General features: G+C 26.6%; 15 protein-coding genes and 1 pseudogene across 30 annotated transcripts; 11 read left to right on the forward strand and 5 right to left on the reverse strand.

The window, feature by feature from the left end:
• Positions 1-406: 406 nt before the first annotated feature.
• LOC103570099 (GTPase-activating Rap/Ran-GAP domain-like protein 3) lies at positions 407-20,651 on the forward strand. 9 transcript variants are annotated; one of them, XM_053740689.1, is made up of 17 exons: positions 411-433; positions 580-696; positions 7,657-8,017; positions 10,464-10,530; positions 10,618-10,701; positions 11,943-12,024; positions 12,190-12,308; positions 12,416-12,480; positions 13,711-13,777; positions 13,868-13,970; positions 14,118-14,216; positions 14,362-14,574; positions 14,665-14,939; positions 15,400-15,685; positions 16,739-17,118; positions 17,980-18,652; positions 19,989-20,651. In XM_053740689.1, exons 3-17 carry the CDS (start codon positions 7,659-7,661, stop codon positions 20,234-20,236), a joined length of 3,120 nt encoding a protein of 1,039 aa, XP_053596664.1. In that variant the 5' UTR covers positions 411-433; positions 580-696; positions 7,657-7,658; the 3' UTR covers positions 20,237-20,651. The 9 variants fall into 9 exon arrangements, with proteins under 9 accessions (XP_014295746.1, XP_053596665.1, XP_014295743.1 ...); XM_014440260.2 differs by having other exon boundaries at positions 407-720; XM_053740690.1 differs by having other exon boundaries at positions 407-717.
• A 6,230-nt stretch (positions 20,652-26,881) lies between these two features.
• On the forward strand, positions 26,882-30,297 carry LOC103570098 (uncharacterized). Its single transcript, XM_053740567.1, has 3 exons — positions 26,882-27,119; positions 27,221-27,527; positions 28,607-30,297. The coding sequence occupies exons 1-3, from the start codon at positions 26,930-26,932 to the stop codon at positions 30,189-30,191; spliced, it is 2,082 nt and encodes a 693-aa protein (XP_053596542.1). The 5' UTR covers positions 26,882-26,929; the 3' UTR covers positions 30,192-30,297.
• Positions 30,298-33,195: 2,898 nt separating this feature from the next.
• LOC103570097 (dnaJ homolog shv) lies at positions 33,196-36,701 on the reverse strand. The gene is made up of 5 exons (XM_008547704.3): positions 36,542-36,701; positions 36,001-36,385; positions 34,692-34,960; positions 34,320-34,606; positions 33,196-33,450 (listed from the first exon to the last, which is right to left on the reverse strand). Exons 1-5 carry the CDS (start codon positions 36,610-36,612, stop codon positions 33,386-33,388), a joined length of 1,077 nt encoding a protein of 358 aa, XP_008545926.1. The 5' UTR covers positions 36,613-36,701; the 3' UTR covers positions 33,196-33,385.
• A 1,900-nt stretch (positions 36,702-38,601) lies between these two features.
• LOC103570096 (uncharacterized) lies at positions 38,602-69,039 on the forward strand. 2 transcript variants are annotated; one of them, XM_053740957.1, is made up of 16 exons: positions 38,602-39,039; positions 46,755-46,883; positions 47,985-48,115; positions 48,667-48,793; positions 48,990-49,115; positions 49,546-49,689; positions 50,785-50,873; positions 52,003-52,207; positions 53,320-53,480; positions 54,243-54,348; positions 55,452-55,574; positions 57,707-57,924; positions 60,551-60,650; positions 61,076-65,326; positions 66,486-66,642; positions 67,375-69,038. In XM_053740957.1, exons 2-16 carry the CDS (start codon positions 46,764-46,766, stop codon positions 67,509-67,511), a joined length of 6,195 nt encoding a protein of 2,064 aa, XP_053596932.1. In that variant the 5' UTR covers positions 38,602-39,039; positions 46,755-46,763; the 3' UTR covers positions 67,512-69,038. The 2 variants fall into 2 exon arrangements, with proteins under 2 accessions (XP_053596932.1, XP_053596933.1); XM_053740958.1 differs by lacking the exons at positions 38,602-39,039; positions 46,755-46,883; positions 47,985-48,115; ... (4 more) ...; positions 52,003-52,207; positions 54,243-54,348 and having other exon boundaries at positions 53,392-53,480; positions 67,375-69,039.
• Positions 69,040-72,377: 3,338 nt separating this feature from the next.
• LOC103570095 (sialin) lies at positions 72,378-85,974 on the reverse strand. The gene is made up of 8 exons (XM_008547701.3): positions 85,611-85,974; positions 77,216-77,466; positions 76,886-77,137; positions 75,277-75,361; positions 74,807-75,024; positions 74,527-74,676; positions 73,178-73,310; positions 72,378-72,934 (listed from the first exon to the last, which is right to left on the reverse strand). Exons 1-8 carry the CDS (start codon positions 85,633-85,635, stop codon positions 72,480-72,482), a joined length of 1,569 nt encoding a protein of 522 aa, XP_008545923.1. The 5' UTR covers positions 85,636-85,974; the 3' UTR covers positions 72,378-72,479.
• A 2,145-nt stretch (positions 85,975-88,119) lies between these two features.
• Positions 88,120-112,236, reverse strand: LOC103570094 (espin). Its single transcript, XM_008547700.2, has 12 exons — positions 112,161-112,236; positions 100,768-100,920; positions 97,993-98,257; positions 95,971-96,154; positions 95,739-95,908; positions 94,236-94,302; positions 93,914-94,047; positions 93,157-93,430; positions 92,766-93,076; positions 92,160-92,335; positions 91,026-91,219; positions 88,120-88,474 (listed from the first exon to the last, which is right to left on the reverse strand). The coding sequence occupies exons 2-12, from the start codon at positions 100,846-100,848 to the stop codon at positions 88,234-88,236; spliced, it is 2,097 nt and encodes a 698-aa protein (XP_008545922.1). The 5' UTR covers positions 100,849-100,920; positions 112,161-112,236; the 3' UTR covers positions 88,120-88,233.
• Positions 112,237-116,123: 3,887 nt separating this feature from the next.
• LOC103570093 (homogentisate 1,2-dioxygenase) lies at positions 116,124-122,979 on the forward strand. Its single transcript, XM_008547698.2, has 8 exons — positions 116,124-116,232; positions 118,132-118,267; positions 118,522-118,646; positions 120,119-120,305; positions 120,979-121,158; positions 121,251-121,474; positions 122,055-122,181; positions 122,544-122,979. The coding sequence occupies exons 1-8, from the start codon at positions 116,215-116,217 to the stop codon at positions 122,855-122,857; spliced, it is 1,311 nt and encodes a 436-aa protein (XP_008545920.1). The 5' UTR covers positions 116,124-116,214; the 3' UTR covers positions 122,858-122,979.
• Positions 122,980-124,436: 1,457 nt separating this feature from the next.
• LOC103570092 (uncharacterized) lies at positions 124,437-130,425 on the forward strand. Its single transcript, XM_008547697.3, has 8 exons — positions 124,437-124,781; positions 126,406-126,622; positions 126,726-126,953; positions 127,738-128,040; positions 128,125-128,229; positions 128,317-128,477; positions 129,612-130,008; positions 130,093-130,425. The coding sequence occupies exons 1-8, from the start codon at positions 124,680-124,682 to the stop codon at positions 130,326-130,328; spliced, it is 1,749 nt and encodes a 582-aa protein (XP_008545919.1). The 5' UTR covers positions 124,437-124,679; the 3' UTR covers positions 130,329-130,425.
• A 468-nt stretch (positions 130,426-130,893) lies between these two features.
• On the forward strand, positions 130,894-135,995 carry LOC103570091 (uncharacterized). Its single transcript, XM_008547696.2, has 8 exons — positions 130,894-131,103; positions 131,172-131,727; positions 131,802-131,952; positions 132,037-132,174; positions 133,254-133,441; positions 133,533-133,759; positions 134,351-134,767; positions 134,843-135,995. Exons 2-8 carry the CDS (start codon positions 131,182-131,184, stop codon positions 135,165-135,167), a joined length of 1,992 nt encoding a protein of 663 aa, XP_008545918.1. The 5' UTR covers positions 130,894-131,103; positions 131,172-131,181; the 3' UTR covers positions 135,168-135,995.
• Positions 135,996-136,371: 376 nt separating this feature from the next.
• Positions 136,372-138,057, forward strand: LOC103570108 (uncharacterized; annotated as a pseudogene).
• Positions 138,058-140,058: 2,001 nt separating this feature from the next.
• LOC103570089 (uncharacterized) lies at positions 140,059-144,859 on the forward strand. 2 transcript variants are annotated; one of them, XM_008547694.2, is made up of 7 exons: positions 140,059-140,764; positions 141,025-141,169; positions 141,255-141,392; positions 141,485-141,672; positions 142,591-142,820; positions 142,919-143,347; positions 143,433-144,859. In XM_008547694.2, exons 1-7 carry the CDS (start codon positions 140,219-140,221, stop codon positions 143,806-143,808), a joined length of 2,052 nt encoding a protein of 683 aa, XP_008545916.1. In that variant the 5' UTR covers positions 140,059-140,218; the 3' UTR covers positions 143,809-144,859. The 2 variants fall into 2 exon arrangements, with proteins under 2 accessions (XP_008545916.1, XP_008545917.1); XM_008547695.3 differs by having other exon boundaries at positions 143,438-143,556.
• A 952-nt stretch (positions 144,860-145,811) lies between these two features.
• Positions 145,812-148,771, forward strand: LOC103570107 (divergent protein kinase domain 2A). The gene is made up of 4 exons (XM_053740465.1): positions 145,812-146,755; positions 147,168-147,468; positions 147,567-147,694; positions 148,577-148,771. The coding sequence occupies exons 1-4, from the start codon at positions 146,117-146,119 to the stop codon at positions 148,769-148,771; spliced, it is 1,263 nt and encodes a 420-aa protein (XP_053596440.1). The 5' UTR covers positions 145,812-146,116.
• Positions 148,772-148,948: 177 nt separating this feature from the next.
• LOC103570088 (eukaryotic translation initiation factor 2-alpha kinase 1) lies at positions 148,949-154,540 on the reverse strand. Its single transcript, XM_008547693.1, has 8 exons — positions 154,252-154,540; positions 153,959-154,120; positions 153,747-153,891; positions 152,139-152,880; positions 151,731-151,910; positions 151,503-151,661; positions 149,958-150,095; positions 148,949-149,403 (listed from the first exon to the last, which is right to left on the reverse strand). The coding sequence occupies exons 1-8, from the start codon at positions 154,313-154,315 to the stop codon at positions 149,140-149,142; spliced, it is 1,854 nt and encodes a 617-aa protein (XP_008545915.1). The 5' UTR covers positions 154,316-154,540; the 3' UTR covers positions 148,949-149,139.
• A 4,667-nt stretch (positions 154,541-159,207) lies between these two features.
• On the forward strand, positions 159,208-175,962 carry LOC103570087 (uncharacterized). Of its 2 annotated transcripts, none has more exons than XM_014440187.2 (5): positions 159,208-159,359; positions 171,342-171,443; positions 172,020-172,214; positions 174,157-174,365; positions 175,712-175,962. In XM_014440187.2, the coding sequence occupies exons 2-5, from the start codon at positions 171,350-171,352 to the stop codon at positions 175,868-175,870; spliced, it is 657 nt and encodes a 218-aa protein (XP_014295673.1). In that variant the 5' UTR covers positions 159,208-159,359; positions 171,342-171,349; the 3' UTR covers positions 175,871-175,962. The 2 variants fall into 2 exon arrangements, with proteins under 2 accessions (XP_014295673.1, XP_008545914.1); XM_008547692.3 differs by having other exon boundaries at positions 159,211-159,359; positions 174,160-174,365.
• Positions 175,963-176,995: 1,033 nt separating this feature from the next.
• Positions 176,996-179,524, reverse strand: LOC103570086 (GATA zinc finger domain-containing protein 14-like). Its single transcript, XM_008547691.3, has one exon. It carries the CDS (start codon positions 179,397-179,399, stop codon positions 178,107-178,109), a length of 1,293 nt encoding a protein of 430 aa, XP_008545913.1. The 5' UTR covers positions 179,400-179,524; the 3' UTR covers positions 176,996-178,106.
• A 2,641-nt stretch (positions 179,525-182,165) lies between these two features.
• LOC103570085 (homeobox protein extradenticle) lies at positions 182,166-244,579 on the forward strand. 5 transcript variants are annotated; one of them, XM_008547685.3, is made up of 8 exons: positions 182,166-183,291; positions 189,208-189,281; positions 218,762-219,015; positions 229,375-229,565; positions 229,704-229,839; positions 229,923-230,019; positions 232,448-232,635; positions 239,819-241,125. In XM_008547685.3, exons 1-8 carry the CDS (start codon positions 183,080-183,082, stop codon positions 239,942-239,944), a joined length of 1,278 nt encoding a protein of 425 aa, XP_008545907.1. In that variant the 5' UTR covers positions 182,166-183,079; the 3' UTR covers positions 239,945-241,125. The 5 variants fall into 5 exon arrangements, with proteins under 5 accessions (XP_008545907.1, XP_008545908.1, XP_008545910.1 ...); XM_008547686.3 differs by having other exon boundaries at positions 232,451-232,635; XM_008547688.3 differs by having other exon boundaries at positions 232,460-232,635; positions 239,819-241,124.
• The last annotated feature ends 208 nt before the right edge of the window (positions 244,580-244,787 follow it).

Genomic DNA, 244,787 nt, shown 5'->3' on the forward strand with positions numbered 1-244,787 from the left:
TTTGAATAAAATAATAAAAATATTTGAATAACATAAATAACTACGATTAATTATTTACATTTACAGTTATAAATCTCCATGATAAATATTTATGAATAATGGTTTAAATATTATTTCAGATAGGTTTCCTTTATATATATATAATAAAATAGACCTTGAAAAATATTTAAAAAATTATCACTTGTAGATGTATTATTCAAATTATGTTTACACTCTTTTTTTACGTACTTGATATATAATAGTGCTGTTTATACTTATTATTATTTACTTTCCTATACAAATATAAACGATATAATATAATATACTAGTATTGTATGTTGCGTGTGTATCATATGGGTTATATAGTGTAGGCAATATACCGCGACACTACTCGCGATGTAATACGAGTCAGTCGCGTGTCGTACGTCTGACGACAAACGTGCTCGTGAGAACAGTAATTTAAATATTATTTTTTACGACTTTTTAAAAATAGTATTTTTATTTATAAAGTGAAAGTGTTACTTCAATGCTGAATTAAATTATTTTGATATTTGTGATACTAGGATATTAATATACATACATATATTTTATTTTATTTAGTCTTTTAGTGGTTTTTTTTGTTCCTTTTTAAGCTGTTTAACTCATACTGTCTTATGAGATCATACAAGTGACCTAGGCAATGAGCGAGTGATCTATTTAAGCTTAAACTTCACAAATGTATTTCTTCATTATTTAAATGTGGTATTTTATTTTTTAAATATATACATATATGTATATATTTAAAAAATAATTTATTTATTTATTTTTTAAATTTTTAATTAAAATTTATCAATTAAATTTAAAAACAAAAACTAAACTACTCCAATCAAATTTTAATTAATAGCTAAATTTTCTTTTATGAAAAAAAAAGTTTAATAAATAATTAAAAAAAAAATTTTAATAACAAGATAAAAAAAAAAACGTCAAATTAAAACGGAGACGAAACAATAGAAACGTGTGCACTGATTAATTTTTTAAAAAAGTTTTTTATAAAAAAATATATATATATATATATATATATATATATATATATATATATATATATATATATTTAATTTAATAAACTTTAGATGTATTATATAATTATAAAGTCATGATAATTAAAATAATTTTACAAGTATTGACAATTAAAATTTAAGCGCATATGAAATTTATTTAATTATGATAAAGTTTAAAATATATGAGAGTGAATGTAGCAGCCATTTGACAAATTTAAAATTATTAATAAATAGAGTAAATAATAAAAAAAATGAAATTTAAAAAAAATGGGCATTTAAAAAATTTTGAAATTGATAAGTCCATTTTTTCAAATTTTTTTTTTTTAAATCATTTACTCAATTTATTTATGACTTAGTCTGTCTGCATTGACACTCGTTAAAAATTGAGGACAGCAAGTTGGCGGATATCTGACAATTTTTAAAATTCAAAAATAATAGAATAAAAATTTTTTTCAGAAAATACTAAAAAATGGACTTTTAGAAAATTTTACAATCAGTACATGCATTTTTTTTAATTTTATCAATTTTAATTGTTTGATTATTTTTATGTAATTTAAAAATTATCTTGTCTGCTACATTGACATTCGTTAAAATATTGATATTTATTAGTGATATAAAATAATGAAACAAGTAAATTAAAGTTGTAGATTAATTAGATTTGAATAAAGGAGTGTATCTAGTACAGTAGAAGATAACCGCAAGTAAAGGGCCCGTGCTTATAACTGCGGTGTGGTGATATACGCAGAGATAAACGAAAAAGAGGGTCCATGGCGGGAATACGGGTCGAGCGTAGGTCGATACGGGCTCACGGGCATTACTCTCTACTCTCTACTATATGCTACAATATCTACCTATACAGTTAACTGGATGTATGTACGTATGTCTGTGAAAGTATGTATGTAAGTACTGTACATAAGCACCGAGTGGTGTGTATTCGCGTTGGAGTATCGTGCGATTAGGTATATATGTATATATTACGCGGTGGTGCCGATGCACCCGGCGTCGGGACGCCAGAATAGTCGAAAGGGGTTGGTGGGGTGCCGAGCATGAATGCAACGCGCCATCCGGGCGTCGCGCACACCATCTTAACCGGGTATTACTTTGATACTCTTGTTTTACCATTTCGCATCGTGTAATTTCTAAAGTCGTCTACCACAGACATTCCGACTTGAATTTACATTTTTTTCCTTTTTTACACGTCAAACATACCGTTACTTTATTTAAAATAATACAAAAAAAGTAATGAATAAAAGTTTAAATGTTTAATGAAAACAAAAATTTTTTTTTACACTATTGAAAGAAAAAGTTTTTAAAATAAATATTCTTCAGCTTTTTATTTATTATCTGTATTTACTTATAAAACTTTATATATTTATATTTTACTTATTATTATAAACAAATTACTCATTCGTTATTTTTTTTTTATGTTAATTTTATAATAATATTTGAGAAATACTTTACAGTAGAATAGACAGTGACGAATTGTTAAATTATGTAAAAAAAATTTTTTTTTAAAAAAGTAGAAAAGTATAATTTGTATTATCGTATTTTCAAAGACAAAATAAAAAACGTGTACTAGGTCGTAAAGTCAGTGAACTTGGCTAAGGTTTAGCGAAAGGAGTTGAAAACTTTTTTCCTACACATATATAAAAATATATGTATACATATACTAAACAAACAAATTATTGTAACTCGTATATAGATGAATAAAAGGATTCAAGTCTTCATGTGTAAGGATAGCCAATAAATATATATATATATATATATATATATATATATATATATATATATATATATATATATATATATATATATTGTGGTAAAAATAAGGGGGGTGACTTATAAAGTAAGGTCTTGAGTAAGTAGACAATCGCGTTTTAGTGATATACCCTTTCTATATATATAACAAATATAGATGTATATGTCATAGTATATGTAGAGTAAGTAGTAGATGTAGAGGTGGATATGCGTGTTAGTGGTCGAAGAGTATGAAACACAGGGGTGCCAGTAGAATCGGGGTTGCCGCTCAGTAGGGGTTGGGAGTTCGTGCGACGTGGTACTACACAACTTTCTCACTTTATTTCTTGTCTTGTAAACGTATTCGGGGCACGATCTAGTTACTCTCTGTTGTCATCATCAACGTGTTATATCAAGCATAACGTGTTGTAACACTTAATCAAGTATTGAGATATTTAATTATTTACTTGTCTTGTGATATGTTAGATAAATATCATACATACTATAATACATGATAAAATTTTTATTATTTTATTAATCATCCATTTATACTTATTTATTGGGGTAATTAACAAAATTTATGTAATTCTCTATATCACTAATTTCGATAGATTGGTTTTAGTACTAAATAATTTAACGGCAAAAAATTTACAATTTTTTTTTGATTGTCGATTAGAGAATTGAATTTTGGTATATTTTTTAAATTAAATACTTCTTTATGTATTCAGATAATTAAATTAGTTAATTAATAGTTCGTGGGTATAATTATTAAAAAAAAAAATTTAATTGATATTTAGATATGAGGAGATTAATTAATTTTGATAAGCGGTTTAATTAACTAATTCACTATTTGATAATTAAATTATCCTAATATGAAAATAGTTTTATTATTTTAATTTATTTATCAGTTAATTTAAATTAAAATAATTAATAATAATAATTACTAAAAAAAAAAATTAATAAGGATCGAATAAAATTTTAAATTAGTAATAATTTATGCATTTGATAATTGAGTGAATAACATAAAAAAAAAAGTTTATAGATTTCAAAATTTTAAATTTGTAACAGTAAATATTGAATAGAATTTAATTTTTTATTTTGGATCAAGATATTGTGAATAGTGTAGAGATTATAAGTAAAAAAAGAAAAATTTTACATGAAAGAGGTATTTTACATAAGGAAGTAAATTATCAGCAGTTGTGAGATACATAAAAGCGCAACCCAACGAATGTCTATGCAGCTTAAGTCGAACGATAATCCCAGAATTAAAGCTTGGACCTAGTACAGTAGTAGTGTACTATCGTAGTTCTATACTACTCCCTAAACTACACTAGTAAAGTGCCAGCTCCGGTCTGCGTTGCAGAGATTAACCCTCTCATAGGGGATTACGTCAAAGTTCGAGTTTTTTTTTTAGTGAAATTAAAAAACAGACAGTTAAAGCAGACAATGGTATTAAAGTAAAAAGTCAACGATTTAAAAATTGAATATTAAACAACAACATAAAAAAAGTCACTCTAGAGATTATTCAAATAACTCTTGAATCTTGACCTCGGACTTTTTATCAACACTTTCGAATAATTAATTCAATTTTTCACAACGAAAATAAATAATTAACTATTTATTATTCATTAATCATTCCGATAATTTTTACGTACCTGAAAATCGAAAGGTTTTTCGCGCAATGAAAATCAAAAATTTATATAATTCGACTTTTTAAGGGGTAGTTCCGAAGGCTGGGGTGGCTTAAGATTTTCGGCTGGCATTTCAGAAATTTATAATCATCCAATAGAAATTGATTTTCCAATTTTCAACTTCTTGCTTAGAAAATTGAAAATTTTCAAAAAAAGGGAAGTTATTGGTTTCGGTCTAATTTTCGAAAACCAAATTTCGAACAGATCTTGAGGTTTTAAGGTTCTAGGAAGCTATTCTGACTAATTTCAAGATGTCCGAGTGTATGTATGTGTGTACGTACGTTTTTTTTTGTTGCGCAAAAAAAGTTCCGATCGTCAGGTCCATAAATTTTTTTTTGTAATTATGAAAATTAATAATAATTAATTTATACCCCGGATATAATTTAAAAAATCGGTCTGTCGGTTGACCCTGTGGACCAGCCCCAAAACTCCCCGCCCATTTCGAGCTCCTTGAGCTCAAAAAACTGTTATGGATACATTTTCGAGCTTTTCGAACTCAAAAATACTTTTGTATGTCTTTGTTTTCAAAAAATAACGTTTTTTACCATTTTTTCTACAACGATATTTCTCAAAACAAATAAACTGATTGAGACATTTAAGGTGGCAATCGACGCGTTTTATTGAGTTCTAGAACTGATCAGATTTTGAAATTGATTTATCGAGTGGTTTTTGAGAAATTTCCAAAATACTAAAATTTTTTTTTTTTTTTTTAATTCTTTCATTAACGGTTTTTCTTGAACGAATGAACCAATTTTGATTGTTGAGGTGGCATTCGACGCGGATTACAAAGTTTTAGAGCTGACTTACATACATACATACATACACTCGGACATCATCTTGAATTTAGTCAGAATAGCTTCTTAGGACCTTAAAACGTCGACATCTGCTGGAATTTCGATTTTCACGAATCGGGGTGAAACCAATAACTTCCCGAATTTTTGAAAATTTGCAATTTTCTTAGCGGGAAGTTAAAAAAGAATACTATTCAATAAAAATGAAATAGGCTACTTAGCAGCGATACCAAAAGCAAATTTGGTAATAATAAATTTCACATATAGAAAGTTGACATAAATTTGGCACAAGAAATTTTTTATCACCCGAAAAAAGTCCTTTTTAATTTATGACGCAGAATTTTTTTGAGATAAGAAATCTTTTTTTTATGCGCACGTAAAAAAAAGGAAAAATTATAGTTTCATTTATTAAAGTGGTCCTTAGAATGAAAAATAGAAACTTTTGTAGAAATTACATTTTCAAATAAATATTGTATTAAATTTAATTCTTCGTAGTAAATTTTACAGTTTGAGATGTACTTTTAGCTCAATAATTTAATAAAATCCTGACATTTTTATTTGAAACTTTAATATTTCCTGTTTTCTTCTTTCTACCCAGACTTTTTTTTCTCTATTTATTATTTATTATCCTTTCAACGATACTTTAAATCAAACAAATATATCCGTCATATATTTAATATCGACAGACAAATTATCCAATCACAACTAACTCTTGAATAAAGAAAGAAGTATTTTCTTCGATTTAAATTCTGTATATCCAAAAGTAATTCTTTATCATATATAGTATGTAAACAAGATTAAAAGCCATATACTAATGTCATATTACTACCATAAATTCATGAACAATAAGATTGAGTTTAAAAATCGAATTCTTACTTTCTATTAATTCCACAAAACATCAAATATTCCGACAAATTTTCATGTAATCGATTTAAATTAATCAAAATTAAAAAATCCAAGAATTTTTTTTTTTATTCACTAACTTTCTAAGTCCAAAAAAGTTTTTACTACTAATTCAAAATATATAAAACTTTTGAATATTTTATAAATTTTCTTCAACTCATACATTATTACTCTATTTTTTAACATACACAATTACAGTTTTTTAATTGACCAAATTTATTCAAATTATAAAATAAATTACTATTGCTAAATTAAAATATGACTAATTTTTTAAAGTTCATTATCGGCCAAATACTTTCTATAATTTAAAATTTAAAATAAAGTGCATCAAGAACTTAAATAAAATTTTAAATTCATAAACCATCAAGTAAATTTGAATACAATGTCTGGAATTTATTCGAACAAACAATTAAATTGAATTATTTTCATCAATAGTTTTTTTTTAAATTAATTGAGAGGATCAAAAATTCAAATTAGTCTTTTAAATTCCAACAATTGAACATTGAATTATTGAATGCATAAATAAATTAGTGATTTAAATGATATAACCCATTTTTCAAAAAACATAACTATTAGACCATTGCAATAATGTTCGATTGAATGAACGATTGATCTTTACAAGATAATTGATCCCATGAGGTCAACATCGCAGCAGAGGCATAAAGCCAATAGCAGGAGCGATGATGACGGTGATGATAATAGTGATGAGCCAATATAGTTTAACGCGCGAAGACATAACCAATATTCATATATCTATGTACACATAATACGGAAATGTATATAATATATAAATATATATCTATACAATTAACTAGCGGTGGTTTAGTAGAGTAAAACAGACCGGAAGAGAAATAAATGAGTGTCGGCATATTGAGGATATCGTCGTCGATTCGTGTACACCCAATTTCAAGTCACAGTTTCGTCTGTTCTGAGTTTTACTAAATTGAAAGCACTAGAATCTATTCTCCGATATAAAATATCAAGGACAAAGATAAGCGCTTTTACATGTCCGAGCCCCTTCCGTGAAATAGCACTTATAAAAAATATATATATATTATAAAAAAAATATATTTAAAATACGAGCTTGAAGCATAAAAAAAAATTCAAAGATAAATCACCCTTGACATGAACACAAACAATTAACGCAACGCAATATGCGACCTAAATATGTATCTGTTACAATCTGACAATTTATTTCAAATCCGTAAAATATTGAATAATATTCAAAAATTTATTGTTACAATTTTTTTTTTTTATCTTTCAATCCTTTTTGAGATTATACTTTTGCTGATAAAATGTAAAAATAATTTATTGCACATGAAAGTTTAAATGTTAATATTCAAAAATCACGTTATTAAATAAATCATATTTTTTTTTTTTTTTTTTTTTTTTATAATTTTAAAATATAATTTGTCTAAGATAAGATTATGATTATCAGCAAAAGATAAATAAATAATTAATAATGAGTAAACAAAGAAAAGAAAAAAAGTGAAAAAAAAAGTTGTTTTGTTTAAAAAGTGATGCTGAGTTTAGACATGAAGTTAGTAACGCGTTTACGAGGTTTGTCATTAACATCAAACTCATCTGGAAGCAATAACACAAGTTCGACACCACCCTCACCGGCCCCAACAATATTATCAACCCAAGTACAAGTAACTAGTACTACGACAACATCGTCATCAGTATCGTCATTAAATGAACGGCGTAGAAGCCGTGAAAGTGGAAATGGTAACAATGTCAGCCCAACGACCAGCGATCATGAGAGCGATGAAGAAATCACGTCCCCAAGAATTGTTCGTGATCGATCTAGATCTGTTTGTATGCCGGTCCTGACTTCGTCGCAACTGCGACACCTTCATCGACGTGCCAGTCATCATGTGTAGGTTTTTTATTGTTGTAAAGAAAAAAAAGAAAAAAGAAACGTCTATAAAAAATGGCGCGATAAAATAAAAGAGAAAAAGAAAATAAAAAGGGTAAAAATATATACGAAGGTAGAAAAAAATTGTAGGTTCATTGAAATTACTTCTATTGTCCACGTTCTATATATTATTATTCAGTCTCTTGAATGCACACTATTTGATGCTTCAAGTTACCTTGTACATACGAATAAATATATACATATATATACAATGTTTAATAATACGGGGCTTTTGACATAGAGGATTATTCTCGGTTATTATATCATCGTTAAATGGGATGAATGAAAATCAATTTGTCGATAATTTTAAAGTTTGAATATATTGCAATTACGTAGAAGCAATTAAATTATTTTGTAATATAACAAGTATGTTTATTTTATTTATACTGTAATTATTTTAATATAGGGGCACTGGAGTAAAATGAGACAAAAAACACTTGTTTTTTGTTTACTAGTTCTTGGTAACGGCTTGTAGAAAAAATGGGACCAGTGCGCCGAGTTTAAAATTTTTTGTAAAAAATATGGGGAAAGGGAGACAAAACGGGGTACCCCCAAAATTTTACAAAAAAAAATTTTATATTTTATATGGTTTTTAAACATTCCAAAATCACTTTTGTAAATGCCATTGAGCGTCATTTTGATTTTTTTTTGTTAGACTTTTTTAAAAATCAATTGTCAGTTGAAAATATTAATGACTTTTGTTTTATGATAAAAACTATTAAAAATTTGTTTTTCTTCTTTTGTTTTCAATAATCATGTAAAATATAATTTTTCTTCATGTAAATTAGTCGAAAAAAAGTTTAACTTAATCAAATTCATTTAAAATCCAGAATTTTCTTTTTTTACCTCTTTTAGGGAGTACCCTATTTTGCCCGCAAAAATGAAAATTTTTTTTTTAAACGGTAACTGAAAATTTTTTTAATTTACTTTAAATATAAAAAAAAAAAAGATTCAGTGAATTTGGATAAATTTTATTGAGCTGGAAAAAGCTGACTGAGGTAAAATGAGCCATGATTGTAAAAAAAATATTTTTACTAAAAATCAAAAATTGATTGACTTGCCCCAACTTTTTTTACAAACAGTAACTAAGAATATTTGAACGAAAAAAAAATATTTTACTCCAAAAATGGTGTCTTGTTTTACTCTGAGTTCTCATAAATTAGTAAAAGAGAAAATGAGAAAAAAGTGAAATTATTTCATAAACAGTTAAATAATTTTAATATTTAATATTTTAATTCTAAAACAAGATTTAAGTGAAGAATAATTATAATTTATCAGAATAATAAATTGTTAAATAAAAATCAATATTCTAAATTATGCTAGTTTAGTTGCTTTTTCATGACTGTGTGTCATGTACCACGAAAGAATATGACCTCAATAGAGTTCTCATTAACCCAAATAAGTTAGTAAGAGATGTGAAAAAAAAAAATAATAATAATGATAAATTAAAATTATAAAAAGTTGTAATTAAATATTAAGAACCACATGGACAAAAATTTTGACAAATATTTTAAATAAATTGCAATAGAGTTCTCGTCTCAGACATAAATAAATAATTTCTGTCATTTTTATCCGACTTGATTTAAATTAATGAATGAGATCATTTAAAAATTTTTAATTATTTTTTTATGGACATGAAATTAATCAACACAAGATTTATAATGGAATTTTTTAGTTTTATAATTAAATATCTTGGAAACGATTCAATCGATTCTTAATAGAATTGGGGTCAATGTTCTTTGAATTATTTAAAACGTTTTGTGTTTACGAATTAATTTATTGGACGTATTATTTAATTACTTTTCGTGCTGTTTTTTTTTTTTTTTGTTAAAGTTATAAAAAGACGTTTGAAGTTTATATTAAGATGTCAAATTATTAAGATAATTTATTATATAGTAAAGAGTAGTTCAATAAATAATTTTAAAAAATTAAACACTTGAATTTTCTCTCAAGTGAAAAAAAAGTTTCAGTCTAAACTACTGTTCATTAAAATAAATCAATAATTTAATAGCATTCTAAAATTATAGTAAACTTGGTAAAAGTAGAATTAACATTTATGGTCAGACAAATAAAAGTTTTCTTTAAATTGGATTATAAAAATGATAATTAATTTTTTTATTAAAATATCAATAATTTCTTAAAACATTTATTAATATAAAAAACAATTTTCTTTTATTCGTCAGTAAATTGAAAAATGTTTTCATTACTGTGACCTCAAACGGATGAAAAAGAAAAAAAATGTAATTTAAAGTAAAGTTTGAATTGAGAGTTTATATAGAAGATATTGACCCCAAATATCTGGAGGCATTTGGCAGAGATTTGGAATAACTTTGACACAAATTCAAGTGACCTATTTATATTCGTTGGAAATTTATATGATTATAATTGAAGTATTTATCTTTTTCAGATCGTCGACAGACACAACATCAAGACGTGGTGTCTTGTCAAGACGATGTTATGGAAGCGTGGAAATGGTGAGTTTAAGTATTTAAGTCGATAAAAAAAAATGTTACGTTATAATCGGATTTAAAACTTAATGTTTAATATCGTGTTCTCAACAGCTGCCGCAAATCGAGCAAGACGGCATAGAGAATGGACGAAGATTTCGCGTCGAGAATGGGGATTCGCCTGGCGAAAAAGAAGAGGTAATACGATAATAAAAAATTTTACGTATTCATTCATATACATCTATATTAGGGTGTTTAAAAAAACAACGAATTTTTTTTTTTTTTATGGTTTCTAAAAATTGAAAGTATAACTAAAAATAACAATTTTGATACTACTCCGGACTCTTAATAGTGATATTAAGGTTTGCCTCAATCCTTTTTTCTATTTTCCATTTGAATAACACAGAAAAAAAATTTTTTTTTTTTTTTTTAGAATTTTTTGGCCCACAAACCAATCGACGGATTTTTATGTCCAGTAAAAGTTTGTGTAGGAAATTGAACGCTCTACAAAAAAAGCCTTTTATCATTTTTTAATAAATCTCACTGTTCAAAAGTTATTTGAGCTTCAAGTCAAATTTATAGTAAATTTTGAGATTTTTTTACTTTTCCGGCGAAAGTATCCGTCTTATCAGAAAATGTCTTGAGAAAATTTTTGTAGATAATTTTATTCCTTACAAATTGTTACGTACAAAATTTTTTGAAATTCCGCATTTTTCACAAGTTATTTGCATTTTAATGTCAAGCTTTTAAAAAAATAGATTTCTGATTGATTTTACGAACTTGACATTGAAATACAAATAACTTGTGAACAATGCGGAATTTCGAAAAATTTTGTTCGTAATAATTTGTAAGGAATAAAATTATCTACAAAAATGTTCTCAAGACATTTTCTGATAAGACGGATACTTTCGCCGGAAAAGTAAAAAAATCTCAAAATTTACTATAAATTTGACTTGAAGCTTAAATAACTTTTGAACAGTGAGATTTATTAAAAAATGATAAAAGGCTTTTTTTGTAGAGCGTTCAATTTCCTACAAAAACATTTACTGGGCATAAAAATCCGTCTATTGGTTTGTGGGCCAGAAAATTCTAAAAAAAAAAAAAATTTTTTTTCCCGTGTTATTTAAATGGAAAATAGAAAAATGGATTGAGGCAATCCTTAATATCACTATTAAGAGTCCGGAGTAGTATCAAAATTCTTATTTTTAGTTATACTTTCAATTTTTAGAAACCATAAAAAAAAAAAATTTCTTGTTTTTTTTTTTTGAAACACCCTAGTGTATATATATTATATATATATAACACAAATCTATTCTACAAACGATAAAAAAAAGGAATGAACATTTAGATTAGCTTAAAAAATCAATAACTACTAAAGTAAATATTAAAATTGGAAATGTAAATTGGCGTTTAAAGTTTGTATTGAAACGTTCCATCAGATGTTCGGGTCACCCAGCACTCCAGTGTTAGAGAATCCGGAAAACCAAACACGTTGGTACTTCAAATATTTCCTCGGAAAACGTGAGTTTTGAATTTTAAATAATTTAACGCTAACAAACTTTTACTTTAAACTCAATAATTTTATTATTCCTTTGTCATTGTCTTCCTTTTTGGATTTGGATTATGATTTAATTAAAAAACTTTATCCCGGATGGTGAATCGTCGACGGTAATGTTAATGATAAAGTTCATCAGAATTATGTTGCATCTGACCATGAGAGAAATCCACTTTTTTTGTCAGTCTTTTTAAGCGACGGTGGTGATCAATGTGTACCACATTACAGAGTTATACTCTGGAGACGAACTGTGAGTTTGTTATCAATTTGTTATTTATTTATGTAAATTAAAATAACTTACGAATCAGAAATTGTTTAAATTTTTTTCACTGAAAATTTTATTTTAATTGATAACAGGGAACACAAAAAATATCATTGCCTTACTCGTCCAACAAATCGATGACTGTCAAACAAATTTTAAGGTAAAAAAATTTTACAATATTCTGTAAAAAATTTCAGAGTAAATGTGGAGCGTAATTTCCGGGGGAGGGGGGGGGGGGGGGGTACGATATGTAAAAATTATTAAAAAATAAATAAAAAATTTATTTATGAGTTTGCATGGCAAATTGTTATCATTAACTATAAATTTATTCCAACAACATTAAAACTCCGTACAATCAGAGCGGATAAGAATTAAAATAAAATCTATATTGACTTCAAAATCATTGCCGACAAAAGCTCCCTATTTATTCCGTGCGCAAGGTGATTTTTTTTTAAACTGTATAACTCCAAGTAACGGAGTGAATTCAGAATAAAAATTCACTCAGATTTTTTGACAGAATAAATTTTATTATTTGAATAAAAGTACAGTCAACTCTATGTGGCTACTCTGAAAATATCCGTTCTCCTAATTTCAACGTTTAGTCGTTCTCCCACCAATGGACAGTCATTAATTTTTTAATACCCTCTGTATATCCACAACAAATATTTTACTCGCTCTCTTCAAGTGTCCGCATATAAATTTAATTAATTAAAATAATTAATGTATAATTAACAAAATTAAAAAAATTTATAGCACTTAATTGTATGTCTATGAGTTAGAGAGTCATCAAATTTCAAACAAAAACGCCAATTTTTATAAACAAATAAAAGTTTGAGCTTCAATATCTCTTAAATGGTTGGATTTACGAAAAAAACATAAAAAACATGAGAGACCTTCTTTGGGGAGTTGTAAATTCCCTACAAAAATTAGCATTAGTTGTAGCTGTACGCTTATTTTTCAGCAAGTTATATAATTTTTCTCATTGCACTAAAATTGGAAAGTATCATTACTTAGACCGGGTTGAACGGCATTGAAATAAACTTTTTTATTTTTTAAAATTATTTTTGGGTCTCAAATATATGATTTGTACCAAGTAAAATAATCTAATTTGTAAAATAACGAACACCCTAATATATGTATAGTATTTATACATGAATAGTTTTTCATAGCGGGCAGATTCAGAGTGGACACTTAGAGAGAGTCTAATCTACTAATAAAATCCACGACCAAATCGAGCATAACGATATGATAGTGGGGGACCTGTATGTCTCAGAAATATATTTCCCTACAACCCCAAAATTGGACACTTTCAGAGAGTCGACTGTAAATAATTTAGGCAATAAATAATAATATATTATAATAATGATAAAAATATTTTATGGTGTTACAGCCATTTTTTTGGAATAGAAAAATTTGATAAAGCGCCACGTGAGATCTTCGCTCCAGAGATTCAAAAGGTAAGCCCTCTGAGGACATTTTATGTATGACTGGTAGTTATACGAGGGGATAAAGTATACATAATATATAAAAATTCACTGATTCAACAGGATCTTTTGTCACTGGAAGAGCAAGAAGGCTCAGTGAATTTTAAATTCGGTGTTATATACGCCCGGGAGGGCCAGACAACCGACGACGAGATGCTGTCTAACGGTAAGAGTACTAACCTCAAGAGAAATATATAAAAAAAAAAAAAAAAAAAAAAAAAAAAAAAAAAAAAAAAATTCTTTACAAAGTAGTAAAAAGCAAGCAGAAAAAAGGGACTAATCGATCGATTTTTTTGTCTTTTATTCTTAACAGAGAAGGCAAGTCCTGGGTTCGAGAGGTTCTTAGAGCTTCTCGGTAAGCGAATTCGCCTCAAGGGCTGGGACAAGTACAGAGGTGGTCTGGATGTCAAAGGTGGGTATTAAATTTAAACTAAGATGAATTTTCTCTCATGTATTATACTCATCGTAAAATACTTGAGTCTCTAAAAGTGTAGATTGAGTGCGCTTGATACAGATTAAAATATTAAAAAATAACTATATTTAATTTAATATAACAGGTGATATGACGGGTAAAGAGAGTATTTATACAGTATATGCTGGTCATGAAGTTATGTACCACGTTAGCACAATACTACCTCATTCTAAAGACAATCCACAACAATTGGAACGTAAAAGACACATCGGAAATGACATTGTTAATATTATCTACACGGATGACCCGACTTTATTGGACACATTTAATCCAAACTGTATAAAAAGTCAATTTACACGTAAGAATATACATTTTTTTTCTCTTAGAAAAAAAAATCTATTAAATTAAATGAATAATGAATGGATATTTTTATTTTTCATTTGTGTAGATGTTTTTGCAGTCGTAGCAAGTGAAGAACGGGGCTGGAAGATAGCCATTTACTGTGACGAGAATGTGCCCCTGTTTGGCCCAAGTTTGCCCTGTCCTCCAGTATTCGAGGATCCCAACGCTTTTCGTGAATTTCTTCTCGTAAAGCTTATTAACGGGGAGAAAGCAACATTTGATACACCGACATTTTCACGTAAACGTGAGCGTACATTAGACTCATTACTCAGGGACTTATATCAAGAACACACCCAAGACAGTAAAGGGAACGTAAGTTCCGTACGTAAGATTAAAAAAATAATAATAATATTTAAACCCCCACAGTATGTTAACTTTAACCTTAGAAAAATTAATTATAAACTTTCTCAGTCTAATAATAATTAAAATAAGTGTACAAGAGTCATAAATAACGTGACCTAATTTAAAAAATAAACATCAGGTATAATATATCATAAACATAAATATTAAAAATATAAACTATAAATATATATATATATATACATATATATATATATATATAGACAAAGTGTCCAGATGTTTGATAAGTCTTATCTAATGATTAAATATCAAATGTCTGTTTTTACATGATCTAATTTAATTCTCTTTAATAAATTCTCCCCGTACTATAATTTATCATTGCTATTATTATTATTATAATTATTATTATTATTATTGGTATTATTGATTAAATAAAATAGTTTATGGATAATGAAAGTGTACCACCTACTGGTGCTTTTAGAGTATGCTGAATCGTCGGGCATTATCGGATGTGGTTGAAACGTCAGGACGGAGAAGAGAAGAGACACGGGCTGTGGAAATGGTTAGAGTTGGACAGGCTCTAAAACTTGAAGCAATCGTTCGAGGACTTGCCCCAACATCACTAGCAACTGTCGGACCACTTAAACCAAGACCCTGGGAACCACGTTGTATATATCCCGACTTTCATCACGAGTTAGTTTGCGGTGACATTTGGTCAGATAATAAATTAATTTTAGCTACGGAAAATGGAACGTTTCTTGTTGAAGGTGTGGATTTTATTTATTTATAGAGCTATCTCTATATAATTATTTATATAATTTATTAAAATGCTTGATTGATTAAAAGATTTAATCGCTTATTTATAATATGCATTAAGGGGAGAACCTGGCTTGAGATACAAAAAAAAAGGATATTTTTGTGATTTTTTTTTTTTTTTTTTTCAGAATAACTTCTTTATTAAAATTTTTAAAATTAGTGACACTATTAAGCATCATTTCAAGAATATTCTGCTAAATTTTCATAAAAAAATAGTGAAAAATAAGCAAGTGGAAGTGGGGAGAGACGGGTCATCTCAAAAAAAGTCTCCATGCCGTAGGCAGGATAACTCATGACTGCTTCATCTGAAATGAAAAAACCAAAAAAAATTCTTGAGTAAATGTTTACCTTAGATTTGAACGAAAGATTTTTTTTTTCAATAACTACTTATTTTTTAATTAAATAAAGGAAGCAATTTTTGGCAAAAATCAGAGTTTTTTGATTGCACCTCTACCAAAAATTATATGAATATTTTGTTTATTCCTTCGTTCAAATCCAAGATAAACAGGTACTAAAGAAATCTTTTTGGTTTTTTTATTTCAAATGAGGCAGTCATGAGTTATCCTGCCTACGGCATGGAGACTTTGTTTTTAAGTGACTCGTCTCTCCCCACTACCACTGGCTTATTTTTCAATATTTTTTTATGAAAATTTAACAAATTATTCTTGGAATGATGCTTGACAATATAACAAATTTTGAGAATTTTAATAAAGAAAGTACTCGGAAAAAAATATCACAAAAATATCCTCTTTTTTTTGTATCAGACCAGCTTCCCCCCTTAATGCGGAAAAGCCGTTGATAATTATTTATAACGTCGATTAATATTTAAAGTAGTTAGTTAGATATTCTAATATTATAAAAAAGAAAGTTTATTGAGAGAAAAAAGCTCGGAGAAGAATTTTAAAATTAGTATATGACAAAGTGAAGCTAAAAATAAATATGTTTGATCGTTTAGCGAGTGGATGTTTTCATTTATTTTTATTTATTTTTTGGTCACTTTTTAGATGGATTACCCGACAGTCTACTTTTCGATAAATCTGTACAGATTAAACAATTGAATGTCGTGGAACAGCATGGCATATTATTGTTCCGTACTGGTGACAAAGGGAAAGAAAGTAATGTATATGTATATCGATTGAGTGAGCTTAATGGCGAAGGTAATTCAACATCTATCGATTACAATTCATTTGAAGAGGATGATGATGTTGGCAATAGTTTTTCATCAAACTTTACAATGACATCTACGTCGTCTAGTAATCCTAGTACATCTACCCGTCCACCGATAATACGTACACGATCACATATTAAAGAAAGGAAATTAGAACGAACACGTGGCTGTCAAATTTACAGTATTACTAGACCTGGCGGTTCTCATCTACGAATGGTAACTTATTAATTTAAATTAATATCATTTTTCATAAATTTATTTATACTGTATATTAGGATAGAGAAGTGAAGAATTTTTGCGTCAATGAATCCTTTTTTTTTCTGTGTACGCTCTTTTAGTTTTGAGAAGCTTTCTAAACCCAAAAGCGAGTATACAAATGTTATTTTGGAGTTAGCAACGCGATATAAATAATATAGCTGTATTCAGTGACATTCAGTCATATTTAGTGACAGAGTAATTAAAATATGAATTTATTTAAAGTAAATAAATATACGATTTTTTTTTTGCCGCGTAATTTAAATGTGATTCGAATGATATAAATAAATCGTTTTATCTCAATAGTTGACAATAAAAAAAAATTTTAAGTATGAAAAGGCACAAATTGAAGTTAAGATCTCTCTAAGGATTCCACATTTAATATCAATAAGTAATTTTATCATATATGGCGGGAATAAAATTTTCTTTATTCTCTTAATAATATAGAATTATTTAGAAAAGAAAATAATTAGTTACTTAATCATTTATTTATTTCCACGCCTTCTAGAACAATTTGATTCATTGATAAAAGTGCCCCAATTAAAAAATTAAACATGTGCCTGGTTTAAAATAATTTAGTAAATAATAAAAAAAGTATAACTTAAAGGCAAAGATAAAAAGTATTTTTGTTGTTATCAATGCGGTCGCTAATTTACTATCAGAAAGAACTCAAGTTTATTTTTATAACCTGACTAAAAGTTGTTTTATATTTTTTAAATTTAATGCACCAGTATATTCAGTGTAAAAAAATCTATAAAAAAAATGAAGTTAATTAATAAAAAATAATTTGAATTACTAATCGAATAAAAATAAATTTTTTAGTGTGTAGCAGTGGGTAGAAAATTAACCGTACTCCAATGGAAACATAATGCAGCTTGGACTACATGGTGTTCATCAGCAGATACTGATACTGTTGATGGTTTTCGTTTCATAAAGGAATACAATGCTTCGGAACCACCATCAGTAGTGACTATTATTGAAAGTACGGCACCAGACAATGAGTGGTTACTTTGTTGCGGACTTAGGCATCATTTTGAATTGATATCAGTTGATGGTGCTACCAAATCACTCCACATGGAAGCATCTATGAAACCACATGTTGTTGCGGCTTTAGATTTATGTGAAGATGAAGAACCAGAGTTATTATTATGTTACAATAATACGTGTCATTTTCAAAAATTATCCGAAGATACTGCGGCATCAACGGAATTCGATTTTAATTGGAATTCAGTACCAATTATTGTCGCGTGTGCCTTTCCTTATGTTATTGCATTTACCACAGACACTATGGAAATACGTTTAATTATAAATGGGAATCTTGTTCATACAATAAATATGCCAAATCTGACACTTATCACATCAAAGCATGATATTTATTTTGCTACAACTGCACCCGAATTTATGGCATCTAAATGCGAAAGGATACGTGTTGATACTAAGACTGATAAAGATGAAAGAAGTCATAGTCCACCGTCTACACTAAATAGTTTATCTAGTGAGTTTATTTTATTGTAATTACGTATTTTTATAGAAGATTAAAAAATTTATTTCTCAGTCTTGGAGAAAAGCCCAAGGACTAATTAGTACACAGAAAAAAATATGAGATTAAAAGTTAATATTAAGTAGTAAAGTATGAAAGTGATTTATTTTGTTTTAAAAATTATTTATTTTATTTTTATTTTAAAGGAGGAAAGGGGTTTGAGATACAAAAAAAAAAAGAAGATATTTTTGTAATTTTTTTTTTTTTTTTTTCAAAGTACCTTTTTTATTATAATTTTGAAAATTAGTGACATTATTAAGCATCATTCCAAGAATATTCTGCTAAATTTTCATAAAAAAATATTAAAAAATAAGCCAGTGGTAGTGGGGAGAGACGAGTCACCTCAAAAAAATTTTACATGCCGTAGGCAGGATAATTCATGACTGCCTCATTTGAACTAAAAAAACCAAAAAGATTTCTTTAGTACACAAGTTTATCTTGGATTTGAATGAAGGATTTTTTTTTCAATAACTACTTATTTCTTCATTTAATAAAAGGAGTAATTTTTGGTAAAAATCAAAATTTTTTGATGAATTTTTTGATTTTTGAAAAATGAATATTTGTATATTCTTTCGTTCAAATCCTAGATAAACTTATGTACTAAAAAAAATATTTTCGATTTTTTTTATTTCAGATGAGGGAGTCATGAGTTATCCTGCCTACGGCATGGAGACTTTTTTTTTAAGTGACTCGTCTCTCCCCACTACTACTGGCTTATTTTTCAATATTTTTTTATGAAAACTTAGCAGAATATTCTTGGGCTAATAATAATGTCACAAATTTTAAGAATTTAAATAAAGAAGGTACTCTGAAAAAAAAATCATAAAAATATCTTTTTTTTTTGTATTACAAACTCCTTTCCCCCATAAGGGATAAATTCATAATTAATTATTAAAAGCTACTCAATTTATAATATGCATGAATCAAATAAGTGATAATGAAATTCCAAACTGATAATGCAGACACTAATTTTTTATTTCATCATGAGTTATAAAATTTTCCAATTAAGTGATACTTAAATTGCAATTAAAAATTTTGCTTGTAATGGCTTTTTTTTTTTTTTAATACAAATGTTTACTATTTTTAATTTTGTCATAAATTATTATTAAAATACTAAGTATCATTTTTTTCTGTGTAATATTTAATAATTTTTTTTTTATTTTTCTACTTCAGTTCTAAAAAGAAATTCGAGAGTTTTTTTTTTTTGGTCTGCGGCAATTGTGAATTTTTACGAACAAAAAAAAACCAAATGTTTATGGTAAATAAATAAAATTATATTTAATTTTTCTAGATTCCCACAGTGATTCAAAACCATTGAGAATTTATCAGATACCATTGAATACACTGTCAAAAAATACAGCATCAAGTTGTAGTAATAGACGATGCCCAAGCCCAATTGAACCCGAAATTTTGAGCGCACAACCGTCAAATGATTCAAATTTTTTAACTGTCGAACCGCACAGATTGTTAAGTCGATCATGCAGTAGCAGTCCAACGCCAAATTTGGCGGTCTCTTCTGCTAGTACACCAAGTAAATGAAGATAAAAAGAAAATATAAATAAATGGAAGCAACAATTGTGTATTATTATTATTGATAATAATTTTGAATAATAAAATTTGTCAATGGAATTACGTAATGGAATTATTGTATGCTGAAGCGTTATTATGTCGTGGACATTTTGATGTAATTAAATGAAATTGATAGAGAATTGAATTGATTTATAGATAGTGAGAATGATTGATTTTTGTAAGACGGTGCGGTGCGCTGTTCTCGTCTTCCTGGTATGAAGTTACGATATTAAATAATAATAATAATAATAATATAAATAATAACAATAATAATTATTATGATATAATTTATAGAAAACGTCTAGATCCTTAATCGAGAATTATTGTGCATTAAAAAAAATTGTAACACGATTTCTCGTGCTCGTTGTAAAAATAATAATAAATAATTAAAAAAAAAAAAAATAAAATATGTTTGCGACAAATAAATTATTAAATAAATAATTAATCATGTTCTAATATCCTGTCTAATTATTTATTCCTATTTTATGGCATATTTTGAAATGTACCCTAAATTTTCTATGTATTTTCTTGGACGGTTATAAGTCCTGAGTTTTTATAGATTTTTTATCCATAATATCCGCATTTTGACCGCAAGTTGATTTCAAACTACGGCCGGAATCTAAAGTCAACTTAACAGCAAAAATTAAAATGCTAAAAGTTGCGATTAAATTGACAGCAGATTTTCTGTAATTTGAATTCAATTTGACTTCAAAAGTTACTTGTCAGATATTGCATTCCGAAATGCGTTCACGCGGTAAATTTAAATATTTGAAAAATAAATTATTATAAATTGGAGAAAACTAAAAATGGTACATCAAAATAAAATGGCGGCAGAATATGATAGAAGAATATTTAAAAAATAAAAGAAAAAAAACGCAAGTGTTTGAACAAACCTTGGCGGGGAAGTAATATGCAGAAGGGTGTCCTAATACACTTGGAGATTTGAATTAAATTGCTCCAAGTGTATTGCATCAAAAAAAACGTCACTTAACTGCTATTTCCCCACCAGACGATGCCAGATGATTGGGCTCAGGAACTGAACAGGTATCAGCATCAGCCATCAGCAACACTTTACACTAGAACTGAACACTCAACACTTAACGACACCACAGACACTTTGCACAATTTAAATTTTACAAACACTGCACATTTTAATTAAACAATAACTATGAGCAATAAATTTAATGGTTAATTACACGACGTAACTGCAATACTGTCTTTCAATTCAAACATAAAGAAGGATCTGGACTACTACTGCCATTATCTATGATACTGACTGCTGCTATGGAACCGTGATTCGATACAAAGCAATCGATTTTGCGATTCATTCGACCGCCACAATTCTAGCAAAAGTTTGAACCTCGAACATAGTGACGCCGGCACTGAATTTAATTTATTCAATAATTCACACTCACGAGCACACAATTAAATATTTTTAAATATTCAACACTACATTAGCACTGAACACTCAACAATTAACTACACCATAGACACTTTGCACAATTTAAATTAATAAAAGATAAATTTAACAATCACTGCACAATTTTACACGACTTAACTGCAATACTGTGTTTCAATTCAAACGTATAAGAAGGATCTGGACTACTACTGAAGTTGTCGATTTTACTGACTGCCGCTATCGAACCGTCAGTTGACACAAAGCAATCGATTTTGCAATACTCTCGCCCCCCCCCCTCCCCCAAACCGCTTTAGTAAAAATTTAAACGTTGAGTACAGCGACGCGCAGCAGAGACGCGCAGTAGCATTAACTTGGCGCGAAATTTAAAAATTAAAATTTAAAAATTTTATTCAAATTCATTTGTGTGAATAATTATATTAATTCGACTAAAAGATATGCCTTAAATTTAGTATTTTTCATTAACAATTTGTTAATCATTTTTATTACTCGTGCGATAAATTTAGATATTCGAAAAATAAGTTGTTAGAAATGTGATACTGAAGTTAGCCGACTAATAATTTAAAAATTTGTTTTTAAATTGATGAATTGTAAAAAAAAAAAAAAAAATTGAAAAGAGTGCACCTACAGTTTTTTTAATTTTCAACATATGCATTTTTTTATTTTGTAATTGATTTGTTAAAAAAAAAAGTTCAAAAATTTTTAATTGCCTGCTAACTTCAGGATCATGTTAGAAATTGGATAAAAATTAAAAATCGTAAGTGAAAATAAAATGGCGGCAGAATATGTTAGAAATTAGAAAAAAAAAACACGCAAGTGTTTGAACAAACCTTGGTGGGGAAATAATATGCAGAAGGGTGTCCTAATACACTTAGAGATTTGAATTAAATTGCTCCAAGTGTATTGCAGCTAAAAAACGTCACTTAACTGCTATTTCCTCACCAGACGATGCCAGATGATTGGGCTCAGGAACTGAACAGGTATCAGCATCAGCCATCAGCAACACTTTACACTAACACCGAACACTCAACACTTAACAACACTACAAACACTTTGCAGAATTTTAATTTAACAAGCACTGCACAATTTAATTAAACAATGACTATAAGCAAAAAATTTTATGGATGACTATACGACGTAACTGCAATACTGTGTTTTAATTCAAACATATATGAGAAGGATCTGGACTACAACTGAAGTTGTCGATGATACTGACTGCCGCTATCAAACCGTCAGTTGATACAAAGCAATCGATCTTGCGCTTCATTCGACCTCTCCTCCCACTTTAGCAAGAATGTGAAGCTTGACTACAGCGACACACAGTAGCGCAAACTTGACGCGAAATTTCAAAATTGCAATTTAATCATTCTATTAAAAATTATTTGTTTCAATAATTATATTAATATAATTTGCCACTATGATACTGAATTTAGCAGACGTATAATAATTTTTGGATTTTTAAAAAAATGATAAATTATAAAAATAAAAATATTTCAGAATATTTCACTTGTAGTTTTTTTTATTTTCCACATGTGCATATTTGTAGTTTTTTTTTGTCTCTAATTGGTTAAAAAACAATTAAAAAATTGTTAATTGTCTGCTAACTTCAGAATCACTTTACCACCCAAAATTAAAAAATTTATGAGAATAAATTTTTTCAAAATGGCGGCATAAAAAAATGTAAAAAAAAAAAAATCATTTTTACACAAATCACTTGACAAAAAAAAATTTAGAATATACACTAATGATCACTGATAACTTTCGAACACTTTTGTTCATAAATAATAATTAATAAAAGTCACTTACACGGATTATAAATTTATTTAACGAACGACAACGAACACCAGTAACCGAACAATGTAAAAGACGAAACGAATTATTTAAATTATTTTTTTCACTATTTACGTTCTGAGTACCGATTAAATTATTGTCACAAAATGACCAATGAACAATATAGAATATTTAGAAACGCGAGTTATAATTTATTTAATCGAAAAAACCGCGAATTTTAATTATTTATTCACGAGCTACAAAGAATCCGAATTACTGAGACGGCGGCATAATGAAGTTGGATACAGAACTGTTGCGTAGTTGTGGCGTTAGTTGAAAACGACCTGCGCAGTAGAAAATAAGATTGCGCGTGCGCTGTAAACGCGGTGTCGTTCTCATCTAAACTCGGTAAAATAATTAACTGACTGAGTTATCGTGACAGTTTATTATGGATCTAATGGTACTTTTAAATTAGTATTTTTGTAATGAGGAATATTTAATTGTGTGTTCGTGAGTGTGAGTTATTGAATAAATTAAATTCAGTGCTGGCGTCACTGTGTTCGAGGTTCAAACTTTTGCTAGAACTGTGGCGGTCGAATGAATCGCAAAGTCGATTGCTTTGTGTCAACTGACGGTTCGATAGCGGCAGTCAGTATCATAGATACTGGCAGTAGTAGTCCAGATCCTTCTTTTACGTTTGAATTGAAACACAGTATTGCAGTTAAGTCGTGTAAAATTGTGCAGTGATTGTTAAAGTTATTTTTTGTTAATTGAAATTGTGCAAAGTGTCTATGTTGTAGTTAATTGTTGAGTGTTCAGTGCTAATGTAGTGTTGAATATTTAAAAATATTTAATTGTGTGTTCGTGAGTGTGAGTTATTGAATAAATTAAATTCAGTGCCGGCGTCACTGTGTTCGAGCTTTGTATCGAATCACGGTTCCATAGCGGCAGTCAGTATCATAGATAATGGCAGTAGTAGTCCAGATCCTTCTTTATGTTTAAATTGAAAGACAGTATTGCAGTTACGTCGTGGAATTAACCATTAAATTTATTGCTCATAGTTATTGTTTAATTAAAATGTGCAGTGTTTGTAAAATTTAAATTGTGCAAAGTGTCTGTGGTGTCGTTAAGTGTTGAGTGTTCAGATCTAGTGTAAAGTGTTGCTGATGGCTGATGCTGATACCTGTTCAGTTCCTGAGCCCAATCATCTGGCATCGTCTGGTGAGGAAATAGCAGTTAAGTGACGCTTTTTAGCTGCAATACACTTGGAGCAATTTAATTCAAATCTCCAAGTGTATTAGGACACCCTTCTGCATATTATTTCCCCACCAAGGTTTGTTCAAACACTTGCGTGTTTTTTTTTTATATTTTAAATATTCTTCTATCATATTCTGCCGGCATTTTATTTTGACGTACGATTTTTAATTATTATCTAGAAGGGTAAAAATTGGTCTGGACGTAAATTTTGATCCCCCGAATTGACCGTCTTACTGACGATTGGTATTAGAGACTTCCCCTATAGAGTTACCATTATTATATGAAGGATAGTAAAGTTAGCGGGCATATAAAAATTTTTTAAACTTTAAAAATAATAAATTGAAATTTTTATAAAATAAAAATAAAAAAACAATTCAAAATTCAGCACATGCATTTTTTAAAATTTTATTAGTTTAAGTTTTTATTTTTTTATATGTAATTAAAAAATTGTCGTATGTCTGATTCATTTACACTCGTGTCATATGAGTGTTTTGACGGATTTTAATCATGTTCAAGATTGTAAGAATCATTATCTAAGTATCATATATGAGTTTAAACAATTAAATGTGCATTAAACAATTAAATTAAATATGTTTCATTCCTTATTAAATAAACGAGTTATAAAATAAAATTTAAAGTAAGTATACATTAAAAGTTATATTGATTAATGTCCAATTGAATAGTTTAAGCTATACTTATAATTATTATCTAAGATATTATACCTAATCAGATTTAGACACGAATTAATATCAAATATATATAAAGATACAAAATAAATCAGGATTACTTTTAAACTTTATTTTTATTCATCATTATCAATATTTTCCATCAATAAGATATTAATAATAATTAAATTATAATATTTAAAATACTAATTTAAACTTAAAAATAAAATTCTCCTGAAAAAAAATCTACAAATCACCTCACTTCTGCTGGTCAGCCCCGAAACTTCCCACTGTTTTTGAACTCTCTGAGAGGACTTCGGCCAACAATTACATGTGATCTCAGATATTTCTTACTTTACTGCCCTAGGTGTGTAATATACTATTTTACTATAAAATTGAACTATATAGATACATTTATATTAAAAAATTTGATAACTCAAGTATTAAATAATAATAAACGAATAATTTAATTATTAAACCCAAAAATTAAAGTAAAAATCAATTGTAAACAATAATTACCTAGAGCACTAAAACGAATTTCATTAATAAAATAAAATAATACGGTACAATATATACATGTATATGCTCTTGTAAATTTAATTAACTCCTATTGATTGATTGACAACAAAAACCGCAACAACATGAGTCTACATCGTCGTTAAAAATGATGTTAATGCAAATAAAATATCAAAAGAAATTAAATAAATACATATAGATTCATCGGCGCGCGCGCAAGCATATATCGACCACCGTTGAGTTCGTCGACGTAACGTCGTCCAAAAGATTAGGTACTCTAGGATTCAGTTCGAAAATATTTACATGTAAAATAAAACAATTATTTTAAAGTATTTATCACTGACATTGGCCTTGTTTTGATATAAATGTCAGATAGTGTGTATCATCAAAGCTAAATTTCTACGTAAAAGTTTATAGATTTATTTAATAATAATAATACTTTTATCTGTTTCATGTGAAAAAAATGGTGCAAAAGAAAAAAAAATATTATTTAAGGGTAATAAAAAATTTAAAAGGCCTAAAAAGAAGTGATTTCATTTTAAAATAATAACATCGCTCATAAATTTTTTGTTTTGATCATAATACAAAAATTATTGAAAGTATTCAAATTTATTGTCTATAAATAACTGTCATTTTTGATACCATAATTTTTACTAAAAAAATTAACTATTGTGCCATACATTTACATATTTCAATTTGTTGAAAAATATTTTCATTTTTTTTTATTCATAGAATTATTATTTAAGGGACTGCAAATTTTAATTAATATATTTATTAAAATAAAGTTGCAATAAAAGTAAAAATAAAATGTATAATTTTTTTTTGTCACACAAATCGGTGACAAATAATAAAAAATTGTTTTTTGTATTAAATAATATGATGTGCAATAAAATTTCATCAACGAAAAAGTAAAATATTATGAATATTATATAATAATGATATATTCGTAGAAAAATGATAAAAAATATGATAAATAAAATTTCCGTTTTATGTCAGATAGTGTTATTTAATAGATAATATGTGACATTAAATGAAATCATGTCACAGCAACGTTATTATAATATTAAAAATGAAAAAAGCTTTAAATGCAATATTGGCCTAAAAGTAAGAACGTGGTATTTAGGTATTCTAGGATTTCTTATTGCCTCATTAATAATAATTAATAATTTTATTACTAATCAACTTAATAATAATAACATTGATCATTTTTCAAATATTTCAATACAAGGTATTGTATAAAAAGAATTAGCGTTTTTTATATTCAAATAAAAGAGTCAAAAAAAACTGAATATGTAAACAATCAATAGTTACTATTTTTTTTTTTTTCAGATACTTTTGTAGAAAGAGAACAACGAAAACTTAGTGAAGTAACAAATAATGTATCGGGTTTCATTGTTCATAAACAAGGATGCCGAATAGCGGCACTCGATCCACTTAATGAATTCGCAAAACAGTTTATGGAAAATGTGAATTTACTCGAGTGCGAATTCGGAAAACAATTACCACTTGTGGAATCTAATGATACGGCTCTATTTATAAATTTAAATGCTCATCAACAGTATTATAATAAAACAGATATTATCGACTGTTGTTGGAGAGTTTTCGAACGAAAAAAAAATCAGGATAATTTTGTTAAGTAAGTATCACTTCATGGAAAACGATTAATTAGTTTAATATACTGACGTGACGCTTCAAATAAAAATTTTAAAAGATTTTCAATCATTATTATTAAGACAGTAACTTAAAATTGTGTTCGTCTTATTGAGTAAGAAGGACGCAATTTTTTATTTTACAATCTTGGCCCGTTTTACCTCAGTCATTTTCTTCGAGCTCTCAATAAAACAATTCGTACAACAAATACTTAAAGAAAAGGATTTTTTTCTTAGGAAAAATGTTTAAATAGTCGCACTGCCCGGACCGATCAATTTACTCCATCGTTTCAAAAACAGTGTCTTATTTTGCCCCTAGACCCTCATCTATGGTAGAAGTTCGGTATAAAAATGCACAATTCTATTCAAGTATTATGATACAATCAAGATATAAATTCAGAAATCAAAGACAGTTTTTAATTTGACAGAATCTGATTAAATATTTTTTCATGATACCAGCATTGGAACTTAAAATTTCAGTGTCTCTACAGCCAGTCGAAACAAGCTAATTTCAAGCCGATGCTACAAACAACTGCTAACAAATTCGTAATTCAAAAATACCTTCATACAGCGGACAGGCACATGCGTGTTTATTCATTTGCGAAGAAACACAATTGTTTCTGCCCGGTGTTAGTTACATTTAATGTTCATCTGCAGCCTTATTATTCTAATTTGTTTGCTTGTCACGTACGTTTACTCATTTCATTTTCTAAGTGACAGTTTTAATTAACCAAATAAAATTAATAAAAAATAAGTGAAAATAATATTTTTGTCTTACTTACTATTTAATAAGTGCCTGTAAATCACAGATTTCTTATTTTCTAAGTTCTCCGCATCATCGGCTTGAAATTAACTTGTTTCTTACTGGCTGCTGACACTGAATCTTCAAGTTTCGGTGCAGATAATCATAAAAAATATGGTGTGTAACTCAGGATGAAACACGATTTCAGACTGCGGGTGATGTCAGCCCTCGTTTACTTGGGCAGCCAACTTCACCATGGTCTGAAATCGTCTTGTTTCATCCCTTGTCGCACAATATACTATAATTTAAATAATTTAATTTTAGATACGATCCAGTATGTCATAAATTCAATAGCTCTGAAAATATAACGTCAGAATTTGTAAAAGTCGAATGTTTTAAAAATAACAAACAAATATATCGTGATTATCATTTTTTTGTCCCACGAAAGCCATTAGTAGAAGAAAGATGTCATATTGCCGAAAAGAAGCAAAAAGAAAAAGAAAAAGAAAACGATACATCTACAGATGATGATAATAATGACAATCATCTGAGTATTCTTATTCTCGGATTAGATTCCGTTTCACGAATGAATTTTCATCGTATGATGCCAAAAACTGTTGAAACACTTAAGTCAATGGGTGCTATTGAAATGATGGGTTACAACAAAGTTGGTGATAATACATATCCAAATCTCGTTCCAGTTTTAAGTGGATTATCAGAAGGAGAATTCAGATTAAACTGTTGGAATAATAGCAAATTACCATTTGATAAATGCCCATTAATGTGGAAAAATTTTAGTGAGGCAGGTTACCGTACAATATTTGCTGAAGATGCATGTGCAATGACAACATTCAATTATCTTAAACCAGGGTTTCGTAATCAACCCACAGATTATTATTTTCGACCTTATTGTGTGGCAGCTGAAAACGATATAGGGAATACGCACAAATTAAATGCCGACTTGTGTGTCGGTACACGTAAAACATTTGATAATCTATTAAACTACACTAAAAAAATAGTCAAAGAATTTAATGACGATCGTTACTTTGCGTTTTTTTGGGAAGCTAGTTTAACTCATGATTTTTTAAATTATCCTCAATTAGGTGATAATTCTTACAGCGAATCTATAAGTTATTTAAGTAACAAAGGTTATTTAAATAATACGGTACTAATTGTAATGAGTGATCATGGTATGCGATGGGGTGAATTTAGACAGACTTATCAAGGAAGAATAGAAGGTAGTCTTCCTTTAATGTTTATTACTTTACCTGAATGGTGGAAAATAAAATTTCCACTGGCGTTTAAAAATTTACAATCCAATACTGCCAGTTTGACAACTCCGTATGATTTTCATGAAACACTTGTGGATTTTTTATATCCTGAAAACATAAACGATGATATTATTCGTAATCGCAATAAATATATTAATAATAATAAACTATTACCACGTGGCATTAGTTGGTTTTTAACAATACCTGAGGAACGTAATTGCTCAACAGCTGGAATACCTGGTCATTGGTGTATGTGTCATAAAAGTAATAACATTTCGCATGATGATTCAGCGATAAAGAATGCAACCGATTTTATGATCAATGAATTAAATATAATGATTAAAAAATATCCACAGTGTTTATTTTTGAGATTAAACAAAGTTATTGATGCTAAAGTTTGGAGCGGACATGATGGTGAAGATAAAGATAAAGATGAAGAAAAACCAATACCATGGATTGATTATACAATTACTGTCGAAACTTCACCCGGTAATGCAATATTCGAAGCATCGATAAGACATGATAATAATACGGGTAATAGTACTTTAGTTGGTTCTATTGGTAGATTAAATTCATACGGTAAACAAAGTGCTTGTGTTGATGATTTTACCATGCGATTATACTGTTACTGCAGTTAAAAAATTTAATTGAGTTTATACATTCATCTTAATTAAATGCTTGCAAGATAAATATATTTTATAGTATCGCTGTTATTATACTCAATAAATTGTTTATTAAAGTTAACATTCAATCAGCTATTTATTGTTTTAATTTAAGTTAATTATTAAATGTAGCTTTTTTTATTACTTTTATTATCTTACTTTATAATTACGATCTAATTATATGTCTTTTGTTTTATATAATAATTGTATACAGCGAAAAATTCTATATTGTGTTATTTGATAAATTTTATTGTAAAATTACCACAAAATTTATGTTAAAATACTCTACTGCACACTGATAGAAGGATTTCTTTCGATTTAATAAGATTTGTTAATATTTAACAAAGGGTTTATTAATAAATAGGCTCAAATAAATATTTATTAATGTATAATAAATGATTTATTAATATTTGATAACTCATTTATTTGACGCAATTTAACGTATTTGAAGATATAACCTAATTCTCTTATAATATAAATAATAACAATATTTTAAAAAATTTATTTCAAGTGGGAAGATGAAGAATATATTACAATAAAAAAATTATTTTTATTAAATAATTAACAAACAATTATTTAAAATAATTTTTATATTTTATATAAAATATGGCCGTGTGGCAACGCTTACTACTATCCAGTTAGTCTTATGCTAATATATACAACTACATATGATTGTATACGGCCATCTTTCGATAATATTCGCCAAAGAATTATTTGTTAACTATTAATAAATATTTATTTGTCTCAAAGAAGCTTCTCACAAGAGTTTTAATAAATCTAGCTTATTACTCTCAAATAAATCCTTCTATCAGTGTGTTGAGAAATAATTATTGGAAAATTATAAGTGAAAAATGACACTTAATATATAAGTTTGACAAAGTTCGCGTGGATTCGTTGAAGTAACAGAAGAAAAATGTTGAACTTACATCAGTCGGGTCTTGAATAGTATATTACAGACCTAGGACAGTAAAGTAAGAAATATCTCAGATCACATGTAATTGCTAGCTGTAATGAAGTCGAGGTCAACAAACATGCAATCTATTTTTCTCCTCGACGGAGGCGGAAAGCGGCAACTGTTTCATACAACAGGACGAAAAAATTATTTTTTTCATGTATTAATTTACTTTTTGTAAATAAATTATTTTTTAATGAATACAAAAATTTAGCATTTTAATTTAAGTGTGAAAATTAAACGGAAACAAATCTATAAATTAACATTTTACTTTTGTTTCCGATACCATTTAAACTACTACTTGGCGCGAGACACTACCATGTCCTAATGTATAAAAATCTATAGTTCGGTTCCAGAGAATTTAAGCATTCATATGTGTTAAAACATATAATTTTTGACACACGATTTTATTTGTAATACACTCAAACTATGTAATAACGAATATTTTAAGCGCTAGTTACAATTTATTGAATTTTGAATCGGTGCTATTTTCAAAATAAATTTAATTATTTTAATGCAAAACTTTATAGTCATTATTAATTTAAATATTCAGTCTGTTACAAGTATAACAATTTGTCCAAATCGCATGTTAATACGTCGTTACTAATTGTTAAGTATTTTGTGTTAACATTTTTACCTTCCGAAAAATGTTAAATTGTAAAATAAGTAAAATCACCGTAATTTTCTCTACTATAAATGTAACTTTTCAATAAAGATTATTTACAAGCTAAAATATTTTTCAGTAACCTATAGAAGTACTTTTTGTTTTTTTATAATCAGAGGTGTGCAAATAGTGTTCGAATCATGAATCACATTACCCAAGTAGCACGCAAAAAAATAAATAATAAATTTTTTTCGGATTTCCTTTAATTTTTATTGTTTGAACAATAAACCCGCATCAGAGAAGGTAATTCATAAAAAATATAATATTGAAAGCGAAAAAGTATAAGAGTGATTCTCTAAAATATATTGATATGAAAAAAAAAATAGTCAATCTCGGTCTTTAAATTTTATTGTTTTAAATGATAAAATACGTCATCTTGCCTTTCCCAAATCTTAAATAAGTAATAACGAATAATCTGGAGTCACTACACGACTGCCTGAGTATTACTAAAAAATTTATTGAATATAATTTGGATTTAACTGTTTTTTGAAATCTATACTCTAGAATCTTTTATAACTGATTGATTTCAACGGATGTATAATCATGGAATTCTTCAAAAAAATCTACACATGCTCAAATTTTTTGTTGTTAGTCACCTACTATATTTTTTTTTCCACTAATATCAAATTAAATCTGTTTCTTTTTTATAATCATAGAAGACATATCATAATATACATTTTTTTTGTTTTCTTTCAATTATATATATATAATAATTTTATATATTCAGTCATATATAATGACAGAATACTTAAAATATTAATTTGTATCGAGAAAATCTATACGATTGTCTTTTTTCCCGCATAATTTGAATGTTATTCGAATGATGTAGATAAGTTGATTTATCTAGAAATTCAGGAACAAAGAATAGTTTAAACTATGAAAAGGCACGAATCTAAGTCAAGACCTTCCTAATGATACCAAATTTAGTAACATTAACATATTTTATTATATAGATATGACGGGAACAAAATTTTCCTTATTCTCTTAATAATATAGATTACTATATCTACTATTATTAAATTGTTTATCGAAATTAAAGATTAACAGAATATTTATTTTAAATTTGTGAATTTTATTATTATATTTACAGTTTTAAAGTTTATTTGTCAATGTCCATAGACTGGTAATTACAGTTTAGCATTAATTATAACATTAATCGAAAATTTTATATATAAAAAATGAAACAATCATTCATGACTGAATAAATGGAATTGAATATTGTTCATAGTAGATATGATAAATAAATTAAGTTACAATACATATGTATTTATATATATTTTACTTTAAAAATATTATTATCTAATCAGTTAATTGTGTTTACTATTTTCAGCATTTTTAAGTAAAAGAGACAATGGAGTACGAACTTGATCAAATAGTATGGATTTATTCACATTATTCATTTTTTTTTGTATTGCAGTAAATTAAAACCACGCATTATTGAAGACTTAATTGTTTTATGTTTCATTACTTTCTTCTTAGTACATTTTATCTTGATTTGGTTTTTTTTTGTGTACTGGAAATTCATTAAATCACTTAAATTCTGGTATTTAAAATTCATGATCCACTTATACCATTATATATTCTATTTACAGAACTTTGTTGCAGAAGTTGTTTGATGGCTGAGAACAAAAATTTTAATATGTAATTTAAAAGAATATAAAATATATATAATAGGGTGATCGTTAAAAATTAAACTTTTTCAGACGCCCCATAAAAAGCTTCTTTTTAGTAAAAAAATACATGGGGAATTTGGTTTTTTCTTTTTAAATAAAATAACGTGCTTCAGGACGATCAAAGTTCATTTTTGATATAGTCGCGGTTTTTTTTAAATATCTCATGAAATATGCAGATTAAAGGAAAAAATCGTACGAGCAATTTTGTAGGAAATTAAATTCTTGACAAAAAAGGTCATATTTATTTTTTTCATAAAATGTGTATTTATGAAGATATTTTAAAAAAACTTTTTTTAGATCTTATGGATTGAGCGTTTTAAGGAATACAAATGTTGAAAATAAAATTTTTCTAAGTATATAGAAACTATAACGAGCATTGATGATTGATATGTTATGAGTTACGAAGTTGTCTATATTTAAGAGAAAACGTTATTTTTAACATTCGTAATTTTTTAAATGCTCGATGGATAAAATCTAAAATAGTTTTTTCGAAATATCTTCTTAAATACACATTTTATAAAAAAAAATGAACATGACCTTTTTTGTCAAAAATTTAATTTCCTACAAAATTGCTACTATGATTTTTTCCTTTAATCTGTATATTTCATGAGATATTTAAAAAAAAACGCGATTGTATCGAAAAATAAACTTTAATCGTCCGAAGCACGTGTTATTTTTACTTAAAAAAAAAAAAAACCAAATTACCTAGGTATTTTTTCACTAAAAAGAAGCTTTTTATGGAGCATCTGAAAAAATTGAATTTTCAACGACTACCCTAATATGTAAATATATTAATTAATTAATTAACTAAATACCTTCTTTTTCTTCTGCAGTAAAGTCTTTTTCTGGGAATGCAACGTCAACAGTAATATATAATGTGCCATAAAGATTATTATTATCATAATTAGGCATTCCTTCGCCTTTTTTACGAATTTTCGAACCAGGTTTTGTTACTTTTTCACGTGTTATCGTAACTTTATGTCCATCTAAATGTTTTATGTCTAATGTAAATCCTATTAATGCATCTTGCATTGATATAGTAATATTAGTATAGAGATCATCGCCGATTCGTTCGAATATTTTGTGAGGCTGCGTCCTTATTCTGTGTAAAAATTAAAATTTTTTTTTGTTTAAGAATTTACAATTTGAATTATTAAAAACATATTAATTAATATTTTTATAATTACTTTAAAATTAAATCTCCAGCATCACCGTCAGTATGTGGTTCGCCTTCGGCAAAAAATTTGATTTCTTGTCCATCAACCATACCAGGCTCAACTTCAACCTCTAGTGTTCTTTCTTCATTAACTAACTTAACATTTGGACACTCAGAACATACTGTTTGTTGTGTCATTTGGAATCTACCACTTCCTAAATTACGTGTTACTAATTCTTGTCTACAATTACATTTTCTCGTTCCTTTGGCTGGTTTTATAACTAGTTTATTTCTTGTAATCTGTAATTAAAAATTAATAACTCTTTTATATGTTATAAAAAAAGTATACGTAAACATAAATTACGAGCAACTTGCAGTCCCTACGCAACTGTCTGAGTATCAGAACCAAATTTATGATATATGATTTAAATTTAATTGTTAATTAAACCCTTCTTAATAAAGTCTCAGATATTTTGTGTATTTTTATTATGATTCAAGCTTTAGGGGGGAAGCTGGTCAGAAATACAAAAAAAAGACGATATTTTTGTGATTTTCTTTTCTCAGAGTATCTTCAATATTAAAATTCTTAAAATTAGTGACATTATTAAGCATCATTTTATAAATATTTTGATAAATTTTTATAAAAAAATATTGAAAAACAAGCCAGTGGTAGTGGGGAGAGCCGAGTCACTTAATTTTGGTTTTTTGATTTCAGATGAAGTAGTCATGAGTTATCCTGCCTACGGCATGTAACATTTTTTTGAGGTGACTTGTCTCTCCCCACTACCACTGGCTTATTTTTCAATATTTTTTTATGAAAATTTATCAAAATATTCTTAGAATGATGCTTAATAATGTCACAAATTTTTAAAATTTTAATAAAGATGGTACTCTGAAAAAAATCACGAAAATATCTTCTTTCGTTTGTATCTCAGACCCCTTTTCCCCCTTAAATATATCCATAAATTACTGGAATACGGAAAAAAAATTGTACCTCGTAAAGTAAGTAACATTATAAATTGCAAAGATTAGTCTGTTAAGTTCATGGTTTATCAATTATTAATATTTTTATGGAAATTAATTTTTGAGTATATTGCTTACTATACACTAACACTCCCGCACAAAAAAATATATGAATAATATATATGTCCCATGTAGCCAAAGCATATATGTCATATATATTTTTTCGTGTGGGCTAACAAGTCGGGTAAACCAGTATGGAAAGGGTTCTGCGGGCAGAGCTATAAGGTTGTAATTAAAGTTAGAAATGACATAAAAAAGGCTCCAACAGAAGAAAATAGAGTCTACTGTATACATGATAAATGAAAAAAAAAAATTACCTCCACAAAGTTACCACTGTATAATTCCTCAAGCGTAACACTGAGATCCATAATAATATTATTACCCCGTGGCGCATCACGTTCTTGTTGTGATTCACCGCCAAAGTGAAAACCAAAATCACCAAAAAAACTTGCAAATGGATCATTATTGTTCGTCATACCATCTTTTTTTGCACACTCTTCACCACATTTATCATACAATTCTCTTCTTTCAGGATCTGAAAGCACTTCATAAGCAGCACCCAGGTCCTGAAATTTTTGTGATGCTTCAGGATCATCTTTATTTTTATCAGGGTGTAATTGTTTAGCTAACGTCCTGTATGCTTTTTTAACAGCATTTGTATTAGCGCTTCTTGATATACCGAGAATAGAATAAAAATCTCTCCTATGAAAAAAAAAATATTAATGATTACTTTAAATTAAAATAATTATTGAAGGTTACAAGCGTACAATTTAAAATTAAATAAATTTTTTCACAATATAAAATTCAAATTAAATTGTAATTGTGTGATAGTAAATTATTTAATTAAATAAAACTTACCCGGCTGATATTAATGTTGTATAAAATATTAAATTTATAAATAATAATTTAAAAATATTAAACGCTGCCATTCTTAGGACGTTTTAATAATTTTCACACTGACAACCAGCTGACCGCTCAATCGTGGTTGACGTTCATTGGCCCAGCGCATTACACTACACGATATAAATTTTCTACACATATACACCACGATGTAGTATATTGATATAGATGTCATCACAAATTGTATACTTTATTTTCAATATTTTTGTAATGTTGATAATATAAATTCCTTATTTTATTTGAAAGGTAAATAGAATTACGTGGCATGAAAGTCGAATTCTAAATTTTTACCAACTGAGTTTTAAAGCATTCCCACAATATTATATATGAAAATTAAAGTTGACCGAAATTTTGACGGCCGGCAATTGCTCCACTTATATAATTATTAGTAGATTAATAATGAATTTAAAAAAAAAATAAACAAAGCCTTCATGAATTCTAATGACCATTGATGACGTCATCTGTCAGTGACTAGAATGCAAAAAATTTTTTAAAGTTAATTATTAAAAATATTGTAGAAATTAGTTAGTTTTGTCACTTAGTTAATAGAGTAAATCGAGAGCAATTTTTTAAGCAAAAAAAAAAATGTAAAATTTAAATATTTTTTAAACAATAGCAAAATTACGTTTTTTTTAAAATTAATTATGTATTAACTAATAATTATACAAGTGGAGCAATTGCCGATTTTGAAAGAGCATATAAGAAGCAATTAATTGACATATCATTTTATTTAAAAAAAAAATTTACCCCTAACTTTATTCCGGTAGAACAAATGCAAAAAGTTAAGAGCGAAATTCGTGGGAAACTTTCTATCGCTTTGCAATATATTTTGCGCTCATATTCCCTAATAACCACTTTAGCTTGAAGTTGACAATAATTTGACATAAAAAATGCTCGCATTTGCTGACAATTTGGGAACAAAAGTTGTAAAGAAAAATTTGCGGTTAATTATTTGACGGTAACAAAATACTTAACGATTTTTCAATTCAAATTAACAATAAAATAATATAAAAATTTTCCTGAAAATTGACAACTTTTTTCTAGTCAACTTTTGAAGTGAATTTGCATTCTAATTCGGGTAGTAAATTTACGTCGAATTGTATAGCAAGTTGTGTATAACAAATTGTCGTCAAAAACGGAAAAGTTCGAAGTTGACGGACATTTGAAGAAAAATTAAAGGAAACTTTTGCTAAGCGAACTGTGCTATTAGGATTAACATGCTTTTATAAAATTGGTTTTAAATTTCAGCTTTAGATGTCAGGAGTGTCCATTTTTATTTCTTTTTATTTTCTAGCTTATCACCAAGAATTGAGTGCAGAGTAAAATTCTCCAAGCTGTATACCATAAGATTCTATTTCGTTTAAATCAGTGGAATATTGGAATGAGACCGGAAATAACGTTAGTAAGTAAAATTGACCATTTTTTTTTAATATTTGAATAAATCAATATTAAACTTGCTACGAATTACTAAGAAATTTTAAAAATAATTCACCGTTTTTTCCTTAAAATGTAATAAATTTTTACCAAAAAAACAATTTTCACTTAAATAATATAAAATTAAAATGAATTTTCATGGCACAAATCAATAACTGACAATTCTCAATCTTGTATTTCCGATTTCCCGACATTTTAATTTCGGAATCTGGACTTAGGACTAAATAATTGAATTAAAAAAAATCATATCATCATACTACTAATTAAAATAATTTCAAAAACATTAAATAAAAAATGATTTACATTATTCATTTGTCAAAAATAATCAATTTTTAAAAATCACAATTAATTTTAAAGTAAATTAAGTAATTTGGATTTGAACCACAAGCTTTATTTCTAATTAAATTTTAAAAACTATTTTATGTGAAAACTTTTTAAAACCCATTATCAATATTTAAATATCAATTAATTTAATTATTAATTATCAGTAAATAAAGTCTATTTATAATACAGAATCTTTTAATAAATGTATGAAAAATATAATAATCGTTGAATGTAAACGCAGCATAATTTTAGTGGTGGATGTTAGTTTCTCTTGATCAGTCGGCAGTTTAGTGCGTCTTCGTTCACGTGCCAGTGATTTATCGCTCTCATAATTAATTTACAAATGTGCATTAAATAATATCTCCGAACAATTATTTCCTTAAATATTTAAATAATAAATTTTTTTTATTATTTATTCCCTCAATCAGTCAATATTTTAAATCCACTAGTGGCATTGACTTTTTTATCCAGAGGAATAGTTAACAAAATAAAAAAGTGAATGAATTAAGTACGCAACTTTTTATAGAATTAAAAAAAAAAAAAAAAACATTTTTGGTAGATTTCGCCGGGTTAGTTTGTGTGCTTTTATAAAGACAGTGTCAATTAAGTACACTAGCAATAATAATAAAGTTTAAATTAATATAAAGATAATTTTTTTCGTGTTTAAATTGTGCAAAAGAACTCTTTACATCTAGGAGGTGAGGATTTATTCAATAACTTTTTTTTTTTTTTTTTTTCAAGTCTCGTTTCCCATACTGATACATTTAATTTAATATCTTATGTAACTGAAAAAAGAAAAAAAAATAATAATAATTGATGGTATTTTTATCCAATAATTAAAGCAAGCAAACTTAACGTCGTCATAGACAATAATTTACCGGCAATTAAATTGGAATTTTTTTTTGCCTTGAGATATATCTGATAAATAAATTTTTTTAATTATTCGCTATTTATAAGCTTAATATTTTTTTTTTCACTTTTGATGTCAATAAATAAATAAATAATATAGGAATATATAAAGTATATATATGTAAAGTAAAAAAAAATTTTGTGCGTAAAATATGTGTGAATGTAACCCGCAGACAAATTAAAAATTATAAATAAATAAAGTAAATAATAAATAAAATTTATAAAAAATGCGCATTTAAAAAATTTTTAAATATTCATTTAAAATTTTAAATTTGTCTGGTATTACATTTAAACTCGTAAAAATTTATTTATATGATTTATTAAATTTTTGCTATGAATATTATAAAATAATATATAAGTACATATATATTTTATATACACATGTTGAAATTTTTCAGAACCCAGGTCTTACAATCGATTCTAGAATAATACTGAAGTTAGCCAACGTCTAATAGTTTTTTTATTTTTTAAAAAATTGTACTTATAGTTTTTAAAATTTTCTACATGTGCATATTTTTATATTTCATATTTTTGTCATTGATTTGTTGGAAAAAAACTCCGAAAATTAAGTGTCTGTTGACTTCATGATCATACTGTAGATGTATATCAGCAATTAATAAGTATAATTATTTGTTTAGAGTATTTAAAAATTAATTTTATTAGCAATGAGATTAAAAGAAAAGATTTTTAGAGTATTTACAAAAATCCTTGTACTCATTTAAATATAAAACAAATAACGAAAACTAGAGTAGAGTGATAATTGGTCAAATAAACGACAAGACGTTTTGTTGATGATGAAAAAACAGTTTTAGACGTATGTACTATACGTACATACTTGAATAAACTCTAGGTACACGCCCGGCGAATGCCTGCATGCCAGTGTCTGGCAAGAGTATATACAGAACTATGTGCAACGTTTAAAATCAATAGGTTCAAGCTTCCACAATTTGAGTCTATGTGATAATGATGAGACATTTAACTTAACTCCATTATTTTTTTATACTTCACTTATATGTATATATATATGTATACATTTATACATATATATGTACTGCAATATTATATTGATTAACTATACTTGAAGTAAAAATTAAATACGCAACAAAATCAGGCGTAATATTTTAGAAGTAAAGGGATAAAAAAAGTAATGATTGATGACTTTAGGATGAATGTCCACCAAACAAAGATTATTATATAATTCATGTTTATTTATACATAAATATAAAAATAATCTCAATACGAAATATTTATAGAGTAGATTTAAATTTAATTCATTATCTACCCGGTGTTCAATTATTCGAATATTAATTTTAACATTTTTTTATTTATCAAAATTATTATTTTTAAAAAAATAATTTTCACTATCTTGTAATTTAAATTTCCATTTTCTATTAGTCGAAATTTTTAATTTTAATATGAAAATTATATTGTATTACATAACAATTGTATATTGCTTTGAAACAGTATAATCTATTATATTGAAAATTTTTAGTAAATGTAAAATTTTTTAAATTTGAAATATTATTAAAAAAATTTTTGGAAGATAATAAAGGGCAGTTTAGTAAATTGAATTAAACGTCAATAATATTTAAAATATGAAATTTCAATCATATATTGCTGTCCTATATAAAAATTTTTTTAAATTCTTGAGCAAGTCTGCTCTCTAGATCGATAGATGCTAGGGTATTTTTCTACGTATGTGCACAGAGAAAAATGTTGGCTCGAAATCTACCAATTTTTATTATGTTGTCGACCAAATTTGAAACAGGAAGTGAAGCATTTAAAAATTTATTATGCTCTTATAAAAAATTATTATGCCATATCACAATTCTTATAATGTATGAAAGTAATTGTTATTAAAGCTTATCGATAGGTTTCTCGTGCGTAGTAAGTATTGTGATACAGCATAATTATTTTTCGTATGAGCATAATAACTTTTTGGATGCTTCACTTCCTATTTCAAGTTTGGTCGACATCAATTTAAAGTTGATAGTTTATTAAAAAACATCATTTTTTTTCCATGTCTAATTAATTTTTAAATACGGAAAATTTCATACGAAGTTATTAATAAACTCACAGTCATCAAAAACTTGTTATGGGCTTTTCAACAAAAAGTTAGTACATTTAAAAAATTTTTTCAAATTAAAATCTCAATTTCATCATTAATTACATAGAACACATAATTTAAATAGTCACATTGTATTATCATTAAATATTCTGCTTTAATTTTTTTATTGATGTAAACAAATCGATATTCATGTAAAATTAATAAATTTTCTTAAATTTTTCTGACAATTATTCTTAAAAATCAAAAAAATTAACAGTGTAGTTGAAAGTTAAAACGCATAAATTACATGTTTATTATTATATTACATTACATTGAATTATATTAGTATATCTGTTAACTTATGAATTTAAAATCTGGAAACCGGTTGAACCTACGGGCCAGCGCCGAAACTTCCGGTTTTGCCAGTACATGTTTGAGCTCTGAGTTCGACAATACCTTTAAGGACATTGGTATTTTCGAGCTCGAAAGAAGTTACGTTTTGTATTAATCTCCAAGAATTCGAGAAAATGAAAATAATCAATAAAGATCGTTTTTTGAAGTTTGGTACCACGATAATGTTTGATGAATTCATTGTTTTTGAATAGAAACTAATAGAAATGATCAAGATGGAGCGTTACATGAGCTTTGAATCGAATCGGAGCATTAATATATGATGAAATATCAGGAAAAAAATTTCAATCAGTGATTTTTCAAAATTTTTGTTAATGATGTTATTTAAACTAATGAACCGATTGCAATAAATTATGTAACAATCGTCAAAAACAATAAAGACAAAGGCCCGGTATAAGTTTTGGAACATACGATAAATTATATTATGCGTTTATCGAGGAAAAATTAAGTAAATTTTTATTTTTTAAATTTCTTCATCGCCATTATCTTTTGAACTTATCTATGTTAATATTTGGAGCGACATTTGATGCAGTTTTTTAGTCTCTAATTTTAAAACATTATTAGAATCAATCAGTTTTGTGATTTTTGAGCTTATTATAAAACAACACCTTTTTCGAAATCGATACATTAAGTATACTCAAAGTTATAAGAAAAATAAATATTTTTCAAAAAATTTTGTTTTTGGAATCACTCAAAACATACTGTACCAATCAAGTTTAATTTCTCACAGCGTAGAATCGGTTCATCCGTTAAAAAGTTATATAATACTTACATACGAATGTATATTTACTCAGACATATCTTGAAATTAGTCAGAATAGTTTCGTAGGACCTTAAAACATCGAAATCTGTTCAAAACTTGGTTTTCGAAAATTGGACCGAAACCAATAACTTCCATTTTTTTTTTAAATTTCTAGTTTCCTTATCAGGAAGTTAAAAAAACACATTCAATGTCATTATCAATTCGTATAATTGATAAAAAAAATCTGATTATTTTTTTACTTTTAATCTAACAGAGTTTGAACTATCAAACTACACTATTCAGATAAACAAGTCTTATTACTGTTATTATTATCATATAGGTATTATATTATGAATGCAATAATATTGCGGTCAAGTTACTATAGTTATGCTAAAGTCGTAATTATCAACGTGGCACGTTTTTTATTTCATTTTTTTTCTTTTTTTTACCTATCGCTTACTTGTTTACTTTGCGGCCGTATATAATATATTTTTAGTATATGAATAGTGTACCTATCTCTTAAATTGTAATGAGAATTTATGTTAATTAAATTTTTATGCTGTTTTTATCGACAATCTTATATACATTATAATAGAATTGTATTAACAAGTAGAGTATGTCATTACATTATTTTTTAAAAAGTAAACTAATCTAAATTGATAAAAATTATTTTTAATCAAGGTTATTTGGCTATACACCGATTAATTTTAATGGCTTATTAATAAAATTAAACAATGTTATTTTTTGATATTATGTATTTTAAAATAAACTTTTATTAAAGTGAAATTAGTTCAATAATTTTCGACTCAATGGAATTAATATTAAATTTTTGGGGTTTTTTTTATTATTATGTCATTAATATAATGAAAAATATATAAAAGTATGTGCTTTATATTTTTTAGTTTACAAAAAACATTAAGTTTCAAATAAGTTTCAATTTTTTTTTTGCATATTTCAATAGTCAATATCTTCAAAAATAACATACTACAATTTCTAGTGTTCTCGAAAATACATTTTTCAAAATTGCTGCAGTTATAACTCGAATACAAATTATCCGATTGATTTGATTGGAATTGTAGTTTCTTTTCTACATATCATAAACCTCCAATTTTTCAATCGAATCAAAAATGTAATTTTGGCAGTCCAAAAATCACCAAATTTTCGCGCGAAATTTGAAATTTTTTTTTTTTAAACTCCGCCATTTTGTTAAATTTATTTTTTTTCATTAGCCCGAGGGTCATGGTACGGGAAAAACCTTCTACTTTAATAAACTTTTTGGTTTTTTTGATTTCATGGACTGTGAAGGTCGCTATCACTGCAGCAGGGGGACTTTTTTTTGAGCGGGAGATTGTGAATAACTTGCTGAATTTTGAATTTTTTGGTTCAAAAATTTTATCTTGCATTCATTATATATCTACAAATACATCCTTAAAACACTAAAACATTCCATGCAGTAGTTTTCTTTAAAAAATTACCAAAAATCATATTTTTTTCAAACGATCACACTAGTAGTCCTCTTTTAAAGAATCAAACATTTCATTTTTATAAAAACTAATAAATCTTGATATATTAATATTAAATTTTTTTTATTTATCTTTTGTATTATAAAAGTTTTTGGTACATTATTTCAATGGAATATTATCTTCACGATAATTTACATTCACAATATTTAATTAATCATTTTTATTAATGCAAATAAAAAATTTTTTTCATTAAGTATTCATATATGAGAAAAGATAATGAATATTAATTTATTTATTTATATATTACAGATAATTTCTAGTTATAAAATAGTAAAATTTACATATATGAGATTTGATCCACTGAAAGTTAATAGCATATTTATAAATAGCAATGCAATGAACATAAAAAATAAAAAATTGATTATTGATTCAAATGATTTGCGAAACAATTTAACGAGAGCAATTTAATCAGTAACTTCAAGTACATATCTATGTAAAAAAATATATATATATTTAATTACTGCACACATCGGTGGCTATAAATGTCGCGCAAAAATTTGAAATTTCCGAGCGGACTTTGACCTGCTGCGTCTTTTAATTTTATGAGCTTTAGGTCTTATTATAAATGTAACCACGTGTACAATTTATTATCCATTTCTTATTGTTCATTAAACTTACAGACATATTTTTATTTATACAAGTTTAAAATTATTATTAATATCATTTTTCATTATTATCATAAATTAATCTACATAATATATAATCAATTGATAATATCACATAAAAAGATTAAAATTGCATGCAATCGATTATTAGTAAAACCGGATGTTGTCATTATTGTAATAAATATGTCGTGATTATAATTGATTTTATTTCATTGATGCATCATTCTGCTCTTAATATGATAGTTATATACATTCACATAAAATCTATTACGCATTGTTGATGTATAATATATATATATATATACTATATATAATATATATATGTATAAATTGTTTTTTATAAAGACGTAGAAGTTTATTAAAACTGACGTCACGATAATACCGAGTGTAGCGTGGCTGCTTAAAATACTTGCAATTTTGAAAAAAATCACTTGAAAAAATAATACAAGACATGATCCTGGCATCGATCCAAAAACTTCTTGAACGATATATACTTTTGCTGACTTTACTAGGCAACTTTTCTGTTTGATAAATCAATAATGCAAGAGAACCCTCCGAGGAAACTTGAACTTATAATACTGTCAAGTTTGATCGAAGCTCAAAAAAAAAAAAAAAAAAAAAAGAAGATTAAGTTATAAAATGCTTCTTTTTTTAAACTCATTCCATTTATAATTGATTAAATAAAATTTTTATTTAAAGATTAAATTCATTTATTTATTTAAGTTAATTTTATTTTTTTATCATTAATACACACAATTAAATATTCGTTTTTCGAATTTTTAATATTTAAAAAATTTCATTTTCTGAATGCGATCTGTAGGTAAACAGAGGCTGAAAAAATCGTAAGTTCTAATTAAATTCCAATTATATATTTCTCTACGATAACTGACCATTGAACATCTTAGAATAATGCTGGTATGAGTATATAAATATATATACATATAACAAGTATTAAATATGTGCATACATGTGCACATGTTACGCAATTCTTCTTGTCGTATAGTTGCAAACTGGTTGGCATATGCGCACCAAACGTCAGCGCAAATATTGTATTGAATGTATGTAGTGATATATTTTAAGGATCAGGGAGGGGGATCAAAAACTTGAATGTTAACTCGATGAGAATATAAGCTAAAGTTTCAGTTTAATTTTCAATGTTACACAAAATTAATATATTCAAAATTTTGATTTGTCTAATACTAAATTATAATTTTATTTAAAAATCGTTCATTTTAATCGAATGATTACAACTACTAGTATGTACGTGGGTTTATAAATATATATTTATTTACATTTAGTTAAATATATTTTTATTTATTACATTTGCTATTGTCTTAAGGCTTAATAATTAAGATAAAAGAATACAAATTATTATTTGGTCGCAAGATTTAATATGATAACTATTAAGTGTTTATCTGATAAGTTGTAATTTCTATTTTTAAAATTTATTTTAATGTTGACATAAAATACTTGAAATTTATTGATAACAGTTTGATTTGTTTTAATTTTGTTTCATATCTATTTCATTAACTCTTGCAATTCGTTCGATCTAGATAATTAGCAAGTATCATATGTTTCAAAATACATGATTATATATTTTATTTTTTTATAATACCGGAAGAGATAACAGAATCGATAGGTTTATATATTTTGTTAATTTAAAGATTATAATACGTTGTGGAAATTCTATAAAAAAATTTAATTTAACTGTTAATTTTTTAAAAATTTAAACTCATTGAAAAATTATATATATTTTTACTAACAAATAAATAACTAATGCCCTTAAAGCAGTTAAATTTTTTTGTAACATTATTTTAAATGTTATGTGGAGTAATTTAATATTTAATAGGGGTGAGTTACGTCTAGACGATTTTACACGATAAAAAATGATATTGTCATGGTATATTCATTTACACGATCGTTAACTTCTATAGTAGGCTATAAAACGTAAATAAAAGTGATATAACATGACATAAATTTATTATATCTTAATTATTATATTTAACACTTAAATTATTTAAATAATTGATATTAAAAATTTTATTTTAGTCAGTGATAATTAAATTATTCATTGAATTTAAGATATTTTATGATGCAATAGATTTCAGCGTAATTTGTTAAGATAATAAAGTATAAATTTAATATATTTATTTATTTCTTAATATCTCTTTTTTCAGATTACGAATATGAGCTCTGGTGATCCTTGGTCTCTTCCGGTTAAGCAGGGTCTTTATGACCCAACCCTTGAAAAAGATGCATGTGGTGTTGGATTCATTGCTGCTATCGATGGAAAACGCTCGCACAAGGTTTCATACTATTAATATTAATCATATTATTTAAATTTAATCAAACAAGTTGATTATCAGGGTGACCGCAAACCGGAAATATTGAGAATTATCAGAGAATTTAATGTAACCAGTAAATATAGAAATATCAAGCAATTTCAAAATAAAAATCAGGAAATGTAATTGCGAAAACTCAAAATTTCGATGTAGCTGAAAATCGGAACGTTTTTGGTGAAAAAAAAATGAAAAAAAAAAAAAAAAAAAAATGAAAAGTAAAAAATCTACTGGATTTAATTTTCTGAAATTTTCTAGACTTTTTCGATTACACTAAAATGGGTCAAATTTTATACCAACACAGAGACAATTCATTAAAGAATAATTTCGAACCAATATTAAGTCGATTAATTATTCCATTAATTAAATATAAATTATTTTAATCCCAGTGACACGAGTTGTCAATTGTTGTGTATGAAACTTAGTAAACCAAATAACTCTCGATAGGAACAATTAATCGGTCTAACTTTTTTTTATTATCTTTGTATTTTTGATCACAAGAATCCTATTGAAAATTACAGTCAGTGCTTCCCACTTTAAAAATTTTCAATTGTCATAAGCATATCAAAATTTAATTAATTAATTAACAAAGAATTGAAGCTTTAATTAAAAAAAGTACAACGTAGAAGTAATTTCACCGACATATAAAATTTTTAAAAAATTACTTGCAGTCGATATCAATTGGGAGCTAAACGACATTCATTAAATAGATTTTAGCCTACAAAATTTTAAAATTCGAATTCAAAAATTGACATGGATTCTACTGAAATTTATTTTCCAACTTTTGTTTAACTCTCTATTTATATTAACTATAAATATTTTTTTTTTAATTCTATATTTCGGCAAAATTACTTCTACGTTGTCCTTTATTAAATTAAAGTTTCAACTTTATTTTAATTAATTACATTTTAATACATTTGTGATAGTTGAAAGTCATTGCATATTTTTTGTCTGAGAATGCCCTTAATAGAAATATTATGATAAAAAAAACAGACCATGTTCTCGAAAGGTTTAACTTATTCATACTTTTTAAGCCACTTAATAGTGAATAATTAAAATATTTTTCAGATTGTACGAGATGCAGAGACTTTGTCAGCTCGTATGAACCACAGAGGTGCATGTGCTTGTGACAATGATACAGGAGATGGTGCTGGAGTACTTTGTGCTATACCTCACGAATACTATGCCGCTGAAATCAGGTTTGTTATTATTTTATTAATTAATAACTCTCTTAATAATTCGATTTTTTTTATTTGTTATTATTAAAAAATATTGAAAAAATAAATTTTTTTTCTATAAAATTAAAAAAAAATTTTAAAGCTTTCATATGAAATATTTTTTGCAATAAATAAAAATAAAATTTTCCACTTCTTTTATTGTACTTTAAAATAACTTTATGAATTCCTATATAAAATGAATATATTTCTATATATATAAAAAACAAGACTTGAGTTAGATAAAATAAAGTACGTAGAATTAAAATCGCTATATGACGTAGGTATAAAATTGTGTAACGTCTTATCTGAATTTACTGTAACTAAAGAATTGTTGATATCACTTAGTAGTAATTTTAAATCAATAAATTATCCACCAGGGGGTCTTGTACATATTATGTTTTGTTATCAGTAAACTAATTATTTTTTTTTACTTGAACTTTGAAGCATTTGATTAAAAAAAAAAATTGCACAACAAAGTGATTATGTTTGTTATTCATTTTTAATAAAAATAAATAACTATTTTTTAATTTCAGTGAAAAACAAGGTATCGAATTGCCAGAATTTGGTCGTTATGCTACAGGAATTTTATTCCTTGACAAGAATACCCATAAGCAGTCAGAAGCGGCTTTCGAGAAGCTGGCAGGCGAATGTGACTTGAGAGTATGAACTATTTTTAACATAAATTACTATGACAACTGGATAAATAATTTCTCAATTGAATCAAATAAAAAAAAACTTTAAATTACTGTCCATTGTAATCATCATTTTTTTTTTCTGTGAAATAATGTTTTATGAAAAATTTTGAATCAAAAAATTAAAAATTTACAAACAAATAAATTTATTTTTACAATTATAGGTACTTTGTTGGCGCGATGTACCGACAGACAATTCTTGTATTGGCCAAGTAGCACGTAAATGTGAGCCGTATATGCGTCAAGTTTTCGTAACTGGTGATCAAGAGTTTGATGTTCTCAACCGTCAGGTTAGCAATTTATTTATTTCCTCATAATATTATTTAAATTTACATTATAAATTACTTTTACGCATTAATATTAAATAAAATGGTGATAAATCATGTCTCTTTAAATTTATTACTTACTCTAGATTTATTATTTTAATCATTTTTATTTTTTTTTTATAAATTGGATTTAACATTTGAAAAATTATCCTGTCATCAATTGGCGAGTAGGGTTAAGACAATTCAAGTAATTTTGGTATCATCTAATATTATAATAGATTTTTAAAAATGTACAACTAAGGTCATACTATTGAGAAATATTACATGAGCCAATTTTCTTTGATATATTTAACTCATTTACGGAATATAATTTATTCAAAATTTTATTGTAATATAATTTAAAATATATTATTATAATTAATATAATTTATTGATTTAATTATTTTATCTACAGATATTTGTGTTGCGGAAACGTGCCTCGCATTCTATAGCACAGCCAGGATTGAGATTTTATATTTGTTCTTTGTCTCTGAAAACTGTCGTTTACAAGGGACAACTTACTGCTGATCAATTGTGGCGTTATTTCACTGATCTTAATGTATGTTTTACTCAAAATACAAAAAAAAATTACTCATTAAGGTAGTAGTCTGGTAATGGATTGGAAAAATCGAAAAAAATTTTTTTTTGCTTAATTCGAAAGTACAATATATTGAGAATATACTGTGAAGATTTCAAACTGAAATTCGAAATAGGAACGGATTTACGAGTTGTCGAGAGCGCCTCATAATTGCACGCAGTTGCGCACCAAAGTTTACTGAAACTTTAAACGTGTTTATCTCGAAAAAATGTTTTTACGGTCGGTCCGGATCATATGTTTTTTTCTATAGCCTATTGGCTTGAAACTTGAACTGGTTATTTTACACAGATGTAGTTCTCGTCTCTAGGATTCATTTTTTTCCACCCGTAATTTTTCATTTTATAACTTTTTTTATGCAAAAAAAAAAAAACTTGTTTTTCAAAGTCCGCCATTTTGTTATTTTTCGATCGAATTTCATAATTCTAGTTCCGACGAGAATGACATGTCTATAGATTAAAACTAATCAAGAATTCTTAATTTCGGATGTCTTCAAGAGTCAAAACCACCTTGGCTATCCACGCGCTTTTTTTTTGAGGCGTCAACTTTAAAGGACAGTAATAATAATAATAATATATTAATTAATTTTCTCAAAAAAATGTTTTTTTGTTACCTTAAGATGTAAATAAAAACGCATTAGAAATGCAAAACTTTTCATTTGTTCCTTCTAAAAAAAAGGCCCCTAAAAAAAGAATAAAAAACGGCGCGAGTTAGTAGACTACTACCTTAATAAATTTAATTATTATAAACAGAAAGTTAATTTTTTTTCGTAAAATAATAAAAAATATTTAATTATTATTAATTCAAAAAATAAATATTTGAAAAACATTTAATTTCACAATTTTTTTATAAAATATTTTATTTCATTATATCAAATTAAACTGTGGAGAATTTAATTATGTATGAAGGAATTCGTATAAAAATTCTACATCAGTTTTATATCTTTGTCAGATGATCACAATTTAAAGCCATAAAATTTTCAATTTAAAAAAAATATTAACATTCTGAGTTTATTAATTATTCAATTTTATTTTAATTTAATTTATTATTAAACAATAGAATCCCAAGTTTGAAACGTATCTTGCGTTAGTTCATACGAGATTTTCAACAAACACTTTTCCAAGTTGGGAACGTGCACAGCCATTGCGGTAAGTTTACTTTGTATTTAATATTCACTAAAAAATAATATCAATGTTTATTTTAAATTAATTTAGTATTGATACAAAAAAAAATGAATGAAAATTTTATAGCGGTTACGAAACGTGCAATTTCTTTCAACGGATTCAATAAATCCCCGTCTAAAAAAAATTTGTTTATATAGGTTCTCTTACAAAATAACCGCGACAATGTATCCGCAAACAAAAAATGATCCGAAAAAAAAAATAGCTAAGACCGGTTATAAAATAGTATATTGTGTGACAAGGAATAAAACTAGACTATTTCGGATCATGGTGAAGTTGGCTGCCCAAGTCGTAGATGAGGGCTGATATTATCCGCAGTCTGAAATCGTCTTGTTTCATCCCTTGTCACACACTTATTAAAGTTTTAGTGTCAGCAGCCAATCAGAAGTTTATTTATAAATTTAAATTTATGATTAAGTACAAATAATAAATACTATTTATCATTTACACTTATTTTTATAAAACTTTATCACAAAGTCAGAACTGTCACTTACATGAATAAAATTAGTGGGCTGACATTACTAATAAACAAATAGCAAGTATCAGAGCGTAAGAAATCAAGAGTGAAACTGACTTTCAGCGGGCAAAAACATTATTTATTTTTTCTCGACGAAACAAATTTGTTTCTGCCCACTGACAAGGCTTTCGCAATTTACGCATTCGCTAATATTTGTCTACGGTATTGGGCTGAAAGTAGCTTATTTCTATTGGCTGTACAGACATCGAAACTTTGATGCTGGTATCATGAAAGTAGTATTACTTAAATTGAGTAATTTTTACTTGAAGCTGGGTATTATTTTTTTTCAGTATATGTGTGAAGTAATGAAATTCAATGAATTTGTAGATAATACAAAATTAATTGTCGCGGATAACCATGCGCGTCACTTTTCATTAAGAATTAAAATTTAAATTTAACTACGAAATTATCTCAACTTTGAAATTTTGAAAATAATAGATCTAAAATGTGAATAGCTATTATATTTGAATCGTATTGAGATGCAAATTATCGAGTATCATAAGTGTATTCAATATGAAAAAAAATAAATTGTTTCCATTTATAATATTTTGAACAATAGTAAAATGAAGTAAATTACAGGCTTCTTGCACACAATGGTGAAATAAATACACTTCGTGGTAATGTCAATTTCATGAAAGCACGTGAAGGAGTTATGAAAAGTGATATTTATGGTGATAAATTGAAAGATCTGTATCCAGTTGTTGAGCCAAACCTGTCTGATTCCGGGGCAGCTGATTGTGTGCTTGAATTTTTGGTAATGGCTGGTCAACGTACTTTGCCTGAGGTAATTTAAAATTTATTTATTCATTTTTTTTTTTTTAATTTAGTATATTCTACACGTCACATCTAAAACCTCATATACAAATCAAAGTCTAGTAAATTTTTAATTTGTAAAATAATCTTTCAAATCTTCTGAATTCAAATCTGTCGTTCTCCCAGCTAGACTTGCGGCGTTTTATTATTATAAACAATTTAATTATTTAAATCATTATTATAGTAAAACTATTGGTTGCAGAGAAAAATATGCTTAAAAAGTGTTAATTTATTAATGGACACTAAAATTTTAGTAGAGTATTTTCTTGATATTTAGCTTTGGTTTAAAGATAATTGCGATTTAATAAATTGTTAATTGATCGTCAAAAAAGTTCCCAAAAAAACGCTTAAAAAATAGACGGGGGAATTCCCTTAACTCCTAACTAATGTAAATAGATAGATAGATATATTATTTATTTGGCCATGAGATCGTAATCCCTTGTGGCCATACATGAGAATAAATACATTTTTACAATGGTTCAATACATAATATTAATACAAATATAAAATATAAATTTACGGTAGATCAAGTTAATTTAATCAGTTCCAAGTCAGAAATAACTATATATTTTTGAATTAATCGATTCTTGACTCCGAAAATAGTTAAATGTAGCGTTATGAAATTCATTAAAAGTTTAAAGATTTGTAAGATTCGGTGGTAATGTATTCCAGATATGTATTGCTGATACGATAAATGATTTATCGTAAAAAGCAAGATGGCTAGTTGGAAGTCTTAAATACTATCAAGTATTGCACCCAAATATTTCACAGAGCTTACAAAGTCAATTACCGATTGATAAACACTTATTTTACCGCAAATTATTTTACATTGATCAAGATTAACATTATAAGAACTCCCAAAAATTATACATTTATAACAGTTATAACTAGTCAAGTTGATTGGATATTTTTAAAAAGTGGGGGACATTGTCTGTGAATGCCCTTAATTAATAAAATTTAAATACGGTTATGACAATTAAAAGTCATTATAAATACTTAAAGTGGGGGGGGGGGATACTGCCTAAGATTGCCCATGAGTATTTTGTTGTTATAATTATAATAATGTTGATAAATATTATTTAGGCTGTCATGACTATGGTACCTGAAGCGTGGCAGAATGACTTGACAATGGCAACAGAAAAACGTGAATTCTATCATTGGGCTGCTTGTGCAATGGAGCCATGGGATGGTCCAGCATTGCTTACATTCACTGATGGACGTTACGTCGGAGCAATCCTGGACAGGTAAAACTTAATAAGCATATATATAAAAACAACAACCTACAACAACACCTCGGCGTCAACTACAGTTAATGGATTGTCTAAAGAATTTAAATAGCAAAAGATAATATTCATATAAAAAAAAAAGTTAAATGTCAAAATGATAACTTGATAATTTAGATATTGGTATATAATATAAATATATATATATAATTATAAATATAAAATACATGGCCTTAAAACATGTATTTAAAAATAAAAAAATGACTACTGGTTACAGTATTATTCTAGGAGGCACTAGTAGCAGGAGCTAAATCGTCTTTGAATTTACAAATTAAGCATTTTACAGAGATTTTATTATTATTATTATTAATGTTATAAATTATATATATTTTGAATTGATTGAAAAAATAATAGATTTTAGATACAGAGGGAGTTATTTTTAAAAATATAAATTATTTATTTTTTATTATTTAAATTATTTATGAGTAAAAAAAATGTTTTTTTATATTTAAATAAATTATTAAAATCTATCCCTCAGTATCTTAATCTTTAAATAAGTACGCAGTATTAACGATTAATCCATCCGTGTCCAGATTAAAAAAAAAATAATAAATAAAAAAAGGACATATTAATAAGGTAATGGATAAATTTCGGTAGGTACTGTGTCTTTAAAGAGTACCGGGACAAAGGCAAACGAACGAAACGACAATTATTCAGCCGATCATTAAATGAGCGATCCAAAGGGTGGTAATACAAAGACCTTTTTAAATTTTTGTTTGGCAGAAATGGCCTACGCCCATCGCGCTTCTACGTCACTAAGGATAACATGATGGTGATGGCGTCTGAAGTGGGCGTATATGACACTCCACCCAGCAATGTTGTCCTGAAGGTAAACAGATGGAATTAACGTGTGACAACAATCCAACCATGTGGCAGAACCATTAACAGCTGACTCTTTGGCATTATCTTCTATTCTGCTGGTCAAATTTAAAAAAAAAGAAATTAAATCAAATCAACAGTTTCATCATAAAATTTATACATCTAAAAATATAATAGAGTCATTTCAGCTTTTAGGATTTTATATATAATATTTTTTTATATATAAAATATACACATATTTTTATACATATACATTTATTAACAAATATATGTATATGTATATATAAATAATAATAATAATAATAATAATAATAATAATAATAATAATAATAGTAATTATCAAGATTCTCAAGTGTGGCTCACGAGTTGCTGTTTGACAACCCAATCAAGATTGTGGAGATAAACTTCTGTGGATTCCATGGGAAAAAATAGTTTTCGCATTTCTAATTATTTATTTATTTATTTTTTTTTTAACATCTGTTACATTTATTGTTATTATTATTATTAATCAATTTATTTATTTCAAATTTATAAATTATCTCATATCTTCCATATTCACACTCATAATATTTAATTTATTATTTTTTAAATGCAATTATGCACAATTTTTTTTTTTTTTTTTTTTTTTTTTTAAGTTAAAGGTGATTATTAAATAGTGTTTTTTGAAGTCACACAAGATTTTATTTTACCATAAAGTTTTGTGTGACTAAAAACAATGATAATTTAAAATTAACAAAAATATGTACTGGCATTCTGATTTTACATCAACTATATATTTAAAAATAGGCAATAAATAAAAAAAAAATAAAATGAAATAATAATGATAAATGTAAAAACAGAACGTCATTTCTAACTTAGATTACTTGATGAATTGTAATTTTTTTAGTATCCGTTTTTTATGAGCTAAGGAGTCATCATGTGTTTATTATTATTATTATTATTATTTATTTATTTATTTTTTATAATCATATTCACTTTTGGTGTATAATTTATAATTTAGGGACTGGGTTTGTATAGAGCAGTAGGACCGTCATCCAGTGCTGTCATATTTATTGTTCGATAAATCGGATTAATGTACTTTTTAAATAATTGAATATAATATTTTATTTTCAGAGCCGCTTGAAGCCTGGCAGAATGTTGTTGGTCGACACTGAAACAAAGCAGATCATACAAGATGTTGAACTCAAGCTACAGATTGCAAGAAGTAGACCACATTCCAAATGGCTTGAGGAACAGGTATCATAATTTGACGATTATTACGGGTAACGAATTAAAAATAAATATATTTACAAATATATTAAATAATTAAATGGAATTGATTGTCTATTGACACACAAACTTTAACAAGTTATTGATCGTATGCTTTGTACATTATTAGGTTTATTACTCTTGCCAATCTCAAGACATATCATCATTATTGATTAAAACGTTCATGCTTGTTGTTCGTTTTGTTATAATGACAGCTAAAATATCGACATTACATACAATGTATATATTTACAATATTCATTATTCATTTTATTTGTTAAATATAATCGACTCTCTCTATGTGGCCACTCTGAAAATGTCCGTTCTCCTAATTTCAACGTTTAGTCGTTCTCCCACCAGTGGACAGTCATTAATTTTTTAATACCCTCTGTACATGTCCGCAACAAATATTTTTACTCGCTCTCTTCAAGTGTCCGCATATAGATTTAATTAATTCAAATAATTAATATATAATTAACAAAATTAAAAAAATTTATAGCACTTAATTGTATGTCTATGCGTTAGAGAGTAATCAAATTTCAAACAAAAACGCCAATTTTTATAAACAAATAAAAGTTTGAGCTTCAATATCTCTTAAATGGTTGGATTTACGAAAAAAACATAAGAGACCTTTTTTGAAGAGTTTCCTACAAAAATTAGCATTAGTTATAGCTGTACTCTTATTTTTCAGCAAGTTATATAATTTTTCTCATTGCACTAAAATTGGAAAGTATCATTACCTAGACCGGGTTGAACGGCATTAAAATAAACTTTTTTATTTTTTAAAATTATTTTTGGGTCTCAAATAAATGATTTGTACCAAGTAAAATAATCTAATTTGTGAAATAACGAACACCCTAATATATGTATAGTATTTATACATGAATAGTTTTTCACAGCAGCCAAATTCAGAGCGGACACTTAGAGAGAATCTAATCTGCTAATAAAATCCACGACCAAATCGAGAATAACGATATGATAGTGGGGAACTGTATATCTCATAAATATATTCCCCTACACCCCCAAAAGCGGACACTTTCAGAAAGTTGACTGTATTATAATAATTAATGTCATATATTTTAGTTTACTGTATTATTTTATTTATTTATTTATTTTTTTTAATATTATAGATTTTAATTTAAATTGCCAATTATTTCTCTCATCTCGATGCATTTAAAGAATTCAATTTAAATTACAATTAAAACAAACATGCTTGAGAAAATAGGATAATTGTAATTTAAATTATTATTATTAATGTTCAATTTTCATTACATTGGCAATATTTTAATTACAATCAAATATATTTCCCGCAGTTTCATTAATTTAATGTTAAAAATAAAAAAATTAATTAACATTTTTCAATCAAGCCATAATAATTCGAATTAATTTTTTTTTTTCTTCCAATTTCCCTGTGTGCTGACGGCATTGGTGTTATAATCAGATGGTGAGTCAAATAAAATAAAAAAAAATCAAAACAAAACGTTATTGTTGTTGTAGTTGGAAAAATTAAGTGTGGATTTCTTTTTTATAACTATTTTTATTTTACTTTAAATAAATTTTTATTTTATTTTTAGGAGTTTGTATTTTGCAAATTTTTTTTATCAATAAAAGGTAGATTTTTTTTTATATGCACGAAGCACGTTTCTTTATTTTTTTAAAAATATTATTTTGCTAAAAAAATAATTTATTAAAAATAAAAATATGTTTAAATTTTGAGCACTGGAAACTGGAAAAATCATTTTCCAATTTTTTTTTTTATTCATGCTTCGCTATTTTTTTTTTCTTTTAGTGCACATTATAAATTACTTTTCTTTCTAAATAATTTGCTTATAGTTTTAAAATTTCATTGAGCATTTGAGCATTTCATAAAGCTTTTGGTTTTAATAATCCCTAAGTTACATATATTTATTATTATTATTATTTTTTTTTATTTTTTTTAATTATTAACTTGAATATTTACTGTCATATTATTTTCATCAGAATAATCATTAACACATCCACACATTTACACAATTTTAAAACGCAACAAATTAGTTATTAGTCATTATTTATTATTAATAGTAATTTTGAATTTTACGTTGGGATAAAACTGAAAATAATAAATAATTTATTTATAACTAGATTACAATGAATCATCTTCGCTCAGCTCACCACGCTGCCAATGACATCACTAATGGGTTTTACGAAACTGACCATGGCGCAGAAGATTCTAAGAGACATGGCTTGAATTACGATTTACGTGGAGTAGATCGTACATGGGGCGGCGATAAACGTCTGCAATTATATGCTTACACTATCGAAACTCTCAATTTATTGCTTCTACCTATGCTAGAAACAAAGTACGTATAATTAATTTATTATATATGAATATAGTAGTAACCTGGTAGATCACTCGACGCGATACCGACATGGTCTGGGTTCGAATCCCAGTCCGGGCTATCTATATTTTTCTCAATTTATCTATAAATTGTCTTATTGAGAAGGTTAATTGTAAGCTTAGGTTTCACTACATTTAAAAATTAGCATGTTTACATGACTGTTTGAGTATCATTGAATTTATTTATTATTTATAAAATTTAATTTTTTATCAGAGCTTTACTACAACGAAAAAAGAATTTCTTAGCGCCAAAAATTTTTACTTGCACCCACAAATATTTTGTACTATGAATTGAAAATTTTCTGGTCTTAAAAAATTTTTGTTTTAAATTCACAATGCAAAATATTTTTTGTGTCAAGAAATCCTTTTTTTTTCTGTGTAATTTATTTATTTATATTTTTTTTAAATATCAGAAAATTTTTAAATAATTTCTTTGCTGCCACCCTGGTAAAAAAAAAATATTTAAACCTAAAAATAAAAAAATACGCCAGAGAATTTTCTATAAAAAAAAAAATTCGTAAAGTTACGATCAGTGAAAAAAAAAATGCGTCTCGAGAAGGGCTTGATAAAAATTTTTAAACATTCAATTAAATTTGATTTTAATCGATAGAAGAAGTTAATAAATTTTTAGAAAAAATTATAAAACCCAAAGCTACAAAGTATACATATTTATAAAACTTTTTATTTAAATAAATATCTTTATCAAGTTAAAGGATGCGTAAGATTGATAAAATATTTATAAAATAAATGGCATTGAAAAAACAATAAAACAGATTTTATTGATTTATCTCTGAATAACTTTTCAATAAAAAGTCTTAACCCGATTCTGTCAGTTGCATGTTAAACCTCACAAAATAAACTTTAATTTATAATGAAAACGTATAATAAAGCTTATAGAATAAGCCTCAGACTTCTATTTTTAGATATTTCATTCAAGGATTTATATTAAATTTAATTTTAGGATTCATAAAAAAAGTTTTTTCTTTCCTTTTCCTAGATAATATTTTTTTAACGTCACAATATCATGAATGGAGTCTTTTCTCGTGCTTGTCAATAAAGTTACCTTAATTAAGTAAATAAAAATTTTATGAAAGTAAAGAGCGATCATTACACTATATTTTTTTTTTTTTTATAAATTAAGAAAGTTACTATTAAAATTTTGGCAGAACCATAATGTGAAAATTTTTTATATCTAATGTATACTTAGGGACAGTTTTTCATACCGGATTTATTTTTGATCCGGGTTTAAATTATTTCTGGTATATCTACACATTATTAATATATAATACTAGCAATATAAATTTAATTCGGGTTGAAAATAAGCCTGGTTTAAAAAACTGACTCTTAGTATCTTAAAATTAAAAGAAAGTTATTTTAATTTTCTTAAGGGGGGAAAGGGGTCTGATACAAAAAAAAGGATATTTTTTTCAGAGTACCTTCTAGAATTCTTAAAATTTGTGACAATATTAAGCATCATTTCAAAAATATTCTGATAAATTTTCATAAAAAAATATTGAAAAATAAGCCAGTGGTAGTGGGGAGAGACGAGTCACTTCAAAAAAAAGTCTCCATGCCGAAGGCAGGATAACCCATGACTCGTCTGAAATAAAAAAACCAGAAAGATTTCTTTAGTACATGTTTATCTTAGATTTAAGCGAAGGATTTGTTTTCAATAACTAATTTTTTAATTAAATAAAAGGAGCAATTTTAGCAAAAATCACAGTTTTTTTATTACGCCTCTACCAAAAATTCAAAAATTAATATTTTGTTCATTCCTTCGTTCAAATCCAAGATAAACTTATGTACTAAAGAAATCTATTAGGTTTTTTGATTATAGATGGGGTAGTCACGAGTTATCCTGCCTACGACATGGAGACTTTTTTTTAAGTGACTCGTCTCTCCCCACTACCACTGGCTTATTTTTCAATATTTTTTTATAAAAATTTATCAGAATATTCTTGGAATGATGCTTAATAATGTCACAAATTTTCAGAATTTTAATAAACAAGGTACTCTGAAAAAAAAATCACAAAAATATCCTATTTTTTTTTGTATCTCAGACCCCTTTCACCCCTTAATTCAAATAATTACAAAAATAACAATTGACCATTTAATTAAATAATCAGATCTGGTTATTTAAAATTTTTTTAAATTTATAAAATATTGTTATTATTTCTAAATACAATAATTTCGTATAATCAATTTTTATAAACAAAAAATTATTATCTAAAAAAAGAATTTAATATTTTTTTTTATTGTAAACAATTATGTCATAGAAATTAACTAAATATCATTGCATATGTCCATATGTATATGATAGTAATATATAAAATAATACATTATTACGTACATCAGATCAATTACATACAATCATACATAATTAAACATAATTATATGTAATTAATAAAGCAATTATTTAGCCTATTGCAAATATATTTTTATAAAATTTAAAGAAGGTATTCTGAAAACAAAAATTACTCTTTTTTTATATCTCAGATCCCTTTCTCCCCCTTAAGGTAAACAAAAAATCGTTTCTAATTAGCAATATTTATATATTATATTTATATATTTCTTAATTTTGTATATAGAAAAGAAGCTCTCGGATCAATGGGTAATGATGCTCCATTGGCATGTTTGTCAGAATTTCAGCCTCTTATTTATGAATATTTCAAGCAGCTCTTTGCTCAGGTAAACTTCAGTATCTATATTTACTTATTTATTTATTTATTCAGTAAATTTTGTTATCAAAACACAATATCAGTTACTTACTGTTTTATTATTCATGTATAACTTACTTATTTCTCACATTATCATTGCAAACATTTGTTAGTGTCTACCGTATAATTATTTGCTGTTTCATAGTCTACTGATTCTAATTACCCACTTTTTAATTACCGACGAAAATAATTTAATACCGTCTCATCTTCTATATCATACATTTAAATACGTTTGAATAAGTATTTACCAGATCGTTATTAAATCATAGTTCTAGACAATTAATACTTCTAGAAAATAAGGAACTGATACTTTTCCATTATTAAACTCGAATCCCTATAATTTAATTGAATAATGTAATTTAAATAATCACCAACATTAAATTTTAATTAATACAGGTAACGAACCCTCCAATTGATCCGTTCCGTGAAAAAATAGTGATGTCACTATTGTGTCCAATTGGTCCTGAGAGCAATATACTCGAGCCAAATGAGTCGCAAGTCCACCGTTTATTTTTACCCCACCCAATATTATCAATCTCCGACTTAGAAGTCATTAAATGTACAAATTACCGTGGATGGAAGGCTATTGTTATTGACATAACCTATCCAAAAGAAGAAGGCGCATCGGGATTCTTAAAAACACTTCACCGTGTTGATAACGAGGCTAATCAAGCAGCCAAAGATGGTTATCAACTAATAGTATTATCTGATCGACAAGGTGGACCCAATAGAATACCCGTTAGTATGTTACTTGCAGTGGGTTCTGTTCATCACTTTTTAATTGAAACAAGACAGCGAATGAAAGTCGGTATCATCGCTGAAACTGCCGAAGCACGTGAAGTACATCATATGTGTGTACTATTAGGTTACGGTACAGATGCAATATGCCCATACTTAGTATTTGAAACAGCCGGATATTTGCGCGATGACGGAGTACTGGATAAAAATTTAACCGATCAAATTTTGTACAAAAATTATTCCGAAGCAATGGAACGTGGTATTGCTAAAGTGATGGCTAAAATGGGCATATCGACATTACAATCATACAAAAGCGCCCAAATATTTGAAGCTGTTGGTCTTGCTGATGAAGTTATTGACAAATGTTTCCGTGGAACACATTCACGCATCGGTGGTGTGACATTTGATATCTTAGCTAGAGATGCCGTCGAACGTCATTCGTTGACTTACATTGAAAAAGCTGTTGACATGCTGGTATTACGTAATCCAGGTATTTATCACTGGCGTGCTGGTGGTGAAAAACACATAAATGATCCTGTGAGTATAAGTAATTTACAAGATTCAGTAGCGACTAAAAATAAAAATGCATATGAAAATTATCGTAAATCAACAATGGAGTCTGTACAACATTGTACACTACGTGGTCAATTAGAATTACGTAAATCAGATAACCCAGTACCTATTGATGAAGTTGAACCAGCTTCAGAAATAGTTAAACGTTTTGTAACTGGTGCAATGAGTTTTGGTAGTATATCAATAGAAGCGCATTCAACACTTGCTATTGCAATGAATCGTATCGGTGGTAAATCCAATACCGGTGAAGGTGGTGAAAATGCTGATCGTTATTTAAACCAAGATCCCGAATTTAACAAACGATCATCAATAAAACAAATAGCAAGTGGGCGCTTTGGTGTAACTTCAAGTTATATAGCAAATGCTGATGATTTGCAAATAAAAATGGCCCAAGGTGCTAAGCCTGGTGAAGGTGGTGAATTACCTGGTTACAAAGTAACAGCAGACATTGCAGCAACTCGTCATTCAGTACCTGGAGTTGGTTTAATATCCCCGCCACCTCACCATGATATATATTCAATTGAAGATCTTGCTGAGTTGATTTATGATCTAAAGTGTGCTAATCCAAATGCGCGTATAAGCGTTAAATTAGTATCGGAAGTTGGTGTCGGTGTTGTCGCATCAGGTGTTGCTAAAGGTAAAGCAGAGCATGTTGTCATATCTGGGCATGATGGTGGTACTGGTGCCAGTAGCTGGACAGGTATTAAAGCTGCTGGTTTACCCTGGGAATTAGGTGTTGCTGAAACACATCAAATATTAACATTAAATAATTTACGATCACGTTTAATTGTACAAGCCGATGGACAATTGAGAACTGGTTTTGATGTTATCGTAGCAGCATTACTTGGTGCCGATGAATTTGGTTTCAGTACAGCTCCGTTAATTGCTATGGGATGTACAATGATGAGAAAATGTCACTTGAATACATGTCCTGTTGGTATTGCAACCCAAGATCCTGTTTTGCGTAGTAAATTTCAAGGTAAACCAGAGCATGTTATAAACTTTTTCTTCATGCTCGCTGAAGAAATAAGATCACACATGGCAAGTCTTGGTATCCGCAAATTCCAGGATTTAATTGGCCGTACAGATTTACTTAAAGTGCGCGATGATATTAAAATTGAAAAAGCTAAATTACTTGATCTGTCTAAAATATTACGTAATGCATTAGAATTGCGCCCTGGTGTAAATATAAGAGGTGGAACTGTAAAGCAAGACTTTCAATTAGAAAATCGTCCGGATAATAAATTAATAGAAGAAGCAAAACTTATTCTTGAAGGTCATCAAAATCGTGTTAATATTAAAATGACAATAAATAATGAAACACGTGCATTTGGATCGACATTAAGTTATTTCATATCTAAGAATTATGGTGAAGAAGGATTACCAGAGCACAGTATAAATATACAGCTACAAGGATCAGCTGGACAAAGTTTTTGTGCATTTTTAACAAAAGGCGTTCATGTGACACTTGAAGGTGATGCTAATGATTACGTCGGTAAAGGTCTTTGTGGCGGCGAAATAGTTATCTATCCGCCAAAAGAATCTGAATTCAATTCCGAGGCAAATGTTATTGTTGGTAATGTTTGTTTGTATGGCGCAACATCAGGCAAAGCATATTTCCGTGGTATTGCTGCTGAGAGATTTAGCGTACGTAACAGTGGAGCTGTCGTTGTTGTCGAAGGTGTAGGTGATCATGGTTGTGAATATATGACTGGCGGTTGTGCTGTCATACTTGGATTAACTGGACGTAATTTTGCTGCTGGTATGTCTGGTGGTATTGCTTATGTACTTGATGTCGATGGTTCATTCAAAAGTAAATGTAATCCTGAAATGGTTGAACTATTGCAGCTTAATAATAAAGATGATATTGCTTATGTTAAACAATTACTTGAAGAATTTATTGAGAAAACAGGTTCATTAATTGCTAAAGAATTGTTGCTAACTTGGCCAGAGCCAACAACAAGATTTGTTAAAGTATTTCCTTATGAATATCAACGAGCGTTGAAACAAATGGCTGAAAATAAAGCAAATCCACAGCAAAATGTTGTTATCAATGGTAATGCTAAAAATCAACAAGAAATAAAAGACATTGAGGATTCTATTGAAGATGGTGATTTAGCGCAACGTAAATTAGATAAAATAAAAGGTTTCATGAAGTACAAAAGACACACTGCTAATTATAGGCCTGTTGAAAAAAGAGTTGAAGATTGGGATGAAATTTATAACTTCCAGGGTGTAAGAAAGGGGTTGCGTGTTCAAGCGGCACGTTGTATGGAATGTGGAGTACCATTTTGTCAAAGCAGTCATGGATGTCCACTTGGCAACATCATACCTAAGTGGAATGATCTTGTATTTAATTCAGATTGGCAAGAAGCACTCAAACAATTACTTCAAACAAACAATTTCCCTGAATTTACTGGGCGTGTTTGTCCAGCCCCTTGTGAGGGCGCTTGTGTGCTCGGTATCTCTGAGCCACCAGTGACAATTAAAAACATCGAATGCGCGATAATTGATCATGCTTTTGAGCAAGGCTGGGTAACACCACATCCACCAGCTGTCAGAAGTGGAAAAACAATAGCTATTGTTGGATCTGGACCTGCTGGGCTGGCTGCTGCTCATCAGTTAAATAAAGCAGGTCATTTGGTTACTGTTTATGAGAGAAATGACAGGATTGGTGGATTATTGCAGTACGGAATACCGACAATGAAATTGTCAAAAAAAGTTGTACAGAGACGTGTTGCTTTACTTGCTGCTGAGGGTATTGTTTTTAAGACTGGTATTGATGTTGGTAAAGATATATCACCTCAAGAATTAAAAGATAATCATGACGCTGTATTATTATGTACTGGAGCCACGTGGCCACGTGATTTACCTATACCTGGACGTAATCTTGAAGGCATACATTTTGCTGTCAGCTTTTTGGAGCACTGGCAAAAAAAACAGATGGGTAATAATATTCCGATGAATATGAAGCTCGTTGCTAAGGACAAAGATGTTATTATTATTGGAGGTGGTGATACTGGTTGTGACTGTATTGCTACGTCATTGAGACAGGGAGCTAAGTCAATAACAACTTTTGAAATTCTACCAGAGCCACCGGTTAAACGGGCTGAAGACAACCCATGGCCACAATTTCCACGTGTGTTTAAGGTCGATTATGGGCATGAAGAAGTTACACTTAAATTTGGACGTGATCCACGACAATTTAGTACACTTAGTAAAGAATTTATAGATGACGGCAACGGTAATGTTGCGGGTATTAAAACTGTTACGGTTGAATGGACTAAAGACGATGCTGGCCGATGGAAAATGAATGAAGTTGAAGGATCTGAAAAGGTAAATTTTTTTTTTTTACAAGTAAATAAGTAGTGAGATGCTAAGTAAAATAATAAGATGTACAGTTAATGTATTAGTAAATTTATATTGTTGACAATAATAATTATTTAGGGAATTAGATGCAAAAAAATTTCAATATAAATATCACAAAATTTTTTTTTTTTTACAAATATTTTGAAATGTTTTTCAATAGTTTTGTTTAAAAAAAATAACACTAGTAATTAAAAAGCAATTTTTTTTTTCGACTAATTTAGTATTTTTGAATGTAAGGGGGACCACTGGTGTGAAATTTTGAAAAATCAATTTTTTTTAAATATTTCGATAGTCAATACCTTCAAAAAAAATATACTGCTATTTCTAGCGCATATTTCGAATAATTTTTTTGAGTTACAGCCATCTGAAGAGCAGCCGCTTATCGGTTCTCGAAAATACATTTTTAAAAATTGCTGCAGTTATAACTCGAAGATAAATCATCCGATCAATTTGATTTGAACTGCAGTCTCTTACTCTATAATTAATTCTTTATTTCCATCCACTATACAACTTCCGTTTTCTACAGTATATTAACTGCAGTCTCTTTTATATATGTTTCAACGAACCACGAACCTCCAGTTTTTCGATCGAATCAAAAATGTAATTTTGGCAGTCCAAAAATCACCAAATTTTCGCGCGAAATTTGAAATTTTTTTTAAAAACTCCGCCATTTTGTTAAATTTATTTTTTTTCATTAGCCCGAGGGTCATGGTACGGGAAAAACCTTCTACTTTAATAAACTTTTTGGTTTTTTTGATTTCATGGACTGTGAAGGTCGCTATCACTGCAGCAGGGGGGACTTTTTTTTGAGCGGGAGATTGTGAATAACTTGCTGAATTTTGAATTTTTTGATCCAAAAATTTTATCTTGCATTCATTATATATCCACAAATATATCCTTAAAACACTAAAACATTCCATGCAGAAGTTTTTTTTGAAAAAATTCCCAAAAATAACCTTTTTTTTTTAGGCAGTCAGAGGTCCTCCTTAAGTATAAAAATATTATAATTTTTTTTTGCCTAGTGTACTAAAAAAGTCAATGAATTTCGATGTGAATCTTGATATTTTACATTTTTTTAATTTCTTTCAAGTATTAATGTAATTTCTTAATCATATTTTATTTACAGATTTATAAGTGTGATCTGGTTTTATTGGCCATGGGATTTTTAGGACCAGAAAAATATATTGCAGAAGATATAAAGACAAAATTAGACGGACGTGGCAATTACGAAACAGTAGCAGGCAAATATAAAACAAGTATACCTGGAGTTTATGCTGCAGGAGGTGCGTAAAAAAATAGAATTAATATTTTTTTTATAATAATTATAATTAAAATTAAGAATCAGTATTAATTAATTAATTAACATAACGAATGGAAGAATTTTTTATCGATATTTTGCATCTAAAAAAATCAACCAGAAATTTTTTTCATTTTTTCATATTTACAATTACAAGTTCTTTTATACTTGATATTGTGTAGAAAAAATTTTTACACAAAATTTACTGGAAAATTTTTGACGTCATTTGACGAAAAGTTACCAGTCAATTTTCCGTAATCTCACCGAAAAAAATTCACTAAAAATTAAAAAAACTTCGGAATTTCTTACAACCAATCTATTCATTACTTTTATTCGAGATTATTTATCACTACCTACTCGTAGCTTAGTGCGCAGTGTTCTCGCATCTTTATCTTTCGAACCTAAGAGACCTGGGTTCGAATCTCTCTCACGTTCGATTTTTTCTTCATCTCTTTTTCAACTAAATATTCCTAATATCTAATAAATATAAAGCTTACATAAAAGTATAAGTGTATTCAATCGATGATTTAAACATACGGATCCAATTTATGATTGACATGATTCCACTACGACGAATGAGATTGATATTACACTTAAAAAAAAATTTTTTTTTTTTAATTTAATAATTTTTTTACTCAATCGTTTAATTAAAAAAAAAAAAAAACAATACATATTTTAAGAATAAGTATAAAATTAAATAAATAAATGTATTTTCCAGATTGCAGAAGAGGTCAATCTCTTGTCGTGTGGGCTATAACTGAAGGCCGTCAGGCAGCCCGTGAAATAGATCAGGAATTGACACACTTTACATCTCTACCTGGTCCCGGTGGAGTAATTGTAAGTGTTTTAGCTTGAGAATAAACAAAAAAAAGATCTTCCCATTTGGATAAAATAATAAAATAAAATTTTACTTTTTTTTATAAAAAAAATAATTGTTATTTTAATTATCTACTATATAATTTAATTTGGTTACAAGTTAAATAGTATCAGTAAAACTTTAAAAAATAAAAAAACAAAAAAAAAACAATAATTAAAAACATCCAATTATTTATTACAAACATAATTATCAAAAATATTTAAAAACATTTGGCTGTGTAATCAATAAAGCAAATCAGGTCACACTGAATTTAAATAGATTTTTGAATCATATTAAAATGAAATATGCATGTCAATGATTATAATTACGATTAGTTACTATAATTACAGATAATTATTTTCAACGATTTAAAAAGATGATAAGTAATTACATTGTTTAATTATCTAAATGTTGATTACTATCTAACGATAATCATATCAACAGTTACTGCCTTATAGGGCTATTGCTTTTCGTCAATTATAATGAATAATAAAATAATAAAAACCACAATAACAATAATTAAAACAACGCCTCTATGGTAATTTGAAAATAACAAAATTTACTGCAGATAAATTTTTTTTTTTTTTTTTTTAATATCTGAACTTCTATTCCACTCAAGGGAGAGAAAGGGATCTAAGATACAAAAGAGGATATTTTTGTGATTTTTTTTTTGCAGAGTACGTCTTCTATTAAGATTCTTAAAACTTGTGACACTATTAAGCAACATTTCAAAAATATTCTGCTAAATTTTCATAAAAAAATATTGAAAAATAAGCCAGTGGTAGAGGGGAGAGACGAGTCACCTCAAAAAAAGTCTCCATGCCGTAGGCAGGATAACTTATGACTGTCTCATCTGAAGTCAAAAAACCAAAAAGATTTCTTGAGTACATAAGTTTATCTTGGATTTGAACGAAGGTATATACAAACTCATGTACTAAAGAAATCTTTTTGGTTTTTTGATTTCATATGAAGTAGTCATGAGTTATCCTGCCTACGGCATGTAAAATTTTTTTGAGGTGACTCGTCTCTCCCCACTACCACTGGCTTATTTTTCAATATTTTTTTATAAAAATTTATCAAAATATTCTTGGAATGATGCTTAATAATGTCACTAATTTTTAAAATTTTAATAAAGAAGGTACTCTAAAAAAAAATCAAAAATATAGTCTTTTTTTTTTTTGTATCTCAGGCCCATTTCTCCCCTTAAACGCTGCACTTAAATTTCACGAACCGGAATAAAATTTTTTAATAATTAAAAACGCTTTGTTATTAAATAAAAAATATAAAAAAAAGTGTAATTAGTTTAGAGAGTGAGATTCATTTATTTATATATCTTTGTACACGCATATAGAATACATTGATAATGTTTGATGCGTAAGAAGTAAAATATATTAATTATTATTATTATTAACTATAAATAGTCTTGTTACGCTATCAATTAATTCCGAGTTTTTAAATATTGATAAAATAAATTTATAAGCTAATTAGTTGACAAATTAGTTATACAATTTATATATTACTCTAGTTCGATGTTTTTTTTAAGATTTCATTTTTTTTTTTTAAATAAAAATGTATTAGTTTATCTTTAGAATTTTCTTTAATTACGTAGGTCTTGAGTATTTAAATATGCATACCTTAATTTACTTTGTTATTAATAAGTATACGTTATAAAAAAAAAAAAATATTTTATTGCTACAAAGTAACGCTACTTTTGTTTTTGAATAAAAAAAAATGTATATCATTTCCTTTTATTACTTTTAATAGTTTTAAATAAGTCGTATTGATACAGTAGATATGAAGTATAAAAAAAAAGTATAAAAATTAAAATGAATTAAAAACCGCTTATTGATTAATTTATTTAAGTAAAATAAATATAAAAAGCTAAACAATTTATTATCAATTAAAATAATAAGATGAAATACGTAATATTATATTTAGTAGATAAAATTAATTTTTCATATAATTTTATTCTATAAAAAAAAAAAAAAAACAATACGTTTGCCTAAAATTTATTAAATAATGTGTATTGTCATTATTATTATTTTCTTTGCATTAAATATAATACGAAGACAATAAAATTATATTGAATGTTAACAATCTATTAACTTTGTAATTTTATTCCCAGATAAGTAACAATGCAAATAAATTTAGTCCTTACACGTTCATTACTATTCCAAGACAGTAAACATCTTTTTGTTTATTTATATCTACCTATTTTGATTTAATGAAACATAAAAGTAATACATAAGACAGAAATTGTGTATATTTTAGTGTTTTTGGAATGGGGACACATATATGTCTATATGACTTCAAGTATCCAATTTTTGAATGGATTACAATAAAATACTACGTTTTTATTGCAGAGTAAATACAAACTATGGTAGAAAATAAAATTTATTAAATGTATTTACTTTTACTTATTTATAATACTAAATATTATAAAACTCTACAAAATAATTATGATCTGAAGTACAACACAAATGAACATTACATGGATCCTGATTAACAAATCTTATTTCACGGAAAAAAAAATATTGTTCCTTGAACGATCTAAAGTAGGGGAGTGTGGGGTCGTCCCGGTCAGCGGGTCTCCCCGGTCACCCAAATTTTTAAAATTCTATCATATAATAGATTTTGAATTTATTTTTATTTTATACTCTCATTGAATTAGAGGTAATTAATGAGCCCTAACGTTATAAATTAATTACTTATTAATAATAAATGATAAATAAAAAATAGATCGACTTTTGATCTAAAAATCAAGGACATTATCATAAGGTTTTATATATATTTTACAAGAAGAAAAGTCTTAAGTTTTAGTTGACCAAATAAAATTTTAATTTGATGAAATTTCAGTAATACGACTTTAGATTCTTAATTTTTGATTTAAAATTAACCATGACCGGGATGACCCACCAAATGACCGTGACGGGTCGCCCCGGTCAAACTTACAATTTTTTTAATTCATCAAATATTTCTATTTACTTTTATACTTTCATTTTTAAGGATGTGTCTTTGGTTCTCTAGATTGCATAGAATAAGGTAAAAAGTCCGTTTTATGATCTAATAAAGATAATTCGAAACATTTTGAAGGTTTACTTGTAAGGTGGCTGGGGCGATCCTACGCTCCTCTATAGCAGCTCGTAGATTGTTACCACAACGATACGTAAACTTGTGGTAAAAATAAAAATATCGTATCGTCCCTGTAACTATCTATTAGATAGCTGTGAGCCCTATACGACTTTCTGTAATCGTCATCTCACACGCCACCGTCTAACTTAATTAAACATCAATTTGGCGCCTATTTTCAAATATAACAATTCGAGTTCATTTTTTTATAAAAATTTGTTAACTATCTATAACTTCACTGATTATTTACCTAATAATCAATCTAATAAAACTGCTATATATTTCAATTGTGAAAATTATTTAAAAATCAATTTATATTAGTTTAATTAATTAAATTCATGTTATATTTAAATATTTATGTATATATAATCTCAAAAATTAAAAGATATATTTATATTTATATTTTAAATTTATTTAGACCGCAAATGATAAATCAGTTTTATAAATCATTTTATTTAATCAAAATTATTTATTAATGATAAAGATTTCTAAACGTGTGTTAGCTCAGAACAATACGGTATAGGTCTCAGAGTTATCCCCTAACTAAAAATACTCATTAAAAAGTATTGAAAAAGATAAAAATTGAATTCTTTTGAATACTTTCTATACCCCACGGTTTTTATCTGGACATAAATTTAATACTTTTCAATCATATTGAATCCATGAATAATATAAGAATTTCTAACCTTCCGAAGAATTGAAAAACATTCAAAAGAATTGATATTTTCAATCTTTCTCAATACCAAAATAATTCCATATTTCGGGTTAAGACTTGGATAGAAAAAGATTCAAATGAATTGAAATTTTTAATCTTTCTGAATACTTTTCAATAACAAAATAATTGCACAGTTCGGGTTACATGTGGGATGGAAAAAGATTCAAATGAATTGACATTTTTGAATCTTTCTGAATCCTCCTCAATACCTAAATAGTTCGATAATTCGGATCGAGTGTAGATTTGAAAAGAATTAAAATGAATGGACATTTTTGAATCTTTCTGAGTCCTTCTCAATACCAAAATAATTCCATATTGGAAGGTATTGAAATGATGAAAGATTGAATTCCTTTCAATACTTTTGAATTCCATTTTAGGAATTACAAAGTATTCAAATGATCAAAATTTCAATTCCATTCAATACTTTCCAAAATCGTCGTATGGATTGAAAAGAATTGAAATAATTTTCAATCCTTTTCAATGAGTATTTTTAATCAGGGTCTACCGTATTGTTGTCAGAACGATACAGTAGATCCTTGCAGTGACAATCGTTATTAGATTAATCTAGTAGATAACTATTGCGTATTGTTACTGTAACTATACAGTATACTTCTCAGAACAATATTTTTTTCTCCGTGATATTTTCAACTTTTGCTGTCAAATTGAGAGCGAATTCGGGCGGCAAATTTCAGGTAATTTCAACATCAACTTACCGTCAATTTCAAGCTGAAGTGGTCATTAAGGATTATTGTAAATCGGAAAAATTATGTGGAGACAAATATCCCTGATTAATAAAAATGATTTGATCCATGTTAAGTGCATATCTATATATTAGCCGATTCAAATTGTTTTAAATCATTTCAAATTGTTTTGAATTATAGCAAATAATTGTTTTTAATCAGGGGTCTCCTTTATGCGTGAAAGGGTTAAATAAATACAAAATTTTTTTATTTTTTTATTAAATTAATTTTTTTTAGTATTTTTTTCACATAAATTTTGATTTATTTCAAATTGTGATGACATGTGTATTTACATTTATAAATTGCAAAAAGAAAAAAACACAGTTATTTATTTATGTGAATAAAAATGATTTAAAATAGTATTTCAAAATAATAAAAAACAATCAGTCCGATGATCTTTTCTCATTTAGTGATATAACTTCTTCATTATTTTTCGAATCATTATGATCAATTTTTTTTAATTGCGGTATATTATTATTGTCAGGACTATTCCATTTTTGTAATTCACCCGAACCAAAAATAGCAAATGTTATTGCACCGATAATATAAGTTATTGATAAAATCCAAAAAACAATAGACCATTGATGATAGGTTTGATTTTTATAAGTCAATTGACCGACCATAAAACTACTTAGATAACCACCTAGTGAACTTAGTGTATTGGCTAATCCAAATATAGTACCGGAAAAATTAGGAGCAATATCGAGACCATTGCCAAGGTAACCAGCAGTCACGGCACCATTTATTGTTAATGCTATTGTAAATATTACAACAGATATTACTCGATCACAACCAAAATTTGCTTGAAGTATCATCAACAATCCTGGTATTAGCACAGCTAAAAATAAAATAAATAACTAATGATTATAAATAATTCAATTGCTAACCCACATTTTTATTTTTTTTTTATTCATTGTCAATCTAAGGTAATAAATTGTTAAATAATTTATTCAAGGCATGAAATGAGAACAGTTGACGATTATTTTAACTGAATAAATGAATAAATCTGGAGGTTGAAGTCATGTTGTAAAAAATAATAAAATAAAATGAATGAGATTTATTATTAAATAAAAATATTTACCAAATGTAGTGAATATTTTTCTGATTGCGGTAACTGAAAGTTTTCCTGAACGACGGAGATAATCTGCTAATGTTGATGTTGCCAGTGCGAAAACATACTTTCCTATGTAAGGTAGTGATGATAAAAGTCCATTCTAAGAAAAAAAAAATTATTATTTGATATTAGACTTACTAATTTTGAAAAATGAATGAGTTCTACTAAAATTGAAAATTTTAATCTTATAATTATGGGCTTTAGTAAATTTGAAGTTTTATTAAGGGGGAAAAGGGGTCTGAGATACAAAAAAAAGAGGACATTTTTGTGATTTTTTTTTTTTCAGAGTACCTTCTTTATTAAAATTCTCAAAATTTGTGGCATTATTAAGCATCATTTCAAGAATATTCTGATAAATTTTCATAAAAAAATATTGAAAAATAAGTCAGTGGTAGTGGGGAGAGACGAGTCACTTAAAAAAAAGTCTCCATGCCGTAGGCAGGATAACTCATGACTGCCCCACCTGAAATCAAAAAACCAAAAAGATTTCTTTAGTCCATAAGTTGATCTTGGATTTGAACAAAGAAACAAACAAAATATTCATTTTTGAATTTGTGGTAAAGATGCAATCAAAAAATTTTTATTTTTGCCAAAAATTGCTCCTTTTGGTTAATTAAAAAATAAGTAGTTATTAAAAAAAAATCCTTCGTTCAAATCTAAGATAAACTTATGTACTAAAGAAATCTTTTTGGTTTTTTGATTTCAGATGAGGCAGTCATGAGTTATCCTGCCTACGGCATGGAGCCTTCTTTTAAGTGACTCGTCTCTCCCCACTACCATTGGCTTATTTTTCAATATTTTTTTATAAAAATTTATCAGAATATTTATGGAATGATTCTTAATAATGTCACAAATTTTAAGAATTTTAATAAACAAGGTACTCTGAAAAAAAAAATCAAAAAAATTTCCTCTTTTTTTTTGCGTCTCAGACCCCTTTCTCCCTTAAATTGAAGACATCATTAGTAATATCAACGATCTAATTAGCAAAGTGTCTAACTGATTTTTTTTTTCGTAGGTGATTATGTTCAATTTTAAGATACTAGTACTCAGTGAAAAAATCATTTGAGTAACCTTGACAAAAATACTATACATATACTAGATATGGAATTGATTTTTAGATGAAAAAAAATTTTTAACTTCCTCTTTTTCGCATAAATGAAGGATTTTTTGAAATAGAGTTAGACCATTTGCTAATTAGAACGTCACTGTGACCTTTTATTCAAATTCAATGATTATTCAATCACAAAATTTTTTCTCTATTCAGGATTTTTGTTAAATATATCACTAAAAATATGAGTATATAAAAGATAACATACCGCTTTAATATTAAAATTTAAAATATATTTAAAATAAGTAGGAAGTTGATTAACAACAGTAAAGTATCCAAAGACACTGCATCCGTGAGTGATGATAATCGCCCAAACAGGTAGTGACGTAAAAATACACTTCCAAGGAACAGCATGCACCTGAAAAAAAATATCAACAAAATGATAACAATTTTACATCGAAATTATGCAACATCTTCATACTTCATGAATAAATGATATCAGTAATCGGAATAAAAATAATAAATAAATGACTAAGAGTTATTTATACCTTCTTTGAAGACGTTGTGCCAATAGACTCTTCAATAAATCTTCTCTCTTCATTAGTAATTCTCGGATGTTTTGCTGGAGAATCATAGACAAGAGTAAACCAGGCGATGCTCCAGATAATGCTTATTCCACCGGTCAGATAGAAAACAGATTCCCAGCCAACTGATGCTATTAGAAAGCCGCAGATTGGCATAGTAATTGCAGCACCAAGTGATGAAGCTACAAAACAATAAAAAAAAAAAAAATCAAAATATCAATATTAATATTTAATAAGTTAAGGTTCAATTTATCTATGTGGTACTTAAAAATATTACACCCATATTTAAATTCTATTTGATTGATCTAAATTACACTGATCTCATGGCTCGTTATAGTATTTTCCACCAATCAGAATGATGGGTCAACGATACAGTGTGTGAGTGTGATGGGCATTGATGACGGATAATTATTGTTCATTATCTTCCAACTAACCCATCATATTTGAGATGAACTTGCTTCTTTCTGTTGGAGGAATCCAAAGGGATGTCATTGGATGTATAGCTGGCCAAGTTGCACCCTAAAATTTTTTTTTTTTATTAAATATTTTACATGGTCTCTAACTAGGGTGAGAAACTTCACACCTTTATGCACTTTTTCATTAAAAAAAATTATGAGCTCTCCGTACCGACCGATTGACGGGAATTCTTATTAATATTTTTGGACTTTTAATAGTCTATAGGATCAGTGTACTGTTTTTGACCAGTTTTGAACACTTGAAAAATTTTAATAAAATAATTTGTAAAAGACCCATATATATATTTAATTTTTTAAATGCGTACAAAGATACTTTTATCATACTGTTACAATGGAAATTTTATTTCATACTTTTATATTAATTAAAATGAAGTATTAATTGGCCAAAAATGGAGCAGTGGTTACAAATGATACTTCTGTCTAATGTACAATATAAAAACCGTGATTATTTGAGGTAAGAAAATTTCATTTTTAAAATCTTGTGAGAATAGAGTAGCCTTGGTTAAGATATCCGATTCAGTTCAATAAAATTCGCTGATAAATTTCTGATCAAATCTTCTTGAAATGAATCGGAAATTTCTGATTGAAATCGATTAAAATAGTCTGAATAAGAATTGATGAATTTCGATCGGAATCCAATAAGATTTCAATCGGATTCCATTGGATTTCTTAACCAGAGACATCTAATGCTATGCGTTCGAGGTGTGAAATAACTTCATCTCTTTTTTTAATAAAGTATGCATAAAAAAAATATTTAATAATAGTAATATTCTATTGATGATAGAAAATTACATAACAACTAAAAAAAGTTTTAAGAAACTACACTAACGGTATTATTTCCGGTATCTTAACAAGTCAATAAAATATACCATGAATAAAATAAAGCTGGTATATGTTTGTAAGTGTTTTTACTCGTTTTTTATTCTGCACATAAAAAAAAAGATTTATTGGCGCAAAAAATGTTTACTTACCTCAAGAAATTTTTTGCATGAGTCGAAAAAAAAATATTTTTCTCGTCTGAAAAAATTTTCGTTTTCAAATAATAATGCAAAATATTTCTCGCGCCAAAAAATTCTTTTTTCTATGAGGATATTTTGCCATTTGTCGTTAATTACATAGAAAAAAAAATAAGTGCTGCAACTACAGGACGCAGTCCTATGGGAGTAACAAGATAAAATCCTGTTGTAGCAACAGCATAAGTAACAAGTTTTATGGACCAATTTTTTTGTCAGTGTAATAAAAAGATTTCAAAATTTGAAAAGAAATTCAGTTTGGAAAAAAATTCAAATTTTGAAAAAAAAAAAAATATTTTTTTGCAGTCTTATACTTTGTGAATATTCAGGCCCGCGCTTGCGCACGGATTTAGTCCTGTTGCTCTTACAGGATGTGTCCTGTTGCTGTAATATGAAAATCCTATTGCAGCACCTATTTTTCTTCCGTGTAGTAGATAACAAATTACGTTATTATAATTTCATAAAGAAAATTAGTTTTTTTTTCTTTTATTTTTGGATACATGAAGAAATGAAAGTTTTAAAAAAAAAATATTAATGTATAATAAATATCATACCAACATAAAACCCAAAATAATTCTTAGACCAGCAACAAATTTATACCCAAATGTAGCAGAAATTGGTGTGAGAAGAGTTACAATACTTGAAATAAGCATTGAGTATCCAAAAACTCTTTTAGCACCAATAACTTCAGCCAAACGTCCTCCTGGTAATTCAGTACAAATATATCCCCAGAAAAATGCACCCAAAATAAAATTCACTTGATATTCATCCCAAGCATACCTCGTTTGTGATCTTTCGTCAGGTACCTGATATATATTATCACATAAATTATTTTATTTATTTTTATTAAATATTTTTGAATTTAAAAAAAAATAATTTCTTACCCTCTCCGTTACTTGCGTTACATTATTTATATCGTCAATATCTTCTAAGTTTTTAATTGTTCTGTTATTAATAGCAGTTGAAAGAAATGCTCCCGAGCACTCATGGTTAACATCAGATAAATTGGAATGTGATGTCTTATTTGGAATTACCATTGCAACTATTGCAATTGTTAAATTTACTCTTAACATATAATTGAGCATAAAGCCGAGTATCACCATAATATTTAATACTTGACGACATGATAATCGATCTGTAAGTAATTATATTAATTATAATAATTTAACTGTGATATAATTTATTTAATAGGGTGGCCCGAGTTGAAATTTAAGGCATACTTTGAACCTAAATGAGCATTGAAAACCTACATTACTTTTTAGGACATAAAGACTTGAAATGAACCTACAAATTAGACCTACACAGACGTAAATTGTAAGACGAACGTAGCTAGACTTGATAGAATGAAAGACTTAAAAGGAATACTATGAAAAGGAAAAATTGTTAAATTCGTGTACTGGAGAATTTATGCAAATGATCAAGTCATCTCTTTAGTGGGCTAATGATACCCAAAGGTTGGGTCCCACAGGCAGCTTGGGACTAACAGAAGGTCGATTTAAAAAATTTAAAGGCTGGCAAAAAATTTATGCAATCCAGCGATTTTATAAGGAGATTAATGACACCTAAGAGTGGACTAGGGCCTAGAAGCAGGTTGGGAACAACAGAGAGTCGGTTTAAAAGATTCAGAGTTCGTATGTTTCATGATATATGTCTTGGTAGGTCTGATTCATGCCTTAGTAAGTCTAAGTTGGTTCAATTCAAGTTTTTACAATTATCACGTCCTTGAAAGTCTGAATTCACGTGCAATTTTTTACAGTGTACATGAAAAAAAAATGATGCTCAAAATTTTAATAGTTTGTAGTTTATTTTTGACTTAAAATTAGTATACTCGATACTAATATCAAACCAGGATCATTATATATATATTACAAAATGGCTATTATTTATATTAAAATTTGATACGCATAGAAGAGCAAAATTTGTAATTTCGTATATTAAAATTAATATGAAAAAGAATCAATAAATTGGTATCTACAGTTATTACTATTCAAATAAACATAGAAAAATATTAAAAATGAGGAACCGAAAAATTAGTAAACGTACATATTAATATATAAAGATTTAGTATACGAATTTTTCATTTTATCATTTACCACTTATTCGATTTATGTATATGATAAATTAATTTATAATAGTGAATAAATAACATATATTAATTATTATTCAATGGGATAGAATTTATAAAACAAGAGTTAAAAATTTTCGGTATTTTTATGAGCAAAAAATCAGTATCTAGTATACGAATTTTTCATTTGATCATTTACCACTTATTTGATTTATGTACATTGTAAATTAATTTATAATGATGAATAAATGATATTTTAAGCAAATAATTGATCAGTGATATCGAATTTAAAAAATAAAAGTTAGTGACTTTTTCAATTTTCGGCTGGAAAAATCAGTATCTAAGATAGCAATTCTTAATTTTACCAATCATTACTTTTTAATAGATTCTGCCATAAATTAATCAACTTTCACTAATAAGTCACGTATTGTACCTAAAAGTAATAATATTTACTTACTTTTTGAAATAATTGATAGTAGTTTTTAGGAATCTACAAAAATTAGTAAACTACTTTGCATTAAGCACATAATAGTACTAATTATTGATAACAGATTCGGCTTTTTACTATTATTTACTAATTTTTAATATTCTATTTTTTCCGTGTAACAGTTGCAGCATAAACATTAAGAATTTATTTTTTTCGATACAATACTCTATATAAATATTATTTTTACCATGGTAAAAAAAGTCAATGTAATCTTAAGGAAAATTTGAAAAGTTTATTTTTTCGAGAGAATTGATAAGAAAAAAGTGAAATTACTTTAGCAGATTTCTCAATAAACTATCAACTAAAAATATCTAGATATTTTCGTCGCACTCATACAGATTAGATTTACGGAAATTATTCGAAGCTCTATAAAGTGCTAATAGCTACAGCAGTGATATCATGGGAAGTTTTCAAATTTTCATAGGATCTTATGTTTCATATGATAGATTACTATCAGAAAACATAAAAACCCTCTGATTCTCATGATTTTTCGATCGATTTCTATGGGCTCCATAGAGGATATCCGCCTGAGTTTTGTTTGCCAGTGAAACCATAAGAATGTTGGCAACAGCTTTTTTTACCGAGTTCATATAATAAATTAATAGATAAAATAAATATTATTAAAACGTTTCGTCTATTGGATTATTGCCAGTTATATTAATATTTATAAAACATAAATTATTAAATTTAATTGACCAATTCAAACATCATAATTAAATATATATATATATATATATATATATATATATATATATATATATATATATATATATATATATATTACTGATTATGAATGAAGCCCATTGAAATAATTGTCAGTAATGAAATGATGATAATAAAAATAATTGATATAAATGTAGACCAATTAAGAAGATGGGAAATTCATAGAAAAAAAAAAGTATTAAGTTGGCTGTCTTTAGCTATTTAACATCATCTGTGTAATAAGTTTACTGTACATCTACCACTAAACTTTTTTATATCGTTTTCTCTTTACATATATATCTATTAATAGTTGGCAAAGCCTCGTAATGTGTTTAGGGCCGAGGCCAGTTTTATTTCTGATTAAATCTGATGAGAACTTACTATTACTTCTGACCGGATGAAGAAACTTACAGGAAGTTGTAAACCAATTATTCTATCAGTTAATTTTTTTTTTTTGTTTTTTTAATCATGATGTGTTTATTTACAATTGAGGTATTGAATACATTGTTGTTTAATGTAAGTACTATACTAACTGTGTAACAGTTTTATGATTATCAGTTTATACTTTAACGGTTTAAAAATTTTTTATTTGAAATTCTTTGAATATTAAAACAACGGAATTTTTTTTCCGCTAAAAAAATCGAAGATTTTTGAAAAAATTCAGGAAGTTATTGTTTTTTTAAATATTTGATAATTTAGAATTTTTAATTTAATTATCAGCAATGTTGGTGATGTAATTATTTTTATGATGATTGTGTAACGTGCTAATATTAACCGTGTAATTGTCAGTAGTAAATTGTCAAGGATGAAAAATATTTCATTGTCACTTTTTTGTTTGGATTTATTTTTTGAATTGCGGATTCTATAGAAATAAATTCTGCGGTATTTATGTTTTTTTAAAAACAGTTGTATAGATATATTAATTAAGTAATTAAGGAAACAATACTATTTTTTGAATGAAAACAAACTTTAAAATTATTATTATTTATTTATTTTTTTTTTCAAGTTTTAAACAGCAAAAAAGTTGTGGATTAATTTGTTTTGACTATAAATAAATTATTACTTAATTTGTTGTTTTGCTAAAATTGTTTATTTATAAGTAGAAACTTTACTTGCATAAATATTTTGTAAACAGTAAATAAATTCAAATAGATTACATTTTTTTTTAAGATTAAAAATAAAAAAAAAAATTTTTAATTTTGTAAATTTATTCATAAATAATATTAGGGTGTATAACTTTTTTTGATTAAATTTTTACAATAATTTGTACAAAAAAAAAACAATATTTTTAACAAAATACATATTTTTAAGAACTGCTAGTGTGAAATTTGAAAAAAATCAAATTTCTTTTGCATATTTCGATAGTCTATCCCGTATGAAAAAACAAGATATGGTTAAAATATATAAAATCATATATGTCTGCAACAAAAAAATATATGATATATTATACTGTATATTATAAAAAATCATCGAGAGATTTTCGCCGATTTAATATAAAAGTATATATTAAAAAAAAATATTACAATTGATATTTTATTTTTTAAATTATAAAAATTACTATAACTCGGAAACAATAGACTTTAGCGACTTGACTCATAGAATTTTTTTTAAAGGAAATAAAATTTCCTATGAAATTTCCATTCAAATTTTTGGTGTGCATTCATTGGTTTACGTTCTGCAAGCCAATAAAGGTCAATTTCATAGGAAAAATGACTTCCTCAGCGGTCACAAGTGAAACAGCTGGAATTACAGCTAAGTTACTATGGGCACTTTTGAAGAACACCAAATGCTCTACAATTTGCGACCAAACCCGCATTGATATCATAAAACGCAGCTGAGTATTAGAAAGTTAAAAAAAAAGTAATTTAATTTACGTGTATTTTAAATAGGAAATTTTGGAAGTCAAATGGGAAGTACTTAGGATTGGAATTAAGAGCTCAAACTGGGCAGGAATTTTTGTTTTTGCATGAAAAACAATATTTTGCTTGATGAGCAACGAAAAAAATACTTTCGCCGGAAACGAAGCACCCTAATATGTATATATGGGTACATTATATATTCGCATCAAATTAACTAATTTTGAGAATTTTATCTGCAATTTAAAGAGTATATTAAAATTTAGATCTAATTTAATTGGAGTGGGTCATACGAATAAGAAACTTTTTTTTCAATACACAATATGAATATATGTTTTTATATATGATCAGAATGTATTTTTTCTATATGATAGAAATATATATTTTTATGTATGATAAAAATATAGTTTTTGTATATGACAAGAATATATATTTTCATATATGATGAAAATATACTTTTGTATATGATTGCCAGATATATTTTATATATACTGAACATATACGGACTCGTATATGATGAATATTATATTTTTTAATATAAAAAAAAATATATCAGAAAATATAGTTAGATTCGCCACATATATTTTCTGATATTTATCATATATCTTTACATATATTTTGACCATACATGTTATTTTTATACGGGATACCTTTAAGAATAAAATACTACAATTTCGAATGCATTTCTCAAATAGTTTTTTTTTCTTGAGTTATAGCCATCTGAAGAGCAGCCGCTTATCGGATCTCGAAAATACATTTTTAAAAATTGTTGCAGTTATAACTCATTCGAATTCATTTCTGATTGTAATTTCCCATGTAAAAAAAATTGTTGAAAAAAGGTTAAAAAAGTGATGACTATTCTAAACATTAAAACGTGACACAATGACGAACTTTTTTTAAACGATTTTTAAACTTTTGACAATACACAGAAAATAACAATTGACTCAATACTACAAAGTAACATTTTTCTGTGCAAAATACGTTCAGAAACAACTAATTTTGAACTATTTCTGAACTATTATATTTATTGATTTTTCTCTTGAATTTCAAAAAGTTTAAAAAACGTTTAATAAATGTTCGTCGTTGTGTCACGTTTTGAAGTTTAAAATAGTCAACACTTAAAAAAATCTTTTTCAACAATTTTTTTTTTTTTATACGGGTTATTACTATTTTATTTATTTGAATTTATAAAAATAAGTATCAATATTTCTAGTAAAATAATTGATTAAAAAAAGCATTATCATTATGATATTTCGATTATTTTTAGTGTAACAATGAAATATTTAATTTGCTGTCTGAAAATAAATAAAATATATTTATTATATCGTAAATAAAGACTTTATGGGACAAACTCACGGACCGAAATAAAATATGAAAAAAGGATCAATAAGGTCCCTATTCCAAGAACTGCGTTTATATTTTTGTGACCTAGATTCTGTGTAGTGAAACTGATGAAAGGGATATCAGGGTCATATCATAAACTTTTGAAGGGTATTGTACGATGTATTTACAATAATGCAAATGGCCTGAGTGAAGGACTTTTGCCAGTCTACCCATACCTGATAGGGTCAAACCAGCTTCAACTTGATTTATAATATATCACAAACTTATAAATTATTTTGCTGAATATAATAGTTAAGCTAATAAGATTATATTCGCATTTATTCAGCTACCACTTGATTGATACCATCAAATATCTCATCGTATTAATTTTGTTTTTCAAAAACAGGATCTTGTTCTCCATTCAAATTAATCAAAAATATATCAACAATGGTATTAAATTTTATGAAAAGAATTTACTCATTGTATTTTAAATTTTTGTAAATTTTATAAAACGACTTTTGCACAGTAACAGATACTATTTTAAAGGATTACAAGAATATATTTCTTCTATTGTTTATTCAGATATGTAAAAATTAAAAAATATAAATTTTAATTTTTTTTACGCTTTTAGTTACCGGAATTTGTACCATAAAAAATTCATAAATTTAAAAAAACAATAAATGCATTCATAATATTTTTGAATTTTTAATTATTAACAATAAATAAATTTTAATAAAATATATATGTATTACTCTTTTGTGACTTGAAAATTGTTGTAAATTCTGAGAAAAAAATTCATATTTAAATTTATTTAAATTTTTATAATTACAAATAATTAAAAAAGAAGGAAAAATATCGCAATTTATACATTTTTTTTTGTAATAATTTTACGTCAACTCAGAGTAAGATTTATCTGGTTTTTATCGACTCGTCTACTGATTTAATATCATTTTAATGATTTAATAAGACTATTAAAGTGAAATGAATCATTCATTTATTAATTTTATTATTATTACTGGTTCCTCTATGCAAAAATTAATCTCGCTTAATTTTTTTTAGCTGTTCATCTCAGTCCAAAATAATATTTAACGATATTAAAATATTATATATAAGACATGAGATACTGACCGATATACTTTTAAAAAGTGAAATATTATTTATTCAAAAATTCATTTTAATTATTCAGAAAAAAATGATTTATACAGAAAATCATGATATTGAGACTGAAAATTATTTATTTATTAATGTAAAAATTTGTAATTGCCAACAAGAAATTAATTATTTTCCCAGTTAAATATTTAATCGATTAAAATAATTATTTAATCATGTGTACTGCATGTTGAAAAAAATATATATTATTTTCGTTGAGGAAAAGTAGACCAGTATGAACGGGATTTTTATTATCAGATACTTAGGTCAGTCAAAGGATGCATTCGATATTATCTTAATAATTCCAATGCAAAACAATTTATTGTGCTCTACATTGCAAACATATTTTTAATTTATATATTTTACATTTAAGAAAATAAAGAGTCGTTATAAGATTTAATTGTTAAATTATTTTTAAAAAATAAGTCAGTTCTCGAAAAAGTTTTTTAGCGAAACGCATTCTTTAATAATAAAAAAAAAATGTTATAGTAATAATAATAATTTATGAATTAACATTTTTAATTTATGATCACTGTTGCCAATTTTAAAAAATTATTTATTTTAAATTGGAACTGCAATAAAAAATATTTTAGAAAAAAATTTAATATTTTCCTTTTTTCGTAAATAAATACTTCAGAAAAAAAAGTAAAATAAAGGAAAGAAACAAATTAATGTGTATTTTTTTTTTGTAATGATAATTATAATTACCTACTCAATGACAAAATTATACACGTACCCATTTTCTTTCAATGTTAAGTCAGACAAAGTACTTTCAACAAATAACAAGAAGATACCAAGCCATTAATCACGAATGATAATAAAACACCTTATAAAACAATTGATAATAATTAACTAATAGTGATAACTTTTTTTTTTTTAATCATTTGGTATGAAAACATCAAACACTTTTTTTTCAAACTATCTTATAGTTACTAATGATTAATGAGTAATTTTCAAATTTTAATGAATAATTAATTATGAAATTATCTTAAAATTTTTTAGAATTTTTACGGTTGAATTTTAGTAAGGAAAAACAAATTGTACTTTTAAAAATAGATAAGTATAGTAATTACTAAAGTAATTAATTTTCGGCGTAGCGATAATTTTTAAATAAAATTACTTGTAGTAATTGATACTATTGTTGGATACAGATAAATTATTCAAGAATAATAAATAGTAAAACAAGTAGACATAAGTTCAATTGTCTGTGCAAGCAAAGACCTTCAGAGGTATTTTAAAAATAATTAAGAAATCAGTCAGCAAATTAATTAATAAATTAACAATGGATCTATCGAATCATTTACAATTGTCAACCTTAGAAAAAATTATAATAATAATGGTACGTATTGCTTGTACACTTTTTAATTTTATCAAAGAAGGCTAAAAAGTATATATATGTATATATATATAAATATGTAACACGGTAAAGTTTAAGTGTTAGAGAGAAATGTCGCGTGGGATATTTGATGTGTGAAGTGAATGCAAAATTCTTACAAGAATTTAAATTGCTAAACACGGAACTGCAATCACTGACTTTGAAGTTTGCACTGTTCTGTGTCATCGAACTATATATATACATATATAGATCCAACACCAAACACTAAATTTTACAATTAAAATATTTGAATTATTTAAAAAAAAATTTTTAATTTTCAAAATTTTTTTTATAATTTTTTAAAATAATTAAAAATTCTTACCTGTTACACTACGAAGTGATGCCATGTAAAATAATTAAAAAAAAAAAAAATAATTTAATCACAGTTATTTTTTTCTTGTTTATAATTAACACTTAATACTTTGAAGTTATGAATTATATTAATGAAATAAAAAAAATCACTGCAAAATATAAATGTTAAAAAAAAAAAAAAATTAAAATAAACTAAATTTAAATAGTTGTTATATTTTTTGATAATGCTCTCGAAATCATCAGCAATAGCACAAGCACGCGAATAGGATATAATAAATATGCCAACTTTTGCACAAGTATTATATTAACAGTACGAGAGTCAACTACTAAATAAACTGTGAGCCGGCTGCTAGCATGTTTTGTACTGAGCCCAAGTTCTTATATATCAAGAGACTAACAGAGGTATATATACAACATACAAATATAAGGAGAAACGTCGGCGTACAAGACTCAGTGTTATATATTATATTGGTGAGAAGAGAGAAGATTCCGATGTTGTTGTATTTTATTCATTACTTTAGTATATATTATAAAAAAAATATATATGTATATATATAGATAGTTGAATAGTTTAATTAAAATAACGTTAGAAAGATAAATCATAATTTTAATGTCTGATGAACGGACACTACTGTTGAACTCAAATATAAATTTATATTTTTTTTTTTTTTCACAGACTCATATATTTCGACATTGTCTTCTATTAGACCTTTACCTTTCTTTTAATACTATACAATGATATAATTTATAACGAATAAAAATCAAGCTGACCTATAACTTCATTTAACTTTCTAATAGTAATTAGAGTGAACGAGTTGAAGAGTTTTTAATTAAAATTTAATTTAATTTAAATATTAGGCTTTTATTTTTTAAATTTTATAAAAATATATTTGCAATAGGCTAAATAATTGCTTTATTAATTACATACAATCATGTTTAATTATGTATGATTGTATGTAATTGATCTGATGTACGTAATAATGTATTATTTTATATATTACTATCATATACATATGAATATATGCAATGATATTTAGTTAATTTCTATGACATAATTGTTTACAATAAAAAAAAAAATTCAATTCTTTTTTTAGATAATAATTTTTTAATGACAAAAAAATTATAATTTTTTGTTTATAAAAATTGATTATACGAAATTATTGTATTTAGAAATAATAACAATATTTTATAAATTTAAAAAAATTTTAAATAACCAGATCTGATTATTTAATTAAATGGTCAATTGTTATTTTTGTAATTATTTGAATTAAGGGGTGAAAAGGGTCTGAGATATACAAAAAAGAGGATATTTTTGTGATTTTTTTTTCAGAGTACCTTGTTTATTAAAATTCTTAAAATTTGTGACATTATTAAGCATCATTCCAAGAATATTCTGATAAATTTTTATAAAAAAATATTGAAAAATAAGCCAGTGGTAGTGGGGAGAGACGAGTCACTTAAAAAAAAGTCTCCTTGTCGTAGGCAGGATAACTCATGATTGCCTCATCTGAAGTCAAAAACCAAAAAGATTTCTTTAGTACATAAGTTTATCTTGGATTTGAACGAAGGAACAAGCAAAATATTCATTTTTGAATTTTTGGTAAAGGCGCAATCAAAAAACTCTGATTTTTTCCAAAAATTGCTGCTTTTCTTTAATTAAAAAATAAGTAGTTATTAAAAAAAATCCTTCGTTCAAATCTAAGATGAACTTATGTACTAAAGAAATCTTTTTGGTTTTTTTATTTCTGACGAGTCATGGGTTATCCTGCCTACGGCATGGAGACTTTTTTTTGAGGTGACTCGTCTCTCCCCACTACCACTGGCTTATTTTTCAATATTTTTTTATAAAAATTTATCAGAATATTCTTGGAATGATGCTTAATAATGTCACAAATTTTAAGAATTTTAATAAACAAGGTACTCTGAAAAAAAAATCACCAAAATATCCTTTTTTTTGTGTATCTCAGACCCCTTTCACCCCTTAATCAATACTATATTAATAAATAACATATTATTTATATATGATTGTTATTGATTGACCATAATATAAATTCCAACAATATAAAAATATGGAAAGTTATCATAAATAAAATGAGAATAATATTCTATTTACGTAATAATCTAATAATCTTATTTTATTCATAACTTACTGAGGGTGAAGGTCATAATATATGAACATTTAAACAAAAATTTATGTACATTATTGACGGAAAATTTTACACATTGATTATAATATTTATGTATATAATAAATATCTAAGTAAACAGATTACAAACTACGCATGATATATATATATATCTAAATATATATCACGCAATCAATCACTTAAAAGTTTATAAAATGATAAATGTTCTTGGCAAATATATAATTTTCATGTTTTGTAATTCAAGTATCATTTACGTATTAATTATTGTATAAAATTACACATAATATTAATTTATATAAATATAAAAAAATAAAAACATGTGATACATTTATTTACATGTTTAATAATATAACAATTGATCGCAAGTTTTTTATATTTATTTTGTGTGTATTGAGCATGCATTTTTTTTTTATTTTCATAAGTAATTATTAAGAGAACACATTTTATTGAAGATAATAATTAAACGTGTTTTATAATTAATTGTTAATCAGTCGAGAATATTTAATTTACTATTTGTTTTCCTTAATTGCGCTCGCCATGGAATTATAGGAGCATCATCATCTGAATCATCGTGCGTTGTTGTAACGATTTTTTTTTCTTCAACTTCAACATTTTTTTCAATACGTTTTAATGGTGCTGTCATTATTTCTTTCTTTTGTGTAGGAATTAGATCAATTTTAACTGGTGGAGGTGCTACGACTGTAGGTACTGGATTCACTGTATTTGTTCTACAAATTTAATGATTTATTAAATTTATTTATTAACTATATAAAATACTTATTATAATTTTATTATTTTTAAATGATACATTTTAAAAAATTTTCGGAGTGAACGCAGATTAATTCTGGAGTGAAGGTTTATTTTAATATTAAAACTTCGAATTTGGAGTGAATGCAAATTTAAATAAAATCAAGACCACTCCGAAATCACTCCGCTGAAAAGACAAACTCTCTATTTACTCTGTATGTAAAAGTAGGCAGATGAAATAAAGACAAAAGTGTAAATGGTCTCTACAGAGACTGTACACTGTATCCTACTAATAATTAATACGATACTATTGTCCAATTTTACTAAATTTATAACGTGATTTTTTTTAACTTCCCGCTAAGAAAATTGTAAATTTTAAAAAATTCGGGAAGTTATTGGTTTCGGTCCGATTTTCGAAAATCGAATTTCTAATAGATTTTGACATTTTGAGGTTCTAGGAAGCTATTCTGACTAAATTCAAGATGATGTCCGAGTGTATGTATGTACGTATGTAAATATCTATAACATTTAAACGGTTAAACCGATTTTGATCGTCAAGGTGTCATTCGACGCAGCTTGTCAATATCTAGAAGCTGAAAAAAATTGAGCTTGATCGGTAGACCTTGTTCAAAGATATTTCAAAAATCACCTTTTTTCAAAAATGTTTTTTTTTGAAATACTTGTAATGTGCTCGATGGATTGATTCCAAAACCAACTGGGCTCTGAAGCTTCATAAGCCGAGTCGAATGCCACCTGAACCTCCAAATTCGGTTCATTCTTTCAAGAGTAACCGTTGTCAAAAGAATTAAAAAAACAATTTTTTTTAGTATTTTGGAAATTTCTCAAAAGTGACTGGATAAATCAATTCAAAATCTTATCAGTTGTAGAACTCAATAAAACGCGTCGATTGCCACCTTAAACGCCTCAATTGATTTATTCGGTCGAGAGATATCGTTTGAGAAAAAATTGTAAAAAACGTTTTTTTTTTGAAAAACAGGAATTACAAAAGTAGATTCGAGCTCGAAGAGCTCAAAAATGTATCCACAACAATTTAAGGTCTGTCAGGACCAACTGACATCGATTTTTTTTTAATAGTATATTACACATCAAGGGAGAAAAATAGGATATTCCAATCCGTGCGTAAAATTGCCTACCCGAATCGAAGACAAGGGTAGCAAACACTCGAATTGGGATTTTCTGGTTGTGGGAAGAATGGCGCATGCGCTAATTTTAATAATTTATTGTTTTGCCATAAAACAAAAAGACAACTTTCGATCCTCTAAACAGGGCAGAAATTGAAACTTATGGTACAGATCTGGTGAGAAGTAATTTTACAATGCAATATTTCAATTTTACAAACAATTTCTCATCAGAGGTTAGTTTGGAAAATTATTCTCTGTGACTACTAATAATTATAACGAGGTTAATTAACAACATTTTTAGTAAACCTTCAACGCTTTCTATTTAAAATTAACATACCGTTATCTTAAATTACAACGTGTTTTTGAGTAATACAAAGTGATAGTAATATTACAACTAATTTCAGTAGTTTTACATGACGTCATGCAATATAACTAGAAATGTATCCTAGTATTTACTTTATACACAGACATTTAATTTTACTCGTTAAATTCGTTTTATGAAAGTATTGTATTTTCACTAAAATTGTCAGTAATGATTTTACTCAAACTGCAATGTGCGTGAAACATACGGAAAAAAATGGAGACCAAAAATCGTTCCTTTTCCGGGTAAGTCTCGTAACTGCAAAATTATAATTTTTTCAGAAATCGGTCAAAACATTTATTCTGCTACACGTGCGTTAATAGAAATATTAAAATTCAAAAGTCTCTCGAACATTCTGTTATAATTATTAAAATTTGAAACTTTTTTTACGCAATAATAGTACAAAAAAATGTTTTTCACTCATACTTTTAATTGTAAAAAAAATTTACTTAACCCAAAAGGGGGCGAAATGTATGAATTTGTATTATGCTGTCGAACAAACTTAAAACAGGAAGTTGAGTCATCAAAAAATTATTAATTATTATTGTGAGCCTCTAAAAATTTTTTATTTTCTACTATAGTTTCTAATTTAGACGAATAATATTTATTGCAATTTATCAATAAGTTTTAAGTGTGTAATATTTTTTGTAGTGTAGAATATTATTTTTTAATAATAAATCACTAGAAATATTATATCAGTGTATGAAAATTAAATATTAAATAGTTTAAAAAAAGCGTTTCATAAAAAGCCATAAAAAAATTGAATACAAATTTTTGGGAAAAATCTACCGCAAGCTGGGATCGAACCGATGAACTTCCGTTATTCAGGTGGATGCTCAATTTTGTTATTGTTGGCTTACATTTATACGTTGGGTAAATAACAAATTATTTATTCAACGAAAATGAACGGTTTGGAGTCAATGAAAATAATGTCATTTAAAAAAAAAAAATTTTGCTCTAATTTGCCAAAGATATTTAAAAAAGTTACTAAAATAATAAAAATTGAAATTAAATTTTTTTAAAACTTACTTTTTATCATCACCACAATCTTTTTTTGCTAAAAGCTGTCTTTTCCATGGTGGAATAGCTTTTTGCCTTTTTTCTTCATTTTCACGTGCTATTTGTTCTTCCAATTCTTTTTTCGCACGTTCTGCAGCTTTTCTCGCTAACATTTGACGCTTCCAAATAGGTATTATATTTCCCGAACTATCTTTTTCAGGAATCTAAGAAGAAAAATAATAACCATAATAATAATAATTAGGTTAAGTGTGAAGGGATAAAATGTAGGACAAAAAAAAGGAGAGCCTTAGAATTGTAGTGGAAATAGAATAAAATAAATCAATATTTATATTATTGGGGGTATGTAAGGCATCTAAATTATATATTTTGACGCCGTTGTTCGGGAAACGTTACAGCTAAATTGAAATTGTTGTTCTTTCAATAGTTTAGGCCCTAAGGCTAAGCAGTACTCAGCAAATTCTCGAATTTTAGATTTCTATTAATGTATTAATTGATTATTATTACTGCGATTTTTTCAGCTTTTGAAAAAATGCATAAAATGAACTTCGGAAGATTTTCATCATCCGAGTCCCATAAATATTTAAAACGTTAGTACTGCCGACTCTTAAAAGAATTTAAGCATAAAAAATTCGAGTAAATCCTAAATTTTGAAGGCTTCATAATTAAAATTCATCTTTCCTCGAGTACAGTGAGAGAAAAAAAAGTAAATTCAAGAAAACTTCTTCACTTGATTTATAATTCTCAAGTCAAAAAATTTTTATTGAAATGAAGTATAACATTTCTTGTTTCAATAAAAATAGTTGCAATTCGGTCATATATTTATATAGACAATGCATTTTTATTACAATTAACCCAGATAGCAAAATGACGTCTTGATGAGTTCTGAATGAGTTCCTATTTATGATTTGGACGTCTCATCAACATCTTAAACAAGTCTTTAAGAAGTTCTCAAGGTGTCGAATGAGCCACCTAGCGAACTCAGTAAGAGCTCTTTAAAAAGAGTTTTCAAAGAGTTCTTTTTTCTGACTTCGTAAATAAGACTTCATTAGGAATTTACCATGACGTCTTTGAATTAAGAATTTCCTCTTGAAAACATACATTTTTTTTCTATCGTGTACTTATTAAATAATAAAATTCTGTTACCTGATCAACAAAACTTGACACACTTAAAGATTTACTGATCTCCATGATGAGATTCTGTTCTTGTGTCTTTTCAACTTTTGCCATTTCAACTTTAAATTTTTTAATTCCTGGTATATCTTTAGCCTTTTTTAATTCAGCAATAAGATCCGTTTTTTGTACAAAAAAAGGCTCCGACACTAAACAAAAAAAAAAATTTAACCAAATTTCGTTAATTAGCTCGTTATAATAATTATTCAATCACTAAGCTTTTGTATACTTCTAATACAATAATTTTAAATTCCGATGCAATTTCAAATTTAGTGATCTCGCAACTTAAAAATAATTTTTTTGTAATTAATCTGTTCACTAAAACTAGTTTAATTTTTTAAAACCAATTAATATTTTTGTTGAAAAGCACAAAAAAATTATTTATCAGTAATAAAATAAAATAAAATATTCACATTAATTAAAAAAAAAAAAACTATCGAAAAATCACTGAAATATGACCTCAATATCCATTTAATTAAAATAAAATAAATCACTGTAATAAGATCATTAAAACTTTCTCTTGTCATCAACATAACACTTTTAAATAATAAAAATCAAAAGTTTAAATAAATAAAATACCATTGGTCATAGAAACACTTCGAGGCGGTGGAGTAGAAAACGTTTTAGTCCCATTCATTTTAATATTAGTACGTCGTAATTGAACACTTGTAAGATCTTGAATACTAATAGTAGCAAGTGGTTGATGAGTTTTAGGTGTTTCTGGTTCCTGAGTTGATGTAGTTGGTGTATTAACTAAATTTACTGTATCCTTAGTAATAATTGGTGGTGGTAATGGAGGAGGTGGTGGTCCAGGTGATGGATTTTCTTCTTGACACTTATCCACCTCCTCCACTTGGACTCTTCCTTGTATATCCAAATTATCCACTGATCTGTATTGACAATACTCAATTTAAATAAATAACAAGACACAAAAAATATAAAATATATTTTAAAATAATTATCAACGTACCTGGCTTTAGACAAAGTATTTTTATTAGATCCCTTGCAGATACTTCTTAAGTATTCGGATGGTTTAAGAAGAGTATCTGAATCAGCGGCATTGGTAAATTTCGGTGGAATAAATGGCAGCACCATGTGCTTATTTACCAGGTGTGACACCTGGTTCGCTTTAGTATCTTCTGAATCGTTTGATGATGGCGATGGTGTACTGACAATACCAGCAGGTACTTCCGTTTGCGGCTGCTGCGGTTGCTCGTGAGAAGATGTGTCGGACTTGTTGGTTGCTGTTCCGCAACACATAACAATTATATTATAAAAAATGTTTAAGAGATTGTTGTAGTAGGGGTATCATCAAGAGGAACCATCTTATAAAGTTATTGGAGTTGTAAGTGTGGTACGGTAATTATTTTTATTATAATAGGTATATGTGTAAGATGTTTGGGCCGTAAGTGAAATCTAGGTAAGTGTATTATATGCCCGCGTAAGCACCATGGTCTAGTAATAGTTGCGTCCATAATCGCGTTAACAGGCTAATTAAAAGATTGAGCTAAAAACTTTATGCCTCGTAAGCTTAATTGGAACGACAGAGTTGCGATAAATATATATTTTATGTAATCAATCTATTCTATTATTATTACTGTTTTTTTGTTGTTGCTTATTACAAAGTTTTATTTTAGAACTAGAAATGATGACAGTTAATTAAAATATTTATTAAGCAAATGGATTTTTTGTTGTGTTGTGAAATATAAATTAGTTCCATTATTTACTTGATAAATTATCACATTCATTCTTGGGATCCTTGATATCCTTGTCAATGGGCTCAGGAAGCTTTGGAGAATCAGGAATCTCTTCGATGTCTGGTGGTGGTGGTGGCGGTGGAGGGGGTGGAGGCTTCACGATACTGAACAAAATAATAACTATTTTGTTACATGTTACTTTTTATATTTTTTTGTTTGACAGAGAAATCGGTTGGTATTAAAACTTATTATGTTAAATTGATTGGAAAAATATTAATTTAAGTATAAATATTAAATTTGATATCGATTTTTTTTACTGATTTATGATTTCCATTTGATATGACCTACTTACCAATTAGAATTGTCAATTTGTGGCTTTGAATCCTTTTCAACTTCTACAGGTGTTACACTTTTCCTTTCTGAAATTTATTTTTAGAAAATAACAATAAGTTATTTTTAATAAAATTTATTTTACATGGAACAAAAAAAAAGATAATGATTAAGATGCACTTTTAAAAATTTTCTATTGATGTTAGAAAAAAATTACTTGAAGTTACAAACAAATTCAAATCATGCAGAAATATGAAATGTAAATTAATATATTTATATACTTTATTTTTACATTACCATCAATTTTCAAGTCATGAATGTCATAAAACTTGAAATTACAATCTATTTTATTTTACTTTATATCAATAATTGTTTTTTAATATCTAAAAGTCATCATTTTAATTGAAAATAATTTTTTTTTCATGTAGGGTAACGAGAATAATAGCGATACACCCTCTAATAGCGGAACAATAAATATTTTTTGTCTGCAATTGTATATAGTGTAGAGGTATCGTTTTTCACCATTTTGGGCCAGTTTTGAACGCTTGGAAAATTTAAATAAAATACAGTCGACTCTCTGAAAGTATCCGCTTTTAGGGCTGTAGGGGAATATATTTCTGAGAAATACAGTCACCCCTCTATCATATCATTATGCTCGATTTGGTCGTGGATTTTATTAGCAGATTAGACTCTCTCTAAGTGTCCGCTCTGAATCTGGCCGGTATGAAAAACTATTCATGTATAAATACCATACATATATTAGGGTGTTCGTTATTTCACAAATTAGATTATTTTACTTGGTACAAATCATTTATTTGAGACCCAAAAATAATTTTAAAAAATAAATAAGTTTATTTTAATGCCATTCAACTCGATCTAAGTAATGATACTTTCCAATTTTAGTGCAATGAGAAAAATGATATAACTTGCTGAAAAATAAGCGTACAGCTACAACTAATGCTAATTTTTGTAGGAAACTCTACAAAAAAGGTCTCTTATGTTTTTTTCGTAAATCCAACCATTTAAGAGATGTTGAAGCTCAAACTTTTATTTGTTTATAAAAATTGGCGATTTTGTTTGAAATTTGATTACTCTATAACGCATAGACATACAATTAAGTGCTATAAATTTTTTTAATTTTGTTAATTATATATTAATTATTTTAATTAATTAAATTTATATGCGGACACTTGAAGAGAGCGAGTAAAAATATTTGTTGCGGACATGTACAGAGGGTATTAAAAAATTAATGACTGTCCCTTGATGGGAGAACGACTAAACACATAGAGAGAGTTGACACAATGACATAATTTATTTTTCAAAACGTGTTCAAAGATACTTTTATCTCACTCTTGAAATTTCCATTTCATTTTATACTTTTTCATTAATTAAAAAATTTAGAGCGATCATAAAGCACCCTCAGCGCTTTCGCGCTTGAGGTGTGCAATAAACTATAAAATGTCCATAAATGGAGCAGTGGCCACAAACGGTACTTCTACCATATTTAAATCCATTTATTAATCACCTGGTAATTCTGGTGCTTTGGGACTCTTATCAATTCGTTCGCTACTACTTTTGCGTGATAATGAAGGTGTTGACGTTGTCGATGAGTAACAAGGTATTTCACTGCTTAAATGCGACGATTCACTAGCGCTGCTGGATCTACTAAATCTTCTTACAGTAATTTTTGATCGACTGGATTAAAAATCAAATAATTATCAATCAATAAAAAAAAAAAATAAAATGAATATAAATACCTGCTTTCAGATGCATCATCATTGAATTTTTTTTGACCCACTGACTTAACGCTCTCCGTCTCATCCGGTCTGATACAGATCTGTTCGTAAGCGTGCTCCGTGTCCTTGATTATATCCGATTTAATTGAATTACCATTGCTTACTGGCTTGTAACTTCCGTTATTCATGTGAACATCCACTTTCACTGAAATCATTTAATCAACCGTTTACATTTTTATCATTTTTTTTTTTTCTTTAATTTTACACTACTATTTTAGCTAATAACATACGATTCTTCTAGAAAGTAAACCTCAAGTTCAATCAGTAGTCAGATATTTAAAAAAATATTTTTTTTAAACTCATTAAAATTTGTGGTGATTAATTTAAAATACTAGAACTCAGCTCTTTACTTTAAAACAATGATTTTTAAAATTTTTTACATTAAAAAATATTTACAAGTGGTCCAAAAAAAAATTTTATATATGTATATATATATATATATATATATATATATATATATATATATATATATATATATATATATATATATATATATATATATATATATATATATATATATATATATATGTGTATAACTTATTACTTAAAAATTTTCAAGTCATGCTCTTTTTCGCATGGTCGTGTGCGTTTTATAACGGCGTAACGGGTTTGTAAAGAGGAAGACGAAGAAAAATGGGATGAAGACGAGGAAGAATATCTTGCAATGCAGAAGAATCTTAACCCGATTCCCGCGAACTCTCAAGTATATAAGATCGCATTGTATTGGAATATTTTATAAATTCAATCTTAGTAACATAATATGTATATATATATAAATATACATATTATACATTTCCTTGGACATATCAACTCGAACGTGTAATTAATAATTTATTTATTATTATCATCCGTTTTATATGCACTAAGTATACAATAAACGTACCAAGATGTCGATCCATTGATGTAATAACTTATCTAATTACTTATTATATATATGTATGTTATTTAATTGTTTTAAAAAGTTTTAATTATAATTATTATTGTTTTCTTGTAAAAAAAAAATAACAACTGACGTTTGAAGATTTGTTAAATGAGTGACACAATGCAATATGAGGAAATTAATCAGGGTCGAGTGTGGTGGGGTTAAATCTTGCAATCTTTTTTGATTAGATATATAACATGGATAAATGAGGATAAACTTGTAATTCTAAAAATTCACCGGTTTTAGATAAACTTTGATAAAAAAAGTCTTCAATTACTTCATTGGGAATTTTATTGTTTTACATTCAAATTTTTTTATTTTATCTGAATTACGCGCGATAATTGGTAATTATTTTTATTCCAATGGTTATTTATTTTTGAATTTTACTAATGCAGCTAAAACAGGTTTAATTTGAAAATTAATTAATGATTTTAATTAAAATTTTAAAACATTAAACGAAAATTTTTTTTTGTCATTTTTATAATTATTACGGGCCGAGAGTTTACTGGAAAAATTTACTGAGCGGGGAAAGTTGCACATGGCAAAAATTGTTTTTAATAGTAAAAGTAATTTTTAGTCGATTGTGATAAAATCTGTTGGTTAGTTTGATAATAAAATGATAAAATTCTTAAGAAGATCATCTTACTCCCCTTCCCTTATTTAGAGAAATAATTAAGAGAAAGCATATTAAAAATAATTATGTGTCATTAAGGATTGATTTAAATTATATTCTATAATTGATAGATATTAAAATAAGAAAATGATAATAAAATATATATTTATAGTGAAATAGTGATATAAACTCTCACTAATTTGATAAAGTGACTATAAACGAGAGAGTTGCGTCTAATCTTAAATTATAGACATAGAAGCTTAGCAGTATAATCAATCGATCAGCAAACAAGGATGATTGGCAATGATAGAATTGAGGTCGTCATCAACCAGAAAATTTTCTAAGCCATCAGTGAAAAAAAAATAAATGATAGATAAAGATAGATAGAGAGTAAGCCAAACGGATGATGAGAATGATGTTGTATTTATCTGGGACATGTCACACTTACCAGTTAAAGTCTCATCCTTCTTCTCAATGTTAATTTGCTCGTCATTTATAGTTTTGTCCACGTTATCACTAAACAGTCGAGTAATTCTTGTGTAGACGAGGTCGTTCGGACTATGGAGGTAGAATGATTCAGTATCTTTTGGTTTTTGATGTTCGGATATAAATGGACTCATTGGGTTTATGTAAATTCCATCACGGGGTCGAGTACCAGGTGGATGAAGAAAAAATGGCTCGTGAAACATTTCAGAACTGCTTCGTAAAGAATTCTAGAACACATATTTATTCATTTTTATTCATTTCTTGTATTTTAATATTCATTATTTATTTTTAGTTGTGTGATTTAAATATACGAGCATACTTTTTTTTTTAATATATATTTCATTAATAATATTTCTTATCCTTGATTATAATTAATAATAAATTTGACTGACACCAAAAATTCATTTTGGACATTATTTTAATTTTTGATTTATCGTTGCTTTAAAATAAACAATGACACTGTAATTAAACCATTGCTAAAATGAACCCACACCAGTATAGCGGGGTTACTTAGCGGTGTTCTCCAATGGGTGTTAAAGCGGGACATAGATACTGAGTTAAATTAACATAATCGAAGTATGAAGGTATGAGTATGTCGCTTTGCAAATGCCATAAGGGCGTATCAAAAATTTTTTTTTCGGAAAACAACATATTTTTATTTGAAACGGGTAGAAATGACGAAAAAATGTTGGAAAATCCAAAATTGCACACCTCAATCGCTCATTTTATTTTTAATCATTACTTTTATTTTTTTTTTATTATGAATTTTTATTCAACTTTTGATTTTTTTTTCTTTCTTTTTTTTATCTTTCTCGCTGATTTAGTTTGCAAAAGAGACTTTTGAATCATACAAATCTGTTTCCCATATTTTATACAATAACATTGAAATGTAATTTTCCATAGTGGACCATTTTTTCCAAAATGGATTTTTCTATAGATTGATAAACTTGTCGTATAATTTACTCTCTTAAAATAAACCAGTGAAATTCACGGATTCAACCAGTAGACTAAGATGATCGCTTAACTCACTGGTTGAACCAGTGAATTCCACTTAATTTTATTTATTATAAACATTTATTTAAAAACAAAGTGAACTAAAAAAGTCTTAATAACAATTACTTATGATTATAAATTATTTAGTTAACATTTAATATTAAAATGTTATTCTTGATTGAAGTTATAGCTCTTAGCTATTGAAGTAACTTCAAAGTTATTTATTTTCATACTCTGTAAAAATTTAATCATATAATTATTATTGTTATATAAAACTTAGTCGATATATTACATAAAAATCATAAATAACTTATTGTGACAATAAAACACTTAAATACACTCATGTACAGGATGCTGCTGTACCCGCGCGTTTACACATTTTTAGTTCACTGGTTGAAACCAATGAAATTTCACTGGTTCATTTTAAGAGAATATGAAAAAATAAAAGTGGTTTTTAGTATTTGAAATATAGTTCGAATTTAGACAGTTAAAAAATAAAACCACTTTTTGTTAACACTGGAAAAATGTTCAATACTGCTACTGATGTTATTTTAATATCAAAAAACTAAATAGTTATAATATTATAAATTAAATTGCCAAAGTACTAATTATAGTTATAAAGAAAAAATAGACTTACTCTAAACAGTCTGAAAACTATATTGATAAAAATGAGAATAGACACTTGATTTTTTCTGAAGGGAACTGTATTCCACATTAAATGGGCCATAAATTCAATGTCTTTCATTCTAAGGCTGAACACAATGAATCACATGTTGAAAGAGGAAAACCTTCATATGTATATTTCTGGTCAATGTAATTGATTAATTACTTAAACCTTAATTATTTTCAGTCGGGATCAATTAATTATTATTACTATAGATTTTAGATCTAGATCATTTGTACGATTATAAATTCGTGATTGTCTAATTTGATGATATTAATGCCCTTTAATGTCATTAATGTCAAGCTTTTGAAAAAAATAATGTTTTGATCGATTTCAAGAGCTCGATATTAAAGTAGAAATAATTAGAAAAGAAAGCGGAATTCAGACAAACTTTACCAGGAATAATTTGTAGGGAATAAAATTATCTAAAAAAAAGATGTTATGAGATTTTGTAATAAGTCTTATAGTTTCGTTGGAAAAGTAAAAATATCTCGAAGTTTACTATAAATTTGACTTCAAGCTCCAATAACTTTTGAATAAATGGATTTATCAAAAAATGATAAGACTTTTTTTGTAGAGCATTTGGTTTCCTACGCAATTATATCCTGAACTTACCTGTACAATAAGCCATTGCTGAAGTATAAGATTTCCAATTTAAAAATTTCTTGTTTCCATGTTATTTAAACAGAAAATTCAAAATCACGATGAGACATCTGTTAATATTAATATAAAGGACTCTAATTTTAACAGGCATACATATATACATATATACATATAAATCAGGATATAAAATTTTATTCTCTTCCGGTGGAATAAAAATTCTAGTTATATTTAAATGAACCTGTAGACTAATTAGCTCTCTATCACTTCCCGCTGAAGATTATTAAATATTTAAATGAACAACAATTATAAAAATTATTAAATAATTAACTGAAAACTTCTTGTGAAACAACACTAATGGTTGAAGAGAGAAAATAAGTACATATTACTTCATGAAAAAATTATTAGCAAAAAGTTATATATATATCGAAGAGTTGACTGATATTATTTATAATTAATGATTACATAAATATTAATTACCTTGTCGACAGAATTTGTTTTACAACTGTAAGTAGTTGCGTCAGTCATATTCTCTGAATATTCTGATCGATCCCTTGCCATTTTGATCGTCGTAATAACATTTTATGGAACTTTTATTACATTTATTTTTTCTTTATACCTTTCTCTTATTCTCTGAAAAATAAATAAAAAAGAATACAATTGAATTTTAATATCATGATTGTGAATTGCTATTAAGTAATAGTAAAGTAATAATAGAAGATCGAATTTAACGATTTACGGAAATGATTACGTTTTCATTTACGCAATATATATATATATATATATATATATATATATATATATATATATATGCATGTATATATATTTGCTGATTATAATATTTATACCGAGAAAAAATTCCAAGATAACAAGAGTTTCAGCGCAATTTTTGAGCTGAAACTTTTGTCGTCTCAGTGACGTACGGTACGCATAAAAAATTTAAATGTCAACTTTTGAGCTCTCTTCGACGTCAAAATTCACATAAATTTGACGTAAGTTTAAAACTGCTTTTTGACGTCTGTGAGACATGAAAATTGGAGATGCAACAAATGACATCAACTAGAGAGATATTGTTTGCTTTTTAATTTTTGAATTTACTTCCTTGAATAGTTGCTAGATATCACAAGCTGACTTTTCTTCAATATGTTTCAAACGGTAAAATCGAATCTAAACAATTTAGGTCAATTTGAGCTACTTTTGCAGTCAAATTTTGCTACTTAATTTTTGATGTCTTGAGTACATCAAATATCAGCTTTAATCTGACGTCAAATTTACGCGCAAATGACTGTTGGTTGAGCTCAACTGGCTATCAGGATATACTTTCAATCAACTTAACGTCATTGTCTGACAGTAAACACTTGTAGTCATGCCCGCATGAAAATACCATATATGAAAAATATATATGGAAAAATATATGATCAATATGGGACCATATAAGTGGCCAAAAACTATATATATTTTCTTATATATACTATAGTAAGTTTTAATATAATTAATTATATATGTAGATTTATAAATTAATACATGTATTACATATATTGATAATTATATATGTAAATTTGTAAGCTAGCACACATATATATTCTGAACACAATGTTTGAATCTTATAACAAAGAGAGAAAGACTGAAAAGAATAGATTTTATTTATTCTTACATATATCGGGAGACATATGGTTCTATATATCGAAAAATATATAAAACTGTATAAAGTTGAATACATGGTACATACATCGTGCCATATAATGATGAATTATATATGTATTCTTATTTGTTTCTTTATATAAATAACATTTATGTTTTAATATATTGAAATTATAAGTTTTCAAATATATAAATAATATATTGAAGTGATACGGAAATATATGAAATCATATAACAGAAAACATATATAAAAATATAATAAAATCCGCCAAAATCTATATACAGTTCTATATAAGATTTCATGTATTGTCACATATATATTTATATCTGTAACATATTTTTTAATATATGTTTACCATATATGATATTTTTATGCGGGGCAAATTGAATTCAAGTTAACAGACGTTTTACTGTCAACTTAAAGGTAACTGCTTGCTCTCCAACACTTTACTTTAAATTGCCTTTAGAGTACGGTAGTAGCTTGTAGTCAACTTATGGTTAGGGTGGCTATCAGGGAATTCTTGATGGCACTTGTTGTCTGGTACTATTAATCAACGTCTTAATAGTATTAAAACTGTAATTAAAATATCTCATTGTCTCAAAATTTATAAAAAATTTTTTACTTGCCTCAAACATATCATTGGATAATAATTAATAATAACTTTTTTAAAGTTTTTATTTACTGTTGCATCTCTTAAAAATATTTATCTTGATTTGAATCTAATAAGTTGTCAGTGCCGATCATTTGATTTTAAATGTGAAAAATGGATATTATTTAATTTTTTTTTCACATAACCTAATAGCTATATGGTAAGTAACAGCCAATCAACTCGATTACTTGAATAAAAAATTTTATGTATGAGTACTGTTTCTAATTATAATTATTTTTAATTACTCTGCTTATTAGGTAAATTCCAATCCATGTTTTATCTGTAATCAACTGACTGACAGTTGAGTATGATCATAAAAAGAGGCCGCAATTGTGTTGTGTTTTCAAACGTAACAGTAACATAGTGTTTAATCATTTGAAAAATTTAATTTCCATTCGTTCAGCTTTCTAATTTGACGTATAATATTCAATATTCGTTAATGTTTTTTTTAATATAATAGTAAATCTTATCGAAGAATTTTCTTTGTAATATTACAAGATAATTTTAATTACGCTAATGATTTTTATTAATTAAATCAGTGGTTTTTCCTCAATATTGTAATATTGTACTTTCCATTTTTTTATTATAGGTTTCTATTTTTATTATCTTATTATCGCATCGCGTATAATCAATTCCAGTAAAATATATAAGACAGTTTAACATAAATCGAAAAAATAAATTGCTTAATTATTTTTTTTGTGTTTATATTTATTATAATTTAAATAGTTCATTAAAATAAGTAAAAATTGGAATTTTTTTTAAAAGAATAAAATTTCCTATAAAATCATTTTCAAAATTTTTATCTCGTTCAATTATGGTTGCTGAACAAAAGTTTTACACAAATTTATTTTTATTCACTGGTCAAAATGATTATAACTCTAAAATAGTGTGAAATTACGACTGAAATTTCGACTCGGGATAGTTTTAGGTTAATAATGATCTGATGACCACAAACCGATTCATTCTGTAGATGCCCAAAAAACTTAAGACCCGAATTGAGCGTAAAGAATTGCTAGACACCTGATATTTGATCCTTACCTGGGTCAAAAAAATAACTTAATTTTGGCGTAATTTTAAAAATTGAAAATGAAGCAATTCTGGCATGACAAAAGCAAGTCAGTTTGTTCTTTTTTTAATAAATGAAACAAACGCAGAAATGCTGTTCATTCTGTATACAATTCAATACTTTTCAGGTCTATTCTAGAATAAATTCTCATTGAATGAAACTCATGAACAAAACTATCTGAATAATACTATCACTCATATTTTTGAATAATTTAAATTCATGAAATGCTATTCCGCTGGATAGTGCCATTAGTAGTTTTAAGTTTAGAGATGTGTAAGTAGGAAGAATTACAATGGACACTTACGAACAACAATTGATTTCCTACAAACTAGTCTCCATCGTGAGACACGATCATAAATTACAGCTGAGAATTGAATAATTGAAAAAGAATTAATTAGCTGTACATGGTTTTTGAACGGAAAAATTTCCAAATTATTTGAATGGCGGTCAGGGTTGGAATTAGGGATCAAACTTTAAGGGAACTTTTCATTTGATATATACAATAATATATCATCACTAGAGCAGAGAAGAAAAAGTTTTTTTAAAAATAACCCCTCAAATATATATATAATAAAGGTTAAAAAGTTAGGAAGTAACTCGTTAAATATGGATGTGATTTTAATCATTTTTAACTTCCCGCAAAGAAAATTGCAAATTTTCAAAAATTCGGGAAGTTATTGGTTTCCCCCCGATTCGTGAAAATTGAAATTCCAACAGATGTCGACGTTTTGAGGTTCTAGGAAGATATTCTTGACTAAATTCAAGATAATGTCCGAGTGTATGTACGTACGTACGTACGTATGTAAGTATTCTGCAACTTTTGAACGGATCAACCGATTTTGATCTTCGAGGTGTCATTCGACGCGGCTTATTATTTACTATAAGCACTGAAAATTTGAGCTTAATCGGTAGGGTACATTCGAAGATATTTCAAAAATAAAATCTTTTCAAAAATGTTTTTCTTTTTAATGTTTTTCGAAAGAATTAAAAAAAAATTTTTTTTAGTATTTTGGAAATTTCTCAAAAACGACTCGATAAATCAATTTCAAAATCTGATCAGTTGTAGAGCTCAATAAAACGCGTCGATTGCCACCTTAAACGTTTCAATCGGTTTAATCGTTCGAGAGATATCGTTGTAGAAAAAATGGTAAAAAACATTATTTTTCAAAAACAAAGGCATACAAAAGTATTTTCGAGCTCAAAAATGTATCCACAACAATTTTTCGAGCTCAAGGAGCTCGAAATGGGCAGGAAATTTTGGGGCTGGCCCGCAGGGTCAACCGACAGACCGATTTTTTTTGTTGTTTTAAATTTTTTGCCCAAGAACATTATACTTTCAGCTAAATAAAACCCACGTAGGTGTCAAGTAAACTCAGCAACTTCTTAAATTCCTTCCTGTCAATCACATACTTCTAGCAGAATAAAATATGTAAAAGTCAACGATTCGATGAATCGAAAAAAAAAAAAATAATAAGTAACAAATTTGTATTTTGTATCTCATAAGAAAGTATACCTAATTAACCCACACCATTTAATTTATAAAATTATCTTTTTTGGAATAAATTTCTCTCGTTATATATTTCAATCCATTGACACTATTAGATTACTTATTATCAGCTTTTATAAAAATTTAAAATTCATACAAATATGTATATCGTTACTCTAATTAACAAAATTTTAAAAACTAATGACTAATAATAATTAATTACTTTATTTTTTTTTTTAATTTTTATTGAAAAAAAAAAAAACAATTATTATAAAAGAAAGTGAAAAATATGAGACCTTAAAAAAAATTTTGTACTAAAAATGAAGGAAAAAATGACATCACATTTTAAAATTATAATAGTTTGTGTTCATAATTCCATGAAGGTCGAATTTAAACAAATTTTCTTCGTCACTCTACCGAATTAAAAACAATCGAAAAAAAATATATAACTATATATTTTACCACGCGAAGTACTTATAAACTCATCATTTATTATTATTATTATTTATTATTTTTTTTTTTACTTTCTATGCTACAATACATAAACGTTATTTTCTCATGTAAGAAAAATAGTGTAATAAATTATTTATATGATTGTAATATTCCTGAGAAAATGGTAATAAAATCATGAGATATATTTTATTAAGATAAAAATATGAGATCTCTCTTTCTTATATTTGATAGCTAAAAAAAATATGATTAGATGATAAGTGTAGTAATATTCTTATATGATTTAAGATAAATATATTTAAAAGTTAATCGACTAGAACTAGATAACATGCAAGAGATAAATATACTAATTTTATTTACTTGTTTTTTAGGTTTAATTTAATAATGATGATAGTTATTAGTTTATGTAGGTGAAGGACTTTAAGAATATATGATGTATAATGCTTTTATTTATGTTTTTATATTATATTTTCCCGACAAAGTACACCGCCTCTCTCGAGAGTTTTCACTCGCGTGAACTGACTCCGGATGTCACTTACCGCAAACTTCAGTAAGTTGATTCTAACTGACTTTCTTTACACATTCTTTACACTTTTATATATTTACAACTTTACATTCATATGTGTATTTATTTTTAATTTATATATGCATTTAGTATTACGATTGTTGTTAGAAAACTGAGAAAAAATTATTTTTTTATTATTTATCGGAGTAGTGTTGAGATTTATCTTAGTATAATAGACCGGGGCAAAATGAGACATTAGTTCTATGATACAAAAAATTATTCGTAGAAATCGGGGTAAGTTAGTCACGACACCACTACAATTTTTAAATTTTCAGAAATATTTTTTTTTGTTTGTTTTCTAAATTACTTTGATTACAAACTGGAGTAAATTGATCCTGAGGTAAGATGGGCCATTATTGAAACTTTGTATAACTTTTTCCTTAGCTTAGTTATCAAAATAAGTTTTAATCGTCGCATAGATCAAGTACAGGAAATTAAAGCAAAAATTTATTTTTCAAATAATGGTCCATTTTATCTCAGATCCAGATGCTTTCAGTTCTCAAAATGAAATAATTCAAATAAACACTTAAAAATTTTTTTTACTAAATATTTTTAAGTGGCGACTGCCCAAGCTGGTTAACTGACCCCGTCTTCTTTTACAGGGTGGCCACAAAAAAATGATTTCAAAATTCCCTGATGTTTCCCGGTTCTCCTGTAAAGTTTTTCAAATTTTTCCCTGATTTTCAAATTTTACTCTTATCATTTAGATATTCAAAGTTTTTATTATATTTTCATTTTCAATAATTGAATTTGATAATTAAATCATGCGAGAAACCATAAAAAAGTCAATAAAATAAATTAATATTGCCTACCTTGGATTATTCCATGTTAAAAATATATAAGTTAAAATATTTAATAAGAAATTTTATGATTCAAATAAAATAAAAATTCACTGGTTACAAAAATTAAGAGATACTTAAAAAATTTCAAAGTTTTTAGTAATTTTCAACAGTTTGTAACTCGAAGGAAAATGGTCATACAACAAAACAAAAATTCAAACTGTAGCTTCAAGTGTCTAGTTTTCTGATCTACTCTTGAAATTTTTTTATTATGCACGGTTCCGGAACAATCATAAATCAATCATAATTATCGAAAAAAATTTATTGAAGCCGCAGACCGTTTTTAAGACGAGCAAAAATTTTGAAAATTTATTTTTCCAGAATTTTCTTAGGATTACTCCGGAACCGCACATAATAAAAAAATTTTAAGACCCAATCAGAAAACTAGACACTTGAAACTACAATTTGCCTTTTTTGTTTTTGTCGTACGACTATTTTCCTTCGAGTTACAACCTGTTGAAAATCACTTGAAAATTTGAATTTTTTTTAATATCCCTTAATTTTTCTAACTAGCGTATTATTGAAAATTTTTTAAATTTTGAACTGTCACAATTTAATTCCCGGATACTTTTCGAAATTCCCTGACATTTCCATGATATTTCCCGGTTGCATTAAATTCCCTGATAATTCCCGATATTCCCGGTTTGTGGCCACCCTGTTTTACGAACTACAAATAAGAATTTTTAAATGAAAGATAAAATTGTTTTTGTCTCAAAAATGGGGTGTCATTTTGCTGTAAATACCTACCGAAAAAATAGTGTCTCATTTTGCCCCGTACTTATTCTATTATTAACATAAAAATATTCAAAGTATGTTAATATTATGTGTTAGAACTAATTGAATAATAAAAAACTAAAATATAAAAGAAATGAACAAATAGATGGAAGACAAGTGTCATTTATGGAGAAAGAAGAGAAAGTGTTGATTTTCGAATTTCATTTTAGAGATAAATATAAGAAATAAATTTTTAAAAAGAAATTAAGCTATTTAAAAATATATGTAATATGTACATATATGGTTTTATTAATTTAGATTGATTTAGTTACTTTGTCACGTTCCACTTTTTATTTTTGATCATTACGATTATTTTAAATAAATTTGTGAGAGCGTAGTATATTAAGTGATTTTTATTTATTATTTGAGTAATTAATTTATTAAATTTCTTTTTAACTTTAATAAAATTGTGTTGTTTATTAATGTTGTTTTAATGATAATAACTTGCTCATTAATTCATGAAATAAAAAATTGCAGTATTGGTTACTTGTTAGTATTTATTATTTGTATATTTATATAAATAAATATTTGTTAAATTATTACTTCTTATTAATAAGAATTAATGATCAAAAAAATAAAATTTTCTGAACTACGTAAAAATTTTTACTTTGAAAAATACGTAAATATTTAATATGTTGAGGCTAAATATACAAATAAAAATTTTTTTTCCTCGTAGAAGATAAATGACACTTGATGATTATGAATATTAAATTATACATGACAATAAGTCATATTACTTATAGGTGTAAATAAAAAAAAAATGTTAATTTTTGAGGAATACAGAAAAATATTTTTAATTATATTTAATAATAAAAGTAAAATATTTATCATCAAATATAAATTTTGAAGCATTATAACAAATGATTTACTATCGCAGGTGGTTTATAAAAAAGCTTTTATATATATATGAGTAATTGAGAAATGAAAAAATTATAATTGTCGATTATTATCTAACTTGTGTATAAATAATACTTCATTTCAAAATTGTTCTAAAATTCTAGTGGCAATCTCGATCAAGTTTAGAGCAAAACATGCAAATACTATATCTACCCGGGTCAAAAATAAAACTTGATTCAGGCTCACTTCGCCTTATTTTCTTTTGAAGTTATCGATTTGCCGACGATTTTTCGATAAGATTTCGACTTTTTCAACCTAAATTCAATTTTTTTAAACTCTTTTCATCTTAGTTTCAACTTATTTATATTTTTTGGTCTTAGTTTCAACTTAATCGTCTTTACTTCGAGCACGATAGTCATTCACCTTACTTTTGACTTGCTAAACCAAGTCGAAAAAAAGTTATTTATTCGCTTTACTTATTTCGCCTTAATATATAAAAATTATTTAACTTTAGTTTTGACTTTTTTGCATTATAATTAAGTCGAATAAGTCTAAACCAACTCAATTTCGACTTGATTTAGACTTTTTTGTCTTAAATCGTGACTAAGTAAGCCAGTTAAGTCTAAACTAAGGCGAAAACTCATTTTATTTCATATCTCTGTAAAAAAAAAGTTGAGTTTGTCTTGTGAAAAACGGCTCCAAATTTCGACTTGGCAAACCAAGTCTAAATCAAGTTTTATTTTCGACCCGGGTATATACTTGGATAGAGTAAGAAAAACAATCTTAATATCTTGAGATGTCCATTAATTTTAAAATCATAAAACGGTTTCTGCCTAAAAATAAGTGATATATTGCCGTTCGTTAATAAAAAAGGAGTATTATTATTATTATTATACACAGTGAACTTGTCATGAAAGAGTGAATATTGAATAAACTCAAAAATCACAAAACTCATTGATTCTAGTAATGTGTCAGAGTTACACAGTAACAAAGGATTCATCAAAATTCACACATATTGTGTAAAACGAATGTTTTACACTTATTCATATGTTATTTTAACATATTGTGATAAATGGTGAAAAAGTTACACACGTGTATGTTAAAAGTAAAAATTTTTCACGAGTTATTTTGTGTGTTAATTTGGCAGTAAGACATGAAAAGTGTTACTTACGAATAAAATAACATTTTTGTGTGTTAAAAAATCAATCGATTGCGACAGTTGGAAAATGATAAATACACTGAGAAAAAAAAATACTTTTATTGAGAATATTTACTTGATATAAGAACATATATTCTTGATAATTTTCAAGAATATATAATTTTGTCTCAAGAATTCGTAGAATTGAAGGAAATAATTTTTATTTAATTCAAGTAAAGCTATTCTTTTGTTTACTCATAATATAATATCAAATTCATATATTAACAAAATTAAATTTGATGCTCTTTTCTCAAGGAATTGATAATTAATAATAATAAAATAAATATTTTAAACGGATTTCTTGAACCAAGAAATTATTTTTTGGAAAATAGTACTTTTTTTTCTCAGTGTACTGTGTGTTAAATTTAGATACAAAAGTGTTAAAAATTAGTTAAAAGCTAAATGGCTGCGTTGAATGTCGTCTCAAACATCAAAATTGGTCAATTGGTTCGAAGGATATCGGCGATGAAAAATTTAAAAAATAATAATTTACTTGAATTTCTAAAATAATGCATATTATTCCTCTTATGTTCCAAAAATTATACTAGTCCTTCGGTTTCAAAGTGTTTGATGATTGCTACATAAGTTATTGCTATCGGTTCATTAGTTTAAATAATATCATCATAAAAAATTTTAAAAAATAACTTTCTGATTCTGTTTTCCGGATGTTTTATATATCATCGCTCCTGTTTGATTCGAAGCTTAAGTAACTCTCCATCATTTCTACTAATGTCTGTCCAAAAACACTGAATTTAGCAATCATAATTTCGAGGAATTCTTTAAAAGCCGATCCTTGCTGATTATATTTAATTTCGCAAATTCTCTGAGAATAATACAAAACATCTTTTTTTTTTCGAACTCGAAAGGCTCGAAAATACCAGTATTTAAAGTGGGCAATTTTGTTTTCAAGCTTCTGGAATTCGAAAACAGCGGGAAGTTTTGGGGCTGGCCCACAGGGTCAACCGTTGTTCAGATTTTTTTTACCGATCTAATATATTTTTTTAAAATAATAATTCATATAAAATTTTATAAATTTTTACTAAGCGATTTTCGGTATTAAATTTAATGAAAAAATTTTTTTATAGATAGATTAAGCAATATTTATAAATAAAATGTTTGCTGTTATGTTAAATTTGTTTATAACTCATGCTAACTTTTATTGTTTGTTTTTACTAATCAGACATATTTATTATTTCTACTTATAAGATTCATTGTTTCACACAATACACGCGACCTCTCAATTCTTTTCAACCTGTGAAAAGCTACTCTACTTATATTGTATTTCCTGGGGCGGCACATTACATATTTTCTCACGACAACTTAAAGATAAATAGACCGGATAAAAGTAAATAATATATTATATATATAAACACTTACTTTATTCATTTTAAATAAAATAAATAATTGACAAAAATAATAACAATTACATAAAAAGCAAATAAATTATTTTCTCTCATGCAAAATATATATTTTTAAATTTGAATTCGATTTCTCACGCATTAAATTCAATAAGAGAAATGTACAAAATGGAGCGTTAAATTACAGTAAGAAAAAAATTAAATTAATTTTCTATATTTAATGATATATTCAAAATAAGTATATCAACTACATGTTTTATTATATTTGTAATTATGGTAACTGTATTATTTAATTAATAGAGTGACATTAAATAAATTTATAATAATATTTAAAAATCATGTAAAACCGCTAGTTGTATCTTACCGATAACCTACTTCCGGATCACACGGAGAGAAAGATATTGTTAAGTTACACGCGCGTGCGTTTTATATCCCAGTTTCCGTCTCAGTTGACTAAGCGAATAACGTCATGTTATGTGTGTGTTAGTTTGTAACACTTTTGTGGGACATTAGTTCTCATAATTTAAATAAAAATAATGAATTTTTAAATAAATATATTTATTATTTATCTAATTTTATGAGTAAATATCACTTTGCAAATAATTTAAGATAAATAGTAAGTGTAAATATATACATCAAATTTTAAAAATAACATTAAATGTAAATATTTATGATCTTGAAGTTATCAGACAGTTTACAGCTTTTGGATTTTTCTTTTTCGGCAATTTAATTTAAAAAAAAAAACTAAAAATATGCACATGTAGAAAATTAAAAAAACTATATGTGCAATTTTTTGAAATATTTTTTTAAAAATAATTTATCGTTTTTGAAAAATCCAAAAATTATTAGATGTCGGCTAACTTCAGTATCATAAATATTTATAACTAAATATAAATATCATTTTTTCTTATAAATTAATGCGTTATTCAAATATTGAATGCCATTATAAACAAATAAATGATTACTTAAAAAATTACTATGGACAAAATATAATAAAATTTTTACTGACCTATATCAACTTAAGAAATTATTTTAAAAAATCCAATCGTTCACTATTAACAGTTTATTTGTATATAAAATTATCAATAACAAAATTTTTACTCAATACAATATAAGAGTCATTTTTTAATAATTAATTAATTGATTAACTTTAACTTAATTAATGCACAAAGCACTGAATAACATATTAATTAAACTTTTTTAATTACTTGTTTGTTATTAAACTGTTTTATCCAGAACTTGTAATAAAAGTACATATTTATATATATTTTTTTTTTTTAATTATTTGTGAAATTACCGGTATTAGTATAAAGTTAAATTTAAAAATAAAACGATTAAGATGCAATGGCGACACGTTATTAAATGAGAGACAATGATGAAATCGGAGTCTCTCGGACAACGAACTTATAACCGGCACTAGAGTGTCCGAGGCGGCAGACCGGGACTCTCGTGTTGTGTATATATGTTTTTCAGCTCTCAGTTCACCTGGTTGATTCTAAACCACCAACTGGTGAGCTGGTCGCCACGGGATTAAGCCTCATGCTTCTCATGCCTCGATGCTGTTCAATTCTCTCTTTCTTTTTTCACTCGTCAATGTCTTTCTTTAATAACTCTTTCTCTTTCTCAAATTCCCTCCAACAAACTCATATGTCTATGGTATTGCTTTTACCTGTACATTTCATGTTGATGCTCTTGCTATTGCTACGGCTGTATAGATATACCCCACATCTAAACACACATGGTATATTTATGTTGCAGTTACACGGATATCCGCGTAGAGTATTGCTGAAGATGAGACAAATATTTTAAATTATCATCGTGCAATATATATTACAATAATTATAAATATACTTACTGTTAACTGAACTAATATGATGTCTCAGAATACATTTTAGTATCCATTTCTAATGTTTAGAAATTTAGATAATTAAATAATTAGTACCAATTATTGAATAGTGTATGTAATAGTGTAACACTAAGCGGTAACATAATTTTTTAAAAAATATTAAATTCAAATTAAATATATTAATGTTCGAATCCATTGTACAGTAATTTTTTAATGAACTTTTTAAGTATAGAAGATTTTATAATTTTTTTTATAGAATTTCATATAATATTGCATTTAATTTTTAAATGATTCCGGAGATTTTGGAATTTTCAAAAAAGATCGCCTTTTTTAGTTTTTGTAGTCATGGCTGAAATATCGTTACTTGATCATAATTTATTGAGAAATTGCTATAAATCTATCAAAGTCTAATATATTGGCGGTAAAGAACTAGTAAATTTGTGCGACAAAGAAATGTAAATTTTACAAACAGGCACTGATGTTTTTCTGGGATATTCTGGATGTTTCTAAAAGTTCTATATATATGAAAGAGAGTTAATATAAATCTGGTGAAAATAATCTCTTTGCACCGAAATGATTTGTAAACTGTATCAAACATGAATCGTTTATTTGAGAACCCCCCCACCCCCTGATTAAAAAACTAAATTCGATCAAATTAAACAGACTTAAATTTTTAATTCTATTTAATTCAGATAAATTCTGTTAATTCGGTACCTAACTTAAAAATGAATTCTGTCTAATTCGGCAGGAAAACCAGAATTTGTCCGAATTCAAACGAATTTATATCATTCTATTTGGTTTAATTCTGATTAATTCGAAAATAATTCTCCAATTTCTGGCTCTGAATCCGAATTAAACTGAATTAAAACGAATTTTAAATTTTTAAATCGGTTTTACTCTGTTTAATTCAAATTCAAATTTTTAATTCAGTTGAATTCTGTTTTGCAGAATTCAACAGAATATAACAGAGTTAAAATTTTTAATTCGGTTGAATTCAGTTGTTTAATCAGGGCCATAAGTCAAGAAAACAAAATTTTTCAGGAAATACAAAAAACATTTTTTTGGAAAAACTTGCAATTTAAATAATAAATAAATAATTGAAGAGAATAATGTTAGTGTCTCTGAAAAATATTCAAACAAGAAAAATTCTATTTTTTAATTGAAACTACTAAAAAAAATTATTTAAAGTTTATTGAACAACTGATCAGATTTTGAAATGAATTTATCGAGTCGTTTTTGAGAAATTTCCAAAATACTAAAAAAAGATTTTTTTTTTAATTCTTTCGTTAACGATTTCTCTTGAACGAATGAACCGATTTTGATGGTTGAGGTGGCATTCGACGCGGCTTACAAAGTTTTAGAGCTGATTAGATTTTGGAATCAATCCATTGAGCGAATTAAAAGTTATTCAAAAAAAACATTTTTGAAAAAATTTTATTTTTGAAATATCTCCGAACGTACCCCACCGATTAAGCTCAAATTTTCAGTGATAGTAAATAATAAGCCGCGTCGAATGTCACCTCGAAGATCAATATCGGTTGATCCGTTCAAAAGTTACAGAATATTTACATACGTACGTACATGCATACACTCGGACATCATCTTGAATTTAGTCAGAATATCTTCCTAGAACCTCAAAACGTCGACATCTGTTGAAATTTTGATTTTGACAAATCGGGGTGAAACCAATAACTTCCCGAATTTTTAAAAATTTGCAATTTTCTTAGCGGGAAGTTAAAAATTATTTAAAGTTGAATGACTTATGGGGTTTCTCAACCAAACGGAAGAAAAAGTTATAAAATCATTGTTTTTTCAATTTTTTCCACTCAAATAATTTAGTAGACTGATAAAATGAAGTATATAATATGTATTTGAACTCTTATACTCAGAAATTACAAAAAAATAATAATTAATTTAAGTATTTTAATTAGTCATATTAATGTTTTTCCAAAAAAGCGTAAATTTTTAATAAAAAAGAAAAAATTCTTTTATAAAAATAAAACTGCATATATTTATTTGAAAAACCCCATAAGTCATTGATTTATGGGGTTTCTCATTAAAAGAAAATCTCTGTCACCCCGTTAATTTTTTTTTAAACATTGATTTAATCATTAAACCCATTTCTTTAATGACAATTTATTCTTCTTGCACCAAATCTCAAGTCAAATGTGACTATTAATGGTCTAGTACAGTTCATTTCATTAATTTTTGATTATAAATCTCGATAAGTTAAAGCAAGAGAATATTTTTATGTAACAAAATAATTTTTTCCCTAAATAGATAAATCCAAATGACATTATTTGCCTTGAAATGGCTAACTGTAATACAGGTTTTATCATTCAGTTCACTCTAAGAATATAAAATTATTGTCATTAATTTTATTATCCACCATTAATCCACATATCTATTTGTAAACATATTTTCTCTCCGTATTTTTCATGTTATTTATACTTACTTTAATTATATCAAATACAATATGTTTATATATGTTTTTTTTACAAATAATAATAAAAATAAATAAAAAATAATCTCTATTAATTTTCCATCATAACATATTGAATTTATCTTTAACCCACTGTAATTTTAAGGAGATATATTACGACTCGAATATTCGTGTTTTTTTTTTTATCACTCAAATAAATAAAGGAAGTGTTATAATATCAGTACATGGAAAAAAACAGAGAGGAGAAAGGTAATAAAAGAACGGATATAAATTCAATTTTCGCATACGTTTAATAAATTTATTTCTTATATAAATATACCAGAAAATTGTAAATTTCTTTAATTTACTTAACAACAAATATCATTAATAAATATTAATTCTTTATTGCAAATCAAATAATGAATTTACGTATTAAAAATAAAAAATGATTTTTTTGTTGTTTAATCAATAATATTTTCAAAGACTCGAAGTAAATATTAAAAAAAAATAATTTTAAAATTGTAAACAAGTTTGAGTAGTATGCAAATTGATATTATAGGAATTAAACAACATGGACCGCTATCAGTAGCGCCGATTGGTTGATATCAAGTCACGTAAACATGTTTAAAGTCGTCACAATCTTTTACACATTATAACTTTACTTTAAGGTCGACGGGTCTTTTCTATAAAACGCGAGACACCAGAACGATCTTCAGTATTTGTTAATATTCGAGATTCGACTAACCAGTGAAATAATTCGTCTAATAATTATTGTTTACACTTTTTCGCATTATAATGAATAAAGAACTTAAGGTGTGATTAAACTATTTTTACAGTAGTTTTTAATTATAATATTTTTTTTTCAATTTTAAATTTTTTGCAAATTTATTATGTCTCATACATACACTGTAGATATGAGAAAAAAAAGATACCATTGTTATATAGATTTTGTTGATTACATAAATTTATGATCATAAATTTAGATTAAATAATATAAGATTTCGATGATAAAATCATTCAATAATTCAGTTTTATTTTTTATTTCACATCAGTAGATATTAATTATTTTGATTATGAATAATAATTTCTAGAATTTTTCTGTTCATCATTTATGAAGACACTTTTGAATTATTATAAATATTTTGGATGCGTTTCGGTAATTTCTGTTGCTGTCATCAGGTCAACTTATTAGATAAAGTTTTTAATAATTATCATTATAAATTTGCGTTAATGGGATAAATGTTGCTCTAATTTACATCGAGGTGTTCATAACAATGCTATTTTGAAATTTTTCATTATCAAATTTTGTATAGAGGAAGATGAGGCAAAATGAGACACCGTTTATTGAAATAAAAAAAAATTATTTTTTGTTCAAAAACATTTAGTTACCGTTTGTAGAAAAAGATGGAACAATTTGAATCAAAATTTGTTTGTTGACTTCAAAATTATTTATCCCGCACGAAAAAATATATATCCCGGCAAAATAGTATATATCCGGATTATATCTTAGTATTGTCGTATGTTTGCTATTTTGCCGGCATGTATTCTCGGATATATATTTTTCCGTGTGGGATAGAAAATAAGAAGAATTCAATGATAAGTTTCATGTGAATTAATCCATTAGTTTCCACGGATAGTGCAAGCATAAAAAACGTTTCTACATTCATTAATATAGATTAGACTATTTAAAAATTTCAAATAATAAAATTGTTATGAAAATTTTGATTTAATTTATATATAAAATATTGTGATAATTTAAACTCATAAACGTTTATTATTCTATATAAAATTTATTGTGCATCAAAATTGTATCTAATAGCGTGGCTCGATGATGTCAATGGAAATTGCTACCAGGAAACTCAAAAAACTTCTAATAATTTAAAATTCAATTAATTTAATTAATAAATACTGATCAAAAAGATAACCGAGAAATTACACTGAAACAAAGAATTATTTGAGCCGACTAAGATTTAATTGAGCCAAAGGTTTCATATATTTGAATACGGCTAAATAAATATTTAATTGTGAGAAAGATATAATATATATTTGAGCAATTCAATTTCGTGAAATAAGTGATTTCTTTGTGGTAAATGCATGGAAAAAAATAAACTTTAAAAAGTAATGTTTGAAATTATAACCCGGTACTCGGGTGTCAATATGAGGAATTTTGATATTCCAATTAATGAATTGTATAATACGTGTCGTGAATTTTCTAATTATCACTTACGATTTTTAAAGTTCAAATAGTAATTTTTCTTGCATAGACACAAAATTTTATTATTCATTCTATAATTTTTTACATTTTAATTTATAAATTAAAGAATTACTATTTAGAATGATAGTATTTACTGATCACTTTATTATTATATTACTTGTCACTTCTTAATTTATATAGTTTATTTTTTTCTGTGTGTGTTTCAAATATATGTTAAGCATCACCAACTTTTCCGTTATTCGTCACAAATTTAATATTTTTACCACAAATATATTATTTACTTACCAAAAATAATGATATATTTTCAGTCAAATTATGAAATTATTTTAATCATCTGTCATATGTAATTGTACCAAATATATATATTTGTCATTAAAAAATACTCAGAAAAGAGCCACCAACAAAAATATTTATTTGGGAAAAATATTTCTTTTTTTCAATGTATTATCCTTAAAAAAAAAAAAAAAAAAAAAATAAGTAATTTATTTAAATTACAGTATTTATCAGGGTTCGGTAATGAATTTGCAAGTGAAGATCCTCGTTGCCCAGGTGCATTGCCAGTAGGTCAAAATAATCCACAGAAATGTCCTTATGGTCTTTATGCTGAGCAATTGTCTGGTACTGCATTTACTGGTGAGTTTATACATCTGTTCAGTTTATATAATTCTTTTCTATTTAATAATTATCATTAAATATTCTTAAACCTCAATTCTATTTTTTTTTTCATTTTTCAACTTAAATTCTGTTACTTTACTAATAAATTTTTAAATTTACCTAAGATGAGTTGCTACAAGGTTTTAATGTTTTTTTTTTATTTAAAAAAAATCTGTATTTAAAATTTACTACCGTGCAGAATAATTTATCTACATTTACTTTTATTGTTAAAGCACCACGGGAAGAAAATAAAAGAACATGGTTTTACCGTATAAAGCCATCAGTATGCCGCGGACTTCATGAGCGCATTAAAACTAATAATCTTACACATGAATGGAAAATAGCTGATCCAAATCCGGTAAATTTATTAATTTTATTAAATTATTTACTTAAATGAAAAAATATATCTAATATTTAATAATAAATTTTATATTGAGATCAATAGTAAATATGACTCTTGATATAAAGTAATAGATTCATTGAGTTTGTTAAAAAATGTCAGGTCATATTAATCATACTCGTTATGTCAATAAAATAAGTCGTATGAAATAAGAAAAAAAAATCGGTCTGTCGGTTGACCCTGTGGGCCAGCCCCAAGACTTCCCGCCCATTTCAAGCTCTTTGAGCTCGGAAAATTGCTGTGGATCCATTTTCGAGCTCTTCGAGCTCGAAAATACTTTTTTATGCCTTTGTTTTCGAAAAAAAAAAAACGTTTTTTACTATTTTTTCTCAAACGATATTTCTCGAACGAATGAACCGATTGAGACGTTTAAGGTGGCACTCGACGCGTTTTATTAAGCTCTACAACTGATCAGATTTTGAAATAAATTTATCGAGTTGTTTTTGAGAAATTTCCATAATACTAAAAAAAGATTTTTTTTTTAATTCTTTCGTTAACGATTTCTCTTGAACGAATGAACCGATTTTGATGGTTGAGGTGGCATTCGACGTGGCTTACAAAGTTTTAGAGCTGATTCGATTTTTGAATCAATCCATTGAGCGAATTAAAAGTTATACAAAAAAAACATTTTTGAAAAAATTTTATTTTTGAAATATTTTCGAATGTACCCTACCGATTAAGCTCAAATTTTCAGTGATAGTAAATAATAAGCCGCGTCGAATGACACCTCGAAGATCAATATCGGTTGATCCGTTCAAAAGTTACAGAAAATTTACATACGTACGTACATACACTCGGCCATCATCTTGAATTTAGTCAGAATATCTTCCTAGAACCTCAAAACGTCGATATCTGTTGAAATTTTGATTTTGACAAATCGGAGTGAAATCAATAACTTCCTGAATTTTTGAAAATTTGCAATTTCCATAGCGGGAAGTAAAAAACTATTTAAAGTTGATTGACTTATGGGGGTTTCTCAACCAAACGGAAGAAAAAGTTATAAAATCATTATTTTTTCAATTTTTTCCACTCAAATAATTTAGTAGACTGATAAAATGAAGTATATAATATGTATTTGAACTCTGAATCTCAGAAATTACAAAAAAAAATAATAATTAATTTAAAAATTTTAATTAGTCATATCAGTTTTTTTTTCAAAAAAGCGTAAATTTTACTAAAAAAGAAAAGATTATTTCTATAAAAATAAAACTGCATATGTTTATTTAAAAAACCCCATAAGTCATTAACTTATAGGGTTTCTCAGTAAAATAAAATTTCTGTCACCCCGTTAATTTTTTTTTAAACACTGATTTGATGGATATTTTTATTAATTTCTATGGGGGAACATCCAAAGTACCCAAAAACGCAAAAAACTTAATTTCAAAGAAATATGACTTATGGGGTTTCTCAAATTAATGATTTATTTATAGCTGCGATGGAACGCATTTGACTTACCAACACGTCAAGACCTACCAGTTGACTTTGTTGAAGGTCTTCATACACTCTGTGGTGCTGGAGACTCTCGTAGTCGTCATGGAGTAGCTATTCATATTTATTTATGCAATGCTTCTATGAAAAATTCAGCTTTTTATAATTCAGATGGAGATTTATTAATCGGTATAGTTTTTATTTTTTTAACAATATGCCCATGTAAAAAAAATTCGTTATAAGAATGTTCCAAAAAGGTTCATAGTCGTGAACTTCCAAATTTGAGACTATTGTGAATTCTTAGCTGATCATTTTTTGGCAGGGTAAACATTTAAGAGTCAAAAAAATTTTCAACTGTCATGAACTTTTTTGGCATTATCTTTTTTTATCCCAAATAGCAAAATGATGTCTTGATGAGTTCTGAATGAGTTCATATTTATGATTTGGATGTCTCATCAACATCTTAAAGAAGCTTTTAAAAAGTTTTCAAGATGTCGAATGAGCCATCTAACGAACTCAGTAAGACGTCTTTGAAAAGAGTTCTTTTTTCTGACTTCGCAAATAAGACTTTAGTATGAATTTACCATGATGTCTTAAGGAGCTCTTAATTTTGACTTCATAAAGAAGTTAAAAAAAAGAATACATTTAGACGTCACGAAACTGACGTCTTGTTTATGGAGTCTTCAAGAACTCTTAATTAAGAGTTTTTAAAAATGACACTTTTAAGAAGTCATTTTAAGATTTCTTGAGGACGACTTCAAAAAGAAGTCGTTCCGATTTAAATGCTGTCTGGGACATGGGTGTTCATATAAATTCAAATTATAAATAATAATTGACATTGCATTACATTATTATATTTTAGTACCCCAGTTGGGAAATTTATTAATAACAACGGAATTCGGCAAATTGAATTGTGAACCAAATGAAATTTGTGTAATTCAACAGGGAATGAAATTTTCTGTAAATGTTTTGGGACCATCACGTGGATATATTTTAGAAGTATTTGATAATCATTTTCAGTTACCGAATCTTGGACCAATTGGTATATTGATTTAAATAGTTAAAATAATAACGACATTTATTTTAAGTTATTTTGATTTTTGAAAAATTTGATGTTTGATTATTTGGCTATAGGAGCAAATGGTTTGGCAGCACCAAGAGATTTTCTAACACCTGTTGCACATTTTGAAGATCTTGAAGAAGAATTTAAGATACATTGTAAATATCAAGGCGAATTGTTTGTATCTACACAAAACCATAGTCCATTTGATGTTGTTGCTTGGCATGGAAATTATGTTCCTTATAAATATAATTTGAATAATTTCATGGTCATTAATTCAGTTTCATTTGATCATTGTGTAAGTTGCAATAATAAATTTTCATTAATCCTTGAGGGTCACACAGAGCCTAAAAGACCTCAGACAATTTTACATTCCGAATTTTTGGATCTGGTTCTTAATTTTTTAAACTCCAAATATTTCAATAGCTATTCAGTTTTAAAAAAAAATACAAGATATATTTTATGTAAAAAAATTAATTTTTTAAAAAGAAGGTTTCCATTACAGAATATAATTAATGTAATGGAGCCGAAGCTCACTTCCTGTTTGCAGAAGGCTATTTTTTTACCTATTTCATACATAAAAGCGACGTGTTTATATAAAAAGTCAGTTTTTCATTTTTGTTCTGGGTCATAACAGTTTTTTTTTAAACCAAAAATACATATATATGAAAAAAAAAATCCATACTAGCCCTTTTGAAAATGATCAATTGATATGTCTATAAAATGTCTTATCTTGAAAACATATTTATTAGTTACTTACTACTGCGGATCAGAAAAGTTAGGGTTCTGTAGATCATTTTGTGACTTTGAGAGTTAATTAATAATAGAAAATTAAATATATAAAAATTCATAAATATATAATTCGTTTTGATCCACAGGATCCGTCAATTTTCACTGTTTTAACGTGTCCATCATTAAAACCAGGAACAGCAATTGCTGATTTTGTTATTTTCCCTCCAAGATGGTCTGTTCAAGAAAATACTTTCCGTCCACCCTATTATCACAGTGAGTAGTTTAATTATTTTTAAACTTTATTAAGTTAGAATTTGAAACTCTTATTCAAAAAGGGTTATTTAAAGTGGAATATCGTTAACGATCTAATTGTTTAAATAAAAGAGAAAACATGGAATATTTACCAAGTTGCATAGTTAATACGCGAGAATGTCAATCATTCTAAAATAAGACTATTAGACTGTATTGTCTTATTCTCTATCATTTCTTTGTAGAGTTTTCCCTTTTTCTCTGTTGTCACGCCCACTGACGAGGAAATTGCATACTTCTTGTGCTACCCACTTTTTTATTATTTGTAAAAGGCATGGAAATTATTGTTACAATAGAATAATTTTATTTCATGTTTTTTTCTTTAGGAAACTGTATGAGCGAGTTTATGGGATTAATTAAAGGCCGTTATGAAGCTAAAGAAGATGGATTTCAAGCTGGAGGTGGTTCTTTGCATACTATGATGACTCCACATGGTCCTGATGTTAAATGTTTTGAGAGTGCTAGTAATGCTGATTTAAAACCTGAAAAAATTGCAGAAGGCACTATGGCATTTATGTTTGAAACTTCATTATGTATGGGCTTGACTTCTTGGGCTGCTGAAAGCAAAAAACTTGATACTAACTATTACAATTGTTGGAAAGGATTGAAAAAATATTTCAATGGTAATTTTAAAGTTTAATCATTTATTCAAAATCTATTGATATTTTTACTAACTTTTGTTTTACCTTCAAATTATATATGAATAAAAATTGTTTATCAAAATACATTTATCTATATTGTTGTTGAATAAATTGTATACGATGTTACGGAAAAATAATTTTTCTTTGTAATATTATTGTATATGAAATAAATAATATTTTTGAAGTATAAAAAGAAGCGGGTACATGCTTTTTATTTTGAATGATAAATAGAAATGATATGATCGAGTTCCCACAGCACTTACACATGATAATAGATTTCTGTACTATAGTACACTATAGCAGTAAACTCGATCATATCATATGATAATTGCCGTCTACATATGATCATATCATTTTCTTGTTTGTTAAATATCGTTTTGTTAGTTTTTCATTTTTGATGTATACTTATTCTCAAAGATAATGCTTTTAAAAAAAAAAGGTAGTGCAGATGATTTAAGTAGACGACAACTTTGCTTTGACATTTGGCGACAGTAGAGCTCTACCTCTCCGCTTCGTATTCGAGGTGTGCAAAAAAAAAAAAAACAAATTATACAATATGAATTTAGTAATTTTAACTCATATTTTTAAGTGGTTTCTTATATTTTTTCGATTTTTTAATATGTTTAGATACATGTAGAAAGCCCTGATTAAACAACTGAGTTCGATTGAATTAAACAGAATTAAATTTTTAATTTTATTTAATTCAGATAAATTCTGTTAATTCGGTTCCTAACTTAATAATGAATTCTGTCCAATTCGGCAGGAAAACCAGAATTTGTCCAAATTAAAGAGAATGTAAATAATTCTATTCGGTTTAATTCTGATTAATTTGAAAATAATTCTCCAATTTCTGGCTCTGAATCCGAATTAAACTGAATTAAAACGAATTTTAAATTTTTAAATCGGTTTTACTCTGTTTAATTCAAATTCAAATTTTTAATTCAGTTGAATTCTGTTTTGGAGAATTCGACAGAATATAACAGAATTAAAATTTTGAATTCGGTTGAATTCAGTTGTTTAATCAGGGAGAAGTATTCAGCTAAATTTTTAGCTCTTTATCTCCACTCTCTAAATCTAAAACAGTGATAACCACTGAAAAACAGTGTATATGCACTATTTTACAGTTATAAGTATACCACTTGGTATACTTATAACTGTGAAACAGTGAATAGTCACTGTTTCAGATTTAGAGAGCCTCCATTCCGAAGTTATTATTTTTGCTTAAAAAGGATATATCTTTGACTATAATTATGATAATTTCACTTCATGGAGGGTCATTTTTTTTTATTTTAAACGCTTTTTATAAAAAAAAAAATTCAAAATCAAAAACAAAAATTTTGTAATGCTTTTTCGGCCATTTTTAGTCAAAAAATTAGTTTTTCGTTCAATGGGACACTTTTGATTTTTTTCAAAAAAATTCACAAAATTCTATGTTGAAAAACAAAATTTTTGAGCCATAATCCAAGATGGGCTTCAAATAACTAATAAATTTATATTTTAAATTTTCGCGGTTAATTCTCGTATGAACATGGCTGACGTTTCCCCTTTCGTCTTCTGGGAATATCTCTTCGTCAATAAGCTCAGTTACTCAATCTGTCAGCTGTAGTTGTGTGTCACCAAAAAATACTTATTTTATTGTCACAAAGTAAACAAAATCAATAAAGACATTATAATAAATAAACAATGTGAATTATTTGGAAATAAATAAATATATTATTTAAATAATAAATATGTAGACTGAATTAAACAAAATAAGTATAATGACAAAAATAATTTTCATATGAATTGACGAGCAAGTTTTTTTTTTTATAATCAAATAAAATGTGCACAAGTAAACTGCGTATTCTAGTGATTTTTATATGTTGTTTTTTAACGAGTATAGATGCATCGAAAGAGTGCTACTCTGATTTCTGCCATAAAACAGTAAGCAGTAAAAATTAACTTATTTTTTTTAGACTTAACAATCTGTTCTCCAAATTTTGAATAGAATAAACATATTTTCGGTAGTAAAAAAAAAAAAAAATAAATATTAAACTAAATTATATACATAATTATCATAGCACATAATTGATTTTTTAATTTTTAAAACGTTCATAAACAAAACATAAATGTATGTTTTATTGTTTGTTATTGTATACTTTGGTGAACAAATCAACCGACAAGAACAGGGCGGCCACAAACCGGGAATTTCAAAAATTATCAGGAAATTTAATACAACCGATAAATATCAAGAAACTTCAAAAATGAATCGGGGAGTTTATTTTTGACAGCTTGAAATTTAAAAATTTTTAATAATATCTTGAGTTTATTTTAATCATGAAACTTCTCATGAAATATTTTAACTTATATATGTTTAACATACAATAATTAATAGTAGAGCATAAATAATTTAATTGATTAATTAGTAATTCTTGACTATTTTTCTGGTTCGCAATAACTACCATTGCCTCATATGTTCGTGAAAATATATTGCACACCTTAATTGCGAAGCAGTAAGATGTGTTCTGCTAACACTTACTTGATCCCAGCTGATCCTCTCACGTAAAAGTCATATTTACACTTATTCAAATATTCTCAACTAGAACATAATTCGTACCATTTGGAAGATCATTTATTAATTAATATAACAGACTCAAAATTAAATCACATAATGATTGAAAAAAAAAAAACAATGCAAAAAAGTTTGTGATGTCTGTCAGTATGTACGGATGTTGGTAAACACAAAATTTAAAAAATACCCAGCCGATTAATCTATTTTATGTTCGTTGAACTTAAATCCTTAAGGGGGACTACTAGTATGAAATTTTGAAAAATCGATTCATTTTTTTTGCATATTTCGATAGTCTATACCTTCAAAAATATCAGACTACAATTTCTAGTGCATATCTCCAATAGTTTTTTTGAGTTGTACAGACATCTATAGAGCAGCCGCTTATCGGTTAGGGCTTCACACGAGATCGAATTTTTTTTCGTCTCGTCTCGTAAAATCGAGACGAGACTGAGACAATACACTTCCAAAATTATTTTGACGATACCAAGACCAGATACTGCGAGACCCAATAGTCTCGTTTTTTGTCTCGAAATTTTTTCAGTCGTGAAATAACTAGACAAAAAATATCAACGGTTAATTTTTTTCTTAAACAAAAAAAAAAATCTGCGTAAGTAACTATACACTTATGAAACGTAAAATATGGTGACCATTTGTAAAATATCCAATGTTAAAGTTTTGCGTTTTTAGTATTGAACTTGTTTAGAAAAAAAAATAAATCAGCCCATATTTTTTATAGCAAATACATATATTTACGTCTTCAATTAGCAAAGACTGACTTTTTTATATTTTCTATTAACAATCGCTTATTTTAAATGTTGGTCATAATTTTTCTATGAAAATCGCCTGTTTTCAATATCTACAGAATCTGAGAAGACTAAAACCTTGAAAAATTTAAAAAAATATGTTTTTTCCCCTCACATTGTTAAAGAAAATTCCATCCTAAACAAAAATATCTATACATTATGCATGCTTAAATATTTTTTTTTTGTTCCATAGACAACTGATTTCCCAACAGAAGAGCCAAGATGTCTTATAACACCAATTAAAAAAGATATTGATTGTGTTAATTTCAAGTTCCACAATTTAGAACGAAAATTTTCAACGAAAATACCATTTGCGGATATTAAATTATCTGCATATGTTGCAACATTTCCAGAATATCATACCAAAGTAACAGCATTCAATCTCACGATCAATAATGCTGCTTTTAATCGTAAGCTCGTGTTTCAATTAAATATTAACTAAATTGAAAATAAATTAATAATTTAGTATTATTAACTGTAACTGTTCCTATAATTTGTATTAATTATATTTAGGAATGACTACTAGATATCAAGAATTAGGAGCACAAAAATCATATTGTAGACATATACAGCTACGTGGTCTTAAGGAAATAAATAAATTACCGAATTTATTCATATCATGTCCATTTTCAAATTCTTCATTTGAAGGTATTCCTTATAGACTAGAATATCTTATAGCTGGAGATAATTATGAGTACAGTAAGAAGTTAGTGTTCCAAGTTCCTGATCATTTATCTATTGGTGAGTTTATCAATAATAATACCCAGTAGCATTCTTAGTGAAGTCAATTTTACATAAAACGGGATGTTCAGTCTTCAGGAAGTATGAGGCAAGATTTTTTTATAAGAAATCTATTGTATTAATTGACCAAAAAACTTGAGTAAAACGTATCGTCAGGCTTGATGCAGAATTGCTTAAAATACTTGCAGGTTTCTATCACTACTTCGTTGGCTGTGAGAATGGCGTTTAAGAAAACGAAATAACGTTAATACATATTTCTATTTTTACAGATTTACTTTTGTATTGATTAATTTATTCAGATTTCCATTTATTCAGTTGTTCATTAATACAGATTCTTTTTTTTATAAAAATACTAAATTCCATATTTATTATAATCAATAAAATCATTTGGGTTTTTTTTTGTATTTCTATTAATAAATAAAGCCTTTTCTTTAATTAACCATTAATAGTCTTTTACCATTGTAAAGTTGACCATTTATAAAAATGTTTTTTTTTTTTTTATTAAACTCATAATTTATAGATTTACAATAAACACAAAGGTCCTTTTATTTATTTAGACTTTTGAACTTTATTACAAATAAAAATATTTCTATTTGGATATATTTTTCAAAAACGGATTTTCATTTTTTCCGTTGGCCAAATCTACAATATTAAAATTCAGCTATTTTCTGTGCTTGTAGAAGAACTTCCGTCAAGTAACTTTCTTAAGACAATGCTACTAGGGTAGAATAAACAATAAAAAAAAATAATTAATAGTAAAATTTATTATTATTTTTAATTTCAGACGAAAATATCGAAAACGTCCAAAACTACGTTCCATTTTTTTATATCGAAGTTTCTGACGCTAAAATTTCTATCCATATACAATCCGTGCCAGATAAATTTAATGTTACAGCTTATAGAATTTGGATGATAAATAATGACACTAATTTAATAAAACCATTTGATTTAACAGCAAACGGTAAAAAACATTTAAAATATGATTTTCTTATTACCGAAGGTGTTCATTATTTCAAAGTATCTGCGATGCATCCAGACTGTGGTGACTACGGATGTGTCAATAGCACATCACCTGTAATTAGCACAAGTACGTTATTTGTTTATGTTTAAAAAAATTAATAAACATAAATATATCGAAATTAATCACGTTAATTAAAAATTATTTTTACAGAACAACCAACAAGACGTTTATTAATTATGATTGTTAGTGTAGTGTGGATTCCACCTGTGATATTATATGCTATTTATTATTTTTACAAATTATATCAAAAAAGAGGTATCATAAGTAATCGATACGGTTACTAATAAAGACTTACTTATAAAAAGTTAAAATTAATGATTAATTAATATTATTTGGTTACAGAAATTTTCAAAAGAATTAATAGAAAGCCTAATTGTTTACTAGTGTATTCACCAACTCACTTGGCACATATCAGTGTAATATCTGATTTAGCAAAGTACTTAAAAAATTGTAATGTCAATGCAATGATGGATGTACTTGATATTCCTGAAACTGATACAAAGGTATATATATAAAGTACACGGAGAAAAAAATATAGTAAAAATTACAATCTTATTGTAAAATTTACTAACAGATATGAAAAAATACATTCTATACTGTAATTATTACTAAACGTTTAGTAAAATGTACTAGTTAGTAATAATTACATAATAAGATATTAAAAATTACTATGCGTAATGTATTTTTTGCTAACACAATTGTATTTTTTACTATCTGTATAATAAATTTTACTATAAGTATTTTTAATAAATACAAATTTAAAAAAGTCAATTTTCTAATACAATATAGGATTTGTTACAATACAAAATATTAAAAAGTACTATACGCCATGTATTTTTTGCTAATATGATTATATTTTTTTACTATCTGTATAGTAAATTCTACCATGTGTAGATAAAATTAAAATTTGGTGGAGATAGCATATACAAATTATGTATTACAAGTTCTGAAACTTTTGTCTAAAGAAGACATCGGGCCGTAGACATAGGAAGGGACTCGCGTGCGGGAGATCAGGTTTTGAATCTCGATCGAAACAAGTGATTTTTTAAAAAACAAAAATCGACACCAACACCAATACATATGACATTAAATAGCAATAATAATCAAAATCATAGTAATAATAATAAAAAGTTAAAAGCTAATAAAAATTTAATTTAATTTTTTTCCATTCTAATATAGTAAACTTTACTAAACGGAATAGTAAAATTTACTAAACGGGATAGTAAAATTCACTAAACGGAATAGTACAATTCACTAAACGGAATAGTACAATTTACTAAACGGGATAGTAAAATTTACTTATCTGTTTAAGAATTTTTCATATACATCATAAGCGTTTCAAGATTACTATCTAAATTTAGTAATTATTCCCATATTTTTTAGTAAATTTTACTATATTTTTTTCTCCGTGTATAATTAAATTTGCTCAAGTATCTCAAAATCTTAACAATAATTATTTAGTAATTCTAAAATTTTTTCTAAATTTGTGTGTACTATAATTAATTTCTCTACAATAATAGAAATTTTTCATTAAGTTCTGGTTTTTTTGTATTGAGCTCGTAGACAAAATGAAGTTATAGTAGCCATTGGATTAGCTAACTGCATAATTTTTTAATTTTCTCATTTATATTCTTTAGGATCCAGGACTTTGGTGCAATGCAGCATTTCAAAAAGCCGATGTAATTGCTGTCGTTACATCACCTCCACTTAGAGATACAAATATACCAATAATTTATCGTAACATAGATAATCATGCACTGAGATTGATTAAAGAAAATTACTCATGGAATAACAAAAGATATATTACTATTGAATTTCCGTATTGTAAACCGGACGATATTCCAGAAGAAGCGATTGTATTTAAAAAATTTAACATTCCAGAAAATTTAGAAAAATTAATACATTATATACATAATACAGATTATATACAATTTTATGATGTATCAAGTAAAAATTTGGTTAAGAGTATTGAAGTTGCAATGACAGAAATTACTAAAGAAATTTATGTCAAATCGAAAAGTCTAATAGAAAATGGTAGTATACTAGATGAAGTTGTTAAATTTGTAATTTATCAGTTTACATATGTATATAATAACACCTTTTTTTCATGAATTTTAGATAATTTTTTACCGGTAAATACCACGTCGGTAATAAAAAAAGTTGAAGGCAAAAATCATCACCAGCCAGAAGAATCATTCAATGATGTAGAAGACTGTAAAAATTCAAACTGTTTTTCTACGAAAATAAGTGAGTTAAATTTACTAGGTGAAGATTTAAAATCCGATATGAATACTTGTGAGTATACATTTCCAGAAACTAATAGTGAATTTCATATTGATCGATTAGATTTATAAAAAAAAAAAAAAATAAAAAAAAAATGTTTTACTCTATCTATGTGTTAAGATTTTTTTGTATTTTTTGTTATTTAAAAAATAAATATCACTAAACGATTATTATTTTTGTTACAATTTTATTATGAAGAAATACTTTTAATTTTTTAGAAAAATCGATTAAAGATAGATTATTACCAAAGTCGTTTTTTATTTCTATAATATCGATTCCTAAGTAGCCGACTGTTGTTTCGACCATGGTTAGGTTTTCGATAATAGGATTCCCATATTTGCTTCCAATCGGTCCCCTGACGAAGTTCATCAAGCTCGGGCAATATTATTTTGGCTAATTGAACAAAAAAACCTATGAAACGTTTGCTTGTAGCATATTCGCCTAAGGCGAGTCTATTAAATACATATAAATTACTGAACTAATAAATTGGAACACCTCGCTCTGTTTACATCAACTGTATTATATGTATGATATACATGCTATAATTATAACACTAATATTTTTTTCAGATATTGGAGATAATATAACACGTTGACTATTTTTGAAAGCTATTGTTCAAATGCTTTAATTATTTTTTTATAGCTCAGTAATTGCACTGTAATAAAAGTGATTATACTATTTGTAAGTTTAGTTAATTAGCACATTGAAAAATTACAGTTTATGAAGAAATATTAGGAACTAGAATTTTTAAGAATAAGATAGTAAAGTACGGTGTTAATCATAAAGCTTTTAGTTTTTATTTGGTAAATTTATAACTTAAATATAAGTTAATATCTTATTTAACACGTAAGTTTTTATTTATTATGAACCAATTAAAAATAAATATAGATATAATATTACTTATACTGTTCTAGTCTACAAAAGATGTTATTTCATAAGATATTAGTTATTTTCCTCCTCACGATTTTCCATAATTATTGTATTGCTTTTACGATTGATTGGCTGGATTTTAATGATATCAATTCGATAGCTAATTTTGTTGAAAAAATAAATTCTCAAATAGACAATGATTATCAATTGTACCATCCTATGGAGTACGAGGAAAAAGAAAACGTAATAACAGTATTTGCGATGAATATGTTAAAAATATTTGAAGACTTTAATGTAGCATTTGAAAATTCATCAAATTTTTCATGGATAGACTTTCATAAGAAAATAACTCAATACCGATCGGAAGACGAATTGTCGCCATTTTGCCCACATTCGATTTCAAATATCATAGAAAATAAGCTTCGAACGATCGAAAATATAATTAATTATTATTTCAACTTCAAAATAAGTATTTATATTAACGACCTTAAAGATTTATGTACATTTGCAGCGAATAGTACGATATTTTTTCAGAAATCGTATTATTATGACTTGACTTCGCTATTTGACATCTTTATAAATGAAATTCAAAAGTGGAATGTAATAATTAAAATTTTTTAATATTTTTGATACGCAATTAAGTTGAGAATAATAGAAAAATTCATTATTTGTAGAAAATAAATAATACAGATCCTCATTGCAATTCGATTATCGAATTATTACCAGATCTACATGGATTATTTAAGGAAATAATGAAAGTGTATATTCAAGGATTTTTATTTTTATCGTCTTCATTGAGTTTAGAATTAAAATGTGCAAATAAATGTATGTGAAACACTATTTATTTAAGCGTTAATTATTGAGTCATTTATAACTAATTTTGATGTAAAATTATTAAATTTAATCTAGCTCAAATAAATGGCATGTTAATGAATGAGAGAATAACATTTATAAATAATGCAATAAAACTAATAAACGTGACCCAACATCATTTAGAAAGTTTGCCACAAAATATATATTTATGTGATACCAGTAATCATATACGAGGTAAGAATATAAAAACTCTATGAATCAGTCATATTAAAATGTATCCCGAGTCAAAAAACAAATTCCAGTTCGAACCTCAAAATACTACGTGAGGTATTTGAGGGACAAGTTGGACTTTGGAGATTGAGAACTGTGTGGAAAATAATTACAGTTTAGGCCTCAATGTTGTAGTTACGGGTGATTTTACATAATTGAGGGCTAAACTAGTATCAAAAAAATTTCGCGGGGACCTCAAAATCCTCATAACATACAAACAATTTACTGCACAAGATTTAGGCCTCAATTTCTCAAATACCGTAACCTATGTAGGTTCTCTCACTTTTTTCGTAAGAAATAAATACTTTAGACTGAGGATCTCAAAAAAATTGACCCAAAAATAAATAATTAATTAAAAATTTGCAGAAAAATTACCGGAACCTCTATAAAGTATAACAAATGAAAATGAATATTTATTTTTATTTATATCCTTTCAAAAAAAATATAATGGTCACTATGAGAAAATAATTAACCGAAAGAAAATTCAGTATACATTTTTTCAATGAAAATATAAAAATTTATAGAGGACAAAATGTTTGATATTGTATTCTATATGATTTAGGAAGTTTAAAAAAAAATTTTTTTGAGACCTACCAAAAGTTTGTCCAGGAATATGTAAAAAACGAATAATAATAATAAATTAATTAATTTATTTTATTTGACATAAAATTTTTTTAAGTACTCAGATTTTTTTTTTCAATTCGAAAATTTCCTAAGTCTAGAAAACGGTAATTTATTTTTTGAGGATTTTGAGAGCTTTGTTAGAATTTAAAACCGATAAAAAGTTTGCATTTAAACCTCATAATTCTCATTAAAGATTTAGAGTGCCAATATCGTATCATTTTTCGTCCGGTAAATAAAAGATCAAAGGAATTGAATTTTTTGAGGTCGAAACTAGAATTTGGTTTTTGAGTCGATTCTTCCCTATACTTTTTGTCGATCACTGCGCAGAACATTGACCAGTACTATCTATTTCTTTCCGTGTACAACTCTGAACTATTCTTATAACGAGGTCCGACTATATTTCTTTACCTTGTTGTCAGATTCGACCTTTGTTGAATTAGATAAAATGATTCACGTTTTCTTTCTTAATGAATACTATATGAATGAAGAAAACAGCTGTGCACACAATTGTGATACGGAAGAAATGAATGTGAACTCTAATATTCAAGCAAAGTGTATGAAATTTGATTGTTTTTACATAGGTGATAAAGTAGATATTTGTGAGTTGGTAAGAAATTATATTTAATCATGACAATGATAAAATTTTAAATTTGTTAAATTAAAATAAAATTTTATTACTAACTAATTTTATTGTTTAGGAGGACGATGTGAAACGTATTCAATGGTTTAAAGATGAGAATGATTTTGTATTTGGTAATAATACTAACTGCCTAGGAAAAATAAAGACTTTAAGCAGTTGGTTTCAATATCACACAGGACGTTATTGTGATTATTGTCTATGTTTTTGCAAGATCAATCAACTCAATGAATTTGCAGTCACTGCAATAAGCTTTAGAGATCAATTGTCAGATGTTAATAATAACAAGTTCAGTATACCAAACGACTTAATTTATTATTATATATATACAAGCGCCCTTGATTACCTGCCTATAAACACTCATTACTAATTAGTCATTAGCGTACTTTTAGAAAATTTTTTACAAAAATAATACATAAACCTAGTACAATTAGGTATGAGCCCTGGTCGAAATTTTCCAAAATCTCTGAAAAACTCAGTTCTAAAGTCTTTTTCAAAGTTCTAAAGACTTTTAGAGTTTTTCAGAGAAAATTTTGAAAAATTACCACCAGGGAGAAACTCACGTTCGAGCAAGGGGTAAAAAATAGATGATTTCGAATAATTTTTTAACAAAATAAAGTTAAGAATAGAATGAAAGGTAAAAGTTTTTGATCTTTTGGTATTTCTTTTGTTTTTGACCCAGGTTTACTCAAAATTGTGAGATAAAATTATTAAAAAAATTCTCTCTGGGTAGAAATAGTTGTATTTTTTTTCACCATTTCTATTTAGCTCTATATTATTAATTTTTGTAATATCGTAAAATAATTTTAAAACATTTTATTTAAAAGTTTGATAAATAATCATTGTGATGTACAATAATTATTCATATATATATTTAAGGGTTGTTGTTGGCGTCAAATTTACAAAAAAAGACGGAATGATTCATATTCAGATAAAAGAAAGTAAGCTTTTACCAGACGGAAAAGTAGATAGGAATGATGCATCATGGAAACCACTTGGCAATCATTCGAGTTTAAATGAATCTGCTGCAAATTTAGATCATAAAAAAGATTTCAATGTATTGATTGCGGGGAGAGATTTTGGATACTTGCAGAAGTTAAATTTGGATGATATAGTTGTTGAAGAAGATTATGTAATTACAGGTGTTAGATTTCGTTTTGCCGGAGATTCACTTAAGAATCCGATGCTTACCGATGGTTCGATTGAACTACAAGTAAGAGCAACGTTGTTTAATTATGATTCGGGAGAATTGTATGATGTTAATTCTTGGATTACACCAGAAAATCGAGTCCAAAGGTATGATAATTTTGCATCCTACGCTCAATGTTTTTGAAACATATTATTAATATTTCACTTTTATTTTACATTAAGAGACGAACTAAAGTTAGAACGCCCTGATGACCCAGTAAGATCTCCAAAGAACCATCCAAATTTCGATGACAATCAATTTGTTAGGTTCACATTGTCGGATATGAAAAAAGACGCTTCTCAGACAATCGTGCCTTATTTCGATGCTCGTCCGGTAGAAAACAAGCTCCCGTTTCCGCTAAGAGGAATTGGACTTTTTCATCGGGGTAATGAAGGATACGGAGGATTTATTTCTTTAAAAATTTCTATTGTAAATCCATCTCAGTACATGAATTCTTTATTGAATACTGTTGAAAGTACAACTTCAGAAAATGAATATTTCGAATAAATCATTTTCATCTTTATCAAAATGATTCACTCCTTACATAAAAGAATAATAATTTTAAAAATGTAAACTATTTCATCAGACATTTTTACACACTGCGAAAAATTCCCATTAAATTTTACTATGGGTGCATTGTAACCCCGGACCATAAGAAAACTGATACAAAATTTACAAGTGTCCCATAGTAAACGTATGCGCATAGGTCCCAATTGTGTCGTCTGCGCATACCGTTTACTATGGGATACTTGTCAATTATGTACCAGTTTTCTTATGGTCTGGTGTTACAATACGCCCATAGTAAAATTTGTTGGAAATTTTTCACAGTGCAACATAAATATAATAATAAAAAAAAATATAAAATGTGTTAATTTTATTGTTAAAGTTTAATTTTGAATAATTATTGAATAACAAAAATTTTTTTTTATTTTCATCATTCAGGTCTCATATAAATATTTGAAACATAGTTAGAAATCTAAAATCTATAAATTCGGTTAGTATTGCCGGTCCTTAATACGAAAAGTACTAAATATTCTTGCATAAAGATGATATTATATAAGGTATCCGCGGGAAATAAGGCCTGTGATAGAAATGATATTTAAAATAACCGCCTCCGCTAAAGGCTACTCTTGTAGAAGGGTCTAACATAGAGATGTTACGACAAATTTATAAAGCCCCGATACCACGTTCCCTGTCTTCGATATTTCATTATCCGTCATATATTGTCGTAGCGCAGAAGAAATTATAAAAACCAATTTAGTCTTCTGATTCTTAAAAAGTATTGTTGCTAAATTTAAGTAATGATTCATCTGTAATACCAATTTTATTAAGTATAGTTAAACTATTCCAGTTTGTTTAACCCGTAGGCCTTATTACCCTACCGTAGTAAAATAAGGCCTATTCGTATGGTTTTTGTAAAAGTATAATTTTTTGTTTGTTTATGGCAAAAATTACGATTACTTCATTAAATTTTATGGCTAATGTATGGAAATAAAGATTAATGATACATTTCGATAATTAAATACAATATTTTCGATTCTATTCAATATTTCCCTTAGCTAGACCTTATTACCCGCCGGTGCCCTATACAAAGAAGCAGTTCGAAAAATTAATTCATTTATAACAGATTGGTTTATTTGTTTTATAATAAAGTTGTAAAACAAAATTCGTTTTTATTACAAGAAAAGGTGATAAGGTCAAACTTTAATTAATGCTCAACACAGTGGGCGGAAGTATTACTAGTATAGAATATAAAAAAATATGTAATTTAAATATTGTAAATATACACGTGTCATAAAAAAGGTCGCTTATTATGTTCTAGTAATATTTTTTTTTCTTTAATAAACATTTACTGATTATGTTATCATAAAATATGTCGTAAATTGTTGTGTGGAGTTTTAATAATTAAAAATACTCACAAAGTGCCGATTATGACCGCTAAGTAGTAAATTGTAATTAATAATGAAACTGAATTATTTTTTTTTTTATATATTTCTTCGGTACATTTTTATTAAACATTATTGCTGACAAAGGTAAATTGATTTATATACTCCCATATAATACTTTAATCATAATAATTATTATTGCACTGAAGTAATTAATGTTTATTATTTATTCTACAAGTTTGCAATAAATCAGAATGCCCTGGACCTCTTGCATACTATGAGGGCTTAAATTGGAAGCCGGTTTATAAATCATCAGATGATAGTTGTGCTTACAAGTATGAGTGTAATAATTTGAATCAAAGGTCTAAAAAAAATGTTACGTTAATGAAAAAGTATATGAAATTGGATAAAAACTTAACGATGAAGATGCGAACCCTTACGATATCGGATGTGCTTGTATTGAGGGATACGATGGCATGTTAGTGAAAATAATGATTATTTTTATCATACTTTCTTAAGTAGATTTAATAAACATGATTTCTAATAATTTTAATTAGTGCAGTATTCAATTGTGCTGCAGTAGATTGTTTTCATGGACCTGAAATATCTGGTTGTTATCGTGAAAATAGTCCTCTTCAATGTTGCCCTGGCAAAGAAGTTTGTAGTAATTATTTTTAAAAGTGAACAATAAACAAAATGTTTATAAATTAACTTAACAGCTGAGAATCCGAAGAATCCAGAGAGCAACATGTCAAGTTGATGGTAAAGAGTATAAAGACGGTGAATACTTTGAAGTAAAGTCAGATTCGGATTTAAGTTGCGTTTGCCAACCTGGATACCAAGGTAATTTTATAAGAATTTGAATATCAATAGCTATTATGAAAAAATTATTCGAGTATTATTTTTTTGTAGGAAAAAATGTTGAGCCTTTTTGTGCAAAGCCTAAATATCCTTATTTTAGCCCCGATTCCCGTCATGCTTCTGTTATATTTGATAAATGTGCTCCAGTTTATTATAGTACTCAATCACCACAAACTAGTTGTAGCGCCTTCTCTAGATGCTGTATGTTTTTAGTGAGAAAAAAATATATAATATTAATTTAGTTAATTATTATTAATTAGGCAAAACTTGTTTGTTCTTTTTTTTTTTTTTTTTTTTTTAGAAAACGACAAAGACGTGGTCATTAAAAAAAATCTAGCAAGTGAAGCCAATCAAGGTATACAATTTTGAAAGATTTATATATATATATATATATATATTTATTGTTTAATCAAGAGATCTAGATTTATTTTTCTATATATTCATTTATAGATGTGACTTGTGAATTTGGTAATTTGACAATGAATTATGGAGATGAACTTAATCAAGCTACGGATTATAATTCCGTGTGTGTAAAATGTGTTTGTGAAGTGGGCCCCGTACCGACTTGCCAACGTTTACCTGATGACGAATGTGATATTACAAATCATCCACCTTTTGATAATAATAAATGATAATTACTGATAAAGAATATAACACATTATTATAAATTATAATAATTATAGCAAAATACAATTCTAATTTTTACCTTTTTTTAATACATATGCCACACATTCCAGATTTTCTAGTCATTTAGTATAAAAAATCTGTTAAAGTAAAATAACACAAATGGTTTGTGTTGAATTAATAGATTTCTGTGTTGAAAATTAACACAAATAATTTAACCAAATTATTTTTTAACACAAATAAACAAAATTTCTAACTGTGTAGACTATGGAGTCATAGAGCAGCTTACTATTGTATATTAGTTACTGAAACTACCTTCAATAGCAGAGTCGTCTGTGAAATACGATTTCTTAGTTTAGAAAACCAATTTTTTCTCTCGCTGTTGAAACACATTTCATAGTGAGTTAATATCTATAAATTGCTTATTATGGCGTTTTCATGTTATTTGGTAAGTGTTATTTGGTTTAATTTTGATTACACAATTAGTTTTAAAATGTATAACATTATTGATTTTAGGGGTAAAAAAGGGCAAGACAGGATAGGGTAGGTAAAACGGAATACCCCCAAAATTAAAAAAAAAAAAATTTTCCTATTTAAATGTTTTTTAAACATTCCAAAATCACTTTTGTAAGCATAATTGAGCATTATTAAAAATTTTTTTTTGTTAAGCTTTTTTAAAAATTGATTGTCAGTCGAAAAACATTAATGACTTTTGTTTTCGATAAAAACTATTAAAAATTTTTTCTTTTTTCTTTGCATTCAATAATTGTGTAAATAGATATTTATGTCATAAGGCCGTGAAGTTGCGGTTTTCTGCCAGCGACGATATTTCGATATGAGCTTAAGGTTTGTGGCGGGAAGGTTCGAAACGGGCGTAATTTTAACGTCCGAGGCGTAGCCGAGGACGGAAATTTACGCTCGTTTTCGAACATTCGCGTCACTAACATTAAAGCGAATATCGAAAAAAAGTCGTTGTCAAAATCGCCACTAAACGACCAAATGACGTACAATATTTTTTGTTATTATCGCTTCATAAGTTTAACTTTTGAGGGATAGGAGGCAAATAATGACATTTTTTTTTTTTCAATCAATCACTTGTAGGTGAATATAAATATTTCTTAAACAAATAATTGACTAATTTGTGTTACTTGCTTTAAAAATATACGCTGGTAATTTACTTGTATTGTGTATTTATGGTTGACAAAATCGCGTGGTTAATATTTTATTAACATTAGGTCCACATCGTAATAAACTGCCAGCAGAGAAATAATTAGCGCCACTCAATGGTAACTAAGTTTAAACTTTACTCAAAGTCGTTGGTCAGTACACTAGAATGCGACTTCTTTTTTTTACGATCTCTCTAAATTTCGTTTGGGTGTACACGAAAAATTTGTAAAAAAAAGGAGGGGGTAAAACTTCACGGCCTAGGCCGTGAAAAAAAGACGGTAGAGTCTCTAAAAAAGAGTCCATTTACGGACGCCACCCAGCGCTCAAAAGTTGAACCTTTGGAGCGAGTATAACAAAAAAATTTTTTTTTCAATCGCAACTGAAAATTTTTTCTATTTACTTTGGATATCATTAAGAAAAAAAAATATTTAGCGTATTTGGGTCCTCAAAAACTTAGTATATCCTTAAATACCTCGTTTTGCCCCTCCCTTCCATAAATTTTTCTTAAAAATTTCATTGTTCGTGTTCAAAAAAATTACAACAATTATAGCCGTAACATTTTATTTTGGAAATGTTTTAAGAAGTAAAAATAATTTTTAACACTCTGTCTACTTCCTAAATCAATTAAAATGATCGTTTTTATCTTTAATGGTCATAAAATAAAACAATATAATCTTCCGATTCGAAGAATTTTAGTAATTGCATTGGTATTTGCGTCATTCATACTTTGGGTTTTTTATTGTAATAGTTTATTTTCGTGATTTCATCACTGATGGATGATAAAAAACACATTTATTGAGTAATTAATAACTGGTGTTAAAAAACTGTCTGTACAGTTTGATAATGTATCATGCCATTAATTCTATATAACATATAACTTTACTGATAAAAATATATGACTCGAAAAATAAAATTAAAAAAATATATAGTTTGTGGATTTTTAGTTACAGTTCAAATTTTATGCATATTATAGTGCATAGTTAGTGTCTAAAACTTTTGATTTTTGAATTAAAAAAAAATATGTTTTGGAAGATACAATTACTATCAACATTTATAATTTTTAATAATTACTGTGCGGCTTCTCTTGACTGGCCAGACATAAGTGACGTGAATTCAATTGACAAGTTTGTACAAACGTTTAACTCTCAAATAGATAACGAATTTGAAGTTCAAAGTTATATGGATGAAGATTATAAAAATAATGTAATTAAAAACTTTGCAACAGAAATGTTAAATATATTTCACGGTTTCAATAAATCAGACGATTATAAATCAAATTTTACATGGTTAGATTTTGAAAATAAGTTAAAAAACCATCGAATAAGTAAAAATAGTACATTATCATTATTACCTCACATAATTTTGGAAAGTATAAAAGATGAACTTCTTACAAATGAAAATTCAACTAACAATTTTTTTAACAATAGAATTTATAACACTATTAATAATATTGAAAATATATGTTTATTTGCGGCAAATTATTCATTTTTTTCATTTAAATCAAAATATTCATATTTAAAAGTTCTCTACACGGCATTAACAGACGAAATTGATTTATGGGAAGTGGTAAGTGTTTCTTTTATGATACACCCTGTAAAAAAGTGGGAGTGAATTCGGAGTAAATATGGATTCTATTATAGCCACTTCCATCCAAATCCGGATTTTAATGTTGAAATTAATTCCTCTCCAGAGAGAATTTCACTTCAAGGTAATTAAATAAATAAAAAACCATCTGCTCCATATTCACTACGAATTCACTCCGGTGTAAGTGTAAATAAAAATTTAAACGAAAAAAAGTGTATTACTCATGCATTTATATTTTAAAGAAATCAGACAGCACAGATCTCGACTGCGATGAACATATATTTTTACAAGATTTATATGACATATCAAGAGAAATAATAAGAGGATTTTTTTTGAGATTCTTTAGAATGAGTATAGGATTAAGTTTAAAATCAAAATGTACAAATTGTACGTAAATAAATAATTATACATATAAATATACTGCTACAAGCTATTACTGCTTGAAATTAATATAATCTATTTTATGTTAAAGTAAATGTCACTGAGAAATTAATTCATGAAAGGGAATATTTTATGACTGATGTAAAAGAATTAATGAATTTTACACAGGATTATTTGGGCAATTATTCAGAATATATTTTTTCCTGTGATTTTGATAATCACATCCGAAGTAAGTGTCAAGATTATTATTTATTTTAATTATGCTGACTACTGAAAAAAATTAGTTAAATTTCATGATTTTCTTAAACCTTCTACTATTAGATAAGACATACATTGAGTTGGAAAGAATGATTCAAGTAGTTATTCACAACGAATATTATATGGACAAGGCAGGAAGTTGTTCATACAATTGTGATACAAAACAAATGACACTTAATTCTGAAATGAATGAAGAATGTATGGATATAAGTTGCAATTACATGGGAAAAAAACTTGAAGTTTGTGAATTGGTAAGATAATTTATTATACGTACAGTGATACCGGAAACTTTGAAATAAGATAAAACAATATTATATATTAGACGGCGTCAGAGAGAAATTTTTTTTTTCTTATTCAATACATCGCCAAAGTTGCTTCAATAGAAAAAAACTCCTAAAATTTCAGCTGAGTATCTCAAAACTTGAGTTGACGCAGGGGAGGGGGTCTCCTTTCCCATTAAAAAATTTTTTTTTATTTTGTAAATAACTACGCAAAATTTTTTTATGATTTTCGGATTCTGAACGCATTTTATGTCATGAACGGATCAATAAATTGAAACGACCATAACATATTTTTTTTAAAAATTTAACGCTTTACAAAAAGCGACTCTTATAATTTTTTGATAAATCTAATCATTCAAAAGTTACTTTTTTACGAAAATTTCAGTTCTTTCCAAATGATTAATTTGGAAAACCTGACATTTTTTAACTGTGAAATTAAAAAATTATCAAATAACATAGAAACAAGTCACTTTCAGCCAAAGGTCGTCCCCTGGCAAGAAATAATAGTATATTATACACCAAGGAAGGAAAGTAGTACATTCCAACCCGCCAGTATATGGTAAACACATGAATTGGAAAGTCCTTCCTTCTTCGTGGTGTATATATGATTTTTCACCAGACCTGCAGCTTAAAGTTCAAATTTTTTGCCTCTGTGTGTAGGAAGAATGGCGCATACGCTAATTTTTATCATTTGTTTCCTTATAAGAGAAAAGAACGACTTTCTTCCCTCTAAATAGGGCAGGAATTTAAACTTTCGGTGTAGGTATGGTGAAAAAAGCTCAACAGTGATAATTTATTGTTTTAAATTAAAATATAAAGAGCGTATTGGAATCGAGCGTTTTTGAATTTCCATACTTTTTTATAATTTAGCCTTGTCATATATTATAGAGTGATGATGTAAGGCGATACCAATGGTTCAAAGATGAAAATAATAACGTATATGGCAATAACACTAATTGTAAAGGAAAAGTGGAAGAATTATACAGTTGGTATCAATGGACAACACGTTATTGCGATTTTTGTGTGTGTACTTGTACTGCCAAGCCGCGAAGATTAGTACACAATGAAATTACTGCACTTAGTTTTCAAGATCAAACGTCAGACACCGACAAAAACCAGTACTATCTACTGTTGCCATTTTGTTAACTAAATTTTTTCAGTTATTTAAACAAGTCGTTTTTATAGGAACTAAATAACTTTATTCTTTTATTTTTAGGATCGTTGTCGATTTAAAGTTTGTTGTAAAAAACAATACAATTTATGTTGATATCAAAGAAGGTAAACTTTTACCACGAGGAAAAATAGATAAAAAAAGTTTGGTATGGAAATCACTGGATAATTGCACCATTTTTGATGATTTTACTGCATGCAAATATCCTCCCAAACCCGGTGAAGCTACATATATTCATTTAGTAGCGAGGAAAGATTTCGGTTATCCTAAAATTTTGAATTTAGATGATTTGATAGCGTCTACAGAATCAGTCGTTACAGGTGTTCGATTTCGATATGCTGGAGATTTAAATACATTTCCGAAATTTAAAAACGGTTCTGTAGAACTGCAGATTCGTGTTACGGATTTCAATTACGAATCAGGTAAACTTTCTAATACCCATCATTGGATTTCGCCAGATAAGAATGTGACTAGGTATATATATTATGTTTTTTTTTACTGGTTATTAATTGATTATTTTTTCATTAATTTTCATTTTTTATTTCGAATTTCTGTTTAGAGAAGAGTTGAAATTGGTAAGACCAGATAACCCAATAAAGTCTCCAAAAAACCTACCGAACTTAAAGAAAAACCAATTTGTTAGATTCCAAGTATCGGATTTAAAAAAAGATGCAGGTCAGTCAACTGTGCCTTTTTTTGATGCAAGAGCGATGGAAAACAAAGTTTTATTTCCACTCAAGGGTGTTGGGCTTTTGCATCGCGGTCATGATGGCTTTGGAGGATTCATAGCTTTCAAACATTTTATTATAAATCCATCCAAGTCCTTGAATACTAATTTGGGTGCTGCTAAACCCATGAAAAGTATAACAACAGACTCATTAAAGTGGGACTTATTTGCTCCACCAAAATGGTCTCTATTTCCAACAACACAATAATATTAATTAAATAATTTAACAATTATTATATAAATAAATTATTTATTAAATATTTAAGTGAATAAATATATCTAGTTACGAATTCCGATTAAAGTAAAATAATTTTTTTTTTACTCTGGACAATGTAAGGGTATAAATGTATCTAATTATTATTATTGATATTAATTAACAGATAAGTAACTTATGACAAAAATGATAAATATTAAAAATTCAAATAAAATTATTTTAAAATCTGTCTTTATTCCCCTGAACTATCAGTTATCGGAGTCTCTCCAAATGAACTTGTAAGTTTTAGAACTATTTATGGTTAATGATGTCTTTTTAATATATATTAGAAGTAAAAAATTACACGGAGAAAAGTTATTGATTAACAAAAAAAATTTCATGAAAATGTTTGTTAATAAAATTGTTAAAAAATTTGATTTGAATCAATCATATTTCTTCTATTTTTTCCGAAATCAAGGTTTCAAAGGGCTCCCCGCAGTCACAACCTCCCTCGTCTATTATTTATATCCGGTATAAATGTGCTTTTACTTGGGTATGTCCACTTCTCAATCTGTTGTTGATAGTTATTTGATCTCTAGTTAAACCTAGTCCATGGAACCAAGGTTTGAGTTGGAACTCCTTCACGTTTCTCCTTTTGCATAATTTATCATTTCTTTCTTTAATTTTTCCTTGAATAGTTCGTTACAGTGTTCAGCTTCAAGTCCGTCCACTCTGTTTTGGATCCCTGTATTCTTTATGGCCTCTTTAGCCGTTCTATCTTCTTCATTTCCTGATTTGCCTTTATGGGCTGGGGTCCATATCATAGCTATGTTTATACCCATTTCCCTGGCTTCCCAGATACTTTGTCTAATTTCTAGAAGTCCTATGTAGTCCCTGTGGGTTCCTGGTCCCCCCAATCCCATTAGTGAGGAATGAGAGTCTGTGCATATCAGTGTGTTGCTATGTTCCTGTCTTATAGCCATCCTGATGGCGATTTTTATGGCCTGTACTTCTGCAGCCATGATGTTTACTTGTGGATCCATCGATACACTTATCCCCTCCTGTGTCTCTGTACATATTGCTACTGTTGCAGTTCCTAGTTTTGTTTTTGAGCCATCCGTGTATATGGTTTTGTATTTCAGGATAATTGAGTTCCAGCAACTGTTTCCATCTGTCGTTGATATCCTGGTTCTTCATTGCCTCTCTTCCAGTGTCCAGGTCTATTGTAATCTTGTTAAATATGCTTTCAAATATGAAAATATTTTACCATTGATACTTGGATACTTGAATCGTCAAAATGACTATATAGAATATCGTAAAAAAAGTTGACTATAGATAGTATAGCTGTAGTAACAAAATCTCAGTTGTTTTGACGAGATTTTTCTCACCGTGTAGCCTTCTTTTAATCCCAAGACTCGTCTCTGTAAATAAGAGAAGTATAAGTAGTATAGAAAACGTACAACGTAAGTGAGGTAAAATGAGCAATATAAATTTTTTATAAACTTGATAGATGTTACGAAAATTTTTTTTAAAATGAAAAGATGACTTCTCATTAATTTTTAATGCCTATGGTGTTTATTTTGCCTCACTTTAGTTCATATTGTTATAATTTAATATTAATTTTACACTCTTTAAAATAAGAGCTAAATAATTTCAATCCGTCGATTGAAAAAACTTTTTTACTAATTTAAATATAAATTTTTATAATTATTGCTATTTAAAACACCATTTATAAAACAGTGCGATCAGTTTTAGATAAAATGTATAAAATTATTACTAAATGATGAACAAATGTAATCATAAATGCTGTCCATTAATAAAATTTTTTTGTTAAGACACTTTTGTATTTATAAGTTATTGGTGTATTTTATGTGTCACACGGATACTCATTTGAGATATGAAAAAAATCAATGACATCTTTTTTGTGTGTTCTTTCAGTCTGAACATTTTTTTTTTTCAAATTAACTTCCCCATGAAATCAGCGATTGGAGAGTTATATAAATTTGAACAATTAAATTGTTATTAACAATTGTTTGCACCACTTTTGAAAAAAATGAACTAGATTTTCGTGAACCCTTGCCTAAAATACGTAAAAAACCGTTGAGAAAATCCTTGGCCAACAAAATGGATACAGACTCTCCTCTTCAGCCGAAAGACTAATGTATATAACATATATATATTCGTGTTTATATTTGAGTAAATTTCCCGCTTCACAAGAATCGTCACGTGATTTCACAGTAAACATCACGTTAATAAAAGACTGAAATATAACCTTTGTAGTTTATACCTGTATACTTTATATTGAGTTATTATTAAAACTGAAATGTGTTTATTTATTTTAAATAAGTTATCACGATATAAATATATATTAATTATTGTCGTTATTGTAATATCGAGTATAATTACTAGACAAATAATGAATTTACTATCACCCGATTTAATAGAATTAACTGAATTATCAAAATGTCCCGCGTGTTATGGAACTTGTGCATGCGCAAAAATATTTAGTAATAATTTCAAAATTGATTTTTTCAATTTTTACACCATGTTATCTCACTTATTTGCCGCCAAAAATGTATTTTATGGCAGTATCGGTAAAACTAAAGTTGTTTTGAAGAAATTAGCCCATGATTATGAACTTAAATTATTTGACAATATGATTTGTGAAAATGAAAATTTAACGCATTTGTGTGTAAACAAAAATAATAATAATAATAATAATAATTATAATAATAATAATAATGATATAGATAGCGATGTAAATAAAATTGATTATTTATCATTAATAAAGTCTGAAGTATCTTTAAACATAAATAATGCAAACGCTAAATTAGTTTTATGTCCAAATACAAATCATTTAGAAAATTTAATCAATTTATCACAAAATTATATTTTTCATAATAATGATTATATTTATTTATGGACTTTGATTAAAATTAATCCTGAACCAATTATTCTTAAGGTAAATTTAAAATTTTCTATAATAAATTGTATAATACTGAAAGTATCAGCCCTGATTAAACAAAACAATTGTGACAATTAAAACTGTTTTAATCGTTTTAAATCGTCAATTGGTGATTAAAAACGATTAAATTTTTCGGATGAAGATTAAAGATGATCCATAGCGATTTGAATCGTCACAAATCGTTTTGTTTAATCAGGGAGACATCAGACAATTTTATAATTTATATTATTAACAGAAAAAATTTATTTGGAGAATTTTATTTAAATCTTTCCGGACATATTTAAAAATATTTTCTTTCCAATAATATATTATATAATTTATACTAAAAACATTTTTAAAATTATCTAATGTCAAATTGCATAAAAATAAAAATTTAAAAAAAGTAAATTATGATGTATTGCGTAAGCAGATTCTGCAAGCTGACAAAGGATGGCCAGTTACTAAATATTACGGAGCTTGTGGACGAGTAGTCATAGAAAAATACGCGGGTCTTCCTCTAACAGTATATTATCATGAAACATGGTTACGTCGAGCAAAAATTGCAATAGGATTACTCGAGTCTGCCAACATGTTTACATTCCGCAATCCAGAATACTCATTCTATTTTACGGATTTGTCACCTGATAATATTGTCATTGATGAAAACGATAAGCCTGTATTTATTGATCTAGAAAATGTTATTATTTTACATAAAAATATTTCCATCGAAGGTACAAAAATCAATAATTTATCTTAAAATCATAAAATATATATTTTCAAATTTCAAAATTTTATCGAATAGTTGAAAAAATTGTTTTCTTCATTTAAGATCAACCAAAAGAATGGAATGATTTGCATACTAGCGATAATATTGACTGTGATAATTGTTTTTCATTTTCACCAACGGATATTTGTAGTCACCGCATAAGTGATCACAATTATTATTCCATTTGTCAGGTTCGTAATTACTATAGTTACTTTATTAATTACAATACCTATTTAAAAAAAAAAAAAAATTTTTTTTTGCTCGGAAACAGGTTGAAAAGTTTTATTTAGATATAAAAATACGCTTGTGAAAATTAGAGCTCTTAATATTGAAATAAAAAAATTCCACATCGCACTTTTCTATTTTCCATAAGAATGACGCGAAAAAATTTTCTTTTCTGCTTCTTCTGATTTTTATAACTAGCTAACAATCCGTTGTAGGAAAAATTTGCAGACCTATGTCATGATTAAGAGAAACGATTCGAAACGACTTGCAATGTTAAATGCTCATAAGAAGGGCGATTCAAAAGTATTAAAAATTATTTAAAAAATTTTTTTTTCTAATCATTTTTAATCGTTCCTTTTAATAAGGGAGTGTAAGGAATAGAATACACTGCAAAAAAAGTCTCATCAATTTTTGATAAATTCATCTGTTCAAAAGTTATTGGAGCTTGAAGTTAAATTTATAGTAAATTTCGAGATCTTTTTACTTTTCCAACGAAACTATCACATTTATCACAAAATGTTATAGAATCTTTTTTGTAGACAATTTTAGTCCCTACAAATTATTTTCGATGAAAATTATTTTCATGAAATCGATTAAAAGACTAAGTTTTTTTTTTTCAGAGCTTGAAATTAAAATGGTTGATTTTTTGTCGAATTCGAGTTAACAATCGATTATATAACAAATTTGTTTTAAATTCAACAGAAAATAAAAAAAATTTTTTTGTGCCACTTCGGATTGTAATGCAAATGTTAGTCTAATGATTTCTGATTACGACAGACAATCTATTCCCTTATTCTTCATCTTTACAACTGGTTTAAGCAATAAATAATTATTACTTATTTTTTCAGCAAATTTTATTGGACAAACCAAAAGATAATGGATTTTTACACTCAATACCTGTATATATTTTTAATAATTATAAAAATTTAAAAGTCATGATTGATGAATGTGCGTTACCTCAAACAATGAAGTCACGAATTGAAGCTGGTGATGAATTAAAAAAAATTTTACAACGTATTCTAATAGACTTTCATTACGAATAAATAAATACATGACTAAATAAAATTATGAATTATTAATATTTTATCATTTTTTAATCAAGAATTTAAAAGTAAATTTGTTTTTTATTTTTTTTTATAAAAATTAATTTATTTAAAAAAAATTACAATGATTTAATATTAAACTATTCAGTCATTATTTCTTACAATTCAAACTTACAATATCACAAAAAAAATATATAGATTTATATTCAACATTAATACTTGATTTGAATGGCAGTTTACTGGCATCCACTATTAATAATTTAAAACTATAAATCACTATTACAGCATTCACTATACAAATAAATAATCACAAATTGATTAGATGATTAGTCGATAAATTGCTGATAAATATTAGTAGAGGTAAATTATTATTTTTTATCAAAATATCTAACTTTTATTTTAATATTTTGTCTTTTTAATTTCGGATTATTATTAATTTTAACTTTCAATAGCTGACTCAGCAATATCTGATTTAGTATTTTTAATTCACGTATGGCTTCATCTTTTTCAATTATCTCTTCTTCTAACCTGTCTATTATAAAATCTTTATTGTCTTTCAATTCTTGCAATAATTCTGACGACGATGGCCGTTCTTTTGGATCAGGAGCAAGAAGTTGGATTATTATTTCCCCCTAATTATCAAAGATATTAATTATTAACTACACGAAAGGAACAAGATGGTACTTGCTACTATCCCGGATTCTATCTCAGATTCAACTCAGTTACATCTCAACTTATACTGGTTGCAATCCTAGATGGTAACTACATTCATCAGAATTATACACAGCAAAATGGAGACAAAAAATGTACGAATTTTTATTATGCTGTCGACTAAACTTGAAACAGGAAGTTGAGTCGTTAAAAAATTATTATGCTGCACTATAATTATTATTGTGAGCCTCTAGAAAATTTTTTACTTTCTAATATAATTTCTAATTTAAACAAATGATATTTATATCAATTTATCAATCATTTTTTTGTGTATAATATTTTTTGTAGTGTAGCATAATAATTTTTTAGCAACTCAACTTCCTGTTTCAAGTTTGGTCGATAGCATAATAAAAATTCGTAGATTTCTTAAGCCCATTTTTCCCGTGCACTCAAGCCTATTTCAGATATAACTGAGATAGAACTGAGTACAATCTAGATTATACAAATCTATAAATAAATACTTGAAATATCTTACGTATTTTTGATATCGTTTTTCTAAGGTATCAGGAATTTTCCCAAGTTTTAATAATTTCAATGTATTGTCCAGCTCCATAAATGTTCTCGTAGGATATAATAGTTCCATTAGAATAATTCCAAGGCTATATAAATCGCTCTAGAAATAAATACATAATTGATTAGTCAATAACAATATTTACTAATTTACTTTTGTAAAAATTATAGGGTAGAGGTACCATTATTGGCCACCTTAGGGTCAGTTTTGGACACTTGAAAAATTAAAATAAAATAATTTGTAAAAGACGCAATAACATAATTAATTTTAAAAATGTGTACAAAGATACTTTTATAACACTGTCAAAATAGAAAAATGAGTTCTCTTGAAATTATGCTTTAATACACTAAACCTTATTCTGATCAAGATTTGAAATTATTATGATGATTTAAAGTTGAAAAATTCAAGCTTTTGTATTCCTTTTCTTTTAGCGCTTGACAAATTATTTAATCATTTTTTAATTTTCAAATGTTCTTTAATTTTTTTGTGCAATACCTTCTTACGCTGAGAAAAAAAAAAGCGTATATTTCCAAGTAAAATTTCTTAATTTAATTATTAGTTTACTTGAATAGTGCCAAGAAAATATTTTATTAATTTTAGTAAAAATGCATTGTCTATAGAAATTTCTAAGTACATTTTGAAGCAACTGTTATAAAGATACGAAATATTATACTTCGATGTAGTAAATTTTTTCTTGTTTTTAGTACTATGAGTCAAGTAAACATGCTTATTTGAATTTAATTTTTTTTTCTCTCAATGTACATATATTAGTGATAAATTTCAAACTCTAGCAAAATAGTTTTTGAATAATTTATTATTCGAAAGGACTCTTCGAATTTATTAAGGTAGCAGTCTGATAATTCAGATTGAAAAAATCGATTTTTTTTTTTACTTTATTCGAAAGTACAATATATTCAGAATATACTGTGAAAATTTTAAACCAAAATGCGAAATAGAAACGGAGTTTCAATGAGTTTTCAAGAACGCATCATAGTTGCGCGCCGAAGGTTAGTTAAACTTTAACCGCGTTTATTTCGAAACAACGTTTTTACGATCGCCCCGGGTCATTACTTTTTTTCTATTCAACCTATTGGTCTTAAACTTAAACTGATCATTCCACACACTCGTACTTCTCGTCGGAACTAGGATTACTTTTATTCACCCTCAACTTTCCATTTTACAACCCTTTTTATGCGAAAAAAAATGACTTTTTTTTCAAGCTTCACCATTTTGTCATTTTTTGATAAAATTTCATAGTCCTATTTCCGACGAAAATGACAGTAATTAATTATTTAATTTTCTCAAAAAAAATTTTTTTTTTTACCTTAAGATGTAATTGAAAACGTATTAAAAATGCAAAACTTTTCATTTGTTCCTTCTAAAAAAAAGGTCCCTAAAAAAAGCATGAAAAACGGCGTGAGTTACCAGACTACTACCTTAATTTGAAAAAATAAAAGTCATTCAGCGAACTCATTCATTGCATGCAATTCCACAAAATAAAAAAAATACCTTTGGATCACAACTACCACTAAGTTGTTCAGGCGCTGCATACATTTCAGTTCCGAATGGAACAGTATGTCCATTTTCTTTTTTAACAAGACATGCCAATCCAAAATCTCCGATTTGTATGTGAGGTAGTTTCGACGTTGAAATAAATATATTACACGGCTGTGTAAACAAATATAAAATAATTAATATTTTAAAATATTTATATATTTAAATAATATTATAACTTACTTTTATGTCATGATGAATAATACCATGCGAATGTATGTATTCTAGACCTTTCAAAATTTGCATAAATATTCCAGTTATGGTCGACACTGGACTTATTTGGTTTTTTCTGCTATCCAACCACTTTCTTAATGATTGTTCACATAATGCCATTTGTATATACAAAGTTACAACATCTGGTCTCTGATAGATAAAAAATTTATTATTTTTCTACTCTCTTATTAAAAGAAACGATTTGAAACAATTAAAAAAAAAAATTTAAAATACTTTTGAATATTTTTGAATAGCTCTTTTTATGGAAGTTAAACATTGCAAATCGTTTCTTTTAATCAGGACTTCTACATACTTATCAATTTTAAAATTAAAAACATAAAATTGCATGAACACATAAATCATATTATGAAAACTTACCGATTTATATTCACAAACTTGACGATTACAAATTTCTTCAACACCCGAATTATTTTCTTCTTCATCAATTTCTTCAATATCACTGCCAGTACTGTAACTATTACTATTATAATTATAATGATTACCATCATTATTATCATTATCATTATCATTGTCATTTCTAAAACTGACAAATGAATCAATTGTGTCTGATGAATTACAATTGCTAACATTATTAGTATTATTACTATTAATAACTTCTTCAACAATCACAGATGAATTGAGTAGTCGATTATGATGAACACTATCATTACCATTACAATTACTATTACTATTAGTATAAATATCAGTTGAACATCCAGGTTCATTAAAACTTCTTATTTTAAATTTCCTAGAGGATATATTTAAAGATCCAGGTAACGATGAGGATGAAAGTAATCTATCACTATTATTATTTTTACTAAAATCGGACGACACTTGAGATTCGGTAATATTTGGTACATTTATTGTGGAATAACCCTCTTCAATCCACGCATTTTTGTATGATATGACATTGGTATGATTCAATTTAGCTAGAGTCTTCACTTCATCTAATATTTTTATTATTTTGTGAACTTTATCTAGAGTCACACATACTTTCTTTACAGCATACTCGTGATCGTCTAGACGATGACGTACTTTATATACGGTACCAAAACCACCGGACGCTATAAACTTTAACTCAACAAAATCACTGTGATACCTTGGCTGACTCACTGAAATACTAATTTTATAATTACATTATTTATTTTACTTTAACTATTTCAATCGATTGGTAAGTAATTTAAGTAAAGTGACTTAGAACTAGTTTAACAAAAAAAAAAAAATGTTTTACCAAAATAAAATCACAAAAATATGCTCTTTTCTTTTTGTATCTCAGACCTCTGATTAATAAATATAATTTGGAATAATTTAAGATAACGTAACTCTTTATCATTTTAAACCATTTCAAATAGGCTGAATTATTTTGCTTTCAAGTATAAATTTTGGAACGAATCATTTTAAATCATACTGAATTAAAAAATAATGAAATATTATTTTAAGCACACTTGCCTTTGAGACATCTATAAGATATCAGTTTTGAGGCCACTTAATTATTTGAAATAATTTGAACGCTCGAATCATTTCAAATTAATTTGAATTAGAAAATAATATTGCTATTATTTTGAACTATTTCAAATTATAATTTTATGATATGATACAATATGAAAAAATTCAGATTTTTCGAATCATTTCAAATTAGATTTCTTAACCAGGGATCCTTTTCCTCCATCAAAATAAGCGACTAATGATACTCTCTTAAAATGAATCAGTGAAAAGTAGTGCAAATCAGTGAATACTTAATGATTGAATCAGTGATATACTCGGGACATTGCTTAGTGAATATTCACTGATTGGAGTTCTTTTCACTGATTCATTTTAAGAGAGTTCTTTTCACTCATTCATTCTTATAAAATTTCTATGAGAATTTATGAGAATCTATTGGATTTTATGAGATTTTCTAAACAGGGATGCTTACAAAAAATATCTTATTCTGTTAAGATACCATCAATATTACTTTATAAGTAAATTAATAAAAAATAAAATTACCTGGGGTTCTTTATGATATCACTTATAGGCAATCGTTCATTTAATAATTGATATAATACTTGAAATTGTTTTGTTAATTTACCTATTGCTATTAATTGACATGGATCATCAACAAGATTCAATTTACAATAATGTTCATTGAAAGCTGCAACAAACAAAATTATTATTATTGTTTACTATTTATTTACTTGTTAATTATAGAGTGCACATACCGAAGCATAAATCATGTGGGCTAATGATATTTTTTTTCAATAATTTACAAATTTGTTCGAGAAAATTGATGACTACTAATGTGGAAGATGATGATGAATTAATTTCAACGAGTTGTCCATTAATTGCTAAGTCTTGAGAATTTTTACTTGGATTATTTTGATCTGAAAATAGAAATTTACATAAATATATTTTACATAAGATATAGATATAATAAATATATAAAAACAAAGAAAAAAATTATTCATAAATTGGCGGTAAATTTAGATAGAGGTTATAAAAGTAAATTACAAACCATTCAAAGGAATCAAATTGTTGATAAATCTTGCGAGTAATTTGTATATTTCATCATTATCCATTATTCAAGTATTTGAAATAATAATGATAGATATTATAAATATAAATAAATAAATTTTATTTGATAATTTCATAAAGAACAATTAGAATGTACTGGAAAAATTTATTGTTACTGATAGCCAATGACAGTAGTCTCGTTCCCCACAATTTTTATTTTAAATATGCAAATTCCAACTAATTCATTACTCGGAATCTGACTATTATGTATGAAATTTTGATAGGTTATAATACACATGGAATCATGGAAAGGGCAAACCATGTGTGCGGTTCTAGAATATTCTTTCACGCGGTTTTTTTTATTGATTTTTCTATTTACCTTATGTAGATAATTCGAATTTAGTTTTTCCATTTTTGTTTTTTCATACAATTATTTGATTAATAAAAATTTTTTTAATTTAAAAAAAAAATATTTGGATTAATTTTTGATATTCAAACTACGCGGGCTTAATTGAATGTATGAAAGAAAATAATTATTTTTATAAAATTGCAGAAATATCACGTGATTCTATTATCTAGTGTAAAAATTACTTTCTCTATTATTAACAGTCCGCAAGTATAGTGACATTTACCCTAATAGCAAAACTTTCCGGTCAGAAAATGGATGTCAATTAGTTGCCATCAAATTGATGACAACTTTCAGCTTTTGTAACTGTTGACTACAAGTTGTTGTCAACTTTGCTAAAAGAATGGTGAAAATTGGCTACCGCAATTTGCCGTCAATTTTCTGAGAAAATAGAAAACAATTTTTCGTCAACTAATATGATGCCAAATTTTGCCATTAACTTATGAAAATGTCAATATTTTACGGCCAACTTGGCGACAAACTGCAACAGAAAGTTGTCGCCAGCTTGCTGCCATCTTGGCTATCGTGGTAACTGTTGACTACAAGTTGTTTCCGACTTTTCCAGAAAATTGGCGATAATCTGCTGTTGCAAGATGTTAACAACTTTCTAAGAAAATAGAAAGCAACTTTACGTCAAATAATGGAATGGCAACTTTTGTCAGCAACTTCCTCAGAAAGTCAGCAACTAATTGCTGTCAATTTATAAATACATTTTTTCTAATTAAATCCGATTAAGTTTCAATTTTGCAATCGGATTTAATCGAAAAAAAAATAAATGTATTTTCCGATTGAATCCGATTAAATCTGATTGTAATTTTTTAATCAAATTCAATCAGAAATTAATCATTTTTTCCGATTAACTTTGAATCAGATTCGTTTGGAACTTTCCGATTAAATCCAAGTAGAATTTTCCAATCGAACTTAATAGGAGTTTTTGATAAGGGTTACGTTTTTGAAACTTAAAAAAATTATATTTTTCATTTATGGTCTATTAATATTTCTATTGTCTCGTAAAAAAAATTATTTCAGGTGTTTTGAAAATAATGTATCCCGCGATCAGCAGTGGAGAATATGTAGAGGCTTCGAAAGGAGCGTTGAACGCCGCATATTCGCAGGTTATATACAAGAAACGACCAGTTACAGACGATGCAAAAAGGGCAAAGAAGAGGTCAGCTCTTCCGGTCGATTTTTATGAGCATCTTTTTGTTACAAAATTATTTAAGGACAGTACCAATGAAGATTTTCAAAATCATACCATTGATGATTTAAATCCGTGTTAACCATTTACTGTTTATTAATAAATTTTCTAGAAATTGTTTTGTAAACAATTTTTAGAAAATTTGAATTGTACAAAGACGATTAAGTAAACGTTCAACTTAGTTGCTGAAATGAAAACTACAATAAGGTTTTTCCGATTTTTGATCGTACAATAAACACATAAAACGCTGGGATATAAAAAACCATTCTATTTGCAACTATTGCAACCATTATGTCGCCGATCGTCGAACACTTTATAATCCGGGAGCCACCCTGTAAAAAAAATTAAAGATCTGAATATAACTACATATAATTGAATTGTCTTACAATGGATTATATCACTCGTATATTTTCAATCATATAGTAGAGACTCTTCGCAGTTTTAATTAAATTAATTTTTTTTTGTGTTTAAGTGCAATTTCAAAGAAAAATTACTCATGGAAACATTGATTATATATTTTGATGACATGATGTAACATAGGTACCCTCAATAAAGATACTTGTCACCACATCGAACAACAGAGGAGTACCGGTACCAGAATTACTCCTGAGTTTGGAATATAACAAAACTACTCTTGCTGCTGCTGCCTATAAAATTGGTTCGAACAAATTTTTTGATAAAGCCAGCGGTTCAAAAGTTACGGGCTTTTAAAGATGTATATAAAGTTAGGATTCAAAATTCTGTTCCATTTTAATTATAGTAAATTTTATGGCTATAACTTTTGAAATATTTATTTTTCTGGGAAACTAATAAGGACCTTTTTTGTAGAGAATTAAATTTCCTAAAATATTGGTCCTTATAAATTTTTTGGTAAAATCATTGGTTTAAAAGTTTCATGGAATCAAAACTTATGTTTCATAATAAATAAAACTCACAAGTTTTTGGTAAATAACAAGCATATGAAGCACAGTATCGCCATTAAAGTCTTGTTTGTTAGGATCAGCACCGGTGACTTCCCTCTTCTTCATACATGTATCTTTACTCCCCAGAAATTTTTTTCAAAAACGGTTATCGTATAATTTTGTCCAAGCTTTTCTCTAAAATAGAAACCCAAAACACAAAATAAAGATACAGACCCAATGCTTTACTCTATGAACTAGCGAAGTGTACTTCAATTTTTTGATAACTTCCATTTGTTTATAGAGGCGCTTGCAATATACCCGGGAAATTTAAATTCATAATTAAATTTAATTCGAAGATTGTCTTGCAGTCACTACGAGACAGGTTGCAGACACGGGGCTACGGCCTGTATATACATATGTATAAATATATTTAAATCACACACATATATATATATATATATATATATATATATATATATATATATATATATATATATATATATATATATTTAAAATAATTCATTAATTATATATTTTTTGTTGTTTTATTTCTATTGGTGTGTTCAGACCCGCCATCCAGGGTACTTTGATGCTTTTTTCGCACATGAAATTAGCATTAATTTCTATTAAATAATGATCAATCGAAATACTAAGATTTGTTTCACTTAAATTTCACTTTAATCAATACACTGATAATTGATACATTTTTTTTTAATTGGTAATTCACTTTTTTTCTACTTATTAAATTTAATTATGAATTAAAATTTTTCGGGTATATTGCAAGTGCCCCAGTGTGCCGAGCGGAGAATCCGAACAGACCAAAATGAAAACACATCTTAAAACATTTAAAAAAAAAAAAAATTTTTTTTACAAAATTTTAGGAGTACCCCGTTTTGTCCCCCTACCCCATTTTACCCCCACCCGTCCCCTACATTTAATAAAAAAATTGACCATCGCGTTAATCATGCTAAAAAATTTTAAAAAATCATCAATAAGTACCTAATCAACTAATCCTTTGAGTTATTGAATTGATTTTATGTGAGCGTTTTGCGAAACCCCGGCTATTCAACGTAAAGTCCACCTCAATGCTTCATGTGAAGCGTGCAAAAAATATTTTATTTTTATCAAAAATTTTACTATGACAGCAATGCCCCGACTTGCCCACCTTACCCCGAATTTTCTAAGTATTAAATATTTATAAATTTCAAATCATAATTCAAAATCGAAAATAAAAAGAAATCACAACCCGGATATAACATTAATAGTTTGCTGACCATAATAAAAAATATTTCTAATTACTTTTTATTATTCAAAACCACTATTTGATTCCGCAACAAACTAAACAACTTAACTATAATCATCACAGATTAATTTTCGTTACCAATAACTAATAACAGTTATATTACAACATCAATGACTACAATTTACTATATATATATATATATAACTATCACTATAACTCAATTAAGCAATCAACAAAAAATTTATCAATGAAAATTTATCATTAACTAATCGTAAATTAATCACCATTATTTTCACTTATGTGTTTAAATATCTTATAAATTTATATAAATATTTTTATATATCTATAGAAAACTTGTTTTCATTATTTTTATTTTTCCAAACTTTCTTTACTTTCATCTACGACTTATTAATTTAAATTTTCAATTAAAATATCATTATAATCATCTGACAATAAAATTTTTATTTATAATAATAATAATAACAAAAAAAAAATCAAAATAAAATACAAAAAAAAAATATTTCATAAATTTTAAAGACTTATCTGATATGAAAGTAGGTATGAGAAATTAAAAACAAGTCTTCTTGACAAGAGACTATTGCAAAATTTACGAGGAAAAAAATATATACAATATATATATAAAAAAATAAATAAAAAATAATGAATGGAGTTAAATTGAGGTAAAGGAAGCAATGCAAGAATTTAAAAATACAATAAAATATAATAGCAGAAAAAAAAAATTTAAAAAAAGACTTATGTAAAAAAAATTGAGTGATGATTTAAGCAAAATCTATGACCGTAAACTTTGATATTAAATCTCAGAATGTTTAATATGAGTTATGTATAAAAAATAATTTAATAGCTTCAAATTGAGCCTTAGGGCCTCTATCAGATTGATGTTACTTCACTTTATTTTATTTTATTATTATTATTAGAGTTTGATGTGTAAGGTACAGGTTGAGGCCAAGTGAAGTAATTAACCATGGGGAGATTTCATGGACTAAAGTTAGTTTATTGGTGTCTTTATACCATAGGTAGTACATGTACCCTACTGAATACTGTTTACTGTATATACCTGTCCTTCTGTCCATGAAGAAGAGGTTTAGCTTTTTAATGTTAAACAACGATTGGTTCAATGTTGGTGGGAGCTATTTAGGTTACTCGTAGCACCCGGGAATGTGGGCCGACTATATACTGGCTCATCACCATCGCTCGACAGTTCATTCCTTCATCGTGATTCCCAATCGTAAGGTGGTTATCCCGCTCTTCATATCCACGTTTCCGCTGTTTTATTAATTCACGTAATTTTTTTATTTTTACTGGAAACCAAGTTTGTTAGTTTTTTTTGTTAATTAATACTGTAAGTAATATTTTATATTAATTTATTTACTAAACTAATTATTTATTTTATAAACAAATTAATTGTCATTTATTATTTATTTATTTTTTTTAATTAGAGTTTTTTAAATAAATTAATGATTAAATTTTTTTTTAATTAATTGTCAATACAAATTATTGTTCAACATTTTTTATATTTATTATTTTATGATTTATTGAAATTAAAATTATAATAAAAATTAATTTTATCTGATTGATAAAATGAAATAAATAAATTTTTTTTTAATTTAAAAAAAAAAATTCATTTTTATTAATCGTCACGTCTGTTTATAAGCATGGTCAGTAACCTAGGATTAAAACTTACATAATTACTCTTATTACAAGGGCATTGAATCTAAAAATTTCATAATCTTTTAAATATGTATATAATTATTTATCTTTATATTTCACGTAAATAATTCATTTCCTTAATTAAAAAAAAAAATTCATCAGTTCAAAAATTTAAAAAAAAATGTGTAAAATTAATCACAAAAAATTAATAAATATTTTATTTTTAAAGATTTACCTAAAAAAAATTAATAATCATTTTTCAATATTCAAATAATTTATTTTTCAACTAAAAAAAGTCAATTTTTTTTTTTAGATGTTAAATAAATTATCTTTTGTTCAACTTTCTTAAATCTTTAATTTTTTTTAAACAAAAAAAAAAAAAGTTGAAAGCAAGAATAATGAATTAAAATTAGCCCCAGTTTCGATTACCGAGAAGTAATGAAAGAAATAATGAGACTTAAGAAAAAAAATATATATATATCCAAAGAGCTGAAACGAAACCATAACGTCTGATCTCGTGCATCTCCATGAAACAGTGGCAAAGCCGGCCAGTTAACGGTTACCGTGACACCGTGTGTTCAACACACGTCTTGTTACTCATTTTTATTTTTCTTCTTCTTATTCCTTAGCTTCGTGTTGGTAATTTTTTATTTTGTCCGCTTTTTTCATTAAACTTTATTCTAAAATGGAATTGTCAATAGGGCATACGCAATGCGCACGTTCTGTTAATTTACACCATAAGAAATCCAACTGACACGATTCTTGCATCCGTCTCCTTATATTATACTTCAGTTTCTTATATTTTTATTTTATTACTTTAAACGCAATTTTATTCCTCATTTTATTTATTCAAGCATTAGGTTATTAGTCGTCATTACTATCATATATTTATTTTAAATTAAAATTTTTTTTAAACTTCATTCAATTTTTACTTTATTTTATTTTCGGTTCAATAAATAATTATTTTGCATGTAACGGTTTAATATTTGAGTTATTTTTTTTATTACATTGCCTTGGGCTTTAATAATTATCGTACTTTTTTTTTTAATAAAAATTTTTTATGTGAAAAGTTTTTATGCAAACATTTATTCAAAAATGGAATTCCAGTAAATAAATACGGATAGTAATTGAAAGTCTAAGAGTTTAAGTAAAAAAAAAAAAAGTTATATGGACATACAGGAATTTAAAAGCAAGTTGGAAAAATTCCAAAACCTCTGGGCGTTCTCTGTAATGTCTTTAACAAATATATAATACAAAGAGTGGACATAGCAATTGGAAATTGAAGTCCTGATTTATAATACCCTGTGTACTGTTATGTCGTCCATTTATAAAATATATTTACGAAACTTTCTAATATGTTATTACGTCGAGGTATGTGTCAGTGTGACAAAAATGAGTATGTAATAATAATTATTATTTGGCAAAACTTACTTTGTTAGTTTCATTTACTTTATAAAGTAGACTAATAATTTATAATTTTTTTTTTTTTTTATGAGGAATTTTCAAAGTTTTGATTATTGAAAATGTTTTATAATTTGAGATGTCATTAAATTTTTTTGTATACCAAAATGAAATTTTGAAATACTGATGAGCAATATTTTGAAAATAATTAGATGAATTTCTTTAACTTTTGTAATTGAACACACTGATAAAAAAGTTGACTTGATTTAAGAGAAAAAATCTTGCACCAAGAATTCAATTTTGAAGAAAATGATTTTCTTGAGTCAAGAGAAAAAATTTTTGAGCCAAAAAATTATTCTTGGACCAAGTAAATTTCTCTTGGTTCAAAAAATTTTTTTTCTTGACTCAAGAAAATCATTTTCTTCAAAATGGAATTCTGAGCTCAAAATTTTCACTCTTGAATCAAATCAACTTTTTTATCAGTGCATAAATTTATTATATCAATTACGATAAACGCATGCAAGAGTACAAAAATTTTAAAACCATTTATTATAAATTATTTGAATAATTTTTTTTATGTTCGTTATAAAAAAAATAATTTTTATTTTTCCAAAAAAATCATTACTAATTTATACTTGCAAGAGCATACTATAAAAAATTGAGAGGAAATTCGGAGTGATGAAAGATTTGATTTAAACCCTAATTCATTACAGCTAATAGGGAGTTTTTTTTTTAAAGTGATCTAGAGTTTATTTAAGTCTACATTCACTCCAATTCGGAGTTTTGATAATAAAATTAACTCCTTTTAAAAATGAATTTCACTCCGAGAGGATTAAATAAATAAATAGTCATTTGCTCACCATTTACTCCGAAATTTAATTCATACAGTAAAAAAGGATTCGTCAAAATCAACACATATCGTGTATAAAACAAGCGTTTTACACTTATTAATGTGTTATTTTAACATGTTGTGAGTGTTAAAAAAAAGTTACATTCGCATATGTTAAAAGTAAAACTTTTCCAAGAATTCTTTTGTGATACTTTCGAATAAAATAACATTTTCATGCGTTAAAAAATCCATCGATTGCGACAGTTCAAACAAGACAAATATCGTGTGTTAAATTGACACACAAAAGTGTTAAAAATTCAACACACAGAATTTAAACATCCGCTTTTTTTTACACTTTGACGATTCGTTTTTTACCGTGCACGTCAACTCTGAAAATTTTTTGCAGCGTAAAGAAAAAACCAAAAAATTTTCATTGAAATTTATAAAGAAAATTATGAACCACTTTTTAAAATTTCCTTAATTATTTTTTTTATAAACAAAATTATTTTGAACAAAGCCTTGAAAAAAAGAAATTTTCTGCATGATGACACAGAGTAATATATACTTACATACATTTTAAAAAACTGTTAAAAATATCTCATTGCAAAATACTTAAAAAATACCATGATTACATAAAACACTTGAATTATTTAAAAGAAAAGACAACTTGCTACTCAGTAATTTAATAAACAATAAAAAATTATCAAACATGTCTGACAACAAAGTAATAAAGTCGACTACTTATACATATACTTAAAACCAGTTCCAATAATAATAAATAAAATTATTAATAATTATTTTGAAAAATGTGAATAAAAATAATTGAATATACAACGAAATTTTTTCAATGATTATAAACCATTAGCAATGAATGATAAATATATATATATATATATATATATATATATATATATATATATATATATATATATAGACACACATAGATTATGCAATAATAAATATAGCTATATAACAACAAACGCACAACCATCATCAAATCGTTAAAGTTATACTTTCTCCAAAGGCTGCTCCATTACTACAACTCATTACCCATTACCCATTAGTTAGATCTAAACTGTGTTTATTAAAGTGTAATATAAGATGGAATAGGAAGGTGTAAGCGATTATGTACATTAGAAAAATATTTTATATGTATATATGTATATAAAATATGTTAAAGCTAAAAGCCTCGTGATCATTCGATTGCATCAATCGAGATATTATTAAGTCACACGTGTTGTCTCGTGACTTGTTAGTTGTTAGCAGAATTTAATTTTATATTTTTCCCATTAATCAATTAATTGTCTGTATAGAAATGAACGAGTCAAGGAATGAGTGCATGAGTGATTTATAATAAAGATTTAATTTAACTCATCAAATGGCTTTAATTAAATATGTACGTGGCTCCAATCTCGTGACGTAAAAGAATTAAGGTTTGTTAAATTAATAGGAAAGGATACAATCATAATAATAATACTAACTGGTGTAAGGAAAATTCATTTCGAAAAAGTTTATGAGGGAACTTTCAAATTTTAGACAGTTCTAAACTTTGAGTTGATCGTTTTTTGAACTTTAAAAAATTAATGAGTCAAATTATTTCCAACTGAGTACTTTTGAAGTAAATTTATTGAGAATAATAGTAATGATAATATTAATATTTAAGTATTAACGAGATTAATTTAAAAATGTTAATATAATATGGGGGAGGGAGGGGCAAAAGGGGGTACTCAAGAAAATACTAAGTTTCAGAGGATTCAAATACACTGAATGTTTTTTTTCGAGTGATATTCAAAGTAAATAGAAAAAATTTTCAGTTACCGTTAAAAAAAAAATTTTTCATTTTTTTTGGCAAAATGGGGTATCCCTTAAAAAGGTAAAAAAAATTTCTGGATTTTAAATGATTTTAATTAAATTAAATTTTTTTGCAAGTAATTTATATAGAAAAAATCATATTTGACATGATTATTGGGTACAAAAGAAGAAAAACAAATTTTTAATAGTTTTTATCATAAAACAAAATTCATTATTATTTTTCAACTGACAATTGATTTTTGAAAAAGTTTAAGAAAAAAAATTCAAAATAACGTTCAATTATATTTACAAAAGTTATTTAAAATATAAAATTTTTTTTTACAAAATTTTGGGGTACCCCATTTTGCCTACCCCCCCCCCCCCCTATTTCTTTATTGGTCATATATATGCTGCAACCAAGTATTTTTATTTGACTTTTTAGGTAGATTTCTTTAGAAATCGGCCTATTGCAATGGGTCTCACGATCGAATTATCAAAGAATTTTGCCACCATATATCTTATTTTACCTAGTAGAGTCAAAAAATACCATCCACTCAAAAGTTTATATATATATATATAACGCGCCTTGTTATCACGATAGCGCCCGCAATTATTAACAGATCTTAATGAAATTTTATACACTTATTTATTGAACGATTGCCTTGATCAAGTTCGAAAATGAACCTAATCGGTCGATTAGTTTGAAAATTGTGGGTGTTAGAAATTTTTTCTGATTTTCATAAAAATGAATTTTCTGGCTTTATCCTACAATAACTTTTGAACCGAAAATGATAACTCAATTCTGTAAAAATAATCTCAAAATTTGAACGATTAGCTTCAGTTTTCACTGTAATGCTTGATTTTTTGAAACATCTTTTCTAACAATTTGATGATATCGGAAATTTAAAAAAAAAAACAAAAAAAGCTTATTTTTGCAGCTCAGTCTTCTTATAACTTCTAAATAATAAGGCATAACCCATTTACTTAAAATTCATGTTTAAGCTTGCAAAATAAGTTTTAATTACACTATTATAGCTTTATTGTATTTACATATATAAGAAATCTACATTTCCATTTCGGGTAAGGCCGGATGGCTCTTTTTTTACATTGACATTCAAATTTTTTTATATTAAAACACCTGAAATTGAAAAATTTCAAATTTATCAATTTATTCTCTTCAACTTTTTTTATAGGCCATCTAATTCTCTACAAATTAATCTTTCACTTTTTTTTATGACTTAAAAAATCAAACTGTAAGCGATTCGATTAGACTTTAGATTAAAAATCACACAATTTAAAAACATTGTATAAGCATTTATAAAAAAAAAAAAAATTCATTTGAAAAAATTAGAGAGTACGGCATTAATCAATTATTTTAATTTGAATACCCATCAATAATTTATTTAAATTAATTTGTTATAATTTTTTGTTGGTATAGTTGTTAAATCGAGTAGTTAATTCATAGAAATTTTGAGGTTATAAAAAGAAAGTATTTGAATATAATATAAATTTTAAAAATGCTTTTCTCAGTGGGTATTAAATATTAATTAGATAATTATAAATTTTCATTAAAAATTACTGTACTATATTAAGAAAAAAATATGAATAATTCTAAAGACTTAAATTGTTTTCTTCTCAATTTAAATGAAAATTTATGTTAGTAAATTTGACCTGTTAGAGATTCGAATAGAAAAAAAATTGTTTTATTTGCACTTTTGTTATAATTTATGAGCCAAATAAATAACCGACTGAATTCAAAATAAATTAGAAAGTGAAAAGTATAAAGATATAAGTTGATGTTATAAAAATGTCAATTTTCATTTTTTACTTCATTAATTTGTTGACAGAAAATTTAATTACACATAAGTATTTATGAATTATTTTACTGTTTATATAATTGTCAAATAAATCAGTAACTTTCTAATTTTTTTTAAATATATAATAAATAAATATATATAAAAATTTTTCAATATTTAACTGGATATCATACTTATAATTTGTACGAATATATAATTTAATAAAAAATATGACGAACGAAATTAGTTTCATTCAAAAATTATAAATTTTTCAGTTTAAATTTAAAATTTTTTTTAGCGGGAATTAAAAAAAAAAATTTTTTTAAGTTCGATTAAAAAGTAATTTGAAAAAATCGTGTCAGTACATCGGCGAATAATAAAGTATTGAATTACTCATTGAGTTTTCTGGGAATCCTTGGAAATGTTAATAAGTTTTTGAATCTCAAGTTATAACATTCCAGAGAAAAAAAATTAACGCCAGAAATGGGTTATTATGAATTATTCTCGGTGATTTAATACTCCGTAAGATGTCTGCTATATTAGGAAAAAAATACAACATCCATTCACTCGGACAGGCTGAGATCTAAAGAATAGAAAAAAAAAATAATAATAATTGTACAAATTACCCGCAATAAAAATTATTTTTTATTGCATTAATTTTTCCCTTAATTATTTATTTTCCTTCAATTTTTGTGTTGAGCAATTTAAAGTGTTTGGCTGATTACATACTTTCCACTGGAAAGTTTATATATTAAGAGTGTTTAATTTTTTTTTTTTTTTTTTTTTTTTACATTTTTTATTTTTAAATATACAAGTAACTTGAGAATAATCAAGCCTTTTACTCTCGACGTTTACCCTTATCGATTCTTCGTCGTGTTCTTCAAGAGATATCGATCGTCACAAGTTGCGCGATCCAGTATAAAATGCAGGTTACGAAATTATCCATCGGAATTTAGCATGATTCCATAATACGCTAATATATTTTATAAAAAATATAAAAACTTGAATATCTGGAATCACTCTTACATTTTTTTTTTCATCTTGAAGTTTAAGATGTTTCGTGCTATCAAAAATAATAACTCATATTTGTCATAATAAATAATTATTATAAATTACACCATAACTATTACTATTAATTACTTTTAAATGCCATGGGAAACATTAATGACTTACTAAATTATTTCATATTTTATCCTGATTAATGATTATTTTTTTTTTAAATCAAACTGCCTCATATAATATTTTAAATAAAAAATATACATGACGTTTCGAAATTTTTCATCTTCTCGTTTACAAAAAGGATATAATTTAAAGCTTTCATAAATTTTTTAAAATCTATTTTCACACTTCAATGTATCGATCAAAAAAATTTTTAATTTTAAAAAATTTAATTCATAAAATTTGAATTTCCCGCGCTTTGAAAAAATTTATAGCAATCAGTAAAATATTTAACTCATAAAAAATAAACGACCAGATTATACAAATGTTCAATTACACACAATAAAAACCGTTAGATATTTGCTTAAAAATAAATAAAAAATTTAATGTTCTGTTAAATATTTAAAATAACTTTTAAATTTTTTTTTAAATTACCACCTAAATTATTATTATTAAAATACTTAAGTAATGAGCCTATTAAATATAAATATATAATATATAATAAAATATAATACCAGTAATTTGTTTCGCGCTAATAAACGATTTATCTTTAAAATTTAAATTTTTACTCTATTTAAAAAAAAACCGCGAAAATTAAAAAAATATGACTTTTACTATTTCATAATATATTGAATAATATTTAATATAAAATAATTTATATTAAAACCAGACGATCGGTATCCAAATAATGAAACGTTAATTGGGCCGCGGGGTAAAATGGCCAAGTATTATTATTTTTATTATTGAGTTTGCAAACAGCATTGTTTCATACTGAATAACTGCAATCTAAAGACGATCGTATAGGTGATGGTCCGTTAGGATGCATATATATACATTAATATATATATATATACATATATACGTCATACACAATACCGTAATGCGTACAAACTTATTTATTAGCTTGTTCATACATTATATTACATTACATTATCTTATTTTTTAAAAAATTACTCAACTAGTGTATTAATAAATTGTTATAGAGATTTTGTAATATGTTACATATATATTTTATTATGTTATTATATTTAAAACAAAAAAAAGATCTATTCATCTATTCTGTGTCATATTGCTTAATTTATGATTTATTAATTTATGTTTTATTTAATATTTTATTATGTGAAGATCCATTTAGAAATTATGTTCTCGTCAAATATTAGTGTCACTTTCACTTGGACCATGAATTATGCTGCTCATTAATTAACATATTTTACCGCACTATTTTTATGTCTGCAGTCGTTAATTATTTTTTTATTTAAATAAATTATTTTATGAATGCAGCGTATATTTTTTTTTCTTTTCGTTATTATTCAAAGAGAGAGAATAATTTAAAATTATAATTTTTTAAAAATAGTTCTCGATGATGAGCTCTTGATACTATTTTATTTACTATTCAATCACTTATCCAAGGTCATTTTAGTGACCGAGACTTTCGAATCTACTTTGATGCGCTTCTATATAAATATATGTATATATATATATTCAACATGTATTCTGTATTGTATATTTAATTTATTCGCAAAGGGATTGATATATGTATTGAGATTGATAGCTGGGTTTAAATGACCCAGTAAAAATTGAATGTTCGTGAACAGAATCAAGGCAAACTTCGTAATCGTGATTTAATGATATTCTGATAAGTATTAAAAATTCCATGAATTTTTTTTTTTAATTTATTTATCCTTGTATGGATTTTAAGACAGTTAAATAAATTGGAGTATATTGAAAGAATAAAAAAATTAAAAAAAATAAATGATCATTAAATTTTAATTGGGAAAGAATTTTTTTTTAATTTTAATTTTGTGGGACAAAACGAGATGACTTTTGCAAGAATTTATTTCACGAAATGTATATGTTATTCATCGACTATTTTTAACTTGTTTGTGTTGATTCTTGTTTTATAAAAAATACTAATAGTTGAAATATTTTAGGTGTCATCATAAATTTATTTTTTTGCAAATCTGCATGTGATAAATAAATATTATTTCATTGGATTAATTAATTTATAAATTTATGTTAATGATTTTATAATTAATATAATCTATTTTTGGATTCGAAAGTTATACAAGTGTTTTGATAAACTTCATAGGAAATTGAATTAAATTTTTGTCGGATTTGTGGATATTTTTTGAGAACGATTTCCCGCGAAAAATTTATTTGAATAAATTTTTTAACCAAACTAGAACTTTTTTAATTGAAACATTATATATATATATATATATATATATATATATATATATATATATATATATATATATATATATATATATATATATATATATATATTTAGGTGTTTCATATTTAGGCGATATTTTTTTCTGTTTTATCTGAAAAACTAACAATTTATCGAACAAAAAAAATGATCCTACTTAAAATAAAATTCTAAATCAATTAGGGGATTCGCGCATCAAAAAATTCAATTTCTCATTTAAATAAAATGGGAAACAAAATTTTTTTAGTTTATAATTTTTTACCTCTGCAATGGATCATTGTACGAATAAGCCCAGCATACATTTTTGTAGGGAGTTTAACGCTCTACAAAAAAATCTCTTATCATTTTTTGATATAAATTCATCTGTTCAAAAGTTATTGAAGCTTGATGTCAAATTTATAGTAAATTTCGAGATCTTTTTACTTTTCCGGCAAAACTATCGGACTTATCATAAAATGCCATGGAATCTTTTTTGTAGACAATTTTATTTCCTACAAATTATCTCTGATAAATTTTTTCAAAATTCTGTATTGTTTTCTAGTTATTTCCATTGTAATGCCAATCTCTTAAAATTGATCGGAATACTATTTTTTTAAATCGCCTAAATATGAAACACTCTTATATATATATATATATATATATATATATATATATATATATATATATATATAAGTAATTATTCTATATAATTTGAGTTGTGTACAATAATTAATTTTATCAAATTATCTCATAAAATTTCAAAATTTTCTAGACCACACAAAATAAAATAAAAAACTCGCTACAGTGAGTTAAAATATGAGTAAAATTACTATGAATATTTAAAAATTTTTTTACGTATTTATTACTAATTTTGCAACAGAGATAAAAATCACACGTCAATTATGATGATTTAATCGATTCAAAAAAATATTTTTTTATATAATTTATGTCATATAATTAAAAAATGTTGAACTTTCAACATAACTGTCACTTTAGTTTATGATACAAATTTTAATTAATGATTTCAAAATATTAACATCAATAAATATAATTAAAATAATTAATTGACTTAATTAAGTTAATTTATTTTTAATTTCTTCAGATACTTCATCATAATTAAATTCGTTTATATTTTTATTTTATCTTCGCTTACAGAAGACGATTTTATTTATATTAGTTCTGTAGCTATTTTTTAATTTCATAAGAATACAATTAATAACAACTAAATTAATTACATTTTTTTTTTCAATTCTTCACTACTCTTTAAAACTAAATTAGAGAAAATTAGCGAATATTTACTATTTGTAAGTGAAATTTCACTAATTCACTTTTAGAAAATAATTATCAGACCCAATTATTGGAACTTTTTTTTTTTGCTTTTTTTTTTTCGGTATAGAAATTCAAGTCCATTTAGTATTTTTTTGAATTTCAGTAATTGGCAGTCCATGTCAAAAAATTTCGTTCTAAAAATATTCAAAATTCAGAACTTATAAACTTGAGACGGTAAAAAAAAATGTATCTAGGATTTTATGTAGGCGAATTTTGAGTAAAAAAAGAACATTTTAAAAACATATTTTTGAAAGCATACCCGTGGAAAAAAAAATTGTTAAAAAAACGTTAAAAATGTGTTGACTATTTTAAACTTCAAAAAGTGACACAATGACGAACTTTTTTTAAACGATTTTCAAACTCCTGGCAATACACAGAAAATAACAATTGACTTAATACTACAAATTAACATTTTTCAGTGCAAAATACGTTCAGAAAAAACTAATTTCATAGGAACAATTTTGTAGGAAATTAAATTCTTGACAAAAAAGGTCATGTTCATTTTTTTTATAAAATGTGCATTTATGAAGATATTTTAAAAAAACTTTTTTAGATCTTATGAATTGAGCGTTTTAAGGATAACAAATTTTGAAAATAAAATTTTTCTAAGTATATAGAAACTGTAACAAGCATGAATGATTGATATGTTACGAGTTACGAAGCTGTCTATATCTTCGAAAAAACGTTATTTTTAACATTCGTAATCCTTTAAATGTTCAGTTGATAAACCTTAAAAAAGTTTTTTTAAAATATCTTCATAAATACACATTTTATAACAAAAGTAAACATGACCTTTTTTTTCAAGAGTTTAATTTCCTACAAAATTGTTTCTATGATTTTTTCCTTTAATCTGCATATTTCATGAGATATTTAAAAAAACGCGATTGTATCGGAAAATGACCTTTGATCGTCCTGAGGCACGTGTTCTTTTTACGTTGAAAAAAAAAAAACCAAATTCCCCAGGTATTTTTTTACTAAAAAGAAGTTTTTTATGAGACGTCTGAGTAAATTTAATTTTTAACGACCACCCTATTCCACATGTTGATTTTTTTTGGAACAAATTGTTTTTACACAGCAGGAAAAGTGTCACTAATTCAGACTTTTACTATATATTTAATTTTCAACGACCTGAGTATTCAAAAAAAAAATTTTTTTTAATAATTTTTGTGTTTGTTACAGATAAAATAATGAAATCAGCATTATTTTTACTATTAATCAGCGTCGTTGCTGTAACAGCGCAAAGAAGACTTGCGTTACCTGATCCAAGGAGCTGTGCGAATCGTAAGATTATATAATAATAATAAAATAATAACAATAAAAAATATTAAATAACAAACGTCTATCTACACCAAAGTCATTAATAACAAATTATCCATTTAAAATTCTTCATTTGGTAATTAATCATCACATAACTCTCTATCCAATAATTATTTTTCCCTCCATATATTTAAATAATTTCATTTCATGAAGATGAGGTTTATTTTCACAAAACTTTCTATGATATTAAGTACCCGCAGTATATATTTAATCAAAATAACCGCGAGGTTAAACACCTCACAGATCAGAGTAATCGTTAATCGTGCGATATTAATATAAGTATATATATTTATCATGTCTATCGTCTGTAGAAATTAAAAGTCTAAATAATTTATTATTTTTATAACTCATCTTAATCTTACATTACACTAAACCTCAACAACTTTCTTTGAATATTTTTATTCAATTTAAAATTTAAATTATTATCAATTGTCCCGCGAAAGTCGTAGTTTTATTTTGTTGCTTTCCTTTGTCTATAATTTATTTTATGTATTATAAATATTTAATGTATTTATATGTAAATGTAAATAATAATTACAGGAGTACGTCATGCATCGTACAGAGATGCAAGAGGTGTAGCTCATTCATACTTCTTCAGTTGGGAACATCAGCCAACAAGAAGTTTAGAAGTTGATTGGTTGGATTCACGTAATATTTGCCGTCGTCATTGTATGGATGCAGTATCATTAGAAACACCGCAAGAAAATGAATTTATTAAGCAGAGAATTGCACGAGGTGATTTATCTATTTTAAATTTATTATTATTATTATTATTGTTATTAATTTCTTACTGTCAACTTTCACTTTCAAGTGACAGTTAATAAAATCAAATAAAATTATTATTTTTATTTGTAATTAAATGATAAAAGTCTAGAGAAAATTACATTAATTATAAAAAAAAATATTACTGTTAATTGTGGAATGAAATTAATATCCGTGAAGTGACAATTTCTTTTTCTTTTGTCTTTAAATTAGACATTTATGATAAAAATTGAAATTACTACTATTTTTATGTGCATAAAAAATTTTTATTTATGAACTACTTAGATTATTTTATTTTCTCTTGGCAATTATATTGTGTTGAGTGTAATTAAATAATTATTTTTCATTAATATTTAATAATTACTTTTTTTTTTCTTAAGATTTTATCATCGTTTTTTGAATTTTTTGTGAGTCGTTTAGAAATTTTAAGATATTTTATAATTATTATTTTCAGGCTTTATAGTTTATTATTATGTTCGAATCTTGAATACTAGAATTAATTATATTTAAATTTTAATTATTGCCACAATTACTTTCGCTACAATTGTATGAAAAATTCGTTTATTTTTTTTATCAATCCATTAAATCTTCATTAAGGTCAATAAAATAGTTTATACAATTACAGTAAAAGTAATTAATATAAAAAACAAAAAAAAGTTGAATGTAAGTTGATACAATTTTGAGATCGTACTAATTATTTTTTTGTAAATTAATTTTTTTTTAATGCTCCTATTTAAAATAACTGTAGTATTAATAGCACGGGGAGGGGGGGGGTACAATAGACATCATCAACAATCCCCTGTACAAATTGAAAAATAAATTTTAGGGGACCAATTTCGCTCTCTCCCCTTTTCGATAAATTAAAAAAATTTTGATTCTTCTTTTCTCGTCTCTCTTTTTTTTTTTTATTTCGATAAACAATTTTTTATCAACTCACATTTATGATTTTTAAAATAATTTGAAAGTAAAAAATACTCGGTATTTTTTTTTTTTTTTAAAACGTCATCCAAAATTTTTTTTAATTTTTTGAGCCTTTAGTTTCTACAAGGGATATATTTTCTATTTTTAATAGATAACCCTGATTAAACAACTGAATTCGATCGAATTGAACAGAATTAAATTTTTAATTCTATTTAATTCAGATAAATTCTGTTAATTCGGTACCTTACTTAAAAATGGATTCTGTATAATTCGGCAGGAAAACCATAATTTGTACAAATTAAAACGAATTTAAATAATTCATTCGGTTTAATTCTGATTAATTCGAAAAAAATTCTTCAATTTCTGGCTCTGAATCCGAATTAAACTGAATTAAAACGAATTTGAAATTTTTAAATCGGTTTAACTCTGTTTAATTCAAATTCAAATTTTCAATTCAGTTAAATTCTGTTTTGCAGAATTCGACAGAATATAACAAAATTAAAATTTTGAATTCGGTTGAATTCAGTTGTTTAATCAGGGAAATCATTAAAAATAATTCATAAAAATGTATTGATTAGCTTCAATTTAATACTCAGTACGTAATTAAAAAAAAAAAAATTTTCATTTTAAAATTTAGAATAAAAAAAAAATTCTATAAAAAATAGAACACCGAGACTTTAAAAAATTAATTTTGATTTTATATCAAATTTTATAATAATCAGGACCGAGAGTATAGATGGATTTTTTAACTGCCCTAATATAAGCAAAAAAATGTTAACCGATTTCGATTTAATCAACCAAGAAAAATTTGACCAAGATAATTGCAAGACCGAAAAATAATTTCGTTAAAAAGAATGACTGGTATTTTATTTAATTATAATTATTAAGATACTCTTGTAGGTAATCATATGAATTAACGGTTGATTCAAAAACTGTCGTTCTTATATTAAAATGAACTTTTAAAGTTATTTAATAAGCATTAATTCTGTCTTAGCAGGCAACATAAGATACATCTGGACATCAGGACGTAAATGTAATTTCAATGGTTGTGACAGACCAGATCTCCAACCTCAGAACATTAACGGATGGTTCTGGTCAGGATCTGGAGCTAAGATTGGACCAACAACTCAACGTAATACCGGTGACTGGAGTAATACTGGTGGATATGGTCAAGCTCAACCAGACAATCGTGAAGCCGCTCAGGTAATTTATTATTCACAACTAATAATTATTTATTCAAAAAAATTACATCAAAAAATCTTGTTTAATTTTTCATATTTTTTTATCTGTATAAATAATTTTTCTACGGTCCAGAACGATACCATTTTAGACCACTACCAACTATTTTTAAAAAATTTATAAATTTTCATCTAATAAAAAAAAAATAAAAAAAACTATAATTAATAATTAACCGTGAAATTTTAAAACGACTAATTATGCGAATCGGGACTTAATTTTTTTCAAATATTTTGAAAACTAATTTTAGCAATTTCTAAAATGCGAGAATAATTTTCAAGTGTTCAAACATTCGTAAATTCTGTAATTTAAAAAATCCGAAAAACTAATAAATGATAATTATTTTATAATTTATTACATGTAAAAAAAAATTAAACACAAAAATACAAATCGAATATTCGAATTTGAATAATAATATCGTAATTAAAGCATCTGAGATATAAGAAACTGAAAAAATGATCTAAAAAATCAATCTTTCCAATAATAGTGTAGAGGTTCTGTTTTTAGCTAATGTAGGGACAGCTTTGTACACCTCAAGAATTTAAATAAAGTAATTTGTAAAATACGCAGACATGATTAATTTTTTAAAATGTCTTTGAAGATACTTTTATCACACTATTACAATGAAAATTTTGTTTTATACATTTTCATTAATTAAAATAAAGTATTAAATGTCCAAAAATGGAACAGTGGCTATAAATAGTACTTCTACTCTATTTCAAAAAAGTTCATAACAATTAATTTCTAAACTTGGAATAATTCTGAACTTTAGGTTGATAATTTTCGGAACTTAAAAAAAATTCAAAAGTAAAAAAAACCTCAACTGAATACTTATTAGCCATTTTTTAAAGCAGAAATAATTCGGTTTAAGAATTTTGCTGGTATGAAAAATTCTAGAAAAAAAAAAGACTCAAAAAAATTATAAACATTTGTTGACTTATCAAAACTATTCAAAAACGAGGTCAGGTTAAAAATTTTTTTTAATTTTAAAAATGATCAACTTAAAGATCAAAATTGTTTTAAATTTAGAAATTCACTATCATGAATCTTTTTGAAACTAAAATTTTTTGACCCAGGTTACGTCAAACTTTTTTCAGATGTAGTCGGGATTTAATTTAATGTTATTACTATTTGCATATCCTTTAAGAATTTAATTTTTTAATTATTTTTTGTTTAATCTGATAGAAAATTTAAAAAACAATTAAATTAACCCAAATCCCACTTACATAACTTCCCTTAATTTAAATAAACAAAAAGTTTATCATAATCTATATATGTACGAATAAATAATATGTCATGTGTATAAAAAACAGGGTAACGACGAGTCATGTCTAGCCATTCTAAACAACTTCTACAACGACGGTGTCAAGTGGCATGACGTCGCCTGTCATCATCTCAAACCATTTGTTTGTGAAGACAGCGATGAACTTCTCAACTTCGTAGCATCTCGAAACCCCGGAATTCGTCTTTGAAATTAATTATAATAAATATTAAGTTATAATTAATATAGATAAAAAAAAATAATAATAAATAAAAAATAAAATATCATAAATTAAAAAGTTTTTATATTGTAATTTTCAATTGTGCTTCATCTCATTTATTTTTATAAACTTTAATATATTTATATTTTACTAACATTTACTCAATATATGTAGTGTATAATTAATTAAGTTTAGTAAAATAACAAATGACTTGATCGTCTGGACTTTTTAAAATTTTTTATCATTAAAAAGAAATTGAATAAACGTTTTAATATAAATTTCTATGAATCATAATATAGTAACTCAATAGTATATTTTGATATTAAATTACGTCTACATGTTTATGATCTGTTAAGATATTTCACATTGTTTGTTTTTATGTAACAGACGAGATCAGTCATTAAAGATCATAGTTTTTTGTATCAATAATTGTACGTAGAATGTTTTTTTTTTTTTTTTGTTAAAAATTGAATATTGCGGTACATATGCAAGTGAATGATAAATATTAATTAAAAAAAAAAAAAAATACAAGAGATTTTATTGCATTTTAATGAAAAAGTTTATTGTACGTTTTTTTTAACAAATAAAATTTTATTAATTATTTTCTTCTATTTTTTTGCCTTCACTAATAATAATTTTATTTTTTATTTGAATTTATGTAGACGTGAAATTTAAAAAAAAAAAAACTTTTTTTTTTGGTTATCATTTATTTAATATAAAAATTCGTTAAAAAAAAAAAAAATTTATAAAATTTTTGATAAAAGTGAGGACTTTAAAAAATAAATTATTTTATGAGTAAGAAAAGTTTTATTCCATTAAAAAAAAAAAATTATATTTTCTATTTTTAACAAATTTTCATTTTTGAGTTATTGATTTTTGAAAATAAAATTATTTGACAGATAATTGTTAGTAAAAAAGTAAAGGAATTTTTTTAGTTTCAATTATTTAAAAAATATATTTATAGTTAAAGAAACAAATATGAAAACTTATTTTTTTTTAATCTGAAATTTAATCATTTCTTTTTTTTTACTATAAATTTTTTTAATTACTAAATGAAATTACTGTCAATTAGTAAATATGAATAATTACTTTTCAACGATTAAATTTGCATAAATAAACTTGATGAGCTTTAAATTTAAATATTTAAATTGCATATTAAATTTAATCTAATCATGTCCAGTGAGTAAAAAAAATTATTTTTATTTAAACAATAATCTTACTTCAAATAAACAAATATATCAAATAATATGTATGTATGTATATATATATGACTATATTTATCATACTATAAATGTAAATCAAATTAATTTAATTTTTGGTTCATAAGTTTTTTTAGTCAACATAATAATTAATAATTTTAATCGATCGCTTTAAATTATTTCAAAAGTTTAAATAAGCCCTTTTTTAATATCTATTATTATTTTAGTTGAGACAATTTATTTGATAAATATATGAAGAATTAATAGTAGTATTCTTCGAAAAAAAAAAAAAAAGAAATTATATTATGATAATCATTCATCATTTTACTTAATATTTAAAAAAAAATGTACCTGAAGATCGGAAAGTTGTTCTCGTATCGAAAATAAAAAAACGAAATGAAAAGTGAAAAATCTACCAGATCTAGATTTCTGAAATGTTTCGCACGTTAGCCGAAAATTGCAGGCCACTCATAACTACCCCTCGTCACCTTTAAAGTAAAATTACATAAATTTTTTTCATTTTCATTTCGCGAAAAACGTTCCAATCTTCAGGTACATAAAAAAAAAAAAGATTTCTTTGCACAAAATTTTTTACTCGCCTCAAGGAATTTTTTTCTTTTTCAATTGAAAACTAAAATTTTCTTGAGGTGAGAAAAAATTTTTCTAGTCCTAAGAAAATTTGTGTTTTCATTTTATACCAAAAAATTTTTCATGCACCAAAAAATTCTTTTTTTCTGTTTATAACTTCTACTAAATAATATATAAGGTTATATATTTTTGGCTTCAAGCAACAAGGTAAACTGTAACTCTGCTTTTTTTAATCATAACAGTAACTAATTACTTTAGGAAAAAATACTTTTTCATACTCGTAATCTCAGTAACGTTTTAAGTAAATAAAATACATATACATTTGTTCTTCATATAAAATATTTCCCATATAAATATTAAAAATATATGTCTATCTCTTACTGATTATAACTTATATTAACTTATTATTTTATTAATTAGATATGAAAATATTAATAATACTAAGCATAAACATTTACCAAGTTATTAGCTCTGACAACAAGTAATTGTTTATCCATAAGAACGCAGTTATTAAACTCAGATTCCACAGCTTGAGCCCGTTGCTGTGAAGTAAAATAAATATAACAGTAACGCAAATTACTTGGAACATATTTTTGAATATCAGTTGCCGCAAACGGATGATACTTTTCTAATAATTGTAGAATAGCATGAATGTTGACTCCCTCTTCGATGTTGGCCACCAGAATCTCCTGCGCCATCTTCTCAATCGGCATCTTGGGGAACGTGAACTCATTCTCCATGGAACTGCTGCTGCCTCTTGATAACTTTGTGATTTTCGCAACCAATTCTGGGATTTGTACTTGAGATTTAATTGAAGCATTTGAACGCACATCATCTTCAGTTACTTGTTTTGAGTTATTTAAAGTTTCACTTGATTCTATTGCGACTGGTAAAGTTTGCGTATCATGTGACATCGAAATGTTTCTTTGTTCACTTTCGCTTGCATTGTTACCAGGTGACAGGTCAACTGATTCCTGTTCATTTTTAGTTTCTGTTACTAATTCATCTGGTTTAAATAATTTTTTGTCAACAACCGGTTCAATTGATTTACTTGCACTTCCATTTGAATAATTATTGTTGGTATTTGTGTTGAATCCGTTACTGGTATTAGTATTGCCGTTGTTTCCATTTAAATTACTAAATGAAAAATCACGCGATGAATTATCAGTTTGTTTTTTAGAACGATCTGTTGTAAATCTGGCTTCCCGTAATCTGATATCAGGATGATTTTTAACACCAACTACAGACTTAACAGCATCATCTTCATTTTCAAAATTAACAAAACAAAGACCATAAGCGTCACCTGTTTGCGCAATTCGTTTTATTTTACCGTAAACGGAAAATACTTCACGCACTTGATCTTCGCTGATTCCATTAACGTTTTTAAAATTAACAGCAAATGCATTAAATCGCGTCTCGACTACAAATTTTTTAGGATCCATTGTCTGAGTCTGATTATCTTTATTATCACTAGTTATCTTACTTGGAATTTCTTGGATGATGACTGGCTCAAGTTTGTTGCTGCTGATGTTGGTGTTTTTAAAGTTTTTTTGATAATTTGCTATGATGCTTTGTTGGACTTGAAATAATTGTGCGAGCCACGTGGAAGTGAGATTGGGATAACCTACAGGGATATAATTACAATGAGGATGAAGTGACGGTAACTGAAAGTTGTAATTGTAATTACATGTATTGCCGTTAGGCTGCCGCCAATTTGCCCAATTCACTAGCATTTTAAATAAAACTTTTTATTTTTTTATTTTATATTTTTTAAAATTTAGTTATATATTTTTAAGATTAATTTATTTGAAATTTATATTTGTTTTATTCTTAAAAAATTTAGAGTGTGAGGTGTCTCGTGAACTTACTGCTGTTGGCAAGTGGTGCCATTTTGGAAGCTAGTTAAATTCAAAAAATTATAGAATAATAAATTTTTTAGTAAATATATATTTTTTTTAATTATTAGTTATTGTTATTAGAAATTGATTAATGAGTTTGTGGATTATTCTGTAATAAATTTATATGGATTATAAATAATTTATATAAATTGTTTTTATATAGATGGAGCTGCAATACAATTTTAAAAGTCGGTCTTCAAAATTATTTTGGCGAATTAATTAATAACTGAAGTTAAAAGAAGTAAGTGGATTTGTTAATAATTTGTGATCCAGAAGTTGGCAGACAATTAATAATTTTATATTTTTTTTCTACAATTTAATAACAAAAGAAAAAAAAAATATGCACATGTAGAAAATTACAACATCAATAAGTGCAATTATTTGAGATAATTTTTTTTTTGTTAGTTGTAGTTTTTAAAAAAGTCAGAGGATTATTAGACGTCGGCCAAATTCAGTGATGAGCGTAAATGTGGCTGACAATTTACAATTTAAAAAATTTTGAAATAAGTCAATTAAATGTAAATCGAATATTTCAAAAAAATGCGCATTTATAAAATTTGAAAATCAGTATGTTCATTTTTTTTTTTATTTTTTATTGTTTAATTCGTTTATTTATAATTTAAAATTTGTTTCATATCTGCTACATTCACACTCATAATTCAGTGTCATAATAATTTAATGTGTCATAATATGAGCGTGAGTGTAGCAGACATGAGACAAATTTAAAATTATTGATAAATAGACTAAATAATTAATAAAATTAAATTAAAAAAAATGAGAGTGAATGTAGCAGACATCAGACAATTTTTAAATTATTAATAAATAGAGTAAATAATTAATAACATCAAACTTTACAAAAAATGCACTTATTAATTTCAAAACTTTTTAAACTAACATTTGTTTGAAATTTTATTTTCTTAATTATTTACTCTATTTATTAATTTTATATTTGATGTCTACTACATTCATACTCATTCAATGATACCGAAATTAGCCGGCGTTTATTAATTTTTGAATTTTTCTAAAAATGATAAATTTAATAAAAACAAATTATTTAAAAAATTGCACTTACAGTTTTTAAAATTTTTTACATGTGCATATTTTTGGATTTTTTCTTTATTATTAAATTAAATTGTTGAAAAAAAATTCAAAAATTGTTAATTGCCTGCTCACTTAAAGATCATTTATTTGTTTTTAATTCAATTTAATTTTTTAATTCTTGAGAATGTAAATTAAAATTTTAATTGTGTATTTTTCCGTTTAAATAATTTGATAAATTCTGAAAAAATTGTTTATGGGGATTAAACTGATAATTACATCAGAAAATCGCAATTTTTTATATAGAATCTTATAAATTGTGATAATGATTTTTATGAGAACATGAAAATAAATATTTAATTAAGATTTAATGAAAATTTTTATGTTTTAATGTGCTCTTGCAAAATCATGACACTGAATTTAGCCAACGTCTAATACTTTTTGATTTTTTTTAAAAATAAAATTATAAAAAGAAAAAAAAATTTGAAGGCACTTATAGCTTTTTTATTTTTTTACATGTGCATATTTTTAGTTTTTTGATTTTTTTGTAATTGATGTGTTGGAGAAAAATCTGATAATTTCAAGATCATATAAGTAATTTAATTGATTAGTTGAAATAATGAAACTAAAAAAAAATACGCGTACGCATTTTAAAATTTTTATTGTATTTACATTTTATTTATTTATTATAAAATTTGAAAAATTGCTAATTTTCAGGTACATTCAAACTCATTATAATATATAATGATTAATCAAAAAATAATATTTCATTATTATTTTATAAAAATAATTTCGCATTGATAAAGTAGATTTTTATTTATTTTTTATTTCATCCAAAAGGTTGCGCCACCATACTAGCAGACTTTTTTAAAATTTGGATATATTAATTAAACGGTTACACACTTGCTAAGTGCTGTTATTATCAAACTACTAATAAATCATTAAAATATATAATTTATTTTCAAAATTATGTACCTTCATACAATTGATACTTTTTATTGATCGATTAAATAAATTATTTAAATTTTCCCGCTAGAATGTTTTCCAATGGCCGCAACGCATGCGCGTTAGTAAATAAGTCAAAATAATTACTAATTTATGAAAATGCATTTCTAGTTTCTCTCAACAAAAATTATAAGAAATCTTAAGCTTCTTAAAAAAATAAATTTAAAATTTAAAAAACTAAATTTGAAAATATAAAATAGAATAGTAGTAGTTATTTTTTGAATTATTTTATTAAAAACAACAATAAATAATTCTCGGTCAAAGTTAAAAATTTAAAAAAATAAATTCAATCAACTTTAGAAAAATCCGTTTAAAACTTCAAAAATAATTTTATTTAAAAATAATATAAAGTAAAAGAACTTAGTGAGTATTGACGGTAGTTGGATACAAAGGAAAGTTTTGTATCATCACAAAACACGAGGCACCAAAACCAGTGATAAAAGTGGGGATGACTAACGAGAGTTTCTGATTGGACTTTCCAACGATGGCCGCCGAGTCGCGCGCATTCCACGTGCTCTCACTCCCACACACTAATTCTCCACCTCTGTCTCCATCTCCATCTCCATGTCTGCTGTCTCCAACTTTAAATTCAACACAGACTCAGAACAACTCAGAACCCGACTCATAACCCAGACTGGTACGTTTAGTTTTTGGTTAATCAGTGATGCACGCACACGCGTGCAGTACAGATCTTCTGTAAAATAAATATTTTTTTTTTGTTACGTTTTTACATACACTAAAAAAAAATAACGAATGAGAAACAAAGAAGACTAAAGAGTTGAGTATAGTGAACAGAGCGAAGGAGTTAACCAACTCCGACTTTTAACAAACCTGCAACTGAACTCAGAGCAGACTTTGTGATACAGAAACAACCGGAGCGTTGCCTTGTGCGGTTTAATTATTTCAGTGGGTTTGATTTTTTGTTAACGTTCTTCCCTTTCATATTTTTAAATATTTATTTTACTAGTGTAAAATAATTAACAAAAAAAGAAAATATATATATACATATAAATATATTAATGTAACTGGAAGGGGAACACGTCGTAAAGAAGCGACCTTGAAAACGCGTATACGTAAAACTCGACAATCCGTCAAAACTAGACGATACACCATTTTATATTACGCGTGTGTATACGATAAAAATTAATAATAATTGATAATAATTAAATAATTAATTAATTAATTAGTCAATCAATTGATTGATTGATTGAAGAATATAAAATTGGGATTGAGTGAACAAGTGATAAAGTTTTTTTTTTTAGTGAGGTTATAACCTCAAAATTGTGGTCTGTGTTGTGTGTTGAGGGCTGAGGTTTGTTATTGAATTGACTGATTGTTTTTATGGTTTGTTGATTGATAAGATAATTTGAGATTTAGTTACTGGGTTTGAATTTGAACTTAAATTTAAATTGAAGGTGGGGTTTTAGTTATTGGAGGTCTGTAATTGAAGAGCAGTGCAAGTTTTGTGAGTAATGTTACAGCACGGAGGATCTAGTGTTGGATTGATGGGTGGAAACGGGCAGGGTGCACAAAACACTGGTGGTTATGGCAGCATGGGCCAGGTTGATAATTCTGGAGGCCAGGGGCCCGATCAGACAGTCGAGGCTCGTAAACAAGATATTGGCGAAATTTTACAACAGATTATGAATATCACTGACCAGAGTTTAGATGAAGCACAGGCTAGGTAATTTTTTTTTTTATTGATTATTAGGGTTAAGTATCTGATTGATTGTCTGGCATTAGTATCCAGACATCTGATGTTTTATTATGAACGTAAATGTAGCAGACATGACAATTTTTGAATATGATCATGAAATTAACAGACAATTAACAATTTTTGGATTTTTTTTCCAACGATTTAATTTGAAAAATGGAAAAAACTAAAAATATGCACATGCAGAAAATTCAAAAAGCTATCGGTGTTTAAAAAAAATCCAAAAATTATGAGACGTCGGCTAACTAGTATCATTTTTTTTAATTCCATATAAAAAAGTTAAATAGTTAAAATAATAAAATTTTAAAAAAAGCATGTAGGGAATTTTTAATTTTCTAAACATGCATTTTTTATTTTTATTTTATAAACATTTAAATTTGTTAGTTTTAAAGTGTTAAAAATTGTCAGATTTTCGTTAACTTTAGTATCATTGTTTTATTTAGAAAATTATTTGATAATGAGTTTGAATGTAGTAGACATCGGATAAATTTAAAATTATAAAAAAATAATATTTCTAAAAATGCACTTATTAATTTTAAAAGTTTTTAAATGCGCATTTTTAAAAAAATTTATTTGATCAATTATTTATTAATCTTTATTTATTAATAATTTTAAATTCGTCTCATGTTTGCTACATTCAATTTCGTATTTGATAACTGATAATTATTTAATTCACTTCCTTATTAATTAGATGGATTTATTTTGAATCCAGAGGATTTTGATTTTGAACAATTGTTAAACGTTGGCTAATTTCCATATCATTGAAATTATTTACTCTATTTATTATTAATTTTGTATTTGTCTGATGTCTGCTACATTCGCACTCGTATTATTGAAAAGTCGAGAGAACTAAATATTGATATTTTGCTCCAAATTATTTGTTTATTTATTTATTATTATTATTATTATTTTTTTTTTTTTTTTTTTTTTTCATATGATTTTGTAATACTGAAAGTAACATCACTCTAATTATTCAAGTGTTTTTACAAATGAGTTACTTGTGAATAAAAAAAAATACTTCCATAAATATTTAAAAAATTTTCAAAAGTTCTTGATATGCATTTTCTTTTTTAATTTTTTCCCCGTATTTTACTATTTAAAACAAAAAAATTATTTTATACATTGTATTCAGTGTCGTCTTGTTTATTTTGAATAGTTATACGTAACAAAATAAACGTGTAATTATTATAGAATTTAAACAAAAAATTTAGGCGCGAAAATATAAAAAATTTATTATTTCGGAGGTCGGGTTTTTTTTAGCGAACCGAGAACTGGAAAGTTTACTTTAATTGAACGATTAAATTTTTAGTTGTTTTGGGTGCTTGGTTTAATTGGTGGTAATTGACAACAGTTGTTTTTAAAATTGCTTTATTTATTATGAATTATTGAAGCAAAGGGAAGTATAAATAAAACAAGAATTTAAAATTTTTAATGGGATATTAATTACAAAAAAACTAAACTTGTTATTACCATCGGCGGAATTTATCTTCACTCTGTCTAATTTATTTTTTAAAGTCAACAGATTAAATCACATATAATTTATGACTGTTAATTATCAAAATTTCAGATTCTTAAAATTATTACAGTTTGGTTTAAATCAAAATTCAATAATAGAAGAATTAAATCTAATTATTATGTAATAAAATTTGATAATTTTTTACAATAGAACTTAAATTTTAATATCAAGTAGAAGAATTTTTTAATTCAAGTTGAATTTATTTTTCAATATTAATGAATTAATTAAATATTAAATGTATCAGGAGGTATAGTTGAATAATTTCGTAAAAATTTTTAAAATAGTAGTTTCGATTTACTCCAAAATCTAATTTACCGAAAATCATGTATAATTTTTTTTTCTATTGAGTTGTTTTTAAATTTTAAATTAAATTATAATTAAGTAAGGTTTTAAAATTATTTTCAAGAAAACTAAACACTCAAGCACGAGGAAGATAATCTTTTTACTCCTATTTAATCAACAAATTAATTACACATTTAATTTATAAATCAATTATAAGTAAATATTTATGATACTGTAGTTAGCTGACATCTAATAATTTTTGAATTTTCAAAAAAATAATAAATTACAAAAAAAAAAAATTGCACCTATAGATTTTTTAATGTACTACATATGTATTTTTTTTTTTTTAATTAATATATTGGAAAAAAAATTTGAAATTGTTAATTGTCTACTAACTTCAGGATTGTGAATATTTATTATGATTTTAACCAGTCCTGCAATTCACTTTAACCTTAAACCGAAGGAAAAAAAAATTAATTTATTATTAACTATAATTACAAAAATAAATATATAATTAATGAATAAAATCTGAATAGCAAAAAATTTAGTTTTTTAAATTTATTACATTTATATTTTATGTCAATCTCAAAAAAAATTTTGATCCTAAAATTATAATAATTTACATTAAATTTAACATCTAAATTACTTTAAAAAAAAAAATCAACAATTTGTCTAAACAAAACTAATTACTCGATTTTAAAACGAAATATTATTTACATATTAAGTATTGTTTAATTCAATTATAATTATAATTAAAACATTTTTAGTTCAATTTTTTTTTGTGCTCAGAAAGCTTGAAATTTTGAGTATAATACGGAACATAAATGATTAAAATATTATACATATGATTATTCTTATTATCTCAAACAGTTATTTAATTTATGTAAAATAATTGCAACACTTAACCAGTACTTATAGTCGAGTGGATAACACTCTTGTCTCCGAACGCAAGTACTGGCCAGGCTCAGGTTCGAATCCCACAGTGTGCAAATGAATTATTTTTCACAAGTTGATATAATCCATTGATCTGTGGGATTTGTTCCATATAGCCGCCAGACTGCCACCTGTCTGCAATCTTCCCCAGTAAAAAGCACTCCGTGATTGCAAAGAAGTGTATGGAAAAAGAAATGGCAATAGAGCGCTAATAATGAGATATATGGAATAGAAAAAGGAAAAAGACGGCCAAGAACATAGTCCGAAAAAGTTTAGAGTAGTTTGTGAGACATATATGAAAAATATTTACCCAAGATAAATAGGAACTTAAAAATTGCTTGCAACGTAACCTAAAAACTATGTAATGTAAATATTTAAAGAATAAAAACTGTAGAAAACGGAAGTTTATACAGTTAAGATTGCAACAATTAAATAATTGCAACACTTAATTTTTTTTTATTTAATTATCAGACATTTAGTGAAAAAAAATTAGCCATTCAATTTTATACACTGTTTTTTTTTTTTTAATTACGGTAATTGCTTAATTAAACTATAAATGATGATTTGAAAAAAAATGTTGCCGTAGAATTCTAGTGATTTGATAAAAAATATCTACATACAAAAGATAAGAAATTATTTTTATAAAGTAATTATTTATAAATTATAATGAGAATACTTAAAATTTTATTTATTAACAGAATAGAAATTCAAATTTTGTTATTCATTGTATTTTTTTTTTTTTATTTTTAAGTAGTTCTTTAATAAGTCATGCATTAATTAGCAAATCCTATTATTTATTTATAAATATAAATTATACATATGTGTGTAATGTTGAACTCTCATTAAGTCTTAATGAAATAATCCATTGAAAAAAAAAATAATAATAATAACGATTTTAAATGAAAGCAGAAAAAATCACGGATGGATTAATTTCATTAGTGTCTCTGTTGCAGATAATAAAATAAAAAATGTATATACAAAATAAAATTAAAAAATGAGTATATGTATTTGCCGAGTAGTGTATAGTATAATTATCTCGTTAAACGATGCTTATCGTTATTGGAATACTATTAGAGATATAGAATTACTACGGAATAATGCAATTAAGAAATCAAAATCTAATTTCACAATTAAACTTATTTAGCTAATTATATATTTATAACACTTTGTTCTTTAATTTTTCATATTGTTTAAGAACACACACGGAGAAAAAATTATAGTAAAAATTACAAAACATTTAGTAAAATTTACTGGTTGGCAATTATTACATAAAAAGATATTGAAAATTATTATGCGTAATGTATTTTTTGTTAACACGATTATATTTTTTACTATCTTTATAGTAAATTCTACGATGTATAGATAAAATTAATTTGTTTAAATTGAAACTCTTCATAAATCAAAATTAAATTTTTTTTTTCTAACAGGATGGCCACAAACCGGGAATTTCGGGAATTATCAGGGAATTTAATGCAACCCGGAAATATCATGGAGTTGTCAGAAATTTTCAAAAAGTATTCGGAAATTTAATTGCCGCAGATCAAAATTTAAAATTTTTTCAATAATACACTAGTCCCAAAAATTAAGAGATATTTAGAATAATTGCAAATTTTTAAGTAATTTTTAACAGATTGTAACTCGGAGGAAAACGGCCGTACAACAAAAAAAAAGCAAATTGTAATTTCAAGTGTCGAGTTTTCAGATCTGATCTTGAAATTTTTTTTATGAATGATTCCGGAATAATCCTAGGAAAACCATCGAAAAAAAAAAATTTTCAAATCTTTGGTTGTCTTAAAAACAGTCTATGGGCTTCAATAAATTTTTTCGATAGTTATGATTAATTTTTGATTACTCCGGAACCATGCATAGTAAAAAATTTTTACAACCAGATCAGAAAACTCTTAGAGCTACAATTTGCCTTCTCTGTTTGTTGTACGACTATTTTCCTTCGAGTTACAACCTGTTATAAATTACTTAAAAATTTTGAATTTGTTAATCTATTCTATATTATTAAAAGGATAAAGAAAATTTTATTCCCGCCATATCTATATGATAGAATTGGTTAATGTTATTGAATTTGGTATCGTTAGAAAGTTCATTACTTGAGTTTATGCCTTTTCATAGTTTAAACTCTTTTTCATTGCCAAGTATTGATATAAATAGATTTATCTAGATCATTCGAATTACATTTAAATTATGCGAGAAAAATGACGATCGTATTTATTTTCTTTAAATCAATTAATATTTCAATTATTCTGTCACTAAATATGACTGAATATTACTGAATATGTAGCTGTATTATTTACATCGCGTTACTAATTCCAAAATGACATATTTATACTTCCTTTTAGTTTTAGGAAACTTCTCAAAGCCAAAAGATCGTACATAGAAAACAAAGGATTTATTAACGCAAAAAATCTTTACTTGCCTAAAGAAAATTTTTACTTACCCCAAGAAATTTTTTGCATTATGAATTGAAAACAAAAATTTATTTAAAACTAGAAAAAATTACTTGGCGTAAGAATTAATTTCTCGCCTAAAAAAATTTTTTCTCACCCCAAGAAAATTTTTGTATTCAATTCAAAATGCATAAAATTTCTTGATGCAAGTAAAAATTTTTTGCAGCAAAAAAACCTTATTTTTTGTGTATTTCATAAATTTAGTAGCGATATTTGGGTAACCGACCTAATGAACTTTGAAAAGTGAACTTTACCAATTTAAACTTCGGCAATTTGAACTTTTGTAAATTTGAACTTACCGTTTTTCTCAGGTTTTGTAAATTTGAACGTTTGAAAATTTGAATATTTTATATGTCCACACATACAAAACCACTGAAAAAAAGACACCATACTATTTCAGGCGTATAAGTTTACATAATTTATATTTCCACGCACACAAAACCTGAGAAAAAAGGTAAGCTCAAATCGCTAAAGTTCAAATTGCCAAAGTTCAAATTGTCAAGTTCAAAGTGTAAAAATTCAAATTTTCGAATTTCTTTAGGTATGGAACCGATATTTGGGCAGTCACGTAGTGACTGCAGATTTATCGTTATTATTATTATTATTATTATTATTATTATTATTATTATTATTATTATTATTATTATAAAAAAAATATAAAATTACAAAACATAAATCAATTTTATTTATTTTCAGAAAACATACATTGAACTGCCATAGAATGAAACCAGCATTATTTTCGGTCCTCTGCGAGATAAAAGAAAAAACAGGTGAGTTTATTTATTTATTTTATCTAAAAACTTTTATCAATACATTACCCCCTCCTCTTCAATAATTTATTATCATTCTAACGACATATCACCACGTGTGATCAAGTGTTTACTGTCAAACAACTTGACATAAAAAAATTTTAAATCGATTATTTCTTATCTTATATCCACAATACTAGTTACTTTCATAATCACTAAAAATATAAATAACAAAAGAAAATAAACAAACTTTTAATGATTTATTAATCATCAGTCTATTAAATACTAGACATTATACATAATTAATGGATTTTCTTATCTTAAAGAACAAAATATTTTTTGCCGCCGTTAATTTATTATTATACATAATTTTTTTAAATTTAACATCATTTAAAAAATTTATTTTAAAAATAAAATATGTTAACTCGGTTGTATATAATTGTGTATATGTAGGGTGTAATTTTAGTAGCATTTAAAAGTAATAAACATAATTTTTATGCTGTGTTTGGATTACTTGACGCTCAGATCAAGAGACCACGAAAGTACAATTATTTTCCCCTTGGCTAGTTTTAAACTGTTGTCTTGAAATTTTAGGGGTTAAAATAAAAAGAAAAAGACAGAATAATAATAATAATAATAATAATAATAATAAAGAGAATAGACATAGAACTATACATATATATAAAGAAATTGTAGAATACTATCTCTCAGCACCCTTGGATCTATAAGAAGGGGAATTTTATAAAGGGAGAATAGAAGGGACAGTAGATGTAGAAGTAAGAGCATCAGCATCACCAGCATCATCAGAGATTGGTGAATTGAGGTAGCATAGAATAAGGTATTAAAAAGCCCTGAACTGACTTTAAACATTCCTTTCTTTCTTTCTATACTCGTTTCTATCTTTTACTTGTCGCTTAACAACAACTCTAGTGGTTTCTTGAATTCTCTTTCTCTTTTTATTGTATTACTGTTTATACATACATATATGTATGTATGTATATATGTATATATAGAGATGTATTGTGTGTGGCTCAGTTTGTTGGGCTGGGTTTGGGATGCATACTCTGTCTCAGTTTCTTCACCCTCACAATCTCCATGGCATGGTACGGCATGGCGTGGTATGGTATGGCATGGCGTCCTGTTGTGCGTTCACGCATATATGAGTATGTATATATATTTCTTCCAATCCAAGGGGGAACGACCGCGTTGCTCGTTGCTATAGCTATTGCTGCTGCGTTGTGTGTAGTACTGGCAAAAGAGCCCCTGCCACACACCGAACACCCGGGATTCGAACGAGAACGAGTAGAGACTCTCGAACGGGTTTTGATTCGACTCGCGTTCACTCGGAAAAATAAAATATAAATATAAAATAAAGCGGATAAAAATATATATTTATATTTATAAATGTTCTCATATATATTTTATTTTATATCTTACTACATATGTATAAACTCAGAAAAGATTCTTTTTTTTAACAGGATTTTTTAAATTATTTATTTTTATTTTAAATTTTGATATTTACATTTTTTTTTACAATTTTAATCCAAAATAATTTTTAATTTTAATCAAACAATTAAACAAAATTTGAACTTGTAAAATTAATTTAACTCCATTTTTTTTCCATATAATTTTGAATTTAAAAAAAAAATGATTAATTGAAATGAAAATACTAAAAATTAAAATTTGGTTATTATACTTGAATAAATTTAATGATTCGTGGTTAATTTTGTGGACACCCTGTATAAAATTTAAGTGAGACAGAGGGCTGAGTATATAGTGTGTAAAAGCAGGATAATGAGGGGAATAAAATAGAAGCAGAACAAAAAAAAAATATGAAAAAAAAATTTTGTGGGGGTTGAAGTGAGATAGGTATCGACGTAAAGAATCTAAAAGTGACAGTGTCAAAGAGAGACGAGTAAAAAATGTAAAGAAAGAGAGATAAAGAAAGAAAGAAAGAAAAGGATACATATAAATATATATATATATATATATATATATATATATATATATATATATATATATATTTAAGGATTTGAATGTGATGCTGGATGAATGCGAGACATAAGAGATTGTAGGAAAAAAAGATTTGACTTGTACTTGTATTTGTATTGGATAGTCGGCGGTACAGAGAAAGAAAGTTTACGGGCAATGGCTGACGAGGCAGTGAAAAAGTACTAAAACCAAGAAGAGCAGATAAACGCTATGTTAAGCAGACTATTTTACCATCCATTTAATATAATCAGCTCTTGACTCATGACGCGCGGTATAATATATAGATCAAATACCCTTTTCGACAGATCTTTTCTCACCTCATCCATTTATCAATCTCTCTTTTTTTTTTTTTACTATTTTCATTTACAAAATATCTCAATTAGCTCTTATTTCACCATTTAATTATTCATTATTAGTTAATAATTAATTAATTACATTTAAATTATAAACCTGAAGTTAGCAGACAATTAAAAATTTTCGGATTTTTTTTCAATAAATCAATTACGAAAAAAAAAAAATCTCAAAAATATGCACATGTATAAAATTTAAAAAAAAATAAGTGTAATTTTTTGTCATAATTTGTCATTTTTAAAAAAATAAAAAAATTATTAGACTTCGGCTAACTTTAGTATCATTTTAAATTTATGTTACTGTTCGTTCTGTCTTAATTTTCAATTTTCGGAGCCAAAAATTGAAAATTCAAATTTATATTCCACGTTTTATATAATTTTTAAAAAATTACAAATCATAGAATTTATAATGACTTGAAAAGATAGAAATTTGAAAATTATACAGAACAAAAAGATTTCTTGACACAAAAAATTTTCACTTGTCCTAAGAAATTTTTGCGTTATAAATTAAAAATGAAAATTTTTCTACGGCAAAAAAATTTTTTTGCGCCAGAAAATTCTTTCTTCTGTGTAGTCTAGACGCTGAAAAAAATGCTAACTATTACCATCTTGCGATAGGGAATGATTACCATCGTGTATGTGATAATCATTATCATGCGTTTATGTCAACTTCGTTTCTCATATAGTAATAATTACTATTGCCGATAGTAATAGTAGTTACCATCTAGATCGTAATATTTCTCATGTCTGAAAAATTTTTAATTTTACCTTCTAAGATAGTAATGGTTATCATCACGAATAGGAATGGTTACTATTTAGATACGAATGCTTACCATCTTCGATAGTAATAGTTAACATAAAAGAATGAGAATCATTAAAATGTACGGATAGGAATAGTTATTTCGTTAAGATGGCAAGTATTACCACTTTTTTCCAGCGTGTAGTGCCAGAAAAAATCTAGACAATAAGACTATTCTATACACAAAAAAAAAAAATAAAAATAACAATAATTAAAACTGAAAATTGAAAGTTAAAAATTTCCATGTGACTCATGGGTTTGACCAAAAACGGCTTTATTATCAGCGTAGAAAATCATTATTTCGGTATTCCAGAAATAGAATTTTCCTTTCTGAGAAAAAAAATATTTTAAGCTGTTTATGCCTACACGAGAGGAAAATTTCGTAGAATAGAAATATAATTTAAAAGTTAAGGTCGTGAAATTTTTAGGTTTTTGGGGAGGTTTGAATATTTTATACCTAAGTCTTATTGTCCGATGGTTAGTTTATTTTCTTAAATTTTCTTGTCCATTTAATTTTAAAATGATCTTTTATCCCTTTTCTTGCATTTGAATTTTGAATGCCATTACTTTTTGTCGTAACACTCTTAACCTTGACTGACTTAATATTACCTTTTATTACACTCCTTTTGTCAGTTAACTTAAATATAATCCTTGGAGTTATTTCAAGTCATAGTAAAAATTTTATTATTTTATTGCAGTGCAAATATATTTCTGAAATTTGAATTTATAGTTGACGGATAATTTAAGATTTATTTTACAATAAAAATATGATAGAACGTAGGAGAGAAAGAAAAATAACAAATGTATCCGTCACGTACAAACGTTTACTTATGAAAAATCTTGAGAGTTAACTTGAGACGAGTATTTGAAGACAATATTTGCGTAGTAATGTTAAGTGCATGAGTAATAGTAGATTTAATTCTCTAATCTGCTTTGGCACGTGTCCAGTACTAAATTTTATCCCATTTAACTTAAAATTTGTTTTAAATTATCAATTAAATTAAAGTTTACAGTAATCAATTTATTAAACTCTTACCAATTTATTGAATTAGAGTGTGTAGTAAGTAAGAATTCAATATAATATTTGAATAATTCAGTAATATTGAGATTAATTACTAAAGAATTTAATTTTTCTACATCTAAATCTATTGCAAGGTTCAAGGGGACAATAGTCGGGTTTAATGTCGGACTTAGCGGTTCAAAATAAACCCTCATACACGGAAAAAACATAATGTTAAAAATCAATAAATAATAGTAAAAAGTGGAATCTGTTACCAATAATTAGTACTATTATATGCTTACTGCAAAATAGTGTACTAATTTTTGTAGATTCCCAAAAACTACTACCAATGATTTCAAAAAGTAAGGAAATATTATTACTTTTAGGTATAATACGTGACTTATTAGTGAAAGTTAATTAATTTATGGCATAATCTATTAAAACGTAATGATTGGTAAAATTAAGAATTGCTATCTCAGGTACTGATTTTTCCAGCCGAAAATTTCAAAAGTTACTAATTTTTATTTTATAAATTCTATATCACTAATCAATTATTAGCTCAAAATATCATTTATTCATCATTATAAATTAATTTACAATATACATAAATCGAATAAGTGGTAAATAATAAAATGAAAAATTAGTATACTAGATGCTGATTTTGTTGCTCATAAAAATATCGAAAATTTTTAACTCTTGTTTTATAAATTCTATCCCATTGAATAATAATTAATGTATGTTATTTATTCGCTATTATAAATTAATTTATCATATACATATATCGAATAAGGGGTAAATAATAAAATTAAAAATTCGTGTACTAGATCTTTATATATTAATATGTACATTTATTAATTTTTCGGTTGCTCATTTTTAAAATTTTTCTATGTTTATTTGAATAGTAATAACTGTAGATATCAATTTATCGATTCTTTTTCATATTAATTTTGATATACGAAATTACAAATTTTGCTTTTGTATGTGTATCAAATTTGAATATAAATAATAGCCATTTTGTAATATATATATAATGATCCTGGTTTGATATTAGTATTGAATGTACTAATTTTAAGTCGGAAATAAACTACAAACTATTAAAATTTTGAGCATCATTTTTTTCCGTGTAGCAAATGGTAGGATCCTAAGGTTCAATGTACACTGAGAGAACAATTTATTTGAGCTAAATGAGATTTGTTTCAAGCAAATATATCCCATATTTGAATGGACCCAATTATTGTTTATTTGAGACGAAGATATGGTTGGTTTATAGTTAACAAATCTGTATTTGATAGCGCCACCAGCCGCAGTGGAATTTTTTTCAACCAAGATTTGTTATGTTGTTAATGTAGTCTTTAAATTTTGACTCGGGTTGGAGGGTTAAAATACTATTTTAAAAAGGTGATTTACTCCTTCTTATGCTACTTTTAGGACATTGAGGACTTAAACAACACATTACATTCAGCGGCAAGCCTAACATCAAAAGAACTGAAACTTTTGAGGCTCTAACTACTTTTTTAATTTGGACTTGGGAACTATTGGATTGATCCGTCAACATCTGTTTTAACTTCAAATCAGAATAAACTTTGGTTATAAAATTTTTTTTTAAGGGCTTTGTTGTGCCGCACGTGATTTTAATGAGGATTTGTTATGTACAATTTTCTGTTCCACCAAAGAAAAAGTTTTTTTTTTTGTGTAGATAATTTTCTAATGTATATTTTTTTTTTTTTTTTTTTTTTTTTTTTATGAAAACGTTTATAATTAAACTTTCCAAACATTTAAACTTTGTATTATTTTCTGAAAGTAACGATCACATAAAAGTTTTCTATGCGTTCAATTTCGGCAAAAAATTTAAATAATGAATATTTTAAAACTTGATATTGAAAGAGTGTAAAAAAACTACAGCTGACCAGTCGGTGTTAAAAATTTAAAATATTCAATAGTTTTTTTTTTATTATTTTCAATACTAAAAATAAAAACTATATTAACAAAGAAAAGTTTAAGCTGAATTTCAGTCTTCCTGTTTTCATGTTGAGTTTCCATATGTTGCCCTCCTTCTAGTATTTCCCGTCCCAACTTTCATACAAAACTTACCGGAATCCTGGCGTCGTGGTTTTGCCGGAATTCATCTGTATGTTTCTCTATACACACACACACACACATATATATATATATATCCATGCTTAATAAAATTCAAAGCCGGAATTGGTTCCCATTTTTCTGTATATTTTTCATTGAAAAACTTGCTTTCCGTATCTATTCTCAATAGAACCCATCTTCAGTTAACTTTTTTCTTCTAATCCCGAGCGACCACGAACTGAGAATAAATACAGACTAAAAGTGCATGAGTAACAAAAATAATAATAAAAATAATAAAGTCAGCTGGAGTTCCGGTCTACGAAGCGCGACGACTATTCTCACTGAGTCTCCAAGGCGTCTACTTATACTTTATACTATATCTTCTCTTTCTTATTGTACATTACAACTGTACTTTTATTCGTAAACTTTTATTTATTCATTTTCTTATTTTTTCATCTAGTCTCATCTAGATTCCAGCCCTTAGTTTCTAATCTAAATTCATTTTGCTTTCCATTCAAATCAGCCATCTTGTCGGTTAGACTTTTATATTTTTTTACTTAACCGATCTACAATTTTATTGAAATTCTTTTAATTTCTTTTCCTTTTATTTCGTTTCAATTTTAAATTAAATTTATCTTGAGCCAAACAAAAGGTTACAATATTATTAAATAAAGATAAAAATAAATAAAATGGAGTTGGGTTAAGTTAAAGTCGTAAGCTGCACAAGTTATTATCGATTTGAAATTGTATTTGGGATTGTGTTGGTAAATTAACCTTAAAATATATCAGAGTTAAAGTGAATATATACTTGAGGGTTAGTTAGTTAGTTCATTTTATGATTGTGGTTGTAGTTGTTGGCGGCAAAAGGAAAAGATCCAAAATCAAAGTAAAAGAGATTATATACATATATATATATATATATATATATATAAGATGAGGGAGTAAGTAAGAAAGATGAAGATTGTAGTAAAGTATACAAGGATTGGAAATCAAAGAGACGGCTGGTTCACCTTGACTGGTTGGCAGCTCCTGCGCTCTTACTCTGCATCTTAAATACCGTCAAATGTTAAAGAATATATATATGTATATGTATATATGTATATATTTATGGGGAAAAAAAGATGTGAGGAAGATGTGAAAAAAAGATGGTAAAGATTGTATTTGTCGTAAAGTTTTTTGATGGCTCGAAGGACCACATTCTTAGCTTACGTTGAACCGACGCGACAAAATGGCCTTTTTAATTTTTTTAATTCGTCACACTACGTTAGGTTCGCACCTTTAAAAGTTCGATACATTCGTTGACCTTTAAAATCCATTCCCTTTGGTATTTATTATTATACATATATTATTTATTAATATAATTTTATTTGTGCCGAGAAGATATGGATTCAAATTTTTTAACGGTGGATTAAATTAATGGTAAAGAAAGTTTTAAAAAGGATTAATAAAAACATTTGTGATAATTAAAGTAATTTGTTGGGTAGTATGTTTATAAATGTTGTAAATAATGTCTGTGAATTCAAAAGTTATTGGTAGTTGTAGGGATATAAGGTCGTTTGAAGAGATTGTAAGATATTTCAAAGAGATATTCACCGTGAATCGCGTTGTGGATTCATGGACAAGCGAAACGTTTGCCGGACGATAAAGCCAGTGTGTCCAATGCGACGATCTGAGTCGGAAGATAAATAAAAAGAAAAAGGAGAAAAATGAGGAGAAAAAAAAATAAAGAAAATTTAATCTGAGAAAGCATCGATTCCACGGTATCCTAGACTCCGTAGCTTTTCGATCTACCGAAAAAAAAAAATTGCAAATCAATGCTCCGCTGCCCAAAAAACAATTTACTCTGATCTTTATTTTTTTACTATTTCTTGTGTTTTATTCTTTGTGTTATTTTTTTATCATATTCGATTGATTCAATAAGTAGGGGTGGGGGAGGGATATACTTTTTTTAGAAAGTATTCTCAATTTTTATTGGCGATATTTTTTTAAGGCGTATCTTTAGATAGTCGATACATAGTTAGAAATTTTGTGTTAAATTTAACACAATTCGTGTGTTGCAAACAGTCTACACAAATTTTTGTGTTAATTCAAGACATTGCGTTTGTGTTGATCTTCAACACAAATTTCATGTTAAATAATTGAACACAAAATCTGTTATTTTGATAGAAAATTTGTGTAAATTTAACAGACTTTTCGTGTTAAAATTAAGTAATAAATATAAGCACATAACCTAACCAACTCAAGTATACTGATCTAACCTTAGTACAACTTATGTCACTTTAGCAAACAATCAGTTCGATTTTCAGTGATTTTTTTAAAAAACGGAGCTATGAATTATCCTCCCGTAAAATGAGAATAAAAAAATCATTGAACCTGATCATAAAGATATTAAAGTTATCTATGATTATATTTAATTGTAAATCAATTAAAATCGAAGTTTCCTTGCAGACAATGCTGCTACAATGCTTTGTTTGGTTATGGTAATGAAGAAACGCGCTGGAGTGTTTAGCTAAACAACACAAATTTTGTGTTAATTTTCGAATAACACAAAAAATGTGTTACATTCCAGATTTTCTAATCATTTAACATAAAAAATCTGTTAAAGTAAAATAACACAAACGGTTTGTGTTGAATTAACAGATTTGTGTTGAAAATCAACACAAAAAATTTAACCGAATAATTTTTCAGCAAAAATACACAAAATTTCTAACTGTGTATTTTGAATTAAAAAATTAATTAAAATCCAGCTAATAGTTATTTAGAAAATGAGTTTTTATTTAACAGGGCAATTATTCCTTGATTTATATTTTAAATAGAAGTTGGAGCTTTTCTCTCGTTTAATAAAAATCTGAATAAAACATTTACAGATCTCGTTATCACGTCATTCAGTGTCAAGAGCTTTTCAACTGACGATTGATATGATGGGGAAACTGACTGTTGTTATATATATGTATGTAATATGTAGTCCTTATGTTAAGATAGACACGCGATCATGTTATATACACTTGAGTCCCGTTAACATTGTCGTACTTATGTCCCTTAATTATTGTACGTTGTCCACAACCGGATGTCGTTGTTACGGTCATCGAGTCTCTCAGGATTTCATTTACGTCTAGTTTCTCTTATTCGCTTTTGACTTTCATACATGTCGTGCAATTCATATATATATATGTATAAATTTATCACACATACGAATTGGATTGTTTCAAATGTATATATATACTTATCAAAAGTATCTTAGCTTATCATCATGTTAATCAACATCATTCAATCTTTATAAAAGTCTACATTGTATTTAGACATATGTAGTTTGTTATTCAAAAAATTTCATTGTTCAGATTGCTCAATGTTACTTAAGAATGTTTTATTTAAATTAATTAGTCATTAATAAAAATAAAAATAACCAGCATTGATCAAGATAATATTTGAATGTAAATTTTTGGTTCAATGATTGCTATTATTTATTTGTATTTTACTTTTTTTTTTTTTTTTTTTTTTTAGATAAAAAGAACACAAGTGTGATGTAGACAGATGCGTGTTTATAGAAAACGATTTAACAAACCATACATTATGTCGCGATAAAATCTCACGAGCCCGTAAACTTTTGAGAGGTGCTGGAAATGCGGTCGTTTTTGTATGTGTATATATGAGTGTGTTATATCATAAAAATACAGTAAAATAAGCTCATAAACTCCGAGACCATGTTCATAACCGGCTGTTATGTATTGAGTTTTCTATTTTACTTTGTCATTTTTTTATTTTTCTTAGTTATTTTTTTTTAACATAAAGGCGCGATTTCAAAAATTTATACTTTAATTTATTGGTAATGCTTTTTATGGACTCGTTTAATTGCTGAAAATTTCAGAGAATTATCTTTAACGGTGTTTCAAAATACGCGCGCCTTTTACGTCCAACCGGCTTTACTTGACAAACGTTCAACTTTTAATAACTTAATTATTATGGGAAGTATTATATTATATAAAAAATGAGTCCAATTGATTCTTAAAATCCACATTCATTCACGATATAATTATAGATGTACATAACATGGATAATTTATAGTCTTGAATTTATGGACTTTAAATCTTGATCATGTATTTGATTATTGATTCATAAAATTACGACAAGGTGGCTAGTGCAACGAAATTATTTTCATGAATTAATTATTGCAATTAGAAAAGTATCTTTTAATACACTTACTAGAATAATCAAATATTTATGAAACATAAAATTTAATTCTTATAAATTAAATTATTTTTCTATATTCTTGTGGGGCGAAGCTCGGTAAAAGTGGAATCGAAAGAAAAATCATTTTCTTTATCTTAAATATGCTCTAACATACTTTATGCTCACTTTCAAAGAAAAGACTAATTTTTAATTTCCATTAATTTTTTTTCTATTTTCGGGCAAAATGGAATATTTTCTGTAAAATGAACAACTATAGTGACTGACGTATTAAAAAAAAACAATATACATATGTTATATATGAGAAATGATTCGAAAGAAAAAAAATTTACAAACATAAGTTCTGAGCATCTTAAATTTATTAAAGATAATTTCAAAAATTAAGTAAAATACCTAATGCCTGATCACGGACAAGCACCCGATTACTCCATGTATTCTAATTTCAACGAAAGATATTGCATTTTTGGACATGGCCAAAAATAAATATTTAATTATGAGAAGTATATACAGTAGAATCTTCCTAATGTGACTCTCCGTAATGTTACACTCTCTAAATTTAACAAGATTCTCTCCCTAATGTTAACAATCCTGTCTCCTACTACGTTTTTTCGCGCGACCAATCAAAAAAAAGCTTAGTGGCGGGAAATTCGAATCCTCCCACCTAAACCTATACGATTAAATCCTAACCTAAAAATGTATTTTTTTTCCGTTCATTACGCATTTTTACGGCGCAGACCTGCGCACATAAGACAAGAATATTGTATGGTGGGGACGACAGGATTTTTTAACATTACGGAATGGTCTTGGACAGAAGTGTTAACATCACGGAGATGTTACTGTAAAATATTTGAGCAATTTAATTGCGTAAAATAAGTGATTCGTGGTAAAGAAATTATCCAATTGCTGCAAATAAATGTTAGTTGGGCCATGTGCTTAACATTTATGTTAATTATCGCTAAACTTTCTATTATTCATCACATATTTGATATCCATACTACAAATTTATCATTTACTTATCACAAATAAATGATATATTTCAGTCAAACTATAAAATTATTTGAATAGGTCGTCATATTTAGTTGTACCAAATATATTTATTCGTTATTTTGAAATATTTTTAAAAAAGTCATAAATTAATTTATTCGAGAAAAATATTTCTCTTTTTTAGTGTATTTGTATATATATGTCTAAAAATATAGATATACAACTATAAAAAGTGATCGAAAACTAGTCCCTGATTGAGGATTAGGTTTTTTACCTTAAATTACAATTCTAGATAAAAAAAAAATAAATAAATAAATGAGTAACTCTGTTTTACCCAGACCTCCTTTATATATATACGTGATTTAATGGCATGTAATAAAATATTTAAAATAGTAATTTTTACCCATTGATTAAAGTCAATAAAATCTTCAATAATTCATAGCTATTAAAAATAAAGATCAATGATTAGATTACAAAGTCAAGAGCTTATAATTGAATGGTGTTATGTAGTATAATTTCATCTCATATGTATGAATATATATATGTATATATATATATGTATACAACCTGTCTGATCTCTTAAACGTATGGTAATTCTATGGAGATTGCATAGGGCGTTGAGAAGCTCGTTTTGCGCGTCATTAGATTCTTAAAGGGTACATACTTTAGTATAATAAATGAACTAAATATATATTTTTCATCATTGGTCACTTGAATTTAAAATATGAATTTAATATACATATTTTTCTTTGTTATGTCCAATTCGCTAAATTTTCAAGTCTTTTTTTGGCTTTAACGCTAATGAGATTGTCATTTAGAGAGATGAGTTATTGACCTGGGGGGATTGAGAATAGAAATGACAAGAGGGCGGTGGGAAATCAACTTAACTGACAGGTGAATAGTATGCATCCCTCTAGAGTCAACTCTAAATGAATATTTCTCATGTCATTTTGATCCACCTACTCATTTTAAATTTTATAATATTAAATTATCAAAATTTTAATTAATTACGTTAATTATTTTTTAAAATATTAAATTTCGCGGTTAAATAAAAAAGTTTCGAATTTAATCAGTAGAGTGAAAAATATAAAAAATTATTTAGATACAAGAAAATTTATAAGTTATAAAAGAAATAAGAAATTGTAGCAGAAAAGAAAAAAAAGTTAAGTAAAAAGTTTAAAGAAACAAAAAGAACAAGCAAAAGTAATATTATGATGAAAGAAAAGAATAAGAAGTAATAATAATAATAATAATAAAATGAAGGTGGAACACTATAGAGCAGTAGAGAGTTATGAATAATATGCACAAGTTCTAATTGCGCGAGACAAAAGTTTGGCACGATCTAGGAGTTCTCAGTGTACGATCTTATAAACTTTATAACTTGAGAAAACTCGTTCTCTTGATTTTGAGACCACCAAGAGAGCAAACTACTGAAATATACATTTTATATTTTATTTCTATTATTAACTTTTCTGTTTTTACCTCTAACTACATTTTTTATATTCCAAGTACCAAATTTAATGAATATATACAGTCAGACTTCGTTATAAGACTATCATTCTGTCCTTTTGATAAACCAGATATCGCATGTAAGGAAAATGAAAATAGTTTATGTAATTTGATTCTAAAGGTGATTTAAAGGGTAGTTGGGGCAGGCCTACAATTATCGGCTGTCGTAAGGAACAATCTCAAAGTCCGAAATCTTGATCCAGTAGATTTTGTAATTTTCATTTGGTTTTTTTTATTTTCGTTCGGTGAAAAACATTCAGATTTTTAGATACATCAGATTATGTACCTGAAGATCGGAACATTTTTCGCAGAACGAAAATGAAAAGTAAAAAATCTATTGGATTTAGATTTTTAAAATGCACCCACACAACTGTAGATGTTTAGTGACTAAGAAGGCGAGGTTGATATTAGACCCCTACAACTCAACTGTGTAATTTTTTTTGTTAGTTTTTTGAATAGCTCACTTGATACAATTAATTTATTAATTTTTGACTAATTTTGTTTACCGTAACCTGTACTCATGAGGTATGACAAGAAATATAGTATTAAGTAGACAATGCCAGGACACTTATATTATGGTATGAATGTTTATTTACATGTAATAATGTTTAAACTTGTCCATAAACTGTACTATATATTTTGTTCTGTATCTTAGGCTGCTTGATGAAGTGTAAATATAGTACACGAAACGTCGCAAGAAATAATTAGATTTCCTGGTGTTTTATTTAATGATCCCATAATCTCCAATTCGAAATTCATCATAGATTTTTAAAATGTTTTGCATAGGTGTTAGTATCCCGAGTCGAAATCTAAGGCATACTTTGAACCTGAATGAGTATTGAAAACCTAGATTAGATTTTTTAGGACATTGTAAAAACCTGAAATGAACTAACTTAGACTTACGAAGGCATGAATTAGATCTACCAAGCCATTTATCGTGACACGAACGAACTCAGAATTTTTCAAATCGAGTCTGTTGATTCCAGGTTGCTTCTAGTTCCTATTCCACTCCTAAGCGTCATTAATTTACTGATGAAATCCATAGGTCATTTGCAGCAATTTTGTACTAGTCATTGAATTTCTTAAACCGACCTTCTGTTAGTCCATTTCAAGTTTTTATAATGATTATGTCCTAAAAAGTCTTATACTAGTTTTTAATGCTCATTTAGGTTCAAAGCATGCCTGATTTCGACTCAAGATGCCAGTCAAAAATTGCAGGTCACTCCAACTAACCCTTAAACAGTCAAATTACATAAATTTTTTTCATTTTCGCTTTTGACCAGGGAACGTAGATACTTCTCGCTTTTCATTACGTGTAGTCAGGAGTTAAAATTAATACAAAGTAGTAAAAAGTATAAGTTATAACAAAATTTCTTAAACATGTAGTATAATTTTTTTCAAATATTTAATTTTTCCAGTTAGTTAAAATTTTGACTTAATTTTTACCATTAAATTTTCTGGACGCAGTAATTAAAATGTAATATTTGAGATGATCATTTAAGTGATTACTCTAGTGTCATGGGTAGTTGTAAAACATAAAACAAAATTGGAGTTTAAGAGTAATGGTCCAGGGTAAAGATAGTCAGCGAATGGGCCAAAGATATCGCGAGAAAGGAGAAATAGGACGTAAAAATGTGAGAGATAGAAAGAGACGGAGAGAGTGTTGAACCCCCGTACTCAGGGGTGGCTGTAACGTTGCTCGTAAAAACACCGTAAACTCGACAGCAACAGGTCCCGTGTGTGTCTAGCTGGCTCGTGTACTCTGCACTTGGAATATTATATTCAAGTATTTCCGGACATCCATGTCCTAGCGATACCTATTTCATTTTACTGTAGCTTAAAATTATGTATTCTAAAAAAAAAGTAATTTCTTTAGTTTATTCTGTAGTTGACACTTGAAAAAATTTTGCACACCACAAGCGCGAACGTTGTTTAATTTTTTTTTTTTTTTGCTTCAAAATTCGATTTTTTTGTAGAGTTTTTTCATAATTAAAAATATTTTAATTAATTGAATGATGAAAAAATTTAATGCATGTTATTTTTATGAATAATAAAAAAATTTTTTTTCAATTTCATTTTTATTACTGTTTAGAATATTTTTTATACAACATGAAATTTTATCTTTACTTTTATTACAATTTCTTGGACATAAAACCTTGCAGATAAAAAATTATTGCGAAATAGACAATGATGCTTCGCGCTTAAGGTGTGCAAAGAATTTAAATAATTTATAATATTTATCATTGAAATTTCTATGTTTAGATACACGGTAATTAATAGTTAAGTAGTTGCGTATGAAGTAAAATTTTGTTGAAAAAAATTAATTTAGCAATCGTGTAATAAAAAATATCAGGATGATTTAATTTAAAGAGTAATAAGAGTTAAACCATTTGGGATACTTGTAAAATATTTAACTGCCCCTTGAAACAAGGTAAAAAGGATTCTTGTGAAGAACTTTTGGAGGCACTCCAATTACTTGGAGCTCTAGAGACTTTACTTGTGTATAGTAGAAAGAAAGACAACTAAAAGGGAGCAGAAAGGTGTGAGACGTAAGGGATATCGTGTTGGTGTGAAGAGCAAAAGAGTATCACAAGGGAGAAAGAATCCTTGCTCAATGTTATAATGCCTCTTAGTTTTCTTTTCTGCCTTGTAATTTTTTTTTCCCGTTTTCTTCTTTTTTTATCACATTTTTATTCCTTTTTACGTCTATTTTCTTTATATATTCTCCATGGAAGAAACTCGTTTCCATGCGGTTCTGGATTTGAAATTCTCACCGTGCGTTCCTACCACTTATGTATTATGCATGCTCTCAATATATCTTGTATTTCGTTTTCTGTCAAAAACATTTTTTATTTTTTTATCGTGTCGAACATACTTGATGTTACTACCGAGATCACTAAAAAATTCTAATAATTGCACACCTCTAACAAAATTTTACGATTGTGTTTTATAATTCCATTGATACTCTCGTGGTGTGAATCGTATTTACAATTCATACTGTGCCATAAAACGATACAAGAAATTCTTTCGTTTACATCTAGAGGGTGTGCATCTTTAAAAAAAAAAAAAAAAAAAAAAAACAAATTTTACTACGGTTTTAAAAAATTTTTTAATGGAAACTAAAATACTCACGATTCTAAAGAATTATCCATAAAATTTAAACAATTAGACAATATTCTTTGCACACCCCAAAAATATAAGGTGTGCTTTGTGCATAATGGCCGTCTTCGCAATTTATTTATATAAAATCATTTTTACATGAAGAATGTGTTAATTTTGCGGTGACTATAATTTTCTGGTAATTTGGAAGTCTAACTAATGAAAAAAATTAATTTTCTTTTAAATTAACATTTTCTATGATACTGAAATTCGCCAAAGTGTAAAAAAATTGGTTCTAAAAAGATTCCAAGAAAGTTCCACATGTGGAACTTCTAGACATGAGACAGATTAGAACTTCGAATGATACTTTTTTGGAACGTTAGTAATTTTGATAGTAAAAAAAAAGTTTTTATGAGCAAATTTAAAGTCAAAAAACGACGTTGTTGGAACTTTTTTGGAATTTTTTATGGACGTTTTTTTCTATCCTATAAAAAATTCGAAAGTATTGATTTTTGAACTATTTTGGCATGTTTCTAGAACGTCTTTATTCTATAAAAGATGTAAAAGTAGTGATTTTGAAATGTTTTCGGGTCGTTTTTTTAGTCCATAAAAAAGTCAAAAGTGGTGATTCTAGAACTTTTTTTGAATGTCGATAAAAAATTCAAAAAAAGTTCCAAGAACGTCCTTTTTTGACTCTAAATTTGCTCATAAAAAATTTTTTTTACCATAAAAATCACTAATGTTCCAAAAAAGTTCCATTCGTTCTAATTTTTCTCATGTTTAGAAGTTCTACATGCGGAACTTTTTTGGAATCTTTCTGGAACGAATTTTTGTTACACAGTAATGTCTAATAATTTTTTGATTTTTTTAAAATGATAAATTTGAAGTTTTTTTAATTTTTTACATGTGCATAGTTTTAGCTTTTTTTATTTTTTTTAAATTAAATTGTTAAAAAAAAAAAAATCGAAAATTGTTAATTGTCTGTTAACTTTAGACAACTTATGTTGGGTTTTAAAAAAATAAATTTATTTTTGTACTGAAATTTTCCATAATCATTTAATTCATTTTGAAAATTTTATTGAGTCACTATGAAACTAGATGGATCTGCTAAACGTAAAATGGCGGTCGATATCGTAGAAATGATGGTGTGCATTTTGAATTTTTTTAAACTATTAATTGTATCATCAATAACTGAGAATAAAAATGATTTTAGTTGATGGAAAAAATTTCTTTCAATTGTTTAATTATAATTAAATGTAATAAATCTAGTCGTAAGGATTTATTTCCTGATTTAACATGGACTATATAGAGATGAGTGTAGAAAATGAGATGAGAAAGGATCTTAGAAGTAGAGGCGACGGGAGATAGAACTCAGCTGACGTCGATGTCGACACCGTTGGGGGTTGAATCAAGTTCGAGAACGGAAGAAAAAAAAAAAAAAAAAAAACTAAGACAAATAAAGTAAAAAAAAACTTTGAAAGAGAGCTGAATTTTTCTCAGTTATACCTTATAGTCATCCGCATTTTCGATAAAGCTCTACTTTTCACAAAGAATGAAAAACCAGAGCTTTTTTATAAGCATATATGCAATTCTTTTTGTCCCGTTAAACTTTTTTTTTTTTACACTTAGTCTTTGTTGCTTAGTATTGAGGTCAAAATGAGAATAGAAGAAAGAAAACGAGCTCGGAAATCCTTTAAAATTTAAATAGTTTTGAAAATAAAATAATGAAAAAAAAATGCATAGTAAACTTTTTACAATAAGGTCGTATGTAAAGTTGCCAAACTTACGAAATTTTGACTAGACTCCTTTAGTTTTTATTATAAAAATATATAGTACTATTGACATACAACAAATTCGTTTATCAAAGTTATAAAGTAAATTTATAATTTATAGTGAAGGTAAAAATTCGAATCTAAGGCAGAATGAAACAAATTTTGATTACAAAAAAAATATTTTATGAAACAACATTTCGAAAAAGTATCGAGACAGAGGCTTCCCATTAGGCTTAAAAAAAATTAAAGTTTATCTATAATTTTTTTTCTCTAGAAGGATAGTACATAAGAGTAGAACAGACTTGGTTATTATATAAGAGAATGAGAACCTGCAGGACAAGGTGCATTTACGGCTCCCCAGAGTGTCCCGCACCGAAAAAATAAAATGAAGCTCTTTTACTTTATTTTTCTTTTCTTTCATATATATTTTATCTACACTTTTATATATATATAACCACATATTACATACGTAACAAAAAAAAAACTATATATATATATAATATATGTACACGGAAGGATTTGACATTATCGGGTACTCTAAATTTCCCAGCAATATAAACCACTCGGGGTATAATGGGGCGCTTGGAAAATTTTATCAAAAAATTATTCTTTGAATTTCTCTTATTTTTAAATTATTTAAAATTTTTTTAAAACAAGTGGGGGGAGGTACCTAAAAAATTAGAAATAAAATAAAATTTTTTCATGGTGTCCGTCTTGGCCAAAAATTTTTTAAGCTAAAAATATTAAATAATTTATCATGAATTTATTTGACACAATTAAAATTAATTAATGGACGGTAATTAAATTCAGGAAAAATTAATTAATCACTTGTATATCCCATCGTATCATTTTTCTGTATATATCTAGGTATATAAAGTGAAATATTAATAAAATTTAACATAACACTAGTTGCTAAAAAAAAAACTTATGCTTGTCTCGTTTTAGTGATAATACAACTCCAATATACTTGTTCATTTTTTCTAACACGTATTTCGTGATCTTACGACCCCGATAGACTATAAAAATCCACCATACTAAAACCACATCACACAGTATGTAAATATATACATATATACCTATATATTTGTAAACTACTAAAGCGATATGGTAAACTCGTTTTTTTCGTTAGCCTCTGAATTTAACTCCTCTCTACACTAGTCTAGACTCTGGAGTCTGCAATTTTATTATTTTTATTGGATACTCGTAAAAAAAGACAATCCAATGTAAATTCCGAAAAATTCGTTCACTTGGAACTTGAAATACTTAAATTTAAAATGCTGAGCAATGAAAAGTTTTTTTCTTTTCTTCTTTTATATTTCTTCTGATAAATTAAGTGAGCTCATAATTTTTATTTATTTTGTGGAAAACTATAATGTATGAACACACATAAATAATTAATATTTTCTACAAAGTGTCAACAAAAATTTGTGGCAGGAAAAAGTAAACAGAATCGGCAGCTTTGTAGAGAGAGAGAAGAGAGTAAAAGAGGGTTTTTGTTGAGGGGTAGTTTTCGGTGGGTTCAGAGATATTATAACGGGTGAGACTAAAATATACGGATATAATACGTATAGTGTAGTAGTCTCGAAAGCCACTCGATCAATACGCCACGTTGGCGCCCACATCCCTTACTCTTCATCCCCTTTGTCTACAAATACTATCTCATTCTCTCTACCTTTTAACCCCTCACCGAGCTCTGACTGTAACTACGTTCGCGCATACTCTTCTATATCTTCCCATACACACACACATATATACATATATATAGTATAACAAATCCCCTTACTCTTTTACCCTCCTCACAAAAGGGAGACGCGCGCGCGGAGAAAACATTTTCTGCCAGACGTATCGAATCGACGCGGACGAAGGTAAAGGGCATCGCGCCGACTATTCTCTGATGTTTGTCTATTGTATAAATATGTATTTAGTATTTTTACCATCAATGAAAAATTTCATTAAACAGTCATTTCATTAAAAAAAAAAAAAAAAATCATAAATTATTTATAATTTTTTTTTTTTTATAAAATTTCAATGCAGTAAAAAATTTTATTTCATGTACGGAAAAAAATTGCAATTGCTATAACAGCAGCTGTAGTTGAGGTTACTACAAGTTGGAGTAAAGAAATGTCAACTCCAACTTAGAATACTCTCAACCACATGTGTACTAAAATCAGTACTATTTATGTAGTATTTTTTTACTACAGATTGGAGTACTCGCTACTACAATGTTTTACTACAATATTGTGATTAGAAGAACTAAAATTTTTTAAATAAAAATTTTCAAATTTGAAATTTACTTTTAATGATAAAAAAATTATGTTAGCTTTAAAAAATGTTGAAATTATTTGCAAAAAGCAGTCGGATTTGAAAAAATTAAATGAAAATATTTTTTATTTATTTTTGTTTATTTATCTTTTTCGTAAAGCCATTCAACATGAATTCATACGTCCCTGAAAGCTTGGAGGGTTTGCGTTGTAAAGCTTCTCATGCGCCCCCTTATGGACCGACGTAAGGGAGTAAAGAGAGAGATAGAAAATATTAGTGGAGAGAAGAGTATAAGAACGGGAGGATATAACATTTGGTACACCTGCGCCGTATATTGCGGAAATACCGGACTCGCCAGGCAATAAGAATTTATTTTTCCCTCGTCCTCGTGCAGAACGTTTTATTAATACCCCCATCCCCATTTCCACTCTCACCCATTCACCCTTGAAAGCTACCTTAACTTCCGTCATCATCCTTCTATTCTTCTTTCCTTTTTTATTATTTCAACTTCTTCATATCTTTTTATCGCGACTTGTTTTTTATCCGTCCTTTATAAACACACACACAAACACACACTGTGTACATGGAGCTTTACATTTTTTAATTGGCAAAAAAACATTAACTTACATTATACGCCAGAGATAAAAATAGTTGAATTATTTACATAATGAGTTTGTATTTTTAAGTTAATAGAGAAAAAAAAAAAGTAAACATAAGACTGATAATTGCAATCGTGAAAACGAGACTTAATTTTCTAGCAGACTCAACTTAGACGAGTATGAGGTACATAAGAAAAGACTATTTACTGCATATGTATACATATATATGTGTTAAAGTCAAGTATGAATACAAGAGCTTACGTTCTATTTATAGTACATGCACGTGTGTAAGCTTCGCACAACACGCTTCAACCATTTTACTAACATTCTTGTCATTCTAACGTGTAAGTTTCATTAAAATTATATTTTATTTTATTCGTCATTTAATGTATTCAGAAATTAAAGCCAAAATATTATTTGTTAAAATGAAATATAAAAATGTCTCAATAATGAAAAATGAAAAACATTATTTATTAAATTTTAATTATTAAGGAGAATCCTTATCTATTCTCTTCTTCAAACATTAAAATGAATGGAAATTTATCCGTTACACTCGTACAGTAAATGATAATTTTAAGGCAATTTTTCTCTAAAACATCGAAATTTTTTCATTTGATGGTTAAGTCTTATTAGTAAATAAAAGATTCCACAACTTCCGGCTGTTTTCCAGCTCAGAGAGCTCGAAAACGTTGTTATTGATAAGCTTTTGAACTGTGCGAGGTCAAAAAATGGTTGAACCGGAAATGAAAATAAATTTTGCTGAAAAAAAGTAATTTTTATGCAAATCAGTCGATCTTTCCAAGGATATCGCCGGACAAAAAAATTATTCACACACACACACATACACGGTAAAAAATATTTTGTGGATATCACTATGCCAGTATGGGCATAAACGCTATACTGTATGGTATCGAAGATTTTCATACGTTGTAAAATTATATGCATAGATGATTCGACCATTACGGGAATAGTAACATTGGCAATAGTTGGCGCGGACGCCGCAATGTCAGTATGGCCGTCAGGCCCTTACTGTGTTGCCGTATCCACAATGCTTCTGGCAGATAAACTTAGTCTAACGACATCTATAGAGTTTTGGCGGTAATACGATAGTATATATTGATTGACGCGCCAAAAATTATGGCGGGAAAAACTAGTAGTATTTTGCCCTCGGCATTGTAGTATGGGTCCCAGGGCCATGCTGTTTTGCCCTGCCTGCTATGCATATGTGTGAGCAATACAATAGTTCCAGTACTATACAGTATAGTAAATAACGCCATACTTCTGGGACTCGTTACAATACTGTCATGGAATATTTCACATACTATTTTAGTACCTGTCTTGAAACCATACCAGCATGGTAGTAAACATCATGCATTTGTTACTGTGTACACACACTCATACACATAGCCGGACGTCCATCCGGAAACAATCAGAATAGCTTCCTAGGATCTCAAAACATCAAGATCTGATGAAAACTCGATTTTCGTAATTAGGACCGAAATCAGTAACTTCCCTTTTTTTTTGAAAATTTTCAATTTTCATGGCGGGAATTCTAAAACATTATATGCTAAACAATTTTATGACTATCTATGAAAAAAAAAATTTACACTAAAAATCATATTTGCTAACAATTTGTACGTTTATGAAAGTAGGCACGAGGAGGTTCTTGAACGCGTTATTAGTTTTTGTAGAATTCAATAGCAGTATTTAATATATTCTCATCCATTTTGCATAAACATATGACAATTTTTTAACAAGTGTATAAAAAAAAAAATTTCCGAGTCACGATATGGGTACCTCCAAAAAATTACAAAAAGAATATCTATTGTTTTGAAATTTTCCATTAAAATTTTATTTGCACTTATACCGAACAAAATATCAAAATTTATTTAATTAAATTTTAACTCGATCAATTTTCAATTTTCTTACCGACATCATAATAAAATTATATCAAAAACAATAGCAAAAGATAAGTCAAATACAATTGTAAATTTGAATACCAGGTAAAAAAAAATACTTTTAGTTTCGAATCTCAGGTAAGGGATGAAATTAATCCTAGAGATTCATAAAAGAAAAAAAAAAGAACCCGATACCAAACACTAAAGACACTAAAGCTTGAGGCAAATGTCTCGATAATGCGACGTAATGCTGTCCCCACACACAAACTCGGTATTGTAGGGGTGGTTCACATCCGTGCCACCACCACTAACTCTACCACCCTCTTCTCTATGAGACCCGAAGCCCTATGACATTTACGAGGTGTTTTATGCGATCAAAACGCGCCGTAACAATTATTCGCTGATTTTCCGCCCGTAAAATTTCTCGTATTTCTAACCGTATTACACACACTATATATCGATGTATTCATATATATATATATATATATATATATATATATATATATATATATATATATATACCCATATATGGCGCTCACACCCTCTACATAGATTATACTTTTAGCCATGATCGTTATGAGGTTATTAATAATGAGCAATGATGTATATTACTAATTAAATCAATTATTTAAACTACGAATCCATGCATTACGCCTACTAATTAGCTTATTTAATTACACCAATTTTTTTTTACCATTCATTATACATTAATAATTAATAGGGATTTATTCTACTAAAATTATTGAACATCCAATTAATAAATAACAAAACGATTTTAATTAGTAGATTTATTATTTGAATAAATTACATTTTTTAAATTTAAATATTGATAATAAATTTATTTTATTTTTACTAAATGTACACGGAATATTTATATGTTTGATAGCATTTCCAATTGTTGAAAGTGCTCCATTGGGAGTAGTGACTCTTTAGATTAACTTTACGATTGATGGTCTAGTGAGCTTCGTGATTTAAATTTCGTTTTTTTTTTTAAATATATTTCATATTTATTTTATCACATAATCCTATTTCAAATAGATGCTTTTTGTTTATTTATTACAGCCATTTTTCAGTACATCCAATAATTAAATTAATAGAAAAAAAAACTATTTGTAATTTATGTACCTGAAGATCGGAAATTTTTTCGCGCAACAGAAAAAAAATTTTTTTTAAATAAAAACTCTACTGGATGACTAGATTTCTGAAATTTTCCGCATATAGATGCTGGTATGTCAGCCAAAAATTGCAGACCACCCTAACCTCCAAACCTACTTCTGAAGCAGCTATGCATAAATTTTTCTCATTTTTTTGGCGCGAAAAATGTTCCGATTTTCGATACATTGTAATTTATTGTTAAAAAAATATGTTAAATAAATAAATAAATCTTATTTATAAATCAACTAGTATTAGATTATGATTATCAAATGTCAATATCTTTCTTTTAAGGATTGACATAACTCTGAACAATTTTCTGGTAAAATCTCTCATTTTTCTCTGTACTCGTTTCATCTCAGAAAAATTTATAAAAGAAAAAGTCACCCAACTTTATGTCCTTTTTTTGTTTGTTTTTCAAAAGAAGCATTCAGTTCAAAAATTTAACCAAGTGACAACTAGGTATTTTAACTTTGGGATTTTTACGCAAATAAGTATGTAGATTTATATTTTTATTTAGTGATTTACTTTTTAGAAAGAAAAACCAAAAATCGATAACCCGATTTTGTTCTTTATCTTAATTGCTCTCACGGTTCTCGTTTAGATCAATACCGTACCGAAGTCATGGCTCTAAATTATCAACTGGCCAACGAGTAAAGCCCCCATTGGAGTTTAAAACGAGTCAAGCATATTTCACCACCGACCTTTAGTTCTAAAAACTATATACACATATACAAACCTATACAAACTTTTTACTCTCAAAGTAAACCCTCTTATGTACTTAAAACTCAACTTTAGTTAAAAAAAATGTTTTTTAAATAATCTACTGTCTACTAAATTTATTAATTCAGATAAATTTAAAATAAGTAGATAATTATTGTTAATAAGATCATCTTCTGTAATTAAAAAAAAAAAAAAAAAAGGTTAAAAAATCCAAAAGTGCACACCTCAATCGCTCATTTTATTTTCAATCATTACTTTTATTATACAATATTAATTTTTTTTTTTTATTAAGAATTTTTATTCAACTTATAAATTATCAATTTATTTTTTTTATTTCTTATTTACAGTTTAATATTTTTTCATTAACATTTTTTTCAAATGTCCCGCCTTTTTGTCTTAGATGTCGCTCTTTTTTTCAAACTTATACTGTTACGCTAGTGCTGCCAGTAGTTGATGGAGAGAAAAAATGATAAAAATAATAACGATAGTAAAAATAAATATGGCAGCTAAATTTGTCGTGAATAATCAGTTTTACATTTTTAATTAATTACAATTAAACTAACAGGATTTAGGTAGTGATTTTAAATAGGGTTCTTCAGATAAAAAATACAAAGTCTATAAAAAAAAGTTAGGCCGACTAATTGTGTCTATCGAGAGTTATCGTGTTTACGAAGTTTCATACCTAACAATTGACGTCACTGGTTTTTTGAGTTAAAATAATTTATGTTAAATTAATGAACTAACGAATCGACTCAATGTTAAGTTCAAATTATTCCTTAATAAATTCTCTATATGCTAGTATACAATCTGACCTATTCTGGTGTAATTAAAAGAGTATAGAAATATTTTTATGTGAGTAAAATAGCCCGAAAAACAAACCGTTCATAAAACATTCTCTGCGCTTCGCGCTAAAGGCTTGCAAAAAATTAAGTCAATTAATTGTATACTTAAAATTTTACATATATTCGATCAAAATAATTGGGAAAAGTTACCCAACTCAAAAACTAATTTTTAATTTATTTAGAAAAATTATTTAATTATTTATAAATCAAACTAAAAAATAGTCATGAATTATTTATTAATTAAAGGTGTTTTTAAATTATCTGGTTAATTTTTTTCTATACGATCCAACAGAATGGTTGACTATAAATTTAACAATTTACCCGTTAAATGTCAGAGTATAGTAATAAAAGAAAAGTTTAAGTACTTGAACTTGTATTGAAGTCTATGGAAGTGACAAAGATAAACAAGAAAACAGTAATATATACACATATAGCATATTACAGTACAGTAAAGTATGTCGTGTGACACGTACAATAAGAATGTGAATTTTGTGAGTGAGTAAGAAAATACGGTAGTCGCAAGCACCCTGGCAGGCCGCCGCTTGAGTCGTAAAATGTTAACTGCTAGTAAAACTGAGTTTACGCGCTTGTAAGGAGCTGCTCCCCTTATTCTTTGTCTTCTTCTTCTTATACCGTTGGAAGCCAACAGCACATACGGAAAAGCACATGAAGTGCCAGATGAGAGTAAGAGCAAAGTCATACTACTACTATCATCATCATCCCTTTCACAGATCTCTATTCCTTGTACCCCTTAACAATCTCCCCTTTACGACATAATAGTCAGATTATTGGGAGCTAAACACCAGACTCTATTTTATTAACAATTTGCTTTTTTTTATTGTGAATTTTTGTCATTATTCATTACTATTCTTATTATTTTTAATAATTTTTTTTTCATTATTTACTTTTTTAAGTAAATAATTTTATTTAAGAATTATGGATATAATTTATGTATCAACTTTTAATTATATTTATTTATTTTGGTCTAATTAATTTTAATAATTAAAAATAGTTTATTAGTGTCTGTAATTGAACAGACAAGATCGCTGTCTAATACTTCATTTTCAATAAAAGTTGAATATAAAGAAACGATTACAAAATTAAGCATAAAAATTAAATCAATTTTTTCAAGATTTCTAATTTTTACATTAAATTAATGTTTTTAATTTATATTAAGATTTGGAGGCAGTCGAGCTACATGTAACTAAAATTTTCGTTACGAAAATTTATTTTCAAAAACTAAATCAAAGCGTCGTTTACTGTTTTACGAAATATTTTCAAATGATATAAAATATCCAGAATTATTTTTCCAGTTTATTTTTTTTTGTTTAACATTTTCACTTTAAAATATTGTATTGCACATCATGCGACAGTTATATATATACGTAAATGTCACTTTACTCGTTAAATTTTGTTACAAATATAATAAAATTTTTTTAAGCTACCCCACTTTGGCCGAAAATACAAAAATATTTTTCAATTCCATTAGAGAAGTTGCGTGTTTTGTAATTAAAATTTTTTTTGAAAATTTAATGAGAGATGTTAAGAAAAATTGACGCAAAAGTTCTATAATAATTGATTTCTCGATTAATTTTCAAAATAAAAATTGTAAATTCAAACGCTAGTGACGTCATTATATCGGTTCTGACGCGCCATCGTCCGAAGAGATGAAAAAATATTCATGTTTACCCTATCAGAATCACAAAAAATAAGAATACGAGAGAATAGCGTGACTTTCATTGGTTCTCACCTCCAACAGATGTAATAACGTCATAGTCAATTATAAGCCATTTTTTTCGCGCCAAAACTTATTCATTTTTTATAATTAATTTATCGAAAAATAAAAATTTTAACTTAAAAAAAATTATTAAAATGTATTCTTAAAAAGATGTTCTTTTATCTATAAATAAATTCGAGAAGGTAAAAAATTAATGCAACTTCTCTATTAGAAATTTTTCTCGTATTTTTTTTGGTCCGCATTTAACCCAAATTTCAACCCTCCTTCAAATAAACTTTTTTTTTTTTAAATTTACATTTTGAGTATCAAATAAAAGTTTATGTGACGTGGATTCTTATATCAATTTTTTAAAATCCATTTTCAATGGCCACTGGATAAATAAATTTGAATAAATAATTAATCAAAAAAAAGTTTTAAAGTTACATTTATCACAAATTACTTTAACTAATGAATGAAGAACAAAATGATTGCTATAATTTTTTAGCAATTAAAATAAAATATATTCTTTGTCTTAGTAGCGTATTTTAATTCCCACTTGACGTGGAGAAAAAAGTAACCCTCGTCTCTCAATTCTCCCAAGAGTGTAGTGTCATTTAGAACTTGAACCCTTTTTTTTCTCACCTTTAATTGTTGCACATCGTATAAATGCATTAGTACTACGCATTCATTTCACGGTTTTACGAGTTTTCTAAAACTTTTTTACCTTTTTTTATTCCTTTTACTAAACGATTTTAACACTTCTCTTACAGAGCTTACGTTAATGAAAATAATTTGAACTCCATAAATTTAAAAAAATATAAATAATAGATAGTACTAAAAACAAACAATGCGATAAAATAAATAAAACACAATAAAAATTTTCAAGGACCTTATTGTTACAATACATAATATACTAGCATAGAAAGATAATAGAACTGTTTGATAAAATCGACATTTTGACAGGATGTCGATAAGATACTCCAACTTCTTTTCAATTGACTTTGTCTGCTATTTCTTTTATTATTTATTATTTTTTTATTTTCATGTCTAGTATTTTTTCAATTATTTTTACTCTGCAAAAAACTATTTTAATTAATATTATTGACGTATAGTATGAGAGGAAGCCGGGTAAAATACGGACGTAAAAACATTCACTATTTTTTATCCTGAATATGCTCAATTGTTTACTTCTCGCTTATATAATTACAGAAAATGAATAATTTTCAATTGCGATTAGATTTTTTGAAAAATATTTTCAACAAAATTTAGCATGTCATGATTTCGGTATGAATTTCAGTATCAAATTTTTTTTTAGTAAAACTAAACAATACACAGTTAGAAATTTTGTGTATTTGTGTTAAAAATTATTTGGTTAAATTTTTGTGTTAATTTTTTACTCAGGAATCTGTTGATTCAACACAAGCCATCTGTGTTATTTTACTTTAACAGATTTTTTCTGTTAAATGGTTAGAAAATCTGGAATGTAACACATTTTTTGTGTTATTCGAAAATTAACACAAAATTTGTGTTGTTTAGCTAAACACTCCAGCGCGTTTCTTCATTACCATAACCAAACAAAGCATTGTAGCAGCATTGTCTGCAAGGAAACTTGGATTATTATTGATTTACAATTAAATATAATCATAGATAGCTTTAATATTTTTATGATCAGGTTCAATGATTTTTTTATTCTCATTTTACGGGAGGATAATTCATAGCTACGTTTTTTAAAAAAATCACTGAAAATCGAACTAATTGTTTGCTAAATTGACATAAGTTGTACTAAGGTTAGATCAGTATACCTGAGTTGTTTAAGTTATGTGCTTATATTTATTAGTTAATTTTAACAAGAAAAGTCTGTTAAATTTACAAAAATTTTCTGTCAAAATAACAGATTTTGTGTTCAATTATTTAACATAAAATTTGTGTTAAAGATCAACACAAACGCAATGTCAAATTAACACAAAAATTTGTGTAGACTGTTTGCAACACACGATTTGTGTTGAATTTAACACAAAATTCCTCACTGTGCAGGTAAAAAAAAAACATTTTAAAAATGATTTTGAATAAAACCAAATTTTTGTTACTCGTACTCACAGTATCTGGCTTTGCTTGTCTCTCCCCTATATAAATGTGTAATTAAAAGACCATGGGTTAAAAAATTTAAAGCAGAAAAAAAAATTAAGTGTTGCAAAAAAAAAGTTTTTATTAGATAGTGGAAATTGATTCTTTTATGATTCGGTAAGCGTCTGAGTAAAAATAAAACAACTATCAATGTTCACTGATACTATTCTACCTACTGGTTGTATTTTATTTTTTTTTTATTTCATTTTTATGGTTAGAGTACTGTCTAGTGCTTGACTTCGTCTTTTATTTCTATTCAATCCATTTATGAGTACAATTGAATTGAATTAAAAAAAAAACCCAATGTTCATCTTTACTTAAATATAATTTAAAATTCACTGAGATAATCAGTGTAGAAATATTTAAAATTCAATTTTTTAAATGTTTAATAAAATAAATGTTTTGGTAATTGTTACAGTTCTATCACTGAGAAATACCCAAGAAGAAGAGCCTCCAGATCCACAGTTGATGAGGTTAGACAACATGCTGATAGCTGAGGGCGTTGCTGGACCTGAAAAAGGTGGTGGTGCTGGTGCTGCAGCATCTGCGTCAGCAGCCGCAGCCGCTGGACCACCGGGACAACCAGATAACGCTATTGAACATTCTGATTATCGTGCTAAGCTTGCACAAATCAGACAAATTTACCACCAAGAGCTTGAAAAATATGAGCAGGTTTGTTTACTTTATTATTAATAATCATCATTTATTTATTTATTCATTCATTCATTCATTCATGATTAAGGTATTACTATCGGTTTTAGAATTGATGTTCAGAATTTAATTAAACTTGGCATATTGGTATATTATAATAAGATAATATATATGAATGTGTATACAGTCGAGTCTCGTTATGAGTCCGTACGTTAAGAGTCCGTGAACCAGGATTTCCACGGAAGACCTTCCCCCTCCACAACGTGAAAAAAAAATTAATTTCAGAATCTCGATATGAGACCGTATATTCATGAAAAGAAATTAAGAGTTTATTTATCATATTAGTCCTATTTACATATAAGAAACATAACACTCAAGTCAAACGGACTCATAACGAGATACTGGAAACAATCATGTACACACTCACACGCTTAAAAAGTAGGGGAAGTTCAACTCACGACTGTCGCCTGCGCTGACAGAGTGGGGGTACACAAATTCTTAGAATTATATTCCCCTACACCCCTTTATGCGGGTTCATAACGAGACTCGACTGTATATAAATTTATTTGGTCATAGGACATGCGTCCTCTAATGACCATAAGACAGAATACAATAATAAGTGTTCAGTAATTTATATCGATTCTGAATTAACAAAAAATGATAAGGGAAAAAGATAAAGAATATTATTAAGTAATAATACATCAAAATAAAAATGAACTTAAAAATAAAGATAATGGATCTCCTGTAACGCGACTGTTTACGAAATTACAATGATACAGACTATGCTATTGGCATATCATTTTTCATCTGTTCCTGATGTAATAAGTAGTTGAAACATAGTACTTTAAAGTTAACTAAAATCGAAATCGTGGTGATCGATGGTGGCAGCGAGTTCCAAAATGTTGTACCCAAGATCAAAAATAATTTCTGATATATTGTCGTTCGAGCAATAGGTGCTATAACTGTATCAGTTCTAATGAACCAGTTAAATTTGTAAGCACAGTCGACACAGAACTGAAAAAAAGACATTAGTATTAAAAAATGTTTGCCTTTACCACTGATACTTATGGAGAATCACAGTTTATTTCATTTCACAAAAAGTGACGTTCAATTTTCAATGAAAGTGGTATCAACGGAAAGAAAAAAAGGTTTAGAGCATCTTGGTTAATCAGAACATAAGCTTCAGAGCTTGTGATAAGAGTAATTAGTAAATATTTTTAAAAAATAGCTTATGTTACTTACATATGACAATGTCGCCAAAAAGGTTATGATGCGCGCGAAATTTAAACATGTATCAAATGCGGTATGTGGGCATATCAGTGTAATAGACATTTTTGAGTACGAAACATACGACATATTTTTTGTTAATACAGTTGAATTATTTAATAAAGGAACATGTTATTTTAGTAAACAAACATGTGAAGCCAATAACTTGTATAATAGATGTTTGCGCAATAGATTGTTGCGCATGATCTCACATTTTGAGTAAAACAGGGTTACTGTAAGCATGCTTATATTTCATTTGTTTTTCCGCGGCGTTGCCAAATATAAATACTACGGAAATCAAATTACACAAAGCACACACTCGACACTTGTGGTATCGATAGTATTACCTTAAAGTTTATTAGTTGGCACATTTGAAAACAGTTAATTATTTCTTCTCTTTTGCTCTCATGTGAACAAATAATATTTTGTCTGCTGTATTTATACAATTAGTGGAAAGTGTTCACTTTTTTTTTTTTTTTTTTTGTTTAATAAAAAGTAATTTTTAAAAAAATACATATGAGATTGCTAGTTTACAGTTTGGTAAATCAATCTTTGCCCGTTATTTTCATTCGAAAACTTTTTTCAAAGAAGAATATCCGCAAACTCGTCTCAACTCTCAACATTTTCCTATGATCCATTTAAATGAGAACTCACGATCAATTTTTATTTTCATTTCTGAATTCATTTTACTTTTTTCCGCATTAATAATTAATGCATTTTTACAAAAATTTCAATTTATTATGAAAATATCAAATAAATTTAGTCATCAGATAAATGGTAATTATTTAGGAAAAAAAAATCTCAATTAAAAAAAAAAATAATTTTTATTTAAATAAACAAACTTTAATTTTTTGCGTAATTGAAAAATTTTTTAAAACGACCCAGAAATTTTTATCTTTAAATAAATTTTGAGAATTTTTATCATAAATTTTATTTGAAATTAATTTCATGCCAATCGTAAATTCAAAATAATTAATTTACCATTTTTTTTTCTAAAAAAAAAATTCATAATTTTCAATAATTTAAAATTCCACAAAAAACCGCGAAAATTTTTTAGATAAAAAAATAACAGAATAATTTTCTTTTTTTTTTTTTTTTCAATATTTTCATACATTTAATGTTTTCCATAAATTAACCATTTATAGTAAAACCACTAGACAATTTTTATAAAAAAAAAAAGAATTTAATTTCCTTCTAATAAAAAAAAAAAGTAAGAGGCGTCATAAGAAAATATATGCCTAGATTAAAGTTAATCAACGATAAGAAATGCAATTTCATAGGTTGAGATTATATTCATGCGACAAGTAAAGCAAGGCGAAAAGTAATGAGAGTACGAGAGCAGGGCTAGTGTAAGAGAAAGAGCAAGTGGAAGAGAGATAGATGTAAAGTACGACACCGATTTGCGTGCTAATGAACCAACGTGCGCTTGCTTAAGTAAAATCTCGCGTGCAGACGATCAATGACTGACTCTCCAGATCTTTGTTTCAGTCTATTGTACTAGAGAACAAGTATCATACCATTTTATCTGTACATATATCCATATATATATACAGGGTAATAGCCAGAAGATATGCCGACGATCGCGTGCCCTCAAGCTCTCACTTCTATTGTCGTGGTTTACGATTTCTTACGTGACAAGTCCACTATTTGCTTCTTATTCCAACAATCTAATCCACTTTATTCTAAATAAAGTATCATTAAAAAATATATATCCTACTTGAAAAAAAAAAAAAAAATATGAAAACTGCCCGGGTCATAATATCTAGACTCAATCAGCCTCACTGAGTAAAAAACGCATTTTGAGCCTCAATGAACCTCAAATGATGCTCAGAGATCCTTAATAAGCCTCGATAAGCCTCATATGAACCTAGTCTCGATTATGTAATTTAAATACGATTACTATTATTTAAGGCTCTTTGATCCCCATTTGAGGCTCATTGAAGATCTATGAGTATTATTTGAGGCTCGAAATGCTTTTTTTACTCAGTGAGGCTCGATTGAAGCTTACTTGGGTTTGATGAGGTTAGGAATTATGACTCGGGTGACCCTGTAAAAATTGTTTTGAAAATGTTCACATGATCAATTACAAAATTTAAGACAATTTCCAAAAAAATATAAGCAAAAAATTTTGATACTCAGACATCTGGCCAGGTTAAATTTTTTACTTTTATTTTTGAATTCTAATGTTTCCAAAAGAAGTTCAATAAATTATCACTTAAAGTTACAATTTGTCTTAAATTTTAAATTTCACTTAAATGTACAGAAAAAAATGATTTCTTGGTGTAAGAAATTTTTCGTATTATGGATTGAAAATGAAAAATTTCTTGGAGCGAGAATAAATTTTTTTAAAGCAAGGAAAAATTGTTTTAGCCAAGAAATTTTTTCTAATTTTAAGAAAATTTTTGTTTTCAATTTATACAAAAAATTTCTTATGTCAAGAATTTTATTTTTTGTAATAACTTTTTTTTCTACACATACAAAACTTTTTATAGAAAATTAGAGTTAAACAATAAAATAAAGTAATTTATGTTTACTATAAATGACTTAACTTAAATACTTAAAATTAATAATTAATTGCTCCGAGATTTTTCGACAATTGCGGTAGGGTACCTCTTTGTACCGAGTAGTAATCGCGTGACGTTTCAGAATTGTAGGAGAGCTGCACTGCAGATAGTAGTAGTCACGTACCGGGTGTTCGAACAAATATATTTTTTTATTTGTGATATATATATATATATATATATATATATATACATGTATTTTTTTTTAAATGTCAACGTGTCTGCGTATTTATTGCTGAGTCAGATCATTAAAATCATTGGAAAAATATATTTTTCACTAGAACAATACAATTTGTTGCTCATTAGTCCTGAGCCATGCTCATCAGTTATATAAACTAAATTGTTCAAATGTTTTATTTACTAGTTTAATTGTTTGTTTGATATTTTTATTGTTAATGAGATTATTGTCAAAATTTACATTTATAAGTTAGGCAAAGTAGAGTTTGATTTATTATCTATGTACGTAATAATATTTTAAAAATCGGGTCACTATCGACTCCCTCGTGCTTCTATACTAGACGAATAAAAATAAGAACAGATATAAATATATAAATATATATTAAAGACAAATATATCCTGACGTGATGAGTCTGAGTAAAAGTTATTGGGACATTTAAGTTTCCCCTTCGAGAAATGCTTAAGGATAGAAAGAGAATAAGTTTAGTATGGGCCCAGTAAATGTTAGATATCTTATTCTTCTTGTCCGATAAAAGCTATGACTTGCGTTAATCTCATCAATTTGTCTTGTATACAATATAAAGTCCTTTATTTTAAAACAGAATTTTTTATTTTTACAATTGTAAGTCGATACACAGTTAGAAATTTTGTGTTAAATTCAACACAATTCGTGTGTTGCAAACAGTCTACACAAATTTCTGTGTTAATTCGACATTGCATTTGTGTTGATCTTTAACACAAATTTTATGTTAAATAATTGAACACAAAATCTGTTATTTTGATAGAAAATTTTTGTAAATTTAACAGACTTTTCGTGTTAAAATTAACTAATAAATATAAGCACATAACCTAACCAACTCAGGTATACTGATCTAACCTTAGTACAACTTATGTCAATTTAGCAAACAATTAGTTCGATTTTCTGTGATTTTTCTAAAAATCGGAGCTATGAATTATCCTCCCGTAAAATGGGAATAGAAAAATCATTGAACCTGATCATAAAAATATTAAAGTTATCTATGATTATATTTAATTGTAAATCAATTAAAATCGAAGTTTCCTTGCAGACAATGCTGCTACAATGCTTTGTTTGGTTATGGTAATGAAGAAACGCGCGGGAGTGTTTAGGTAAACAACACAAATTTTGTGATAATTTTCGAATAACGCAAGAAATGTGTTCCATTCCAGATTTTCTAACCATTTAACAAAAAAAATCTGTAAAAGTAAAATAACACAGATGGCTTGTGTTAAATCAACAGATTCCTGAGTAAAAAATTAACACAAAAATTTAACGAAATAATTTTTCAACGCAAATACACAAAATTTCTATCTGTATATTCAACACAAAGTATGGCTTCGGAATAATTAAAGAAATAAAAATTTTAATTAATTTATATTTAAAGAATCAACGATCCAAAGAGATATAAAGTAAATTTGAAATAGTCGATTTTCATTCAGAAAATAAATTAAGTACCAAGTTATAAATGTTTTTTAATTAGCATAAATATTGTGTACCTGCAGATGGGAACATTTTTCGTGGAACGAAAATAAAAAAAGAAAATGAAGAGTAGTGAAATTACATGAATTTTTTAATTTTCGTTGCGCGGAAAACGTTCCGATCTTCAGGTACATTAAATATTTATATAAAAAATTGTTTATTTTTCTTTTTTTTTAACGCTAGTCTTTTCTCACTACAGACACATTTATTCATGAATTCATTTACATTTAGAGTATATCTTGAAGATTCACTTGCTAGATTTACATTACGTTATTTTCGTTCACGAATCTATTCCCAGATTTGCGTAATGGAAATTCATTCGATCAAATACCTCACTAGTAGCTACTGCTATCCTACTAACTGATACTTTTATAATGCAGCTTAAAAATTTCCAATTGACACTCGCAAAAATATTTTTTTTTTTTTATATAAATTATAAAAAAAGAAATACTGTTCTGATTGATTTCAAAAGCTTGACATTAAAATGGTAATAACTTGAAAACAATGCCAAATTTTAAAAACTTTGTGAGAGATAATTTGTAAGGAATAAAATTGTCTACAAAAAAAAAAAAAAAAAAAAAAAAAAATTCTATGATTTGTTGTGATAAGTGATAGTTTTGCCAGAAAAGTAAAAAATTTCGAAATTTACTATAAATTTGACTTCAAGCTCCAATAGCTTTTTAATAAATGAATTTATTAAAAAATGATAGAAGACTTTTTTTGTAAAGCGTTTAATTCCCTATGAAATTATATTCTGAGCTTATTTGTACGATGAGCCATTGTCGAGGTATAAAATTCAAAACTTAAAAAATTGTTTTTTCCATGTTATTTAAATGGGAAATAGCAAATTGCTATGAGTGACCTCTAAATATTAATATTGAGTTCATCTTTTAACAGGCGTTTTATTTCACCTCCCTGCAACTATTTAAAAAAATAGTTTCGAAAAGAAAAAAATATTGAAATTTCTTATGTAATGAGGGCTGAAATAGACCACCAAAACCGTTCATTAAATATAATTTATTAAGAAAGTTAAAGATAATAAAATTACGTTTTAAAGTTATATCGCAGCATACTATAAAAATGATTTTTTATATTATCAAAATACGATTGTTCTATAGTTATTTGCAAATATCACACGTGCAGCTTCGCACAACTTTGTTGTAAACACTAGCACATGAATCATGGGCCCAATTTTTACATTGCCCACATTGCGAATCCATGATTTTAAAGAATCCGAGTATAATTTGTCACAAAAAATACAAACCGTATCATTTAACGATTGTTTTGATTTGCTTTTTCCATTTCAATATCAAAGCCAAAATTTTTTGGAGGGCCCACTTTGCCCCTAATTTTCGATTTTTCAATTTTAATGAACGAAGCATAATGAAATGAAAATAAGTATCAAGGGTCTAAAAAGAAGTAAATGCGTAAAAAAAATTAATGATATTTTTATTATTTTCTTTAAGGGGCCTACTTTGCCCCTCCCCTATATATATATATATGCATAAATGTAATTGAAGTTTGTGAGGGGTGAATGGCTGCGTGGCAATGTGAAATGGCGTGACAGACAAAAATAGAAAGCTAAGAGGAATTTTGAGATATCGCGTGATGATCATTACATAGAGACTCTAACTTAAAACACTGTTGTATGTATATATATATATATATATATATATATATATATATATATATATATATATATCTATATATGTGTATAATTTGAAACTAAAATAATCCAGATTATTTTACAGTAATCAAGTTTACTCTCAGCTATGTAATCCCGTTACGAGTATCCAGTTTCTTGTGGTTATTATCAAAAAGCTTGTAATTTTGACTAGAATCTTCACGTGATATCTCTCTTCTTATATTACCATAGCATACGGTTTAAATAAATGAGATTGTTTAATAAATTTTATGAATTTATGTCTAAGCCGAGGTCAGTGGGATAAAAACCTGATGTTAACTCATTACATGCATTTTCTCGAAATTTATTCACAATTTTTTAACTAAAATGAAAGATAATTTATTTATTGCCTTATTAACTTGTTAAAATTATAAAAACTTTTTTATAAGATCATACTTTTAATTGTTTACTTTTTCAATTGTTTGAGTAAAGAAAAACTATTTTTTGAGTAATCAAATTTATTATTTAGTTTTCTTGGCTGCATAATTATTTTACGCCTTAACATATTTATAAAAAAAATTTCGCGCCATTTAAATTTAATGACAGAAAATATTATAAGTATCAATGCCTGTAAGTTTAAAAATATTTTATGATAATAAATTAATACTTAGTAATGTCAAGTCATTAGGCAACGTCAATTTATTTTTAACATTATGAATAAGTAAAATTTTATCATAAAAATCTAAATTTACCGTCGACTTGGCTCATAATCAGATAAACTTCTAGATTGAAGTAAAAAATGAAAACAAAAAAAGCTTAAGCATAAAATAATAGAAGTACGAAATCTAAAGCTGAGTTAAGAAGAAGGAGAATAAGAAGTTGAAGAAGATGAAAATGAAGAAGAAATATAAGAAAAAAAAAAAAAAGAAAATGAGCTTTCGTGGGTTTTCCATCCAATCCAGCCTCTTACCCTCATTTTCTCAGCTCTCATCCCACGGAAATTCCCGGGTATAGCAGACGGGAGCGATTCTGATCCACCCTCGTCCTTCGCTGGCTGGCTGACTCTCATGCTCTTATTGAGAATCGCAAGGATAGTAGGTAATACAAGTATAGGAATAGAGTAGAGAAAAGTCTACAGTAGTCTCAACAGAGAGTCTGGGGATAAAACTAAACGAATGTACGTACGAATACGAAGAGTCGAAGAGACGAGTATATATGCGAAGTAACGCCGTCAGGGTGGAATCCATTCCGAAATTGCAAACCATCCGCTTTCCCATCTCGTCCTTACTTGCTCTTCGTTGCACGACTTCCCTCAGGAAAAGCTACCCGACGGCTGCTTCGAATACTGATATCAAAGCTAAGTCCGTTCTCTCAACACCGAAAACTGAAAAATCCAATACAAAAAATATTAATAATTTATATTTTTTTTTTGAACGCGAAGCGGGCAAGTAGTGCTCTACTATTACCATAAAAAAAAACCGGGATCTACTCAGCTTAAATGATTTCCACCAACTTAAAGTTGCACTCATATAGTAAATAAAAATACACTAATGGCAAGAGGGCATTTGAATAAACGATTCTGACATAGTAATAAGTTGATTTATTTAGACTGTTATTAAACGAAAGATCACTCGCGATATCTCTTGAAAGACTTAATGAGTTATTTTGATTTTTTTTTATTAGCTTCGGATTTTAATTTTATGATACCCTTTCGACTATTACTATTGTAAACCGTCAGGTTTATTTATAACTAAATAACAACTCAGAAATAATAGGTCCAATTAATAACTAATCCGTAATTTTTTCACGACAAATATAGATACGGTTCTTCGACATCTCGATTGCACGCTTTTACTTGATCTCTTTTTCGTCGAATGTTAATATCAACAGTAGCGTGATAGTAGCCAAAAATAATATTTTAACTGAGTCAAAAGCTGGATGATATCTAAAAAAGCATTTTTAAAAAAAACTAATGTAATTAGGTTAGTTTGTTTTATTTAATTGATTGTTTTATTTAAACTATTTTTTTCGGGAGGTAAAAACAAAGATGCGGCTCGATAATAAATAAAAGTAAATTGATTGTTAAAAATATTACATGAGTGTTTGAGGTCTGAATTTTTGGATTTTGCACATTTCAAGCATGAAGCGCTAAGGGTGCTTTATGAACGGTTTGTTTTTAGACTATTGTACACACACAAAAATATTTCTACACTCTTAATTAGACCAGAATAGGTCAGATTGTATACTAGCATATAGGGATTTATTAAAGAATAATTTGAACTTAATATTAAGTCGATTCGTTAGTTCATTAGTTTAACATAAATTATTTTAACTCAAAAAACCAGTGATGTCAATTGTTACGTATGAAACTTCGTAAACACGATAACTCTCGATAGACACAATTAGTCGGCCTAACTTTTTTTTATAGACTTTGTATTTTTTATCAGAAGAACCCTATTTAAAATCACTACCTAAATCCTGTTAGTTTAATTGTAATTAATTAAAAACGTAAAACTGATTATTCACGAAAAATTTAGCTGCCATATTTATTTTTACTGTTGTTATTATTTTTATCATTTTTTCTCTCCATCAACTACTGGCAGCAGCACTAGCGTAACAGTATAAGTTTGAAAAAAAGAGCGACATCTAAGACAAAAAGGCGGGATATTTGAAAAAAATGTTAATGAAAAAATATTAAACTGAAAATAAGAAATAAAAAAATTAAATTGATAATTTATAAGTTGAATAAAAATTCATAATAACAAATAATAAATTAATATTATAAAATAAAAGTAATAATTGAAAATAAAATGAGCGATTGAGATGTGCACTTTGGGATTTTCCAACATTTCCTTGTCTTCGATTACTCTTATATCATATTTTTTTTTAAATCCTATGGATATGAAATAATTTTTACACTACAATCTTTTAAATTAATCAAGTATTGATAATCATAAAATTACCGAATTAGAAAAATATTCAAATAAATTTAAATAAAAATTTAAGAATAAATAAATAAATAAATAAATAGATAATATGTATTTTATTATTACAAATAAGTTTTTAGAGTTATGAATTTGTTAGACATCGATTAATAACCGATATTAACCCTTTCGTCAGGTTTTGTGGTTTGGAGTGAGTCGTCCTAAATGGGCCAAGAATTTATAAAAATTCTATCAATTTTGGCCCGCTACGTATTACACCCGACTTGCACACGAAAGGGTTAATTGTATAATTATTTTTTTATTTTTCAGGCATGTAACGAATTCACTACGCACGTTATGAATTTGCTGAGAGAACAGAGTCGTACAAGGCCAATCACACCCAAGGAAATTGAAAGAATGGTTCAAATTATTCATAAAAAGTTCTCAAGTATCCAGATGCAGCTCAAACAATCCACCTGCGAAGCTGTTATGATTTTAAGAAGTCGATTCCTTGATGCCAGGTTCGATTCAATATATTTTTTTTCTGATAGAAATTTTATTTTTGAAACGCTTCGCGTTTGAAATGCAAAAGTATTCTTCGTTGTAATTTTACATTTAATTATTAACAAATAAAAGCATATACTAAATTATTTTTCTAGACGTAAAAGACGGAACTTTAGTAAACAAGCATCTGAAATACTAAATGAATATTTTTACTCACACCTAAGTAATCCGTATCCGAGTGAAGAAGCTAAAGAAGAATTAGCGAGAAAGTGCGGTATCACTGTCAGTCAGGTATAATAATTTACTAAATTAAAAATTATTATTAACTTATGAGTTATTGGAATTAATTACTAATTAATAAATTAATTACTAAGGTATCCAATTGGTTTGGCAACAAGAGAATACGTTACAAGAAAAATATCGGCAAAGCACAAGAGGAAGCAAATTTATACGCCGCTAAAAAAGCTGCAGGTAAGTTCAATTTGTGAATTATATTTCTAAAGATTTAAGGGGTAGGATTTTTTTTTCTCATCTTAGATCATTTTTTTTTTCTTTTTATTCAGACTACAAATCTTTCTTTTTATTTCAATCTCGCGTTTGTATGAAATAAACACTCAGGAAAAAATTACTTAGATCTAATTTTTTTATTATTTAGATCTATATAGATCCGCGAAGATCAATGTGGATCAAACTTAAATAAAGAAAATTATCACCGTGAGGATTCGGAATTTTGATTTCAAAAAAGAAATTTCGGGACCTTATGAAAATAAATATTTTTTTTTATTTTAGATCCGAGGAAATTTCGATAGATTTATTGATTTCAATAGGGATTGAAAATTATAAAAACATTAGGGGAACAGGGAGCAAAATGGGGTACCCCGAAAATTTTATAAAAAAAATTTTTTTTTTTATAATTTTTTAAGCATTAAAAAATCATTTTTGTAAATATAATAGAGCATTATTTTGAATTTTTTTGTTAAACTTTTTCAAAAATCGAGTTTCAGCCGAAAAATATTAATGACTTTTGTTTTATGATAAAAACTATTAAAAATTTTTTTTTCTTCCTTTATGTAAATTCCTTCCAAGAAATTTTAATTTAATCAAATTTATTTAATCTCTAGAAATTTTTTTTTTCACCTTTTTTTAGGGGAAACCCTATTTTGCCCAGAAATAATGAAAATTGTTTCTACAGTGGACTCTGGATAAGTCGAACCTTGTTAAGTCAAAATTCTCAGTAAATCGAAAAAAATTTGTATTCCCTTCCGCTGAACTCTTAAATACGCGATATCTCGAATTATTTAGACTCTGTAACTCGAACTTAGTATCTTTTCCCTTTCAGTATTGATAAGGCATGTTTATACTCCATAACTCGAATTTTAAAAGTGAAATTCTATAAGACGAAGTTAGTAAAATATAAAGACGTTTTTCTCCAAACTGTCCAAGCTTATAGCATTCAAATCTAAATTCCTATAGGAATATTCAATGCTTCTTATATTCTTGTTTGTAATGTATATTTTCTCTCTAAGTTATTTTCTTGCAAAGTTGTTGCTTTTAATCAGTTTGTATTTAGACATCATGAGTGCTAAACGAAAAATAACAACTTTAACTTTACAAGAAAAGTTCAATGTTATTAACGCGGTAAAAATTGGGATGAAAAAAAAGATGTAGCAGCTCAATACAGACTACCTGCCAGTACTTTATCAACCATAATTAAAATAAATATACTTTATATAACAGAAATCAATTTTTTTCTTAATTTTTGGTCTCATCTACTTGCAAATTTCTTACATCTTGTTAAGTCGAAAACTCGTTATCTCGAAGTTTTTATCAATTTCCTTGAAATTTGAGTTATTGAGAGTCCACTGTATTTACTTTAAATATCATTAAAAAAAAATGTACCTGAAGATCAGAATGTTTTTCGCGCAACGAAATTGAAAAAAATGTATGTAATTCGAATGCTTAAGAGGTAGTTGGGGGTGGCCTGCAATTTTTGACTGACATTTTGTTTTTTTATTTTTGTTCCGCGAAAAACGTTCCGATCTTCAAGTACATAAAAAAATATTTCGGTCCCCGAAAATTTAGTATTGCCTCAAGTACCCCTTCCCCCCTCCCCCATACCCAAGTTAATTTAATGAAATTTTATGATAGTAAAGTTAGCCGATGTCTAATAATTTTTGAATTATTTTAAAAACGATGATTTATAAAACAAAAAAATTGCACCTATAGTTTTTTAAATTATCTACATGCGCATATTTTTATTTTTTTTTTTCGTCATTGATTTGTTGAAAAAAAAAAAAATCCGAAAATTGTTAATTGTCTGTTAACTTCAAGATCATGAAATTTCATGAGATCTGAATAATATATTTCCGGGTATGAATAAAATTAAAAAACTATATATTTTAGTTGTTATATATTTTTATCTGGTATCTTTTGTCGGATATTATGTGAAAGGTAGTCCAGCCTAGCAACACTGGATAGAATCGATAGCACCAGCAGAAATCGTGTCACAGCAGCGACTCTCATTACTATAAATCATTTGGCAAGTGAGTTACCGCTCATTGTGTGCCTTCTCTTTTTATTTAGCATTTGGCTGTTTCATACTCTGTGTACCCGTCGCCGCCGCCGGGCTCTTGTTATTCCAACTGTCAATAAATCAACAAAAATAAAATTAACATTCACATATTAAATTATATGACCGTATTAATATTTAAAAATTCCCTTCTCTTTACAATAAAAAAAATTATTCTATTTAATAGTAAGGAGAAAAAAATGAAAAGAAAGATTTGTATGTTATCAGTTATTAGTTACTAGTGATAAAATCCTTGTAGATTGTAAATAAAAAAATTATTAGAGTTAGCTACCCCTCGATCGTTTGTAAGCACCGCGATTGTTTCTACAGCAGCTTTTGCAGGAGCGTCGCCGTACAGTATGGGCGGCGCCAGCCAGGGTACATCCACGCCGATGATGTCTCCGGCGCCACCGGGTGGCCCTCAGGACATGGCAGGATACGGAATGGGAATAAACGGAAGTGACTATGGTTCCCAACCCTACAATGACGGTTCAATGGGCTATGATCCAATGCATCAGGTAACATTACGTTATTTTCGTTATTTATAAATTTATAAATTTTACATAAACAAAATTATATATATATATATATATATATATATTAGGGTCGTCCAAAAAAAACCGACTATTTTTTTTTTTCGAGTCTCTTATGAAAATTTGTTGGCTTACGATGTTTTAAAAAGCCTTTCCAAAAATCAGCTCGATAAAAAATTTTCAAGAGGTCACTAACGAATTTTGAAAATATCACAAATGATTGAAATTCGGATTTTTTACTTCTAAATTTTTTCTTTCTTGCGGCAGCAATAGTTTATATTTGTAAAATCATGGAGGGTCTTCTTAACACATCGTAAACTAACAAAGTTTCATAAGAGACTCGAAAAAGAAATAGTCGGTTTTTTTGGGCCACCCTAATATATATATATATATATTTATATTTAATTTCTCTATATATATTTATAGTAATTAATAAGAATTTATAAATATAAATGAACTAGTGTGACGTCAATAAATTAAACAACAAAAAAAAAAGTAATTATGTAGTTCTGTGACGTTATTTATTTTTTTAATCGTAAAAAATATTATTTGATATTTTTTAATTTTGAGTTTCATGTTCTCATTTGCAGAATTTTTCCATAAATTACTTCATTTATCATGCACGTTATCGAACAAAGTTACATAATAGAAATCGATGAGCATATAAATTGTAAAAACAAAAATATTCATTTTATTGATTTAAAAAATTATTTATGCACTGAAGTAATAACATATTAAATGGCAATAAAATGTATTTATATTTAATATCTTGTGAGCTTGAGTTTAGTTCAAATCGGCATTAATAAAATAAATCAGTATTTATTTTTGCTGCGATATTCAATTAAACTTATTAATTATTTGATTAAAATTATTTTTTTATCACAGTTATTTACAATCATATATATTTTTGACAGTACATTCTATACAAATTATTTGAAAAATTTTCGTATCATTAAAAGAAATAAATTTTATAAAAAAATATTGAGACTACATTTTAAAAAATTTTCTCATTGGAATGATTTCTGTTGTAAAGTATTCGAATTTTTTTATTTATTTGCAAATGCGCAAATGAGAAAATAAAAACAAAAAAATTTTATTATCCTGAGTAATTAACCAGAACCGCATAATTACCAAAAAAAAAATATTTAAAGTACTAGATAAAAAAAAAAATAAAAACATTGAAAGTCAAACGATAAATATTTAATATTAAAAGTTTAATTTTTTATGTGACACTATTTCAATAGACGCATGTGCATCCTTTTTATCCTTCCTGCACGAGTATGTACATATACAGTTACTGCATTTGTAGTGTATCTTTGAGTAGTATTACTTTGGGGATTAAAGTCGTATGTTGTATTTGTCTATTTTCTATCTTTGTTTATATATTTATATAAATATACATGAGCGTGTGCGTGTATGTGTGAATAAGTGGATAGGTAGATAGGTAGATATAGAAGTACAACGTGACAAAGGTAGGATATTTGTACGTGAGTCATGTTGGTGTATATGAAAAGCGAAATAGTATAGAGTGTATTGTTGATGATGATAACATGTGTGTGTGTGCGTATGTGTGTGTATTGGTGAATAATATCAACACGGGGTGTATTGTTGGTAGCGTCATAAAGATGGGCTTAGCAAGACTGCAGAGTAAAGAGAGGAGGGAAAGGTAGTAGGAGAGAAAGAGAAAAAATATGAGGATGAGAATGAGGGTGAGGGTGCGAGTGAGTCAGGGAGAGAATGGAATTGGGGGTTGGGGTAAAAATTGTAGAGAAAGTTACTGTACTAGCTACTTGCTACTGTATACTACCTATTATATACTATCCTATTCGCTGTGTACCACTGCCAGCCAACGTAACAACAACCCACTGGGTTGCTTAGTATGCATTGAACTTGCAAACTCACTTTTTAGACCAGGTATATACGTTTTGAGCTTTTATACTACGCTATCGAAGCCACGAGTATTCTCAAGTTGTTTTATATAACAATATACTACTGTCTTAATAAGATTTTTATTTCTTATTTATTTATTTTAACGATTTTTATTACAAGTTGAAATTTTTTTTTATCACGCGTTTTAACCTAAGGAAAATTAAACAAACGGATGTTGAATTTAAATATGATTGCATGAGTTTCAATTACTTTTTATAAAAAAAATTTAAATTACTTAGTTAACTAACTTCTAACATTCGAGTAACAAACCGCTTTGTATTTTTTAAATAATAATAATAATAATAAAATAATAATAATTTAAATCGTGTTAATTTGCCTCTAACAATAAACAATGAACTGTGTTTGTTGCAACGGAGACAAAAACATTAATCACTTAACTCTCAACTGAACCCATTTAAATATTCAATTTTTTTTTTTTTTATCAATTGTAACAAAGAAATTAAAGAGAGTTTGGAAATCGATATATTTAGTAGCAAATTGTCTCGATTCTTTTAAATATGTGTATGTTTGAATCGAATATTTTTTTTAACGACAGCATCTAATGCTCAATATTAGAGAAATTTATCCCTTAGAAAAAAAAAAAAAACAATAATTTTATAGTAGAGTTTAACGAAAAATATATGACTGATAAAGTATTTAAACAAAATTTTAATTTTAAAATTACGTGCAATTTAAAATTATTTGTAACCAATGTAGTGAAAGTAAATAACTTTTTTTTCATATTTGAATATATGTCTTATACCCGGGTCAAAAACAAAACTTTATTTAAAGTTGGTTTACCAAGTCAAAATTTAGAGCCATTTTTTACAAGACAAACTCGACTTTTTTACGGAGATATGAAATACATTGAGTTTTTATCTTGGTTTAGATTCGACTGACTTACTTAGTCACTATTTAAGACAAAAAAGTAAAAATCAAGTCGAAATTGACCGTTTAGAGTTATTCGATTTAAATTATAAGGCCAAAAAGTTTAAACTAAAAAAAAACGCTAAAATCACAGTTTTCGACTTGGTTCAATAAGTCAAAAGTAAGATGAATGACTGTTGTACTCAAAGTGAAGACGAATAAGTTCAACCTAAGATCAAAAAAGCTCTAAAAGTCGACAAAATAGTAGTTTATCTATTGAGTGCGATTGTGTTCAAAACGCAAGGTGTGAAGATTGGTGCCCGAGCCGAAGGCAAGAGTACCAACACACGAGGGTCTTAGACTCGATTGTACTAGATAAATACATACGATTGTACTAGATAAAATACATTAGTTTTTGTGACAGATATTTGAAATTTACTACATTTAGTGCCTATAAATGGCAGGTTATAAATCTGCGTTTATTTATTTGGTAAGATTGTTTTGGGTATTCGTTAAAAATGAGATAGAAATCGGTAATCGTACGAATTAATATGGTAATAAATTTTGTCACAAGATGGCTCGTTGAGTTACTTCGATATTTTTTGGTCGTTTGCTATCGCAAATGTAACCAACAAATATTTTTTGATCCGATGATGACGTCACTATTAGAACGATTGGGTATCTTTTACAAGCTGTGTCTAATCTAATATTTTTGGCTGCCGGTTATAGGCGCTAAATGTCGTACATTTCAAGTGTCTGTCACAAAAATTTAATTTACGTCGAAAAAGTCGAGATCTTATTGGAAAATCGTTGGAAATTCGATAACTTAAAAAGAAAATAAGGTGAAGTGAGTCTGAATCAAGTTTTATTTTTGACCCAGGATAGAAAATTTACTTTTTTGTCATATCAACCGCGGAAGTTGAATTTTTGAGTAACATGCAAAGGGCGCAAACTATACGATTTCTGGCCATCTATAGTTTAGTTAACTTTCCTCGAACTAGTATCGAAAAGTAACTCCTCTCTCTCTCTCTATCTGTCTCTACATTCCTACACGACTACTACAATACGCTATAGATGAGTCAAATTATTTTTTAATTCGACAAACGTCCGCTAGGTAGAACTTTCAAATTAACTAAGGAGTAATTAAAAATTTTTGACTGTTTCTCTCGCAAATTCAACTTCCACCGTCGATATGACAAAAAATTTTTTTCGATACTTTATGCTCAAAGGTAGGAACCCTGACAAACTTGAGGTGCAGGCACGCGTTTGAGGCTATGGATACATTCTTATCAAGACCTCGTACTATATCCGGTCTTGCTAAGAATGCGTCCATAGCCTCAAACTCGTGACGTCACTTCAAGCCGTCAGAATCCCTACCGTTCCGCATACGTATCGAAAATAACTATTTACGTTGTGCGTAAAAGTAAATTATACAGTTTAGTCAACACAGTGTAAATCGCGCCACCCAACGCTCGAATATTGAACTTTAGATGTCTGAATTAAAAAGAACATACTTTAATCTTAAAAATTTTATAACTGAGACAACTTTTCCTCACTCATTCCTACAAAATGTCCAGGCTATTAATTTAAAATTAAAAAAAATTTTGCTTAATTAAAATAAATATTAACAAAGACAGTATATTGTCACAAGCACAGTTCGCACAATTTAATATATACACATCACGGTTTAACCTTTTCTTCACAAAAACAATTGATTTTAATATTAAATTGTATTTATATTGAACATTGAAACAAACCCGTTGCCTTTTAAAACCTCATAGCACTTGACGTAACTAAAAGAAATAATTAATTACGGTGTTGATTAAGTAAAAGTAAAAATTTTTTAAGTGTAAAATCGGTATCGTGTTCTTTTACAGTGACTTACTGAGGTGTAATCTGTTGTAATTCATCGGACAGAAGAACCAGATCGTGGACACACGTCTTTCATATCTCTGTCTCCGTTGCAACAAGTACGATCTACTCGAGAATAGCCAGAATATATGTCACGTTATATATAAATATATACAGATATATATTTATATATATCTAAAATAAATTAATTTAATTATCTTCATTTAACCAACAGTCATTACGTAAATTTTAAATCGGGTTGTATGAATTAAACTTCTTGTAAAAAAATTTTTATACGGTTTGAAATTAAAGTCTAGTGCAATACGTGGTTGAAAAATTTATTTTTATTTAGGCTTTAATTCCTATAGTTTGTTATTATTATTATTATTATTATTTTATTACTTAATGATATTAAAAATTTTATTTTAAGAGTGCAATAAGAATTATGTAGATTTAGTTATTAAATGTAGATAATAAAAGTATAGAAAAAAAAATAAAAATAAAATTAGGATATTAAATAAATGAATAAAATTTAATTATTTAATTTATAAGATTACTCGATGCGTAGAGCTTTAGGCTGTTGATAAACTTTTAACTCGTGTGACAATTAAATAGTGTAATTTTCTGGCGCATATGCTATCAAATATTGAGTGTGAGAAGTTCTATTAAAAATTTAATATAAATATAAATATAAAATGGAAAAAAAATTTTTTTAAAATATAAAAAAAAAAGAAAATTTTTATATACATATTTATAGATAAAAGAAATAAGTGGGAAAGTATTTTTTTAAACGTATCTGGCATAGTCGACGCATGCTGAAACTATCGCTCTTGGCTTACGAACATTATCATTGTTATTTTTTTTTTTTTTCAATGCTAAATTCATGCCGATCGCTAGCAATCGCTAGAATTACGTTAAATGTTTACATATTGTCATTATTACATATTCCATTATTGATAAAAAAAATAATGAAAGAAAAAATTTTGACTTTATATGATAAAAAATGATCAGATGTCGTTTTTATGTTGTATATGATTTTATATGATAATATTGCGAAGCTGTCACATATAGATGCACGTAAAAATATATGATCAATTATAAATAAATATATGTGATTATAAATGACTTATCATGTCATATTATAAAAGTCACATTATCATATATACATAATTATGTATGGATTGGTACGACAAATTTTGTATATGATTCTATTATATGTCACGAAGTCATCATATATAAACTCATAGAAACATATATAATCAGATATAAATTATTGTATATAAACACATGTGATTTTCAATTTACTAATATCGTTTTTGTATATAAATAGTTATTTAATATTTATAATACACAAGAATAAAACCACATATAATCATATATTTTTTTTTATATCGTCATATTAGAATTTTTAAATAGACACTACAACATACGATCTTATATTATTGTATAATCATCAATTATAAAATAATGGAATCATATAAGATCAGATACACATTTTTGTATATGAACATATATGATTTATAATTTACTAATTTCGTTTTCATATATAAATAATTATTTATGATACTTATAATACACAAGGATTAAATCACATATAATCATATATTATTTTTTATATCGTCATATAAGAATTTTTAAATAGACACTACAACATACGATCTTATATTATAAAATCATCATTCATATATGAATAGAATCATATAAGATCAGATACACATTTTCGTATGTGAACATATATGATTTATAATTTCCTAATTTTGTTTTCATATATAAATAATTATTTGTGATATTTATAATACACAAGGATGAAATCACATATAATCATATATTTTTTTTTATATCGTAATATAAGAATTTTTAAATAGACACTACAACATACGATCTTATATTATTATAAACTCATCGTTCATATATAAATGGAATCATATATAAACATATATGTTACATTGATTTTAAATATCTTATATAAAACTTGTTTATAAATATATACTAGTTTTTACATATATAGTTAGAATCACATAAGTCACATATGATCATATATTGTTATATATGATCATATAAGTCATATATATTGACAGAAAATTTTCAAAATATTTATAAATGTGAAAATTATTTTCACATGATATTTTTTTCACTATAAATTGTTATGACTGCATATATAATCACATATCTGATCATTTTAATAATTAAATTCTGTCTTAGCATGATTGCATGCAAAAAAAAGTTTTTCTCGTTTCCATTTAATTCACATCACGCGACGGTCTAAATTTAATCTGTTTATCTATTTAAATAATTTTCTATTTAATTGTTTTCTGTTTGTTTTTAAATTTAACTGGGATAATTCTGATAAACATTTAATTTATTGTGAATACTTTTGTTACTGTTATTATTATTATTATTTGAATTATTTTTAATTTGTTCTGCTGTTGGGATTTAATAATGGGCTAAATTTAAATTAAAAAAATAAATAAAATTGACAATTGAAAAAGAAAAAAAAAAAAAATACAATGATGACACGCAGGGCAAGGGATTGGCTGCGGGGCCTGGATGGATGCACCGTGAAGCCATGCCTGAGTTTCCGCCGCTCCACGATTCAGCGGATTCGGATTCTGATTCTCGAGACAATGAAAAACGACCACGGGTTTAGGTGTATGTGCTGAAATAACGCGATGAATTTTCCAATCTAATTTACTGTATAATAGAAAAAAAGTAAAAAAAAAACAAACAAACAAATCTTTACACACACACACGAATAAAAACAATTATAAGTTACTATAATAATAAAAATTGTAATAATTACAATAACTAAAAAATTGAAATAGAACGAATGTGAGAAAGTACGTGAGAACGCTTGTGTACGAGATCAAAAAACTAAAAATAAATGATCATAGTGTAAATTTAAATATACAAATTATAAAAATGCACTTAATCGTACATACACTTGCTACAGAAAATAATATCAATGATTTAATATTATTCTCATTATCATTGTTAACGTGAAATTATACAAAATTCACCTTTAAAATGTTGCTCATTATCAAATGATTTTATCATTTATTTTTTTTCTTTTAATCGTTTAAAATCAATATTAATTATATTGGTTTGTATTGACAACATTTATAATTTCCAAATACAAAAAAAAAAAAAACAATTTGTATACGATAAAAAAAAAAAAAGAAAAAAATAGTTATAAGCAATATTTTAAAAATTAACATATATACATATGTGTGGGTGATGATATTTCTTCAGTGGAATTTTCTTTTCTTCAGTAAAAATTATGTATATATACGCATACATTTTCGATTGTTTTATAAACTTTTGGAAACATGAGCAGATTTAAATCTTACAAAATTTTTAAAAACAAAATTTATCAAAATTACGTATTTTGTTGTTTATTTCATTACAAATCTTTTGGTTGAAAATCATTTAAATAATTAAAGAATTATTAATATTAGGTGATAAACAAGATTTAAAAATAAAAAATGTATTCAGAAAGTGTCAGATCATGAAAAAATTAAAAACTATTCAAAGTAATTTTTTATTTAGAACCACTCATTATTTATATCAATATTTCAGTATAAACATCAATGTAAGCTATACTTTTATTACATTTTAAACAATTTGCGATGAAAGTGCTATAAATTAAAACAATTTTGATAATTTTTCTGTCAAAAATATTGAGTGTTCTGTCAAAACAGTCAATACTTCAAAGAACTTTTTAAAACATCAAAAATTTATTGGAGAAAAAATTTTTTACACTGTAATATATATATATATTACTTTTCCGTCCTCATGTCATGCGTTTATTTACTTTTCTCATAATCACATTCGCTAAAAAATTTAATTATCATTATTATATTTTAAATTTACATTATAATCGATTTTTAAAAATATTATCATTATTTTTATTTCTTTCAATTATTAATTGGTGTGTTTAGTTAGTTGAAATGCTTATTATCATTATTATTAACAATATCTCACGTATCGAGTTTAATATTTAAGTTATAATGTCAACTTACTTTCAATTTAATAACTTAATATATGTCTTAGAATCAATGAAAAATTTTACGATCCTGAAGTTATCAGACAATTAAAAATTTTCAGATTTTTTTTAGCAAATTAATTACAAAAACAAAAAAAAAATATGCGCATGGAGAAAATTAAAAAATTTCTAGGTGGAATTTTTCAAATATTTTTTTTTTATTAAATATTGTTTCTTAAAAGAATTCAGAAATTAATTTTTTAATATTTAATAATTAATATATAAATATCGACTAACTTCAGTACCATAAAATTTCAAATTTAATTTAAGTTACTATTCAATTTTCATTTTCTTTATTATTATTATTATTAACATTAAGTTGAAAAATTGTATATGCATGCTCCTTATATTAAAATGTAAGCAGGCATTTGTAGCACGTGGCGGCTTTTGATCTATTATTATTATTTATTTATAATTATTATTCTTTAATTACCAACACCAATTATTTAATTATTTGCGACTTAAAAATCATTTTCACATTTATTTTGCATCTATCACACTATTATCAGTAGATGTCATGTTTGTTACTTTTTATATAAATTCCACATACATGCATATATGTATATATGTATTTTATATGTACATACATATTAAACATTTTGTTATAACAGAATAATAAGAATAAATTTAATAATAATAATTATCAAAAGAGCAACATTTGAATATTTAAATTTGTAAAGGGTATTTTTTAAAATTTCATTTGCGTTATCAATAAATAATTTCTTATTTTAATTTTTTTTTTTTTTTTTGTTATAGTTTTTTATAAATTAAAAAAAAATTCACCTTATAAATTACACTGAATTATCAACTGATAATTAATTACACAATAATTAATTAATTATTTTATCAAAAGATTAAAGTGTCATTATATAAATTGCACTACTAATTTCAAAAAGACATATTTCCATACGCCTTTTTGGCTTCAGAAAAAATCTTTAAAGCCAAACGGACATCCTGTTTAAAAAAAATTCATTTTCAAAACATTCCTGACAGTGACCTTTAAAATTGAGACAATTCTGAACTTAGAGTTGAACATTTTTGGAACTTTAAATAAATACAAGTGTGAAAAATTTTCAATGCGTCGACTTTTCTTGCGAGTTTCTACTTTTTTTTTTGAAAATTTTTAAGCAAAAATTTGAATTGACAATTTTATGATTATACTAAATTCATGAAAACTTTAAAATTATTTCCAAATACTCGTTTTTTGGACTATTCAAATCAAATTATTTTTGCTCAAAAAACAAAAAAAGCGCACAGGAAAAGTCTATAGCAGTTTAAAATTTCTCACTTTCTGATTTTTTTAGTTCCAAAAATGTTCATCTTAAAGTTCAGAATTTTCTCAAATTTGAAAGTTCACTTTCATGAACGTTTTTTGAACATTTTTGAAACGATTTTTTTTACACGGAGTAGCTAAAAATAAAATTATACCCCTTGCGGTTTCCAAATTTTTTGTTTCCAATTTTCAGCTTTTGAATAAGTCTACAATATGATTAGCAATTAAAATAAAATTATACGCCCTTTTGATTTTAAACTCAATGACTAAAGCCAAAAGGACGTATGAAAATATGTCCCTTTGAAATTTGTGACGTGAAATAATTCAGTGTAATTTGTATTTAAATTAATTAGTATTAAAAATAAATAACACAATTTTTCTTGAGCAAGTAAAAAAAAAAAAATGGGGCTCGATGGCCAATAATCTGCTTTCAGGAGCTGTCGCCTTGAAATCCTTAGAAGATACTTGAAGCATACTAATTAAAAGCAAAACAATAACAATAAACAAAGAAAATCTCAACTTAACTAAATTAAAATTTAAATTAAAAAAACTAAATATTTTTTTTTTTTTTAAACAATTCGATCACCCTAACTGTGATCCACAAGTTCACTTGATAAATGAACAAATACGAACTAAGATCGATATTAAATCCATAAGAATAATAATAATAATAATAATAATAATAATAAATTATTATTTATCTCTCAATAAATGCAAGGAGCGTTGATCAGTACTTTTAATTTATCTCAATAATAAACGATTAAATTTTTGAAAATATCGGAAATATTTTTTATTAATAATTAAATAAATTCTCCTTGTACTCTATCGCCTTTTTCAATTATCCCTCAACAAACGTTTTAATAAAATTACATACGAATAAAAAATAAAAAATTTAAAAAAAATAAATAATTTAAAAGAGGGAAACGAAGCAATGGTCCTTCGACACAACACTGATGTATACGATTTTTCAACATGAAAATATTATATAATGTAGCTATATATATATTATAAATATATAAATATATATAGAAAAATAATGAAATAATTAAAAAAAAAAAAATTAAAATATAAAATAGTATGTAGGTTTAAATTATACCAGCTAAGATCACTTGCTTTTTATCACTCCTATCAATTTGTTTTTTTTTTTTTTGTTTTTTTATATTTATATATGTGTATAGGGCATTACATACATTGTAAAAAATGAAGGGAATGAATACGCATTTAATCTGGAGTCAATGCGGAGCAGATGACTGCTTATTTAATTAATCTCCTAGGGGTAAAGTTTACTCCGAAGGAGAGTTTATTTTAATATTAAAACTCCGCATCGAAGTCAATGCGGATTGAAATGAAATCTAGATCACTTCGATGAAAAGACAAACTCTATTCACTCCGTATGCCAAGTGATTTTTTGTAAAAATTCCGAAACTCCGAAAAGCGGAGTGAATTCGGATTCAAATAAAATCCGTAATCACTCCCGACTTTTTTACAGTGTATTAAATCGAAAGATTTTGTACCTTTAGGTTCTTAATGTTTGAAAAATTATTATTTTGTGTTATCCGGTGAATAAAATTTTTCATGGTTTTTCAAAATATTTTTTAATGGCTCACTACAAAATATATACTAACATACTAATTTGAATTTTTTTTTTGAATGTCAGATTTTTCCATTTTAACTAAAAAATCTCATACGATTATGTTAGTATTTTTTTTTTATTTTGTACTCAAATTTTTTGAAATAAATGGCATGTTTAATTTTCAAAAAATGTATATACTAACATGCAGGTAATATCAAATTTTGAGTATAAATTTCATTATATGAACCAATAATTTGTCATACTTTTTTAAAAATCTATAAAAATTGAAACAAAAAATTTTTCAAATATTTGAAAATTTTTGGATATTTTTAACATCCTTTCAGATAATTATTTACAAGTAATTAAAAGATTAATTAGTCATTTTGTTCGGTAGAAATTCAAATAGTAGGAAAAGAATTTTTTTTAATTTGAAAAAAAAAAAAAAAAAAAAAAAGATATTAAGAATTTCTGGTTCATTATGAATTTCACAGTCATATTGTAAAGTTGTGAGCATTCATATAAATTTTTAAAAAAATTGAACATTACTTTCATTTAAAAAAAAAAAAATCAGTGTCTTGAACTATTCAATAAAAAATTTTGAA

Source organism: Microplitis demolitor, chromosome 7 (genome assembly GCF_026212275.2).
Source record: "Microplitis demolitor isolate Queensland-Clemson2020A chromosome 7, iyMicDemo2.1a, whole genome shotgun sequence".
NCBI lineage: Eukaryota > Metazoa > Arthropoda > Insecta > Hymenoptera > Braconidae > Microplitis > Microplitis demolitor.

What these genes read in the sequence shown, in the direction of transcription:
- LOC103570099 (XM_053740688.1), top strand. An exon ending in TTATACTCTGGAGACGAACT is followed by an intron (nt 12,309 to 12,415) that starts GTGAGTTTGTTA and finishes AATTGATAACAG; the next exon opens with GGAACACAAAAAATATCATT. An exon ending in TGGAACGTTTCTTGTTGAAG is followed by an intron (nt 15,686 to 16,738) that starts GTGTGGATTTTA and finishes GTCACTTTTTAG; the next exon opens with ATGGATTACCCGACAGTCTA.
- LOC103570098 (XM_053740567.1), top strand. Translation starts at nt 26,930, where the DNA reads ATGTCACAGCAACGTTATTATAATATTAAAAATGAAAAAAGCTTTAAA. An exon ending in TTCAAATATTTCAATACAAG is followed by an intron (nt 27,120 to 27,220) that starts GTATTGTATAAA and finishes TTTTTTTTTCAG; the next exon opens with ATACTTTTGTAGAAAGAGAA. An exon ending in AATCAGGATAATTTTGTTAA is followed by an intron (nt 27,528 to 28,606) that starts GTAAGTATCACT and finishes ATTTAATTTTAG; the next exon opens with ATACGATCCAGTATGTCATA.
- LOC103570097 (XM_008547704.3), bottom strand. Translation starts at nt 36,612, where the DNA reads ATGGCAGCGTTTAATATTTTTAAATTATTATTTATAAATTTAATATTT. An exon ending in ACAACATTAATATCAGCCGG is followed by an intron (nt 36,386 to 36,541) that starts GTAAGTTTTATT and finishes TTTTTTTCATAG; the next exon opens with GAGAGATTTTTATTCTATTC. An exon ending in ACAGTGGTAACTTTGTGGAG is followed by an intron (nt 34,961 to 36,000) that starts GTAATTTTTTTT and finishes TTTTAATTACAG; the next exon opens with ATTACAAGAAATAAACTAGT.
- LOC103570096 (XM_053740957.1), top strand. Translation starts at nt 46,764, where the DNA reads ATGAGCTCTGGTGATCCTTGGTCTCTTCCGGTTAAGCAGGGTCTTTAT. An exon ending in ATGGAAAACGCTCGCACAAG is followed by an intron (nt 46,884 to 47,984) that starts GTTTCATACTAT and finishes AATATTTTTCAG; the next exon opens with ATTGTACGAGATGCAGAGAC. An exon ending in GTTATTTCACTGATCTTAAT is followed by an intron (nt 49,690 to 50,784) that starts GTATGTTTTACT and finishes ATTAAACAATAG; the next exon opens with AATCCCAAGTTTGAAACGTA.
- LOC103570095 (XM_008547701.3), bottom strand. Translation starts at nt 85,635, where the DNA reads ATGGCATCACTTCGTAGTGTAACAG. An exon ending in TTATTTTGGGTTTTATGTTG is followed by an intron (nt 75,362 to 76,885) that starts GTATGATATTTA and finishes AAAAAATTTTAG; the next exon opens with GGTGCAACTTGGCCAGCTAT. An exon ending in GCACAACGTCTTCAAAGAAG is followed by an intron (nt 74,677 to 74,806) that starts GTATAAATAACT and finishes ATTTTTTTTCAG; the next exon opens with GTGCATGCTGTTCCTTGGAA.
- LOC103570094 (XM_008547700.2), bottom strand. Translation starts at nt 100,848, where the DNA reads ATGGCAAGGGATCGATCAGAATATTCAGAGAATATGACTGACGCAACT. An exon ending in CAAAGCACCAGAATTACCAG is followed by an intron (nt 94,303 to 95,738) that starts GTGATTAATAAA and finishes AATAAATTTCAG; the next exon opens with AAAGGAAAAGTGTAACACCT. An exon ending in AATACTTTGTCTAAAGCCAG is followed by an intron (nt 93,077 to 93,156) that starts GTACGTTGATAA and finishes TTGTCAATACAG; the next exon opens with ATCAGTGGATAATTTGGATA.
- LOC103570093 (XM_008547698.2), top strand. An exon ending in GTCTGGTACTGCATTTACTG is followed by an intron (nt 118,268 to 118,521) that starts GTGAGTTTATAC and finishes TTATTGTTAAAG; the next exon opens with CACCACGGGAAGAAAATAAA. An exon ending in AGATGGAGATTTATTAATCG is followed by an intron (nt 120,306 to 120,978) that starts GTATAGTTTTTA and finishes ATTATATTTTAG; the next exon opens with TACCCCAGTTGGGAAATTTA.
- LOC103570092 (XM_008547697.3), top strand. Translation starts at nt 124,680, where the DNA reads ATGTGCACAAGTAAACTGCGTATTCTAGTGATTTTTATATGTTGTTTT. An exon ending in CAAATTATATCAAAAAAGAG is followed by an intron (nt 128,230 to 128,316) that starts GTATCATAAGTA and finishes ATTTGGTTACAG; the next exon opens with AAATTTTCAAAAGAATTAAT. An exon ending in TTCCTGAAACTGATACAAAG is followed by an intron (nt 128,478 to 129,611) that starts GTATATATATAA and finishes TATATTCTTTAG; the next exon opens with GATCCAGGACTTTGGTGCAA.
- LOC103570091 (XM_008547696.2), top strand. Translation starts at nt 131,182, where the DNA reads ATGTTATTTCATAAGATATTAGTTATTTTCCTCCTCACGATTTTCCAT. An exon ending in ATGAAATTCAAAAGTGGAAT is followed by an intron (nt 131,728 to 131,801) that starts GTAATAATTAAA and finishes CATTATTTGTAG; the next exon opens with AAAATAAATAATACAGATCC. An exon ending in ATTAAAATGTGCAAATAAAT is followed by an intron (nt 131,953 to 132,036) that starts GTATGTGAAACA and finishes AATTTAATCTAG; the next exon opens with CTCAAATAAATGGCATGTTA.
- LOC103570089 (XM_008547694.2), top strand. Translation starts at nt 140,219, where the DNA reads ATGTTTTGGAAGATACAATTACTATCAACATTTATAATTTTTAATAAT. An exon ending in AAATTGATTTATGGGAAGTG is followed by an intron (nt 140,765 to 141,024) that starts GTAAGTGTTTCT and finishes TATATTTTAAAG; the next exon opens with AAATCAGACAGCACAGATCT. An exon ending in AACTTGAAGTTTGTGAATTG is followed by an intron (nt 141,673 to 142,590) that starts GTAAGATAATTT and finishes CATATATTATAG; the next exon opens with AGTGATGATGTAAGGCGATA.
- LOC103570107 (XM_053740465.1), top strand. Translation starts at nt 146,117, where the DNA reads ATGTGTTTATTTATTTTAAATAAGTTATCACGATATAAATATATATTA. An exon ending in CTGAACCAATTATTCTTAAG is followed by an intron (nt 146,756 to 147,167) that starts GTAAATTTAAAA and finishes TTGCGTAAGCAG; the next exon opens with ATTCTGCAAGCTGACAAAGG. An exon ending in TAAAAATATTTCCATCGAAG is followed by an intron (nt 147,469 to 147,566) that starts GTACAAAAATCA and finishes TCTTCATTTAAG; the next exon opens with ATCAACCAAAAGAATGGAAT.
- LOC103570088 (XM_008547693.1), bottom strand. Translation starts at nt 154,315, where the DNA reads ATGGATAATGATGAAATATACAAATTACTCGCAAGATTTATCAACAAT. An exon ending in CCCACATGATTTATGCTTCG is followed by an intron (nt 153,892 to 153,958) that starts GTATGTGCACTC and finishes TGTTTGTTGCAG; the next exon opens with CTTTCAATGAACATTATTGT. An exon ending in GTGGTAGTTGTGATCCAAAG is followed by an intron (nt 150,096 to 151,502) that starts GTATTTTTTTTA and finishes ATTTATTTCTAG; the next exon opens with AGCGATTTATATAGCCTTGG.
- LOC103570087 (XM_014440187.2), top strand. Translation starts at nt 171,350, where the DNA reads ATGAAATCAGCATTATTTTTACTATTAATCAGCGTCGTTGCTGTAACA. An exon ending in TCCAAGGAGCTGTGCGAATC is followed by an intron (nt 171,444 to 172,019) that starts GTAAGATTATAT and finishes TAATAATTACAG; the next exon opens with GAGTACGTCATGCATCGTAC. An exon ending in TAAGCAGAGAATTGCACGAG is followed by an intron (nt 172,215 to 174,156) that starts GTGATTTATCTA and finishes ATTCTGTCTTAG; the next exon opens with CAGGCAACATAAGATACATC.
- LOC103570086 (XM_008547691.3), bottom strand. Translation starts at nt 179,399, where the DNA reads ATGCTAGTGAATTGGGCAAATTGGCGGCAGCCTAACGGCAATACATGT.
- LOC103570085 (XM_008547685.3), top strand. Translation starts at nt 183,080, where the DNA reads ATGTTACAGCACGGAGGATCTAGTGTTGGATTGATGGGTGGAAACGGG. An exon ending in AGTCGATTCCTTGATGCCAG is followed by an intron (nt 229,566 to 229,703) that starts GTTCGATTCAAT and finishes TTATTTTTCTAG; the next exon opens with ACGTAAAAGACGGAACTTTA. An exon ending in GCGGTATCACTGTCAGTCAG is followed by an intron (nt 229,840 to 229,922) that starts GTATAATAATTT and finishes TTAATTACTAAG; the next exon opens with GTATCCAATTGGTTTGGCAA.